The following is a 288,358-nucleotide window of genomic DNA, read 5'->3' as shown; positions in this document are numbered from 1 at the left end:
ATGGCAAAAGAATATGATTTTTCAAGTTGCGTCAAAGAAATATGGTTGCCAGTCTTGCCATTTCTGCTCTAGCAAGGGAGAACACTAAAATGTCCCTTGATCACTTTAAGCTGCCCCATTGCACTGGGGAGGGAATATTTTCTTGTAGGAAGGATGACTGTAACTTCTGCTGCCTCCTTTAAGACTGAATTCCTTAGCATCTACCTGCAATTTGAATCCTGTGTCCTCTGACAATCATGACTGAAATACCCATCTTGAGAAAGAAAAACTATGAACATGCAAATGCCAGATCACTGTTTCTATGACACTACTTCATATAGGCTGACTGACTCCCTCATATGGTGTGTATCAGGAAGGAGGGAAAGTTTGGGCTAGTGATATGGATCTCATATCTGAATTATTCATCTATAATGGTAATGAATTACTTCTTAATTTATAGTCTTCCAAGTTGAACCTAACTTTTCCAGTGCTGAAGCATATTTCTGCTTAACCATAGTACCATTGTTAATTTTTTCCTGGTCTCTTTAATGTCTTGAAATTCACACTACATACTTCTTTTAGGGCTTGCACAAATGTAGCGTTCTTATCTTCTAAAGTAGATTTTGGATTAAAGCCCTGCTAAAAGCACATTAGGCAACTTGCATTATCATGATAAATCTTCCTGTCCTATCTATAAACCATGTATTTCAGGCAGTAGAGTCAGCAATCACAACATGAATCTTTTTCTACAGCATGCCTGACTGAGATGATTTAAGGATGTTACTAACTTGTATATACACACTTCTGTGTTTCTGTGTGTACCTCAATGCCAACTAGTTTTATGAAATCAGAATCATCCTTATATTCTATTAGCCTATAATGACAGCCATTCATGGTTACCTTTTACTCTGCCAGTTCTCAATCTTTAGTTAGAAAATTAATGAAATCGCTGACTTTTAAATGTCTTTTCATCTATACTCCAGATAATTACCTGTATACACTTTAATGATTTCCTCGCACACTTCATCAACTAAAGACATAAGCAATATGTCTGTCTTCTTTTGAGGAGGCATACATCTTAAAGCTATTTGTGTCAAAATGTTATTTTGGCTGCATCATTGTCCTCTATAATTCAGAAAGTTTCCCAATATCATATCCTTGGAATATCTGAGAGTAATTTAGTTATTAAAAAAAAAATTGCTTAAATTTGCCAAAGTTTTCCTTTGAACGGTGATTTTCATTGAAACTGCTCATTTATATCAACATAGTGGCACATGTCTTCAAGCCTTGAAGGAAAATTTAGATGCCTGTTGAGAGAAAGTAACTTGATGGATTTTAGATACCTCCATCTAGACTCTAGTATTAAACAGAAGCTGTACAGATATTTTGAGGACTGGAGCTTTGGATGTGAGTGACTTTGTTCTGCCAGAAGGCATATATTTTTTTGTGTCTGGCTTTCTGAGCCTTCTTGACTGACAGATGACCTTGTTATCTTTTTATTTTTTTCCATCAAGTGTCTTTTTTTCATTGCATAGCTTATCCTATTGCTTTTTGTCTTGGTTGTTACTTGCCCTCACCTTCTGGCATAGATGAGTGGCCACGCTGCAGAAATTTTCAGCACAGATAACCACATGGTTAAAATATGCACAAAGTTAGAATGAAGTTTAATTTGCTCTGGTACTGTTTGTTCTTGATGCCTAACATAACAGGTGTTGTTCTAGACTGTAGGTCAGTACTTGGTAATATCATTTCTGTAATATCACTAATTGTTTTTTACTTCTTTTAGTGAGGTGGCAGATATAGTGTGTAAGAGCCATTAAATCAGAGATTCATTTATTTCATACCATTTCTACTTATTATGGACCAGTGTGACTAGGCAGGAAGCCAAGTAGATCCCATCCTTTTGCTTCCATTACAAGTGCATTCTTTTTCTGCAGCTTAAGGCTAATGGTTGATAACCACAAATGTTCCAGCTTCAAGATCATTCTTTTCTGGTGAATGTTGTGTGCTGAAATTTGTTCTGCTACTGCAAATAGAAGCTAGGATTTCTTATTTTACAATTTCTATTATGCTTGTTTTCAAATCTTATAAATAAAAGTATGGCATACACTTGGTTTTTTTCTTGCAATTTCAAGTTCAAAGCTCATTAAAACTGTGTCAATTCTATTAAAATTCATAACAGGACTAATGGTAACTAGGCTGTGACATTCAGAAGTGAGAACTGTCTGTTTTCCATCATAATTCAATAGCCGACACCCATTCATTTCACATGGTCCATCAAAGAGCCCCTGCATGATTGTAATGTTTTTCCCTATGAATTTTAAGCAGTAAGCTGAAGACTTTACATTCAAAATATCTTTGCCAGTCCCTTGAGCCATTAAGCTTCCTTACACAAAATAAATTTTTAGTGTCGTCATGTGTCTCATTAGCAGTGTTTGATACCTGTAATAAGACAAGCCTTCCTTAGATTGTTAGCTGACAGGCTTCTAAAGCTGATCAGTCTTTTTTGACCCTTCAGATGGAAACAGGAAATGTTGAAGGGGCTTACATACTCAGATATTGCCACATAATTACAGTAAATTCCCCCCCCCAATTCACTTTCAGTTGGCTCACATAACAAGTTATGCTAACATTTCTAAAGTACTTTGAAGTTATAAAATGTTTTACAAGTGTGTTCAAACAGGTATCAAACAATAGCCATTTTATACTGAGGAGCTGTTACAAATCTTATTATACTGAAGACAAGGTTTCTCTGATTTTAGATCGCTTTGAAACACTTGCTTCTCACTTTGCAATTTTCTCTGTGCCCAGAGGCCATGAATTTGGGGGCTCTGAATTTTCAGAAGTTTCAGAAGTTTTCAGTAAAGGTCATTCTGAGTTTCATGAAAATTGATAAAACAGTAATTTTTCTATTGTCGTGTTTTAGACTTGTGTCTTAAATCTGTGGTGTTAAAGGAAGATTACTCCTATTACCTCAAGTAGTTCAAAGCTATCTAAATTCCTTCTACAGGAGAAGCAGTCCCACTTGCAACACAGATCTCTCCAGGAATGCCTTTCCTTATTGCTAGAGTCATAAATTGGATTTAGTACTTACTCCTTTTTCAAAATTTGAGACTGATGTGTATGAAACTGGCTGGATGGCTGGGTGGTGGTGAATGTAGTTAAATCCAGCTGGTGACTGGTCACAAATGGTGTTCCCCAGGGTTCAGTACTGGGGCCAGTTCTGTTTAATATCTTTATCAATGATCTGGACAGGGGGATTAAGTGCACCCTCAGCAAGTTTGCAGATGACACCAAGTTGGGAGGCAGGGCCGATCTGCTTGAGGGTAGGGAGGCTCTACAGAGAGATCTGGGCAGGCTGGATCGATGGGCTGAGGCCAATTGTATGAGGTTCAACAGGGCCAAGTGCCAGGTCCTGCACTTGGGTCACAGCAACCCCATGCAGCGCTACAGGCTTGGGGAAGAGCGGCTGGAAAGCTGCCCAGCAGAGAAAGACCTGGGGGTGCTGGTTGACAGCCGGCTGGATATAAGTCAGCAGTGTGCCCAGGTGGCCAAGAAGGCCAACGGCATCCTGGCCTGTATCAGTGTGGCCAGCAGGAGCAGGGAGGTGATTGTCCCCCTAGTATTTTGCACTGGTGAGGCCGCTTCTCAAATACTGTGTTCAGTTTTGGGCCCCTCACTACAGGAAAGACATTGAGGTGCTGGAGCGTGTCCAGAGAAGGGGAACCAATCTGGTGGAGGGGCCTGGAGCACAAGTCTTATGAGGAGCAGCTGAAAGAGCTGGGGCTGTTTAGTCTGGAGAAGAGGAGGCTGAGGGAAGGAGACCTTATCACTCTCTACAACTACCTGAAAGGGGGCTGTAGTGAGGTGAGTGCTGGTCTCTTTTCCCAAGTAACAATTGATAGGACAAGAGGAAACAACCTCAAGTTATGCCAGGGGATGTTTAGATTGGATATTAGCAAATATTTCTTCACCACAAGGGTTGTCAAACATTGGAACAGGCTGCCCAGGGAAGTGGTTGAGTCACCGTCCCTGGAGGTATTTAAAAGATGTGTAGATGTGGCACTTAGGGATGTGGTTTAGCGGTGGACTTGGAGTGTTAGGTTAATGGTTGGACTTGATGATCTTAAAGGTCTTTTCCAGCCTAAACGATTCTATGATTCTATGATGTTCACACTATAGCAAATAACATGGCTTTCACACATTGAACAGGAAAGTGAACATTGCAGGATTTCCCCATACAGAATCTTTCCATTCATCTGGGAATAAGCAGACCCATATAATGCCTCACAGCTGGAACTATAGCATTTCCTGGCCTAAAGATGTAATGGACCATTATCACATTATACAGTCTGGACTTTATGTTTCAAAAGGAAAATAGAGATGAAAAAGCACAGAGATGAAGGACAAATTTTCCCCATTCCTCAGTTGTTGAAAATACAAAAGATCACAACTGAAAGCTAAACTGCAGAGTTGATCCCTGGGAAAGAAAGGCTGTCTCATTTCTTCTGTCCTAAAGAAGCTTAGATATTTAGGAAAACAATCTGGTATCATCTGTAGCACAAAGTGTTTGAGTGGCAAGCTGTTAAGAAAAGATGTGGATTTCTGTGTTGATGTATTACATCACTGTTAAAGTTCAGAGAGCCAAGCCACAAGTACTTTAATGTAAATGTAATGGATTTTTTAACATTAAATCCTCACTTATTTCAAAAGCAAATTTCCTAGACATTTTTATAATAAAGATTATTTTTGGGTTTCAATCTAAACCTTTAAACATAGTTACTCAGCTTCCTGTTACCTTACAGGTTTTAGAAATGTTTGCTATCTTAAAGGAGCTTTTTGTGGCAGAAATTTATGTAGACATATCACACTCAGCTAACTTTTTATTCTGTAAAAAGTAGATGTAAACTGGGTATGACCAGGAGACTATATCAAAATTCCAAGGCAGAAATCCTCAATTTTCCAGATTAAAACAAACTGAAATTTTAGGCTTTGTTCTGGTTCTGTTCTTAACATTGTAGCTTTTGGAGACTCCATGACAAGAAAATTTAAGTATATGTTCTAAAATCATCTGCTTATTTATTAAGACAAATATTTAAGTTTGTTCTTATATTGCTTAATTGTTGTATTGCTCTGACTTGGGTATTTTATGTGTATGTAGATTAGGATTTCTGAAACAATAGGTAACAAGAACCTTCCCTTGGAAGTTGAGGGTACTACATGGAACTGGAATTTATGAATGGTCTCATTATCCTAAGGAATTTTTCCTAGATAGACCTATAGGAATATGTGCTGTAGCTAATGTAACAGATCACATGTAAATGAAGACACTTAATTTTTGTAACCCTATGACTACAAAATAAATGCTAATCATTGCTATCTCCTTAGAACAGAAAATCAGACTTACCTCTGTGGAAGCTGTCCCTTTTAATCTGTAACAGTCTGTAAAACAGAAAATATCAAAACTTTCATGACTGAAGGCAGTTTTGAAGTAAGACTTGGATTGCTGTGCAAGGCATTGTATGAGGAAAATTAAATCTTTCAAGACTGATTATTTTGTATGTTTTGACATAGATGGTAAAAGGTGCAATTGTTTACAGGAAACCACTCCATTTCAGAGTTATTTTGGAAGTGAGAAGCCCCAAACTTTTTAACAGCAGATGTAAAGAGGAGCTATTCTAGAACATCTAACTGAGCCTTTGGCTACTGCTTATCTGAGGTTCCAACAACCACAGTGTCTAAGTCTATAGGCATAACTGCATAATACTGTCTTTATGTCAGTCCATGGTTGCAATTAGAGGCAAAGAGATGTAATGCTTTATTTCAGGTTACCACAGTTCCTGATTTTACTTAAAGAAATTCTACTTCACTCCCCCTTTACAGCAGACAGTAATGCTTTAGGCACGTCTGCTGTAGCATGTATGTGCACAGTGATGATCAGAAATATGTTTATGCTTTAGCATTTCATTCTGTGATGAGCATATGGAGCTTCTAAGTACACATCCAAGCCTGACCCATCACCTCTGGTCTGTTAACAAAATCCAAAATTTTTTACAAAAGAAGCTAAAATATCAGTAGCATGACATTTGGGAGCTGTGTAGTTAACTCAATCTTGCTTACACTAGTAGACCAATGTATGGGTTTGCACAATAATTCTTTCTTCCTTTTAGCATGTTGTTCTCAGAATTAGTTACAGTGTTGACCTGCGTTATAGAATTATCTCATTTAGGAAACAGTTGGGTGAGATGAGCTTAGGTGAAGCCTGCTGCAGAGGTCCTAAAGTCTTCAGCAGGCTTACAAGCATAGAGGTTTGCAGGATTAAGCCTTTACCATATGTAACGTATGTAAGATTCAAGATGAAACTTGCTTCAGGTGATCCTGCTTGAGCATGGGGTTGGGTAAGATGATGTTCAGAGGTCTCTTCCAACCTCAACCATTCTCTGATTCTGTGTGCTCTTATTATATTGAGCTTTATTTTTATTTTCTTATAATTCTGTGCAGCTACTGAGAACAGGAGGTGCAAGACCTCATTAACCTCTGCATTTCTTAGATTCCATTTCTTCTGAATTCTGTAAGCTTTGTATATTAACTCATGGAACGTGCCTGGCTTCTGAGGAAAATTTTTCAAAATAATGTACAGACACAGAGTTCTCATTCTAGTTCCTTTGTACTATGCAGAAAATCCTGATTTCCTATAGAGGAATTTCCCTTGTTGCTGTACTGTTGGGGATGTCTGTTTGCAGGACCCTCATAGGACCCACTGGAAAGTTGGTGGAATAACAGTGTACTGGAGAGGTGTTGGAGAGCTCTGAAATGGCAAATGCTGTCATTTTATGGACTCTGTCCTTAAACAATGCTAGGCCATGTGTGGGAGGGCAAAAAGCTTTCTTAAAACTGCCTACATTCATTGCAGCCTGAGGAAGTCATGATCCACCTTTTAGCAGTAAAGTAGAAAATCACAGGGTATCCCAAATGAAGTGTTTACAGACAAATTAATAGCTTGCAGAATTAGAGTGTAAGTGCATGATGCCGTAAATACTAATGGCAGTGCATTTCCCTTAATTCAGCTATTAGGTCTAATTAACTTGATGTAGACTATTTGGTAATAATAAGTTAATGTTATATTCCTTGGAATTAGAACATGAAAACATTGCAATTCTGTTGATAAAATGACAGAATTATGTTCAATTACCTATTGGGAGATACATTCATTATTAAATCCTGCTAACTATGAAATGCAAACTCAAATGTGTCACAAGAAATAAATTACTTCATCAATAAAAATTTCACTCCCTTACTATAGCAAGGCTGCTGTATGTACTGATGAGTTGGATCTTTGCTTTACTTTGTTTCCTAATGTAACAGATGTGTTGCTTCATCTTATTATACATTGAGCAAATCCAGAAAGCACTTGATTTTTCTACTGATGTCTGATTTCCATGCTCCTACAATTTTAAGAGTAGACTGCTGAAAAATGTTCCCAAATATCATTTTCAAAACTGGAAGAGATCAAGTTCATATCAAGTATTTTAAAAGAAGACATTCTTAGAAAATATAATGTTTATAACAGGGATTCAATTGCGTTAAATGCAGTCACACGGGCAGGATTGTGCTGTTGATGGCATTATTTGTAAGTGCCTTAACTGACAGCTGGTGACAACTGGAATCAAATGCCTATGCATGACTACTTAACCCGGCAATAGAAGTATTTGCATATAGTACCTCCCCCTCTCTCTTTTCTTGCTTAGGAGCTTGTCTTTTCCTTCCTAGCACAGCTTCACAGGTTAGGAAGGATGTTGTCTTTTATTTATGAAGTGAAATGTCTGACTAAAATTATGTTTTAAATTTGGCTTCTTGCTGCATATACACAGATACATGGACTCCTTTAAGACAGAGTAGAAATATTGGACATAAACTAGCAACAGTGAACCATGTGAAGAATTCGACTACTGATTCTTTTAAGAACTAGTAGGAGCTTTAAAGTATTTTCCTGTTGAATCTTACATGCTTGTACCTATAGTCAAGACTCGATCCTGCAAAACTCCACACTTGTAAACATGCTGAAAATTTCAGGATCTCTGTGGCAGGCTTCACCTGAGCTCATCTCATCCAACTGTTTCCTGAATGAGATATCTTATAACTCAAGTCAACAATAAAAATGAAAAATCATGCTATTAATTACTGAAGGAGACAGAGCTATTTGGAAATTGCAGAAAAAAGTCTTTCATACTTGTCTATCAAATATTGTGATATTCTGAGGCCATACCATCACAAGCTGATTACAAAGAAGTGCTAGCTATTTTTCAGAACTGTTTTGCAAACCTGCAGTGATGGTAGTTTATTAACAGAGGAAATATGCTGCCTGCTAGTAATAAATTTACTAAAGAAATTTTGAAAAATACAATCCCATTGTAGGGTTTAGGGTTAATCCATCTGGGGTCCGGATGATGGAACACCAATATGATGATCAAAGTAGTAGTCCTTTATTGAGCTTAGCTGATCATTTTTATACAATTCTATAAGTTGTTTAGAAATTCTAATTGGTTGCTGCATGCAAGCATTTGGTGTCCACGCACACAAGCATAAATGGCGATTGGTTACATCGGTACTGTCCACACGCACAGACATAAGAAAAGGTTAGTTATACACGCGCATAAACATAGGACATAATTGGCCGTATTAATTAGAGCATGCAAGGCTTGTCTTAGTCCAATTGGTCGAGATAAGTCCTTGAATTGAGGTTGTTTGTGCCAAGTTCCCTTTATCGTGGAATGCGCACCTGTGTTTTTCTAATTGGGATCTTTCTTCTTCTATCTTCTTGTTTAGTCTGTTCAAAGCCTTCTAAAGACGTGTGGAACACTCTTGTGACCATGAGCTACTTTCAGGCCCGATAACTAAGTTCCATATAATTGAACCCTACATCTCCCCCTCTTTTATTGTTTATTGTTTCAATTAACACAGCCTTACTTGATCCATCAATTAATTTGTAAATACATTGCAACACACAAGGATGGACCATCTTGTACATTCTTGTGCGGTTTTGCTCCGCGAACTCAACTCAGCAATCGGTAGGTGCCAGCTTTCCGTGGGCGTCCCCACAGAGGCAACGATGGCCTCACCGTACCCCAACCCGATGCTCTTCGGAAAATCCCAGTATCTATACATTTGCAGAGGAGCAGGTTTTAGCACACGTGGCCAGTGGGTGCCAAAATCCGCCTCATTTAGAAACCCATGACGCGTGCGCTCGCTGGCCGGGCACGCTGCACGAGTCATAGCCATCTTGTCTATTTGTTCATGGGCTTTGTGATGCGGTTGCAATGCACTGAGAATTTTGATCTGTTATGTTAGCCAGGATGACCTACGCATTAGTTTTTGGCTGAGGTGGTATTCGTATTGCCGCCGCACCATCTATGATGCTCCAGATGATGATCGTGTAAATTGAATGGAAGTCCATTGTGGGCTTGCACCTGTGGAAACACAAGCATAATCTCGCCCCAGGTTATTAATGAAAAGGTGGACTTTCCCACTGCTCTGTTTCTAGATCTTTAACTAAGGCAATGACCTTACCTCCAATTTTAGTTTTAACTAAATCTCTTTCTTTCTCCCTTTTTTTTTTTTTTTTTTGGATGAATAAATGACTACATATCAGGGTATCCTAAAACTACTGCCACACCCGGCTCTGAAGAGTAAAGTTCCACCGAGTGCTGGACAATACTAAATCGTATATATATATATATCTGCTAAAATAACTCTAAACTGCTTATTCTCTATACGATCAGTTACAGGTTAGTAGGTTAGTTGGTTAGTCAAAATGCTATTAGAATAGTTATACACAAAAAAATTTTTTTTTTTTTTTTTTACTATCTTTTCTACCCACTCACACTAAGATACATATCTAAAGTCGGTATCATACTCCACGTTTTTCACACGCATTCTTAATTTCTGCATTGACTGCCGGTCTCTGTCGTGATTTGTCTAGGCGGTCTGTCTAGGGCTTCGGGACCTGCCGATGTCTCCGCTGCCTCTTGCTCTCGATCTTCTGAGTTGTTTGCGTCATCTGGTCGCTCAATCCACGGTTTGACCCATTTTGCCGGTATCCAATGGGGCTGTTCATTACCTGTGGAAACACAAGCATACCCTCTTCCCCAAGTAAATAATTTGCAAGGTCCCTGCCATTGCTGTAAAACTGGAATGACTTCAGATTTCCAGGATCCATCCTGAAGATACACAAATCCCACTTTACCCGTCCTGCTGCTAGCATCAGTAAAAACGGTAATAGCCTCCAGCGGCTTTTCGCTGCAAATAGAGCGTGGTCCCATTGTTAACATTGTTTTAAATAATGGGTGAGGGGGGTAGTGATTATCCACTTCCCCCTTGAAGTCCAACAGAGCTACTGCAAGACAGTCACTTTTTATCATGGCCTTATTCACAATATCAACTGACATAGGTAAAATAATTTTGTCCATTTGCTTCCCTGAAATTTGTATCACCCTCACCCCTGCTTTTTGAATGCACATTCCCAGAGCTTCAATTCTAGTGACTACCGTTTTTGACATGCTAGCAGGCAAGAATATCCATTCTAGTATTACCAATGGGTTTTGTTTCTGTCGTTCATCCCACTGACCCAAAATTCCCGCAACTTCCTTATCTGAGTTATATACGTATAAATTTATGGGTAAATCAGGGATATATCTGCCAGACATAGATGATGTAATTTTTTTGTTCAATTGCCATCAAGGCTTGCTGTCCCGATACATTTACTTGTAGTACAGAAGTTAAGCTATTGCTGCCCCGTAATAAGTCCAGCAGTGGCTGCAAGTCTGTATTTGTGATACCACAATAAGGCCGGATCCACTGTAGGTCTCCGACAAGTTTTTGCACATCATGTATATTTCGTATGTCTTTGTGTAGCGACAGCTTTTGTGGACAAACAGAGGCTTCCGCAACTTGCAAACCCGGATATAGTGTTAACGGCGTTCCATCTTTTTTAAACCTTGATCGACAGTCGCTGGCTTTGTGTCCGAACTTGTCGCACTTGTTACAGACCCCAGGAAAGTTTGACTGACTGCTGTTAGTTAGTTCTGGCATAGATCGAGGCTGCGTTGCTATGCGTTGAGGGCACACACATCTCAAATGCCCCGGCTGACCACACCGATAACACGCTAAGGGGTCTTTGTGTGGGCCGTAGTCTCCTTTTCCCTGCCGCACTATCGGTTGTAGAGCTACCGCGAGTGCTGCAGCGTGAGCGTCAGCATGTATTTTAGCTTTCTCTCGTCCTTGTATTATAGTAGCCAAATCCTCGTTTGCATTATTTGAATCAGGGTATATGCTAGGTATAATTTGTTCATGTTGAACGGTGGTATCTGGGGGCTGTTTTCTCGTAGGTGGATTTTTACTCACTCCCTGATCCTGTAGGGTTTCCTTTAATTGTACGGTTAGGGAGGCTTGGGAACTGTCAGATGGCTGATTAATATCGGCAGTCCCAGGGAGTGGAGCAGAAGTCAGGGGCACAGGAACACGCGGACAAGCTCCAAAAAGTCTCTCTTTCTGCATTTCCGCCAACAATTCTAACATTGTCTCTTTTTGCTCTATTATTAAAGTAGCCAAGTCCTTGTTTACATTATTAGAATCAGTACGTAGCTGGTTTTGAGCTTCCTCAGTATTTTCTAAGTCCGGTTGGGCCCCCCAATCATCGGTGTCCATAGGCAGGGGAACGTCTTCCGCTCGTAATGGCGGCTGACTTGTCTCTTTCGGCAAAGGATTTATCACCCCCTGTTCCTCAGGTGTAAGCGGGGCCATGGGGATATCAGCGTTAGTTCCCTTCCCCCAAAAATTCAACTCCTCTACAGGAAAAGCCGCAATCGGTGTTTTCTGTTCCTCTAACGGCGGCGCCGTTGGCAGCAGGGGGGGTTCCTGTGTTTCGCGTACTGTCTCTGCCTCCGAACGATACGGTAGCGGAGCAGGAGCATTAATGATTTGAATTTCTGTCGCTACAGCACGTTTTAGTGCATCCTCAGCAGCAGTTTCTGACGTTATTTGCTGCATCACTTTGAGACACTTTTTCCAATGTGCTACCAGACGTGTAGGTATTTTATTCCCTTCTTGTATAGAGTCCCATATTTTTTTTCCTAACTTCTCCCAAACAGACAATGAAAAGAGAGCCTCAGAGTCCTTAAAAAGTCCCCTTTTTTGGCCCCACTGTAACAAGTCCTCTAACTGATCCTTTTTAATATCTATTTTTGTTTCTTCAGCCAGCCTAATAAATGTCTTTCTGGCTGCCTTTTCTTTCGCAGATGCTGCGATACCCATGCCGCCCCTTTTTTCACTGTAAGGTCACGATTTTACCTGCCTCTCCCGAGCAGTGAAGTCCTGCTTCTCTCGAGCAGTGAGGTCCTGCTTCTTTCGAGCAGTGAAGTCCTGCTTCTCTCAAGCAGTGAAGTCCTGCTTCTTCCGAGCAGTGAAGTCCTGCTTCTTCCCAGCAGTGTCCGGCGCCATCTTTCCAGCCACCGTGGTCCGCGGCAGTTCCTCGTCTTTTCAGTAGTGTTGCCTCTTGTTCCTCTTCAGATCACGTCGGGGTCACCAAATGTAGGGTTTAGGGTTAATCCATCTGGGGTCCTGATGATGGAACACCAATATGATGATCAAAGTAGTAGTCCTTTATTGAGCTTAGCCGATCATTTTTATACAATTCTATAAGTTGTTTAGAAATTCTAATTGGTTGCTGCATGCAAGCATTTGGTGTCCACGTGCACAAGCATAAACGGTGATTGGTTACATCGGTACTGTCCACACGCACAGACGTAAGAAAAGGTTAGTTATACACGCGCATAAACATAGGACATAATTGGCCGTATTAATTAGAGCATGCAAGGCTTGTCTTAGTCCAATTGGTCGAGATAAGTCCTTGAATCGAGGTTGTTTGTGCCAAGTTCCCTTTATCGTGGAATGCGCACCTGTGTTTTTCTAATTGGGATCTTTCTTCTTCTATCTTCTTGTTTAGTCTGTTCAAAGCCTTCTAAAGACGTCTGGAACACTCTTGTGACCATGAGCTACTTTCAGGCCCGATAACTAAGTTCCATATAATTGAACCCTACACCCATAGAGGCAAAGATTTAAGTATCTTACAATTTGTGAGTCTGCATATAGTTTACCTTCTTGGTGATAAAAAGTTCACTGTAAACAGTAGAAACTATTATGGATATCACACCTCACAAAATTATTGCCAACTTTGCAACAGAGGCCTAAAGATTAAAATCCTTTCAACTTTCATGTTAGTCATCTGTATTTGATAAAATTTACACTAGTAAATTAAAATTACATATTAATGAAAGTCCAGTTGTCTATTGCTGTATAATGATAGGGTTGTGCTCCATCACTTCCTGTACCATCTTTAAGTAGCCTTGTTCTATATTATAAATGTAACTAAAATGCTCTTACTGACGTATTTCTAAAGAAACCCCTTCTATTCATAAAATATTTCTTACAGAAAAAAAAACAACCAAAAAACAAACAAAGCAACCAAACAATAAAAGTAACTGCATAAGGTGGATTTTAGAAAGTTACACTTTAAAATATAATCACATTAGTCCCCTTTTTCTATTTTTCCTATTAGTTAAGAGATGTCAGAAGGACATTAGAACAGCTGTTTGAATGCCTAATCAAAGTAGAGTTGAACTTCTATATTAAAAAAAGGAAGATGCAAAGTGGTTTTAATAGCATCCTTTATCTTTCTCTTTGAATTCTTACTCCATTAGAGTTTTATTGGCTGGTTGGACCTAGTCTTTCAAGCTTTCAGTGTAGGGCTAAGTTTTTTTTATTGGGAGGATTCCACAATAATAGCACATACGGGATGTTTTCCCATAGAAAAATAAACTCTGATCAGCTGATCCAAATTATACCCATCTACACATGTAGAATTCCAATGATGTTAATAGAACTGCTCAGATAAATACTGCTCATGGGACACCTGGGAACACTAGCATGGATTTTGTGGGGAGATTAAAAATATCATTTTGTTAGTATTGCTTAATATACAAACATGTTATGCAAAATCCGGTGCTCAGGGGAAGAGCATACATTTTGCTTTTATATTCCCATTATGCCAGGAGCTTTGCCAACTCATACACAAAAATACTATTTTCTATGTTCTTTGAATATAAAACAGGCAGTAGACTTGAAAAAAATTATCTCTAGAGTTGTGTGACCTATTGGTTTGAGTGTTTAATTTGTGAAAGAATTCCTGAAAGGGAAAAAAAAATCCCCTGTTCATGTTAAGACTTGGGGTCTTCACTAGGCTCTAGCATGTCTGAGAGTTTTTTGCATTCTGAAATGGTGATTCAGTTAGTTTTCCCTACCCAATCCAGATTTGTGAGTCCATATTCAGAAATAAATTTTCACGAGAGAAAAAGAAGGTTATATTTTCATAGTCAAAGCCAGATTACTGGTATTGATTAGCAAGAGAGAAAGAAAAAGAATGGGGGAAAAAATGTAGAAAGCATTTCCCACCTCTTTCATCTTCTGAATATACAAAAATATAGCTAAAGAAGGTGCATATCTATAGAAATACATGTAGAGAACTTTATTATCAACTAATGTACTCAAGCCTGATTTACAGTCTGTTGAAATGAATGAGAATTTTTTTTTAATTACCTGTGGATCATTGCTAGGAGAATTATCATTCTGAATCCAGATTTATGAACTTTGGCTTTTGTACCATAATTTTAAAACATTCTTTAGATAAGGATATGAAAATCAAGGTTCTCCTTTAGCCGGAATAAATTTCCTTTTACATGTATCTCATTTTCTTTCAACCTTAGAATTTGTGGCACAACATGAAGCATCCTATGCAGATTATGAAAGATCCAGAGAAACTGCACTGGTTTCTTGGGTTTTCTAACAGTATGCAAGTCCACAGCTGGCAAGTTATGTGGCCACGGAACTAAAACCCCAATATTCAGTGACATACAATCTAAAACTTATTTACTAACCAGGATGAATATAGTGATTCCTACTTTATGGCACTTGCACACTACACATATACAGCAATCTAGGTCTAAGATCCTCTAGTCCAGTGTGGACCAGCACCATGGACCTGGGGGGGATGGGGCATCTCTCACTTGTCAGTGTCCCCCTGTCTTATGGCCCTGCCCCTACAGGCAGTGGTTCCACCTCGAGCTTAGCTTTCTATGTGGTGTTCTATACCCATGTAAGTATTCCACCACTCCCTTTAATTACGCAATTGTATTCTCACTGAGTTGAAGTGCAAAGGAAGCTCTTAAAAAACAAAGTGGGCTAAATTAGTAAAGATGCAAGTACCTTTTTCTAACAGAACAGGAATCTTACTTTGCAGGTCCTAAGCTGCTTTAGAACACACATTATCTTATCACAGAATTCTTACTATTACAATCAGTCTTCCTTTTCTTTCTATTTGACCAGTTTCTTTTCTTTCCTTTCTTTTCAGAGCTGTTTGTTGTTTCCTTAAAAAAAGAAAGAAAGAAATCCAAAGACACAATTCTAATTGTGTGAAACTAATTGTTTCATATCAGAATTGTCAGATGTGCTTAACCAGTATTTGGATACTGAGGGATATAGCTATTGTGAAATTATCATACCATATTTTGATGTTAAGCTGACTAAATATGATGATTCGAAGGCACTTAGTGTTCATCTTTTTACAGAAAGTGACTGTCAGTGCTATGGCTGGCACATCACTAACATAGAGCAGGTTTTGGTGCAATCAACACTTAAAACTGTGTTTGCTCTCCACTTTGTAAACTCATTCCCACAATTGTCCAGTTTTGTTTGTATCTCTTTATGCGTTAGTGAAAGTTAAGAAACTAGTATATGAAGTCATGTACAGAGTCTGCTATGCAGTACTGTAAAACATCCAACAGTAATACTCATGTTTTTAAAAATGGGCCTCAGTTCCTTTTGCAGTCAAAGTATTTTTGCTTTCATGTTTCAGGACAGACAAACTGTCACTCCTTGTCCTATATTGATTGTAATTTCTTGTAAGTACACTATGTCTTAATAAAGAGAAGGCCACCAAAACCCACAACAGTAAGGTAAAAATTATGTGTAGTACCACCATTCCCCTGTACAAAACAGAAATTAATGTCCATGCTGGAACTTGGTCCCAGGCAAGGACAGTTGTTGCATGGTAAGGCAAGAGATCATCAAACATTGGCAGCAAATTGCAGCAATATTTGACAGTAGCTCCCAACTCCAGCCAAGTTTCCTCAGGCATGAAAACTGTTGACTAGTAAGGGGAAATTTGCTGGTAATCACCTGACTGGTAATAAAAGCAGAGACCTGGTTAAAAGTCTGCTTTATTTTTTTCTGGTATTTGGTGACACGTTTTACAAGTTGAATTGAATGCATGGAGTGCGATAGTAAGGTAAATTTATTTGCCCGAATTATTTTCAAGAAGCTGATTCTGCTGTCATCTTAATAATTTTGCCTGAAATACTAGATCCAAGAACAACATGGTTGTGCATTTCCCCAAATATCTGTACAACTCAAATATAATAAAAAAGGATAAGTGCTTATTTTTAAATTGTATAGTAATTACAGGGCTACTTTAATAAAGGGTAAATGAAACCTTACCAAACAAAGTGAGGTTTAGGCTAAAATAATTTTTAAAAGGTGATATAGTGCATGTTAAGCATGATATTAGTGTCACCATGAGTCTAGTTTCAGGAGAGATCCAATATTCTATCATTCACTAACCATGACTTTTCTTTTGCTAGTGCCTGGATTTCCAAGCTATCTTGCCTCCATCTCAGTAATCTCTGTAGGATCCTTGGAAAGGGTCCCTGGGGGCAAGGAGTCTAGAAGAGTCTGTTAAAAAGTAAATGCAGGGACACTGGTGTGTAGGGGTCGGCGTTCGGAAGATCTCGCGTTGTCACGGAAAGTTAGAGGGTTAGTCGCAGCCTTGTGATGTACCTGTAACCCCACCTCCCCTTGTTAGTATAAAAGGAATTAACTGCGCAATAAAAGCCGGAAGTTGGCGCTCACACTGTGTGTGTTATCTGTCTCTTTCCCTGGTCCGGGCCGACCAGTGATCTAAGCGTGGCACCTTGATATGTAGCGAATGCTACATAGTGGTGACCCCGACGTGATCGGTTGCCATGGCGACGATGGAACTTGCGCAAGTGATTAAGGTGTTGAAAGGGTTGGCTAATGAGGTGGGTGCCCGAGGAACGATTAGGAGGGGCCCCACGGGCGAATGCATCCAATGGGTGCTGCGCCGGGGAGGGATGAGTTCTCCCACAGAAGTTTTTAGTCCCCCAAATTGGGGAGTGGTTCGGGAGATGTTGCTTCAGTCGGCGCTCGAGGGTGAGCACGGCGCTGCGGAACGATTACGAGCTTGGGACATGGTGGAGGGGGTAGTTAAGGTGGGACAAAAGGCTAGGGAGTGCAGGTCGGCAGCGCGAGCTATCCTGTTTGCGGATGAAGCGCCGGTTCGAAAACAACGGGGGACAGTGCCCCCAGGGACGGTGGGACAAGATCAGACGGAGTGGGTGGTTGTGGAGCGGGGCTCGCGGAGCGGTTCCTCTCTGACTGATAGCGTGGACTCAGAGGGTGCGGCGGAGATAGGGGTTTTTCCGGTGGAGACGGTACCTCCGAGACTGGATGGGCCCTCTCTGCGGCGGGCATGGGAGGTGTTACGGCAGGATCTTCTGAAGGAGTTGCGGGAATGCCTCCTGGACTGGGTTCCCGGCGGGGATGTTAAGGGGGATTTGTACCATCAGGTGAAGGAATGGGAGGAAAGAACGCCCGCGGAGGGGGAGCTCAAGAAGCTGAGAGAGTTAAAAACTGTAGTAGCGGGGGAACCACCCCCCGGCGAGGGAAACCAGGCGCCCTTGCCAGGAGAGCAGGCAGAGTTTCTGCCTGCCGAGCCTATGCAGGTTGACTCTGCGCCTGCCGAGTCTTTGCCTGTGCAGGCTGAGTTTTTGCCTGTGGCGGCCGAGCCGGTGCCTGCGCAGGCTGAGCCGCTGCCTGTGGCGGCTGAGCCTTTGCCTGTGCAGGCTGAGTTTTTGCCTGTGGCGGCCGAGCCTTTGCCTGCGCAGGCTGCGCCAGTGCCTGTGGCGGCTGAGCCTATGCCTGCGGCGGCCGAGCCTCTGCCTGCGCAGGCTGCGCCAGTGCCTATGGAGGCTGCACCAGTGCCTGTGGCGACTGAGCCTTTGCCTGCGCAGGCTGCGCCAGTGCCTATGGAGGCTGCGCCAGTGCCTGTGGCGACTGAGCCTTTGCCTGCGGCGGTCGGGCCCGTGCCTGTGCGGGCTGAGCCGTTGCCTGTGGCGGCTGAGCCTTTGCCTGCGGCGGTCGGGCCCGTGCCTCTGCGGGCTGAGCCTTTGCCTGTGGCGGCCGAGCCAGTGCCTGTGGCGGCTGAGCCTTTGCCTGTGGCGGCCGAGCCTTTGCCTGCGCAGGCTGCGCCAGTGCCTGTGGCGGCTGAGCCTATGCCTGCGGCGGTCGGGCCCGTGCCTGTGCGGGCCGAGCCTTTGCCTGTGCGGGCCGGGCCTACTGAGCCTGTGCTGGCTGTGCCTTTGCCTGCGGGGCCTGGCCCTGCTGTGCCTATTCTTGCTGCGCCATCAACTGCGCCATCTGCCGCTCCTGGGCCGGAATGGGTTAATCCTTCGGCTGGGCCCTTCCGAAACTGGCGCGCGGTACCAGCAGCTATAGACTCCAGTTATTCCGATGAGGAGAGGATGGATGGCGTGATACGGCAGCCATCGAGAAGTGTGCCACAGAGACAGGCAAGGGAGGGACAGGACGCCTTACAGAGGCTGAGGGGTTTGTTACAGAGGTATTGGAGGGGAGTTAAAAAAAAAAAGAAAAAAAAAAGAAAAAAAAAAAAAGGAGGCGTTTCACTGGAAAGTCCTTGAGAACTTAAAGAATGCTGTGAGTCAGTGCGGAATCCACTTACTGATAAAGCCAGTAAGTGTATGTAGAACTTGCTTTAGGGAACAAGTGTGTTAAGCATACTTTGATTAAACATAGCACGAGCGAGGGTATGCCTGTGTACAAACACGTGAAGGGCTCCTGAAATGGGTTCCTAGTTGTATGATTCGTCCTGCCTTAACCTCGTAGTGTTTGAGTTTTCTTACAGATTGCTGTTATCCTGTCCTGGCTTATGACACCTTGGGTATCCGGATGACATCCCTCTCAGAGTCCATCAATACGTGCCTTTATGGGATCCGACTGTCGGAACTCGCGGCCAGGAATCTAGGTGCCTCGGACATTAAGCCTTAACATCAGCACACCAACGATAAGCCTTATAGAGTAATAGAAGTAACTCTTTCCAAGTCTTAACTTTCAATCTACCTCTTGTGTGAATTTCTATAAAGGAGCTTTTTGCTCTGCAGGGTAAATGGGATATTTACGGGTGTTTAAGATAGAGTGTTTTAAAGTAGTTGTAGAGATATGTTTCTACTCATGGCACTTTATATAGTTATTTCTTTGTGTGGAATTGTTCATAACAATAGAAGCCAACTCGTCATGGGGAGGGGAGAGATGTAGGGGTCGGCATTCGGAAGATCTCGCGTTGTCACGGAAAGTTAGAGGGTTAGTCGCAGCCTTGTGATGTACCTGTAACCCCACCTCCCCTTGTTAGTATAAAAGGAATTAACTGCGCAATAAAAGCCGGAAGTTGGCGCTCACACTGTGTGTGTTATCTGTCTCTTTCCCTGGTCCGGGCCGACCAGTGATCTAAGCGTGGCACCTTGATATGTAGCGAATGCTACACTGGTGGTGTGATTTCTTTTTTTGGTTTTTTAATCAAGGTGGGTTTTCTTCCTTGTATGTATTCCTAGAAGAGATATAGGCACTGAAAGAGAAACTTATTCCACAAGAGGAGTGAATATTATAAGAAAATATTTTTGTCACCAGGTGATTTAAAGAAGCTAATATGATAATGCCTGAAATATCAAAAGTTGCATAGCAAACATCTGAAATATCATACAGTAAAGCAATTATGGAATTCAGTGATACAATGTGATTATAGTTTTAGAAATAAGTTGGAATACACAAATTCAGCTGTGTATACAGTCTTTGCTCTTTGTAAGTCAGAAGGAAGCATGAAATCTGAAAGCTTGGTGTTTGTGTATTCTAGAGGGTCCTCTTGACTAAAGGCTATTTTGAAGTTTTCAACTCCCAGACTTCATTTGGAATTGAATTTGAGACTCTTGCCCAGGTTACTAGCATTCCTTTTCCAGCTGATTAAGGATGTGATGCTGTATCTTTAGTAATGTAGTATTTTTCATTATAGGGTATAATGATTTCAGGATCGGATTATAAACAAAAAGCATATATTTTAAAAATGTCACATTTATTAATTCATATTTTTTTACCCCAATGATTTCTTTCCTTTGCAAAAAAAAAAAAAAAATACTTCAGATGATTAGCTAAAGATGGCTTTATACAATAATTTAACAAGATGTGTTATGTCACTTTGTATCTTTGGAACTTTCTGAATATAAATTGCTGGAAATTGCAAAGATAAAATTTAAGTATCCAAATCTCACAGATGTATCCCAGGCCAAATTTGTGTGCATCTTCACATGGAAATAACATATAGATTGAAATTATCCTGTTTCTTGTATTTTCTAAATTTAGTGCTATTCAAGCATAGCAACATTAAAACATTCAAGATATAAACAAACTGCTTCTTTGAACAGAAATACTACATATCTCATCAATAAAAATCTGACAATTTTTGAAAACATCTACTGAAGATTTACTTTCATTAAATTTATTTATTTTTAATACATTTATTTAGAAAAAGAGTCATGCTTTTCAGCATGTTATACTTAATTTAAGTTTCCCAACACAAAAAAGTAATTATGTCATTATTGCCTTTGAAAGATATCTGGTCGCTTACATTTTTCAAGTTGAGATAAAACTGGAAAAGCAGCCTGTAACATTCTTTACTGCAAATGTTTGTGATTATATAAACCTGTATTTCCAAAAATAGAGTGCCATTATGCCAAAAGCCTTGTTCCTGCCTTGCTTTACAGTTAGTTGAATCAAACTAATACTGTGTTTCCACTGAGATCAGCAATGGGAAAACACATTCACTTTGTTCCAGGTTCCTTCTTCCATCCCAATGTGTTTGTAAAACAAGAATCGTGAAACTAACCAGCTACAAAGCCCCAGTTAAGTAGAAGCAGATAAATCATCTATGAACTTTGGTTGAAATTTGGTTTTTTTGGTTTTTTTGCTTTGTAGAGCAGGGTGGAATCCAACTTTGCAAATTTCAGCCATGATAATTTCTTAAGGACTTGCTTCTATCCACAATGAGCAGAGGCTAGAAAGGAGTGGTTATCAAAAAGCTGTATTTCGCTTGAGCTAGGATATTAGGCATTGATCTAAGATTATCAAAGCTTTACTGAATATAGAGTCCGGAGGACTAAGAGTTTGGAGGGGGGGTGGTGTATAAATTGAAAGTGATGATCTATTCTGTAGTCTTGTTTTTGTGTGATACTTTTGAAGACATAATGACTCTTGCAGATAATCCCTCTAAAAGAAATACTGAAATAGAAGCTCTTACATCAATAGAATAGTTGCCACTGTGAACAAGCTTCCAACAAGAATAGCATGTTCTATAAAAATGAGCTTCCTTTTCAGATAACTTGCACATATGTTTAGATGAGGAGAAACCAGAGATGACTGCATTGCAAAAGCAATATTCTTGATAGTTCAGACAGCTTGTAACAGATTATGAATTTTACCTGAAGCAAGTAACTTTGCCAGGCCTGGGGCTTTTAGGTACTGCCTCTGACAGAGCAGTTGTACGCACTGTCTTTTTGTTATTGGTCACGATACAAATTTCCAAATGTTACCTTCAGATAAAGTTATTTCCATTTAGAAAGTAATTGTGGAGGTTAAAAAGCTGTGGAAGTAGCTGGATATTAACGGCATTGTCTAAACATACTAAATATGGTGGACTAACAAATATAGTAGGCTTCAAATTACTAGGACTTTTTTTTAAAGTCAATCTTTGCAATCATGGAAGGTATGCTTAAATTAAGACTTTGATCTTTTTCATATAATTGTATTTTCTAGAGAAGTGCATTTGCAATTTGCATTTGCACTGTAAAGCAACTGTGTTTATCCAATTATTGTTGTCATTTTGAGATTTTTGTAACTGAATGTTTGAAACATCTTTGTTATGGTTATTGTGTCTTGAAAATTCAGGGATGATTTCCATTAATATTTAGGCTGTTTAATTGCGTTTCTTACCAGTTCCATTAACCGCTTCAGCAGAGTGTCTGCTAAAAGATAATATGTAAAGGCTCACTGAGCCTTTAATTATGGAATCAAATCCACTTCAATACATCAAAATATCACCTAAAAACCTTCTGCCAACCTCCTAGTCATTTCTTTAGCTGCAACCAGAGGTAGCCTTGTTGGGCTGGCACATCCCTGTTATTGTGGTCACAGATGTTTGTCTGGAAGTGGGCTACAGCAGTGATCCTGCACGCTGCAGCATGTATTGTTTCCCTAAGGTCAAGATAGTTACGTGGATTAACAGGTTTTCCTGCAAATTGCAGAGTCTAAGCCTCTGACTGTATGATTTTCAAAGTGAGCATGACTGCTTTATTACCAGAATGTTATATTCATATGAAGTAAATTAAAAGGAAAACAGTAAAATGTAGGTTTTTCAACACAGTGATGTAATTATTGTTCCATTTAAGTTTATGACACATTGACTGACCTCTAGAAGAGAACACCAGAGCCAAAGGTGGGTAATTCAGGGATCCAGTCCATCAGTCTGCATTTCTGAGTGAGTAAAGGAGTTGTTTCTATTATAGAAGTTTGTCACAGGAAGAATTATGTTAAGGATGTCCTGATTTTCCTTCAGGAAGTTTGCATGCCATCTGTTAACAAAAGCTCTGCAGAATAGCTGCTCATAACAATGATTTCCTTCACTGAGTTTATGTTTTCAATTATACTTGCAGCAGTTGGTTTTAACTGTTATTGTATTTGAGCTGACAGCTGTCCATTCAAGTGAATGAAAATCCCAGGATTTGCACTGCCTCACTAATGTCCCCTTATGTCCTCACATGTGTCATGATCCTGTGCCACAAGTAATGTAAGGTTATCCTTGTAAATTTTAACCAAGAAATGAAAGCAGTTTGCTGCAAGTTTATACTAAAAAAAAAAAAAAAAAGAAATAGAACTTAGCCATCAGATTCTTAAAAACAATTTGCAAAAATGTTATGATACTCTATTTTCCAGCTTTAACCAGTTCACTGTTTTAAACTCTCCCCCATCGGGAATGGTGATTTTTTTTTTTTTTTTTTTTTTTACACTTACTCGCTCACTCACTGGAAGGAGGTATCTCATGCTGGGTAGAGTGGGGATGGACTGCTCTGCTGTAGTTTTGCTGCTTAGGTTAGAAGACAAAGTGCTTATTATGAAAGACAGTACTGCCTTGTGAAACAGATCTTGCTGAGTAAAGGAGATGGCAATCTCCATGAGGGTCTGCTGCTGATGTGCTGTGTGACCCTTACCTTCCTGGGCTTTCAGCCTATCTCCTCATTTTATCTTGTCTGGAATTTTTATGTTTTTTATGACAGTGCTTATCATGTGCAAACCATCAGCTCTGAGTATTCTAGGTGTCCTGGTTTCAGCTGGGATAGAGTTAACTGTCTTCCTAGTAGCTGGTACAGTGCTATGTTTTGAGTTCAGTATGCGAAGAATGTTGATAACACGCTGATGTTTTCAGTTGTTGCTAAGTAATGTTTAGTCTAAAGTCAAGGATTTTTCAGCTTCTCGTGCCCAGCCAGCAAGAAAGCTGGAGGGGCACAAGAAGTTGGCATAGGACAGAGCCAGGGCAGCTGACCCAAACTGGCCAACAGTGTATTCCATACCATAGGACATCACATCTAGTATAGGAACTGGGGAGTGGGGGCGGGGGATTGCTGCTCAGGGACTAGCTGGGTGCCAGTCAGCAGGTGGTGAGCAATTGCACTGTGCATCACTTGTATATTCCAATCCTTTCATTATTGCTGTTGTCATTTTATTAGTGTTATCATTATCATTATTAGTTTCTTCTTTTCTGTTCTATTAAACCGTTCTTATGTCAACCCACAAGTTTTACTTCTTTTCCCGATTTTCTCCCCCATCCCACTGGATGGGGGGGAGTGAGTGAGTGGCTGCGTGGTGCTTAGTTGCTGGCTGGGGTTAAACCACGACACTAGGCAGTACTGAAACCATTGCTGGTTTGTATTTGGGAAAATTTATAATGTAAAGAACAGGATAACGAGTCCCTGACTGGAAAAAAGGGTGTTCTTCATGCCTTGCGTGCTTAGATCATGAACTGTTGACAGAAGGATTCTTTTAATCTAGTTTAGGTCTGTGCACGTTGTATCTGGTAACAGTGTATGTAGTAGTTGTTAATATGCTTTCCAGTGCTCCTGGTAGTGAAGGATGTTACATGGCAGCTCATTCACCCTCAGTTTATAGGAAGAAAGGTCTTCAGCACAACTTAGATACTGCTATGTGCCAAACTACATTACCTGAAATAATAAAGTCATCATATTGATGTAATTTATTCTCTTTCTGCTTACCAAGGCTAGCAGACACTTCTCTGGATTACACATTTCTATATTCATTTTGAAAAGCTATCACTGTTCTAATGCACAAGAGTATTTCAGTTTCTTTTACTTGTTGCGATTTGAACAGAATGGCAGATTGTTAAGCTCTCTCCTATTTAGATGCTGAAGTCTTAGTGATGCCTTTGCATTGCAGATGTAACACTTTACTAGACTAGTAAAGTTGCTACTTTATGGTGACTTTTTTCTTGTCAGTTGCTTTTTTTCTATGGGTGACAGGTCTGGTTTTTTCAGAGTACGGCTTCCATTCAACCATCTTTTAAAATAAAACCACATGGCTAAATTGTCAGGGAATTTAGTCCACCATGTGAGATAAAGGGTCATGAAACAATGGCATTATTTTTCCTCTACTGTCTGGTGTGGGTTTCCAATTCTGTGTTATATAATATGGTAAATTACAGAAGTTGTAACTAAATATTGCATGATCCTGGGGTGGGGGGACAGAAATCCTTGTAGACTATAGCACTTCTCAAGAAAGGATCCTTATATATTATTTGCATCTCAGAAGATTTAAGCTGGCTCATCTGGGACAGGGTTGACCTACCTTAGCCAAGGAGAATAATACTGCTTTACTTCCATAGTTTCTAGTTATATATTATATTTGAATTAATTACATTGAAATATAACTAACAATGTGACATTATTTTACAGATTTTGCATTAACTGAATCCAGTGTACATTCAAAATATTGCAAAAAATGACTTTATTGAACACAGTTCTACATAATGCAATACTTGTGAATTTTCTGTGAAAGTGGTGATCTGGAAAGTAAACAGCAAAATCATCTGCACTGCTACAAACAATTAACACTATGCCTTGATGATGTGCTAAATATATACAAAGCTTTTAGCTGGTGAGAATCTTTTTACATAAACAAATTGGTTTGACAGAAAGTTGTGGGTTCTTTTCAAAGTGAAAAGAAATAGAATTCACACAAAAAAGTTTAATTTCTAAAGTGCTGCTTTTGCAACAATCTAGTATAATAGGAAATGAGGAGGGGGCTTAGCTTTTAATGTCCTGGGAAATTAGGCACTAGTTAGCATTCAAAAAGTATTTCTAACCTAAAAAGTAGCTGCTGCAACTTTTGCATTTGTTTTCCAAGCCTAAAAATTTTCATTTCCTTGTTTGATAATAAAATTGAGGAATGGCTTCTCTGCTGTCTTGGTGCAGAGAAGACAGTTCAGTTGGGAAAAAGTGAACTGGAGTTTCATTTGGCCTGTGCCTCAAAGGCTTTTGCAGTATGAGATCCAGTTCTGAAGTTCTGATGAAGTTCATCATCTTCAGTGTCTTGGTTCATCCTTGATATTCTTCAGTTCTGTGGGGACTTGTAAAATAATAAGCAGACACGATTACACTGATGATTCATGAGCACAACCTGCTTGAGACCAGATTGATCTGTAAGGCATGGATGAGGTCTTTGTTTGCTAAGTGAGGAGTACTACAAGTAAAAGGGGGACCTTTGTTATTCAGCTTTGAATTTAAAACTTGCAAAAAACAGATGCTTTATGATGGCTGGTAGTTCTAGCTAATTTTTGTAAAAGTCACAAATTGGTTAAAAAAGTCTGGTGACTCTTCAACAAAGTGACAGAAAATGCAGTTTTTTCTGTACAACTATGCACTTGTGGGAGACAAGCAGTATATAAGACAGAGAAAGTGTCTTTCTGATGGAATCTGCCTCTAACAGTCAGCAATTAAAAATATTGCATCATTCAGATATAACCTTTCCATGTCCTGTCTGGACATGCTCTCTAATCTTAAAACACATTAGTCATTATATGTAGTAGGTCAGAGGATAATGTTAAACTCTAAATCAGTTTCTTCTCTAATCTTTCTAAACCTTTAATGCCTTCTTTCAGACAGAAAAGCAATTGATAAAAGGTTTTTGTCAGCCATTCAGTGTCAGAATTTGCAGCAACAAGATGGACAGTATCTTTTCATACTTTTTGCTTATAATCATGAAAGAAGAAATGTCTGTTACCATTATTTTTCCAATCCAAATGGATTATTTTACCCAATGAGAAAGTGAAGGAGGTATGTTGTGACCTCATTAGAACTACTTGCTATTACTACCATGAATTGCATGTTTCTTAGCACCAGCTTCTTAATGATAGTGTTCCATTAGCAGCTTTCATCTGTGGATATTTAAGAGGTTTAATTATTTAGTAATAATGATCATTAAATTAATTAGTTAAGCTTTATTATATACCTTTGTGAAAGAACCAAAACATTTTTAATCTTAGGTAGGGAGAAAAAGTGTCACAGAGACTTTAACACTTATCTGTTAAAGCATGTGTGATAAACTCAGATATGGACACTTCAAATGGCTGACCTGATTTTCATGGATGTTGCAAATGTGAAATCGAAATTGGCTGTCTGATTTAACAAAAATTAGAGAAGGCTGTTCTAAATTATTTGCCCACAGCTGCTCAATGACCCAGATCATTTAACTCTCAGTCCCTTGATTTAATGATATAGCATGCTTCACTCTTGTGTGAAAAAATATGTTTTTCATTACCATTAAGACCTTTCTGCCACATTGTATCTGATACTATGAGAAAAATTCAATACTAATTCATATTCATAGAAGAGAATCCAGCAATATTTGGATGGGAAATCCAGTCTACCATGCTTCACTGGTGAAACTGAATAAAAACAGAGGATAAATATATTGAAAATTAATAAAAGAGGAAGTATGGCTTTTCAACACCAGAAAAGATATTGCTGAAAAAGAATGGGCTAGGTGGGAGGAAAAGAACCAGATTTTTGCCAGTCTTTCTCAGTTAAAATATAGGTGAATTGAGCATCAGTTATTCCAGTAAAACCTGCTTTAGAATAAAATTACTGACACTGAAGCTAATGAAAAAAATTCTAATTCTTTCACCAGAGCTAATGAAAAAAACCTTTCACTTAAATCAATATGCCCTCTATTTTATCTGTAGATTTTGCACAGTGTGAGAAGGCTATGAAAATAAAGAAAAACGGAACTATGGTCATCAAGAGGTCTGATAATGCCCATCAGAGGAAAACTGAGTCTCTCTAACGGCAAAAAGTGCAGTGAAATACTCTTTCAGTTTGGTGTATTTTTACCCAAAATTACTTACAAATTCTGTGAGCAGGTGGAATAACTTAAAAACAGGAGTCTTTTGCATTGGATTCTTGAAGAAGTTGGGACTGGGCTATTTCAGGGAAGGAATGGTGTGAGACCTGTAAGGATACCTTAGTGGTTTTTTTCCTTCTTCTGTAAAAGAAAGGGATGATAAATGGTTGTAACTATAAGATCTTGAATATATAGTAGATGACACAGAGAAGTATGGTTTATATTGGTGGTAGTATAAACCCAGGGCACCTCTACTCTGTTAATTTTTTTGCCTGGCTTACAGGAGAAACTCTCTTACTGCATCTTGTGAGAGGCTTTTCAATAATACATAATGAATTAACTAGAAGAAGGTTAACAAAACAGTATGTATCAGCACATAAACCTTTTCCATTAAGCACTAACTGCATGAATTGCCCCTCTTTCTTTTCTTTTAGAGATAAGAATAGATTCATTAAAGTAATTCTAAATATTTTATCACCTTTAATGTACTCATATAGACAAGACTTTGTAATACAGTCTCAGACATAATTCCTAAATGAGCTCTTTCCTTCATAAAATTTCTCATTAATCTGTCTAAAGAAAGATGTATGACTGTCTGCTCAATACAAGCATTGTCAAACCTGTAATATGTTGGTTTATGTGTAATAAAATAAAGTAGCCTAAACTAGGTAGATAAAAACATTAGTGACTGTCCCAATCCAATGTCGGGGAAGGTTTCAATATGATCCCAAGAGCGAGATTAAGACACAAACAAGGTCAAATGCTGTATAGTCAAAATAGCTTTTATTATCAAAAGTATCAAAAGTGGAAAATGGTGGCGATAGAATAGAATGGAAGAAAAGGTAGAAATCAAGCAAGCAGTCGGGATAGGATTGCTAGGATAGTCACCACCACAGATCCAGCAGCATCGCATTGGTCCTCAATCTTCAATTCTTTGGTGGTGCAGAAGGCCCCCATAGCTTGTCTCTATGGGTTTTTATAGGGCATATTTCGATGATGTCATGTGGTGCAGGTTTCGTCTATCACACGACCTTCGCATGATCAACACCAGATCAGCTCCAGCCCGTTTTCTCCCCTGGATGCCTCCATGGCCTGGTAATCGTCCTTATGGACAGAGGAGTGTCCTGTTTAAACAGACCATCTTAGAGACAAAAGGCTCGAGATAAGCAGTTCACAGTTCCTTGAGATGACGGCCCAGTCCCTCACACCTAACAATCTTTGAGGCAAATGGTTCAGGATAACAATTCAGTCTCTTAGAGTGATATAAAACTATAACTCCTGAAGCTAACTGAAAACCTGCCTTGTTTTCTATGCAGAAATAAGATTCTGGGGTTTGGGGGTCATGAGTACCCCTCACATTTAAAATGAGTGGCCACAGTGTGCATTCATTGCCTTTCTGAAATAGAGGGAAATTCTTCTCCCATGTAATGACATGCTGGACCTCATCAAAACCATTCTGAATTTACTTCGAATTCCAAGGATGTAACCCATGAGCTGTTCCCTTTGGAGCAACTAATTGCCATTTAGATTACAGGTGCTACCTTGATAACTGAAAATTATCTGCTCTTCAATAGGCTTTGTCACACTGTGGCATCTTGTGAAACAAATCACTCCTAACCTACAGAAAAAGAGCATTGATATCCTGCTTTGTAATAGAACTTGTGACTGAGATGGCTAGAAGGGCTAACCATCTTCAAAAGTAGCATTCAATTCAGCCAGGAAGACTAGCAGTGGAGATTACCTCACATGAGTAGTACCTTATACCTATTCCTAAATGTCTTTGGGGACTTACGAGATAGGAATTTCACTTGGCTCTGAATATTATTAATCTATTTTCTCAGGATTGTTTTGGGGGTAAAATAGGGGTCAAAGCAGTTGTTAGGCCTAAATTTCAGAACATTACAGATATCTGCCCTTCAAAACAAAGTAGTTTAAGTTCCACTCTTCTTCATTTCTAATTCTTCCTCAATAAGCAGGACTGCTTTTTTCCCAACCAGTAGTACACCTGCACATCTTCTGTTCTGCCTGCTCGCATTCACCTGATATGCAATTAATAAAATGCTCAATTTTCACACCTACAATACCTATAGCCTTCAGGCCACTGCAGTGTTGAAGTTCACTATATGCTTCCCCTCAGTGAAGCTACCAGATCAGTAGGAATCTGACTGAGGTCACAGACTGACTTATTAGTCCACTATGAAACCAGACAAAGGAAAATGATGGAGAGCAAGGTAAACACCATAGGTTAGACAAGTGTACTGAAGAATTAAGTATTCCTTTTCCAAGTAGTGTGAAACCCAGCTTCACTCTGACTCCCAGGAAGCTGAAAATGGAAATGCAACTGCAGCCCTTCTCGCCTTCTTTACCATCTTCCTTATCCACTAAGGGAAGAATGCAATTCAGCGCTTGGCTGTCTCAAGTCATAAACTAGATAACTGCACAGTCTAATGGTCCTCTGGTACTTGCTAGACATTACTATATAAGAATATTACATCTTAATTTGAATCGTGTGCCCTGTAATCTATCAATTAAAAATAAAACCAAGGTCAACAGCTGCCAAGAAGCTGTAGCAGCAAGCCAGTGTTAACTACCTTTTAGTAGTAAAGAACAAAGCAACCCATATCTAAACCTCTCTTTTTGGAAGCATGTAGGGCCATACATATCTCACATGTATGTGTGCTCTTTCAGTCAGCTCTACTAATACAGTCGGCTACATCTTCTACCCAGCAAATGGTTGCTAATTTGCAACAGATGCTTGAGGATGCTATGGAGAGAGAACTTTTGGAAGCCCTTTTTCAAAGGCTCCTGGTTGTTTACCTTACGACAGTATGAGATTTCAAGACTTCTGTTCATGGTATAATAGAAAACTTTGCAAAAATCAAAGACAGCTCAGGCAGAAAGGAGAACTTTCCCCAAGTGCAAGACAGCAGCCAAATGAAAGAGCAACTCCTATTTCTGGGGAAGTGTTAGGCAGGCATGTGAAGAAAATTAGATGGACAGTTGGAAGTGTACTAGGGAGAAATAGTTATTTGAATGAAGAAAAATACTTTGCCTTGGAAGAACAGTTTAAGTAGAGAATGTGACCCTATGGCTAAAGTGTTCATCTTTCTGTCAGGTACCTGTATGTGGAAATGTAGCATCCTCTATCTCTAGATTGCTGTGGCTAAAGAGGTAAACCTTAAAAAGCTACTCTAGGGAGCTTCCCCTTTTTAGACAGTCTATTCAGAATCTCTTTAGTGGCACATTATAAATCTTTATTTTACATGAAGGGTAGTGAAGGAAGGAAAAGTTTTCCTGATTTATGGCCAGAATCTCCAAGTATTTAATGTTTCAGAGATGGGTCTTAGCCTCTCTTGGTATAACAATTTTGCTCTGAAAGGTACCACAGCTGATACTAACAAAGTTCCAATGGTTAAAAAGAAAAATAAAATTTAAGCTAGGTTTCATGTTGGAAATCCATGCATAGCCAACTATAGATAGATCTGAAGGAGGACACTTGGACTGATGCTTGTAATATGTATGATTTGGTGGATGACACTGAGAGAACAGTGATCTTTGGAATATTCCCGTAAGCAGATTGCAAATAGTTAGTGAACAACTCCTGGAAGAAGGATGCTTAATCATCAGTTGGAAAAAAGTTCTGTTGTTGTTTTACTCCAAGTTTGTAACTTTTCATAATTTCTCTTTTTCATATATAATTCTAGAGCAGATGTGTTTGTTAATTCACAGAGCATGCATTTAATTTTCCTGTGTTGTTGGATAGGGGCTTGAGCTTGTGTATTTATTTGTACAGAATCGGGGTCTATTGCATACAGTCCTTTTATGCTGGACTTGCTGAGTTTGCAGAAGGTTTACAAATAAACAAAAAGACTGTGGTATACCTAAATGCAGTGGTAATGAAACACACTGCCTGATGCTCCCAGAATAATAGCCAAAGACTGCAAGATGTGTTTTGAAGGGGTAACTGTGGATATCCTTATAACATGTAGTTTCTACAAAGATACAAATAAGTTCCACAAAACAAACTTTTAAAAACTCTTTAAATACATTAAGACATCTTATTGAAAGGACATTCCCACTATTAATATCTTTGTGCCAATTATACTTTTGTATTAAGTCAAATGGGGAATGGTGTGCAGGGAGAAAGACTTGTCACTCAGAAGAGTGTGTAGTATGATGTTTGAAACATGAATGAGTTGAAGCATTTTCAGGAACATAGGAAGCTGGGAAAAATCAATGTAATAACAGAATTGCAGTGTGTGGAATAGAACATTTTTCTTTTAGCACTCTGTCTGCTTTAAAGTTTACACAATGATACTTCCAAAATACCTAAGAGGAATGTGAAAGAACTAACAGTCACTTTGTCCACATTAAGCCTGTCAGGCTCGTTCTATAACTTGTCCAAAGTGAAAGCTTCTCCAGAGATCCCATACCTGTGAATTCTTGCAGGACCTCTGAATTCAGCCGGAGTTTAGCTAACGGACCATAGGACGTTTTTTTCAGGGTACACCCAACTTTGCCATAGGAAATCTGGAAATCATCCCAATCTGGCAAGTAACTGCACAGCTGGTGTGGCCACGTCTGTACAGAGCAGCCTAGATGAGACGATTCTTTTTATTGTACAAAATGCCCTATGGCTAGGGTTTCTAATTGAGACAGGTAGAAAAAGCAACAGAGCTATTTCTGTGAGAGTGTCTTGCTCAAATTAAATCAAAATCTTTGATTAAAACCAGGTTTTTTTTCTTAGAACTTTTCTTCAAGAAAAAACACACAAAAAATAGGAAAAAGTCATAGCAACTTCAGGTTATTCTATTTTAAAACTTGTTACAAACAGTATATCTTTTTTAGAACAAATTTTAGTATGGATTTTTTTTTTTTTAAATTTGTGTTATAATACCAAGTAAAAAAGAAAGTTAAAAAATTAACTATTTGGGGCAAAACAAATTGTCTTCAGATAAATGTATTTCCTAAATAGAGTTTACAAAGTTTTGGTTTAGAATCAGAGCAAAATCATATTTTGAAATCTCAAAATCTTAGTGAAGTGAAATTCTTGTTCTCCAAACAGCCCTACATTTTAAAATTAGGCCTGAGGAAAAATCTGAAAGTATGAAACTTGAACAGCATTTGGAGAGAAAGATTGGATACAACTCTTAAGGTAATTGTGAGAAAGAGAGAGGTACTTCTCTGGAAAAAAAATGTAATGTTTTCCGCTGTCAGCAATTGAAACCTCTTAACCAAAGGCTGAGGGGGGGTTAAATCTTTATGTTGATTTGGGACTTTTATATTTTTTGGTTTATCTCTGAACATCATTCAAAGAAATAATTGCTGCAAATGTTTGACAGAAGTGGCTGTTCCAGTAGTGCATTTGAGATTGTCAGTAACCTCATCACTGACTCAAATAAAATAACATGTGCTGAAGTGGGTTGTTGCATTTGTGAGACAGTGAAGGCTCTTTTCCTCATGAGTAAGCTAAGCATGAAGGTATGTGCTGGGGGCATGTCTGCTCCTTAAATACCTTTTTTCCATAGGTTTCTATTGATAAGTTTATAGAACTGAACTGGCAAGTATTTTTGTACTTGTTGAAGGAAAATGGAAAGAAATGGAAAAAAATGGAAAAAAACTTCTTCCTTGTTTTCAAACTTTAAATCAGAACTTTTAAAATAAAACTTTAAATCTTAGAGAGTTAATTACAATATTTTTGTAATGGAGGAAGTGGTTTGAAAAAGCTTACAGTATTTTTTTTTTTTTTTTTTCAAAAATTAAACTTTCGTTTGTGCAGATAGTTTCAGTGGTGGTTTTTTAGCTTAGTTCAATTTTACATCTGAACTGGTAACCATTATGAAATGGAAGCCAATCTGAACTGCTTTGGTTTGTTTATTTGTTCACTGTAACAAAAATAGGAAATAAAAATAACTCAATTAAAAACATTCCCTTACACTTGGAAGTAGGACAGGACAGCAGCACACATTTCCCTTCTTAGGATTACTCTTTCTTTCTAAATATTTTCATATTTTATGTAGAAATTAGTAACTCCCAAGAGTTACAAACTTAACTATCTACACACCATGACATTGGAAGAGCTGATTTAAATCTCTAGTTTGGTTCAAGGAGAGAGTAGATTTCGAGGGGAAAGGCAGCATCAGATCTGAGGTGGCTTTAATGCCTAAGACTTGTAATCAGCAGGTGTCAAGAACGTGAAACGGTTCATGTAGTGATTGCTTTTCCACAGACTGAGCCAATGTGAACCAGGCATTTACCCAGTGGTGGCTATCAGTAAAGTAGACTGAAGTCTATTTTATAGTCCTGTAGCAGGCCACAGAAGACATTCCTTTTTAAAAAGATTTCTTGAGGAAGGAGTCCAAACTGCATCCTTTTTTCCTTGGTTGTGTTTCTTACAGTCACAGCTAGAAGTTATTGCAGAACAAGTTACAGCTGGAAGTTACTACAGCCAGAAATATTACTGAAGTTACTTCTAGGGAATATTCCCACCATTGGCTCTCATAGCAGCTGGCTTCTGCCTTGTTTGCAATAAAAAAGAAGCTGTAATGCACTGGGCAATCAAACCTCTCAACTCTTATGAACAACAGTAACTTCTTGAAGATGATCGGGGAAGCTGGGAAGGATTTCATGGATCAGTGAGGGGATAGGCAGAGATCCCCACTTACATCCACAGCCTCCTGAAACAGAATCAGAAGCCCTAATAGGAACTGTGTTATCAGACCTCCATCTCCCCATCTTGAGACCTCACAATGGCTCACTCACAGAACCCAAACCTCCCTAAACCTGCTTCAGAGCATTGCCCTGCTGTTGCAGCGCAACTTTGCAAAGAAAGATTTCCTCAAGAGTTAGAACAAGTTATTTTTTTCCTGCTTGTTCTTGCTGAAGCAGTAATGAAATACCTTGAACAGGTTCTCTTACTAGTGAATCTTGAAAAGAGAATTTCACTTTCCTGATCCCAGCACCTTACAATGCTAATTTCATTTAGGGATGAATGGGTTTGTATAGAGATTCATCATTTTCTCTCTTTAGAAAAAAAATCCATACACAGAGGAAAATTCAATCTTTAAGGATTTTTTAAGAAGAAGATTCCTATTGCACAAAATCTTCATCAGAATATCTCATTAGATGGCTCAATCTAATGCGGAACAGTCTTTAACCTTCTGCTGCACAGACTAAATGATCAACTAGTTGCAGGATTTCAAACCCTTTGCTTCATCATGTCTCATAATAAGTGCTTAATGATGGAAGAGGGAAGGAGAGAGACATTCATATTCTTTCCATTCCCTCTTTGAAATAGTTTCAAGTGACCTTTTCTAAAAGACCCTCAGATTAGATTACTAATAACTTCTAATTAATATTTTCCATCTGATGCTCTACATATGAAATCTGATGTCTTATTTCTTTCTAATACCCAGCAATTATTGTATTGTCACAGTTGTTTTATGAACTTGACTTCAGCAGTGTATGTGAGGTCTTCTAAAATTATTTTTGCAGGAGGTGCAGTATAAGTGCAAAATGTTATTGTAGAAAAAATGAAGATCTAAATTAGTGTTAGATGTGCAAAGTGTATTCAAAATACTCTTTGCTATAACAGCAAGACTAATTTTTAACAATTTTTTGCTGAAGAGTATTAAAGGTTATTATGAATGAGTCACACTGCAAAATCTGTAGTGATAAATCTCATGCTGTCTTTCATCGTCATTGCATGTTCAAAAAAATGCATGTTTACATTGGTAAAGCATTTATAAATTATCCATAGCAATGCTGTTTATTGCACAATCATAATTATAACTGTGTGGATTGACATCTAAAAGGAGGTAACTCTGTAACAGGGAATTTCTTTTTCAAGATTTAAGGAAAAGACAAAGTTAAATCTGGATTAAAAATAGGCCCTTTTCTCTCAAATTATTCTATGTGAGTGCAAGAGTTCCCATTTTTAACAGGAAAAACTATGATTTCATCTACTCTGGGTTTTAGCTCTTTACAATGAATCTTTTATTCTAAAATACATTATATATGTAGGTTGTTGTGGACTAAGATATAATGATATGTCATTTTCCTGGGATACAATCAGCAGCGACATGCAAAAGCCCTCTAAGCTCAAACTCAGGCTTCTCACAAAAAAAAACTAACAAGATTTAATATATTTGAAAGTGTGAGCTGGAACAAATTGACATTCATAAAATTTGAATGGAGAAGGATGAAGAAGAAGAACTTTTAGCACAGTTAGAAGTTTCAGAGAAATTTCTTTCTGCAGTTCAGGCATTAGGAGATTATTGTACATGACTCAAGAAGCTGGCAAGTTTGATGGTTTTGTGATATTTTGTAATACATGGTGTTATAAAATGGTACTGCTGTAATTCACAGACAGTTATAGAGAAGTAAATGTTTCTTTTATTTAGAGAATGCATTAATTCACCAACACAATAAAATTTTATATGGAGCTACCAAGTAACTACTGAGATGTTTCTATGTGTGCTAGAAATAATTTTTTTTTATTTTATTTTAAACCTAACTTCCCACTTCTTACCTAAATGCAGTGCTACTTTGAGAGGTCAGAGATCTACAGTGCTCACACCAAAATTAACATTTATAGCTTAATGGAGTAAAAGTGTCATACTACTCAAGTACTTCCTTTTCTATTACAAAATCATTAATATTTTAATATTACTCTTAAGTGTATATGTCAGGAGTATCACAATTCATACCATTCTAGCAGGTGCTCATATTTTTACATGCATGACAGTAATTTAATAGATGGCAGACTTTGTAAAAAAATGCTTACTTCAGACTTTGATCAAATAATTTCTTTTCACCATTTGTCAATTGTGGGGATTTTTGGAATTTCAGCAATTGCAATCAAGATGCTTTAGGAGCTGAGTCAAGTCATTTAAACCTTAGACTAAAGCAAATGTGAATTACGTCTTTGTACTATTTTCTGTATTGCCAGTTTTTTTCTGAAAGTGTGGGATGAATCTATTAGAAGTCTTGATTGGAGTGTAAGGGTTCTGTGTATACAGGCAAGAAAACATCTGGTTTTACAGATATATAAATATATATTCAGAATTTCAATAACATTTAAAGATACACAACTATCATATGAGCTCTCACTGAAGTGATTATCCAGGATAGCTTCTGCGTATGTTTTAAACTTCCTGTTCTATAATATTATTCTTTCCTACAGATACAACTTAAGTTTTGTCTTCCCAGGAGTATTAAACTGCAAGTTGTGGGTTTAGGACCATTTGAACAATTTAATTGAAGCAATTAAAACCCTCCTGTAACAGTAATCAGTCACCCACATTTTCCAGCGTCACCAATCTCTATGGAATTTTACATGATTGCAACAAACGTCTCTCATTTACATTGGATATCTTCTCTGGTTTTTTCTAGGATTAGTAATACTTAATTTTGGAAGAAGCTGTCCCATGTCTTTTGTGCTACCTGTAGCAAAGTTTCTATTCCCACAACATCACAAGGGATGCCTAGTTCTTCCTGCTTTTATTTCAAATATGGCACACAGAAAAACAGTGACTATTTCTGCTTTTATGGTATTATCACTGCACTTATTATAAGTTTGCACTTCAATGACTTACTTGATAAATACACTTTATCAAGTACCTACCTACTTAAATACACTAATTTTTATTTCTTGTTGTTGTTTTCCTACACATACTGATTTTTGCCTTAAGTTTTAATTGTTTAGGTGTTTTTTAGTTGTGCTGCTTCTGATTATTATACCTTCACATTTCATGCAGCTTCAGATGTAATTCTCTGAGCAACAAGATATGGTTTAAGGTCTGTTTTATTAGAAAATCTAACTAGCTTGCTATTCTGTGTTCAGTTCCATTTTTTAGGCAGTATAAACTGAACTGGTACAGTCTGCTCAATTCTTGAAGTCTGGGGAATAAACATCTATGTAATTCTTCTGAGATACACGTGCATAGGCCCCTAGTAGACTTGGTAGACACAAGCACTGTCAGCAAAGATAGAATCTCCAAATGATATAGTTGCCAAAATTAAACAAACCTCTGAGCAGTGAGGAACCTTTTGTTTTTTCTCTCCCTGTTTTGGAGAGTGGGAGGGGATGGCCCCCTTTGGGGACCCATAATTCAACTGTTGAATGCTTTCTTATGGAAAAAGCAATAGATACTCCTTGTAGTAAAGGATTCTTCCTTAAAGTTCAAACACCTATTCAAGTCATAATACCACTTAAATGTCTTCAAAACAGTTCTGATAATCTTTTTCAAATATGGACAAAACACATTTTTCTCTAACTATATTTTGGCAATGGCTAATTAAATAGAAATGTATACCTGTTGAGAGTATCTGCCAGAAATACTGTCATGAAAACATACCCACAAAATCTGCTTCCTAAGCAATAACATTAATACTGGGAATGCCTTTAGGTTTGATTAGACTGGTCACTGTAAACAAATTCAGTTCCAAATAATAATGAAAATTTCCAAATTTACGATTAAAGCTGTTTATAGTATGCTGCTAAAGCAGGTCACGTGCAAAATCAAATCACAAGCAACAGGTTGAAAAAAAAATAGTATTGCTGGCTCTGACTCACAGACAGAATTTCTGCTATATCTGTGACCTTCAAAGTCTTCAATTACCTGAATTTTCACCTCTGAATTTCTTTACTGGGCTTACTTAAGAACTTATAGCAATCCCTCAGCTAAAGGTCACAGTGTTGTGTGGTGTTATCTGGGGTTTTATTATTTCCTCGTAAACTATGACATTTGTAAAATGCCAACATCTGAGGAAATCAGGCCTGGATGAACATGGAGGAAGAATAAAAAAAACCTGCTTACTTTGGCAATTCCATCAGTGGTGGTTCAGAGTTATAAATGTAATCACAACAAATAATACAGCATTCTCTATTGTTTACAAGTATTACTGATTGTTGTCCTGGGTAGACAGGCATCTTGATGCACTTAGGAATAAAAATTAAGTCATATCATACTTTGTTTAGAGCGATTGTGCTATGCTCAGTGACCACAGAAAGCTCTTTCTTGTCAGAACTAACAATAAATTTAGTTCCTTAATTTTCCTCTTCCTAATCCTAACCTGGTATGATCCACACTCGGGTAACTCATTTTTGTTTTTTTTTTTTTTGTTTTGTTTTAATTTATAGCAAGATTGGGATGTGCTCAGATGGCTAACCTGTAACTGTTTTTCCAACTTTGGCTTGGTTAATTTACACTAATCCTTGATTCCGAGTCCTCTAACCACAGTGATAAATACCTACCGAAATCAGAGGGATAGAGCAGGGGCAAAGAACATATCTATTTTAACTTTTAATTTTTAAATCAGTGTTTAGTCATTGCAGTGAGTCACTTTGGGAAAGGAACAGCAGTTGTTATATCCATACTCCTTATTTCTGGATTCTAGATACATGCAAGGCAGGAGGATAAAAGTTTTGGTTAGGAACCAGGCAGCGACCTGGGCTCAGCTAAGGTGAAACCCCTGTCAAGAAAGATTTATATCTCTTTCAAACTTTCCATTTTCATGTTTTTCTATGGGAGTTACAAGTGAAATCCAGCAGCCCCATTGGGAGAGCTGGTACATACCTTCCCTCAGGTGTGTTTCAAGTCAGGCAGGAGGAGAGACAATTCTTGGGCATCTGATTGAAATTTTGGAAAGGGTTTCATAATCTGACTGAGAATAAAAAATTTCTAGTGGCCTTTACCAGAGGCAGAAACTGGTTAGAAATTAGGAGATAGAGTGAAAAAAGTGGAAAGGGGGCAAAAAGGTAGCTGATAGTAGGGACACAGAAGTAAACTGAAAAACAGAGAACTGAAAATAGGGGATTACAGGTATTTTGCAGGACACATGTGACAACTGTCTGACAGTGATTCAACTGGTGGAGGTGGTAGGGGAAAAAAAGCAGGATTAGGCTTGCTAGAGCACCTGGAGTCCAGTTAGCATGGGGGATTCTGGTGAATCGGGGAATAGATCTTCACTGTGGCAGGGGTCCCCTTCTCACAAAATGAGAGACAATTAATCAAGGGGTTAGTGTCATAGTTACATCTGAAAAAGCCTAGGAGTTGCAATACATTTTCAAGCAAGACTTCTGATTAATCCACAGTATTCTTTTGTCACCTCAAATTTAATTTGAGTAACCTCACAATAATAACTACGAACAATTCAGACCATAGGCTTATCTTCCTGTAAGCTTTTTGCTGACTGGTTTGTTACTCAAATTCCAAAGAATTTTTATGATCACATACATTTATTATGCAAAATATATGTACAGGTTCCTCCTCCCCCCCCTCCCCCCCCCCCCCCCCCCCAGTTTATCATGTTGAGATCATTTTCTGGTTAAAAAAAACAACCAATGAAACAAAAAAAAACTAACAGAAAACGGGCCTTGCAATGCATCTATTTGCAGTTAAAATTAAACCTATGCTTTATATGCAATAATGTAAATAATACTTCAGTTTTATTACTGCAGATGAACATCTCTGTGGGCATTTTTTTCTCTTTCATTCTGGGTATCTCTATATTATATGTAATTAAACTGTTATTTGACATTAAATAAAAGGTGGAAAATATATTTTAGCATTTTAGAGCATTTATCAATTTATACCTAACTGCTGATCATTGAGACTTTCTGTTAAAGTACAAATAGTAAGTATAACTAATAAGTGTTATTTATGTGATTGCAATGTAAAAGAGTGCTAACCATAACAAGAGAAAGAAAGGAGCATGAGTAAGTGATCAGTGAAGACAGGGCTGGGAAGTGATGGGATCTATTTCAAAAACTATCAGCAATAGAATATATGTTTGTGTACATTTAGACTTGTTCTCTTGACTCCCTTTATTGTCAGTAGAAAGAAACAGGGACAGTGCTTTACCCTTTTTCTAAAATTGATATCTAAACTAGGATGATATTTTTCTTTTCAAAATTTATTCCTTTTTCTATTTACCATCTCCAATTTTTAACCAGAATTGAGAAGTGGATCCATATATGTGGTTACTATAAAGACACCTGAAACAGAATAAAATAGACTGAGTACCTGTTGCCAGTGAAAGGCAACTAAATATTCTCCAGGAAACACAGGCTTCATTTTCTTCACACCTTGCTAATTCAACAGATTTGTGTCTGCAATTTGGTGCCACTTAAATTGCGTTTTATGGCTTTCGTCACTTTGGATTTTTATTTTAGGAAGTGAGATCCTGATCTTATTTTCATCATTGTAAAATCCATTGCAGTTAATGAGTTGCACAAGTAAGGAAATGGTATATGAGCGGTCAGTATTGGCTATTAAGAATTGGGTCAAATATCTAGCTACACTATCTCTGCTACGGTGTCATTGTAATGAGATATTGAGAAAAGTATAGATTTTGCTTTGATACTGATAAGAATGGTGCAGTTATACACCTTTCCCTAAATATATATTTTTTGCTGTCTGAATGTAGTGGACTTACTGGTATGTTTGAACAGTTTTCCATGGTTACCGCTAAATGCACTAGTTCTTCTACTTGTTACAGCATTATCACATTGTATCCATGAACTGATAAGGCACCTTCACCTTCAGAGGAAGCAGGTCCTGTAAAGAGTAACTAGACTTTTGAAAGGAGCACTGATTTTCAACAATTTCCTTGTATTAGTACATGTGTACAGGAGAGGAAATAACTCATTATTTTCAATACAAAAACAAGGTTTAGAAACACTTAATAGAAAATGTGATCATTAAACATGGCAGAAACATTTCAATATTTATTACTAGTATCTATGATCACTTTCAGCCTTTTTTTGATTAACAGTCAGGTCACATTATTCTTGAACTGTCAGTTTACAGGTTCTCTTTACATAGGTTATGGGTGACTTTGGACCCTACAGAATAAAATGTTGATTTTGTGTTGTGTAATCGATAGAATATATTTCACATGGTGCTGTTTCTGCTCTCTGCTTCAGAACTTTTAAAACTGGAAAATAAGACAATATTCAGCAAGTCATGATAATTTGAAGGAAAAAAATGAAAGACATTATTTATGCCCTGGATATGTCAGGAATCTGGACCTTTTCCTGAATACAAAGATAATCATTTATATTGCCAGGTTTAAGGATTCGCATTTTGATTCCATAAATCACACTAAAAAGATTGGCTCACTGAGTCAGCCCCTGTGAAACGTCCTTTGAACCAGTTCTGCTGATTTCCTTGGCACAATGACATTAGCATGAGTTTTAAACAACCCACTGAAAATCAAAGAAAATCTGCCTAGAAAAGCAGGTGCCTGGGACCTGCAGAGACCTGCATTCTCTCTAGACTGTGGGACACCTGGCTCAGGTTTTCAATTATTTGACTAGCACTGTGGAAGGAATCCAGACAAGTCCTATAATTTAATATTTTTCCTCCTTCTCAAATTAGCACATTGTGCTGCTGTTCTCATGCTGTTATTCTCATGGCCTCGCACCTGAAAATTCCAATATCCTTATGGTAGTTCTCATGGGAAGTGATTGCTGCTGGCGCGACACTCGACCCTTCTTTCCCTTTTTCCTTACCTTTTGGTTGTAGCGTTTTGTTTTACACTACAGGACTCAATGATATGTGTGCACAAAGTTAAACAACAGCCAGTGTGCAATAACTGCCCCTTAGAAAAGCATCCTCCAATCAGTGCTAATAGCATTATAAGCAGGAACTACCCATAGGGAATTTGAGTGTGTCCTGATGAAAACTGTATAGCTACTGTAGGAAAAATATTATGAGGGAACTACCTGCTGCACTGGGGAGGATGCCCAGAGGAGGATGCTCACCTGAGGATCCCATCACTTTCAACTTCCTTTGGGCAACCCAACCAAATGTGTCTATCCCTAAGCTGATACTCATCTTGATCCTCCAAATTCCTGTTTCTCATGAAGACCCAGGGGAATGAATCACAATCAAATTGTGTTGTCTCAGGCTCTTCCATCATTATTCTATCTTAGATAGAATAATGAATCTTGGATTTTGACAGCCTCAATTTGAGTAGCTGCAAAAACTATGCTGACAGGTACTATTAATTCAAAATTATAAACAATTTCATCAAATAGTATGGCTAAGAGAAGTTTATTTACAAACAACGGAAAATAATTTTGTTGCTATAAACTGTAACAAAACAAGAAGAAATGTACATTGTCACAGCACATGTAAACCTTTTAGCTAAGGCTCCTCAGAACTGAGATTTTGAACTGTTGAAATGTTGAACCAGAATTTGAAAGTGTCATTAAATAGTTGAGATGTTCTTGAATTGCTTTTTGTACAAACCTATTCGTTAGCATGGGGTGTATGTGGTTTAAGTTCATAGCATGCTAGTGGCAGTGCTTGTTCTGGTTTCAGCTGGGATAGAATTAACTGTCTTCCTAGTAGCTGGTACAGTGCTATGTTTTGAGTTCAGTATGGGAAGAATGCTGATAACACTGATGTTTTCAGTTGTTGCTCAGTAGTGTTTAGACTATAGTCAAGGATTTTTCAGCTTCTCATGCCCAGCCAGGGCACCTGACCCAAACTGGCCAACGGTGTATTCCATACCATGTGACGTCCCATCTAGTTTAGGAACTGGGAAGGGGGGGCAGGGTTGCGCCACTGGGGGACTGGCTGGGTGTCGGTCGGCGGGTGGTGAGCAATTGCCCTGCGCATCATTTGTACATTTCAATCCTTTTATTACTACTGCTGTCATTTTATTAGTGTTATCATTATCATTATTAGTTTCTTCTTTTCTGTTCTATTAAACCGTTCTTATCTCAACCCAGGAGTTTTACTTCTTTTCCTGATTTTCTCCCCCATCCTACTGGGTGGGGGAGGAGTGAGTGAGCGACTGCGTGGTGCTTAGTTGCTGGCTGGGGTTAAACCACGACAGTGCTCTTTTTACCTTCAGTTGTCAAGGCTATTCAAATAAATTGCATGTCATTATGAAGTCCATTAGAAACAAAGGGTTAGAAATATAAAACCTTCATGGTCTCACAAAAAGAGAAATGAATTAGTATCAGTTCTGTGCCTCCAGGTGTACAGTCCCTTCATTATGTGGGAAAGAAGTTGGTACATTTGCCATCTGTCAGCACTTTTTCATCTATGTCCCATTCTTGCTCATGCTGCTTCACCTGTTGTCGCGGTTTCAGCCCAGCCGGTAACAAAGGACCACGCAGCCGCTCGCTCACTCCTCGCGCCCCTCTCCGGTGGGATGGGGGGAAGACGGAGGAGAGAAAAGGGAAAAAAACTGGAACCTCGAGGGTTGAGATAAAGGCAGTTTACTGGAACAACACACACAAAAAAAGGTTACAACAACAACGGTACTAATGAAAGAGTATAAAAAACGAGTGATGCACAGTGCAACTGCTCACCACCCGGGACCCGACGCTCCGCCACTTCCCCCACCGAAAGTCGAGACCACCCCCCGGCCCGCTCCCTATATGTATACTGAGCATGATGTCACATGGTATGGAATAGCTCCTTGGCTAGTTCAGGTCAGCTGCCCCGGCTATGCCCCCCACCTCCCAGGTTCCTGTAAAAATTAACTCTACCCCAGCTGAACCCAGGACACCTGTGATCTGAATACTCATAAAACAGACTTCTAGTGTTATATGACTATATCCTGCTGCAACAGCGGGAGCTTTTTGAAATCTGTTTGTCCAGCTTCTTAAAAAATGTGAATAATTTTTAGCAGCTCCCAACACTTTGTCAGGTTTCACTGAAATAATTCACTCTTTCTTTGATTCACCTCAAAGCTGCTGAAATCTGACAAAATAGAGGAAATCATCCCAGATAAATACAGTGTCATAGAGAGACCTGGAAATGACAACAAAATTAGATTGAAGTAGTAAGAATGAACTGTTCCAGAGTATAAGCTATTTTATGGGCAGAGCCATTTTCTCAAGACAAAGAACATGCCCTATAAAGTATGAAGAATATGAAAGTCACTATAAAGAAAATGGAAGACTTAATGCAGATTCCTTTGTGTGACTTAGATCAATTATTATCAGAATATGAGGCAAAAAGTCATATACCTGCATAAAGATCTCAGAAATTAATGGGAACTCTGAATCATTTGATTGAAGAGAATAAATGAACCTGAGTGGGGGAAAAATTACTCTTTTTAGAAAAGGTCTACCAAGCGTTTTGTATACTTGTTGTAAGCTTTTTGGGTTTTTTAAGAGATCCTAAATAACCTAACTGTTTGTAAATGGGTATATTCTAGAAATCACAGGAAAATAGCGCAGAAAGAAACCTTCAGAGTTCAGCAGGGGAATTCCCATGCTCTACAGCAGGCTAATGCTCCTGACTGAAGTTTGTCTAATTTGTTCTTAAAGCTCTTCAGTGATGGAAGTTTCAAAAGCTTCCCGTGTAAATCTAGTTTAATGCTTCATGTGTTCATTTCTCCCTTTTATTGTACTCTCTGATAGAAATGGATGAGAAAACCCTAAGATACATTCTTATTCTTGTGGGTTTTGTTTTCTGATTATTTTTTTTGCTGGTTCCCATAGCTCTAGTTAAGTGCCCACAGAGTTTCTCATGAGAGAAAAATCAAATACTGCTTTACTGAATCCAAAAGAGGATGCAACTAAGAAGATGAGGCATAGAGTTTGTATGAGCTAGATCTCCATATAGTTAGAAGATCTAGCTAAGAATCAGCTTTATAATGAAAATGGGACTTTGGAAAAGGAAGTAATCCCTGGCAGCCACCTGAACAGTTTCAGTCAGACTCATTTTCTCCCATAACATCATGGATTTGTAAAACTGTTTTCAACCTCTTTCTTGCCTGCTATATGAATTATTATTATATTATTCATATCATTGTTGATATTATTATATAAATTAGTGAGATTATTATATAAATTATTTTAAATATGCATGATTTTGTTTTATTTTTCTTTTCCAAACTTCACTAATAGAGACAAATGGAGTGCTTCTTTGGGACAAAAAAAATCCCTCTTGACATGATTTCTTAGCTGTAACCCCATGCTGACCTCCTGCACATTTAAGCCTGTAAAGAACAAATAACAGCGTAACACTGGCCACTGTCTCCACAGCAAGGGAAAAGTAACCAGCTGGGGCAAAACTTCAGACCCAGTGACCTATTGTGAATTCTGTTGAAATTGTTTTAGAACTTGTGATCCTTCTGTCCTTAGATGTCCAGAGAGGGATGCGTTTCATAAATAGCACTGATAAGAGGCTTATTCCATTAAGCTGTAGTGATTCTAGCTTTCATGCATCATTTGACAGAGAAAAAGAGAATTTGCAGAAGTAATAGCTAATGTAAAGTATATTAGATTGTAATGCAGTTGGACAGGTAGGAAATAAAGTTTATGTATTATGTTATAGAGGGGCTTGCACATTTTATTGTATGTGCACAAAAGAGATCTTTGGGGGTTGTTTTTTCCCTAACAAATTTAAAAAATGCTAAGATCACTGTTTCTGGAGCAGGCTGTATTCTCTTAACAGAGGTTAGGATTTCAATTTCAAATAAATATTCTTACACAAGTCATAAAGGTTAAATTGAAATTGGAAGAAGAAAAGGAAAGCTGTAAGCAGAAGCGTAAGGAAAATAAAACAGTAGTTGACTCAAATAATAGTTTTATGGTTCCATAGCCCACTTAATACCTTCAGACATACACACAGACACAACCTTAATGCTTAAGTAATGCTTGTATGACATTTTTTTCAAGCTATTTCAAGAGCTTGTCAAACTAGTTCTCACCCTGCTTGCTGAACTTCACCCTGAAGAGGGATTTCTTCACCATATATTTCTACATATGAGAGGATGGGAGGAAAACACTGCAAACATCAAGAAAGTGCATGCAACTGCATTTTAATTGATACCTTTGATATCCGAGAAAAGAATGGCAATAGCTAAATAATTTTTTGCACAGTAAGTTGTGAAAGTGACTTGCAGGGACAAAATACATTACAGCCTATTACAATATCCAGGCTTTTTGGACACATCCTAAGCACTGAGGTGATAGATATTTCATTCCTGCTGCACTTTAATGCATCTGTAACTTGGTGGCACTTGTAAGCAATAATCCGAATTGCCCATCAGAAGAACCATTTATTATTATTTACGAAAAAGGGAATAAACAACTTAGGATATCACTGTTTCTATAAGGAAATAAAGTGACTATGGCAACTTCTATAATGAAGGAAAGCTTAAGCACTATTTTAAATTGTGGTCTTTGCATAGCTGTGCATAAGAAGCTGTTTTTCATGTTAGCAATGTGATTATCTCCCACACTTCAGAAACAAGAGATGAATAAAAAAGAGGGACAAAACCTATATTCCTTCATACCATGCCCTTGGAGGAAATTTGGCTTAACAGGATTTCATAAATAGGCCTCAGTTATTTTTACTAGTGCTGACAGTTTCCTGGAAACCTTATCCACTTTCAAAATGTGTTTCAACTGCACCAATAAATGATCAAAACCTTTCAAATTTATTTGAAAAAGAATTTTTTCCCCTCTGGAGCCCTACAATAGAACATAAAAAGGTGGAAAAAAACATAAGAGTGTGTATCATTTTGGTATCTGAGGCACTCCCTTGGGTTGTGTGAAGCTCAGATTCATTTCACTGCTCTATTTGTTTTGGAGGGAAAAGTTCTTCTCTAAGACCATGGAGATAGCACCAAAACAGACAAATTAAGGGACTCTCCTATGTGCACAGGCAAAGTGAATAGCCAGCTTGTAAAAAGCATATGCTTCTTTCATCAAAATTTAGAGACAGAAACTTCCAATCGATTCATATTTTTGCCATATATATAAACCAATAGAATACTTTATTACTTCAATAAGATTTTATTTACATTAATCCTAACCATAAAGAATAAACATGTTTATATTAAAATGTTGTCTCAAGTTTTCCAAAGGTCTTTGTCCTTTGTTTAGAATGACCTGCTTATTGTTCATCTTGGCACACGCAGGTGGTGTTTCAGATCTCAATTCTCTATCCACTTTCCTACTTCCACAGTATGTTGCATTTCAGTAGGAATGCAAAGTCTGAAATATCTCTTTGCTTTCAAACTAAGGAAGAAATTTGCAAGTTGTAGCAGAATTCTAGTGTTGGAGCCTTTTGTTTACGCTTCCCTTTTTAGATGACTTGATCATTTGAGGATAGCAGAGAACGGTGGCTTTTTTTTTTCCCTTGGAAATTTTTGGTCATGGGGGAAATACACAACAAATTACTATTCTGAAAACTGGGAAAGTCTATATGCAGTATTAATAAATTTTGCTTTCTACTGCTTTTGCTGCTGAGGTAGCTTCCCTTTTGCTGCCACATAGATGCTGCTCCTATGTTATGAAAAAATAACTTCGACAGTTCAAAACTATGTTTTATTTATATATGATAGACTTATTGCAGTAGTATTCTGAAGTGCAAAACTGTGTTTGAAGGCCCAATATTTTTAGTGGCAGAAGTCATCCGATCATTTGCTTTTCTATTTATTATCTTCAGGACAAAAGATTTTGTTTTAGGAGACTATGTTGCTATTTATCTTGATTTCACAGGTTCTTTCTGTTTTCTGTGGCACCGAAGTGTGCCTGTTTTTCAGGATTGTGACTACTTGATATTTGGTTAACTTCAGAAGCATAGAACCCAAGACAGTTACAGAGTGTAGGAGCAATATATATCATTCAAAACGCATTGAATCTGACTTCTAGATACAACTAGAGAGATTTTTGCATTTATATGTTTTGTATTTGAGAAAACTGTGGATTAAACCCTCTTTATTTTTTCACAAACGATGTAAACTAACTACGGTTTTATGAACAATTTCACGCAATTCCCATGATGTGAATTTCAGCCCAGTCAAGAGGATCCCATGATGCAGACAGTGTGCTAGAAACACACTTCCACTGCAAATACTATAGCCTAAAGAAAAGGGTACCTTATCCTTCATTTCAAAATACAGTCTCAGAGGTGATCAGAGAGAAAAATATCTCATTATTTTAGGTGTGCTGTACTGTTCACAGTGTCTTGATAAAGGTTCAGTCTATCTGCTGTGGTATCCTGAATGACTAGAAAACTACGCTTTCTTTAACCTTTGTAGGAGTGATTTTGAAAGTTTAGTTTCCCAGCTCAGCAACTCTGTCCATAGGAAGTAAAACTTAGTATGAATCAAAAATAATCATTACATCATTTCAATGTGATCAGCTTAGTCATCATAACCCATTCTTTAATATGTAAGACATAAATATTTCTTGGCACAATTTATGCATAAATCTATTATGAAGTGATTAAATTTATTGGTAAATACTCTAAACATCAAAAGCAGAACAAGAAAGCCATTTTAAAGAACTACAAAAATACGTACTGAAAAGACTACATGATACATTCTAAATCCTCTCAGAATTCATTTTCCCACAAGGCTGGTTTTTTAAAGATTGCTGACATAAAAGTGCTGTTTGTTTAGGTGCCAGACTAAAATGACAATTTAATTTTCCTCTAAAGGAACATAGAAAATTTTTTTTTATTTTATTACAGCAGAGTGATTTAACCCTGACCTGTGCTAGGCAATAATGATTTGGCTGTCACAGCCAATAAGAATGCAAATTCAGATGGTGGAAACCAGACAGTTTTCCAATAAAATCTGAACTGGAACTACTGGCCACTTTTATGGAGACTGATAATGCGTTGCTTTTATGACTACTTTGTAACATGAGATGGGTATCGTCCAGTGAGAAAAGTGAAAATACTCATATTCCAATACGCCTTCCTGTTATTATTAGTGGTATTACACTACCATCTAGAGGCCCAGCTAAGATTCAGCTACATTAAAGGAATGCCTATTAGACCTATAGAAATGTTATTAGTTCTACTTTGAACTAGTTACATATAACCACCACTACAACTTCTAGAGCATTTTAACAGAGCTTTTCCATACAAGTGAATAATGTTCACTCTTCTGTGCAACCTGAACGTTGGGATGGGTGTCAGAAAAGCGAATCCTGTTTATACTTATCATTCAGTGCATTACAATTACCTTCAGTGCATGATTATTATTTCAGTGCATACTTGGACTTCTGAAGTTTTTAGCCTAAGAGAGAATTTAAGAAATCTTAGTGCAAAGTCTTGTTTCCACTTGAAATGTAAAGTTAAAACAAAAGAAAATCTTCCTTCCCAGAATTTCTTAAACAAATTGAATCAGAGGGTATTTTATTTTTAAGTATCATGGTAATAAGTTGCTGTTTCAAAGTACCTTTTGAGTACCAAAATTTTGCCTTTTTAGGCCCATTTTGCTGAAAGTTGTCAAGGCCTGACACACAACTCTCTGAGTACCCTATGACAACTTGCTGAACATCTTCTAAAGGAATCCTTCTTGACTGTCAGGACTGAGAATAAATTCCTGGGGATCTAGCAGAAAGGTGAAGGGTTTGACAGGAAGGGCATAGATAGATAGTCTCACTCAGGAAAGTAAAGGTACTTTTTAAAATTTTATTTAACCCTGCATTTCATTATGTTCATCTTTTTGCATCTTCTCGTTACTTTAGAACTGAAACATGATGTAGTGGTTTTGAAACAATTATGCTAGGGACAAACACCCTTGCATCTGGATTTGCAGATGTCTTTGGCCAAGTTAGCTGATGAGCAGTAAGTAGATCATTATGCTGGTATTTCTTTGGAATTGTCTAAAAATGAAGATTTAATCTGGGTGGAATTCGTGGCATAGTTTCCTAGGCAGGATATAATCCTTTATACAGGCCAATTTTTCTTAACAAGCCTTACAGGAAGGTGATCTTTCTCCTACATTTAAGGGGGCTTATCTGTAAAAGTTTAGAAAAGGACCACCAACTTGAAAATCTAGGTTGTAAAACCTGTGCCTGGATCAGATAGCTCCTGCTCAGCAATCCTGGGAGCCGCAGCACTCCAGCAATCAACATCACCTTGGTCTCCTTGAAATACAGTGTGGCTTTAGATAGTGAAGGTATCTTACCACATGCAACAGAACATGGGCAGTGTAAAGGAAGATTAAGGTGAAATTCAGACATATACAGCTAAAACTGCAAGTCTCAACTAAACTTCAGTCTATCCCCACAGCACCTGAAAAATCCATTGGTGTCTATGTTGTCACTGGGGAGATTTCTCAAGGGCTCTGCGTAGTTCCTCTGGACATGCTTACAGCCATAACTGTCTGGGAAAGGCCGACAGCTTCTATCCATCTCACCTCTAAAATCACCTCTAAGTAAGTCAGAATATTCAAACAAGGTAACATTTTGGTTTCATCTTTTGAAGGTCTGATGAGCATGCATTGTTCATGCCTGATGCATAAGAGTGACATTAAAAAATGTGGCAGCAACCATAGGAGATGACTGTATCCAGGAGAGGAGTGAGTTGATTCAGTACCGTTCCCAGCTGGAAGGGGTTCTAGGTTACCTCTCCTGTGTTTTGACTCCCTGTGGTGAATCCACATAGGAAAGAGCATGAGACCCACACAGTTACATTGGTGAAGAAACATTCCTGATCCCTGCAGTGAACAAGCCCTTTGAATTACAGGCAGTGACTGCTGAACAGAAATGCTCAAGACTTTCCATATGCATGTCCTCCTGTGGTGACAGAACAAGGAGTTCATGTTCTGGCAAATAATGAAGCTTTATAAAATGTCACTTTTAGCTGAATTAAATTATACAAGCTCATGATTAACCAAGAGAAGGGGGAAGAAAGACTTGAACGTTCTGCAGCTTTTACAAGAATCCACGTAAACCATTAGGAGACACTAATCCCGAAGACTAGTTGTTTATGAACTAGTCACACATAAACACCCATAATTAAATTCATATTAATTTTTTTTTTGTAATGGATCTAAGCAACTCATTATTTCAGAACTTTTAATTATAAAATATAAATTAGCCAAACATCTCTAATATAAATTGCTATTCTAATTTATCTTAATTGTTATAAAAACCCAGCCATGTACTAAAGTTAATACAGAAAACTGATGTAGTTTTGGTTCCTGTGCCCATGATGAATTTAGTTTAAGAATCCAGACACAATTGCAACAAACATGTGAAAAACACGTTTCATAAAATGAAATTTTAACCTAATGTGTTGTTCTATACTGTGTCTAAGACACTTTTTTTCTGCATATTTTCCCGATACATTTAAGAAAACAATTGCATGTATATGTATGTAGAGTACAAAATAGCTGTCTAATTCATAATGGGGCCACCTCTGGGTGGAGGACTAACGGAGCAAGTATGTTCTGCAACTGGCTTCCCTTAGGCTACTGCTAGCAACAGTTGTTTTTAAATATAATATCTCTCTCTGCTGATTCCAAATTTTGAATTGAATTCCTCATACTCCCCTATCTTCATGCCTTGTTATATACACTAGTAAATTCAGATAACAGTTGAGGTGGTTGTATGTAGTGTGGTAATATCCTTGCAGAGACCCAGTTTCCCTAATGTTAAAATGGTATCTTTCAATTCATAAATAAGTCTGGATAGAAGGCTCTGTATGAGGTATAATTTTTAAAGAAAATCATACTGCCAGTTCCACATATGCCAGTAAGTATTGGTTTGGTTTTTTGGTTTTTTGTTGTTTTTTGTTTTGTTTTGTTTTTTTAATACTCGGAAACTACTGGGAGTTGCGTTTGGCACCTTCTGTTTGGACTATCTGTTGAAGACCCAGCCACTTGATGAAAACCATGGGGAAACAGTTTTAGGTCAAGCAACGGAATGGGACAAAGACCAGTACCCACCGCCATCGGTTTGATCCTAACATTGTCTGTTCACTAGCTGCCTGAGCCCAAAACATATGGAAAAACTGAAATATTGCTGTAGTTCTAGACAGCATGTCATTTTCACCGTGGTCACAAGATGGCATCATTACAAAACGCTTCACGTCAAGTAAACTAGAAAACAATTTTGTATGTAGGAAAGTTTTACCTATTTTGCCATTGCTTAGATATATAAAAGTGTTTATAGCTTTAATGCATGCAACTCTGTTTGCCTTTAAATTATTACATGAAATTATGTACTTATTTATATCTTTAAAGTGTCAAATATCTTCTGCAACATAGTGTATAAATAAGAAATAACCAATAGGGTGGTTAGCGCTCTGTCTATAGTCATAAGGGCTGACACAATGATGACACAGGTTTCTTAAGCCAAACTCAGAAGAGGGCCTAAGTGACTATAATGGAAACCACAACAATTCCATATCTATGTAAAAGCATTGCAAGCTTACTGAAGATATGTATTGCTTGTCAGAAATAAGGAGAAACTGCTCGCATTTGTGGATAAGCAGTCAAGGATGTAATGACAAGGTGCTTTTCACTTTTGTTAGTGAGTGGGGCAGAACCACTGGATAAGGAGCTATGGGGCAGATGAAACTACCATGAGGGGATTATATAAATGTCTAAAAAACTAGCCCCAGGACTACCTTGCAGTGATTTCTTAGGAAAATGGAATTCTCCATTGACTAGGGCTTCACAAGGGGCTTGGAATAATGTACTAAAATAATGAGGTTGTGGCTGGTAGGGTAAAGTGGCAATTATCTGAGATAATGAGAAACAAATGTAGCATATGGGCTAAGCTGACCAGCCTCGTGGAAGTGGGTCCCAGCATGGAGCAGGTCACAAGCTATACCTGTTATTGCAATAGCAGATCACATGGATCAAGAATGTAATACTTACAAAAAAGACAAATGTTTTCCCAGTGCGGGGAATGAACAGGGAAACTAACAGGGAGAAAGCTTAGAGGACACATGAAGTAATCCTTCTATTCTACTCCCCCTGTGCTAGGCTTCACCTGAAGTAATGAGCCCCCTTTGTCCTTTCAGGGAGATGTCAATCTACTGGAGGGAACTGAAGAGAAGGAATAAGAATGGTTAGAAATTCAAAAAATGTCAGAACTGGGGATAGAAGTGAAGTCTGAGAAGGGACAAGGTAAAGGTTATCAAATGCTCTTCATAGAGACAAAGAATATTTGTTTTCAACGATTCAAGAAGTAATGAATTTTAAGTGTAGCATGGGAGTGTCAGTTCGGATTAGGGAAATAGAGTAATGAGGCATTAAATAGATACTTTGGAAGATACATGGGGTCTAAATTATTTAAGTACAGATTACAAAGGTACAGGCAGACATTTGTCAGAAAAGACTCAGTTAAAACTGATACTGTTTTGGGGCAACTCACAGTCTAGAAGTCCTGTTAAGGTCTCTCTTTGTTCAGCTTTCTATGGATATCTGTACACAAACAGCTCAACACACTCTCATACTCAACTCTCTCTATTCTACCTGGATGAATTAATTATATTCTGTTTGTACCTGCCAAAGAACCTAAAACTAGGGAGGCTGTCTTCCTTCAGAACTACTGCTCTGCAGTGTTCAGCATTTTTGTCGTAAGAAGCAGTGCCGTCTTCCTTTCCACTAGAATGGCATTTTCTAAGTGAGACCCGGAAACTGGGCCCTTTCAGAAATTCCCACATGATCCCTGCAGGTATGAATCGATTTTCTCTTGTCTGCATGTTGTTCATGACTGCTGAGAATACAATATATTTTAATTTAAAGAAACCAACAGACATAACAAGGAATAGGCAGTTATACATCATATGTAAATTAACCTTATAGTTCTTGGGCCTAATTGCTGGATGTGACATAGGAAGAAAACAAGGTTTAATAGCTGTGGAAATTGTCTTTCTTATCCACACAGGGTTTGCTGGCTGGCCTTTGATATTATTGCTTTTTCCCCTTCCCCTTTCCCTCAGTGATAATGTGTAGCTGAACTGGCACGCTGCTTGGCATGCTTAGGTTACACCTTTATCTATCTCTTATCTCTTCACTATGAAAGTTCTTTCTGGAAGGAGACTTTAAGAGTCAGAAAGTTCTTAATGTTTGTGGGTTTCTGTTTGTTTTGTTTTTAACAAAGTAGTGTTCTATTTTAGACACAAATGTAGTATCAAAACTAATAAAAATATTTTAAGTATTTGAGAGAATTCCTGTTTTTCCTATTCACAATCGGGGAAAATAGCTAAGTAAATAGCTTATTTTGTTAGTATGGTGCTTATGTATACATGAGCAAAAGTACTATAAGGTGCTTACAGTATGTGCTTATGCAAATATCCCTTTGTAGAAAGAAGGGCAAATACAATAAAACATACTTTATTAGGTTGCATTTTAGGTTTACATCTCTGTATTAAAAATTATATTTTCTAGCAAGACCCAATTAAATTTTCTCTTAAAATGAAGCATTATATCTCAAAGCACACAAGATAGTTGAGGTAGCTTTGACATACTAGTCCGGCAGTCATTTTCAGAAGCCAGTCTCTTCTCCATATGTATTCCTGTCTTATCTGAGAGCAAAAACATTTATTCTTAGGTTAGCACTGCTTAGCTGTATAGCAGGAAGACTTTTTTATTTTTCCCACAAATGCTAATATCTTGATAAAGCCATTTATCAGACTACTGGGAAATAACATTTTATGATAGATATGAAATAGAAATATGAAAATCTAGCAATGTTTCTAGGTCAAAAATTCAGAGTTCATGCTAATCTTAACTGCCTTCAACTGAAATAATGGTGTTGGCCACTTCTGAATCAATCTGCTGTCTTTATTTTTTAACAATTTCCATCACAGATCTGTTGAATTTTACTGCTGTGAACCAAACCACACCAGACAGCAAAACTGCTGCAGCATTACCAAGATCATCCTCTGTACTATGCTCCCAAGCACACACTTGCTTGTATTTCATATAAAGATACTGTTTCCTTCTTCAGGTCATTTAACAGGATACGGTCCATCACCTTTGTATGAACTCTGCAAGCCTCAGAACTGCACAGATTTGTTTGATCTGGCCTTGTCTGTCTGGAGCTTTGTTCTAGCTTTTTTAAGCTGTAACAGCAAATTCTGTGGTGATTTGGCTACCATTACTCAATTAATTTTAGCCTTAGTTTAGCTTTCCACAACTATGTGGCATAATGCCTATTTTTATAGTCATTTTGCTTTATTTCTGCAGCAAATGGCTATTCTGTGTTGAGTACCTGTTAATGACCCTAAACTAAAAGGATACTGTAGTACCAAGGGGTGTAGGTATGGGATGGTAACTGAGGAAAAGTGCCACCAGTATTTAATTGCTTATTATTATAGTAATGCACCATTGGGAGCTGGGTAAAACTGGATTTAGCCATAACAAAGAGAAGAAAGAGGAAATATCCAATGTAAACACAACATGCATATAGAATCAGTTTTCACGTGGAACTGAGAATCAACGAAGAAAGAGGAAGGTGGTGTATTGGAAAACACTCGGAAATCAGCACTAGTGGATTCTCAGGTAGGGAAGACACTTCCATCAACATCAGGACATTCCGCCTGGTAGAGAATGTGGGACACTGACAATTTGCCATAAAATCTTCTCGTCCTCCACCTCCTTCTTGAGAAAATCTGCCACCACTGACTCATAGGACCCCACCAGAGGGGCATTAAAAAAGGTGAGAATGACATGAGAGAAAAGGGGGAGATACTGGGGACTGTGTGTAGAACTTTTTTCCCCTGCTCTGCCCCCCCCCCCCCCTTTTTGTAATAATTAAATTAAACTAGTAACCATTTTTTGATTGGACTAACAAAAAATTCTTGGCTCCACATATGCAGTGTGTTCCTTTGTCCCATGACAAATTTTTACATGTAAGAATTGCACTTCACTTGCATAAAAACAGGGAATTGTGCTGTTTATATGTGATTAAATATTTAGCATCCCCATTTCCAAGTGTACTTTAAGAAAAATCGATATAGCAGCTAACTAGAGACAAGCAAACTCTAGGATAGCTGTTGCTGTTAAATTCTGTTTTAAGACTATTTTTAAACCCATACTGCACTTATGTAAAGAAAAGGAGAATATAAAATTCATCTTCAGTTTTTCACATACTCCTGGTTTAAAAAAAAAAAAAAAAAGTTTTGCAAATGTTCCAGTGAAAAAAAGTAAATATTGTTTCTGTGCAGAAGTAGCATTTTGATGAGATTAACTCAGTCTAGGCATAATTTAAATCATAAAAGTACATATACAAAGATTTTACAGAACACTAGAAAATAAATACTTTATATGTCTATTAAATTGATTCCATATGCTCATTAAGTACTTTAAAGTGTTATTAACATAGTTCTTCAGTGTTTTAAGTGCTTAATTACCTTCACAGTTTATTAAGCCATTTGCTGTTCAAATTGCTGTAATAATTGTAAAAGAAACTTGTTTTAAAGATATACCGAGTCATTTATGCAAAATAAAACCTTATTTCAAATTTTGAAATAACCAAATGCAGCTATTTCCAGCAATACACAGCAAGACAAAATTTTTTTTTCTCCTCACTTCCTTCTCTCTACCACCGATTCAATTCAAGCCTCAACAGTATGCATTTGGATGAGTTTATATGTGTAAACAATAGTAGAATTGCCTGAGTTCTCTGGGAGGCCAAATGGTGCTGGTAAAAGGAAGTAGAACTAGCTGTCTGGTCCTCATTTGCCTTTAAGAAAGCTTTTTTTCACCTGTAACCCAAGAATAAATTAGAAAAGCTTGCTTCAAAGCCAGAAACTGCAATATCCCTGCTTCCCTTTATAACCACTGAGAGCAAGTGTCACTGAGATGCCCAAATCAATCCTCCAAATATTGTGCTAGGTAGGTTTGAAATGAAATACAAGTTTCAAAAAAGAGGGGTGGAATGGCTATGGATTCACCTCACTAACTCCACAGTCATCCCTGGGAATTCTTACAGATCAAGCAGGAGGTGGGCATGGGGATTTTTTGCAATCTAGTCTTCACAGAAGACTGCTTGCTCTGCTGAGCCAGAAGGACTGCCAGCCCTGAGCAGAGCCGCTCTCCAGGAGGGGCTGCCTTTATTTCAGATGGTGCATCTCCTGCTTTTCTCTTGCTTCCCAGCTCATGCTTTTATGTAGGTTTAGTCAATTTGACTAAAAGTCAGCTTAACTAAATTGAAACAAAGGAGTCAAGGTACTGTGAAGTGTTTACCAACTGGCAAGTTTAAATTAAATTAGCTGTCTCATGCTTTCTGGCAGCCCTTAGTTTCCATCTTTAAACACATGTATCATTTTCTCAAAAGATTACTTTGAAATTTGCCTTTTGTGTGACCACCTTGAAAGGACTGGACTTTAAAAGTCATTACTTCAAGAAGCTGGGGAAATATCAAAGCATTGCTAGAATGTGAGGAGTTTGTCTTATTTTGAAATTCTTCCAAAAATCTGGGATGAGATAGGATGGAATTAGAAACTGGTGAGGTAGATTTTCACTCATGAGCTGTAAAGTCTGCCTTTTTAAATAAATAAGAAAAAGATAACATAAACAGGAGTGGCAACTAAAAGTACCGTATTAATCTCCTTTCTTTTTTTCTAATACCTTTTCTGTTCTTCTCTACTCCTTTATATTCTTCTTCTTCCTTTTTATTATTTTAATAAGGCCTAAGTCTGGCTTCTTTCAGCATATCTGATGTAATTTTAAATTAAAAATGTAGTTAAATGCGTGTGTATGTGAATAATCAGTGTGTCACTGAGGCAATTTAATGTACATGGCAGTTATTACTCCAACTTCGCTATACAGTTGGTTTTAGAAAAATAATCTTCCTGAGTTCTAATTGTTTTGGTTTAATAGTATGGGTAATTATTGTGGGTAAGAATTTATTTTCAAAGTATGGGTTTGTTTTTTTTCTGGGAGGAATTTTAATAGAAAAGGGGGATTGTATTTTGAGGGCTTCTTGGCATTTTTAAAAGTCATAAGCAAGATAAACTATAATTAATTTTTTAGACATATGTACTTTTGCTTTTCTGTAACATGAATTCTTTGCTAATCTTGTAATAACTCTGTCAAACTTGAAACGATAAATATTCTGTCTGCCTGTTAGAAAGGTCTTCTTAGAAGTTCCTGTTCTTTCCACAACGGAACCAGGATTTAATCTAAGAGAATTGCACTGTTAAAACCAATGGAAGTCAAAAAAGACTGACAAAATGTTTTTAGCTTCATCAAGAAAATTGCCACGCAGAAGTATACTCAAAACACTGAAAATTACCTTTTGCTTTTGTATTTTCACGTGCTGAAGTTCTCACATTTCAAATAGCAGCAAAGCAATTAGTGGATACAGAAAGTCCTCTCACCTTCTGAAGTGGTACTGCTATGTTCTTTCTAACATTACTTTATATTTACTTCAGGGTTTGGATCCTGGATATTTAAAATGCTAATATGTAAAAAAACAGAGTTTCTGAAGAACTAAAAACATGAGAAGGAAGATTGCTAGAGATAAATCATGAGTCATTGTGTTCTTAATATTTTATGGGTGTAAAATACACGTGAGCTGCATTAGTTGAACTGCTGACCAGTATATAATAGAATATACTTATGCTCTTTTTCTGTCTAACCTAGAGCAGTTGGATATTTCCTGAAGGAACTGTGGCCCTTGAAGAGCTCACACTGGAGCAGATTTTTCTGAAGAGTGAGAAGAGCAGGGAGGGACCTTAAACCCCAATCCCTTTCTGCTATTGTGGGGGGCAGGTGAAGGAGTTAAGTGGCGCCCAGGAAAGATGGGGGGGGAGGTGTTGGTTTAATTTTTTTCTTTTTTTCTCACTATCCATATGTATTTTAATTAGCAATAAATTAAATTAATTTTCCCCAAGTTTGTTTCACCCTTGATGGTACCTGGTAAGTGATCTCCCTGTCTTTACCTTGACCCACAAGCTTTTTCATCCTATTTTCTCCCCTTGTCCTGTTGAGGAAGGGGAAGTGGGTGAGCAGCTGGGTGGGTGTTTGGATGCTGGCCAAGGGTAATACACCACACATTTGCATTCAGATTAATGAACATCTATTTTATCCAGATTAAATTATAATTGAGCATAAGTTCATTTCTTAGTTTACATTTCTGGTGCATATTCTGAAATGCTGAAATCCAATCTCATTTTATAGACTCTTTTTTCATTGCTACAAGTAACAAGAGTGTTTTTTCCCTTTCAGATAGAATGCTGAATGTCCTGGTGCATTTTCCTTTGTGTTAATTTCCTAATTCCTCTGGAAAAGACTTAGACCAGAACCTCAGGGGCCTGTAAGCTTGTCCTCAGGTTCTCCACCAGTACAGAGATAGGATCCCTGACTCTATTTCAGTCATTTTAAATCTGTCATTTCTTTGTGAAGCAGCAAGAAACTCCTGATGAATCTGTTCCAAAAATACCATGTTTTTATGACTGGGATGAATCTGCATTTTCAAAGATGATGGTAAGAAGTGTTTAATTTTGCTGTTTGTTTGTGAGCTACGTTGCATTAGCAAAAAAAAAATTTGAAAAACCCTGACTCACTATACTTTTGCAACTCACTTTGGAGTACATGTAGAGAACCATTCAGAGACCAGTTTGCAAAAAGCAGTTTAATACAGTTAACTTGCACTTTTTTCCAGATAGCATTCTTGGGTGTTATCAGTTTGTGGTGTGTTGGGTCCATGTGATTATCTCCCTCTCCCTGCAAACCGTGGTGCATCTCTAAGGCTTAGATAAATTTCCATATCATTTAGTTGAAGGAAGCCAGAATTTGAAACTAGCTATTATGGAAATCACAAAAAACTACCCAAAGCCACAGTATTTTCATTGTTCCAGTATTTATATTTTACCTGTCCTTGCACTCTGGAAGGATGGGATTCAACTCATTCAATTGAAGCCATTTAAAACGTATAGATCTAGCCTAAGCCAGTTGTCTTAAATATTCTTTACAGAGGTAGATGCTGGCAGGGGGCACTTCATCTCATGTAAGACACCTATCTTTTGATGGCTAAGTTCACCTCTGGAAATGCTACCTCTTTGTCTACATTAACATTTTATATAGTCTAGACAACCTTGTATCTAGCTTCTAAACGGCCAAAGGTACTTGCCATGTGATTTATCACAATAGTCTCCAAGGCTGTGAATCCATAATCAATCATAATCTTTCATCAGCTTTGGATTATTCAATTACGCAATAACATTTGGTAAAGCTTACATGAAGTTATCTTTCTTCTATTTCTGTAACCCAGAAGGGACTGTTGTAGCAACTGGAATAGCAATTAGAATCTTTACTTTAAACGTGTATCTTTTTAGCGTGTTTTAATAAATGTATGCATTTGAAATAGAATATATATTCTACATTCTACCATACCTCTTATGTGTTCAGTACCCTGCTATTAGTATTGAAGACAACCATATTGAAAGATGGACAGGTATTTTGCATATATATATAAATATTAAAAGATCGATTGTAAGACTGGATTAAATTCTCATTTATATTTTACATATATTCCAATATTTAAATATTTATATGAAAATGTTCTGTTCTGTCTCTGAAAAATCATTATTTTTAATACTGTATTTATTTATTTTTATTTATTTCTTACTGTATTTATCATACTGTATTTCTCTTAGGAAGATAAGCCTGAAAATGAAATCCTGATTTTTTTAAAAGTTTTTTTTTTTCTTCTATGAAAAGTTTTACAATTTATTCTAAGATGAAATAATGGGATACTTTTAATAATAAAAAAAAAGGAATCCTGAAGAATCAGAAGCTTCCAGATTGCCTTTATCTTCCTGTGTCACTGAGGAAAACAGTTACAAATTAACTGCTCTTTTAACAAAATATCTGTCCAATTGAAAGGTAGCTTTTTGTGCATCCTCTCAAAGCTGCCAACATGAACTACTGTAGTGGATTCTTCTCCTTTCCTTGGGATTGTGTCAAGAGAAATGTTTTCCTGATTGCCTCCACCTCTTTTAGATCAGTATATTTGATTTTCTGTTTTTTGAATTCTGCTCACCTTGCTGTTCTAACTGAAAGTAAAGTTCAAAACAATGATGACATAGAAGAAAAAGATATACTTTTTACCAAAAGGTATGATAATCTTCAGATGGAAAGTGAAAATATTTTACAAAAAAACATTTCAGATTTCAAACAATTCTTAGGGAAAGAAAATGGAGAACTACCAACTGAAAATGAGAAATTTGGGAATAACACCAGATCCACTTCAACACAGTCATTTAAATTCATTATTAATGATAAAGACAAGTGTAAAGATAAAACACCTTTCTTGATATTGCTAATAGCAACCACGGCTGCTGAAATCCAGCACAGAAGTTCCATCAGAAAAACTTGGGGAGATGAATCTGTGGTTCCAGGAGTCGAGGTTGCTCAGTTGTTTATGCTGGGTGTTGAGAGCAAGGGTCCAAATGAGGTCCTACTGAGAGAAAGCAAGCAATATCATGATATTATTCAACAGGACTTCCTGGACACTTACCATAACCCTTAAAACTCTGATGGGCACAAAGTGGGTTGCCTCTTATTGCAGTGGCACAAGCTTTGTTATGAAGACAGACAGTGATGTTTTTGTTAATATAATATACCTAATAGAAAAGCTCCTCAGGCCTCTTTCACCTCCTCCACAAAATTATTTCACAGACTCTTATGAAAAGGCATAAGCCTATTCAGAATAAAAAAAGTAAATGGTACATATCAGAAGAAGAATACCTAGGTGACAAATACCATTATTTTTGTTCAGGAACTGGCTATGTCTTTTCTGGAGACCTGGCTTCAAAAATTGTCAATGCTTCTCTAATGATAAAATATATACATTTGGAAGATGTTTATGTAGGGCTCTGTCTTAAAGTAAAGGGAAGACAGACAGTACCTCCACCTAGTTGTTGTTTAACATATACAAGGTCACATTTTCTCCTTGTCTGTACAAGAATATAATTAACTCATCACATTCTGACAAATGAGCATGTATTGTATTAGGAAACACTGCAAAAGAAGAACCATAAATGTCAGACAGAACAGAAAGGCCCATAGCAGGGAGTTCTTTCTTTCTTTGACAATGGACAAAACAGCAGATGTTTTCTTAGAAACAGAGCATCTATGTAGTGGTAACTTTCAAGGTTCAGGGACATCCTGAATCAGGAGTATAGTTTTTGTATTAGGTTGCATTCAAAGGATTTTTATTCCATGAAGCAGACTTTCTCTGTTGACTGAATACCACTTGGTACCTTTGTTTTGGATGAGGTACCGATTAATTCCTATACTGTTAAAATATGGCAAGAGGTCATATCAACTATACTGAAGAAAAAGTGATGAAGATGCAATGAAACTTAATTTTTCATTAACAAGTAATAATAAGTTAATGTGTTAATTTTATATTGCTTAGATGTAATTAGTCCACATACCAGTACATTTACTCGGATGGCATTTCAATGTGACTGAAGAAGAAAGCATACATGATATCCTATGCTGGTGAACTAGTGATAGAAATATGGATAGAAACTGCTTTTTTCCAGAAAATCTAATATTAGCATTTGCCAGATCTCTATCAGTGCGTGCAACTGCTGTTACTCTCTGTAGTCATACATACAAAAAAAATCTCACACACAAGAAACCACTTAGTTGTTATTATGGAGACATAATAAATGAGGAAAATTAAATGCTGATAGAGTGTTTTGACAGGAATGTATTAAATTTCATTTTGGGGTACTCAGCCATGTACAAAATATCCTCATAGCTAAGGAAAAAATAAGATGATGCTTAATAACGTCGCAAGCTAAAAGTTTCAGTCAAAATGTCTATGTAAGTAAATTACTTTCCAGATTTCTCTCCAACCAAGAATATAAATTATCTGCTACTCCCAGTAAGAATTAAGAGACCTTTACAGTAATTACTGAGTGGGCCAACTGGCTGGATTAATTGAATAGGTAGGAAAAAGTGCCTGGAGCTTTGCAGGAAGCTTTTCAGATGCATGTGGGAATCAAAATGTCATAAATACCAAATACTTCAGCCAGAGCTGAAGTGAGAAAGTGAGTATACAATATATGCATCCCCACTGTCTTTTTATAAGCGTACATTCTGATGTTGAATAAAGAATCCTAACTGAATTATATGTCTTCCTGTGGAGAAAATAACCCTTTTCTGCAGTTGCTGAGAAAAATCCAAAACATACTTCCTTTAGGAAATTCACCTATAGAAATCAAGGTTATGGACTGAGTTTCCTTTTTTCCCTCTTCGTAAGCAGGTTATTTCTATGTGTTGTCCACCGAGTCCAAAGATTTGAACCATTTGGAGAGAATCCAAAGGAGAAAAACATGAATTACCAGGAGTCTTGATTAAAATGACTAACAATGAAAACCTGAAGAAGCTAGAACTCTTCTCTACGCCATCTGCTAATTCAAGGTTATGTTACACTACTATGCCAGCAATAGCTTAACTGATCTGCCCTGAGGCAGAGGTGAGGATTAGGTTGTACTTTTTATCCCTACAACTAGAGAGAGCCTTGAGCAGGATGGTCTGAGCTCATAGCTACCCCTGCTTTCAGCAGGGGGGATGAGGACTGGAGACCTCCTGAGCTTCCTTTCAAACAGCTTTATCCTGTCATCCTGTGACTGTATGATATGATAGGATTCTAGAACTTACCTAAAACATGCTGAAATTCTGAGTGATTGCAGTAGCATTTGGACAAGAACCAAGACACACTCCAGTAATAATAATCCTTACTGAGAAAGGACTTGCTTCAGAATGCTGCCTACTAGAGCTGACAATACTTGCTGATGCAAATTTTCCAATTAAGTTCAAAAAAGAGTGCTTACTTGGAGAAGTTTACTGAGTGTGTCAAATTGATACGCGTATTATGACTATGCAGTTAGATAACAAGGGCTCTAACAAATGGGATGTGTATCTGGCACCAGAAAGCCAGAACAAGCCATTAAATACTGCTTTGTTTCTGCAATATGTCCTAAGGCCTTTCAAAACATTTTTACCTGTCCCCAGAACAATAAAGACTCTTAAAAAGGAGACTGGGTTCTACATTAGTCATGCTACAAAAGTACTTGAAATTCGTGGTTATATTGTTGTGCTTTGGGGAAATCTTTAAATTTTTTTTTGCAAATTAAATCAATATGCCCTGTGTAAAACATGATGCTGGTTCTTTAAGCTTGCTGAAGACACAGGTGAGTCTTCTGATTGGGTGATTTACAAACAGTCGTGTGAGAGGTTTGAGCTGGGTAGTCCTCTCTGGAACCATCTTTTTTCAAGAAAGTCTGAATTATGTCAGAAGCACTTTTACTGTTGTGGGTGGAAGGATATTGGAAATATAATTTTTCTGCATTAGGTTCCTGCATTCAGGTAAGACTAATCTCAGGAAATACAAGCCCAAGAAGATTACCGTCTTCCAGATCTGATGTTGGCTAGTAAAAATGTAATGTGTTTTGCATCTAGAAATAATTTAAAGCTATGTCTGAAAAAGCTAACTGATAATTGGATTTTGTTACTGTCTTTATGGTTGCTGGCATGTTGTTTACTGTTCTGCTTATCAGTACACAGAACTAGAAGAAGCTATATTTTAGATTTGGTGTCTTTATCTTTATCTTAGAGACTTCTGTACTTTAAAAGCTGTTGGAGAAGGGTATAAAACTTTAGGCTAAGTTTTATCTGATTTAGAATAATCATTTGTGTAGTTCAGTGTATAGCTATGTTCCCTTCAGCCATCCCCTATTTAGTGCAGTTTTGCTTTTTAATGGATGTATTCATCCAAAGTATAGAAGAAAATAATACCAGTGCAATCCAATTAAAAATAATCTCTTGCCTCAGACATTTTATTGATTTGCGTTCATAACTGGGGTTGTTTTCCAAATGTCTGCATAACATTTTCAGATGACCAGAGCTGTTCTTACAGCTCAATATATTCTTATGCTGCAATATATTCCTCTTCCTTCTATACATACAAATAAATTATTTGAAGAGGTCAGCCTGAAAACTGAAGTTTCTTGATACATAGTAGTATTTTGTACACCACAGTCACTGCAAGAGCATGACAAAATTGTAGCAATTTTCAAGTATGCTGAATGCCTCGAAGGCCCATGGATTATTTGAATTCTTTGGTCACTGGTTCCATATAATAAAAAAAAAGCTTATAGTTAGCTTACCATAGTTGATTGATATTCTGCTATACCAAACCCTTATTTTATGCAAATTCACAAACTGCTTAAATGCTTTTAGAAAATGTTTATTGCCTCTACCATAATATGATGGTGGCTGTGCAAACAGTAGCTCTTGGGATGGCAATCATAAAATGATACTGGGGTGGAAGTTGTGGAATATATATAAAACTCATATGTAGCTGCAGTATTGTTGCTGGTAAATGTTTTAAAGATGTCAAATCTGTAATAAAAGGGAAAGTGAATAAAGCATCTGTGTATGTTTCTAGCTGTCATTTGTACCTTGAGCTAGTCTTTTTTTTTTTAAAGGCTGGTAATGAGGAAGTTCCATATAGTGATCTGAGGACTCTTCTGCAGAAACAAGCCCTGTCTTGCCTGCCCTGCCAACTTAAATTAAAAAAAACAAAAAAAACCCAGAGGAAACTACACTTATCTTCTGTTTGTTTACTGGGATGTGAAGCTTCTCTGCATTTGATGCAGCTGGGCTGCACTGGCCAGGTAATCTGCACAGAGAAATTTAAGTAGCCTATTAGTGGGAATATTTAGCACCTGAGATGAATTTAACAGACAGGTCCATAGATTGATAGAGGACCAGGTTGTAAGCAGTTACAAGAGCTCTGGATTTTGCATGTCTCTTGTTTTAGAATAGTGCCCCTTCACCTTGAGAGAAGGGGGTTGTGACTGGGGCAAGGCCTAAATAATCTGTAAGCATTGCTCAAATTGCGTCTGTGATGATTGTCTTGGGTTAGAATTGGCATCTTACTTGGGTGTACAGCGTAAGATTTTCTTCAGAAGGGGTAATGTCCTGCAACAGTTTCCTGGTTCAGCTGCCACCTACTTGCTGCTATGTAGAAGACCCATCTGATGGGTCCTGAGGCCTCAAAACAGTCTTCTACTGAAAAACTATTGCACTTGGTCACATCTTCCTCTTTCATTCTCCATTTCATTATCTTGCTGTAACTAAGTTGAGCTTTTTTGCTTGCTTTTTTTTTTCCCTCGTAATTTCTACATGTGTATATATTTTTGTGAGGTGTTTTTAACAGAGGTTTGTAGCTTACAGATAGACACTGTTATCTTGTTCTGATAAGGAGACTATCTCCAGACCTTCTTATATAAAGCCTCATCCTGCATGTGTGGTTTGGGAACAGGCCAAAGACAAATAGTGGGGCAGGAGCAGGGAATACCTGATATGAGACTCGCATCTAAAAGCTGGTGGAATGCAGCTTCGCGTTGTTAGAATTTCAGTGATCGTGCATGCAGCCACGGTGAGAAACCTCAAGTTCCTTAGCAGCACTGCTTTGACCTTTGCTTAACTAACTGTTGACACAAACAGAGGTCAATATGCATTAAAACAATTGTACTTAGTACGTTTGGGTTTCATGAAATGGGACTTCTTTATCAACCCATAGTTGGCTCAGATATGAGTTTAGATAGGTAACTTACCTTCGGGCTAGCATAGTGGCATGTGTCTATATTTTAAATATAAGAAGACTTTTAATGTTTATTCTATCTCATCATTGTCAACGGTCTAAGTGTAAGGAGCATCTATGAATGATATACTTGGATGCTTCATACAGGCAGATTAGTATAAATACTGAAGCATAAGCAATATGTTTTCTCAAATAAAGCATCTACCTAGGGACCAACAGCGTGCCCAATAACTGACCTACTAAAACTGGCATTGGGGAAGGCTGTTGCAGTAGAGCATTCCACAGTTCAGTCATATTCTAGGAAAAATTCCTTTCCTTGGCACTGAATTTTCCATCTAGGTGGAAAAAACTGAAGCACTAAAAATGTGTTTCCTGTCTCACTATCCCCAAACTGGACAGTGAGCTTGCAAATGTGCCAACTGATGTAGGGGCAGCAACTACAGTCTTGAGAGCTGTATTAGATCAGCTTAATCACGACAGTGGAACGCTCTCGTAGGTAAGAACAATTGCAAAAATGAACTTGAATACTTTGATCTGATTTGTCTGGATGAATTATATCTGCCTGTAGATTATTATACTAGATGTGTATAGAAACTATAGTTGTAGATTTAGAGGGTAGATTTAGATTAGATGTAAGGCAGAAGTTCTTCACTGTGAGGGTAGTGAGGCACTGGACCAGGTTGTCCAGAGAAGTTGTGGATGCCCCATCCCTGGAAGTGTTCAAGGCCAGGTTGGATGGGGCTTTGAGCAACCTGCTCTACTGGAAGAAGGTATCCCTACCCATGGCAGGGGGGCTGGAACTAGATGATCTTTAAGGTCATTTCCAACCCAAACCATTCGATGATAATCTTCAACAGTGGAATGACTAGTACTAAAATCAATGTGTGTTCTACCTCATTTCCTCCATTAAGTTTCTTGTTTTGGAATTAACTTCTACTTTCTGTAATATTTATATGAAAACCTGTAAAAATCAATGATATCTCTTTGTACTTCAGCCATTATTCTGGTTTGTCATTATGATTGTTTCTTAGATTCCCTAATCCCTATTGGCCATTCCTCAGAAATCTTCAATCTCCCACACACACATTTTACGCTGATTGCTGAGAGTTTTTCTGCAACTTCCATTCTGTGTTCATTCTTAGTTGATATTCAGAATAGACTCTGAGTTCATGCTGTTGAGTATGCTGTAGATAAGAATCTGAAACTTGAAGAAGGTGATGTAGATATCATACGCTTGATAGTTCTTAGATGCTGTTGTTGAGAAAATGCATTAAACCATGCCATGTTTTAAACTAGATTGCATTCCTGTGGTGTGAAAGGTTTCAGGCTATGCCACTTTGCCTTGTGCTGATGGACAAGAATCTTCTCAAAGCACTTCCTTATTCCTTTCAATATATTTTCTTTGAGTTAGATAAGTAAGAGTCACTCGGGAGAAAGTCAGCTGCTCTTTTTGACAAATACAAAGAGAGTGACAATTTTCAAGTTTTCATTGGAGAAATGTAAAGCAAGCATTGAGTTAGCTTGGGGGGTAAGGAGGAAGGGAGCAAGAATAAGTATCTTGGCCATTATTCCTTGTAAGGAGACACAAGTCTAGAGAAACTTATCCTTTTTTTTATAGTGCTAAAAGGGTAATGTTACAAAAATACCCCTCCCTAACCATTATATCAATCAGTCTTTCTAGTACAAAAGTGTATTAACTTTGTTATATATTAGTTCACGTTATACACTGTAATGTAATAGGGTAGTGGAATTTTACTGGAGACTTTGGCATTGTTCATGCTTAAGTAAAACAAACTGAAGGACAGCCTGGTCCTGGAAATAAGGACTTTGCTTCTCAGAATCTTAGAGCCGTCCATGAAGGATAAAAGATACCCCTGGACAACCAAGACAACGCTACCATCCTAGCCAATTTAACACATCTTTGAAACCCTCCCGGCATTGTCTGGCATAATAGATAAGTATCTATAGCAAGACTGACACCAGGGATCTCTGGATCAATAGACAAGCAGCAAGAATGCTGCAGAAATATAGTTGCTTTTGCACAAAAGGAAAAGAACAGAAAAAGAAAGCTAGTCTGTTGGCAGCAGTATTGAATAATAAGCCTAGCTTAAGGGAACAAGGGCACAGAGATGTCCAAGGTGGGGTACAGGAGAAAACTTTTGAAGTAATGGATCTCAAGGAACCAGAGACTGCTGTAATTATTGTGGACAACAAGGCCATGTGAAATGGGAGTGCTTGGTATGACCCCCCACAAAAAAGCCTCCCAAAAGGACCCCTGAATCCTATGGTACAATCTTGCCCTGCTCTGTGTAACAGGGGCAGCTACATTTCACCCAGGATTGACAGCAGGGACCTGCTGTGCAGTCACTATAGGAGCCTCTGAATATGAAATATTTTCCCCTTCTTATGAGAATTGGTCTTAAACCTTTTGATTAATGAACATAATTACAATTGTCTAATACATATAGGGAGCACTTTTTCTGCCTTAAATCAGTATACTTATTCATCTGGACTCTCAAGACCTTTTTGCATTTACCTGGGGAAAGATGCAGCTAACACAGACAAAGCTCCCACAGGGCTTTGCTGGGTCCTTCCCTATTTTTCTAAAATTTTAGTAAAAGTTTTACAGGATGTTGTGTTTAAAAAAAGGATCCGTTTTTGACACAATATGTTGATGATTTGTTAGTAGCCATGGAATCTTGTCTAGCTGACACCTGTACCTTACCTTAAGCAATGTCATAAGCTGAACCCTGCAACTCTACTCACTTCACCTTCAGACCACATCATGATTGTGCAGTAATAAACCTGTGAAGCTGTAAAAAACAAAAAGCCCTCCAGAATATTCTAATGGATGTGCCATTTCCAGATCCCGATCTTGAACTATGTGTAGGCAGGGCCTCATATTATCGGAACAGTAACCAAATTACAGGTTATTGAGTAACTAACAAAGATAAGGTAGTAGAGGCTTCTCCACTCAGTCTGAAGCTGAGTACACAAGCAGCAGGATTGACTGTGTTAACAAAGACTTGCCAGCTGTCCAAAGAAAAGACTATAAATATGTATACTGATTCTCTGTTTGCATTTGGAGTCTACCACACCACTGGACAGTTACAGAAGCAAGTTTATAACTTCTAGTGGGAGTAAATACTTAACTGTTAAAACCTATACAATTGCCAAAGAAACTAGCTATCATTCATCAGCCAGCCTGTACTGGAGAAAGGACAAAAGAAATAGGAAATGATCTAGAGAAGTCTTACTATGATTAGTAATTGGTGTTAGTGATTAGTCAAATCATGTTGTACCTGAATGCTTTAAAGGTATAAGAACCTTATGTAGAACCACATTCAGGGTGCCCCAATTTGGCTGGGACACCTCATGCACACAAATAACTATTTACTCTTTTAATTCTATAGTTTGCATCCTAGCCTCTCTCCCTGGTTGGCACGGGCCAGTTGTGAATTTTTGTAATGGTATACAGTCTGGATTTTACAGAACAAATAGAAAACTTTAGTTCATAGAAACTTCAAATGCTTGTTTTTAACTTCATGAAGCAGAAATATTTGCCTTTTTAAGCTTCTTGAGAGGCTGTGGGAGTTTATACTTGTGTTGAATTACCATTACTGACAGCATTCTTGCATTAGTAGTGTAGGCAATAATTAAGTAAATAACAAAATCATAATTAATATTTTGGATTAACTTCACAAGACAACTGTAAGAAAAGTCTTGGTCATTTCTCGCAACTTAATATGAATTAATAACTCTTTTCCTGTCTCCCTGCAATGCATGTTCTGCATCAAGCACAAGGAACAGTGGCTGAAAATTTGAAGTGCAGCTCTTTAGATGTTTATTCAATGTATGTCTGTTTCAAAGTGGGGTGGGCCATTTCTGATATAATATCAAGAATATGCAAGAACATTTTATGCAGATTGCTTTCTTTTATAAATTCTGCATTCATATCACTGCCTTGAAAAAGTATTTTTTTATAACCTCGTACAACTTGATGTCACTACACAGTGCTGCTTGTTTTTATTAATTCATTTCCAGACTGTAGTGACTGACTTCCCTCAGATATCAAGTGGAATTCAATGCAGCAAATGCATCATGCATCAGTGCTCCAAAATTACAGAATGGTTGCTGTCAGCCCTAGCTGCCTAGAAGCTACAGTATTGTGTGTTACTTCTGGTGCACTTGATGTCACTTCAGCTTTCCTCCACTGCTGAAGCCTGAAATCTATTTGTTCTTTAGCATTTTATTGGTGCATTGGTAAACAAAGATGTATAAGAAATATTCTGTAATATATATTTGTATACTTTGAAGTTGTAGCAGGAAGCTGTTTGTGGGAGGGAAAATACGTATGTTGTGAAATAACTGTCCTTTTAATTTCCAAGTCAAAATGTCATGAAAACTTCACTAGCTCATTCTACTGCAGGTTTTAAAACCTCAAACTCTATGCTTTTTACTTTGTATGTGAATTAATGCATGTTCTGGAATTGGAGTGAAATAGTGAAGTAAAGACACTGCACTCCACTGAAACACTTTTTATGACTTTTTATTGCAGACTTAGGTAACACTTTTTCATAGGTAGGTCTCCCTTTGTTGGAGAATTCCTTTGTGAGAATGAAGTAATTATCTGCTATCACTTTCTTCACTGGGATTGTGGCTTTGGGTACCAGATTGCTTGGTATGTGTTAAGGTAGTGTTGAGGAAGATGGGCATCTTTGAGTTATTGGTAAAAGTGAGTCAGGAGGAAAAAATACAATCAATTAAGCACAGATTGAAACCATCCCTTTTTTTTTTTTCTTCTGACCTTTGACAACTGGTTAGGATTAAATCTCTTGCTTATGTTGGTGATCATAGCTCTAAATTTCTCTGTCTACTGAGTGAACTATGACCAGACAGAACTCCTAGAATCAGCAGGTGCAAATGACTGTTGAACAGAGAACTTCACCATTCCTTCTCCAGCACCGAGCACAGAGATTACTGTTCCTCTGTCTGGTCTCCAATCCAGCTAGACTTGTATTATGTTTCTGATAATCATGATGAGAAGAAAGCATGTGAACATAAGATCACGTGGAGGATGACCATTAAAGAATCGCCTCCCTGGCCACTGAAGAAATGTGCATACTGTCTCGCTCAGTGTTAATGTACAGGTGCTTTAGGATGGTTCTTGAAAGGTCTAAATCCCTCTAGAATGGGGTCTGTCTGTAAAGATATGCCAGAGGAAGCAAAGCTGTTCTGCTTTCAGCATGAAAGGCAGTATATTTTGAGTAATAGAACTTTGTGGTTTATTATTCATGGGTTATTGGAACTTCTGCTTCATAAGAAGCTGTTGCTAGTTTTTATTACCTTGCTTGTCTTCCAGCAGATTTTGAAGACAACCAGGTATTTTGTTCAGGAAGATTGCCTTTCATTCATTTTAGAGACTGCAAGTGACTCCAGCTGTCTTTGTGTTTGCTTTAGCAAATCTTCTGGGGCTAAGGAGCAATTAGAAATGCATTAAGCCTGGAGAAATATCAGGTCATGCTAGATGCTACTATTCAACTCTAGCTGAGCAGCAATTCTGCTGAGTTGGGTGGGAAAACGGATACACCTGACTGCTTGTTTCTACTGCTTTACAGGCTGTTAAATGCGAGGCATCAAGTCCTAGCTATAGATCCTTGTGGCAGAGTCCTTAAATCTGTGGTGGGTACTATAGGCAGCGTACAGGGAATGCCTGTTAACAGTGTGAGAATGACACTGATTGCAGAGTATCTAGCTCACCAGCTGAAGAGTAGGCCTGTTTTTAGAATCCCGTCTGCCTACTTGAGACTCCATTATAAGGCCTTCAGTATGAAACAAAGGATCCTCCTGATATTTTGCAGTGAACATTTTTAAGAAACTTGTAGTTTTTTTGAAAATATTTAACTGGAATAGTCTTCTCACTGGGCATTAAAAATAGGAAGTTATTCACACTGCATGGGCAGTCTCTTCTGGGATAACTGCTATGACAGGTCTTGGGCACGATCCTGTACCATATACTGTTTAAGAAAATTGTAGACTTCAGTCTGCGCAGCTGTTTCAGTTGTTTCTTTTTTTTCTACAGTGTCCAGAGGGAACATCTGAAATACTTTGTCTTTACCTGTGAATAACCTGATAAGTGACTAGTGTATGTGGAAAAACACTGAACAATAATGGACTCAATGCAGAATCACTGAAACCCTTCTGAACCATGACGCTACTTCGATATGTCAATATTAAAAAAATTGCTGAGAAACCCTACTTTCTAGTTATCCTTTTTTCTTTTAAAACTGGTACTCTTGGTCTTCTGATGGCTTCAGTCCATTCTGAGACCTCTGTGGTTTTTTTATAGTTGTGGCTTTAGGATTTCTGGCTTAATATGGAACAGATTAGTTAAGTTTTGGAAAAATTATAGAGGAAGGGAGGGACTAATAGCAGATTTGCTGTCATTCCTAATATGAATGTGACTTAACATCATTACAATGCTGATAAGCATACTCGCATCCATGAATTGTTCACTGGGCAACTTGGTATTTTATTTTTCAGAAATAAATTGTAGTTGTTCTACCAAATAATATAGAAGACAATATAGAAAATTTTGATTTAATTTGGTTATGTGTAGGACATCAAGGGAATTCAAAGAATAATCAGTTTTTTCCATTGTAGTCTACCTTCCAAATTTCTTGTACCAGTTCTATATGGATAATTGTAACAGAGTTTTTACCTTAAGCATGCTCTTCTCCCTTTGTGACAGATGGCAAAGCAAGAATGTGATTTTTAGAAGATCATGTACAGGCACATTTAATGCTGTAGAAAGCTTGACCAATTGTTGCACTCTTGTATGTGTAGACTGGAGATTCTGTAGCAGCTTCAGATGTTTCATACACTAGCAGATGCTTTCTTGTGCACTTAATGCCAAAACAGAGTCTTCAAATCCATGGTGCCTTTTCATATAACGTGGGATATGTAATTTCATAGGAAAATGTATCATATTTGGATAATCTGAAAGACTGGGCATGTACATACTTTGTTCATGGAAATGGGAAGGACTTGTGGTATGAATTGTTCCCTAGAGGAATGCTCTCACTTTTGTATTATAATCTGTTCAGGCTTCTATTGATAAACTCACTAAGGTTAAAATGTTTATATTTCATCTGAACTACCATTGTTTTCAGCTTCAAACAGATAGTACCTTCCCAGTTTTTGTAAATGTGGGGGGGCTGCCTGTGTGAGATGATAGGGACTTTCCTCCAGGGGGGCTCATCTGAGCAGATCTTTCAGTGGATATGCCTCAGACCTCAACCTCTATGGTGTGACAAGGCTGTGTCATTCAACCTGATCTGTGTAAACCCAGAGAACAAACACCCAAGTCCTGGAGGCTAAAATGGGACTGAAACTAGCCTGTTCTAATATAAACAGGTGATAGGTTGAGACTCAAAATTATTTCAAAGGCTGGATTCTTGACATGCAAAGCCTCATTGGCATCTTTAGGTAATAACATATTTTCTACTACAAATTATGCATGGTCTCTCTACAGGTATTGGATAACCTTTACTGATGTAGGTCAAAAGCTTAGTTGCTGACATGCTGTCACCTTGATAAATATGCCTAGAAGCATCCAAGCAAAACACATGATGGAATCTGTCACTTTTTAAATCATTTGTTCATATTGGTTAAATAGTAATAGGTGTCATAATTCTCTTAAACTGACAAAGTTCAACTACCATATTGAACAGGCCACAAGCCTCACAGTCCCTTAAATCAGGGTTTCTAGACACCACATTTCTAAATTTGGTCACTTACCCACTGTCACTTTGTTTCCAAAATCTGAATAAAATGTACCACTCAGTTTTCAAAATGGTTAGTGGAAACAACATGTGTATAAAATTGTCTCTTAATTTTGTGTTGAGTTACATATCAAAGTTGTGTTTCCTCCCTGGTGTCTTGTCCCACTGTATTGCAGAAGCTGTCTTTTCGGCTGGGTGCACTATTTGGAACATAAGCCAATGGATCAGGTCGGATCAAATATCTATAAAAAGAAATTATGATTCTTATTAAAAAGACATCATGTGAGCAACAATAAAATAAATGCATACAGTTGTAATGTTGAAAAGATCTGAAGAAGACTGAGAGACTTATTTTGAAGGTGCTTAGTCTAGTTTCTGTTGGGTAACTTGGACACCTGGGTAACATCACCTACTTTAGATGTTAATAATAAAGCTTTTCACATTTTGTCTGCCTAGACATTATCTGTATGTACTATGCACAGCTAAACCTTAATTTTGACTGAGAGCTCCTTTGCCAGTAACTCTCTATTTCTTTATGCATCTCCTTTATTCATTATGCCTTAAAGAAGGGACAAGCAGTCCACAGCATCATTTCTAAAATCATTTTGTGAGAAAACAATGGATAATTCTTGTCACTGTGCTCAATAAAATAAAAAGCCTGATGTTGACAATCTTGGTGTAGGCTGACAGTCTGGAGATAGACCCTTATTCTAAGAACTTTGAAGTAGAACTAGTTTGAGATGTTTAAAATAACTGCTTTTCTTAGGATAAGGATGGAAGAGCTTCCCATTAATTTGTAAGTGTAAATTCCGCACTGTTTTGTCAGCTATCTCAAGTGAGAAACTATCGGATCTGAGACAGCTTTTGGCACTGATGCAGTAGCAGCTTACGGTGCAGAACTAACATTTCAGTATTCTGAGCTATCAATCAGCACTTTCCAGTGCCACTATGCTCCTAAAGAGCAGCCACGCAACTAGATTCAATCCCAGTATCTTAAACTGGTCCAAAGATAAGCAGTACTGTTGAAGCCACTGGAAATTTTATTTCAAACCCTGTTTTTTACTTTTCTTTTTTTTCCCCCTCCCAAAGAAAGAAAAATGAAATGCAGGAAAATTAAATGTGAAAGAATCCTTTCTCTCATATCCTCAGAAGTCTTGGTGCCACATGTCTGTCCATCTCCTCCCTGTCAGCCAAATGAAAAATGCTTAAATATCGCAATAGAGATTGTGAGCATGCTGTGTGGTGCTTATAAAGATTTGCTGTGTTACTTTGCAGTGGCCCTGAAGAAAGTTTCTGTTTTTACAGGCCATGAACTTCTACTATTCAGTATAATGAGTATGTTTTGCCCCAGACTTAATTAAAACACCCTGAAAAATTCTTCAACAAAATGCAAAACGGAAAATCCTGATTAACTGAACTAATATGTTCTGTAAGTGTATGAGCAATCACTGTCATATTTCCCACAGAACTGCTGTTATCTGTTTTCAGCTCACCTAGTAACAGACCATTCATGGCTCCTCAAAGTACAGGCTTCTGCTTCTGAGTCCGTGGGAAAAGAATCACCTGTTCTCCAATATTTGGAACTACTGTCTGCCTCTGTTATTTTGTTAAAGTTTCTCCTTCTGCCAGGGCTAAAGTAGAATAGCAGCATTTTCTCTCTTTGAGTTTGTTGCTACAAATACCTGAACTTACTTGTGTAAGAAAACAGGTGACTTAAATATGGGATTAAAAAAATATACTTGTACTGTTCTTATCTAGATCGTGTTCTCATGGTATCTATTTGTTTAAAGTCAGACTTACTACCCTCTATTTATAACATCCATTACTTATGTTTACTCCAGAACAACCTATTTGTTTTGCTCATCCAGCCAATGAATCCAATGAGTAGTGGAAGAGTCTGTTCTATTCTGTTCATCAAATCCAAATGAAGCATGTTTAAAGACACACACACACAAAATCTTTTCTTGCTTGATTATTTTTTAAATAGTTTTTTTAGATACGGGGGAAAATTCAGGTGTTTCTATATTTTTATTTTTTTTTAGAGTAAACTAAACAAAAGACTTGTACCTGAAATACGTAATTGACAAGTTCTACATCAAAAATAATTCTGTAGTAAGTAGGTCACAGCATTCCTTAAGTAAAAATGAACAAAGACTTTTATAGTGATAAACCAATACAGAAAAAGAACATCATGCTCTGCTTAGGGTCAAAATTTTAAATGTTTTGGTACAAAAATCTCATGGCTATAGAATGAAAACGCTGCTATTCAGTACCTGCTTCTTAAGGCAAATAGGCTAGATGAAATATGGAGTTACTAAGGCAAAGTCTGAACATATTACTTGAAGTGTAAGTGCTTTTGTTTTTAATTGTTCATATACTACAGTGCTACAAAGCACTATGATGATTTTGTTTTAGTATCAGGAGGGCTAATACTTCAAACAATTTTCCTCCTTGTGAGCAAGCAATGAGGTGGGCCAGCACTGATGTGGAGGAGCTTGCACAACTGGGCTATGTGGTTTCTTTCCTGTGGAGCAGATGGGGCATGTTAGTATAGCAAGGCAGAGGCAGGAGAGGCTAGAGACAGAAACAGCTCAGGACCTGAATGCAGCAATCACATCAGACTTCAGTATGAGACAATGCCAGGTAAGTATCTAAAATTCTTGACATAAAAACTTTCTAGACAGTTCAAATTTGTGTTTGCTCTTTTCTCTTTTTTTTTTTCATGTAGTCTGCAAAATTCCTGATATGCAAGTGAAAAAACTTCCTGTATTAAGGTCTTGCCATTTGTATTTGAATTATCTTAAGCATGAATATCACATGATGTTCATGGGAAGACTGCTGTTTGCTTTAATGATCTTTGAATCCATGTAATAAAATCCTATTTGAAAACACTGATTTTGAAGGGTTGATCTTTCTGTTAAGACTGGGTAGCTAAAAATATAAGCAAGAATTTAATGAGAATATTAATTCTATGAAGCTACCCAGCAGACTTGGTTGGATTATTTTTTAAATACACAGAGTAAGAGGAGAATGAGAGAATACGGAAGTAAGAGCATCACTAACATATGTATTACATATAAATATGTGTGTTTTAAATATATACATATATGTATAATTAGGTGTCTATTTAAATAGAAGTCTCCATATTAATCTTTATTTTTTCCAGGTGCATGGGAAAGTTTGGAGTTCTTTTCCAGCAGAAAGATAATAAAATAAAGTCATGCAGGAAGTACAAACAAGAAATTTTGCAGGTCTTGTAAATTTTTTTTTTGTGTGCTTTAACTTACACTATATCATTCAGCTCTAATCTTGTATCTGGAGAAGGATTGATCAGGATGTAAGAAAGGGTGTTCTGATGATCATTCATTTCATCTAGAGGACAAAAAAAAACCCATACCAAATTAATTATATTTACAAACAAGTCGTGAAAAGTATGTTTTCTGACAAACTAATTTGGTAAAAGATCATCTTTGGTTCATAGAGCTGTCAAAAAGTGTCAGGTGTCAAAGCGATTTCAAATGTTTAGCAACTTCTTTTCAACTGTACTTGAATTGGAACTATCTGGCGTAACATCTTTTGAGTTATCAGCTCTCAAAATACCGTTTTCTTTCTGAAAGCTCTATAAGTATTCTTTTGCATTTTTTCAGTCATAGCAGTTCTGAATGCAACCCAATTTTAGTGTAATTTACCAATCTGTCATGTGGCTTATGTTAGTATGTGGGAAGTAGGGACTTCCATCCTCAGTTGGCATTAAGTTCAAGTGAAAAGCAAGGTTAAATGCAGGTGTATGGCATTCTCATCCTCTTCCAGATTTGGTCAATATAAACCTTTTTTCCCTTTTCAGATTTATATAGTAAGCATTTTCCTTTTATCACCTATGCCAATGGGTTGAAATGTGAATGCTGTATAAATGGAAACTGGTATTTCTGTCTTGCATTTTTAACTATTCTTCTAATAGTATGTTGCAATTGAAGGCTGACAAAAAATCCTTTTTTAAGGTTTTTGCCTAGTTGAATCTCGTTACACTTTTGTAGCTGTCATTGCAGTATCTTCTGTATAGCTTTCTCTGGTACACTTCCTGTGGTGCTGCAGTGAGACTAGGTTTAATTTGATAGGACTAAAAAGGAGAGGCATTGCTTCTGTGTTAATTGCTCTCTTTAGCATTTTAGGGAAAATTATTTGAAAGACAACAGCCCCATTCTAGTTTCAATGCAATTCCTAAATCTTTTGTTAATTAAGTATTCTTGATATACTGTCTCTAGGTTGAAAATCACTATATTGTATATTTTCTAGTATGTGTCATTTTTCTACATGCTTGTATAATGTATTTGCACCACTGTAAGTACTTCTGTCTAGAAAACAATTAGATAAGCTCACACAGACTCTTAGTATAGATGCAATTATACAGCTAAAATGGTGTTTTACAATAAAGCTTACTTCTGTAAAGTGAAACTGATGCAAAGTATTGTAACTAGTTATACAAGCACCTGTACCACCATACTAACATGACAACTCTGCTAGAGGGTTACATAGTCAAAACTGTGTTGTGTCTCAGTTGGCTTAAATGAATTCACGCTTAATTGAATTTTAATTTGGAGGTCTTGGGGGTTATTAGGTTATCAATGTAAAATGCACACTGAAGATGAGAAATTGGATTTAGACATCATCCCCATACATGGAGATACATAAGCAGCTGTGATTTTTGTTTCATGGTTTGGGGTTTTTTTTCATTATTCCCCAAACATGGAGAGAGAGAGTACCAAGGAGTATGTTTAACTTCTGTAGGGAGCTAACTGGCATGATTGATTCCTGCTAGTCTGAAAGAAAAGGGAGATTTAAAAGTTTCTATTCCATGTTTAATATGTGGTCGGATGAGTGGGGAGTGAGCTAGCTCTGAAGAGGGGTAAGAGGCTTCAGGAATTTCTTTCTGAATGGGAGGGAGTGTGGAGAGATGGCAATGGGAATGTGACAACCCAGTTTTGCAGCTGACTGCATAAGTAAAACTGGTTTGTGGTTATTTGGCGTATTTTTCAGAATGTGGGTGTTCCTGGGGTTGTAAAAGTAGAAGCTTTCTTTATAATGAGGTGCATCTATAAGAAAATAGGGAAGCGATCGTGAAAATTTATAAATCGGAATCAGGGCAGATAACTGTAATCAGGTGAAGCATTTACCTATCAAGATTTCACTGTTCTGCAGATGGTATATAATCTTTCTAAATTTAAATAATGAAATGAACATTTACTGTTGGCTTTTAACTAGGATTTTAAAAGCAGGAACACAACAAAGTTTTCTTGTTACTAGTATAAATATGAATTAAATTTACAAAACTTCTTTGTGGTTGATCAAATGTTATTGTGGCCTGTGTCACTCCTGGAAAATATTTAGTCCTGAATCTTCCTGCAGAGAGTCATATAGTATCCACAAAGAAAGCAGGAATAGTAATTATCCAGCTGAAATATGGGATAAAGAGCTTGTATTTACGTATCTAATTTGTAAAGATTGAGCAAAAATATAACCATGTATTCTGCAGTAGCCTTCTCTCACAATTAAGTTGGTTTTATATCAATAGCAACAATAAGAACTACTGTTGGGTAGTATATTGCTATTGGTGTCAAAAGATGTTTTGACTCTGCACTAAGAACGTGTGTACTTAAAATGGATAAATAAAAATATCCATTCTGCAGGAAATACCACATTTACCTTCAGTTAATGGATATTTTAGGGATAAGTCAAATTTAAAAATAATTGTGCTGAAAAATGAAGAGTAACACATTTGTGAAACAGTACATTTTGGATTCTTCAAATGAAAATTGAGTACGGGAACCCCAGTGTTGGTGCTTCTGAAGCAGAAAGTACTAAACTCCAGATTGGACCTACTATGCAGTCAAGTAAGTTGGGATCTAGAAATTCTTGGTATTTCTAGGAAAACTAGAAGCCATAGTTCTGGGGGTTTCCACACAACATGCTACAGAGCCAAGGCTGTAGAAAGGCACCCCAGGCAGCTGTGGTGCATATATTAAAAAGAGTATTACAGAGCTCTTGTCAATAGCTTTAAAAAAAAACCCTATCAACCAACAGAAAAACCCAAAACAAAACCAAAAAAACCCCCCAAAAAATCCCAAACAAAAAAGGAACCCATCATCAGCCTTGCTGGAGAAGGATGTGATGGATAAAAATGGCTTCTAAAGACCTAGTGAAACATGTTTCATAAAAATTACTTTAATGTGACACTTTGGCATTAATTCTAAAAATTGCAGGGAAAATGCAATATCCTTCACATAAACAACTCCCCACCTTGACATATGAGTGAACTTCACAACAGTTCTGTCTTCATCTATGTTTCAACAAGTTTGTGGAAATAGGGCACAGCTGTTCAGTGACAGGGGAATGTTTATATATTCTGCATAAACTTATATGTGCTAAATACAAATCTGACTGACATGCTGCCTTCTAAGCTTTCTATCTGAAAATAGGAATGGGTGATAATAGAACTGATTAAAAACACTCTAGCAAGTTTCTCTCAGTAAAAAAACAAAACAAACCCCCAAACCAACAAACCAAACCCATTATCATAAACTTAATTATTTTGTTTATGGCACCCTCAGTCCTTAAAAGTAAGTTCATCTTGCATAATACTGATGTTTTTATTGAAGTATTACAGTAATCATACCATATCCTGCTGGAGAAAGGCCCAGATGCTTCATTCTGTTTTTCACAAGTTCAGCAAGCTCCTGCCTTTCTGACCTCCTGTAAAGGTTCATTCGCTGCTGGTTTATCTTCTCAGTTGTTTTACCAGAGTGTCTTGGTACTCTTCTGCTCAGCCGTCGGGCCCACTGCATGCTTTTTCGTCGTAACAAGGGATGATCAGACTGATCACTAGATGTTGAGTTACGATGACTACTACGATAACTAATCTGTTCTTTGGTGTCTTTCGTGTCTTCCCATTCTTCCACACTGATAGAGATCTGAGACTTGAAAGGAAAATGACAAGAGAGATTAAGGGCTTTAAAAAAATGGAAGCAGAGTAAGGTGTTCTCTTTTCAACAGTGTAGCTGAACATGTATTTTGGCTGCAGTGGAGCTGGGGGGATTCAGCTGTTTTTACTTAGCAAGTGTTCCTGAATTGGGCACCTTTTACTAGACTTTTACTTTTTATGTAAAAAGCTCATTTATGTTATAAATGCATTTCTCAAGGGCAAAAGCAGTTAAGCTTTATTTAGTGCCTGATTCTATTTTGATTCTGAGAGAAATAACTCTAGCCTTCTGATACTGCCTTTCCTGAATCTACAAATCTGTTCTGAATGACTTCTCCGCTATCTTCAAAGTCTGCATATTTTCAGAAATTCAAGTTCTGTAAATGCTTTTTAGATATATGTTGTGGATTCATTAAGTAATAGTTCAACTTTGGCTGCATTGTTTTGAGTACCCTTTTAAGACCACAGGTGGACTGGGCCTGTTACGTGTGTCTCAAATTCCTCGGCATTTTTGACTTTCCAGCACATAATGCCTGGAGTGCCTCTGTGTCTGCACACTGTAGCCTTCAGTGTGATTCAGGGCACCTCTTACAAACGAGGTAATTCATTCCTACCTTAAAGCATAGTGATGTTGCTTCTTCACTCATATCATAACAAACACCCCCAGACTTAAGAACCAAAATCTGGCTCTCTGTCGCTGTCTCTTCTTCATGCCCCCTAACTATGACCAATAGTATACACATACAGCAGTACTGAAATAACTCAAGTGGATGGGCTACATGCGCAGTTCTAACATACAAAAAGACCATAGGGAATAGAAGAGGAAACATTTCAAAAGAGAACTTCAAAATTGTTTTAATGTCTATTTTACATTTAACTAATACTTTTAGCTTCTAGTGTCAAAACTACTTCCTTATAATCCTGAGTTATTGTTGTGATCTTTGAAACATGTCTTTTATTGACATTGAAATAGTGAAGCCCTCACTGATATCAGTGCAGTCATATTACCAAGTTACTGGTGACTGATTTCAGTGTGTTGAGTATTTAAAATAAATAAATGAAGTATAAACCAAAGATGACTTAAAGTGGAGCTGGCTCAGTTTGTATGAATCCCCGAGAACAGAAAGAGTTCACAATATGCTGGAAGTGATCAGTGCATAAAGCAAATTTAACTGAAGAACTACTGAGGTTCTAAAGGCCTTTTCCCATTAATAGAAAATCTGAAAGCAAGATTCTGTTGACCTCATCAGTATTGAATATAACCTTTCTTTAAGAGACTCGCCACCCTGTCCCACACAGAATCTGTAAGGTTCCTGGAGTCCATAAAATAATACTTAATATGAGTAAGTCCGACAATGTGAGAAAGATACTGATTTTTTTTTCCTTTTGCACAGAATAGCTTTTATCTGTGTAAAAAAAAAATATAAAAAAAATTTCAAACCCCAACCAATCAAACAAAAAAACCCACAACCAAACAAAACCCAAACCAATGAAAACCAATAATTAAAAAAGGGACTAAATATGCTTATGTTGTAGCACTTCAAGTAAAATCACATTTTTAATATTCTAGACCAGGATCTTGCAATAAGCCTTATGCAAAGACACACTGATTTATTGAGGCTCTTCAGGTTAGTCTGCAATAGAAAGGGGTTGGGGTTTTTTTTTGAAAATTATGTGATTTTTGAAGGGTTGTTACTGACTTAGCTGATGTTATTTTGGGTAGGACATAAAAGAGAAATCTGAATCCCTGTGTACAGGAATGCTATTTGATTTTGTTCTTCTTGTGTGTTATTTTAAATTGGCATTTTGTGTTTGCATGTATTTTACAGTAAGGATTAAGGTAGGCAAAGTACAATACATATGATAAGGTGCTACTTATGGATAGGAAGGGTCTATTTGGTGTGAACAAATCTGACACAAACTGCATATAAAGGATGGTCTTGATTTGCCTTTCTTCCTGTCTGCATTGGTAGCTTTCCTTGTCTAACTCTTGATAAAACGGCCATCTGGACTTGCTGGCAGTAGTGTTGGAAAGGCAGAGATCAATCATCCTAATTATTACAGGAGGGTAAGTCACATTTTTTGAGCCAGAGATTAATCAGGAGAGGCCCAGTAAAAGAACAAGTCTTCTGATTCTGTGAATCTGTAAATCCTTAGCTTGAACTTTCCAAACACTGGGATAGGTGAGTTGAAACCATAAATGAAGATGATAAAGTTAAATACTTGCTTAGGTCCCTTCAGCTTTTATGGTGCCTGTTGAGAAAGGTGTGCAGAATGACCCTTCACTGTATGCAGGAGGAAAAAAATTAAACTGTTTAAAGACAAAGCAAAGCCAAAGAAACCCAAACCCTCTTTCAAAGGCAGCACAAAAGTGTGCCTGCCGGTGGCAGCTGTTTAATACATAGAAGATAAAAGCCCAGTGCAGAGTACTTCTGTGTCCCTCTCTGTTTAAATCAGTCTCAAACTTTCTTTAAAAATACTTTCATAACTACTATTAATTTATTTTGAGGTTTGGTTGCTTTAATTTCTTTTCATTTAATTTCCTTTTTGCAAAGCTTGTAAACCTGCTGTATGAGAAGCATAATTGATGATATGGTGTCACTATAGAGTAGTAATTGATTATCTTATGTTTTATGAAGTATATATTTTTTTTGAGTTTCCATAAAATAGAAACATGGTGAAATCTCTGGAAAATACCAAGTTGCATATTAAGTCTTTACATAATCACTGCTACTTCTACTGGGGAAAAATCTGTATGTCACACATTAAATGAAGAAACATTTGCCTTTAAACCTTTTCTTTTTTTTTTTTTTTTAAGTTTCATGGTTGGGTTTTTTTTGTTTTCTTTTTTTGTTTGTGTTTTCTTTTTTTGTTTGTGTTTTCTTTTTTTGTTTGTGTTTTCTTTTTTTGTTTGTGTTTTCTTTTTTTGGGGGGTTGTTTTTTTCTTTTTTTGTTTTTAAAGGCAGGTTCCTATCTCAAGTACCAGACTGTGTGCCCAAATGGGTGTGATGGCTCACTTGTGCTGCTGGACATCTGTGACCCACAGGGGTTTTTCCACTTGAGCAAGGTGCTCTAATAGGATGTTTCACACCCTTATTTAAACACTAGCATAGGTTGGCCAACATGTGGCAGGAACGGGAGTGTAGTCATGAACACACTAGTGTCTTGAGATATTTGAGATGGTTAGGGTGGCTGTGAGCATGGTGGTAACAGCACTACAATACCAAACATCAGTTAGTTTCTTGGATCTTTATTCCCTTGCCTTGCTGCTCCCTGCGAGCTAAGCATTTAAAATATGAAACAGTTCTAATGTGCAGATTCATCTATTCTGTTCTTATGCAATGCCTTATTTTTATCTAACTACAAGTTTTATGTTAAAGTAAATTTACTGCTCTGTATACCCATAGCCCTTAATTGCATCTAGGGTTCTAGGAATGCTTTTCTGCTCCAACAGCTGTCTGAACCATTGTTAAGTACAGCTACATACTCATTTTATGATAAACTTGGGGATTTTTGTCCATTAGCGTTTAAGGTATTTAGGATCAAGGCTTCCACCAGACTGTAAAGATGATCTGTTATCTTCAGAATTCAATAGGGACAGGCCCAACAGGGACTAAATTCCACCGGGCTTTTTTGAAAGTCCCAGTCTCTCAGCTTTTAGATTTTTAATAAGACGTTTGTGTCCAGAACAATGTTGCTTTCAGCTTTATTTACTCAAGGATGATCTATTGCATAGTTCCATTTCCTATAAGGATTTTACTCCCAGGGTTTAACCCAGTGTACTCTTTTTGGCTGGGATAGAGTTAAATTTCTTCATAGTAGCTAGTATGGAGCTATGTTTTGGATTTGTGCTGAAAACAGTGCTGATAACACAGGGATGTTTCAGCTATTGCTGAGCAGTGTTTACACAGAGTCAAGGTCTTTTCTGCTTCTCACCCCACCCCACCAGCAAGGAGGCAGGGGGGGCACAAGAAGCTGGGAGGGGACACAGCTGGGACAGCTGACCCCAACTGGCCAAAAGGACATTCCAGACCATACAGTGCTGTGTTCAGCAATCAAAGCTGGAGGAAGATGAAGGAATGGGGGCACTTGAGGAGTTATGGCATTTATCTTCCCAAGTATGCGTGATGGAGACCTGCTTTCCTGGAGATGGCTGAACACCTGCCTGCTGATGGGAAGCGGTGAATGAATTCCTTGTTTTCTTTGCTTGCATGTGTGGCTTTTGCTTTACCTATTAAACTGTCTTTATCTCAATTCACAAGTTGTCTCACTTTTACTCTTCTGATTCTCTCCCCTATCCCGCCATGAGGGGGGAACGAGCGAGCAGCTGTGTGGTGCTTACTGCCTACCGGGCTTAAACCACGACACCCATAAACAGGCAGACAATAAGCAAATACTTGTGAAGCCATTTCTCCTGACTGACAAAGGAAAGGGAAAAAAGAAAACAAAAGACAATTTAAACAGAAGTGAATCTAAAGAGACAAACATGGACTGTTTAACAGGAACCACAGAAAATCAGCTACACAGGTAGTAAGGAAGACTTCATATCTGTGGGTGGGGTTTTTTTAATGAAATGGAAATGGCTTGAGTCATAGGTGCAGGTCATTGAGAATCAGGCTAGATTTGCTTGTTATTTAGTAACTAGATCACTGAAAACTTTCTTTTTAAAGGCATTATATTTATCTGTCAGAGTGAAGTGAGGGCTTCCGATTTGCATAGTACAAAAAGGAGCTGTCAAAGGAGAAATCATACATATAGAAATATTAATGTTGGCATATTTTGTTCTTGTGCCTCAAATTAACCATTAACTGACAGCTATCAGGTGTGTGCAATACAAATTAAATTTTAGATCTGTTTAAACTCAAATTGATATACTCATTGGAGGTTCTCTGAGTTAGAAACCTTCAAACAATTCCTGAGAAAAAAAGCAATTTACATTTCTCTAACCTCCATCTGAAGATCTCATCCAACAGTATTTTAAAGTTGGTTTTGGCTTAATATATTGAAAAGCTAAAATGATAGCCCATGCTAATATTATTTTATTAGTGAAATTAGTCGAAAATTCCTGTAACTTCAACAGAAACACTTTGCAGAAAAATTACAGCTTTCAGCATCTCTGCGTTTGTAGGTATCTATCCATAAAGACCACAGACGCACAGTTAGATCTTGCTCTTTTGTATTCTGGAGAAGAGCTAGGTTAGGGAAGATTCCCTTGCCCCTTTCTAGAAGGGGAAGGGTTTCACAAATGCTCACCCACTGAATAGGAAACTGCTAAAGTATTTAAGTGTGAAAATACCACTGGGGGTCTGCATTCAGAGCCCTGAGCCTTTTAAAAAGACTAACAAATGCTTTCACTTAACTTAAAGACAGTGCCACACTTCCATATTAGTCCAGTACCTGACAATTTGAAAACTTAAGGAGGTTTCCCTGCCCTCCGCTGCGCTGGTCCCCCCTTCTTCCTCTACCTGATTTAACTAAAACTCTTCATGAGATTACCTGTGAAAGCTGGTAGGAAGTAACAGTAGAACTCCTCTTGTCCATTGGACAGTGGCTGGTTTCAGTATCTGAATGTTTTAAGAAACTGCTTCTTTGTAAAAGATAATCATTATCTTAAACTAAATCTGGGCCTGGTCTGATCAAGTATTCAAGCACTTGAGTAGCTGCATGTATACAGGCTCCAAAGGTTCCCAATGGGATGGTAAAATTTTAAAGTTTAGAGTTAAGTGACTGATGGTCCTAAACCTTGTTTTCAGAAAAACATTTGAAAGATCTTTAATATATGAGTTAAGCTTGCCTCAGAAGACTTATGAGTGTGTATGCTCATCCCCCGTCCCCCTGTCAAAACAAAAATTTCAGGTAGAGGAGTGTTACTCTTATAGTTACCCTTCCCCTGTATAGATGCTGTTTGCCAGTCAGCCTGTATGTTTGAAAACATGTGAAAATGCAGAAAGGAAAAAAATAGGCCACTAGAATGCACTCTTCACAATATGTTGCATGCTCACAGTTAACTGTCCTTGATTCTGTTTTTTGGACCTGAAGTTAAACAGCCAGCTGTGAATGTGAGAATAAAGCATTGCCATGAATTTTATCTCACTTATCCTTATTTAATGAATTCTTAAAATCTGGCATGTCCTCTGTTTTGTTGAAAGTTATGACAGGCTTTTTTTCATATTAGCACTGATGCTGCCTCTATTCTTCTCCAAGGAATGATTTTGATGGCTTATGTTAAAGCTGCTATATTTTAAAAAAATCAGCTGACGTTATTGCAGTGGCACAATCCACTGGCTAAGCTGTAAAAGCCACCTGTGGAGATATTGGTGGTCCACAAAGAGAGACACTAGTGAACTTGGTGGAATCTTGCATAGCTTTTTGTAACCCTTGTTTTTAAATTAACTTTAACTGAATGTTTGTACTTCCTTCAAGATAAATCTTGCTTTTAAGCATTACATGGCTTAACGTTTTATAACATTTTTCTGAAATGTGGAAGAGAAAATTCAAATTGGCTGTCTTGGAAATCAGTAAACTGAGTATTTCGGGAGAAAGGAGGAAGTTGTTGTTCATTTTGCATTTTAGAGCTGCATTTGAGCCAAGGTTTAATGAGATGGCAGTATTAATGGTCACATAAACAAATGGCTTATACATGACAAAAATGAAAGCTGCACAAACAAAAAAGTATGTTAAATAGGAAAAAGTATTTTTGTCATTATATATAGGGAGAAATGTATACATTTATATGGCAGACATAAATCTAAAAAACAATTACCATTGTTTGGCAGCTAAATTTAGAGAAATCCCACAATACTTTTAATAACACTAATTTATTCTCTTGTTGCTCATTTCTAGTTAGAAATTCATGTGCATACTGAAATGCCACCTGCTTTGAGATATAGTGTTGACATTCTTGTCACACCTGATACAGGACCTGGTCATACAGCTTGTTATGGATACTGCCATTAGTCACCACATGCAAGTTCAGACTAGAGCAAACTATCCTAGCCTGTTCTGTCTGCGCCTGAGCTGTCCCCTGTTTACAATCAGTCAGTTCTCTGTAGGCCAGTACAGGAATAAAAGTCAGTATGTAGACTGGCTCTGGGTATTCATGAAGTCTGGGGCTAAATATGAGCCCTGAGTTAATGTGACCATATAGTATATGTCAGCAGAGGGACACCTTCAGTGGGTTATTGGAATTGTGGCTCCCATTCTTATGAGGACCAAAGAATGTTGTATACCCTGTAATCAACCCCCCCAAAAGTATAGTAAACTGACATACCTCGGATGTTGTAAGCTTTTGGGATTCTGTCCTATAGACTCCAATTGGAATGTCTCCTGTAGAAGAACAAAGTTTCTGATATAGTCTGGCATACGTCCTAATCCATAGATCCTCTTCTGTGATTTTCATCTGAACAAATAAATAATAGGAAGGAGGACTTTTAACTCTTGAGGGCTTATCACTTGTTCACTATACTACTCTTGAAAAAATTTTAAAACTAAACACTAACTGGTAATGATCATATTGTGGAGCAAAGGTGCAATACTACAACAAATCTGGAACTTCTACTGAGTTTGTAGACACTGTTTCTTTTGGTCTGTTTGGGAGCCGTTGCAGTGCAAATGGTTCAGTCTTATGAAATTACTTCTGTTCTTATTTTAAAATTACTTAAAAACTAATATGGCATCCTTCATCCAGTGTTTGTAGCTGGCTAAAATAGCAAAGAATGAACTAAATTTGGGAAGCAGTAAGAAATTGGTGATAGACAGACCAAAGAACACGTGAGTATTTTGAATGCAGCCAGAAACGTGTTTACTAGACTGCAGGCTGAATATCTGGGGAGAAGCACAGAGGGAAAGTAATACACTAAGCATAAATGGCATAAGAAAGTCTTAAATTAATCTCAAGTATTCCATTACTATTACGCTAATTTTATTTCAAGATATGTGACCCCTTTTCAGAGATTCAACTGTCTTGCATTCACTGTAACAAAGCTTAATGATTGACCAATGAATCCATAATTGGTTTTTATTTAAACAGCTTTCTTAAACCATCATTAATAACTTCCTTTCTGAGAACAACATCCTGCAATTCTTTACAGCTCCCCAGAAAGCAACTGGTAAATAATTCAACTTCTATTGATCTGTTTGCCACCTGGGGTGTGATGGGTGTGAAAGGTAGGGGTTTAATTTTAATAAAAAATACATTTGTTGGTTTATTTTTTATGTGTGTGTATAAACATATAAAAATAGATACAAAAAATAAATTCTGCATTGCGGAATATTGACATACATAATAACAAGATGACTTTTGAACTTTTGACACCTAAACTTAAGTCATTTAATACATCTTATCTTTATGTAAAATCCAGTTCTGCCCTTTATTGCCTATGATAGAAATGGGTGTTGTGAAACAGCATTGTGTGTAAGTGCTAGCCAGGCTGTACAGTATAGGTAGTCCCATTGCTATTTCATATAAAAAATACTTTTCCTGTTTTTCCTATTTTCCTTTGTGCTCTATAGAATGTATTGTGTTTTCTTGGGGGGGAGGGGTTGTTTTTTGCTATGGAAGTAACTAAAAATGGGTATGTTTTCTATTTAATTTTCTTGTCTTCTCCTATGGTGAAAAAGGAAATAGATGGCCTTTCTTGGACTTTCACAAAAGGAAATGCTATACAAAGAAAGTAGGGGTATTTTGCAGACAGTACAGAATCTTCTCTAGTACTCTGTAATAATTTATTATTTTTTTAAAAAATAACTTACGGAACAAAGAAACCCAGATCCTGGCGTGGTATCAAGTCCCAGCAGAAGTCTTGTGATAGAAATCATATAATCTTTCACAAATGACTGCAAGATTTTTAACAGGAGAGATAGAAAAGAAAGAAAAAAGCTTTAGCGAACAGATGAGCAGGTAACCATTAGCACCATGTGTGAATTTCAGAGAAATTGTACATCTGTGTTTACAATCAATCTCTACCTTTTAAGTATCTTAATCACTGTAGAAATAGCTATCCCTTTCTTTGTGCTGAAACTAGTTACATAAAATAAGTTTTCTTATTTGGTTCTGCATATGCATGCAATGTACCTACAGAATTCAAAGAAGCTAAGGCATAATAAGGCAGCATGAAAGCAAAGATGAATGTAGATATAAGATCAATGGAAGTAAGATGTTAGCCTTATTAGGTGTGAAATTATAATAATGAACTCTTCTGTGCAAAAGAAATGCTGTCATATGTTAGATGGGGCTGCAGTACTGAGTAGTGGGTAATACTAAGGTGAGACTGCTATTATTTTAATTCAAATGAGTCATTTGCTTTTGCCAATCCGTCTGGGTTTTTTTAAGGGTTGACCTGCTTTATCTCAGGTCAGGCTTGTTGCTCTGCTAATAGAAGTGCTTTGCTGATTGGTTAAAAGGTAGAAATTAAGCTAAATGTAGGCTAAGACTGGGAACACACATTAGGTCAGCTAAAATCACAAATATTTCTCTTCCATATAAGTTGGGCTGCTGGCATCAGAGGGCCATGTGGGTGCTCTGCTAACTGTGGTAGAGCTGTTCATTGCCACTTCTTCTTAGGTGTAGCAGGGCAGCATTGAAGGCAGGTTATCTATCTTTGTTGGAACATAACTTGCAATTTTGGCTTAATGCAAATATGGAGCTAGCAAATAGCTTTTAATACAGAAATACCTTACAAGTGTGTTATATAATTCCTTTAGAGTTATAGCATCTGAGTTTGTTTAAACTCAGAAGCTAGGCAGATGTAATTTGATACATAGTAATTCAATTATTTTAATTTTTGTACTGGTAATCTTCCAGTTGTGATGGGGCAAATGCCAATGAGCATCTTCTTGAAAAGAAAAAAATTTTTTGTAACCTTCACTGATTTGTTATCTTTGCTGCATCATATATCCTGTGGAATTATTAGAATCCCAAGTGTATTCACAAGGATTTGCTACATCAAGTTTTCATTTTTCAGTCAGTACCCTAAAGATAATTCAAAGGCTTTTCTTTTGGTCTAGAATAGGAAGCACCAGATGAACCCCGCTGTTTCCCATGTCATTTACTCTGTTCCTTGTATGCAGAAGAAAAAGATGTACAGAAAAGGATGGGACCATGAAAAAGAACAGAGAGAACTTGCTGTCATAGTATTTGTAACTTGGAATAAGAAAGATAATTTTAGAAAAATGACAGTTCACCTGAGCTGTAGGAGTTCAAAGAAAGAATGGGTGGAATTTGAGTGAGCGTGTGGGGTTTATTTTTGTTTTAAACACTTTCTGGTGAATGGTTTTACTCTGTCAAGGCATAGCATGACTGATTTGTGTCTAGGACCAAATATAAAATATTCAAGTTACTTATGTGCTGGCAAGAGTTGTTCATGATGACAGATCTGTTTCTATATAGGTGCTTTAATCTACTTTTTTTTAAAAAATTGCTATATGTGATGTTAATATTCTGGGACATGATTAAAAACGTGTTTTATAATCAAATACATTTATTTCTAAAATATATAGAATTTGATAAATGGCTTTACATCTGTTGGCTTATCTGCTTTTGGTACCTGTCCATATACATGACAGTTTTCTATATTAATGACTTTTTGAGAAAAGCTTAGCTCCAGGAATTTTTCTATTACATTGAACTTGCCTTCAGGGAATTTATTTGAAAGTAGAATTGAGGTGAAAGAACACCTTTCATGCACCAAATTACCAAATAAACTAATTTCCCTGAAAGAACATTTAGCACCTGAATACAAAAGCATCCATAGGCTACTTCCAGGTATAGGCAAAGTAGGTAGCTGCTTAGGTGAGCAGACTGCATGGGCCATGGTGGTGTTGCTGCTTATTCTGCGTAACTTGATCCTTGAAGGCTAGTGCTGGGGGCTGCTGTTTGGGCATCCCGATGTATCAGGGTGTGCAGAAAGGTGGTCGTTGCCAAAGAGCAAGGGCAGTATTCTCTTTTTCCACCCTGAAACCAGGAACTATTACCTTCGTTTGTCCTGACCCTACATTTTCTGATATATTATTTCTTCAGCTGTCTAAGGCTGTTGCCCTTCCCTTATCCCCACTGACTGTCATAACTTCTTTTTGCATGAGGAGCTCTGTCCTGGATTCTTGGGCAAGAAAGTTCAGTGCTGCCTTTTCTTCCCCTACTGTCTCTTTGTTACCACTGTGTATATTTCTTGTTAGGGCCAGAATGGGTTACTTTAAGATATGATGACTGGTCGCCTGAAGGTCTAGTTGACATGAGTAAGAGGACAGCACACAGTGAAGTAATTGAGGCTTCTATCAGCAAATGCAAATGACTGATAAATTACTCACAGAAGTAATTCTGTTGATTTTCATGGTTAGAGACACTACTTTGTGGGAATGGGCACTGCCTTTTTGTTGCAGAGTACAAGCATTATTAGTCTATATGATCAGTATTTTATGTAGGCCTTTATCAAAACTATCCCGTTTATTTGACTGTAGAGAGGTTCACAAACAGCATTACACTGTTAAACAACAGAATTCGTGCAAGGACAGGATGATTTGGGGGTGGATAACTGAGCTAGTACTGGAGCATGCTCCATTATCTTTTGCCTTTGTTCCTGGTACAGACACGCACTTTAATGGCTTACATGTAGGAAAACAGGGTCATCTAACAATTAAGTACAATAAAATAGGTGGTAACAATGGATGTCTGTGTTAAGAGAAGTCACATTATTGTTCATTGTACCTGATAAAGCAGTGTATCCAACATACTGATGCTGAAAACCCTGCCAGCAGCGAAGGGCAGTCGAAACATAAACGTCAGATTAGATCCCTTCTCCCGCTCTTTCTGTTAAGGAATTAAAAAATAGAAAATACTTTTAGTGCTGGTTTTGGAAGGACTATAATAAAAACATCAAGTTGACATTACCTTGAAAAAGGTCAAAAGTGTAAAATTCTTTTACTCTGAATATAGTTTCTTTCTGCAAATATGTAGCATCTTTGTTCAGTGCTGACAGTTTTTCAGGTTGAAACTTTTTATTTAATGCATATGTTGTTTCAATCATCACATCTCAAATTGCATGGGCACATTCTACGAGATCATTTTAAAAATGATTGAGGTATTCGACTGTACTTAGAGCAAAGCTCTTGTTATTCCTGCTCCAATTCCTTGGTGTTGACAGTGGACTCTCATTCAGGTCCAGAAAGGCTACCAGGAACAGGAACGTGAAACATGAACAGAATCTGATGCAAAGGGAAGAAATGGTATTTCAGTGACTGTGAAGACATGAGACAAGATCAGACATGGACTGGGGTATAAACTTCTTGCTCTGATGCTTCTGGGGAAGGGATGCAGAAAAACAACTATAGTTATGCCTTCTTCTTATCACATCTCGCTTGCAGAGGAATCGTACCACAACGTGCCTCCTATTCCTTCAGTTATCAGAGAGCAAAACTACAGGTTGGAAGTGATTTTCTTACTTTAAGAAGAGAGGAGGTATCAAGCTTTCAGTTCAGAGATATCACGAGGAATAGGATGTGTTCTCAAAGTACAGAAATGTTACATGTCTTTGAATTGAGACACATCCACCACATATACACAGTAGTACATGCTGGGGACTGCCTGGCTGGCAAGCAGCTTGGTGGAAAAGGCCCTGAGGATCCTGGTGGACACCAAGTTGAACATAAGCCAGCAATGTGCCTTTGTGGTGAAGAAGGCTAATGGTGTCCTGGGATGCATTAGGAGGAATGCTGCCAGCAGCTTGCGGAAGGTGATCCTTCCCCACTACTCAGCACTAGTAAGGCCATATCTGGAGTGCTGTGTCCAGTTCTGGGCTCCCCAGTACAAGGAGAGATGGAGCTACTGGAGGTAGTCCAGAAAAGCACCACTAAGATGATCAAGGGGCCTGAGCATCTCTCTTATAAGGAAAGGCTGAGAGAGAGCTGGGACTGTTTAACCCAGAGAACAGTGGGCTCAGGGGGGATCTCATCAATGTGTATAAATACCTGAAGTGAGGGTGCAGAGAAGACAGTGCCACCAGGCTCTCTTCAGTGGTGCCCAGTGCCAGGACAAGAGGCAACGGGAACCAGCTGAAACACAGTCCGTTACTTCTGAAGGTCAGGAAACACATTTTTATTGTGAGAGTAACAAAGCACTGGCACAGGTTGCCCAGGGAGGTTGTGGACTCTCCCTCTTTGAAGATAATTAAAAGCCCTCTGGCCATCATCCTGGACAACTGGTTCTAGGTGGCCCTGCTTGAGCAGGGCCCTTAGGCAAGATGACCTCCAGATTGTACCTGTTGATTTCTGTGGTTTCATATGAGTGGAGTTGAAAAAGATGTCACACAAAAAAGAACTTCCTCTTCTGATAAAAATACACAGCAAATAACTTTAGAATATGATATTAACCTTTCCTTTATAACATGTCACCTCTGTCAATCTCTTCAGATTAAAGGCGTTTCAAAATTTTTAAGGAAATAAAATATAATTATTTCTGGTTTTTCTATTCCAAGCATTCTCTATGTTCTGAACAAATACTACTGGCTTGTATTAGTTTCTTCTCCATCAGAAATGCATACATATACACTCATGCTCTCACACATATGTGTGCTTTGATGGCTGAGTGGCAAAGCGGTGTTTCTAACAAGTTGTGTACTTCTGACAGTTGAAGAAGAAAGCAGTCTAACTGTACAAAAACCACTTTGACCTAGATAAGCATACCATTGTGCTTACTAGTGTAAGCCACAGAAACAAGAAATTTTGTATTACTTTTGTAGTTCGATCTCTTATATTCGAGTGCTTTTCTGTTAGTGCAGTCAAAGTAGAAGATATTTTTCTTCAATTGCTATTGAGAATAAAAACTTGTGCGTGAATTATGGAAAAAAAATGCTAAGATTTGTTGTACAAATACTTCAAAATTAAAACTACATGCATATTATAACATATGTTGCATTAACTCCTTTTAGGTTCATGCCATAAAACATTTCATAGGGAACTGTCTGTGAAGTGACTATCCTCCTATTATGTGACTCAGGTATTACATTTATCTTTCCGTCTGTTTAGAGAAATTTGCAGCAGATTCTGGTTTTCTGCCAAGAAAGGGGGGATAAAGCAAGAGATATTTGGGGAATAATTTGATTCTTATCCAAAATCCTGATGATAAATATAAGGATGTTCCTATTTGCTTTATTTTAAAATGGAAGCTTAGAAATTTATTCTCTCCCTTTATTATAATTTTCTTGTATTGTTTCCTTCCATCTCTTATTACAGGCTTGCTTTTTCTTTATTCTTGCTTAAAAGAGGTTTGTGAGAAATACAGTTTTTACTCGGGCACTTTGCATTGAGTTTTGCTTTATTACTTTGCAGACTCACTCGCTTCCCAGAGAATACAGTGGATGCAGAAGCCAGAAATGTGCCAGAATGTCCCAACAGTTTTATTTCATAAGTGTGATGCCCAGCAGCTCCTTCCCTGACACTTTTTGGAATTAATGAGGAAGGGGATATAACTACTTAAAGAAAATCATACCTAATTTCTAGGAACATAAATAAAAGATTATGGCATGAGTGCGTGCTGTAGAACTTCACTTATATAGATGACATTTTAAGACACAGCTATTAATAGATGGAGATCTTTACTTCATCCTCTGTCTTCCTATGTTTGTGGCTTTGCTCAAGTCATGAAGTTCAGAATTTTTACTGCTTTCTAAGTAATAACAGGCATACACTTGTGGTTTTGAGAAGTTCTTAGCATGTGCTTCCTCCATATAGGCCACTTAATTTGAAGTTAATTATTTCCTTTTGGGTTTGCATATTGTCAGAATAACAGAAAATATCTGCCCGGAAGGTCAAGTTCATAAGCTTTTCAATTTATTTCCTTCTTTTCAACCTCCATTTATATTTCCATCAAACCCTTTTTAGGGTTCTTTATCATGGTTTTATCTTTTTACGATTTCTAAGCAAATACCTATTCCTTCATAACAGTTAATTTTATGATACCAGTAACAAAGTACAAACCCCAAACCAACCTGAAGCCCTCTTTTGGCTACTCTGTCAGTGGTTGAAAGAGATCTAGGGCCCATCTTGGTTTAATATATTCTCCTCTGGTATAGACAGTAATATGGGAACTGCCATGATAGGCTGTAACTGTTGTGCACAAACAATGCAAAGTTGCTTTAATGAACATACAAGGATATGGGGGGGTGGGGCTAGGGGTCATGCAAGAACATATAAAGGTGACAGAGGTAGTGGCTTATTACAGCGAACAGTCAGTGCACTGTTATTTTTTGGTGAATGTCGGTTGTTGCCAATGTCAGATGTAATACTGATCAGAAATCTGGGCATGGAAACATCTTTACAGTACCTTTGTTGACATAAGGGATTTTGGATCAGTAACACCACCTTGTCCTCAGTTCAGCAGGGATAGAGTTAATTTTCACAGGAACCTGGGAGAAGGCACAGCCGGGACAGCTGACCTGAACTAGCCAAGAAGCTACTCCATACCATGTGACATCATGCTCAGTATATAAATGGGGAGCCAGCTGGGGGGGACCCTCAGGTCTTTCGGTGGGGGAAGTGGCGGAGCATCGGGTTCCGGGTGGTGAGCAGTTGCACTGTGCATCACTCGTTTTGTATATTCTTTTATTACTACCATTGTTGTTGTTTTAACTTCTCTCCTTGTGTTGTCCCAGTAAATTGTCCTTATCTCAACCCTCGAGGTTCTGTGTTTGGTTTTTTTTTCTTTTCTCCTTTCTGATTCTCCTCCCCATCCCACCGGAGGGAGGCGGGAGGAGCGAGCGAGTGGCTGCATGGTCCTTTGTTACCAGCTGGGCTGAAACCACGACACACCTCTAGAACAGTTTATGACATTTTGGACTATGTGTTTTTAATTGTTTCTGTTCTGCCTTTTTGGCAAGAACGGATTAATTTTTCTGGTTTTGATCTGGAACAACTTTCTAAAAACCTGCCAGTTCAACAGCCAAATGTGTATGCTAATTATTTATATAGTTTTCAAATTGTAAGTGATCTAAATCATTAGAGATCCACCTAAAATAAAACTTACACCAACTAAGAGGTACCAATCTATTTTTTATAACCCATATATCATTACTGCTTGCTATTACTTAATGTTACTTCAAATCTGCTTAAGACCTGAACAATATTAAAAACAAACAGAGACAGCATGCCCTATCCTTAATTGAAGGTGAAAAAAGCAGCCTTGGCTTTCTGTGTATCACTGCAAATGTACTGGGCTGTCCCAGAGAGATTTCCGCTCACCTAACATGTATGTGCTTATACCTGTGGAAGATATAAAATCACAGCATTGATTTGGTTAAAAGATATAGGAGTTTGCACATATTTTAAAATGATCACTTAAGGGTTTATAATTGTTATTCTTCAGTTAACACCTGCAATATTTACTTGGAAAATTTGAAAACAAACAAACAAAAAACCAACACCAAAAAAACCCATAGAAAACTAAAGTATGAATCTTATCCAAGACATTCTAAACCCTTTCTTTCAAGAAAGAGGGAGTGGTTACCTCATTTTTTTCTTATCTAAGAGAAATGGAGAACATAAGTTTAGACGATGGGTTTGTTTCTCCTTTCCTCTGTTGTATAAGGGCCAGTGCTCTCTCCTACATCAGTGCTGTTTGTTGTTTGGATTTATTTATCACTAAAATGAGGAAAGTTGCAGCTGCAACAGCAGATGGACTTCTGATTTGTGTATCTTTCTTCTGCAGCCCATTAGGTTGAAAAGTCAACTTTGCATGTGTGTTTCAGTGCTACGTGAATGCAACTTGCCTGACTTTTAGTCTTTCTGAAAATGAGGTGCTTAATGCAGAAATAACAATCAACTGTATGTTTCACTGCATTAGATAATTTTTACTTGAGTTTTTAATTGCCTTTCATTTTGCATGAGGGAGTTCTGAAACATCAAATGAACTACAGCACCACCTGTGAAGTGCTCCCTGCAAATGTTAAGATGAAATGAGTGGGAAATATCAACAGCAGGCAACTTCAACAGCAACGAAGAAAATGTTCTTTCTTTAAGTTAATTTATCTACCTCTATTTCAGCATAGCATAGTTTGGATAGGAAGTTAATTAACTGTTCAGCTTCCAACCTGTATTCAAAAATTTACATTGGCACAATGAATTAATAAAGATAGGGAAGAAATTATAATATTTCTAATGATTTCCAGAACATTTGCTGGAAAAATGAAGGAGCCTGTGTAAAGCAAGAAAGAGAACTGAGATAAAAATCCTGGTTTCACTGCATTGACGTAGACAGGCTACGCCCACAGAGTATTCCAGAAGTAACTGTAGACACCACATACTGGGAAAGCTGTTACTATTCTTACTTCCCCTTATCACTAAACTGTATGGATTAAGGGAATATGTTTAAAAAAATGCTGTTGGTTATAGTACACAGTCTTGAAGGTACCATCCAGCTGTTGGGACTTATTGCCCTGAATAAAATAGCAATGCATAACTCCAGCCAGTTCCAGCTTATTATTCCTGAATTTACCATTGAGGGAAGGAGTGCTAAAATGGAGGAATCACAGGTGCAAACCTTAATGAGTAGTGGGAGTGGCAGAATCCAAATGAAGACGTGCCTCCTGCTGCAAACTGCTCCTCTCTTCGTGTAACAACTTCTGTCTAGCTTCCTCACTGTTCTGTTTTCTGTATTTATCAGAATACCACCTAAATAAGATTAAGCTTTCATTCTATTTCACCAAAGGTCAACAAATCACAAAAGATTACCCAGATATTTACATCTTGTGGTCGAAATGTAAGCATGATAGTCAACTGAGTAAAAGATTGACTTCTAATACTTATCCTATCTCATCTAGACAGGTTGAATTTTTGCAAATTTGATTACTTTGAAAGAAACTGGGAGCTGGCCTGTGAGGATAAGTTTGTATGAAAAGGCTGTTTTCCATTAAATACATATTAAAATTAACTATGTGAACATTATACAGTAAATAGTGAAATATCTGAATTCCAGTAAATATCTGAAATCCCCAAAATCTAGGAAATCTACTGTACAGCTAGGAAATGGAAATTATATGTTAATTCTGTATAATGCTTTTAGCATAAATTCAAATTTGCGAAGATATGTAAGATATCTGAGGTGAAGAGATTGGGAAGCTACACAAGAGAATCTAGCAGTAATATCTAGATTGATAGCAAGGGGAAAGAGAGATGACTGGAGTGGAAGATCTTTGTCCATGAAGACTGGCACAGTGATATTATTAATCTTACTCTTATAAACTCAGAAAATGGCCTGAAAGATCATGAAGGCGATACTGTAAGTTTTGTGGATTGCAGAGCTAGGTAGGTCAGATCACCAACAAAGATCTGTGAAAAAGAAGATCATCCTTGAATTTACCAAGTTAAACAGATGCACAGTGTTACTTCGTATGCTCCATCTAACGTTTTAGCAGTAGTATTTTGGACAAGCAAATTAAAATAAACGTATCTCCATACAGCCTCCCTGTTCTACAGCTTGAAAATGCCAACATGTGCACTGGAATGTATAAAATATGAAGGTTTTATCTAGCATTTAAGTAGTGTTACTCTCCTTATCGTCACTAGGACTGCCCTTTGACAGAGAACAATTGCTGCTCTCAGATTGTCACAGTAATGCAAATACCCCACACAGGTACATTGAAACGTATACAGAATATGTAATTATAGTGCCTTTAAAGTGAAGTGGAATAAAAAATGCATTATAACAAAAGCTGTATATGTTTTAAGTGTTTAGTCAGTTAAAATATTTTCCACACTAATTGCCTGTGGCAGCCTCTTGGAAAACCATATTACCTCTAAATATTCAGTTATCCAAAAATACTTAATTTTCCTTGAGTAAATTGCACCAGAGGGTTGGTGGATTAATATTATATTGTAAAGTGATGGAACTCAAATCAAACTTCATTCTTAAATGAGGGTAGAATTTGGAAAAAATCATCTTTTACATTAGCTCTGCAACCATAAAATCATTTTACTGCTTCCACTTGTTGGAAAGCATTGTTACAAAATCAGAAAAACTGTTAAAATTATAACATTTAAATTGGGGGTGAGGGGAGGCAAATCTCCTTACCTTTTCTAATTTGGATAGAGCAAGAGAATAGCAGTCTTTGGCTCTGAACTGCATGAATCTCATATTGGCTGGGTGAGTTAGTTCTGTGATAATGCTTAGGCTTGAGAACAACCTGTATTTTAAAAGAATGTAACAGTTACACCTTTAATTATAACAATTCACAAATGTAAGGCTCTACATAATGCTGTAGCTTGTGCTCATGCCCACATTTTTAATGAAGTCCCTGAAACCTGTGGTGGTTTTTGGCACAATGAAATGCTGGTATAATAGCAGAAGAAACTACAAAACATTCTCTATAGAATTCACAGAGAAGCAAACATGCCTTCAAAGGTTGAGCTTACAAAGTATTTTAATGCTAGAAAGGAAACAATTTCATTACCAGAGATTTTATTTAATAATATCTAAAATGACACAAATCTGTAGGAAACAACAAAAAATGCAAAACTATACAGCCTGCACTTAGTACCTGGTTGCATGTAAACTACCACTTTATTAGAACTGGCTTAGGTACTCTTTCCATTTTTGAGTTCCATTTGTATGCTCTGTGTCCATAGACTGCACAACATAGATAAAAACTGACACTTCTTGGGAGTTGCTGAGAAAATGTATGATTATGTATACTTATGTTCTCCCTCTGAAATATTTACATACACAAAATATTTATAAGTTAACACTAATTCAGCCTTCTAATAACAAAAAACACTGAAGAAAGTTTAACTCTGATCTGGTTGAGTAACACAGATTTTCATGAAGCAGACTAAAGAGCCCCTCCCCAGCCCTCATGGCTCTAAGAACTAGAAAGAAATGTGTAGTTTATGCTATGCAAATACTAAACAACTTGGAATAGAACTCAGATTATTATTTGAGTATTTCCTCTACAGATTAGTATCAGAAAATGAGATGTGCATTTGTTATCTGTTCTGATTATTCTGAAAGTACTTATCTACATGTGACAATAGATACCTGAACATCATTAATGTGACTTCTGTTTTATTCAGAAGGAAATCAAAGTGGTTTTCTTGAAAGGTGAATTTAGTAAGTTAAGTGTCAAATGGAATCCAATGTACTTTTTTGCAAGTCTTTACTCTTTTTCCCTCATTTTTGTAGGAAGGAACTTCACTGAAATGGCATTTCAAGCAGACCCTAAATGTGGGGAAACGTATGTCAAAACTATCTGTTAGTACGTGTTAATGCCGTCTTATTGCAATACAGTTTCCTAGGTCTATTGATGTCAAAACTTAGACTGGTAATGATCACATGATCCCAAACATGTCCTGATGATATGATGGTAGAAATGCTAGCCATTCTTATGTTAGCAGTTGTCATGTCCCTGTGAATAACCAAATATTAAATGTGATCATATAAGGAAAAATTAACTTGGCAAACAGGATGAGAATGTGAATCATTTAACAATGACCATTTGCGTGCACTAGTTTGAAAGGCATTATGCACGCTCAGGAATTTCTGTAACTTTTTAGCTCTTACAGTCAGACTTTAATACAAACTCTGAGTCATGCAGTATCGTTATTAATACATGATAACCACGCTCTTGAGATGCAATTGTGGTATGTCTTTACTTGTATGCTGTGTTATAAAACCCTGTGAAGTGCTCATGAAAATTCAAAAAAATCCTGATATATCACACTTGTAGGTATGAACTTGTACTTAAGTAGCTTAACAAATGCATTAAAGTTTTGAGGAAGGAGAATAAATGCCCTCTGCATTAATTCTGTAGCATAGAACTACTTAAGCTTCTGCTGGCTGGAAATTTTCCTGTATTGTTGTATTAAAGGACAGGCATTCATATTGGAAAACTAACAATATAACATTCAGAACTAAGAGTAACAGGAAATTAAAAGCTCATCTAATGATAAAACACACACAACTTCCAGGAAAAAATACAGGTTACTAGGTTTCTGTTAAAGATGGGTTTAGTTTATCACCAAGATATGAAAACTGATTTATATTAGGAAATCAGTTTCAAACCTGGTATTGGTAAAATTCATTTTTCATTTATGAGTGCCTTTTAGCAGAATTAGGGGAAATTACTTTCTAGGTAGTCAGGGCCAGATTGCTTCTTGCCCTGGGTGTAAGACACACTGCCCATAAGCTTTCAGCAGCAGAACAGGCTACTTCTATGCGAAGATCCCTCTTTTCTATCCCATGCTGGTATAAAAGGACTGGACAGGGTGGAGAAAGCTCTCATCAGCCTGATGGAAGACATGGGTTGCTGTTGAACTGGTATTTGGGAATTAGACAAGCAAGAGATACATTCAGTTCTTTCCTGAACCAAAACGGTAAAACAATGTAATGCCACCATAACAACTCATTTGGTTTATCTATAAATTGGTGCTGACTGCTAGGTACCAGCTAAACTACTGAATTGTTAGGCGTACTGCTGTCAATAGGCTTCTTGCAGTATTTGAAGCATAGTCTTCAAGATGTTAGCTAATAATAACTTAAAAACAGGGCCTCCCAGACACGAACATTTAAACCCATTAATTAATAGAAAGCAAGAGTAAATATAAACACGCCTTCTAGTACAGACCTACTGCCTGAGAAAACCCACTACTTTTCTGAAATGGACTCATAACTGTCAATAGGGACTCAATGGTTGGCTTCATATTTCATACTAAAAAGTGAAAAGCACCTCTAGGGCACAGTCCAAACGAGTAATTTCTCCTTGTAGTTTTTAAATATGCTAACTTGTTCTTTCCCATCCAAAGTATTAAAGATTTCCTTTCTTAGTCAGTGTGACCATTTGAGTCACACTTCTTTACTCCTTTTAACTATAATTCAGATAAGCTAGTATTGTGTCACAGTTTTAATTGGTATGGAACAGTTTCTAGCCTTAAAAGTGCTAAACCATCTAGCTGTAAGCGTGTGCAAGACAACTGAATGATTATGTAGTAAGTTCTATCTGGATACCTATGGTATGTAGTGTACTACTATGGTGGTTTTGGTTGTGGTTTTTTCTTAGTATTTTTTACAAGGTAGAACACAAGTATGGGAAAAATCAACAGGTACTTTGTAAATTTTATTTTTTATTCAACTCATTTTTCTGTTTTATATTTTGGGGTAAAATATCTTTCTGAAGAACTTAAGTGACGTATGTCAAAACCTCAGTGAGATACCCTAGCACAATATAGTTAAGAGTAGACTTGAATGATGCACAGATTAATTTCAATTATAGTTTCTAAATTAAATTTAGGTGTGATTATGAAACACGCACCTGTGCTAGTTATCATGTACAAATTCAAAATCTCCAAGTTAGAAACAGACAGACTAATATTTCTCATGCAACATAGGTTTTGCTTCTTTTGAGCACACGCAGAAATGCTAACAGCATTTAACTGTATTCTCACATGCGGTCGCATTAAAAAAAAGATCTCCATTGAAATACTTGCGTTTTAATGAGCTCAGTTTTCTAAAACACTTAGATTCAAAAGACTTTTACTATGCACCTCTCTGTGGTCTTATGTGGAAGGCCTGACACAGAAAAGCGCAGCAATATTGAATGATACTGAATCCTCTAAGGAAGGATTTCATTTTGTCCAGGTCTTATTAAAATGAACAACAGGAAGTGCTAGGTTTAAGCCCCAAATCAGGGAGGCATTTCATACTTGACTGTATAGTGTGTTTTGTTTCATGTGGGGGTTTTGGGGGGTGTTTGTTTTGGTTTGTTTTTTTAAGCAAATAAGAACTTTTTTAAGTTTAAAGGGATACTTATCTTTTGGTACTTGTTGAAACAAGATATTTAACACAAAGTGAGGCTTTAATCAGGAGAGGTTCTCAAAAGAACAGGAACTCTCAGTTTGTTTAACTCTCCCTCACAGCACTGCCTTCTCGGCCTTTTTACTAGACTGATCATTTTTTCACTCTGTATTCCGTTATTCCTTCATGACTCTTAGTTTGTTGTTGTCATGTGTAATGTTGCATACATGTGCCTAAAAACCTAATTTTTGTTCAAAACTAAATATTCAAAATCTGAACACTTATTACTAACTTCATAGTGATGCATTGCTTACCTTTTAGAAGGATCTGCTTTTCATACTGGCTTTAGCATTACTGTGAAAGACTGCTACACTGAGGAAAAATTTCTTTTCTCAACTATCTTTGGTCCTAAGTCTTCAAGAGTAGCTTGCTTTTCCTTCCTGCAAACCTGACAGTTGACTTTTAAAATGATCAACCAGTTTTGGGATGCATAGAATTTCATCTGAGATTTCAGGATAATACTTCAGTACTCCGAGTGTATTGCTAAGCAGGGTGGGAAAAGGTTTGCCCACGTAAGACACAAATTCATATAAGGGAAAACTTAAGTAGAAGAAAGAAACAAAAAAATAATTTCTTATCTGAGTACAGAAGGCATCAAGTATTTCACAATTAATGCAGATGTATAGATAGATTGCAAAAATGTCTTACCTAAAGAGTGTTTGAACATTTACAATGGTCTTGGCATCTGCCATGTAGTCTTCCTCAGCACTCATAGTACTTTCTTTGTCCACCACCACCATATTAGCTGCAAAGGTGACCCCACATCTTAATAAGTCATCTAGGCTTTTGTGAAGAGAAAGAGGGAGAAAGACACAAGCAACTTAAATAGGAAACACTTAAAAGATTAGGGATGGTTGGAACTTGCAGATCACAGGCTGAGTTGCTGGTTCCCTTCACGTACATATCATAACTTCCAACATAATCTATATCAAGTACATAATCTCAATTGATAGAATAGAATAATTATTTTCCTTGAAGTCATACAGAATGCACTTCAGTAGGTTGTTACAGTCCCTCTCCTTTTGCTAAAATGATAAATTTATTTCAACATTTTAGAATAAGCCTGTAACGGTTACTTGGGAAGACAATACGTCCTTACATGCTGCAACAACTTGCTTCATTGCAGTTACTTTTGGCAATAAACAGACAGAAATAAAATGCTTTGGGTTGCTCTTTCCCACAATTCTATTTGTTTCAAAATGCTAATAAAGGTTCTGCCAGGACATCTGATATGTTCCTCTTTTAGGTTAATCTATGAGTTGGAGTGTTCTCATGATGCTTTTAGGAGTAGCTGTACATCAGTAAAAATTTGCACTCTGCTGGACAATGTTTCTTGTGAAGCCTGACCATAGAAAACATTCACAGACAATTGAGTTACAGTTCCCATCATGCCTTATATTTGTTTCCAAAATGATGCATGTTTGTTGTTTTAACAATAATATTTTCCACAGAAACTAAGCACTTGAAAAGATTAGAAAGGACTTTTCAACTACTAGGAACCTAGCAATTTTTAACTAAGTAAAAATAAGAAGAAAGGGTGAATTTCAGGGTTTCCAATGGAAATTGGAAAACTATATTTTTGCATGATTCTGATTACTTCTAAGGTGAAAAGCTGTTTTGGCATTATAATTGCTTCTTATTTGGCAATCTATAATATTAATTAAGTCTTAATTGTCCTGAAACAGTTTTTCTTTTCAGCAATGATCTTAGGTTCCTAAGTTTACATAACCTACTATAAATTGTTTTTGAAATTTTGGATAAGGAAAACTCTATAAATTTGTGGTATTTATTTTACATCTTATATGCATTCTTCCAAAACAAATACATAATATAATTTTTTTTGAAACTGTGCAGTATCACTGGTGGTGTACTACCAAAAAAAAGGCTGTATTTTATATGATCTATATTAAAAACTTCAGTGCACAAGTAGAACTCTGACCTTTCTCTGAATAAGCTGTATTTCTGCTTTTTCAGTCTTTCATTTTAACCCTGAAAATAGCAGCATATTCTGAAATATCCAGATTTTCTGCATTTCAACGTTTCATCAGCTCAACAGCTATTCTTATTTTAGTAGTTACATTCAACTAATTTGTGGAGAAATTAAAAAAAATACTAATTTAGAAGTAGTATAATTCTAATTCTCAGGTACCTCTAGCTATAGGTTTCTTAATACTGAATAGACTTCTACACCGCTGTGAAATTTGTTCAGTTACAGATCCCACATCATTTATACCTGAAGACTGTAGAACAGATTTCTACTACTTGATTACATATTTTGATGAAGTTCATCCCAGCTATGAATTGTGGTAAAGCTGTTTTTCTGCAGGCCATCCACTTCTAACAAAATGGATTGGTAAATGAGAGTCATTCCTTTGGTGGTTTTCTCTCTAAGACGATGACATTTCATGCCAGGTGACCAAATGACAAATATATTAGATGCTTAAAAGGTAGTAGGTGGCACTTTGAGAATGTATTCTATACCTATTAAATAAGAAAGGAAACTTTGCATATTTTACATTGTAGTTCTTAGCTAAAGATGATCAACTTCTATAATTGTACACAATTTAAAAACCTGTTTAGGAAAACACAGGGAATAAGTATGAACTATATTTTTAAAAGTCTTGTTATCAATGAAAACAGATGTCAAAAAAAACCCTACAAAATATGATTGGTTATTGCATCATGAATTAAAGCGACTGTATTGTCAGAAAAGATGCAGAAGTTCATGCTAGTGTTACTGTAAACTGTAGAATTCTGTATAATCACTTATTTCAAAGACTACACACTTCATTTTCTTTATGCACTCAGTTCTAAAAACAACAAAACACTTTTAGGGAGGGATTTGGTGATTTCCTTTTTGAAATAAACTCAGTAAACTTAATTAAAGTTTACTTCTCTATGTTAATGAAAAACAGTTAACATCTTTGGGTTATTAATTACTTTGGATACTTTGAGTCAATTCAATTATGCTGGTGGTATGAGTTCTTTTAATAATTGTTGTGGAATTAAAAGTTAAGAAAGTGGTAGATATTAACAACCTAAACCACTTTTTTTCCTTTAGAGGAAGAAATAAATGTAGAATGTGAAAAATATTTCTGTAGATCCTTTGCAAATCTCACAATGACTATGATATCACCGAGGTAAATCTGTAACTGTATCACTATTATAAGCAGTTTTAAAGCCCTTGTTACAACTAGGTGAGATGGAGAAACATTGACTCTCCAGAATTCTTATTGAAAATTTGGATTCTGTTAATTCAGGGCAAGAAATAAGTTTTTTGATTTCTACCTGGGGCATGAATATTATGGGGTCATATCCCCAACTCAAAATTAGCTATGTACTGAAGCAAATAATTTTCTTCTTTAAATTGACACTCTACACACAGGAGTTTACTAAAATGCTTACGAGCCCTTGCTCTTCTCTTGTTTCTGCCTGATTTTTACATCAAATCTACGTTGCTAAACCTAGATATGCAAAAATATATTAGCAGAGGCGAAGACAGAAATGTAGGAGTAAGTGATATTTTAAGTAGTAGAAGATGAAGAGTGTTGGACACATTCAAGACTGCCAGTATTAGTGCTGTCTGTGTTCTGTAGCTATCTTTACAAAACCCTAGTCAGTAAATCCAAACAAATTATAACCAAGTATAGAATGACACTAGAATCAGGGCTATAAACTGGCACTTTGTAGAAACATATTAATGAAGCTAAACAGGCATTAATCTTATATTCTTGAAGATATTAACCTGTGTTCCCTGTCATACTTTTCACTAATGATATCCTTTATAATTCAGAAATTTGAAATCCCAAATTATAGCATACAGACACAAACCATGCATGCAAAAAGATCCATCTTCAAGTACAACACACACATAAACATGCAATGACGATACACACAACAAGCCACTGAGCACTACAATGTTAAGTTTTCTAACAGTTATTTCACCTACTTGTCGATAGAGCCCACCATGTAGTAAACCATGGGAAACCAACAGATTGCATCCAGAAAATGCATATCTGGCCTAAGCAGCAGATGGGATTACAAAATGAAACACAATATCACAACAGCAGCATCTCTTCTAAAATACTTCAATAAACTGGTAGCTTTTTTTAAAAAAATAACTTTATAAAACTTGGGCAGTATAACAACACTTTAAAGAGGAAATAGGTTTGCAGAAAGCTGTGAATCAACAGTTTGCTGTGATCATAAAGAACGATCAGAATTAACATGCTTATATCAATAAATGCAGCTCTTAAATCAGAAATTTTATGGCACAGTACAATTCCAAATATGAATGGCTGATGTCAGAGACACACTACCAAATTTATACTCCAATGCATGACCTAGGAGTACTTAAAAGAAGCAGTGAGAATTTTCAATTAAAAAGTGAAGTGGAAACCCAATCATCATTTGGGGTTTGTGCCAACAGCTCCATTCAAGGCAATGAGACAATCTTAGATGAAACCTTATTTTTAAAATGGAATGTGAAAACTAAGATACTGTATTTTATTGCATTGTTTCTTTAATAATAAATTTAACTGCATTTCTTCTTACATACCAAGAAACATTGGAAATCTTAAAACACATGTGATGTGTAGGTATCAGAATGAGCATACTGTAAAAAATTGCCTTGATAAATAGAGAAAATAGGAATATAACAACAAGGCATAGATACATTCGTTGAAGGTGGCTGAATTCCGAAGTCCAATGAAGTAAATTACAAAATTCCAATTGACTTGAATGGCAGCGTGAATTCCACCTCATGCACATATGAAAAGCATGCTGGCTTTTCAGCTAACTGCTGTACTCTCATAAATGCTGGCCTTTCAGAGGAGTCACTGCAAATGACATGTAGCGAGAGACAACACTAAGGGCATTAGTTTAACTAGCAACCATAGCTTTTACTTTATGCTAATAAAAAGTGGTTTTAGCTGTAAATGTCACAACAGCAGCATTAAACTATCTAAACTCAGGCCCTAAGGTGGAAAAGGTCCTGCTTGACCAACCTGATCTCCTTCTGTCACCAGGTGACCTGCCTAGTGGATGAGGGAGAGGCTGTGGATGTTGTCTACCTTGACTTCAGGAAGGCCTTTGACACTGTCTCTCATGGCATACTCCTTGAGAAGCTGGCGTCTCCCGGCTTGGACAAGTGTACTCTTCACTGGGGGAAAAACTGGCTGGACGGACAAGCCCAGAGGGTTGTGGTGAATGGGGTGAAATCCAGTTGGCGGCAGGTCACAAGTGGTGTTCCCCATGGCTCGGTGTTGGGCCCCGTTCTGTTTAATATCTTTATCGATGATTTGGATGAGGGGATCGAGTGCACCCTCAGCAAGTTTGCAAATGACACCAAGTTGGGAGGCAGGGTCGATCTGCTTGAGGGTAAGAAGGCTCTACAGAGGGATCTGGACAGGCTGGATCGATGAGCTGAGGCCAGTCGTATGAAGTTCAACAAGGCCAAGTGCCAGGTCTGGCACTTCAGTCACAGCAACCCCATGCAGCGCTACAGGCTTGGGGAAGAGTGGCTGGAAAGCTGCCCGGCAGAGAAAGACCTGGGGGTGCTGGTTGACAGCCAGCTGAATATGAGCCAGCAGTGTGCCCAGGTGGCCAAGAAGGCCAATGGCATCCTGGTCTGTATCAGAAATAGTGTGGCCAGCAGGAGCAGGGAGGTGATTGTTCCCCTGTACGGCACTGGTGAGGCTGCACCTCGAGTACTGTGTTCAGTTTTGGGCCCCTCACTACAGGAAACACATTGAGTTGGTGGAGCGTGTTCAGAGGAGGGCAACCAGGTTGGTGAGGGGCCTGGAGCACGAGTCTCACGAGGAATGACTGAGGGAACTGGGGCTGTTTAGTCTGGAGAAGAGAAGGCTGAGGGGAGACCTTATCACTCTCTACAACTACCTGAAAGGAGGTTGTAGTGAGGTGGGTGCTGGTCTCTTCTGTCAGGTGGATGGTGATAGGACGAGAGGAAATGGCCTCAAGTTGCGGCAAGGGAGATTCAGGTTGGATATTAGGAAAAATTTCTTTACTGAGAGGGTTGTCAGACATTGGAATGGGCTGCCCAGGGAAGTGGTTGAGTCACCATCCCTGGAGGTATTCAAAAAGCGTGTAGACAAGGTACTCCAGGACATGGTTTAGTGGACATGATGATGGTTGGACTCGATGATCTTGAAGGTCTTTTCCAACCTAAATGATTCTATGATTCTAAAAGAGAACAAGCACTAGAGGGCACTGTATGTTCATATCTTTAATCTTGAAGTCGCAAATCAGAAGTCCTTTAACCTAGTTTAGGCTTTTACCACTTTGTGTAATTCACTTTATGCCGTAGTATGTACATAAAAAAGCTTGTTTTGCAAACACAGGTGTATGCAGCTTCACTAAAGAGCTGTCTGAGGCAGAAGTGGGACACTTCACAGGAGGCCTTTGTATAATAATTCACTTAAACTAGAACATATATATATGCAAAGGGAAGTGTCAGCCTGGAATGAGAACCTATAAGAAATTCTGTTGCTGCCATTTCTTTGAGTCATAGTTTGATCTAACTTTCTGTATACAGCTAAACTCCATTTTTGTGACTTCCAAACTGCAATTTTAAGTACATAAGCAGTACCAAAGTGTTGCTAACAAAAAAAAAAAAAAAAAGGCTCTCTCATTCATTGTCAGATTATGAATGAATCAGTCTTGCTAGAGAAGAATTTGTCTGAAATTTTAAACAGCTAATGCAAGAAAGGCTAAGAATTCCAGCCATCTCCAGACAGATACGGTAGTAACATAGTAACAACTTTATGCTAACACAGTAACAACAGTATTGCAGTTTTTAATTTTCTTCTATGACTTTATGTAATTGTAGACAAAGTGTATGTGCATGTGTGTGGGGGTGTCCTACTGGCTTAAAGAATGGTTTATCTTAGAGTCTAAAATTATTAAAAATATACCTGCCTGGGCCAGGCCACTAAGTACTCTGTGTTAAGTAGATTAGTGTTGTCTGAAGTGCTGTGAAACTGTTACATGGTTTGTTTTATACAGTGTTTACGAAGTTATTTAATTTTAGCAGTAATATTCACATTATTTTGGGTATTTTTAAGAAATATATAGCTGAAACATTGGCCATGAAGAGTTAAGGATATTTAAATTCACTATGGCCATTTAGTCAGTAGAAAGTCAATTTTGTATATGACAGTGAACTTAGGGTATTATTTTTGTCACCAACTTTTCTCAAAGGTAAATGTGCCATAATGTTTTTGATTTGAAGTTGTCCATGTGAAGAGTGATCATCTATTAAAGTAATGGTAAAATGAGTTTAAAATGTATCACAAAAAAAAAAAAAATTTAAATCTACTTACGGGTTATCCAGGAGTAATACAATGGGATTTAGTTCTTTCTTTGGTCGGTAATAAGCTCTGAGTGGAACAATAAAGTTATACAAGCCATTTCCAGCAGTTTCTGCTGCAACTATAATCAATTTATTTTTGAATCCATAGGCTTTGGCATCTTCATAGTAGTTATGCTGGCATCCCTAAAATCAAAATAAGAAACAAGTTCAGTGGATAGGAATGAAGAGATTTAGCTGTGACATTAAAGGATTTTACCATTAGAAATAGAAAATTGTAGATGACTTGATATAGACCTGATTAGATGTAAACAAATGCTGGTGATTAAAAGGATGAGAAAATATATTATAACTTAGCAAGTGCTGAACAAACCTCATCTCTAAGCAGAAACCAGAATTTAACTCTTCAGATGCGAGAGACAAATGAGCATGCAGTTTTATCCAGTAACAGAAACTCCCTTTACCTTATCTAGTCTTAGACAACAGAAGGGTACTTTTTCATGCAGAAGATGACAAAATGTGGGAGAGCTTCCGATATATGGAGAGTAAGGAGGATAGCCTTTGGCATACCTAGGAGAATAGAACAAACATTTTTCAGTATAGCAAATTACTGAAACACAGCTGACTATACAACTGTTTTATGGGATGTTTATACCTATGTCTAAGTTTTGCAGTTATCTGGAGACAAGCAGAGTCAAGCACATGAAATAAGCTATGTTTAATAGGATCAAAGGAATATACTTCATAGCTTTGACCAATTCGATACAATTCAGTGAAAGCTATCATGCTCTTGTGGACTAAAGGAATTTTGCTTGTGGTTTTTTTGTATAGGCATCTTTGGAAAGGGGCTGATGTGTCATAGTGTGCTGTCCTAGTGTTTTGAATGCATGTACTGGAAGCTTCTAAGGAAGGAAAAAAAGGAAAGCAAGAAAACAGAAACAGTTGCGCTACTTCTGCTCTTCCTTCTCCACTTGTCTTTCGAACACTTATTGAGTGAGGTCATTGCCTTCTTGCTTTATAACATACTTTCAACATGATTGGAATATATTTTAGATAGCAAATCTTCTTGCTGATGAAATTTCTAATTGGCCTTAGTTTTTAATAAGAGGCCTTTTAAATCCTGGTGTTTCAGCCTGCATATTTAAGATGATTTGTTCTATTGTTTTTTTCATTGGAGCTTTATGATAGTCCCTGGGGCTTTTCATGCTTTCCACTGTTAGAGATGGGAAACTGTGCTAGGTGAGCCACTGGCTTAATTGTGCATTTCAGCTTTAACATTCCTTTCAGTAATCCCAATAAACATAATTGCTTATCTTCTGTATTTGAGTAATGCATCATTACTTTCAGTAACATGCTAACAAGCATTTTAAATTAGATGTAATAGTTTTCTCTCGTACTGCTTTTTTTGCCATTCCTGCATTTTGAAGTCAGGTGCCTAGCCCTAGTGTTCAAGCCTGTTGAATGATCCAATTATCACTGTGTTCTCAGGACAGAAGTACTTATCTGTTTACAAATTAGTTGAGTCCTGTCTTTATAACTATAGAATGTAAGAAAAATGGTCAAAAAGAATGTTATAAAAAAAATTGCAATACACAACTAGATCTTTATAACAGAGTATCAAAAATCTCCAGCAAATGGAGGAGTTAATCTGTTTTTTTTTTTTATTTTAAAATGGTCATAATGGCATTCTGCTAACAGACAATAGCATTTCATAAAAGGGAATAACTCCATAATTAGCCTTTATGGGTCTTGCTTGCTACAACTGCTTGGATTGATCTGCATGTCAGAGAATTATCTATGCCATTTACATAATATTAGCTTTTCAAATTATGTTGTTTATATTTAATATACATACTCTAAGCCTGCAGAGACTTCATCATCCGATGGGGTAGTTTCATCTTCTGACTGGTCACTGAGCAGGTCACACGTCTGAAGTGAGGATGAGTCTGCAACCTCCAAAACAGGTGCTATACTGGGTCGTCTGCCCTCTTTACCTCCCTCGGAAGGAAGAGCTAGCGTAGGTCTGCTGGACGTTCGGCATCCTGTATCTTGTAAATCGATAGCCACTGTCCCTGAAGTAGCGTTGAAAGGATTTTCTCAATGTGGTTGTCAAAACATTTGAATGAGATACCCATGTTTAGTGGGGATTACCTGACTACACAGCCAAAAACTGAAAGGAATACTATATTGATTGTGTTTATTACATTAAAATATAACAAATACTTAAACTATATCTGAGGAAGCCTTTACCTGCAAAGTAGCACTTTTTCTGACCATTGATATATATTTTCTTGTTAACTACCTTTTTGAAATCATACCTTATATAATTAATCCATATTTATATGCATAACAACCTGTAGGTTTTTACTGAGCAAGGACATGTTTTTAATGAAAGAAGCTTATGAAAACTTACTACAAACAACCAGTTATGAATGACAAAGAAATTACCCATGTGATTTTACCAGTTGTTTTGCTTTGCATACATTTTATTATTACTTTTTTATACAACAATCTTAAGTTGTTTAATTCCATACTGTCAAGTAAAAGAAAAACAACCAAATTCCATTGTTGGGGGTTTTTTTTGAAAATACAAGGGCAAGAGTTTAATATTTTTTTCTTTCTGCACACTATTATAATTTCTTATATATTAATTTAAATTATAATTTTAGGAATACACTGTTAAAAGCTTTAAAATGCATTGTTCATTGAGTAAGAATATGTTGTGAGGCTGCTTTTTTTTTTTTTTTTTTTTTACTTACCCATGCTGGCTATTATACTGTGTACAGGTAACCTAGAAGCTCCATGATAAGATAATTTTGATTCTTTTTTTTTTTTATGCTTTTCTTGCTTCTTAAAAGCAGAATTCTCTTCTTTGGTGATATTTATATAAAAGCATATATCTGTAGAACTCATGATATATCGAGGACCTGGATTCAGCAAAATGTTTTTGCTGTCTTCCTTTCTAACACCAATCAGACAGACTCCAAACCTTAATTAGAAAAGGAAAGGCATGGTTCGTTTTGCATAGTCCCATATATACCAGAATTTCCACTGTCAAAAATGAATCTCCAGTATATTTTTATATTTTGCAGATGATGAATATTTGCAGATTTTTGGATGACAATTATGTTTGAAATATATTATCTCCTAAATAGACCACTTCTGATCAAGCAGTTTTTATGAGCTCATGAATCCCTAGACATTTGAATCCAGTGTTTTTCTTAATCCCCATAATATTCTTCTAACGCTGTTCCAGTTGATTTTTTTCTATCAGATGAATAGTTCCTTCTGGGAAAATATTAGTAGAAGACTGGATATATAATACGAAAAAGTATTCACCATGTTAAATTGTTCCATTATTCATATGTAATGGAAACTATTTTCAGAATTCATTTTTACAATTCACTCCTAGAAATGTATTTGATTAGTGATAGAAAATAAGGAATTAAAGCAAAAAAAAAAATCTTTCACTTATTAAGTATGAGAAGAAACTTAGTGTTCAGGGTTTGATTTATGTTCATTTTGTTAAATACATACAAATATACATGCTTTGTATTCAGTTTGTATGTTCAACTCACAGAGCAGCACTGAATAAGTGATGCATGATCTGAACCCTAAAGAAGGTATGTTAGCATCTAACAAAAAAAATATGGTTTTACTTTGAACAATCACCGGAATGTAGCATGTACCACCTGTAAATTGAATTTTGCATAAAATGAACATGCCACAAAGGAAGGCAGATTTCCAGCTGACTCTCAAATAAGTAAAAAAAAAAAAAAATACACTAACACTCTCCCACTCACCCTTTTCTAGTTTGTTTTGGACATGGAAAGTGACTGGTGTTCTCATTTAACCTCTCTAAGGTACAATTTTTTTCTGGTTGTCAGGCTTATCCTATATATCCTTTATATTCTATTCTCTCAGACTGAGCTGGCCTCTACAGAACCAACATGAGCTTTTACCTGACCAGCTGTAACTTACAGAAAAATATCCACAAAATATATTAGTGGCCAGATATTTAAACCTAGAAACAGAGTAACGTGTAATGCTGCACCTTTGAATGCAGAGCTACATTGCAGGCAAAACAATGATTTGTTTGAACATTTAATTGTTGATAGGTAAATAAACATACTTTTTATGTGCATGGAAAGAAGCATATGTGAAGCTTTTCCCCTCATACTCAGCAAAAAAAGTACTTTCTTCCAGGTTAATATGATACACTTCATTACCAGAGCATCTCCCATACATCTTCTGCCATTGTTCTGGTGATTGCTGACTCTCCCTGAAACATGTACAGATAAAGAGAATTATTTAAAAGTTCATGTAAAATTCTTATTAATCAGAACAGTATTTCATGGCAATAGAAACTACAGATGTCTATTAAAAAAGTCCCATAGGCTAATCTGAAAGAAGTATTTGAGATCAAAGCTTGGTAAATACAGAGATTATTTTAATGAATTAAAGAGCGTTTTCGGTTAAGTAATAGGCATATAAGATTATGTACTTTAATATCAGGAGATATATGGCTGAATTACTTTCAATTCACATCATAATAAGTAGATTCATTGCAATTCAAAGACGACAGGTGAAGCCAACAGAACACTCATTCTATTCATAAAGGCAGTCTCTTCAGATGCTCCATGGCAGATTGTCTGGTTCCTGTTTGAAGTAGGTAAAGAATCATCAAAAATAACTTATGTAGGAAAGACCCATTTGGCTTTGGTCACTTTATCTGTAAGAAAAGTTTTTTTCTGCTTTTGCTTATTGGTTATCTTCAGCATTCACCCTATGGACATTTTGAGTTATTGTGCCTTGTATACTATGACAAATATATACCTTCTTTTCTCTAGTGCAAGAAAATAAATTATTACTTTAAACATATTAAGCATATCATCCTTTACTATATGCAGCTAATGTTCTTTATCCAAATGGACTGTTAGTGGAAATGTTCCAAACTTCAGCTAACACCAAAACTTGCAGATTTGGGGCTTCCATGAACTTCTGACTTAAGTTTCATGTGAAAACAAGTTTCTGCCTGCATGAGTTTTACTGGATATAATGGATTCATCTATACACACATATATATGCAGATAGGACATAAAACTGACAAATGTGCTCTGTGTTTTGCCACTTGGAGCTAAGCTCTCAAGATATTGGGACATGCTCCTTTGTGCTCATTTATACATTTTCAATATCTTAACACAATTTCTGCTTTTCTTCAATTTACCATTCTTTTCCACCCTCAGTGCAGAAACATTTTGTTCCAAGATGGAAATATGCAAACCATTTTTATTGCAACAGTACTAACAAACAGTGCATTAGGTGTAGAATAGCAGACCTAGAAATGTAATTACAGAAGAAATTTTTTCCGTATTTTACTCTCCCCCCCCCCGCCAAGAAATGTTTACCTGTTTAAAGTCTGCTTCGTTCCAGTTAGTTGTCTAAAAGCTTCCCATGGGGCTGTTCTGTAAAGATCATATTAAGTTCAAGTCAGAAAGGCTATTTTCTTCCAAAGTTTTGTATAATGATACAAACCCTAATAAAGTTCTATTACTAGATTAGATACTTTGATAACATTTAAAGATGTATGTTAAGATTAATAAATAACATCAATAATAAGATTATAAATAAGATTCATGGTAGAATTTTGGTGTCTTATAGACTGAGGTTTTGAATTCCATAAACAGCTGAGAAGACAATAGGATTATTTACATCTAGTTTGTTTAATCTGAAAAGTAGCATTATAGACCAAAGCCAGTTCACATAAACAGCAGCAAACTTCCCCTTAATTTTAACAGCAAGCTGATCTGGCCAAAGTTGCTTAGAAAATGAACATTTTCCCCAGTCTCCACATATATTAACACCAGAAGATAAGGTGTTTTCAATTTATGTACATGTGTGTTTTTTTGTTTACTTTTTATTGTATTATCATTCTAATTAGGACAATAGAGAATAACAATTTTTACTGTGCTTTGCTGCTATGTATTGCCTTCAACTTCCAGTAATTTCCCCGTGAACTTACCTTCATGATTATCAGAAATGAGCTTGTATTATTAAGTGTCACACTATTTCTTAATAAATATAGGAAATGGATTCCCTGTGGAATGGGTAGCACTTCATTTGTAAGAGTACAACAAACAGTTGGGACAATGTTTTATCTATGAGCTGTCAATGAACTGTTTCATTCCATTAAAATATAAGTCACTTAGGTTAAGATCATAACTTCACTAAACTAACAAATGTTAAGAAGGTAGAATTTGAAAGTGGTCATATTTTCCCTTAATGAATGACTTTTCAACAGAGAAATGACAAAAAGCAAGAAATGTTCTGGTAAGTTACTTGATAAACTCCTCTGGTTAGATGCACCTCAAATACTGTGTAAAAAGAAGAGCCATTCCTTGTGGAATGGAGAGGCATAGATCATCATTTGAACTTGGTTATCTGTAATAACAACTTGAACATTCCCAGTCACCGTGTTGAACTTACTAAACTTGTGAGTCAACAGATAAGGGGCTTCTGGGAATGGAAACCTGAACTAATTATTAAGAAAATCCTCCCAGTTAGTTTGAATAGACTTTAAAAAGATTACCCAAGGTTGGAAGCAGCTGATTTGTTGCAGTCTCCCCATAATCCAAGTCTGTTCTTTTTATATAAGGAACTCAATACTAACAGGGGTTTAAAACTCAAGTCCTACATGAAGTTTAATGCAGGTGCTGGTAGTAACCAGGATAATGAAAGGAGAGTTCAACCGGAACCAATGTAAAGGAAAGCACTGTTAACATTGGAGTCTATTGAACAAATGCTCTTCATTATTTAGATCTAATTTAGTATTTAGTTTGGATATAAATGCATGTATAGTTAAAACTTTTATTTGTAAACAATCTATTTTCACTTAATCTTTTTACTTATACTAAGCCAAACTCAAATATTCATCTGACTTCATCTTCCATATTGTTCAACATTAGAAAATAGCCAAATCCAAAGCATTTTTATGTCTGTAATACAATGACAACCTGTAGATGAAGCTCAAAACCGACACCTATTTTGAAAACAAATTTCCCCCTGAAGACAATGAAGTGCGGAATAATTTGTTTTACCAACACTGTTCAAACGCTCTACAGTCAGTGCAAATCTCAGGAGATGCTTATGAAAAATGTAAGTTTAAAAGGAATTTTTCCTCTAAAACATTAGTGTATACTCAATAAGAGAGTTTGAAAATAAATTTCTTAAGTATAATACTTCTAAAGATCAGATTCATACCTGTATCTAGCTATGAGTTTATTTTAGTTAGCAAGTGTTTAAATCAATTATGGTATTCCACATAAAAATCATGAATAAAAAAGTAAAATAAGTATAAGATTGATAAAATTGGGACAATGAAGTAAGTGGTAATTCAGGAAACAGAACTTATTTTCACATATTTAAATATTTTATACTTTTTTTCAATTATGTGTGATTACTGTCCTTTGAATTTAGAATATTATATTCAAGAAGCATATACTTGTTAAAAATCATTGGTTAAATCTCTAATTGTTAAAGATGATCTTAACTAAACATTAAAGGACACAAAACTTCCAGATTAAACATGGCCTACGTAGCACTCTGTTACAAGCAAAAAGTAAGCTTAAGTACATCATTACTTAATGTTTTCAAAAGCGCAGTAGGGTTTTTTAATAGGATCACAGCAGTCTAGCAAAAAGATAGCTTTGTCCTCATTTCCTAATTTTTAATGCTTGACTTGGTGACTTTTATCATACATTGAACAGATTTGTGCGCTTGTACAAAACTTAATGAAAAACTAAAATCACAGTTAAATTAGACTCTTGAGAACATATTCCAGCATTTCCAAGGGATTTTTAAAAGTTGTAAGGAATAAAAGGGGAAGAAAAACCTCACCAGTTTGGGAATTATGTACCTTTTTATGTATGGGAATTATGTAAAACTTTAGCAAAAACGAAATTAAGGGAAGTAACAAAAATATTAAATTTGAACACTTAGAAAGTGATATTTTGGGAGAGAAATACTTGATTTTTTATGGTTTTTATTTTTAGCACTGTGAGGTCAAGACTACTCAAATTTGAATTATTTTTTAAGTTTTTTCCCCTCAAGTGTGTCTGTTTTAAACTTTCACAGATATAGTGTGGTTTTAAAGAACAGTCATATCTATTCAACAAATTAGTTTAGCATTAATACCCGTGCTCCAATATGTCCAGTTTGCCATTTCTCAGTATTCTGGAGCCCATCTGAGATTAAATGCTCTGATGAGTGCTGACTGAAGTAAAATGACAACTAGACATTTTCACTGTTTCAGTCTTTCTGTATTTATACAGCAAGCTTGTATGTTGCTGTAAGAAGGATTCAAAGTAATGCTGACAACTATCTGTGCAAAAATTTTTTTTTTGCTCTGAGTCTACAATGACCAGACTAGAAATCAGTTACTTTAACAAAACTGATCACGTCAATTCTGACTGTAAAAGAAATAAGCGCTTTTGCATTCTACTGTAGTTACTTTGCATCATAGTTGGGAATCTGTATAAATGATCAATATGCCTGTGTTAAAAATGAAATGCTGAAGTTCTTAAGTACAGCAGAAAACAGACTCCATTTGGAGGTCTGGTTTTGTGCTAATGGAAAATTCTCTGCTAGCTGTTAGGAATACTACTCTTCTTTCATGTACATATAATACAAAATAAATGAAAAAGGCTCTGTGTTCTGTGCATGTCAGATAATGAAACCTAGGCACATGAAGAATGTATTCCACCATGATTCTCAGGAGGCATGGAAACAGTATTTTATTGTCATCTTACTAACAGATTCTAGTACAGACAGTGCCATTAAAATCTTGACATTGATTGTTCTTGGTAGTAAAAGTTCTAGCAATAATTTCAGTTTTCCCCATCCTGGGCACAGGGGAATACTACAAATGCCACATAGAAGGTTAAATAACTCTGCTTATAAATATCAAGATATTACTGCGTCCACGGTTACTTGAAAAAAAGTATGCATTTTGCTAGACTCTCAAATGTATTCTTGTGCAGTCTATATGCAACTATTCTATTTCTACAGATATATGTGGAGATTTACTCTTTAATGCCTCTCTCTGTCCACAACATTTTAATAAAAATACCTTATTATTCCAAGAATATAGCATAACACAGATACACTAGATGTGGTAAAATTATTTTGGTAAATATAGAGAAGTTCTACTGTGACTACACTGTCTGCAGAGACACCGCAATTCTGTACCCCTTCCAGCAGTGTGGTTATAGTCTTAAAAACCCTTTCTTCACATGTGTATTTGCTTGCTTCTTAACATACAGGCACTGAATAGCAAATAATATTTTATATGTTATCAGAAAAAATTTTTTTTAGCTCAGTGAATAAGAATTTTTATATGTATACAAAAATAGACCTTCAAATAAACATATTAAAATAGGTATTCTTGGGTCTTGTTTGTATTCTTAGGTAGAACTGTGTGATAGATCCACAATTCAACCTACTAAATTGGAAATACAAATTTTTCATACCTTCTGTTGTAGAAGTGGCACAACAGCATGCAACAAATGTTAAATACGGAGGGAGTTCTCTTTGAAATTATAATATCTTGAGTAAAACATCTTGATACTTTCATTGTGCAGAAAATTCCAACTTCCTTTTGTAAACTGTAGTTGTCTGGGAGTTCAGGGTAAGCTATTTTCCAAAGAAACTCTTACAAGGTGGGGTTTTTCTATGGTAGTATATACTTACTGTCCCCTAGATGTATGAACCAGCAGAGTGATTAATGTAGAGGTAGCTGGGCATATACAATTTAGAGCTAGCATAGCGTATTTGAATTCCTCTTCACACACAACATGATCTGTAGAAAAAAAGAAGATATAAATTGTTTCACAAAAATACTTTCCATTGAACAGAATTACCAATTCCTTTCCTTGTCCAGGAAAATGGTGAAGATAGGGACAATCAAAATTTGCCTTCAGATCTTCATCTTCCACTTGAACCTGGAGAGCAGCTGTGTATGATTTGCTTCATCTATGCTCGCTCTCAGAATGCATAAGTAAAGTTAATTTTGCATCCAGTTCATACTTTCTGTCCTGCAGCTACACATGGAGAGGATGCAATGGCTCTGTGAATCCCACTTCCCCTATCTTGCTGCACTACTTGTATGAGTAAGCCATGTAGCATACTGTAGTCTGCATATTTTGCACCTTCTTAAGTTTTGCATAAACTGGTATAGAGACATCAAGCATTGTACATACATATAATGTTGTGTTCAGGAAATAGCATACTTAGGACACTGCAGTGCAGGAGTGCCGATGATCAGATAGACTGTACTGGCTTGCAGACTGGTTATTTGGCAGTGGCTCTGGGATTTTGCACTGAACTTCAGTGTGTGACATAGATTTGACCAACATCTCCCTCAGGAACTGCTAACAGCTGCTGCTTCCTATGCGGGGGGGGGGGGGGGGGGGGGGGGGGGGGCTGTCTTGTCTTTTCCAGTTTTTTACAACTTTGCATTCTTTTTACCCCAGTCCTTGTCTGGCTTTTGTAATCACAAATTTGTGCTTTGTTTTTGAGAGTCCTTACAAGAAAGCACGTCTGCACATTAGTACTTGCTGAGATGGAACAGTGCGATAGACGTACCTACTTCTATCTTTTAATGGAATTTAGGGGAGGGGAAATGAGAAGAGAAAGCAACAGAGGCATTATATCTAGTCCTCTATATTGGCTTATACTTAAAACTGTCAAATCTTCTGCACATGCTTTCAGCATTGTATGAATTATTATTCAACATGGATGGCTAGTGCTTAAAATTCAGATCACAGTTAAATGCTCTCCAGTGCTGGTGGTGGCATGAAAAGGAACTAGAAATTACTCTTAAATGTCATTCACGTATACGTGACAGTATTAAAATAGATATAAGAAGGGATAAGCACAAAACTTACAACTTAATTAAACTTCCTGTCAGTGTAGAAAGTTAGTCATAAAGGTTTTCTAAGGTCATGAAGGCATTTATTGCATGCTAAGTATTTTTTTTTCTGAATTTAATGTTTGATTTAGTCTATGTTACTTTCAATGGGAGCAGAATTTGCTTCTGATGAGAAAGGATAATACAAGTAGTGCAGCTAATGATCAAAACATAAGCCATATGAAAACTGCTGACTAAAAGTAAGCAAATAATCTCCCCACCTAGATCTGAGCTGTCTACATACCTCTGCTTCTAGTTGCACTAATGTATCATTGAAATCCTTAGAGCCACCTTACCTCTCTAACTAAGCTACTTTCTAGATAGAATTTATAGTACAGCTATAAGCACACCACTTAGTGAAAACAAAAGTTAGGGCATACTTTGCATGCCTTCTCTATTCCTTTTTTTGAAATTTTAGAGGCTTTTCAGCAACAGAATCATTGACTAGTGAAAGGAGAAATCCATTCTCTCATTTTCTTAAGATCAAGGCCTATTTAAATGTCATAGTGAAACAACGAATTTAGTTATATAAAGACCCTGTCAAATATAGAACAAAATGAGTTTTCCTCCCCTAAATATATTTCAGTTATAGCAATTAAATATTTCCTGCAGAAAACATTTCAGACAGAAATGTGTTCTTTTAGTTGACCATGTGCCATTAATAAATCTGATTTTTAAACTAGAGATTTTGAGAGAGTAAGGCATAGTCTACTGCTTGGATGGAATATATACATTCCATTGCCATTAGTCAGATGGCAAAGTTTTATGAAAGTGAATATTGACTTCCTGATATTGAAGGAATGAGAATTCTCTATATTTTTGAATTTGTATAGGATTTTGCCAAATAACCTCCCCTTATTTTTTGTTTAGAATGTTGTTATAGAATGTTGAACCAAATTGTACATGCTGACCTAAATATATATGTAAAAATGAGAATGAATAAATAACGGATGGCACGATGCAAATGAAAAGTATATCTCAGACTTAAATCCTCTATATATTCTAACATATTGGTAGAATTTTGGGATGGATTTTATGTAAAATATCATGTTAACAGAGAATATAGCACACAGCAAACAAATTGCTGTCCTAATAGTCGTCTTATCTCATATGTGTAAGAGATTCATGTTGTGTTGTCAAGTGTTTTTACATCAGAAGCCATGGAGCCGGGGCTTGTAGGACTACCTCCACTCCTACTGCAGACTTTTAGACTTTGCGTGAGCTATTTATGCCCTTCATGACGTTTTATGCATTTGTAAAATGGGTATATGAAGGCAATAGCCTACCTACTTCAGAACTATTTTGAAGCTTTTGAATTCTCAGAGGTACTTTGAGAACATGAGGTGAAAGATTCTTCAGTGATCTAATTACCATGATTAGGCCTATTGTAGCCATTTGAAACATGAGGAGAGGCGCTATGGGTTTCTCCTCTTGGCTGGAGTTAAGTTCTTGTATTAGACACAGACCAGGTCAAAAATAACTTGCTCATTTCTCCAATTATGTGACAGATTATAGTTTGACTGTAATGATACTGTGTTTTATATTTATGTTCAGGACTTCTTGTGGAGCTGTGGTGAGGGTTATATAGAACTTTATCTGATGCTTTCTCTTCTAAAGTGAGCAGAGAAGAAGCTGGGTAACAGCTCTCCCACACTTCAGGTCTGGGATATCAGTCAGGTCCTGTGACAGCAGGTACTAGAATCATTATATTACTCATTCGGTTGGCAGTGAAGCAGCAGACGAAACTGCAGTTTATCTTGAATTAAATATTAAATACACCAAATCAGTTTACCAAACAGAAGTATTTCGATTGCATTTATACTAAAGAAATATTCCATTTAGAATTTCCAGAAGCTGTAGGTTCTGTTGAAAATATATTTTGACAGAAAATTTGTTGCTAAGTCTGTCTCAAATAGATGTAGCAATGCAGTGCCATGAGTTATGACTTCTGTAACGTTCCTGAAGATAAAACAAAATACTGATTTATGCCTGCAGCATCAGCCATGTGGTAAGAATGTCCCAGACCTGATACAACTATTCTAAGAAACCTTACTTTTGTCAATTTGATAAGTTAACATGATCACTACCAGACACAGAAAAATGCCCATCCATTATATCTAGACTATTTTTATTTGTAATTGGATAGCTTAATCATCAGATGCATTCAATATCCATTTTGGTAAATCTGGACTATGTTCTTTTTGAAAAAAATACTGAAGGTTTGATGTCAGCCTTCACCAGTCTGTGCTAATTCATTGGTGCATTTTGAATAAACAAAGAATGTCAAAATGTATCCCCAATTCCTCAAATTGTGATTATACATAATTTCTGAATATTCAAGGTAAAGGCGATTAATTTATTTTCTAGCAAATATATAATGGTTTTAAGTTCAACTCAGAAAATACGCAACTCCATTCTCTGAATTGTATAAATATATTGCTCTGCTGTGGACAGTCTTCACTTTATTTCATGTTTGCGCTGAAATGCAAGGCCAGATGCATGCATTAAGGGTACATGGCCTTTTGTAGACCCATGTGTTCAAAGGAAAAACAGGAAGATTAAGAAAACCATATGTAACTGCCAGTGAAGGAAAATGCAGTATTTGTGAAAGAAAAACTGGGCGTGTCAAGGCATTTGTATATTGGAAATTACTAAGGAGTAGTCAAAGCATTTCAGCTTAAGACATAAGATGGTCAACAACAGTGAAACAGAGTTTCATTGCCCATGCATTCATTGCCCATAACATTGTCATGTTAGAGTCACTGTATATTTATAGTGTTCACACCTTGAACTTGCAAAGGAGTTTGCTGACACAAACACTTATGCCCTACGCTTTTCAGATTCCACTGAAGAATCATATTCAAACACAGATAAATATTTCCATTGTATTAATATAAGCGTAAGTTCCTATTTTAAACAAAGTAGTTAAACTCCACTGTAAAAAATAACAGAGAAAACACAGGATGGCGTCAGGTGGAAAGACAGGAAACATGCTTTTCTGACAGGCCATATTACCCTGTGCCAAGTGTCTCCATTCTCTTGCTGTGATGACAAGAATAAGTTCTCATACTCTCATTAAAGAAAGGAAGAATGTACAAGTCTTGTCTACCAGATGGGAATAAATAATGACAATTACTTGTCCTATATGCTGTTTCTGAAGCCTAAGGCAGAAAATCTCCAGGATGCTATTCTACAGGAAAATGCAGTCAGGGTCTAAATTTCAGGACTGTCTCATGCAATCTAAGACGACTGATGAACCTAATATAAGCTGCTGAGAAACTGGGCTTCTAGTGTTTTATAAATTTTCAATGTAGTTAAAAGTTAAACTTTTGTAAGGAGGACTTTCTGAACCTCATTGGCTGTATTTTTCCTACATTCAGAAACTTTTTTTTTTTACAGTTATAGTCTCTAAATTTCTGTGTAAAGAAAAAAAAAAGAAGAAATCCTATTACTGAATATTTCAGGTTCATAAAAATGCACAATATTGTTTTGGGAAACCTCCAGAAGAAAGGAGCCATTTTTTAAAGGAATATCAAATTTAAAAGAAGCTTTTGCATTAAGACAGTAATAAAGCAGTCCTGGATGATAATAGGAAAAGCACTTAGAAAAATGTTCCATATGGTTATGAGAAATTTTATTCATAAGCACTCTGGACAGGGCTATAGTCTGCATCCCCCACTGGGCACATATTCCAGATTGAAGAAGAGTTGGATGAGATTAATAACCAAAGTAGAGTCCTCTTAGGAGAATGTATGCAAACAAATGTTATTCTCATGACTGTATCAGTGGTCTAACCATTTGCAGCAGGTAAGCATCCAGTGGTGATGTTTATACCATGTTCATAACCTTGCTGAATTTAAAACTGCAATAAAAATTTCCTGTGCTTTATATGAGTAATATTAAATTAATCTTGAAGGAAGGCTTGTAATTGTCTGCTTTTACTGTTGTGCAGAGAGTGTGTAGAAATGGATGCAGTGACGCCCGTGATCCATGTGAAATTGTTTTGGGATGTAAGGTGCTATATAAATATTTAGACTTATAACATAGCATTACTATAATTAATATTAGAGGGGCCTAATGAGGCACAGAATATATAAGGTCTCCTCAAGCCCTTGAAGAACTACAAAACATAAATGAAGGCAGTAAGATACAAGATTGGTTAAACTCAGTTGAAGGAATTATTACAGAAAGAGGTTTTGGTTTTTCTGTTGTTGTTTGCTTTTAAAAAAAAAATGTGGTCCCAATTCTCAATCTGAGACTTAGATACAAAAACTTACCTCTGTTTTGCAAGTCTAGTTATATATAAGCTCCTACAGAGACAAACCATCAAGAATAATGAAACTCTTTTAAAAATACAATTACAAACAACAAATTAACACAGCTACTGATAAAAAAAAGTGGCCATGGGTAGGGAGAAGAGATTATGTTTGTGCTGTGTGGTTTTATGGGGGAGATGAAAAGCACCATCATTCTTGTCACAGCATGAGTCTTATTTCCTATTGTGCCATCTCATAGTTTCAGATTACACTTTTTTAACTTCAGAACTGCTATTGATGCTTTTTTCCTTCTTTCCAACCTAGTGGTAAATTCAGTAGCTTTTAAAATTACAGCTTTAACTGTTGCTCTGGAATTGTTCTGCACTGGAATTTACTTTTTCATCACATTCTGGGATGACTGAAGAGACTAATATTTTTCCATAGAGTTTTTTTGAGTTTTGTATGAATCGGCAATCTTTTCTTCCTTAGAATACCTTCAAGAAAACTGAATTTTCAAAATTACAGCTGAAAAGGAAAGCTTTGCTTCTCCTTCACAGAGATATTTTCTCAAAGATAAGCAAAATGAGTTCATTATAAAAGTATTTGTGCGGTTTTGCCCTTGAGGATATATATGTGTATGTGTGTGTGTTTATATATAGGCAGAGCAAGAGACACCTACCTACATAGTGTGGAGGAAAAATTTCTCAGATTAAAGCTGGTATTCTCTTCTTATAAGAGAGGATTTGTTTGGATTTCTTAATGTCATTTTGCATTTTATGTCATAGTTTCTAAGAAGACACACATTTTACTGGATATAAAATTAAATTATATGTCTCTTTCCAAAATACTGGAAAGCAATTAAAATAATGTTTTTCATACCACTTAGGAAAAAAAACCCAGCCCAATGGGAAGATTTTTTTTTTAATTGTTTGTTGGATAAAATTTGGGCTTTTCTAAGCAGATCTTCTCATATAGCCCTTAGGATGTTTTAGTAGACAGAAACGATTTAAAGACATGGATAGAGCAAGCTGGAAACCTACCTGGATCTATAATGAAGGACTAACAATGTGTTATGTATCAAATAATTCTACTCTGTATATTATGTAACATTGAAGAGTAATAATCCTTCAAAGTGCTTATAAATAAGATTTCAATGTAAAACATGACATTTTACTGATAGGATATATGCAGCCCATGTTATTTTACAACACTGCACTCTTAATCTGCTTCTAAGCAGCAAATATGCCTAGGGAATCTCAATTTTCTTGTGTGTTTATGAAGGAAACTACCAAATACTAATAAGTGCTTCCAATGGTTGAAATCTTACACTTACCTGCAAACTTGATGTGAAATTTATTCTCAGGTTTCAGTATTTGGACATACAAAGGACAATTTGGAGCAAAGTCTTTAACTGCCCATGCTCTTAAAATGGTTTGATGATCCTAGAATAAAAAGTATGAGGTGATGACAGTGAAATACCAATAGCCATGTTACATTAGAAAAAAAAAAACCTCGTCAGAGTGACTCCATTGAAGAAAACTCATTTTAAGACTATAAAATACCAATGGTGTGGATGTTCACATACCTGTTATATAAGTAATATTATTTATTATGTATATTACATGTATTTAAATACATAAAAATATATATACATACACAGACAAGCCAGTAATTCTGCAGACACAGACAAGGCTGGGATACTCTCAGTGTTCACCAACATGGTCTCTCGCAGGCTTCAAGAAGGAGGAGAATCATCAGGAGTGGATGATTTTGGACATGGATTGCGCCAGAGAACTCAACCCATACAAACCCTCAGGATCAGTTGGGTGCAGGGAGAGGAGGCCAATGTCCTTGTACGGGTGCTTTCTTATCTTTGAAAGGTTGTGGAGACTGGGGGAGGTCTCCAACAACAGCAGAAAAATTAATGGTTTTACCCATCTTCAAACAAAAGGATGATCTGGGGAGTTACACCTCTGGGCATGTGAATGCTGTGTCTCAAGACAGTATTCTCATTTCCACGTTCAGACATTACACGAGTGGAAAACTATATGGGTAAAATGCTGGTTAGATGGTTGGAGTCTTAGGGCAGTGGTAAATGGCATGTACTCTACCGAGAGACCTGGGGCAAGTGGGGTGTCAGAGGGACCTGCACTGGAACCTGTTCTGTTAAACATCTTAATCCATGACTTGGAGGAGGTGAAAGAGTGCACACTCAGCAGGTTTGCAGATGATACCAAACTGGAGGGAACAGTCCAAACACTTGAGGGCAGGACTGCCATTCAGATGGACCAAGTTAAGATGGAGGAATGGGCTGACAAGAACCTCATGAAATTCAGCTAGGGCCCAGCAGGGTCCTGCCTCTGGACTGCGTAACCACCTGCATTGGCACGGGCTGGGGGCTGACTGGCTGTGCAGCAGCTCTGCTGGAAAGGACCTGGTGGTCCTGGCAGAGAGTGAGCTGAGCAGGGGCTGGCAGTGTGCCCTGACAGCAGAGGAGGCTGACAGCATCCTGGGCTGTTTTAACAGGAGCACAGTGACTAGATGGAGGGCAGTGATTATCCTCCTCTAGTCAGCACAACCTAGACTGAATCTAGACACTGCATCCAGTTTGCAGGCCCTCAATACAGCAGACGTATAAGCTGGACTGAGTTCAGCAGAAGGCCACCAAGATGGTCAGGGGCAGAAGCAGAGGTCCGGTGAGGGGAGGCTGAGGGAATGGAGCTTGTTCAGTCTGCAGAAGAGATGGCTTCAGGGGGGCCTAAGAGCAGCCCCCAGTACCTACAGGATGGTTACTGAGCAGATGGAGCCAGGCTCTGCACAGTGATGCATGGTTGGAAGACAAGAGACAATGGATGTAAGTTGAGAAGAGAGATTCAGGCTGGATATGAGGAGAAACCTTTTCCCCATGAAGACAGTCAAGCAGTGGAGCAGGTTGTGCAGAAAGGCTATGTTGTCTCCACCCTTGGACACTTTCCACACCAACCTAGATAAAGGCCTGAGCAAATGTGGCCTGTGTTTGCAACTGACCCCTGTCAGACACGAGACCTCCTGAGCTTCCTTCCAACCTCCATTATCTTATGATCTTAGTATAATATATTCTATTTGTTGGAATGCAGAATAGAGGGTTTGTTTCCAGAAGTCTTCTACTAATAAGGTATTTTGTCCCTCTCCTATCTTTCTGCAAGTGTTGGGGATGGTATAATTTGGAAGGGGTGGCATTTAGATGTGGAAGAATCATGTGAAAACTTAGATAGTAGTGATGAGTCATGTCTAATTAATCAAGAATGATGTATTAGATATGTCCTTCCAAAGAGACTCAGAATTTAAATAACATTAAATGAGGACATCAGGAATTAAGAGTTTCAAGTTGTGGATAATTCTAAAAAATAATCAGCTCAATTAAAAACAGATCTACATTTTTGTGCAACTAAAACATTTGCATAACTGATGTCAGAATTTAGCCAGCTACTGACCAAAGGATTCCAATAGATTTCTGAGCGTGTTAGTTTTTGTACTTGTTACCATGCATCAAGAGTGAGTTAATTGCAGGATGATTACTGCTATCCCATAAAAGTAAAGTATGTGATAATACATTCATATATTGAATTCCATGAAATATGGCTAATTTCAGTGTATCAGCCATCAGTTTTTATTTCAGAAGTAAAAAGAAATATTTGAGAGTTGCACATAGGAAGCAATACTTGGGTTGAAATGCCTTGCCTAGTCATGAAATTGGTGGTATTAAAAGATAAAATATAAAGCATGATTCATTATGTTTGCAGCATCAGCAATAAGAAAAGCTTTCAGACTCATGAACACAAGGGAAAATCTCTGCCTGGAACAGAGCGCAATTGACATTTTCAAACCGTAATATTTTAATGTCAATTGAGACGTTAGCAAGTACTTTTTCTACTAGAAACACTAGAATGAAGTCCTAAGAGGAAGATTTTCTCAGGATGGTAAAATATATTATTTCACATTTTTCTTATTAACAGTTTCATAGACATAGGATTGCTGTGCCCATTCAGGAGATTTCAGAACTTGGATGTACCCTGCTATAAGGTTTCCTTGTATGCAGTCACTTTTTCTATAGCATATGGTGACTTATCTTCCTTAGGGTTTTTTTTTTATATTTAGGGTTTTTTGTTATTTTGTCTTAAGGGAATGAACTGCCAACACACCTTAGAAGTAGCAAATGGCTGGGTAATGGGATAGATGATGGCCACACAGATATACTACAGGAAGAGTAAGAGGTTTAGGAGCGCATGTGGGACAGATTTAAAAAAACCTGTGTTGTTGAAGATACTACCTAATCTTTTTTTATGCAAAAGGTGTCAGGGAAACACATTCAGAGTCACTTGCAGTGATGGTGTGGCTTCACTGCACAGGGTTTGACATTACCAGTTTCCTCCCTTCCTTTCCATAGCAATCATTCATAGACCACATTGGCTTGCAAAAGGGGTGAGAAAAGGCTGTTTCCTGTATGCCATATGCGTAGAAATATAGCTTATATACAATGAAATATAGGTGACTTATTTTTTTCATTCTTGAGTATTACATACCTGTGCCAAGATTAAATTTACTGGATAAACCAAAACTGTAACAGTAAATACAATTTCAGTTGTACATTTCACACTAAGTTTACTCTTCCACTTTTCTTCTCAACGTTAGCTATTTTATTTGATTTTTTTTTTAATTATTTTGTCTAAAAAGCCTGGTTTTGTCAAAAGGTGCAAGAACTGTTAAGAATGAAGAATGCTTATCAAAATGATTCAAATGACACCATTTTATTAAAACAAACAAACAAACCTCGACCCATAGAAGTGAGTGTTGTAAAACTAAAAGCATGAATCTCAACACTAAATATTTTTAGATAATTGTATAGGAAAGGGAAAGACTCCTTAAAATTAAAATCTCTTGATGATTACTTCACGCATTTGCAGTTTTAACACTGCGAAATATGTATTGTTTTCCATTTGCTAACTCTTTTTTGAAGAAGCAGTCTACAAATATGTAATATATATAAAATGGATACTGAAATGACTTATATAGCTTCATAAGATCAACTCAGTGTGATGTACTAGTAATATAATAACCTTGTACTATTGTTTCATTTTCTCACTTTTCACTTGTTATATACATGTGTTTGTGTACAAAAGCTGGTTATGTGGGCTTCCATGTTTTTTTCACTCAGTTACTCTCCCAGATACTACCCTGCAGAAGTATTCCAGGGAAGAGAAATTAAAATACAGATAGGCACTTTAAGTGATTTCTTCGATTGAGTCTCTTCATATAGTATTGGTGATGCTCTGTTTTACATATGTAGCAATTTCTACACTATATTGCAGTGACTTTAAAAAATGTTCACATTTATCCCAAGTAAAAATGAGGTACATATGTACATACTATAAACAGACGTAACTGAAACAAAATTATGCTTCTATTCACATTATACAATATATGCTTCTTTGGGAGATGAGGGAAAGAATATATTCTCTTCTGTATGCTTTCCATGCAATGCATTGCAGTCCGTGATCAAAAATTACCACTGATACCGATGGTGATTAATATAGAGCTGATATTTCAGTTCACATACTAAAAGCTGTACATTTTAAAGTGGGTGTAACAGGAATTTAAGTCATCAGAACTCAAAGCAAGACCTTGATTTAATATATATTTTAAAATTATTCTGTTAGTTTTTTTCTTGCCATAACAACTTGATACATTACTTATATCTTCCTATGCAATGCATCCATCTTGTGATGCTATTAGGGCAGTGTAACTTAGATTACCAGTATAGAATCATTTAGGTTGGTAAAGACCTTCAAGATCATCGAGTCCAACCACCATCCATGCCCACTAAACCATGTCCTGGAGTACCTTGTCTACGCACTTTTTGAATACCTCTAGGGATGGTGACTCACACCTCCCACCAGTCCTTCCCTGTTCGTAAACAATAGATCTAGCAAGGCTCCTCCCCTGGTTGGCTCACCTACCAGCTGTGTCAGGAAGTTATCATCTTCCACACACTCCAGGAACCTCCTAGACTGTTTGCTCTCTGCTGTGTTGTATTTCCAGCAGATGTCTGGAAAGTTAAAGTCCCCCACGAGAACAAGGGCACACAATTCTAAGACTACTACCAGCTGCCTGTAGAATGATTCCTCCGTCTCTTCAGCCTGGTTGGGTGGTCTATAACAGACTCCCAGCACAATATCTGCCTTATTGGCTTTCCCTCTCATCCTCACCCATAAGCATTCCACCTTGTCATCAGAATCATGTAGCTCTGTACAGTCAAAACAGTCCCTAACATAGAAAGCCACCCCACCACCTCTTCTACCTTGCCTATCCCTTCTGAAAAGCCATCCATTGCAGCACTCCAGTCATGGGAGTCATCCCACCATGTTTCCATGATGGCGACTAAGTCATATCTATCCTGCTGCACGATGGCTTCCAGCTCCTCCTGTTTATTGCCCGTGCTGCGGGCATTAGCATAGATGCATTTGAGCTGGCCTATCGAATCCACCCCTAACATCGGCATGCTGCCCCCAAGCTCATCTCTGGTGCACCTAGTTTTATCCCTTACTGCCTTCAAACCTAGTTTAAAGCCCTCTCTATGAACCCCATCATCTCATGAGCAAGGATTCTTTTACCCCTGCTGGAAATACAACACAGCAGAGAGTAAACAATCTAGGAGGTTCCTGAAGTGTGTGGAAGATAACTTCCTGACACAGCTGGAAAGTGAGCCAACCAGGGGAGGAGCCTTGCTAGATCTACTATTTAGTAGTGTCATGCAATTTAATCAACGGAAGGGGTAAAAAAAAAAAAAGGTGCAAGCTTGAACTAAACCATCAGAAAGCATCAGGACAAAGCTGTCAGCAGTAGAAGTGGTCTTTCATATACTTATATAGTCTATTAATGAGTTATCTATAGGATAATTCAAAACAGACTTCTCTTCCCACCCCTCGGGTTAAAACAGCAGATGTACTGTTTTCAGGTACCTTAGTTTTGTGGAGCAATTTGATGTGGGCAGCCCACTGAAGTCACTGGCTATCTTTGTGGTGTGGCACAGACTACTTTTCTATACCCATCAAAAAAAAAAAAAAAAAAGCCATCCAGACTTAAGTACAATTTGAATTCTCTTTAAAAGCTGCATCTTCCAGAAGTGAAACAGATGTCTGTCCTGCTTGCTACAGCAGATAAGCAGCTTACATCTTTGTCTGAGATGTCAAAATAGCATTTGATAGAATAAAATTTGGCAGAGCTTTGTCACCACAGAAGAAGTTTCTGTTAGGAGACTTTGGAAAGCTGACAAATTCTTGGTCCAACTGTTGAAGATCCTACTCCTCCCAGTGAAAAAGGAAGCAACTGACAATTTTTATGAAGTAACTGCATGCCACCTGTTATTGTATTTTTCTCCTGAGCTATAGCTGATATCAATGAATCAGAAGCAACACAGACTTTGGCACTAAAACATATTAACTAACGAAATAGCAAGCAATGAACAGCCAGTGGCATCTATGGCAAATGAGCAGATCCTCTGCTGAGGACTGTAGCTGGGGAGATAAAAACCCTCATGGACTTTGAAAAATCACATGAGTAACAACAGCTGTTCTGATCGGGAATCTCCTCAATGCATCTGTTAATTTTTATTTTGACAGCTGTCAGATGTAGGAGAGGATCCAAGGCACTCCTAACAGTTTGTCAGCTTCTCAAGCACAGCAGGGTGAAAAATCAAGTTGTAAAAATTGATACTGGGATGACAACTGAAATTCCTTCAGCCCAGTGACAAACTGTAACCTTATGCACTACAATACTGAAGTTCGTGACTAGAGCTGGAACAGTGTAGGAAATTAAAGCCATTTCATTTCAAAGCTCTGGAGGGCAGTAAAATAAAACAAAATTTTAAAAAACCCACAGCTGTGCTGTTTTCTACTTGCAGTATAAATAATTACATTCCCTGTGAAAAGGAAAACTGAACAACAACAGAGAGGTGACATCTTGTTTAAAAACTTGAGATGACATTGACCCTCAGCGTATCACTGCTACAGCTGACATACTGCGTCATTATGACTAGCCAGCCAGTCACCCAACAGGGCATTCTGTCCCAGAGGAATGTAATAGGATTGTGTCTTTGGTAAGATTTGCCTGTTTGTTTGCTCCAGGTACAGTAATAAATGAGATTTGATAATAGTCTGTTCTGGAAGCTGAAATGTGCCAGGTACCATTTTTTTATTTCCTGGGGCCCACTGTCCTGAGGGCAGAAAGGCTGCCTGGAGAGAGTTGTAGCTGGCCATGACTGTGAAAACAAAACTAGATAGTGCTGGCCAGAATGGATGGAAGCTCTGTGAGCTCCATGTACAGTCCCCTGTCTGCCCTGTAGGAGAGTTCAGCAGAGCTGAAAATTGTCCTTTCTTTGTATAAATTCTGGAGAGGTTATGAGCAGAGATGAACAGCTTACCTCTAAGTGAATCCTGTGTTGGTGATGTCCTTAAAGCTGCATAAACCTACCAAGTGCAACGTAAATCACATGCTCTGCTCGTATGGGATTTCTCATTTCTAACCATTTCACAACTGTCAAGTATATTCTGTGAAATGAGATGTTGTAGCTGATTTATTCTGAACTTCATGGCTAATTTAGGCAAGGCAGTTGGCTTTTTGATATTTTTCAATCTCACAGAAGTTACCAGTATTCTCCCAGGTATTACATGAATTGTTGCTTGTTCTTATCCTTAAAAACCCTATCACCTCTGTCACTTCCGAACAGTATGCTTGCCTTACTTGACTACTCCAGGACTACTTGCTGCCAATTCAGTGGCTTTTGTTAGTGTGTTTTCAGGAGTCTATTGCTGATTAATCAAATTCAAAGCTCTTAGTTCAGTAAGTTTGAATATTATAGTAAAAGCACAGATTTATTTCTCAGGGAGTTCAGTGGCTTTCTGCAAGTGATGGGTCCGGCACAGGGTCTTTAGCATTGAAGAAAGTATTTTTTACAGCATGCTGGTAGTCTACAAAAAATTAAGTTATTTTTGATAAAATTTGCCTCTGGGTACTCATTTCCCTAGGAAGGAAATAATCCTTTCTTCTTGCTAGCTGCAGTTTATGTTGCTTTTTTTGTTCTTCCTTCTCTGGTAAGATGTATGTGTAGGTATGGAAACAACTAAGTTTTGATTGCAGATGAAGTAAATGTAGCAAGTGATAAAGAATATATTAAGAAATGCTGATGTATAATGCAAAGCCCTCATTTCCCATGTTTTTCTGTATCTATTTTTAACGTTTAGAAAAATAATTCTTATTTCTTATAATGTAGCAGCAAACCAGTATTTTTTAATTGAGAAAGCTTAAAACATAATTACAGAATTATAAACACTAGTTTGATCTTGTTAGGCAATTTGTAAGCATCTTAATTTAACTTTGTGAATATTCAGATTTATTCTGATCTTCCTTTGGAGTTCAAGATTGAACTGAATAGAGGCAAGTGTGCAATAATTTAGCATGCAGCTCATGGTGAAAAATTTAAAGTTGTATTCATAAATCCTTCCTCAGTGAACTTTTTTCCTGGATATTTGTGATTGGTAGGTAATTTCATTAGTTTGAAGAGTTCTAGATCATATTACAATAGTTTTATTCTTTTATCACAGATATGCTGAGTAGAAGCTTGTATTAGCAGTCTTCCTTTGTGGACAGTAACTTACCTGACTGCAAATAACTAGTAGCATGGGCAAAACCGTAGTAATTTATTTAAAGAATCGTGCCATTTTTCACATTTAAAAATGGCCAATATGAAAAATGGTCAAATACTCTCAGATATATTGGTTATTTGGTATTTATTATCATTAATCTATAAAATTGAATTCAGTCTTTACTTTGTTAGTAGTAAACTTTCAATACTTCAATAGTTCTGAATGGAAATACCAATCAGTTGATATCTATCTCTTTTCTGATTTAATAAATATAACTCTTTGAATTTGATATCTAGAGCACACACTGACATTAATCCAGGTAACTTGAATAAAGCTTTTTTGACAGAGTACTACCCTTTGGAATGATTAATGACTAGGTATCAATATATCAATAAGGTACCATGATAGTGCTTATATAGTATTCTGCCATTATTCCATAAAAAAGGAGAGAACTCATAAAAATTTATTTTATTCAATGTGAAAATTGTTTTTGAAAGTACTGTATTCTTACAGTACCCTTTTATTTTTTTAAAGTCCTGTAAGAATGTATAAATTCTTTTTTTTTTTTATAAAAAAGTTCAACGTATAACTAAAATGTGCTGTAAAATCCAAACTTCTTTGGTAGGTAGGTCATGTAATTTATTTTCTAAACAAGCAGAAGTAGATATGTTAGGTGAAATGAGCCATTAGATCATGTTTCATAAATTTGTGAAATCCTGGCCTTAATAGAATCCAATAGAGACCTTTTAATTATCTTAACTGAGACAAGAAGTTCATCCCACATACAAAATCCCTCTGTAAATCAGCTAATTTTCAATCTTCTGTTCACAGAAGATGTCTCAGTGCCTGAGAGGGACTAAGGGCAGTAACAGTATATACAGCATGTACATTCATTCTTATTTATTTCTTCAAAACTTACAGCTGCTGTCCGGTCCACCTCACAGCGGCTACTCAGAATGAAACAAGCTTCAGCATCATCCATTCTAGAAAAAGAAGACAAGCCTGTTACATACCAACAAAACACTTATGTGGACTTGTGTTTCACAGTTTATAGTCTTGTATGCTTACAGAAACAGAATACAGAGAAAGTTTAGTCTATCTGTTCTCATGCGTTATCTGAACGTCAACAGCAGGCACTTTGTGCACTAACTCATGGTGTACCAGTATTTCTTGACTAGGTTCTGGGAAACTTTCTTTCCCTGGTGTCAGTAGAAGCTGTGCCACAGTAATAAAAGCAGAGTGGCCTCAAATACAAAATAAGTGTTTATCTGTCATCAGTATAAAAGGTGAATAAATAACACCAGTCTGCATAGTGTGTAAGGGTATGATATGTACAAGTTATTATTAATAAGAATGAATGAGAGGGGGCTGACAACTTCATATAGACTTGTCTTGCCTAGTGATAGCAGAAAGATGAGTAGATGTACTAGAATAATTCATTTGGGATAAACAACAAACATTTCTGTGTATGTATGCATTAAATGAATTAACAATTTTCAGTTCATGGTCTCTTTGAGAACTTTTAATGCCTAATTGTTCTCTACGGGGTACAACTGGTCACATAATAAAAAGAGTGGTGGTGGAAATGCAGAGAAAAACTATCTGACTGAAGGTTTCGTCAAAGTTTGCTTTTCCTCTCTTGCCTCAGATCTTGATATCCTTGTCCAGTGAATCCTACTTCACTTACTGGTACATGGAAGTAAAGAAATAGGGACTTGGTTGACCTCCCTGGGAAGACAGGACTTTCTGGGCAAAGAGAAACAGGATTATCAGAATGGGTTTCCTGGGAGGGAGAAAAGTGAGACACAAGCTGGGGAAAATGAACAGGCAGTTCACTGCTCATTACAGCAACTCCATTCTGGAGTCTTGAATGGGACCTGAGATTCCTAAACCTTTGGTTTCTCTGCTTCTAGAAAACGGAACTAGTGGTTGTTAGTAAAAGTTTAGGCCATTGGGACCATAGGTTTAGACTGAGAGCCCATTTTTTTAGGTACTGTACAAACACAGAACAAAAAGACAGTACTTGGCATTTAAGCTGAGTGACATTACAAAGGACAACAAAAGTATATGCAAACATGGGAAACAGGAAGAAACAGTGTGACAATACCTGAATATAAAAATTATCGTAGTAGAAAGTGGTCTCACTAGATATCAGAGCAGACAACTGACTGAAGAGAGGATGCGAGTCAGAATACTGGGATTACTTTGCAGATGTTTCTGAGAAATTCATCCTACATTACAGGGACAGCATGGGTGAAATCACAATGGGACTTGTATCTTAATCTGTTGTATGTGTGAAAGAGAATAACATTATAGACTTATCAGAAGGTTACCTCTCAGTAAGAACTGGGAGTTGCAGGCTAAGCAAGAATAAGGGGTCGCTCCTTGATGCAATAAAGAAGGGTAAGCCAGGGAAGGACTGCAATGAGGCAAAGTGATGTACTACATAAATAATATTCTCAGAGTGTTCTGAAACGAGGGTTCAGGGAGCTAAGATGCTATATGTCAAGAATATAAATATAGTTTTAAGTGGGGCAAAAATGAGAGCTTGTGTGGGAAAACACTTGCAAGATGCAGGCTTAGTCTACATAGGATGCTCTACAATACAATTCCAAGCTTACTATTCACAGAGGATAGTGGGTTTATTTTGGTAGCAAAAATTAAGATCTATTTACAACTCTCTGCAACTAAACCAAGGTTGATAAATAGATATCTATAATGAGATGTCAGATAGCTTGGAAAAAGTATAAGGTAAAGAAAAAGAGTGGACATGAAGATGATTAAGATTTGTGATGGTTCACTAAAGAAAGTGGAAGGAGAGAGAAAAAATGTTTGAGGTCATAACAGAACATGGGAGAAAGCTGTAGGGGAAAGAAATCAAGCATGGTAGTGTTACTCACTTTCTAGTGCTAGTCTGCATGGAGAATGAGAGCTGTTTTATTCAGTTACTGTGTTGTTTTAAATGCTGAAGGTAGCTATAAAGCTTCCAGTCATGCTGATGAACAATATAGGCATCAGTGTGATACCTCATGACAGAATTCATCCTGCTTTTTTGTTAAGGCTGGGCATGTGAACATTGTTCGGAGATCACCAAAAATTTTCAAAGTGAAGCTCTTAAAGATAGGAAGCAAGAACGAGTATCATTTTTGTAATGTCAAATTGTGTATTAGGGCACGTAAAGCAAAATACAGTCTTTAGTTAACTGAGTATTTACTACTTATGCAGTCAGCCAACTTTTGGTATTCCTTTACTTTTTAATGCAACCTTTATCATGTTATTTTGACATTGCATTCACATATAATACATGTGTAAATTTTGATGAGACACTTCTTGATTATTTTGTTGTTGATAACCATTACTTTATTTATTAGAATAAGTTTACCATGTGCCTTGTTATCTTCTCAGTACATTATGTTCTCATTAAAAAGAAATATACCAAACATCTTGGGTACTGGGTTATATTTCATATTAAATGTTCTATTAAATTCCCACTACAATTCTTCCCTCAGGAGAGGCTGAAAATTATTCTATGACAGGTACATTCAATTACATGTTCTGCAGGAAAAAGCACAGTTCCATAGTTGACTACCTCCAGGTTATTATAAGTGAAATTCAAGATTATCTTTAGGGAACAGCCTAATTTTTCTTCTCCTAATGTGTAGAACAAATGCCAGCTAAATCTCCACAAGCATTCCTTCTTGAAATCAGCAAGAGAGAAAAAAAAGGAACCTCTCTCTAAAGGGAAATTCCTAATCCTGTAAAAAGCTTTACTGGATTTTCAAATTTTAAACAGATATAGAAGTAGTTGGTTTTTTCACTGGAAGAAATCTGAGAAGTTAACACTGCTGGCTAGACTTCTCACAGATTAGATTCTTGGAAATAACTCCCCTGGGGTAAAGAAGGCTGAATGACACAAATACTCAGAGAGGTATTGGCTTCATTTTAGATATCTATATTAGTTGCTGAATAAGTTCTTATAAAGATTAATGCAGATAAGTTAAATCAGTTATTTGCTAAGAAGCACCTTTCTCTCTTTTTGGAAAGTTTAAAGAGAAGATCCTCCTACGTGAATTCCACTGTGAATTCCTTCACACCTTCAAGTGATTGAACAATCAATGGTGGGGGGATGTTGAGGAACTGTGTTTGACTGATGTGTTTTGATTAATATCATTCACTATTAACAGGCAGAGAGAATTTTAGAAGTGGTGGAACTATGTGGTAAGAGGAAAGCCCTGAAAGAAGAGTGTATGGAGGTATAGTAGAGTAGTTGCTTATACTACCAGGCTGAACTTAGGAAGAAAATAAAACTGTGCAATGGGTTCAAAGGGCAATAATTATTTTTGTTTACTTTTCTCCCCTTCAGTTGGTCAGGAAAACAGAAACAAATTCTAGCATTGCTGGCAGTTTTGGAATTTTCTGTGCTGCTTTTTCAGAAGAAATCACAGGCACTCTGTCTTGACACCTTTAAAAACTGAGACAGAAAAGATAGTGAAGAAAAATTTGGTCAAATGAAAGAGCTGACAAATATTTGTTCCTTGAAAAATTTCAGATATTAAGAAAAACACATTATAGCAAAGAGCCTTGCTTTCTAAATACACATGCCTTCCTTCTAGCACAGCTTTTGTTGTTTCTCAAATTTACTTATCAAACAGTATGAGTGAAACAAAAGGAAAAACCAAAACTGGACAATATTTGCCTACTTAGCTCTCAACAGGTCTTGATCTTTTAGTGCTGAGCCTTGCAGATAGATAACTCTTTGGGACCACATTGGGATCTGTAACACCCTTCGGACCTGAGCATCCATCTCAGTAGGACACAAAATAACGACATAATAGTCCTGTCAAAAACATAAGGGGGAATAGTCATGTTATTTTTTTTACATTACCATTTATTGTTACTAGAGAATGAGTCAACAGAGACTCAGGATGTCAAAAATGTCTCTGATAATTCTCAAATTTAATTCACAAAAGTTATTGGAATACATGTGTTTAAAATCTTGAATTCTTTAATAAATATGGCTGGACAGTTGTCAACTGGTCACAAAAGACTCCCAGGCAGCAACGGAAGTCCATTTAGAAACATTTTTGTTTCCATATGAGCATAAATTTTTTTAGAGACAATTTACACTTCTGTCATTCTAGCCGGAAAATGTAGGAAGTTTTCAACAACCGAAATGGAATTGTCTTCCCCCAAACTGACTCCTCTACATTAATGGGCAGATCCATCCTTGTTAGGAAAAGTAAGGTTGCTCTGAAGTATACACGTGTGTACATAGGAAAAGAAGAGAAAAATGGAATGTGAGAGGAGAGACTTGAGACCTTAGGACACGCTCGTCAGAGAAGTCTTCCTTAGCACACACAGACTTTTGCAGAAAGCTTAGTGCATTGGATCTAGTGTATCATCTGTATCCTTCAGCTTCCCATTTCAATTGTGAAGGGAACGTATATAAGCTCTTTTAGGCTACATAAATACTATAAGGACATTTCTTCATTGTCTCCAGTGTATCACAGAGCTTGATTCATTCTTCAGGCTAGTTAACTAAATTTTGGATTTCAATTTGTGTTTGCATCTATAAAGAACTGGATTTCTTTGTGCATTTGCTTATGCCTCTTACTAGCTAATTATTTTGGGCAATATTTTGGATTTGAGATTTGTCAAATTGCTGCTCAGCAATTTGAGGCTTCTATTTTTGTGATTTTTTTTTCACTAGTTAATGAAGCATGGTACCACAGGTAACTTAGTAAAAGACATAGAGGAGATTTAGTAAAAGAAATGGTCTGTAGAAAAGCTAATGATAAGGAATCCAAATTGCTATCTCACATAAAAAAAAGCTTTTAGATGATCAAAACAATTCATATAACATGTTTGCATTAGCTAGGGAATATGTGTACACTAAGAAAATCTCATGTGTAATCTTTCAAGGTCTTTGTCTTTTAAAGCATGTCTATTTATTTCTTAGTTTCAATAATTCCAAAAGGATCTAATCTTCCTAACACTGGCAAAAAACAAAGCAAAATATGAAAACCAAAAGATGCTTTGACTTGTGAGGAGTTTTGGATCCAGTCCCAAAACAACAGGAAAAATAATTTGAGTAGTTTTCATTCTTTTCTATTTTGGGGTAGAATATAAGGAATTTGCATGGAAATATCTGTTTCTAAAAGGACTGGCATAATTCAACAAGACAGTAATTCTATCCATCTAGTCTATTTATCTCAATTTAAAATTAATGTCTCCATACTGTATCTCAGCTTCTTATTGCAATTATAGATTCCCAATTCAGTCAGCTATTCCCAAATTTAGTTTTACATATTAAAGACCAGTTCAGAAGGCTGTCTGTAAAAAATGTTTTGTTTTTGTTTTTTTTTTTTACCACTGTAAGTACCTGCAATCTGGGGTGAGCATAGAATTCATTTAAGAAATCCATAAGTAAGTCAATCTTCAGAGAGCTAACACACAGCACAACATGTTTTTCTGTCTGAGCTCTGTGTCGACTGTAGTTACCACCAGACTTTTGTCTCTCCATCCACAAATATGCCAGCTGTTCAAACTGCAAGAGATGCCAATTGTCAGTGAAATACAGACAAGCAGATGTGCAGTACAACTGTATCATGACTTACCAATGTTGCATCATTCATCTCATGCCTTTGTGAAAAGCTGCCCTTAGCCCACATTGGTTTTTTCTTCATAAAAAGTTCTCTAGTAAGTGGGTGAGATTAATAGGGTGATTGAAAAACACGGCAGCAGAGCTAGTCTCTACCACACACAAATAGCAGGGTAAATCCATTAACATATCATGAGATTACAGGAAATCTCAAGATTTTAGAAAAGAATGAAGGCTGTACCGTATTTCCTTTATGAATTTCATACTTCTGAGCTCACTTTTTCCAATGCCATATGACATAAATGCTTCTCTCAATTGAAAGGTTAAATTTTCACACACGTAAGTGCATACTGTGAGTATAGATATTTGGATAGAAGCACCACTTTACTTACTTTGGGCAGAGTACTTACTCTTCTCAGAGACTTTATAATGTTCTGAAGGTGACCTTCTGTACACTCTCTTATCTGTCTTTTAAATTTAGATACAACTTAAATACACAGCAGCTGTTAATGCAGCAAATTTGCCTTTGCCAGCTGAACAACATATGCAGGCTAACCGTAAACATTCCTCTACTAGTGTGAATCCTTTATACTAAAGAGAAGACTGTAACAATCTGTAATAAAACATACAAACACCATTTTGCAGTTTCTTGTAAATAATAAGCATTTAAGACTGAGTTCAATTTAACTATATATCTGTGTGATAGCTGCTTTTTCTCATTCACATTCAACTGATGGAGAGACTGAATCATGAATAATAAATGATTTCATATCATAGCAGTACAAAAGCTCAGGAGAGAATGCATCCCACATTCTGTGTATGGAAGACTATATGAAGCCCCATTATCACTACAAAGCTATAAAATAAAATAGCTAATAATAGGTAAATTTATGTGAAAGGGCAGTAGATTCCAGGTTATTTACTTGTAACACAGCTCTTATGCCTCAAGTGTGTATCAGAACTACCTGAAAGATGAAATTTCTATTTCCTAGGAAATTCCAAATTTCTTAAACAAAGCATATTTTAGTTTTCAATAGAACATATATTTTACTAAATCTCCACTGAGTGGGAATATAATTGTGTTAGTGCATATGTCTGTGTATGCAGACATTAAATATTTAGGTATAATTAAAATGTTCAAATAATTTCAAGGAAATTAATGCTGAAAGCTTGAGCTTCCAATCTCTCAGGGTTTCTGTGTTGTCTGCTCACAGTGAGCTTTAGTTCACTGTCAAAGAAGCAGAGTCTGGAAACTATGGCTGCGTGAGAAAGTCCGGAGCTTCATGGTCTAGCAGGTCTGCTATAAGCTTTGATAAGCATTCACAATGTCTCCCCACATACCCTTTTTGTGGCATGAGGTCTGGGTGATCACCAAGTGTGGAACAGTTAACATCTTGACAGGGCTTCCCATGTAATCTCAGGGTTTCTGTCATAAAGCCTCACCTAATGAGCTGGGAAATATCTGGTACCAATTTAATGAAATTGATTGATTCCTTGAAATACTTGGATTTTCATAAATCAGCCTTCTCCTGTTGAAACTGTTAGTTCTAAATTTAAGTAGGCATTAAAAATTCCTAACTGTGCTGTTGGCTCTGTTTGTGTGCGTACCGACATACACAGCTGTGAACTCAATTTGCTTGAGTTGCAGATTTAATGAGATTTTTTTCAACTTAGCACTGAGCTGTAAGAGTAAGAGAGGAAGCAGAGAGAACCAAGATTAGAAACAGGGAGAGCCTGCAGAGGAAAAGCTATACTCATAAAGAAAGTGCTGGCTACTGTTGTTTGGTTTTTTTAAATTGCTCCTTTAATAACAAACCCGTATCTCAGGATGAAGGAAGGGTTCTGTGGTACATGACAGGAACAGAAAGCTTTCACCAGCATTTGAAAACTGTTATTAGTGCTCTGGGTTTTTTAGTATAAATCTAGACTATAGGAGAACAGACAAAGGAAAAAGGAAGGAAAAAAACCCAGAATAGGAGGTATAGAACAGGGTTATTTTTTCTGACATTTTATATGCAATAACAGTAACAATAAAATATTTCACTTATTACTCTTTTGTTTTAAAAACAATTCTAAAGAGAAGAAAAATCCACATTTACCTGTATGGGCAACACCACAAGAGCAACACAGATCATAATGACAACAAGCAGCTTTGAAGGCCATATCTTGGGTGTAACATCCCCAAAGCCCACAGTGGAAAATGTCACTATGCAGAAATAAAGGGAGTCAAAGAGAGTCAACCTGTTTCCTGCTCGTTCCAGATGCTGAATTCCACAAATACTATGTAGAAAAGAATGAATAAAGACACGAAAAATAAAAACTGTACTTAGGGTCAGTTCAAGTTTGATGATTATATGTACAGAGAACTATTTATTTCCAGAATTCATAAATAGCTTAGCAAAGACATTTTTTCAAAGAAGAGAAAAAATTAGTATCAAACCAGAAGTGTGTTATTAATATAATTTTCAAATATCATTTGTTATAAAAGAAACTAATTTTTTTATTATTTCAACAGGATAGTCACAACTTTGTTGCTAGGTTTCGCTCAGTGGCTGTTGTGAGGGAGAGGTGGTATATAGAACATCATGGATTCATGCAATTCCTTTCTAAACCAGAACAAAACAGATGGTATATAGTTGCCACCATTCAGAATTTTTTATAAACATCTTGTAACTTTTTCAGGAAGAGTTTGCTGGTATGGCTAAGAAAATATACATCCTGCTTTCTTTAAATCTATCGCTCTTTATGTTGGTCTCTATCCCTTTCTGTGGCAAGAGTTACTAGCATGAACTAGTTATGAGTGTACGTGTTGCATACGAGAAGGATAATGTTGGTACAAATGGGTACTGACTGTCTAGAATAAACTGAATGTGAGAATTGCAGGCTATCAAATTGTCAGAGGAATGTGTCCGGGGTCAGCCTTCAGGTGGAAAGTGGAAGATGCCAACTGGTATGAAGATTCTGCTTGCTAAAAGTACAGAATAGAAATATAAGCCTTGGCTGTCTATGATAGCAGAACAAATGAAATTCATTCCTTCCAGTCACAAATTCCTGTGAACAAGGAAATGGTAGCCCAAGTTAATTGGTAATTATTTCTCTTGTAATCAGCATGATGTGGTTTTGGTTTTGAGAAGCTGTAGCAGGATATGTCCACAGGTCTTACTGCTATTTCATATGTTGCAGATTTTAAAAATATTTCACTTTGAAAAAATATACCATAATAAAGAGCTTCCCAAGTTTAAAATATGATCTTCCCTAATACAGTAAGATTACTTAGATCAGTTCAGGCTTTTAAATTACATTCACCTATATGAAGAAAATCAACATGTGAACCACCCTGAATAGTGTTTTTTCACCTTTGAGTTAGCAGGATGATTTCTCCTCAGAGAATTAGAGACATAATTGATAAATAATATATTATTCCTTAATAATTATTCTAGAACATATCAAAGATGATTTCTTCATATATGGTATCCAGATGGTAATAGTCACTCATTAATACCTGCCATGGTAAGATCTTTGCATCACCAGGGAGACCCTGTGTTTATAACAGCTTTAGCAGTTGTTCTTCTGTTCTCTGTTCTGGTTCTCCAAAAATAATTTAGCTGTGGGCAGTAGCATTTCCAGAACATATGGATCAAATTCCCAGTTTCCTTTTCACAGTTCTAGCATTTGTAGTTTTCACACATCTCAAAATGTTCTTAAAAGGGTGGGAGTTTTTTTCCCCATTGTTTGCATAAGTTTCATACTTCAGTAAGAACTGATACTTTTATATTTCTATTCAATTTGTCACATATTTTTCATTGGAGTTGTAATCTTGATCTTCCATAATTTCACTATGTTCCCAGTTTTTTCTTTTTTTTTCTTTTTTTCTTTGACAAAAAGGAGAATTATATTTTTGTCCCTGAAAATATTAACAGAAGGACTGTAAGGAATTATGCTAATGAAGCTTTCTTTTGGTCTCAGACAAGGAAGTTTTTCCAGTGTTAATTTGAAACAATAGAGTATACTGCAGAAGCATCCAAGTACAGAAAAAGAAGCTATTTTAATATCATTAGTCATATAAGTTATATGTACTTTTAAAAGCAGAATGGTGATGGATTTTTAATTTTTCATTGTTATTATTCCGGATCACCGTGGTGCGTTTTCTTCTCTTTAGTTGTCTCTTGTGGGTACATCCCTAAAACACATAACCTTGACTTCAGGAATTAAGGTCACAAGGGCCAGGAAAGCAGCAATTACATTGAGGCAGTGATGTGGCCCCCACATAACAGGACTATTACAGCACTCCACTAAGCGTGTTAAATATCCACAGATGCGTTTGTATTGAAGCATAATGCATGATCCTATCATTGATAGAAATGTATTTTTTCTGATGTTGGTGCCTGTGAAATTGCTTGGTGTTTGTATATGCAAAAGGGTCAGGTTTACCCTTTGTATCTGACAGGATGGATTAAGCTGTAAAAAAAATTTTATACCCTATGCTTTTTTTACATTTTCAAAAAATGAGAACTGTTTCTTCACTTTTTGTTCTTTTTGTAAAACCTTAGGTGGTAGGAAAACTCAAGTCTTGATAAAAGAGATATTTTCTTTATCTTTATTCTTCTTCATCAGCTTCCGTAGCCAGCCCACCCCATCACACTTTAGCTTAACTGAAATAAGTTAATACATCAGGAACCATTTCAGCCTTTTCTAAGTGAATGGTAAAATTCCCATTTTATTTAGTGAGACCAAGATTTCATTTTATCAGCTGTACTCACTTACAGTCCTATATATTCCTACTCCTTGAAGCCATCAAAATAATTTTGTGCCTGATCCAAAATGTTGCGGATTCAAGCTGTTTCTCATTGAACCCAGTGGGCATGAGCCAAAGCTTCTCACATTTAGTGAACAATATTAAAGTCAGTAAGACATGGGAGCTCTTTCTTCTTTGCTGAAAAAGAAATTCAGCTCTTCTAACAACTTGTTGAACAAATTAATTTCTTTCCTCAAAATTACTTGCACCTCATCTGCAGTTCTGCCAAATTGTACTTGAAGCCCTAACCCTGAAAACAAAGGAACAATAAATCCAAAATTAGGTTACCAAGTGTTAATTTTACTGGGTGTTTTGCTGCTCTGCCTTTTGTTTTTACTAGAGCCAGAGATCACAAAACTGCAGAAAAACCCGACTTTCAAGAGACAACTTTAGGGGGGGTCTAATTACCAAATGAAATACTACCTCTTTTACTCCTCCCCCAAGAATATTATACTTTAGTCTCACCACCAGTGCCTCTAAAGAAACATTACTCAGCATCTATAGCATGTTGCTATCTATTTGGGCTACCAGATTACACTGCATAGAGAGTGCAGTGGAGAGTTACTGGCTGTCCATGAAGCCAAGTCCACATGGATTAGTTACTCCATTCCCCACAACTTACTGACATCTTTTAATATAACCTTCTTTATATGAATTGTAGTATCAACCTCCTTTTTTCTTGTAAATTAAGTGTTAAGCATTATTTTTAAAATATGCATAAATGCTACATGAACCAATACAGACAGCATATGTTCTTGTATGCTTTCTCCTATTTCCTGACATAATGAAATATGTAGTAACTTGGACTTCATCTTTTGGCTGTTTTGATATTTTATGGTGGTATTTTTATCTCCTTGTTCCTGTTTGCTTCCTCCTCCTCTTTCATCCCATGAAGAAACAATAATTTACTTGGTCATCCCTGGACAAACATAAGGATTTCAAGCAGGAAGGAATGTTCAGCAAAGGCAATGCTTACACCAACTTGTTCTTGTGGAGAGAATAAACCACTGTCATAATAAATACACAAAAACCACCTAATTAAAACATAGGGCCCAATCCAGCACCTTCTATACCAATTTTAGGTTTACTGTAAATTCAGTGAGGCTGTCTTTTTATAGTGGATCTAAGTAAGCAGTTGCAACAAAACAAAATTGGTTTAATGGAAAGGAGATTTCGAACTACTAAAAACCCCACAGAAACCCAAACCATGGATCTGCTAAAGCAAAGTAGTACCAGAAATTTTATTACAAACTTATGGAGAACAGAAGTGTGATTTTAAACACTCTACTACCACTGCACTTGAAAAACAAAAAGTAAAGATAGTAACATGTAATCTCTGAAGATTAATCATGTTTAGTTTAGGTATCATTTGAACTTTTGAGAGTTCAATCTTGATTTTACTGGAAGTTTTCTTTCTAATTCCAGGAATCTTTGTTTGCTTATTTTATGTGCCAAAACTAGCTACTATTTCTTAATAACCTATCTCCACATGCAGTACAGAAATAAATACTGTAGAGTAAAATAACCCCTGAGACTAAATCAGATTTTTGTCATGCTGTGGTAGCATGTCATAGAAATGGACTTAATAAGAACCATTTGGATAGCAATTTGCAAGTACTCTACATTAACTATTCTTAGTTATAATCTATTTTATATTGGTTTGTATTTTCATTTCAGTGTTGCCAAATATATCTGATTTCTACATTTTTATTTTCACTTTTAGAGAAAACTTATTGTTTACAGAACAACCTCTTGAGGTCTAAAATAATGCACCAGAAGCTGAAGCCAAAAGTTAGAGATGCTTAGGTGTCTTCAGGATTGGGTAGCAACTAATAGCATTGTTTTCTTTGGACTTTAACTTTGAGCTTCAACTTGTATAATTACTTTGTTGTGTTTTAAGTAGCTAGCTACAGGGACTACCTAATGAATATGTTGAAATCAAGGGGGATTAATTTTATGGGGTTCAGTGAGATTTTGTGGTACAGGCTCAGTGCTTATATACTACAGAAGTTACATCTGAAATAACTTAGAAATATAGTAATTCTGCATATTAAGTAAGACATTATTGGAAAAGCAATTCTCAGTGCTTGTAGAATTAGTATACAAAGAATCATTAAATGCTCAACTTACACTTCACAAAACTCTGTGTTGAATACCAATATAACTGGAGTGACATTAAAGAGGTATTTTTTTCATTCACTGTATCAGTTACATATGGAAATATTGTATGCTGACTTCAGAATGATACCACACGTCCTCTGAATTTTAATTACCTTTTTCCTATGAACAATACTGAGCTGTGTAGTCTGGTCCTACAAAAGGTGAAGGTTTTGCTAACCACCTTACCCATGACCTAAAAACCTAATGCTTTCTGATAGAACCTCTGATTCTTGTGTAAATAATGAAGAAGAGACAAAGCAAAAGAACAAGGGATGAGCAGAAACTACAGCAAGTAAATGACTGGAAAGACAATCAGAAAATACTCTGACCAATAGTAAAGTGTCTATCCTGTCCAAACACCCTGAAGCTGAGGTTTGAAGCTGCTGAAAAACAAATGCTTCATTTTTTTTCCAAACCCTGTGATGCTTTCTCAGGTCTTTCATAAAACCTCTTTTTTTCTAAACATTTATTTTCTGAAACGCAATTTTCTATAAACAGCATTAAAATAGAAAAAAAAAATTACTAGTTTAAGTAATATGCAGTTTCCAAAATGTTAAAATGACAGAATCCAGTGCAATATATCATGTATAATGTATTGAATTCAAGAATTACAATGAGAAGTTCCAATTTGCACTTTTCATTCCATACAGAAGGCTTTAAAGCTGTGGGAATAACTGATTTCAGGACATTGAAATGATTAATTGCATACAAGACAGTGAAAGGAATAAGGGAAAAATGCTGATTGGAATGAGGATGAAGGTTGTTATGCTGTCCTTAAAGTAAGACAGTAGAGAACTATACTTGCTATTCTTAGCTGGTAACAAATGATCCTACAAATGCAGTAGATCCTGCTGAAATGTATTCACTGACTGGACAGAAAAAAATATACTGCTGGACGTTGTGGCTTCTTAATATTCAAGGAGAAAATTAACGTTATGACAAGTATCTCAGATATTTTTGCAACTCTACTGCCACTTCATCAAGCAGTCCAATGTAAATCTTTCTATTTTTCCAGAATATTTCCAGAGACCGGCATACATTTTCATACAACACTCTCCCTTTTTTTTTCAGAATCATAGTAGTGAAGGGAAAGACTCGGATTACTTCAACAGGCCTTGAATCAAGCTGTTCAGTTCTGTGGGACTGCGAATACAAGCTGAGGTAGGGGTGCAGAACTCTTCCTTTCACTACACAGCAATCCCACCATGTCAGAAATGAATTCTGAATTTCTCTTCAGCTGGACAAGTCACCTTTTTCTGTATTCCACTTGTATCTTTATCCTAAATGACAGTGTTTGATGATATCATTATTGCTTACCTATAGAGTCTAATATAAGCATTTTTCTTCCCCAAAGACCAGTATGTTCTATGCAGCTAACGGTTGCAAAAGCTCAACTTATAAAAATAAACTTCCACTAGTAAGCCATGTGACTTCCAGAAACTGCAGAACATCTTGTTAAGCAGAATAGGATATTATGAAATGACCAACTGTATCTAAATATTTGTTGAAACTGAATTAGAACCTTTCTACTCCTGCTGCTGCGTTTTGTGAAACAAGAAGAAGGGCTGCAATAAAACACCTCTGGTCATTGAGACTGCAGAAGCAGAGTCCCACTGTGGGCAGCATGCAGCTCAGTGTATTTCCATAAAAAGGTCTGTGAGCACGTCAGTCTGTAAGTCCAAAGAACTATCTGTTTTTTTGTATGCTTTCAGTCTGCCCCAGAGGTTTGATGGTAAACAAAGTAAACCCTGGCATTCCAACTTAGGTGCATCAATACTGTTGCAGCCAAGAGCCTGCTGGAGTCTGAGGTTTTGGACTGCTCACTCAAGGAGTCAGTAACTATTCAAGAAATAGAATCATGCAGTCAGTACTTCAACCACCAGGTACTCTTCACCTGCAGGGCACTGAAGTATTAGGTAATATTACATACCTATACTTTCTCAGGAAGAACAATTATGTAATCTATTTATAATATTCAGAAATTATATGTGCTGTGCTGGAAAATTCAAATGCAAACTTCTAATTTAATAGACCCAATATGTTATGCTTTGGAACATCATGCTTAATGTTTCTTGCAATAGTTCTGAAACACTTTCAAGAGTGTAACAGTTGTTATGCAAACTACCTACACTCACTTGATCAAATTGAATTAACAACTGAAATATTCATTACCCAAATATTTGTTAAACATGTGTAAGAAACAACTAACCCAGCGTGTACAATCAGGATAGGAATTAGAGACAGAGGTATTGATTATGACCAGGTATACATGTATTTCATTTCCTAGTGACAGAATGCAGTCCACAGTTATCCTCTTAGCATAAATAACAAAAAGTAATAAAAATACTTATAAATATGAAGAAAACCTAAAAAACGCAAACTAGCTCTAGGACTGTGTTTGGATATCTGTCTGAACCTAAGTTTGTTTTGAGGTAACTCATGGAAAATTATATTCAATTTCCAAAGCCTGGTATTGTACCACTACCACTATGTAAGTTGTTTAATTAAGTACTTGACAGATTTTAAACATACTAAGCTTGGATTTTAATCATAAGATTTGTTTAAAAAAAATTCTGAATCATAGAAGGTTGGCTAAGAGAAGCTAATAGTAATAAAGAAATGGAAACTCAATCTTTTAAAACTCTGAGATCAGGTTATATCTACTATGGAAGCACCACTATTTATCTTTTTTATTATTTGCTCCATTTTGAAGGAAGTAATCATTATTGGTTAGATTTCTACTGGAGATATGGAAGATCTAGCTGCATATTCATTCTCTATGACTGTGAATCCAAAACCACATCCTGTTTCTTTCCTCTTTATGATAGTGATGGAGAGATGGTAAGAAGAGGCAAAAAGATTCTCAAGTTGGATGGTTTGAGATAAAGTTTCTAAAAGGACTGACAGAGAAAAAATGGCCAAATCCGTACTGGATTAGGCAAAAGGCTCGTCTAATTCAGTGTCCTGCTTCTACTGAGAGCAGTAACAGGTTTTTAATGAAAAATAAATAAAAACAGTATGGAAAGATTCTCCCCTGAAATACTATGCCTGCATTAAAATAACCTGTAATAATAATTCAAATTGCATACCTTAGTCGTGGTCCAAGAGCAGACTTTCTCTGATGGAGGGTGAATCAGCTCTGTGTCCATCCTAGCCTAGGTACACTTCAGTCTCATTACAAACATTTATTTGTTGTAAACAATCCTGCAGTTCCTGACCTTGAAGTATCCTCTCTAATGTTCACATGTATTCTGTACCAAAGCTGCCTACTGTAAGAGTGTTTCCAGACCTCAGTGAAACATGTAGTATCTTTCAACGGCCGGAAAATCCCAGATACCAATATTCCTTTATGGCAGCTTATTACATTTATGCAGCTCCTTGTGTGCCATGGTAAACCACCTTAGCTTCAGTGTATTTGGATATCTAGTTTACTAAATTTTTGGATACCCATATAAGCTAGGTCATGGAACTAAATAAATGTTTAGGAAAAGAGTTGATTCCACAGAATTTCACAAACACTTGAGACAGGATCGGTCTTAGATGATTTACAGCCTTAAAACTGTTACAGCATTGTGATATACTCTATGAGCTACTGACAAAATGATTTTATTCATTGTCAGTGTCACTCAAGTCACAGCATATTTAATGACAAATTGATTTAATTTTATTGTTAAGTATTCATTCTGAGTTATCTTAGCCTTGAAACCTGAAAACTTCTCCTATCCTAGTTCCTTCCTTTTAGGACAGGCTTTTAGTGGAATAGGATTTTGGAATTTTCCTCCTAGTTTTCCTTCAGTTCTGGTGGTCAAAATTCTCTCCTTATAAGATTTTGCCTTTTCATCTGATTCTCAAGGATATTCATCATGGATCTTCCTTGAACTTCCATACATTTTTACATCCCCTTGACAGTCTCTCATTTGTTTGCATTTTGAATGCAACACTCATTGCTGCTATTAAAACAATTGCTTCAGGACAAACCAAATTACCTTCCTCCAGTTGCAAAATTTTCTTGTTAGTAACACCATAAACAAAAATTAATTTCTCAGAAATTTACAGGTGATTAATATTCAGGAAGAATGGTCTTTCCTGCACTGCTTATCCTGCTATGAAACTCAGACCAATAGAAAATACAGGCTGGAGTGATCTAGAACTTGCAAGTGATTCACAGCAGGTTCCACTTGTCTTATCCACCTTAACCATAGGCAGAAGGGGTGCAGCCCTTTGGAAAGCTCACAGGTGAAATCTTCCTTTCCAGCTTAAATTTCCATAAAAAATGTATTCTGTTGCAGTTATACCCAAGCTCTGTCAGAAGTGAATTTTACTTGTAGACATGGAAGAAACTGATTTCTGCTTGCCTTATTTATATCTCACTCACAATATTTTAATATGCTATTGCAGTCAATCCTCACTGTCTGCATTAAGCTCATCTTTTCCCCAGAAATTTTCATTCATTCATATTTGTTTTCATCACCAATTATCTAAAAGGACTAACAGTATAATGATGACAATCTTCACCGTTAGAAGACATAGATAACTAAGACTGGTATCAGAAAGCTGACTTTTCCTGAGCCAGAACTTAGGCTCTGAGGCCCCTGTGAAGCACCGTCTACCTCACAAATTCTACCCTTCTCATTCCAGGTCCTGCAAGTCTAGCTTGTAGAGTGATTATTCCATATAATAATATTTTTGTATGTGATGTATAACCAAAGCAAGAAAAACTACTCATGAAATATTACTAGAATGGAATATTTCTGTTTATTAGAAATGGCTTTTCATATTTTTATTGAGCTTACAGATTCTTTTATTAGGCACCCAAAATGGAGAAAAGCACTATTTGAGAAAAACAATAGAATACGCATTTGGAAGATTAAAGGGTGAATAAATAGAAGACACAGACATGTAAGCTAGAAACTGATGAGAAATACCTGTTTATCATGGCAGCTGCTTGCTGTGCTTTATATAATCTTTCTGAGAACAAAGGAGAGAGGTTTGCAGATATGGAGAGGAGACAGATGGAACACGATGGACTTGAACATTTTGAGAAGGCCAAATGAAGACCACTGTGAAATGCTACAATTATGTAGGAACACAGAGACAGAGATCTGTTGTGTTCCTTCTATTGCACAATGTTTACACTTACAATGAGGAGTTCATTCTGCAGATGAGTATTTATAGGTCAGTGAATGCAAAAGCTTTATGACAACTTAAATGAGGATGTAATCTGCTCCATTTTGGATTTTATTATTGCACTATTATTTACTTTTTACATAGATGTGTGTGTTTTTATAAGTAAAAATGGTATTTTGAATAATTGTTCAAGATGCCGAACAATGAACATAAGCACATTCTCTAGTATTTTTAATAATTGAAAGTATCCATGAAAATAACAGCACTGCATACTATTTAAATTATAAAGTTGTGCTGTTTTGAAATGCAGTAACCCCTTTATGTTTACAAAATGAAGCAAGCAGACAGGTTTGTTCTCCAAGTGACAAGTTAGATGGACATATCTGTTTTCTGCATCTCTGGATGTTGGCTAAAACACAACTTTATGGGAGAGGAGTTTAGGTAATGGGAAACTTTCTATTCTTCTCCCTTCTGGAAAATTTAAATTTAGAAAGAGTGTTTAAGGTAAATGGATGTAGTCAGATCACATCGGGACAGTGGTGTACACTTCTTGCATCTCAAGCTGTGCTGTGAAATCACTGACTCATCATGGTCTTTTCTCTGTTACCATTATGAGTGTTTCCCTTCAATATTTTTGTTGTTATGTGCACAAATATGGCATTATTTAAACTTTTTTCACATGCACAGGTGTTGTCAGTGTTGTTACCTTTGCCAGTGAGGTCACCTGTACAGAAAAGAATAAAGGCCACTAGATACTGTCAAAGATGCAGTCTCCTTGCCAACATCAGAAACGGTTTTGCTTCATATCTTTGATTCCTCTCAGCTCTCACCAGCTTGTTCCAGTGTTGGGGTACTTCCTTATTTTTGTGGAAAACTCTTGAGATTGTGAAGGATAGTGACAAGGGATGGACTGATTTTTAAATGGGAGAATGACTGCAATCTAAGCAATAGTGGAGAAAAATCTGACCCATAATTACACAGATACCTCTGCAGGTTGCCAGTGGGGTTTGCTGGACAGTAAATCCTGTGCATCTGCATTTCTATAAGTTTGTCCTCAATTTAGCTGCTATGCTCCACGATATTCTTAAGACAGAGAACAATTGTTCAAACAAGCACTGAGCAAAATGGAAATGGAAGCATACACTGTGTTGCTGCTTTACAAGGGTAGTGTCCATCAAGCTGGTTAAATGGGTGGCTGTATGGGCAGTCTCAAGACAATTGCACTGATGTCCAGTTTCTGTCTATTTAGAACACTACCTGTAGGCTTATGATGACTAGAAAGTTCAATGAAAAGGGTAGTAGAAGATCCAAAAGGGCGTATGGAAACCACAATGTGACTTAAAGTTTATCCTTCCTTTTTTTTTTTTTAATTAAATAGTCATATGGTATGCTTTGGCTACTTTATTTCATAATGATTTGTTATTAAAAAAAAACAGCATACATGAAAAAGTGTGCCACATAAATACTTTTTTCTCGTTTGTGTTCCTCCTGGAAAGGTATTTTTACTTCAGAGTTGTCTCCTTGATGACCTACTGTCTTAGCTAGAGAGAACTTGTTTGGGCAATGACCAGGGAAACAACTGGCCTGTGAACAAGATATAATTAAGCACCAGGCTTAATGCTTACATTTGCCCAAATAGCTGAAAGGGGGCAAATGTTAAATAGAGGTTGTCTAGTGGGGTGAAAATTATAGGAGGTTAACTGCTAGGAGATAAAAACAACATATATTACATCATATATTACAGAATTAGGCTCCTTTATGGTTTGAGTTTCTGCCTGGAAACCTAGCAATTCTTCTAGCTATGAGCCAGAGGACTTAGATAACTTGGACTGTCTGTGTCTTGTTTGGTTTGATCAGCAAGCTCCATGATTTCATCACCATTCTACTCCTGCTCTTCACTATTGTTAACACTGGTGGAGTCCTGATGGTGTTTTCACTGAAATGTTTTAGTTGAGTGGAAAAGCCTGAACTTTACAATAGCTAAAGGGTTTCCTGAAAGTCATAGAAGTTTTTATGAATTCCATCTGAGTTTTCTTCTTTGGACCACCCATTTTGACCATGTGTTTGCGTGAAGAAAAACCTTCAAGTCTGGTAATTTCTTTGGCTAGAATTCAAATGGATCTATGCATAAAACTCTTCCTAAAAATCAGTGAAATTCAAAACCTCCCAGGATTACTCTGAAGTGTGAGGTGTGACTGTTTAACAATCACAGGTATGTTTATGATGGTTTATGATGAAATCCCAACAAGCTACGTTCTCAAAATAGCGTAGTTGATAATATTCATTATTTAAAGAAAGAGCACAGGTTGTATCAGGATGACCAAAAAACAAGACACATGAGTGAAGAGATGAGCTCATTCAAGTAGACAGCAAAATAGTATGGGATTAATGATCATAATAGTGGAAAGATGAAGGCAGGGGAGGAGAAGAAAGAAGATCACCATGACTACCAGGACTGACAGCACACTATGTAGTTAGTCTCTGCTATGTTTTGTCTGGCATATTTTCCCCTTGATTGCTTAGCCCATGGAGAATATTCAGTAAGATTACTACATACTCACTACAGGCCATAGAATTAGACTTCTACTCTGAATATTTAAGATTAAGTATTTCACATTTGCCTTAAAGTTGGCTGAATCTTTATTTTCTGCATTTTTTTTTCTTTTTTTGTTTTAGAATATTAGCAAAGTGAACAAAGAGATTGAGTGAAGTACAGTTGAAACATGACTCACAATCATTCTTTTTTGCCATATTTATCCAATTCTAGTAAAAGTACATACATACCCACATGTAGCTGTGCCCTCTCCTCAGTAATTTTATTTTGAACTTCTTTGCATAAAATATTTACATTTACTTTGTTTTCAGTGCTCATCACTAACGATAAACTTGCAAAATATAGGACTGTATTTAATTTGTTGATATCAACACACTGTAAACTGAAAAGCAAATTAAGTACTCATTAAGTACTCAAATTAAGTGCTCATTCTCAGCAGTTGACTAAGGTTTGTCATAAATGTAAGCCAGTAATAATAGAGGTCCTGAAAATATGAAACGGTAATTCAAAAGTTTATTGGAATGCCATGAAGCGTTCTGTTCTTACACTGTAGAGTTAAGCTAAGCAGTAGAATGCATGCAATTATAGGAGACCATAAAGTATTGGATACCTTTAAATAGCCTCATCCCTTACATGATCTCCTACTCCTTTTGTAATACATTTGTAAAAATACGGCTTTGCTGTGGAATGTAATTACGTACGGTACTCTGTGCCCAAAGGAGCTGACAATTTGATTTCATGCCTGTTGTTAAGTTTTCAGTCTGCAAAGTCAACCCACGGTTTGTACTTAAGTGTTTACTAAATGAATACCAATTATTTCTTCTTCCTTATTGCTGTGACTCAGGCACTTCCACCCTAATATACAGTATATATAATTTTTCATATATATTGCAGAAATGTACAATTTCCACAAACATAAAAAATATAGCTGTGTTTTTGCAAAGAATGGAAGCATACATTCAACTTTAAGCTTACGTTTGAGTTCCTTTATAAGTATACAGTTAGATATTTTACAGAGGTTGAGAGATAACAAAACTCAATATAATTTACTATTTTTAACTTATTTTTAGGAGAAGGTTTTAATTGCCAATGGAAGTACAGAACTCATTAATCAGAGAGCTCTTTATTTGTATTATACCCTAAAGGGTCTTTATTTACAGACTTCTACTTTGGGGGGGACAGCGATATCTGCTAACAGTGCTAGAAATACAAATTTATTGGAGATGAGATACCATTTAGAGATTAATCTTTAACACTCTCTGATATCAAGCTGACATTTAATTGTTGTGACTAGGTCAAACAATTGACAGACCTGTATGTTTTGGTAAAGACTCTTGTTGAAGTTCACAAGCAATTATCAGAGATTGAGTTTACAAGTAACATTTTTGTAGTGAATCATACTTTTAATTCTTTACTTCCTTTATTTAAGCTCAGTAAGTGATTTTGGCATGTGACAGCTCTGGCATGGGGGATGGAGCCCCTGTTGCTAAAGGAAAGAATATCACACACAGATGAGTTAGAGGAATCCATGAACATTTAACTTTTGCATGTATTTATCACCCAAATATGATACTATGTTTGGATGATTGTCTACCTGTCTAGTTTCACCTGTTTGAAAAACATCTGTCTAAACATTATAGTAATTTTTAATGGAATACCAAGTATACAGAAGAGAAAAATGGAGATTTTTTTTCTTTTAAAATTCATTGTAAATGCACTAAAATCTGTCTTCTTTTTAGGTCAGCTCATATCACATCCCTAGCTCTGCCAAAGACTTTGAGATATCCTTTCAGTATTCCATAAAGTTATGCCCAATACAAACAGGGTGTGAGTGAATAATTCCTGGTGGCTGGTGCCAGCTTCTGTTAGTACGGCCAAAGTTGTATCAACTTCTGTTTTAACTCTTCACTTCCTGATTTGAGAAATATGAACTTTGCTAAACTTCACACCCTTAAAATACAGCTGGAATATGAAACAGACAATAAAAGTGAACAAATCACTAAAGAGTTACGCCGATCACAAATCAGCATAATGAGTTACTGCTCATCAGAGAACCAGAATAACTGATGGCATCTAATAATACAGTTAAATGTGTTAGCATAAACCACCATAAACACCAAATCGTAGTGAAGTAAAATAGTTTTGTCAGCCTAATGAATCAGTCAATGAAAGCTATCTTTTTTTTTTTTTTTAAAGTCTGCATGCTAATGACAACTTCATTTTTGAGCCAGGAATCGTGAGTGATGATGGTTTGCTGCCAGGCATTGAATTTTAAATGGTGAAATAACATCCTCAACATAGTTAGTCATCCATTGTTACACATGGCATTCTATTTGCTACTGTTTAAAATGATATAACATTCTCAAAGACAGCATGTGAGTATCAGCTTTTTCTTTTTACTGCAAAGATAAAACAAAGCATGTGAAATGTAATGCCTTCCTGTAATGACAGAGATGGAAGACAGAGGTTTTAAACACTTATTTTATGTATCAAATTGCCCCTTAAGTTCCCTTAAGGGGAACTTTACCTGCTTTTATTGAAGTCCTCCCAAAACCAAAGCAAAACATAAGATTCCTTTTACCAGTATCATGATACAGTATTTCACAACCTGCAGTCTCTGGTTGTATTCCAGATCGACTTGTATTCTACTATTTTATTTTATCAAAGTTATTCTTATCACCCCTGTTCTGAAGGTAACATGCATATTTTGCATATGTAATATTTACATTTTCACACAAGATATCTACTTACAAGCCTGTGATTCAGCAGCAGGTGTATGTGTGCATGTGTGCTTATAAACCAATGGAAAGCTTATTAAAGAACCCACATCCTAACAATTTGCATGCCCTTGCATGCCTGTTGTATTTATCTCCATTGCTCCCTATCTCTTAATCCCCAAAACCTTTTCTCTGACTGCATTTTTTCTGTGGATCTTTTTCAAGTGCGGATACTTTTGAAGATATACGTATCTCAAATGCATATTGCGCATATTAAAATATGGTAGTTGATTTTTGGTAATGGAATATGGCATTCTATTTCTGTTTGACATTCCTGATTTGCCTTTGCTCTTTGGGTAGTCACTTCTAGATTTTCACCAAATCCCCCTTCATTATGTCAAGGGGTTCACATGACAATTATGGAATTATATGTTGTGGCCCCAGTTCTGTCCTTATGTACATCAGTGTGACACAGAAAACTAAAGCAGGCTTTGCTAATTTAATTTTTAATTTTACTAAGACTTTACATATTCCTTATAGTCATTCTATGTTATGCTATGTTCCTGCAAAACAAGAAGGACAGGACTGCATTTAGATTAACTTTGAGGAATTTTATGTGTTGCTTTACATGTGTTGGCAAGCCATAATTAGTTAATATTAGCAATAGCTTGATTTTATTTATCTCCCACAAAATTCAAAATATGATTGCTAACAAACGGATGCTATGGAGATGCAGTCTTTTAGAATTGTATTTCTAACAGTCCAAATGTTACATGACTCAAAATAATTTCCTTTTTTTCCACCTTACCTAATGGTAATTGGTCTTTGCTGCCAGAACAACCTTTGCTTATGATGGTATCTGGTAATATTATTACTGTATTACAAGATGTCATGATAATAAAAGCTGAAAAATTGTTCTCCCAATAGCATACTCAGAGTGCGTAATGTTTTGCAAAATATTGTGTATCCCTCCCAAATATTCTCAATGCATCTTTAATGAAAAGTTGTCCAGATTATTGTAAATATTAGCAGCTATTGCTATCTAAGAGACATTTTTACATCACATGAAACTTATTGGGGAAAATATTGGGAAAGAACCTGACAGACATTTTCTCTCCTTCTTGGGCAGGAGTTTGGCTTTGAATCTATTTTTACACTTTGCTTAAGTATGTGTATTCTAATTACTGAATTTACAGTACCTTCACATAGCAGAAAAAAATTATTAGAAGAGAATAATCACAAATGATTCACAGGAAAGAGGCTGGAACTTTCAGAATGGAAAGTAATTTAATGTCTAACTCTCACCAAGAGTAAAAGTCTTGCAGGCCATGCTGAAAATTCTTTCTAGTGTCAATTAAAAATAATGATTTAAACAACACCACACTACTAGACTGTGAAATTGCCATTGATTAATTGTTGAAGGACGATTTACCTGACCTATAACATAGAGTTAAATACCATTCAAAATATTAAAATATCGTGCAGTACAACAATAGAGAACAAAAAATGTGGATAAGTTTATTTTGTCTTTCAAATTTATTCAAATTTAACTTTGCCCACCTTTATCTAAATTAAGTTTGGAACTACTGATTTTCAGGTTAATAAATGATCTGCAACCTGTGCTAGAAAATCAGCAAAACTTTGATTCTAACTTGAAAAGATCACAAGTACCTGAAGCCCCAACCCATCTTTCATGGTGCAATAAACAACAGAAATCTCTCATTCATATTGTTTACTTCCTTAATTTAATATTTCCCTACATATTTAAAAAAATAGGATTTGCTTATAAATAATCTGTTGTTGACACTCCACTTTACAGAGGCTTTGTGAAGCAGCTGAGCTACCATTTAGTCTTTCCAATTATTTTTTATTTTCACAAGACAAGTTGACTACAAATGTCTCTCTCACACTCAGAAGATAATTTGGATTGAACTCTCTAACCTTTATGACTTTGTTCCAGGGACCACAGTAAATAGGCTATTCAGATTATTATTAATTTCACTGGTCTCTGTGTCTAGTTTTAAATGTTCCATTACATCATTTGCACAAAGAGTTCCCTGTGTGTTGCATGGGAAAGATGCTGACCTAATTATTTTAGAAATAACTATGTAGAAATATATGGAAAGACTAACAAAGGAAATACTATGTCACTACCAAATTAATAACTAAAATAGCATGAAAATCAGTGTATAATTATCTAGGTTTCCATAGAAACCACGTTTGATGTGTAGCCAAAAAGACTTCTGATTGGGCTTCCATACTTCTGCTCTCCCTATAATAAACACGATTTCTGTTCTGCCTTTCACAAACAATTAACCAGTTTTTCAGTAGCATAAGTAAGTCTTTATCCTATACTCTTTAAGCAGCACTCTTTAACAGCCCTGATCACCCATATGCTTTTTTAAGATCTGAACTCTTGAACTTAAATATGTAAAAGTATTTTAAAAAATGTATTATGACAAATACCACACTATCAACCAAAGGAAAAAAAAGAAAACAGAATAAATCCATATATGGTAACATTTCTGTGTTGTCACAATACAATAATTGCATGAAAAGAAGCAAAGGTATTAATCCAACAAACAAGTTGGGGGTTTTATTACATTTTGTAGTTATAATTTTTCATTACATTTTCTCATCAAGCCTTCTCAAAGGCTTGTAAGCAAATGATCCCCAGTGCTAGCAAAGGTGAAAAAGGTGTGGCCCATCCCCTAAGTCCATATTCCATTAGAAATAGTACAAGTTTTATCTGAATTTGTGTTTCATTTAAATAATCTATATTGACAACTATTTGTGGCAACACTCTGTTTTCACATGCCTCTTATATAGCAGATTTTAGCAAAGCCACCTTATAAATTTCTATGCCTAAGAAAAGATAAACTCTGTATGCAATATGTTTTTCTCCTACCAAAGCTGATGAAAATGTTGTCCTTGTGTTCATGCACACAGTTCTTCCCAGAAGGCAATATTTCAGATAAACCCTAATTTAATGTATAGATTATTTGTTCACAAATAACAAGCGGATATTTTAAGAAATGTTTTGTTATTGACCTTCCAGAGGCTGCACAACGTTTTTATTGTTCTATCTCTTAAGGAAGTGTTAAGGTAGTGTCTGAAGTAGACCTCAGTTCTAATTGTATACACTCACAGAAAAACTACCCATACATGCTGCCCTGACTTCAGCAATCGAGAAGCAGGACAAGGGTAGGGTGGAAGTTGGTATGATGGACTTGGAAGGTACTACACATGCTACCTGTCCTACTTCAAGATCTATTTGTTTATGTTTGGAGAGTACTACATCGGAATATTTCAAAACAGAAAATAGAGATCCTTTGTTTGAAACAAGCAAGTTCCTGACACATCTGCTTTATTTCAGAGAAACAAAAGCACAACCGCTATTATTTTAATACTTTGTGGGATTCCTTTAATAGTTGAATAATTTATTTTGTGTTATTTACAGTTACTTAGAACTTTCCATTAATGTTCTATAATATTCTGGGATGTAAATTCTGCAACTCCTGTTTAGTCTGTTAGATCCTGAGACTTCATGTGCTTTACCACTTTAGAATCATTGTATTTGATCAAACTAAATGACAGAATTACAGTTTAATTTTGTGCTATTTTTGAATGCAGAAAATCTGTCTGGGAGATTGGGCCCGAGCACGGAGAGTACTGTACAACAAAACATAAAGTCACAGAAAGAACTGTAGACCCAAAAAAACACATTTTATTCTACATTACATAATCCACCAACATTCTTCAAGTTCATCCTACTTAATGCTAGGCTTTGCTCTTGGAGAACTGCCATTGTAGGCTCCTGATATAATCAACACAGAAGGGCAGAGAAGCACAGACCTCCATGTGGTGATTTAGTTCCCTTCAGATCTGCATTGGCCTCTAAGGTGTTTGTCTCTACTTATTGATAATAAAGAGAACTGGAGCATTGAGATGCCTTATTTTCTGTAACATCACATGGGATTAATCCTTTTTTGTTTGGTTGGGTTTTTTCTGTAACATAGTATTCCAAATCTGAAGGTCTTGATTTGTCTTGTTTGGACTAGGTCATTGTCTAGATTTGTTTTCATTCTTACAAGCAACTTATACTGTTTCCTCCAGATGAGAATTTTGATGTGTAATTGATATTGAGGCTACAGTACTGGCATACCACATTTATTCTGTAAGTCAGTGTGTGAAAACATCCTAATTTTCTGATGTTGAAAGCACTGAAGGGTAAAAAATATTAAGATTGACCTCAGTGAGCTTTCAATGAAGACATAAGCAAAGTTTGTGCAGGCTTCTTAGTCTTCAGTATGAAAAAAATAAATGCCCATCTCAGTTTGTAGCCACCTTTTTCACAAGCTAATAATTCTACACTGGTGATACATGACTAACACTGATTTAAAAAGCAAAATAAGTCTTAATAGATGATTCACTGTGTCACAGAATGACGCCTGAAATAGTCATTCACTGTTATTTGTCTTCTTGTACAGTTTACAGAAATAATTAGTATTCCATCTGACAAACAAGTGCAAACATCCATTAGCTAAATGACACAACGTACATTTTAACTAGGTCTGTAACTTTCACTACAACTGTATAATTATTAACTACTGAACAGTCTGTCATAAAGGAGTACACATCTTTTAGTATATGTACAGTTGCTCTGGATAGGAAGCCACTGAGGTATTTAAGAAAAAAAAAATTATGGGATAGCCTAATCTGTCTTTGAAATCAGAAAAAAGAAAAAAAGTCCTTGTATGTAATCTGTAAACCACAGATACATGGAGTTGGTCTTATGAGTTTACTGATCTGCAAATGAGTTCTATGCTCAGATCCTTAAACAATTATAATCAAAAATCACAGTGGAATAGAGCAAAAATTTTATTATGTGATTACTGTTTCTTCTGTAATAATTGTCAACTGTATACAAAAATACAAAAGGAGCCTACTCCCACTATATTCTCAATGCAAAGGACAGCCTGAATAATGGTATCTAAAAATTGTGAGATTAGCCAATTAGCTGTAAACATTTTTTTTTTAACTTTTCATCTGAAAGCTTATGCCTGAGTTATAAGACATAAGTTGGAATGCTTCTATATGTGTAAACACCACTTATAAGATTCTGTTGTAGAGATGTAACTGATGGGTTTGCTGATGATGCATGAGGCAGAATTTAATTAATTTTCTGTGGTTTTTCTGCTAGCTATGGTAGAATTTATTTTGAAAATACTTATTATATGCAGACAGGAGCAAAGTTGATGAGGAAGAGTTTCTTCTATACATTTATAAATTTTTAAAAATGTTTTCTATAAATATGCCATTTTCTTGCAGCTGTTTTACATAACACAGATCCCTCAAACTGATCTTTAAAGTAAATGTCTGTGGAGAGAGACGACCACTCAAATGATAACAAATGCAATGCTGTTGTCTACACACTAGAAGAACAAGTAAAAGTGTACTGGGCTTAGATACACCAAATTTTCTCCCTCCATTGTAAACCACTGGGAAACTGGGAGGTCTAGCCAGGTCCTTCCCCAGGGTCCTGGGTGTGCTAAGGCACTTCTAAGTGACTGGGACTGAACAGTTGCTCCGCATTTGAGAGAGTGTAATTTCAGCTCTGGCTAGACACAGATGGCAGAGGCACATTCCTGCTCACTGAACTTGCACCCATACAAAGATCAGACATAAGTATCTTCTGATATAAATATCTTCTTACTCTGTAAACACATGAGCTTTCAGAAAGGTTGCTATAATATACATTCTGCAGCAAAATTGTACTTCCATAATTATCTATGGAGACATGTCAGCTCCAGTATCCTTGTACATATCCAGCTATTTTGTACTCTGTACAGAACTACAGGTTTCTGTTATTGCACAAGGAAGTAAAGAAAGCATCTCTGTCGCACCTTGGCAAAAACCTACTCTTAAATATGTTAAAAATGTACCCAAAATTCTGAAAAATTGATTAAGGAGCATATCTTTTGTATATGAACTAATCGCTGGAAACTAGTTATGCTTCAGCATTTATTTGTTTTAAACTTTCTCACAGAAATGACCATCAGAAGACTTACAAAAGGTTTCAGTCTCACCTGAAGCAGTAAGAAAGCACTTTTGCTGCACTTTCTCAGTGCACCAGTCTAACTGAACTAGTAAAAAATGGAAGTAGAAAGAGGAGTCTTCTGGGCTCCATTCATACCATCTTGGACTTCTTATAAAATGGTTGACAATGGTGTAATCCCCATACAAAGCTATGTGACACCTCTTTCTATGTGTCTGATAAAAAAGCATGGTTTTGAACAGAACCCTGTGTTGTAAAGTTACATTGACTTCTGAAGTGCTGAGAAGCCAATGTTCCTATTGAAGTAGATAGTAAAAGCAAGCCTGTCAACCAGGAACTAAGAAGGGCTGTGGTGTTACAATTGAATCCATACAGTGCCTGAAAGTCATTATCTCATTAACCTTACAGGTAGCACAGTGGCACCAAAAGCACACCATGAGCATGTCCCCGTGCTACTGAATATACTCTAAGGGGAAAGTGCTCTGAAACTGTAAGCACTGTATTCAAGCTACTAATCTAGGCTTATTAATTTTACATTACTGAAGCTATGGTACTTCGTGGACAAAGGCAGTATCTCTAAATGTAACCAAAACATGGTTATGAAAACAGACTAGTGCTAGCTCAAATTTTTTTTTGTATTGTGCTCCATTACATGTATGGATAAGTATAGTGCTAGCTCTCATATGTGTTTGGGGGAATACACTTGGTTACTGCCAGCTGTTGCAGAAAATGTGAAAGATCAGCCTGGTGAAAGCCACCCTTAAGTGGACAGATTCCAGAAATGGACTTTGCTCCTCTTTCAGCATGAAGAAACTCATGTAAGCTTAAAATGATGCCTCTTAAAATGAAACGCTGTCTCAGATTCACCACAGATGTAACAGAATCAAAGACATTAAGTTAATTGATTGTTTATAGATAATTTTTTAGATATATTAAAAATATGCTCTGTAATTTAAAATCATACGTAGATGGGTAAAAAAAGTGTAAAAATGCCACTATGTGTGTTCATATAAGAAATAGTAACAATTGGCTAAACAGAACTCAAGTCTTAGGCAAGCTTCAGATGCTTGAACAACTATTCCTAGTAATTTCAAAAGTGCTTCATTTCCTTAGTTATTACATTACTGGGTGTTTTCATCCTATTTAACTTATTTTGCAGTCTAGCAGGGTCAATACTAGGTCAGTATATAATGATCTATAATGACCTGGTATTTGCGGCTGTTGAGACCAGACATAATTGCTGGAGGTGAGCTTGCCATTTACTGCATATTTTACCGTCAGTTATCAAAACGTCTGGTGGTGAGCATGATGTTCTGTTTAGCTGCAGCTTCTATACCTTATTCAACCAGGGATCATCACAGTGAGTTCTTAGGAAACATTCTTGTCACTAGTTTACTTCAGTGAGAACTGGATACATATTTTGTTCAGCAGTTCAGTAAAATATTGAAGTAGGTTAGTAAAAAAGGTGAAGGCATATTTACTCAAGAGCGTGTTGTATTGCAAAAAGTTAAAAAGCAAAATTAGAGCCAATTAAAAATGTCCAAGTGCTACAGTGGTAGAATTTTATGCATTCTGGTTCAAGTATTGTAGTCCTTATTTATATAAAATTTTCTCTTAAAGGGCCATAATATTCAATAGGAAATTTAATCTCACAAAAATTCATTACTGTTTAGACCTGGCAGCATTTGTCATTATGCAGTTGTGTGGCCATAAGACAAAGGGTAAAATTGGACCATTTGTTTAGCCACTGGCTAGAACAAACTCCTCTTCTTGAAAAAAGGATAGAGAAGGACAAGACTGGAAAAGGCCATGTGTTATTTTACGCTGTTATTACCAAAAAGGTTAGGCAGCACATAATAGTGGCTATCAGAAAACCAAGCTAGAGAAATACAGTAAGAGCAAATCAGATCACCATCTCCAAAATGACAGACCAAACTTTATCAGCGTGCTGACCCAAAGGCACCCTGTCTGGCAAAATAAATACAGGTGATTTAGCCTTTCCACACAGAGTCATCTTCTCTGTTCACTGCCCCCTTTCATGCTGTCTTGTAACACACACATTCCTCCTCTACTTTTTTTTCCGTATATGACACTTCTCAGGCAGTACTCCTGAGAAAATTTTGTATGTTAAGTAAGCTACCAAGCTACATTATAACCACTATCCATTTATACAAATAGAAGCATGACCATCCTTGGTAATACCAAAGACTCATGTAGTCTACTTTTATCTGTCTCCAGCTCTGGTCAACAGCACATCCTTAAGGCATAGTATAAAAATGGGGCAATCAAGTGGTGTTTCCTGTGGATCTTTTCCTAGCCTCCAATAATCTGCAGGTCATGAATTTCATTAATCAAGTATGTTTATATTTAATGCCCTCAACAGATTTTTCTCTGTGTTTCCCAAACTCCTGTAAATTTAAGTTTTCAAGGTTTTGCAGTAAAAAGTTCTTCAAAGTAACACATTTTGGTTGTTTGAACCTACCATCCACTACTTTCTTTAAACTAGATTATAAAATCTACACTTCCTGTAATTGAGATTATTTACAGCTGTCCCCTTGTACTCCTTATGGGAACCTGACTTGGGTCATCAGAGTGGTAAGGCTGGGATCTTGCATATTTTTCTTTCTGTCCCACCAGTCAGAGGAAGGTGACCTTAGTATGGGTACTTCTGTTGGTACTCTTCAAATTTGAGTGACTTTTCTGCTGAGATTGCACTCTTGGTACATACGTAAATTATCCCCCAGTCCTTTCTCCTGTGTTTTTGCATCATCTGCATTTCCTTCCTTAGAGTAAGAATGACTCCCTTTCCCATGCATGCACATTCTGTTTCCAAACCCAGTGTATCAGGACCCTGGTACCAGTACCAGGTGCTAGTTAACACTTTCACTGCAAGTATATTACTCTTTTTATTTCAATGCATGATTTCCATAATGCCTGTTTTATCACCATGTAGTAAAGGAAGAAAAGCTAATATATATAATAAAAACGGGGGGAGTATTTATATATAATAAATCTAATTTTACTATTTATACGTAATAAAAAAGGGGTTTGGCCACTTACCAAGTGAAGATAAGACATAGTAAGGTGGATATTAAAATAAGGACTTGGTTAAACATTGCAGATTGCGTGCGTTGGATGGCTCTGTGAAGATCATTCTGTATTAATGGAAAATAGGTGTTATTTTTAGTTTTGAATTAATAAGGCATGAGCTGATTCTATAGAGGAATTATATAGTGCCCTGATAAAATGCAGTCATTCAAATGCACTTAGAATTTGCTGATCATATAGAAGGGTGCAAAAGAGCCAGCTGTGATACTGTGATTATTTAACTAGTTCTTTGTTCAACTTGGCACAATTCTGATACTATTGCAAGCTGCTTTAAGGTCTGTCTGCTCATGTCTAGCTTAAAAATTACAGGCTGCAAGGACCAATTAAGGCATAGCAGTTGAGTTCCCTGCAATTATGTATGAATGGAAGAGTAGCAAAAGAACCAGCCATTCCAACTTTCCCTTATTGGCACTGGAATAGTTTAGTTCCATGCCAAATCCTGCTGTGAGAAACCCTGCCACCTACTGTTATGCCTCCCAAGTTCAGGTTACTTCTGTCATGAGTAAAATGTTTAACTGCTCGTCTGGTGTCATTTCACCTTAATTTAGCCCAAGGGAATTCCGAATTCAATGCAACTCCCTGGTCTGTCCAGCCCGGGTTGTGACAACTTGATATCTTAATTTTGATGCAGAAAGCAGTTTAGTAATGCTTGACCATTTCTATAACCTAAATACAGATCTGGTTAGCTTCCTCTTAAAGTTCACAGTGGACTGTGCTGCCAAAATCCCACTAAAGACAATATACTAAAAAAATAGAAACTCTAAAATAGTTATTTCCTTTGTCATACTTACAATCATATTCTCTAAAGCATGCTTTGCCAGCCAACAATTTAAAAATACAGGAATAAACAGGTTTCTTAGGACTGGCCAGAAAATCTGAAAGAAAAATTAACAAATTCATTAAAAGCTTTTCTAGTCAAGAATAGAGCTTTTCTATTCAAGCAGCAGTGAAACACTTGGGAAAAATACTTATTATTAATGTGTTACTAGTGTGAGATATGGCTTTAAATAACATTTTTTCTTCCTTTGTGATTAACCGTATGTAAGATAATTTGATAAAATAAGGACAGTCAGTTTTCTGTGCAGACACCAGAGATTCTTAGATTTTTATATCTAGCTGGTTTATTTTATTGATTGTGCTGTAGTTTGAGTTACAAGGGTTTGGTTTTGTTTGTCCCCTACCGGGGAGAAAGGGGAAAGTGATCTGTATTATTACTTCCTTAAAGTAGCAAACCATCTTCTTGTTGTTGATGAATTTCTGTTCCCACAGGCACAAATTTCTTATCCACATAAGATTCAAATTTACTTGAATAAAAATTAAGAGTATTTTTGCAGCTATAAAAATGCAATGTGCAAATGTATTAATTCAAACATGTTTACCGTGATGATGAAAGGGACAGCATTAATTATTTCCAGGAGAAAGGGTATTCTCAGAATTTGTTCCCAGATATTTCCCTTCAAAGAAAAGGAAAAAAAACCACCATGTCACAGTAGGCTTACATATAGTTCTGATGAAAAATATATGTGATATTCCAATGCCACATATGGAGTCTCTCCCACTAGCTGAATTTCAGGAAGATCATTCATCTCAAATTTAAACACATATGTCAAATGTGAATATAGAATATAAGTCACTCTGGCCTATTTTTCTTACTGTTTATCATAATGTGCCTCACAGGCAAAAATATATACTTTTAAATCTGTATTTTTACTAGAGCAGATCTCTGTTTCCATATGACCATATATTATTTCCCTGCTATGACATAGTTAATAAGACAGCTTAAAAAAAGAATTCTAATTGCATTAACTAGTGAACTCATTCTCTCAGCTAATGAAGAGCTTTGTTCAATTACGTTTTCTTTTTCTTCAGAGAATAATATGCTCCTGTTTTCTTCTTTGCATTTTTAGGTACCTTGGAATCATACAGATACAACTTATCTCTGCTTTTTCATTCTTCAGAGGTTAGTTTACTTTTATTTTTACATGCACACTTACACGTAGACAAGGAGTGACTCTTCATACAGGCAACGGACTACCTGCTGGCAAATTCTTTTATCTGCAACCACTTCTGCTTCTTTCTCTTAGAAACCTCTAAGTCTTTAAAATCCTGCATTACAATGCTTTAGCTTTTGACTGTGCCCAAGTTTTTCTTATCTTAATGCTTATTGTCTTTTAAGAGTTGCAGAGACATATATCCAAAGGACATGCCCTGCTCAGAAGATTTTACCATCAAATCAACTGTTTTGATTACCTCTATGCCCAGGTGACTGCCCTATAGTCCTTACTAATGTTTGTTATGAATGATGAGCCACTCTCAGTACATCCTTCTGATAGAACTTCATGGCAAAATATAAAGCAAAAGAGGAATGCAAATATGTTGTATCTTCCAAAGAAAAAATACCAGTTCATTTTCTCTTAATCTTGTTTTATTAGCCTCTGCATGTTAGTTACAAAGGTCTGGATATTTCTCTGTATTAATTCTAATCCTGCTATTAATATATTAACTTATTAAGAAATAAGTATTAAAAAGAGGAAAGAAATTAAGCTAGTGAAAGACAGTAGTATTCTATAGTGAGTCGTTCCTTCCCTCCTTTGCATTTATCTTCTTTTATCCTTACTTGGTATTTTCTCTTCCCCAACTGTTTTGGAGACAGAAGTACAGAAGACAATCTAGTGCTTACTATTTGAATTAGGACTACAATATCAAAGTTCTGTATTTCTGCCACAAACACTTCAGTACATTTTAGGGCTTTTTGGCACTTGATCTTGCTTACATGAAATTAGAGGTCTTCCCACATATTTCAGTGAAAGTGGTACTGATCTTTTAATCTGCTTACTGCTAGCTACAGGATGGGGATAATACTACTTCTTTTCACATCTGAACAGTGATTGTGAATGATTACATGTTGCGATGAAAATCCATACATTTAAAAAGGAAGGTATTTAAAATTCAGTGACTTACAGCTTTACTAACTCTGTATATCAAGACTCCATCATAGGTAATGCAATAACAATGTAGTATATGTCATGGCAATATTACAAGAATTTGCAGTACAGCACTGTATTTTCAGTTGCAATGACATATTAATCTTTCCTGTTAAAATAACCATCTGATATAACCACTGAAAATTAAATACAAACCCCATAGCATATAAAATTCTTTTTCTATTTTTAACTTTTCACATCTGGAAGCCATTGTACCTATGGGGCAGGGATTATTGTCTTCCATGTAATTGTAATTGGTGGGAGTTAGACATACTTGAATGATTTTAAATACTTCATGTGATAAGCAGCCCTGTAAACAGTGAAATTATGAGACTGTAAGCCGAGGTTTTATTTGTAGGAATAATAAAATCAAAAGAAAATTTGATTTTCCCAACTGACCCATTCTGCTTTTTCACTAATTTCCTCATTTTTAATGTTAAGAGCTTTCTTTTCTGCATTATAGAAAAGAAATGCCATGTAATTTACTTGTTCAGGCAAAATGCCTGTGCAGATGTGCTCCAGGTACTTAGTGATGTGTGCAGGTCTAAGATTCTGGCTTCCACATACAAATGCATCATGTCTTCTGCAAAACTGCCTTTTGCAGTGAGAATGTATGGTACTGATAAAAGCAGCTAAGACTGCCTGTGTGCCAGTGATACAGTAGGATTGCCAGATGTCTGTGATGAGTTTTGGCAATGAAAATTTCTAATGTAGACGTCTTTCAGAATTTTGGTCAAGTGCAGACCATCATGTAATGGGTTAAGCTGTGAGAATGCAGATTGTAAACAATTCATTCTTGGATCCAAGTGATCAGCAGTGTCATACAGTGCTACCTTCTTTGCATTCCTCCCATATAAAAGCAATAAAAAATGCAAATTCACTGTATCCTAGTAGCATGATATACTATTATGTCTTCACTATTCTGCATGTTGAATCATTTCCCGTATGTCATCAACCAAGTATCAGAAAGGTAAATTCCTTGGAGTATTCTCTTAAATGACTGCTTTACTTATTTTACAGGTTATTTGTGAAATCCTAGCAATGTGCGCACAAATGCAAACACAATCACCTTTTTCTTGTTGTTTTCTTCCTGGCTTGTCCTCTGACTTATGCCTAAATTGTAAAACCTTTGGAAATGGTGGCATGAAATAAGTAATCTGTCACAGTTTTGCATGAACCAAGACTCTTCTGGTCATCCTGGCTGTGCACAAAGGCCTTACAGTGGGCAAAATACCAGCCTTCTTGGCTTCCTGAGACTGCTGTAAAACTGTGGTAAATGGCTCTATTGTGACATTTCCAGATTGTAACTAAGAGGACAGGGCCAGAGGGAAGGAGGTGTTTGCATCAGGTGGATTGCCAAAGTGCATTTCAGAACTATTATTCTTCCTTACATTACTCTTATTCCCTTATGGGGAGTGGATATACAGCCATCATAAAATTGCCTCAACTTCTGTGACAGGTATATGCAGCAAATCAAGATAGTAGAGCTTTACACCCATTGCACACTAATAAGTAACTTCTCATGGGAGCTGACTCACTGGTGTTTCTCTCATCTTCTGTACTCACTGAAATTGATGCAGACCACAAGCAGAATGGATAGGGATAAAATGCTGCCCAATAAACTCAGGAACAGTATAAACTGTGATTGCTCTTTACTGTTTTGGCACTGGATGTGTTAATTTTTGATTGTTTCTGCTTATAATTGATTTGCATTTCTAACACCAACACCTAAATAGTATATGCTACAAGGATTAAGAAGAATAACTTTTAGACAGTAGACAGTTTTAAGCCTCTTAGCATTATTGGGCGCTAAGGAAAACATTCAGGCCATACTTGATAAGGACACTAAAGTACAACTCTCCAACTTCAGTGGTGGCTCTGATAGCTACTGAATGTCAGTAATTCAAAAATTTAAAAAAAAAAATTATGCTCCAAGATACTTTTAGCTTTAGAAGCGAAGTCTTTTCATATTTACTTTGATAAATTATTTTAGTATTTTTCTCCTGAAGGTACTCAAAATGCAGAGCACCTAAAACTCACTAGGATAGCACATAACACAATGTAATGTAGAAAACTGAATAAAAATACTAGGAAAATATAACTTTTAAGGAGAATGCAAATACAAAAATATATTGTAGTCACACCAGATGATATCAAGGCATTTTGCAAAGATGTTCCAATAGCATCAGAGATATGGATAACACAAGTATGTAGGTATCCATAATTAAAAAAAAAAAAAAAAAAAAAGGTACTGTCTTGGCCTAGTTTTCTGGTGTGCAGTTTTAGAGGCCTGAAACTTGAGTTATAGATACTGAGTAGCTTTGACATCAATGAGAATCGTGTCCATCGCATTATGGATAGACATATAAAACTGCACTTGAAAAAGCAGTATCCAAAAATCAAGGTCACTTTTGAGAATGTGTTTTCAAATTAAAAAGTGCCAGTGGACAATGGAAAAAAACTGAAATTCAATTTCTGACTTCCACTCTCTAGGTATTAGTGTTGGCTCATAAATTTGGGAAACATGAACAGGGCTGCCTGTGACAATACGGTGTCCTCTGCACATGTGTTTTTCTCAACTTCCTGCTTGTACATCAGTGTGGGCACAAATGCATGCACATGAATTTTATATTGAAACATTTAACTCAGTTACTTTTTGTGAGTAATTATGCCTAAAAGTAACTAAAAGTACTTACCTTATAGCTTAGATAACTCAGCAGCAGAGTTTCAAAGAGACTTATTAAAGCCACAGAAACCTTAAGAGATAAAATATGTGTATTAATACTAGCTTCTAAAGAATACATGACATTAAGCATTACAATGAAAAGTGAAAGATAATAAACAGCTTTTCCATGCATTCTCTGAAACCATCTCAGCTAACAGCATTGTATTGGCTTTGTGTGGCAAGGTTTTGGTAGTGGTGGTGGGGGGGGGGGGCGGGGGTAACAGGGGTGGCTTCTGTAAGAAGCTGCTGGAAGCTTCCCCTGTGTTCGAGACCATACCAGCTGGCTCTAAGATGGACCCGCCGCCAGCCAAGGCCGAGCCAATCAGCGATAGTGCTAACGCCTATGTGATAACATTTTTAAGAAGGAAAAAATTGGGACGGAGAGAAACAGCCGCTGGAGAGAGGAGTGAGAACATGTAAGAGAAACAACCCTGGGGACACCAAGGTCAGTGAAGAAGGAGGGGGAAGAGATGCTCCAGGCACCGGAGCAGAGATTCCCCTGCAGCCCGTGGGGAAGACCATGGTGAGGCAGGCTGTCCCCCTGCAGCCCATGGAGGTCCACAGTGGAGCAGATATCCACCTGCAGCCCAAGGAGGACCCCACGCTGGAGCAGGTGGGTGCCTGAAGGAGGATGTGATCCCGTGGGAAGCCCGCGCTGGAGCAGGCTCCTGGCAGGACCTGCAGATCTGTGGAGAGAGGAGCCCACGGAGCAGGTTTTCTGGCAGGACTTGTGACCCCACGGGGGACCCACGCTGGAGCAGTGTGCTCCTAAAGGACTGCACGCCGTGGAAGGGACCCATGCTGGAGCAGTTCGTGAAGAACTGCAGCCCGTGGCAAGGACCCACGTTGGAGAAGTTCATGGAGGACTGTCTCCCGTGGGAGGGATCCCACGCTGGAGCAGGGGAAGAGTGTGATGAGCCCTCCCCCTGAGGAGGATGAAGCGGCAGAAAATAACGTGTGATGACCGTAAACCCCATTCCCCGTCCCCCTGTGCCGCTGGGGGGGGGTTGGTAGAGAAACCCAGGAGTGAAGTTGTGCCCGGGAAGAAGGGAGGGGTGAAGGGAAGGTGTTCTGAGATTTGGGTTTATTTCTCATTACCCTACTCTGGTTGATTGGTAATAAATTGAGTTAATTTTCCCCAAGCTGAGTCTGTTTTGCCCGCGACAGTAATTGGTGAATGATCTCTCCTGTCCTTATCTCAACCCACAAGCTTTTTGTTACATTTTTCTCTCCCCTGTCCAGCTGAGGATGGGGGAGCGATAGAATGGCTTTGGTGGGCACCTGGCGTACAGCCAGGGTCAACCCATCACAAGCATTTAGCATGAAGCTTAAATATTTTTATTTTTCTGACTAAAAGCACAGGCTGTGACTTGAGTCCTCTTGCTCTTTTCAAAGTTTAACACTCCAGAGAGCCTGCAGGGTGGCCTTCCCATGGTTTTTAGAGAGCTCCATACAGGGTCTGTCAGATTGTGTCTCAAGTTTCAGTTGTCTGTTCCTAAAAGGTACCAAGATCTTTTCACAAGACAGAGAGAGAAGGAAGAAGCTGTAAATAATGGAAGTTAGTCAGCACTTTACTTTTCTGTAATAATGTTATGAATGTGTAGAAAAACAAACACTTTTCCTACTGTGTATAATTCAGAAAGTTGAAAACAACAAAAACCAATACAGATGAATCATTATTGATTTTAATATTTAAATGCAACTGAGCTCAACTTATCAGCCTTACTTAGATTTTATGTAGTTAGTGTATGTATTATGGAGTTTAAAAATATTTAAATATCAAAATAGTAAAAAATTTACTTAGACATTTACATATATTAAATAACCATAAAACTTCCTTAAATCCTTTGCATAGCAAATATTTGTATTTTAATGTATATAGTGGGAATATTCTGTCAAGAAAATGTACAAATTAAGCTGAAGCCTCACGTCAAACATGCCTCAGGATTTCTAATTTTAAACTTATGCTTACTACTACTGAAAACTCAGAAGAGTGCACTATTTGCACTCACAATATCATTATCTAGAATTAAAAAAGATGCTATGAATTGGAAAATTATTAAAATATGCAATCAAAATATGATATCAGTTTCTCCAAATAAGTATTATTGTTTTATACAAACTCAGGTTATATCTCAAATAAAAATAAATCTTTGTTTGCAACTATTGTATATATCCCACCATGAATGCATGTGTATATACACTCATATACACAAACACATATGTAAAAATTCCTGTGTTTATCAAATAAACTTATTAGAATAAAACTGTAACAATAAGCAAATACATCTCTCATTTTTTTTTCATTAAATTGAATACAGTAATCTTAATTTCTAAGTCAAAAATTATTCAAACTGTGCATACTTTAAGCAAGAAATTGAAAGGTATTTTCATCAACAGATTCTTCCCTTAGTAAAACTGTATATTACATAGAGGTACAAACCTTCATAATGGCATTGCACTAAGCATGGTGCAGGAATATAATGGTATATATAACCATTCTGGAAGCTTAAGGAACTCTTAATAGAAAAAATACATTTCACAAGGAGAATTCCCCCAGCACTTTCCATGAGTAAAAAAAGTGTTCCTAAAATAAGCAGGCTCCAGGACACTGAGGATTGAACCACAAGTTTCAAAAGACCTCCAAGACCTACTAAGCACTGACGTAGTGCATCTTTTGTGACATACTCCTCTAAACATGTAGGTTTCTATATTACGAAGTAACTTTAGTTTTCTAGTGTATGTAACAAGAAAGCCCATGAAGCATGTCAAAAGTGAGTCATAAGCAATTATGAAATTTAAACTCATCATTAGAGCAGTGACTACCTGACTCAACAGAGCTTGGTAATTCTAAGAGAAAAGGCTATCTAATTCTACAATGTTTTGTTTAAGATTTAGTACTTCATAAATATATATTAAATCCATATAAATTCAAATCATTTAGCTCAGATCAGCTAATCTTTATGCTTTAGTTGTACTTGGTCATCAAGTAGATTTCTTTGTTAACATCCAATTTTCCAAGTATCCTTTAACATCACTAAAATGCTATAAATCAATATTGTCTACAGTTATTAAACGCAAATAATTAAATCACCCATTTAAATGTTACCTGTAAGCTCCATAAAGGCAAGCTTCGATTCACCCAAATAATAGGAGACCTGTTCATTATAAGGAAATAAATATGAAATTAATCAAAAGCTCATTACATGTTTTGAACAAAATGAAAAGAAATTTGTACATGTAAATGGAAATTAGAGCAGCCTTATTTTTAAAAAAAATTCTCAGTAATAAAAATTTTAAGTCAGTAGTTAGCTACTGAGTATTCACATTGCTTGTATTTCTAATCCAGAGCCAATCATTGAGTTCCCATGAAAGTAATCCAACACCCAGTGATATTGAAATCTTTTATTTGCTTCAGTGGCTGCTAGTTGATCCCCTATGATTCCAGAAAGAATCAATTTTTGGTTTTGATTCTAGAGATGCAGAGGAATAACTTTTTGTGGTAGGAAAAAGAAACTTGACAATTCTTTTGTGTGAACTTTTTGCTATGTGTGTTAACGATATAAATGGTATATCTGACTCACAGGGGCTGTCATACCTTGGAAAAACCTCATGTTGTCTTAGTATTTAACTAAACTCAATAATTGGCAATTGATACAGTACTACTGGAATCTGGCACACTCAATGGCACAACTAACTTCACTGTTAGTCATTTACTGTTAGCCATATAATTGTTTTTTTAAATAAGGGCATCCTTTTTTTTTCAGCAAGGTATAAGCATTGGTGGCATTCAGATCTTGTAAGAACATCCAATCCAGCAGTTCACTTATGCAATCAGAGGAACAATTAAAATATCAAAGGCAGTTTTGAATATTCAGGAATACAGAAGTAATTGCGTGAGAGTTACGGTAACGTCAGTATTATATGTTAAAATGTCACCATTCCAGATGGAAATGGATTTGTCTTCCTGTTTTCCTCCCCACCCCACCATTATGTGGACTTTTGGTTTGCTTTTTTAAATTAGGAACTCACCAATCAATCGTTCCAGGTGTGTAGTTTTGATCGGAACAACTCTGGTTTAATTCCTTACTGATAGTTGTCATCCCATCCAAGCAAAGACCATTTTCATTAGCAATTGTAGGGATTAGCAATAGGGAACACAATTGTAAAAACATGGGACAAAAGGGATATTAATTACAGTATTAAGTGTTCAATAAAATGCATGCAGTAGTTTGAAACCCTAGGCAATGGATATAGACATTTTAAAAAGTAAAATAACTTCTAGAAAGTAGTTCTTGTATGTGTTCCATATCTGTAGATAAAGGACTATGAAGCATTTCAGGTTACATTTTTTGAGGATTTATTTTCAAACATGTTCCAATTTAAAAACAAAACAACCGAAACAACCTTTCAAAAGCTGAACTATGTACACTATAAATATTGAAGATCAAGAGATACTAGAAATCCTATCCTATGGATAGGCTGGGATAGAAAGAGCACACATACCTGCCATACTCTCAACAGGAAAGATTGCACCAAACTACACTTTATATCCTCTTGTGAGGATATGAGGAGGGCTGCAGATTCATGCAGCAGTAATTCAAGTAAGAAACTGGTGACATCTATGTAAAAAAATAGCTGCTATGTACATGTGATGTTATCTTGCCTTGAATTGCTGGCACAAATCCTCCCTTCAAATGGTCATGTAAGGATGTGGGAATATGTATTTGTGTAAACGATGAAAAATATCCTTGTTTATCCTTGACAAGTAAGGTCAGCAGAAAAGAGAAGGATTTGCAGACCACAGATTAGTAATAGCTATATTTTTACTGACTATGAGTGGGACAGGTGCTAAATGGTATCCATTAATAAGGATGCTTTATGTCTTAAGCTCTTCCCTGTACACCCACTGTGCCTGAAGGAGTAAATGAAACATACTAACTTGCACAGGCATTTCTGAAAAACAGGAAATAAATCTGCAGGGGGAGCCTGTGATGGAAAGCATTCCTCCCAGAACTGTCACTTTAAAAACACCAGGTGATAATGTTTTCTGTGCTCTCAGCACACCAAGTAGTTTGTCTCATCAGGCTGTAACACAGTCTCTAGAAAGGATTTTTTTTTTCATACCACCGCATTTGTAAGACTGTATCATGACAGTAGTTTAGGTATCAAGCCCTCAGGACCTCTACAGGCAAAACCATTGACATAAACGGGGAACCATTTGGGAACAGGGCTGGTTTGTCTGGCATAGCTTCTAAGACTGGGGTCTTAGTGAGCATGCAGAAGTGACTTATCTGAAATTTCTCAGCCAGATAAATGTTATACAGAGATAGAACAAACTAACTTGTCTCTTAAGTGTACCACAACACAATGTAAGGGAATAATATATATAGAAAATACAAATACATGCTCTGGCTGGTGAATTGTTAAACATTTAGATTGAAGGAACAAGTATGTCAGGAAAGATCTGGGTAATTAAGCAGTCTGCAAGATGCAGAAAAGTCTTTGCATATGAATACAAAAGTATCAAAGTATGCCTGTGGCAGAAGTGCTAATGTTCTAATCTGTTCTGCATACCCAGGCATAACCTTGCAGTAAGTAACACACTTACTTGGACTCACTCGAGTTCTCACAACAAAAGAGTATCAGCAGCTTTTTCATGCCAGAAACTATCAATAGCTGTAAAATTTCAAGTCCCTGAGTTGCTGTGCTACTATGCCTAAATTTCTGAGGATGGATTTTCTCTTCCCCATCACTATTAAAGGTTTTGTGAAAACTTTACTGCTTGTTCCCTCCCTAAACATTTCCTCTCCTTGAAGGACATTCTAAGATACATGTGGAGTCAAAAAATAGGTTTTGCAGTTCTTGCTTTTCCAGGGAGATTTTTTCCTGGCCCTTTTTCAGATGTTCTAATTTCTTACAATAAATTTTGACAAAAAAAATTCTCAGATGCATCTTCTGTACTTCCCATTCACGCATCCTTCTCTCATGCAATGCTGAGTAAAGCCACTTTGCTTTGGTTTTGATTCTTGTAAAATATAGTATTTCTCCTGTGCACTAGCTTTTTTATAGTATTACCCTTATTAGATTTAACTGATTTTCAAATATTAAAATTAGAAGTCATAGTTTGTCCTTTGCCTAATATTGTGTGAAGAGTGCTAGTTCTATCATCCCAAGCTTAGTATTTTCATCAGGGCTTTGTTTCTTTCAGTATTCAAGGCCAACAGAATCAAATCAAGTGAAAGTAAGTAAGTTAATAAAATGTGGTGCTTATTGGCATTTAGAATTAAGAAGGTTCAATATATCCGGGGTACAAATACAACTTAAGTACAGGATTGAATAAATTATAACTTTTTCTACAATTAGTGGTTGATTGTATAACACATGCGGGAAAAAAAAAAAGCAGAGCACCCAATGAACAATGTAGAATACCATACTGACAATTGTAGGTGTGCAAAATCAGCATTATGACCATAGACCACAGTGAGTATAGAATGTACTTTTGGTTTCCCTCTCTTCGAAGTGTGTAGACAAAGCAGAGGAATAGACAATTATCATCAATGTCATCTCTATGAAAGCTCAGTTTTATGTATGTGTCTGGTTTTTTCTAGGATCTGGGGTTTTAAGTAAAATTATTTAAGTAAAATTATGTAAGTAAAATCCTAAGTAAAATTATTTAAGCAAAATCCCCAAATTATTGTTGCATAAACTGGCAACCAGATATTTGCAATTTTATTTTCATAAATATAAACATAAATATGATACATAGCAATGTTATGTAATAATACAACCAAAAGATATGTTTGTACTACTATATCTGACACACAGTATCTGAGTAAAAAGTCAGGATTATTTTAGCAGTAAAGTGAAAAAAGAATATTGTTATTTTAGTTCTTACTTCCATTCACAGTGTAAGACTAGTTTTATAATTCTTTCAGAACAACTGTAAGACATAAAACCAAACCTCTGTTGACAGAATATCAAACATTTATTCACTAAATTCATTTATTTCTTATAAGTTAAACAATGCTTTGAGAGCAGAAATAACAAAAAAAAACCCATTACCATCCAAATCCTTGTGTAGGATCATCCAGCAGCACACGAGTTATGTATAAGAAACAGCTTAGTAGCTTGAGAGAAAAATTGAATAATCGTATTCTCAGACCTATTTTAAAAAGAAAAGAAAACACAGAAATAAATTCAGGTTCTTTACAGTTTCATCCACTTTAAGGTAAAACTAAAAGGAACTAGAATAGCTATGCTGCGACAGAGCAAAGGTCAATCTAGCCAGTAATCTGTCGATGATATGGACAATCAGCATATCATACAGAAGAACATGAGAATAAGCTTGTCAGATATACATAATACACCTTTCCAGCTTCCAGAAATCTCTGGGTTAAGACTCAGTCTGTTTTAATGTAAAGAACTACTCGGTCATTTGTTTGCAAGGTCTTCTATGCCATTCATCTTTCCTGATGCCATTCTTTGAGTCTTCTGTAGTTTTACAAGTCCACTATCTTGAAAGGGGAACAAGAACTACATATGGTATTTGAGATGCAAAATACAGCGACATGGAGAAGACATACTTTCAACCATAGGCAGAAAATATACAATGGCGAGTATTTAAATATTAACATCTGAAAGTCTTCATGTAGTAGCTTCTCATATAGAATATATTAATACTATCCCGACTTATAAAATATTAAAGTGTAGTTATTTAACATTGAAGTTGCGTAATTATGCGTCCATGAATCAGGACATCTGAAAGTCATGCTGAAGGCACACCTGAACTGAATCAACAACTTGTTCTACAGACCATGTGAATATTGAAATGTTCTAGCTGAAAGGATATATTACAAATACTATTACAAAATATTACAGTATTTCCCACAAACACAGGTCTACTGCACAGACAGGGTTCCTTCAAAGGGATCCACTTGGACACTTGCTTCTATCACATGGGCAATTTATTTCGGTGCTAATTGGAGCCGTTATCTAGTACAGTGCAACTTAATTGTATTTTAATCAGATTTTGCAGTCATTAGAGGATTAGAGTTTAAATTTTCAGTCTTAAAAATTTTGCCACTGTAAATATTTGTATCTAACTCCTGGTTTTAAGTTTTTGTTCACTAATTAAGTTAAAATTGTCAGTTGACTAAGGTTAAGTGGCAGGGAGGTCACTTCAAGCATTAATTTTTTTCAGTCTTGTGAACTGAGAGTCCAATTCTCCATGGCTGAACCCTCCTGCCCAAAGCAGAATATCAAGACCATTGACTGAGTCTTACACTGATGTGACTTCATTTGCACCTAGTCATAGTAAAGATAGTATCTTTTATTGTCCTGTTGCAGATAACGTTAGCAGGTCTGCTGAACTCAATATAATTACTGCTACCGTTTAAGAACTACAGCTTCATTACGCATACCCAAAGCTGTGTGCATACATTCCCTTTTAAGGAAAGAATCATAATTAACTTACACTACTATTACATACTTTTTGACTTTACTCAGTCCTAAGATCAAAATGAACACGGTACAGATAAAACTGATAAATCACCTTTTATATTCACTAGTTTCTCTCCAAGTAAAACGCAATCTACAGCAAACACAGAAAAATATAAAATAGATTCTTAAATATTCTACCATGTAACTGCCGAAAGAAATCTTAAAGTTTATTACACAACACTGCTTACTACTTTTAACTGTGACACTGCAGTTATGACATGAGAACTGGAGAGACTTTTACAGCATCTTGTCATCTGTAAACTAGGGGTTAAAATCCTGTGAGAATCCTGTGAGAAGTCCCACAGCTGTTATTGGCAATTAGGTTTGTGAACATTAACCTAGTGATTCCTGCTGTCCTATCAAGAGTAATTAGCCACAGACTATTTATTTCCCAACATGAGTAAAGGGGTTGAAGCAGTAAATGGATTGAGAGGCTGTAGAAGTTGAGTTGAGTGTGTTGTTATGCTATTATTTGATTAGGAAGAACCCCAGTACTTTTCTTGGACAATGCTATGATTCTTTTTGCAGCTTTTTTGAACTGTAGCTGAAGAAAACATGAATTGTTTGTCTATACTAGCCCATTTGTATAAGTCTCCTGGAGTATGAATGGTTGTCATAACAACTAGGCTATTACAACAAGAAGAGTAGATAATGTTAAAAAAAAAAAAAGAAAAAACAGCAAATGAAAAATCAAAAAAACCCACCTAACCACAAGCAAACAAAAAAAGCCCACCAGGGTTTCTTTTCCTTAGCAATTTTGTGTTGTCTAACTTTCTTAGATAAATACAAAAGCCTATTGTTTGTTTCTTCTCGGGTTTTAGCTCTGTAAATGTTAATGTTGGTGTAAAACACCTCTTTTTTGCATTGATAATGGCCTGGTTTCTCATCATCATTTGAAATTATATGTTGGTTTAAATGCCAAAAGAAAACAGTGCTTTTCTGATTAAAGACTACATCAATACAAGGGACCCATGCTCCTGCTTGCTGCCCTAAACTCTTAACTCTCAAATCTTAGTCCTGAAAGATCTAGAACTACTTAAGTATTCAAGTTCCATAGATCAATTCCAGGCTATGCTTCAGGCCGTGGATATCTCTACAGGAATGTGTTTCCCACAGAATACAAGGCAGGGTTTTCATAGCACACATGCCTTCATCTAAGGGTTCTAGTTAGCATAGGTAGAGGGTGCACATCATGGACTGGGTTATATATAAAGCTTATAAGGCAATAGGATAGGCCTTGTACCATATGTGATTGGGTCTGTTACTACAATATAAATATGGAAGAACAGCCCTCAAGTCTATCCTATTTCAGAAGGTCACCTCTCCTAGTTCTGTATGCCCTAGCCTTTAGAAACAGCATGTGCTGTCAGAGGGACCATATTTAGTCACCCCTGCTAAAGGTTTAATAATTAATGTAGGACTGCCAAATAAGCATCCTCTCTGGTCAAAATCTTCTGTAGCCTCACAGTTGGGGATGTCACCTGTGAGTTGGAAGCAATGCATTTATTCCACCATCATGGAGACTGAGGATTTCAAGTATGGGAAGGAGGGGACAGTCACTACAGAGTGACTTTCTGACTGTGATGCTTCCCTTACAACCATTTTTTGGAGATTAATCCTCCGATTTAGAGAACTGATCTAAATCAAAGCAAAAGTAGCAGAGATAGCAGCTGAAGATCTTACAATCACCTTCCATTATTCCTTTCTTGTAAGTCTCTAAGTTATTTTTGTTTTTTAGCAAAATTACCTCAGCTGCTGGCTTTAGGAGTTGGATGAAAATATACTGTTAATAATTTATATCCTGGTGATGGTTATCTTTTATTCCCTCTCCACTGAACTGAAACCTCACTTATTTTTTCCCTTTAAGACTTATTTTAGGCTGTGATAATGCAGTGTGTGATCTTGGCAAGTGCAAGCAAGTCATACCAATATGTCATCTTTTTCTCTTTTTTTTTGGGGGGGGGGGCACTGGCTGACACCTTTGTAAAATGCTTTTCATGCATTCATTGAACTTGATTAGACATTTGCTTGCGGAAGATTGAGTGGAAGCTAAGCTGACATTAGACACAGATGAAGGTTTGTTTTATCAGTTTATACAAATACTTCCAAAACCAGAATAATGAATGAAACAGTTGATATTTCATGCTACCGGTCTGTATGTGATTTCGATCAGAACAGTATTCTGAAGAAAATTCATATGAATTCTAGAGTTGACTGCTCTGGTTGACAAAACCACTTGATATTACATTCTGATGTGTTAAATTCACTTGTGAAGTCTTAAGTATTAGCAAAAACTGTTGGTGAACGTGTAGTTTGATTTGGTTATACTATCTGGAAATTTGCTGATACTACTGACAATTATTTTCTCATTGATAGCAATTACATCTTTAGTATGTGAAGGAAGGTTTTCAATGCCCTCGCTGAACACTGACTAAGATCTAAAGGGCAATATCTTTATTCATCAACTCCCTGATAACTCTGGGCAACAGAATCCTCCAACTTCAGTGGAGGATTGAATGAGTACACTTGAATGAGTAGCAGGTACTATCTCAGCAGCAGGTTTGGTTTTCGGAGGCTGTATTTTAGAGGATTCTGGTTGTGATTATTTGGACAGGAACCAAAATCTGCATAAGCAGAAGGAGTGTTTGACTGAACTTAACTAATACTGAATGCTTTGGTTTGGGGATTTATTTTTTTTCATTCAGTACAGTAATAATTTTGCTGTATTTCCTATTTGTTTGTCCTGAAAATTGCCTTGGCTAACTGTTGGTTAAGCTTCTTGTATCATTAGAACCAGTAGCAGTGCTTGGGTAACGTGTGGGATTCTAGCGGGAAATGGCATGCCCATACCATATGCTGCTCTCAGTACAGTAAGCACCCCCATTCTCCAACTTACTTTCTGTGAACTGGCTGCATAATTCAACAATAGAAAAAACAAGCCTCATCTCTTAAGAGTTTTCTTTGGTGACCTCTCCTGAGGACCTGTCAGGAAAAGAAGGTGCCCATAATGACAGTGTCTTTACTAGCTGTCTACAGGAAGAACTCATTACTGTATTTTCATTCGTTAATCAAAACCACAGCATGCTTCTACAAAATTTACCTCAGCTCTGTATGGCATCACCGTGTAGGAGAACTCCATCAGAATCTGTATTTTTCCAGCAATCATCAAGCAAGCCAAGCAGGAAAATTCTTGTGCTACTTGACTACAGCATGAACCCATCTCCAATAGGATGAATTAACAGTTGCTTCCCACTCTCTTGCTTATTTCAAATAAACTTCCACATCATTCCTCTCCATTGGACCCATACATCACACTTACCCAATCATAACCTAGCACAGATGTCCCAGTATAGTAATTTATGAGATGTCTCTTAATGTGCTTAGCCAGAAGGGTATGCACTTGGCAAAGGAATGGCTATGAATTCATACTAATTAACTAACTTCTGGTTTAATTTTTGTGCTGATGTTCATAAATGTATCTATTTTTAGATGTACAGAGTCTGCAGTTCTGCCATCAAAATATGTATCTGTATATATGTAATTTTTTTAATCTTGTTAAGATCTAAGTAGGGAAAAAAATTCTTTCGCTTATCTCAAGCGAGAAGGTACTATATGGAACCTTCCAACCTTACCAGTGAAAAGAGAATTACAGTGAGTCAAGTCATAACTTTATAGATGTTCTTAATAAGTAAACAAGACTGCATCAAACCCTTGTTTTGTGGAGTAGATCAGGAACAAAATGGCTATTTATTGCTTACAGCTTCCCAGACTGCCTTTCTAGCCAGGAGTAATACTCTTTTCTAGTTTAGGATGCTTTTTGTGTTTTGTCTTTTACTCCATTACACATATATCAACAATGTCAGAAGTCAAAGGCTATAAAGATATAAAATACTTAAAGATGTGAAGTCACAAGGAGAAAAGTAGAAGAGAACTAAAACCATTTTAGAAGTTGTAGTATAATTAATCACATTTAAAATGTAAATTTAGTTAAACTCATTTACCTCTAACAAGAATCACAGAGTGGTTGAGGTTGGAAGGGAGCTGGTTGCCCAGGACTGTGTCTGGACTGTTTATTAATATTCTCTATGGAGGGAGACTCCACAACCTACATACAAAAATGTACGAGCAAAAACTCATTCTTTGCAACACAGATTTGTAAACGTAAGTAAACATAAAATGGAGTATGAAATTGTTCTTCACACATCTCCTTTCTTTGTTCTATGCATACTGAGGTTTTGTACACACCTTTCATATTGGCCAAAATGCAGCAAGAGAGCTCTAAAGTGTGCTAATACAGGATAAGAAACTTATTTCAAATAAAAATCTTCATTAGAAAATAAATTTACCAACCCAATCTAGTTTGCAGCCCAGAAAGCCAATCATATCCTGGGCTGCATCAAAAGAAGTGTGACCAGCAGGTCAAGGGAGGGGATTCTCCCCCTCTACTCCCCTCTCATGAGACCCCACCTGGAGTGCTGTGTTCAGCTCTGGGGCCCCAGCATAAGAAAAACATGGACCCACTCCAGCAGGTCCAGAGGAGGGCCACGAAGATGATCAGAGGGCTGGAGCACCTCTCCTATGAAGACAGGCTGAGAGAGTTGGGATTGTTCAGCCTGGAGAAGAGAAGGCTCCGGGAAGATCTTATAGCAGCCTTCCAGTACCTAAAGGGGGCCTACAGGAAAGATGGGGAGGGGCTCTTTATCAGGGAATGTAGTGACAGGACGAGGGGTAATGGCTTTAAACTGAAAGAGGGTAGGTTTAGATTAGATGTAAGGAAGAAGTTCTTCACTGTGAGGGTAGTGAGGCACTGGAACAGGTTGCCCAGAGAAGTTGTGGATGCCCCATCCCTGGAAGTGTTCAAGGCCAGGTTGGATGGGGCTCTGAGCAACCTGGTCTACTGGAAGAAGGTGTCCCTGCCCATGGCAGGGGGGCTGGAACTAGATGATCTTTAAGGTCCCTTCCAACCCAAACCATTCTATGATTCTATGAGATGTATAATAATGTGAAAAAAACTGTGTCCCATCTGAAGTTTAGGAGAGAAGATACTCTGACGGCTATCCACATCATTTACTAGCAGAGGTAGTCCTCTCCTTTCTATCCTATTTAGGCACCCGAATTGAGATGAATTTTCCCCTGTGTGTCTATGCAAGTGTAATAAATAAAGCTTTCCCCATGGATGAACCTCCAGCAGATTTGTTAAGCCTGATTCTCCAGCTGGAAACTGGCAAATAATTCCAAAGCCTAAACTGAAAATATCAGTTATTCACAGACCAGTGCCTTTTTTTTGTTGTTTGTTTAGGGTTTTTTTTTTTTTTTGCTTAGAGGAATATTTTGCTTATCACACCTGGAAAGTTAGAGAAGCTTAGCCAATAAAAAGATCAAGTTCTGTAATGTTAAACTAGTACTTATTAATACTAGCTCTTACAGATAATGTTGTGGTTTAACCCCAGCCAGCAACTAAGCACCACACAGCCACTCACTCATTCCCCCCCACCCAGTGGGATGGGGGAGAAAATCGGGAAAAGAAGTAAAACTCGTGGGTTAAGAACAGTTTAATAGAACAGAAAAGAAGAAACTAATAATGACAATGATAACACTAATAAAATGACAACAGTAATAATAAAAGATTGGAATATACAAATGATGCACAGTACAATTGCTCACCACCCACTGATCGATACCCAGTTAGTCCCCAAGCAGCAATTCCTCCCACTCCCCCAGTTTCTATACTAGATGTGACATCACACGGTATGGAACACCCCATTTACGCCACTTTGGGTCACAGCTGCCCTGGCTGTGTCCTGTGCCAACTTCTTGTGCCCCTCCAGCTTTCTCGATGGCTGGGCATGACAAGCTGAAAAATCCTTGACTTTAGACTAAACACTTCTTACCAAAAACTGAAAACATCAGTGTTACCAACATTCTTCTCATACTGAACTCAAAACATAGCACTGTACCAGCTACTAGAAGACAATTAAATCTATCCCAGTTGAAACCAGGACAAGATAGAAGATCTTTCAGTCTGTCTTATTTTTAAACACTTGATCTAGTCTCTCAAATTTTGTTTGTCTGGGTTTTTTAGACTGGGACACCGAAAAAGTAAAGTTCTTTTCCTCCTTTCTGTCCTTTCCCAGACACAAAGCCATAGAACCATCTTCACTGTATCACAAAGGCCAAAATGCATTACTTCTACTCTAAAAACTTTATGTATAAAGCTATTGTAATTTTAATTCTTCACAGGTTAGGGCAAATGGAGGTAAATTCGATCCTGCTACACAGAGGAAAATTGAGGTCAGTTACTGCTCCTCACAGCTATGAACTCCACTGGTCTAATCAAGATTTGGTAATATACAATGCTTCCACTCGTGTGGACTACCTGCAGGGATGTATATAAAAAGATTAATATCTTAGTTCCTCCGCATTATTCTCTTCTATGATGGCCTATGAATTTAAATGCACATGTCAATGAAGATATCGTTAAATCACACTAATTTCTGAGGTACCACATTCAGGAGAAGGAGGTATGGCCTCCCAATTAGTTTCCTTTCCAAATTGTTTTCTTTTAGTACAGATCAGGTTTGAAATTTATTTAGGAATACTTAATAAAATTGAACACTTCAAAAAGCTAGGTACTTCTGCAGCTTTTTTTTCCCCAGCATCTTAGAGGCTCTTTGCTTTCCTAGACATAAGGTCATGACTTGTCAATGAGCTTTGCAATGTCAGATCCACATAAATTAGTCAACTTGATCATGATACAAAAACAAAATCACGCCACTAAGTATTTGATCCTACAAAATAAGTATGTTGTTTTTAAGTTTAAATAATACTTTCTGAATTTGTTTTGGACATTATGTAAAACTGACTCCTTTATGGGGCAAAATTTTAGGTCAGAAGAAAATTAATGATAACTTTGCTGTTGCCTTCAGTGGAATTGGATTCTACCCAATGTATCACAATTATGCTTGACAGAAATTAATCCAACTGCTTACTTGATCTTTGGTTTTTGATGAAGAAGAGCTTTAGTCTTTCTTTAAATGTATTTTCATTCATATAGAATTCAACTTGCACCCTGAAATATAAAAGGAAGTATTAGGATTGAATATGAAAGATAATAAATTATTTTTAAAAAAATAGTTTGTTTCCCTAATCATCTGTTCTTTATATATAACTGGAGGAATATATAGAGTGTTCAGCCAAAAGCTCACTTGGATCTGAATCACTAATGTTAAAAGATTAAAAAACAAAACAAAACAAAAAAAAACCAGCAAACTGAAAACTTAGTTTATCCCCTTTACATGCAGAATCATTTTCATATTACTTGGACACTCTACACTGCAAAATCAGAAGCATCTAAGGTTTTGGTATTTTCATTGGAAGACTATTCTCATATCTGCATCTTTGTAAGGAAGATTTCCTTGATGTTCAGGTTAAACCTTCCATCTCAGTTTAACTCCCTTCTTGTAAAATTGACATTTTAATGATTCTTCTTTTTTATATCTTGTTCACATCTCTGTTAAGCTTTCGTGTCTCAGTTAAGCTTTCACTTGTTTGTGTTCACCTTTAATCAAATGCTCACGCACCAAGCAAACCACCCTCTCTGAACTTTGCTTTTGTCACAATGAAATACTGAGACGTGAAAGCAAAATTATGTTGCAATCATACAATATTGTACAGAAAATAACTCCCCTTCCTGACTATATTAAAGCAACAGTAACATCTGTTTTTCCTCCCTTCTCCCCATATTTGCCAGGATGTATTTCATGTTTCTGTCCCTCAATTCAGTCAGAGCACAATTCATGCAATAATTCTACAGACTAGAAGAGAAAAGAAAACTGTTGCAGGGTCTGGCAAGGGGGGAAAAAAACATGTGCATTAGTTGTGTGAAAAAACTTAGGCCATTCCAGAGTTCTGTCACTGCACTGCTTGCTGCAGGATGAGTGCAGCATTAGTTCCATTTCCACTGAAGTCCCTGCTCTACCCAACTGACTGGATCTCCCTCACCAATCCGAGTTCTCCTCCAGCAATGAATCACGATTTCTCGATGCACAATTTCTCTGCCTTCCTGAGAAGTCAGTCCTCAGTTTGAGAACTGTTCTACTATTACTGAAGTGACATCATGAAAGTGAGTTGCTTCCTTACCTGTCATTTCTCTGTATACCATCATGTGTTGCAAAACTGCATATACCTTTTCTGTTCATAAGCATACTTGATATTTATTTGTGCATTTCTTTCCAGTAGTCTTTCATCAAATCACTGTACTTCAGTTACTTGTTCTTATATGTACTGTCGTATTTTTCAAGCAGGAGCCTGACTTCAGTATTTCCCTTCTTGCATGGGAAGCCTTTGCTGAAACAGTCTTTGTATAATCTAATGTTGTCTGTAGTCTCTCTCTTCCCCTCAAAAAATTGTCTAATACCATACATTTCTGTACACTTACAGAATTGGAGGATTATTTAGTTGTGGGCCCAGAATGGATGGCATCTCAGGTAATGTGACTTTTTCATGCTTGCTTACTGATTACCAGAAGTTTAGGCATATCACTTTCTAGGACAGGGTCAGCATGTCATAGAAACAAGGCGCGATCTGACTCACTCACTGAGGTCAGTTAATTTTAGCTAGTCACTTAGCTTTGGTGTGGTTTCTTGTAGTATTCCTTGTAGAATGGATAATTACACTGCTTCCTATTCAGAGGAAGCAAAAACATAACCGTATTAAGAATCTATATTGGAACTAAGCTCTATAACTTAGAATCATAGAATCATTTAGGTTGGAAAAGACCTTCAAGATCATTGAGTCCAACCATCATCATGTCCACTAAACCATGTCCTGGAGTACCTTGTCTACACGCTTTTTGAATACCTCCAGGGATGGTGACTCAACCACTTCCCTGGGCAGCCCATTCCAATGTCTGACAACCCTCTCAGTAAAGAAATTTTTCCTAATATCCAACCTGAATCTCCCTTGCCGCAACTTGAGGCCATTTCCTCTCGTCCTGTCTCCAGCCACCTGACAGAAGAGACCAGCACCCACCTCGCTACAACCCCCCTTCAAGTAGTTGTAGAGAGTGATAAGGTCTCCCCTCAGCCTCCTTTTCTTCAGACTAAACAGCCCCAGCTCCCTCAGCCACTCCTCATAAGACTTGTGCTCCAGGCCCCTCACCAACCTGGTTGCCCTCCTCTGAACACGCTCCAGCAACTCAATGTCTTTCCTGTAGTGAGGGGCCCAAAACTGAACACAGCACTCAAGGTGCACCCTCACCAGTGCCGCGTACAGGGGAACAATCACCTCCCTGCTCCTGCTGGCCACACTATTTCTGATACAGACCAGGATGCCATTGGCCTTCTTGGCCACCTGGGCACACTGCTGGCTCATATTCAGCTGGCTGTCAACCAGCACCCCCAGGTCTTTCTCTGCTGGGCAGCTCTCCAGCTACTCTTCCCCAAGCCTGTAGCACTGCATGGGGTTGCTGTGACTGAACTGCCGGACCCGGCACTTGGCCTTGTTGAACTTCATATGATTGGTCTCAGCCCATCGATCCAGCCTGTCCAGATCTCTCTGTAGAGCCTTCCTACCCTCAAGCAGATCAACCCTGCCTCCCAGCTTGGTGTCATCTGCAAACTTGCTGAGGGTGCACTCAATCCCCTCATCCAAATCATTGATAAAGATATTAAACAGAACGGGGCCCAACACCGAGCCATGGGGAACACCACTTGTGACCTGCCGCCAACTGGATTTCACCCCATTCACCACAACCCTCTGGGCTCGTCCAGCCAGCCAGGTTTTCACCCAGTGAAGAGTACACTTGTCCAAGCTATGAGATGCCAGCTTCTCAAGGAGTATGCCGTGAGAGACAGCGTCAAAGGCCTTGCTGAAGTCAAGGTAGACAACATCCACAGCCTCTCCCTCATCCACTAGGCAGGTCACCTGGTCATAGAAGGAGATCAGGTTGGTCAAGCAGGACCTGCCTTTCGTAAACCCATGCTGACTGGACCTGATCTCCTGCTTGTCCTGGACTTGCCATGTGAGTGGTCTCAAGACAAACCGTTCCATGATCTTCCCCGGTACCGAGGTCAGGCTGACAGGCCTGTAGTTCCTCGGATCCTCCCTCCGACCCTTCTTGTAAATAGGAGTCACATTGGCAAGCCTCCAGTCCTCTGGGACCTCCCCTGTTGACCAGGATCGCTGATAGATGATGGAGAGTGGCTTGGCAAGCACCTCCGCCAGTTCCCTCAGTATTCTAGGATGGATCCCATCAGGTCCCATAGATCTGTGAGTGTCCAGATGGCGTAGGAGGTCACTAACTATTTCCTCCTGGATTAAGGGGGGTATATTCTGCTCTTCATCCTTGCCTTCCAGCTCAGGGGGCAGAGTACCCTGAGGATAACTGGTCTCCCTATTAAAGACTGAGGCAAAGAAGGCATTAAGTACCTCAGAACTCACAGAATTTTGAATTTATTTCTGTGCAATGACACGTTTGACACAGCAGTAATAGCAACCCCTATCCTAGATGAGCTTTTCTGCCCTGCCTGGCTATACCCCTTCTGTGGTAAGATCTTTAAGCAGTTGGAATTTAAGACGAGGAACCCACCTACCCTTTGCTTTTTAAACTAAGAGTACCTGCAACTGGGTACTTCAAAGAGCTTGGGCCCAGAGGAATGTCCTAGAAATTGCCACCAAACTAGAGGAAAAGCCCATCAGATGAAGAGCAACTTGTTTCTAGGCTTTTATTGAGCTTAAATATAGACTAAGTGTTGTCCTGTTCAAGACTGCAGGAATCGTTGCCATTAACAGAAGTACAATTTAGATAGCTGGTAACCTTAAGGCAAGTTAAGGAAGCATGTTCAGGGGTTAACTGGTAGGTAAGCAGGTTTGTGGGAGGCCTGAGCTCTGCTTCTGTTCTTGTCTGCACATTTCCCAAGGTACTTACTGTCATTAATGCAATGACAGTTTTAGTGGGAAACATGTCCCATGATTTGGCAGCTGCCACATGCTAAGTGTACATACTTAATCTTCAAGGACATATTTCAGTAGGTAAACAGAGTGGCACAAGCTGCTGAAATAAGGGATGTCATTTAAAAGCTGAACAGTATTGATATCTTTTTTACACATTTTAAACTAACCTCTCAGATTCTTCTGTAAGAAGACTACAGTAGCCACTTATCATGAAAGAACAACATGTTAACAGTAAGCCATGATTTAATGATAATGAGGAAAGAGGATGTGGGAGCTAATCACCCTCCTATCACTACCATTATGAATTGCTCTGATAGCCTTCTAACGGCTGTCTACTTCTCTTCCCTTAGCAACCTGTGCTCACAATGGATTGGAATTCCACAGTGCAGCAGTTTCCATGGCAAAATGGATTATGAATGCTGCTAATACCACTTCTGTGACTCAACTCCTCCTTCTCCTGACTTTTTTTTAAACTTAAGTAAAAACCATATTGGCCTTCTACATTTGCAAGAAATACATTATCATGCTTCTATAACCAATGTACACTTTCATGATACTCTGGCTACGAAGCAGAGAATATTTCACTTTGTTTCTTAAAGGTTACTATCTACTAAGTAAAGCTAAGAATGAATGGCTGAAGGAGCCCACTGGCAGGGATAAGGACAGAAACCTCCAGATACTGTTCCCTCCCAATACTCTGCTATTTATTTTTAGGGAGAACACTCATTCTACTTGAACCTTTGTTGTAATCTTTTAATGATTAAAGTTTTACCTCAAGTATTGCTCTTTTCTGTATTTTTCCCACTATGAAGTGTAACCTAGAAAAGGAGTATTTCGGGAACGTAACAAAAATAAATTCTGATCCTCACTTGCAATATTATATCATTTAGTAGTGGTGTTGGTGGTAGTAGTAGTAGTAGTAGCAGCAGTAGTGAAGGGCTTGAACAAGCTTTTTTCTGGACTTAATTAAGTTAGTAAACATGTTTCAAGTGAGTGAGTGAAATTCATTGTCATATACTTATATAAAATTTGATTATTCTATTGCAGGATAAATACTAGTTGGAATTTGATTCCAAGCAAATGGTTTTGATGAAATGGCACACATGCGGTACAGTGTGATAGCATATGTGTATGCAGATCATCTGGCCTATGAAACAGGTTTGGTTTTGTTCTGTATTTCTAGTCTAAGTAATTTAAAAGTGTAGTTTAAACAATTTGTGCTTCATGGTTTTTATCGTCCTGTAAAAGACATTGTAGTTCAGTCCACCCTGGCCAAAAAGAAATCAAGCTGAAGGATTAAAACACTATTCCTTGACAATGGTTACTGGGACAGAAATGTTTGATGAACATAAGGATTTTGTGTATACAGTTGGTTTATTGCTTCTTTTTCTGTGTATGTGGTAGACATTGAATACTCCATGAAAAGCTGCTTTTGGAAGTTAAAGAACACATCTTACGCTTTACTGACTCTTGCTTCAGCTTTATTGAAAATGCATAAATTCATGGTGATACATCTGCGGCAAAAACAACTGAAGTTATAGGACTCTCTTGAAAACACTGTAGTTTTTTTAACCTTCTTAAAATTAAATACCATTAAATAGTGGTCTTCCCTAGTTTAAACCCATCTTTCAAACTGTAAGAAGCATCTTGAAATACCCAAAGTACAAGTATACATTGTACTCTTCTAATTCAGTCAAGATGTAATCTGAGTAGTACATTTTAATGTAATACAAAGTATAGTAGGAAAATACTAATTCATGCCAAGGACACTAATGCAAGGCACTTCTCATAACTGTAAATCACTGGGACCAATCTGTCTGCACTCCAGTTATGTAACTAATTTTGTCTGCATTTTTCCATTGCTATTTACAATGTCATTCTAACTCCATAACCACACTTTACTATAGTAACAATATTACCTTGCACCCTCAAATCTACAAATAGTCTTTCTTTTGTGTTAGAAAATAGCAGATTTGGCAGAAATAATCCTTCAAAAATGCAAGTATGAGTTGGATTTCTCACTACACACGTACTAAGAGCTGTAAACGTTATGCTTACTACTTCTTGACATTGGAATCAAGAAAAGGTATTAACTGTACAAATGGAGCCAAGCTGATGAAAACTACATCAATTTAATTAAATACATCTTTATGGGAAGGGACATTTCATGTTTTTCCTACAGAAAGAGTCTTGTACTATAGACGCAGTATGTTTTTTATTGGCATGTGCCATCCAATATATGTGAAATCCTGTTAGATTTCAAACCTGGAGGTTTATTATGTAGATAGGTGCTTAAAAATGAAGTATCTGAAGTGTTAAAGTGAACTGCTATTGTCAAAGCTTATTTTACTGCAAAAAAAAGAAAATAGGCATTTTTTTCTAATAGCTTTTAATAAAAGATCGGTGTATTTTAATGATGACTGTCTTGAGTAGCAGCTCTTCTTTTTGAAGTTTTGCAAGTTCTGAAATACTCAGATCTCTGCTTTATTTAGAGCTTCACAGAGAAATGGTCATTTAACTTTCCAGGCCTGCTTGTTCCATCAAAATCAATATGACAGATCAAGACTGCTTGTTGAATGATACCTCATCATATTGTGCTGAAGGAAATGGTGGTGAGACCAGTACTTTCCCATTACTGGTTCTTAACTTGCGGAGGCCTTCTATTTGTTTCTGGTAGGAAGTAAGTCATCAGTTGCATAGGTCATGATGAACACTGAACAGTTAAAAGTTCTGAGTTTTTCATTTCTTCTCCATGCTCAAAGACAAAACAAACGGTAGTAGCTGGGGAAGGCAGGGTGCTTGTTTCCTCCCACTTACTGGAAAGGGAGAAAAGATGCTATTTCTTCTGCAGTCTCCTAATTCAGTAGTTCATTCTTGCAGTGTGAACATGACATGAGAGAATTGCAGAGATCAGGCCCTCAACATTTTTCTGGGTACTTTATGACATAGTCTTTAAAAGCTATGTCCTTACTGAAGTCATTTGCCATGCACTATACTGATGAAATCTAATATTTGCAATATGGTCCTGCATTTTCTTAAAGATGACTTCTAACAAGTGTAGAAAAATTAAAACTGAGAGGTATAATGTCTTTTTCTGATAGGGCGTTTTATCTGTTTATTAGGAATAAACCAACAAATACTTTCAAGATCTCTGCAGAACTGTGTTTGTGTAGTATTGTCTTGTAGATTCTTTATAATATCCAACATTGTGAATGTACATGATAGAACACAGGTTCCATACCTTCTAATAATTGCCTTGTACTATGCAGTATTACCTATTATCTCTTTATTTTTCCAAACTAAATTCTCACAGTACTCCTCTAGAACAACTTATGAAGTATAATTGTCTGGTTCAAATTTGAACTGTCATGTAACAAAGACATGTTTGGTCATCTTAATACTTAGAGTGTATGCTACAACATCTGTACCTGGGCATTTCCTTTGTTCTTTTCTTTCTATGAGTATATTTATTTAGAAGTTACCTTCTAAATCAGTGAATCCAAATTAATCTACCTACCTAATGAAGTTTTTCCAGACATACCTACATTCGCTTGATTATGTAATTGGATGTTAGCATAACTAATGGATTTATAGAGATCAGGTGTTATCAATGTCACCATAAAAATTCTCTGTACTAATGAAGACAGAAATAGCATGAACTGAGTTCAGCTTAATCACAAGTTACAGAATAAAGGATCAACGATGCATAAATAACCTTGTAGCTTAGAACTGTATGTGTGCTCAAACCCTTTTTGCTGCATCTTTCCAACAAATGCTGTTTGATTCAATTGAAACAAATCCAAAACAGCCGCAGAAAATAGGCCAAACCAAATTTTTCAGGTTGCACAAAGTAAAAACTTGCACCTGCAATCACAAGAAAATATTTTCTATGCAAAAGCAAACTTTTTCTTTGCTTCATTGTTCAAAAGCCAAAATGCTAAAAATTTCAGCCCTTAATTAAAATTTTCTTCCTTACAATTTAAATAGTATATGTATATCTATACTTTTATGTATATAAACACAAATATATTTTAAAATCTGATTGTGAGCCAGCTTCACGTTCCTTTTTACAATCAGCTGCCTCAGTTACATAAAACTGTCTTCATGAAACCTATACAGGTTCATGGCAGCTATTTAATATTACAGCAACAGGTATGAAATGGCATTATTTTTCAAACTTTTCTGTGCCAAGTATCTTCATTTTTTCCATTCCTTTGAGGGAAAGATTTTTAAGGGAAGGCTGACAGCAAGTGACTGAGACTCAGTGGTGGGTAGTATGCATGCTTTTCAACCAAATAATACTTTTTTTTTTTTTTTTAAATCCTCCATTCACAATCAGTCTTGCAAATTCAAAAAGAGAATTATCATCTCAGTCCTGCACCCATGAAAACCAGTGACAAATTCACCATTCTAGTAATGGTGCAGTAATAAAAAATGAATTTGCAATCTGTATTCTTTGTCATTAGAAACTTTTTATAAAAAAAAAGACAAAACAGAAAATACTATGATGTTTTACTATGGGGAAAAGAAATCTCAGAGCAATCTCCCTATCCATTTTAGTGGCCCTGCAAATACCACACACTTGACTTCTTACTGCAAATATACTTTCCTGTTGCAATTCTATTGCCTAAGGTTAGAAAGTTAGTAAAACGAATGTGAATGATGTATTAAGAAATAGTGCATGAAAAATCACACAAGGAAGATACCTGACAAGTTTGGTAAAACTTCCCCCCACCCTCAAAGCATACAAGGAGGGGAAAGCATATATATTTTAAAGTTAATTTATTGCATGTTAAAACAGCTCTTTTTAACCTCTGGGCAAAAATACTTCATGTGTAGGATATATCTAGCACAGAGCTACTGCAATGAAAATCTGTTATGCAAGGCTTTTAAAAAGTAAGTCTGCGTAAGTCTGAGTATAAGAGAACCCTGAGTAATGGGGTATGCTTCATGAGTTTGATTCCAGACACTGTTCAGCTGTATGCAGTAGTGTCAATTACCCATACTGAATATCAGTAATGTTTGTTGGGTTTTTTTATAATGTTGGCAACTACTTGTCAAAAAGACTTGAAACAAACTTCTTTGAATATCAAGCATACTGTGATATACATCTTTCTGTCACTGTCAGCCCAGATTTAACTCTGTGTTAGAGTGTTAGGAGCAAAAGACACAAGACACCGTAATCCACTAGAAGCTACCATATCTTTATTTTTTTCTGCTCAAATTTTATCCTCTGTTCACCAGGACAATTTCTCTATTGCTTTCCTGAAATTATTTTTCTGTACCAACTTTCCTCTTTGCCATTCAACAAACATTTAATTTTTGTTTCAAGGGAAAGGTTGCTTTGCTATGAAAGGCAACAGGACAGCTGGTGATTCATGAGTAATGAAACTGCATTAGGAGGAGGACAATTCATGTACCTAACATGCTCTATTCCTCCACATCACAACTACATGTCTCTATCACCTGTTGATGTTCTAAAACAGAAGCTAAATGATGGATCCTTCTCCTACAACTACAGCAGTCTATTCATTGAATCTATCTTCTCTGTGATAGGCGAGGCATACATGGGTCAAGCAGCTTGCCTGGATACCCCACATACATCGTATGAATGAATTAGAAATTACTGTTCCTAAGAGCAACAACATGCCTCAATTTGTTGATTTAAAGTTTAACAGTATTTTCTACTACAGTATTTTACTGCTAATCATTGCAAACCTTCCGTTTGAAGCTATTTATTAACGCTTACCAAACTTCTGTCTGTTGTAACATTGCCAATTAATTTTTACATTATTAAGACTCTTGTTCTCTCTCAAAAAAAACCCTTAGTTATTTCCCCAGGTAGACACACTTGTGTCTATGCTAAAGACAGTTTGCAGGGTCAGGGATAGTTTTAGGAGTTGTTTGTAGACCTTCACCTATTTACCTTCTTGTCCCAAACCTCTTTCTTTGGTCTTCTGAGATCTCTCTCCTGCTACTCCATGTTCAGCTCACAATTTACTCTCCACCATCCTCTCATTCCAACTCCTTCTTCCTATTTTTCCATCCAAATTTTAAGAATATTTCCAACCCCTTCTTCAAGTTCCTTTTCTCTAGTTCCTTGCAGAATTCACCCTGTCTTGTCTTCCTCTATGTACTACAGAATTCACTATTTCACTTGAAAAAATTGAGGAAATGGCACACTGTCCCTCCTGTCGTTTCTTTTCTTTGCTCTAATTTCCTGCATGGACCTTTGCTTTCAATGCACCTTTCTTCTTTACACTTTGACCATCTGGAATTGTAACTCAGGACTCTTTTTCTTCCCTTCCTGTCCTTTTCTGTTCTCCTTTGGAAACTTCCCTTCCTTCTGGTCAAAGTCCCATTCTCTTATTTTTGCTTCTGCTTTTTCTTTTGCAGGAAGAACTCATTCTCTCCCATAGCACCACCATCTCTAAGTCTAACCACAGTCAAAACAGAATGCATTCTCTCTAGGCTTCCTTCCATGTCACTATTAACAATTTCACAGTTCTTTGTCACCAAGTGTCATTAAGTTAGTGTTACCTCTGGCAACTTCTCCATTTTCATTACCCATCTTCTCCTGTCACTTTGTCTTTTAGCTTAATGGTAAATCTAAAGGTCATTCCTTTTCCTTTTGAATTCCTAGTGTTCAAAATCCTGGCCTGTGCCATGGGTATGTCTGGACTTCACTACTCCTGAAGTTTTAACTTCATCAACTTAAGAAATCTCAGTCTTTTGAGATGCTTGGCTTTCCTCTCCTCTTGAATTATTTCATCAATTTTCAGCCTACTTCCAGTGTTGCACATTAGGATAGCCCACAGATATCAAGGCTTTAATAAATAAACTCTGTAGCACTGCATAAATGCCATATGGGCCCTCATATTGGTGCTGTGTGGCCCTTAAAAGCTACTTCTTCCTCAGGCCTACTGGAAACTTAATGGTGACCATGTATGAAAATATCCACTGTACGTTCAAAATGGATGGCAGTGATGGAGTTGTATCACTCCTACTTCAACACTTAACATGTGAGGTTATTTCTCTGTAGATTTTGTTTTAATAAGTTTGGATTCAGCTTGCATACTGCCCATTTAACACTTTTCTCTTACAAAGCAAGCAGCTAAACACTATGAGGGGCATTGTCATGGAGATTATCCAGATAAAGACAGAAACAGGTGTTCAGATAAACAGGAGCCTTAAATTGTTCTGGTAGATTTTGTCATCTCTAGAATATTAAGTAAATAAAAATCTTAAAGACTCATTGCTTAATTTAGATATAGCAGTTTACAGGTACACACACCTTTCTTACATATAAAAAAAACAAATATCTGTGAATGAAACATGTCACCTTTGTTTAGGCATAGGAGCTAGTTATTACATTTTCTTTTTTTGTTGTTTTTTTTTCTTGTGTGGGTGTAGTAGTCCAAGGCTTAAAACAGCAAAAAACACTGTGTGTGCACAGGTCTCATGTTTAATGAGAGAAAGGATGAGCCCAACATGTCTTGACTTTAAGGAAATGCTGAGCAAACATTCTTCTTCAGTCCCTTGCAAGTGACTCAAGTTAGCCTCTGATTGCCAGAGAAATCCAAATCACTATTCACTTAAATTCTATTTCTCAAGACAAATGTACCTGACTATTCTGTTACTGCTCTTCTGTAAGTTATCTTATTCTTCCTTCTTACTCTTCAAGATTGCATCTTTTCAAAAAACGGCAAGTAGAACAAAGCTGAGAGCTGTTCAAACATGGTATCCTCACAGATTAGATCATTTATCTCAGTTTTATTTTTACTTTAAAAAAATAAGAAATTAAGATTTAGTTTTCTGAAAATGCAGCAGAAGGGACAAGAAAAAAAGAGCAGATGGATAGAAAAAAATCCAAAAAAGGAACAAAAAAACTTTGTGAGTGAATCCCAATCTGTCACTTTTAAAGTATCACATGACCAACTGTAAAATATAATTTTAAATATGACTCATTAATATGTTACCTGAAACACAGAGTCAGCTTCCTAGTAGGTTTGATCCAATGTCCACTTAGATCAATGGAAAGATTCTACTCACATAAACTTGAGTAAATAATCAAATAGTAAAAATATTCTAACTAGATAGTTCCCTATTGCTTTAAGTATTTAATTACTATTTTTCTCCCCAAATGAAAAAAATTTTCTTGCTATTTCAATTATATAATGTATTTTACATAAAACTGGCATGTCAGTGTGAGATTCAGAAGAGCATATACATTGATTCTTCTCTAAGAATTCCACAGTTTTTATTGTTACCATCTTACTTTATTATTACTTCTATTTGCTGGCTTTTCTGCTTTTGGTTTTTTACTGTATTATGCTAGTAATACTTGGTAATCTTCAATTATAACCAACAACTTATTCATTATTTCCTGGAAAAATGCACAGCATAATTATATCAAGTCAGAAAAACAAAGTTTGAAGGGTGGTTTGGTTTGGTTTGGTTTTCAAAAATGAAATTTTGGGATTCAGTAAGTTAACCTAAATTTGTACCAAAGACATAATAAATTATAAGGAAGTATTAGCTGCATCTACCCAAAAGGAAACAGAAGCTTATGAAAAATTGTCTTAAACTACAGCATTTGGTGTAAACAGATGACTTTATATGATCTGTGTATGGAGTGTTCATATGTTGAATGTTTCTTCATTGACTAACATTTCATAAGGAGAGAAGTTTCAGAAATTGAATGTTCTGAGTTCTAAGACAGAAATGTCAACATCATGTCAAAATCACAAGTTCCTGTTTTCCCTTTGAAAAGTGTTTTGTTCAAGAAGGTAATTATATGTTATATTTCCTTTATTGTTCTTTAAGTAGAAAATCTATTGATTTTTCCAAGGAAAATGCATTCATCAACCCAAAGAATAGTTTTGGTTTTGTTTCAATATTGGTATTGCTTAGGTTTTCTGACCCAATTAAAACAGAACGTCTGAAATTTTGTAAGTCTTTGTAGCTTTAAATTTATTTCCTGTACAACTACAGTTACTATGCAAGACATTATGCTGCTTTTTGTATCACATTGACCTGGTAGGATGTGATCTATATTTTGTGTCCTCCCTTTTGGGAGCTGTATTCTTCTCGTATTTCTGTCCTAACTTAGCTACCAGGACTGCTTTCTGAATAACTATATGGGGATGATAATACGATTTTTAGTTGTTTAACAGTTTCCTGCAGAGTTCAGCAGTAAAAATGGCAAAAATAAAGCCATCTTCACTGAAAATACTAAGAAAAGTTTTATAAGAAGCATCAGATGAATTGGAATAGCCTGCAGTTTCAGAAAGCATTGCATTTGCCCTTCAAACATGGAAGACTTTCTTCCCAAGTGTTAGGCTAAAAATGAGTACAGTTTACGCTTAAGATGCTACTTTTTTTTTTTTTAATTGGCCACCAAAGAGATATCTCTAAGCAATTTGAATTCTCTGACTCCATCTAGAGTGACCTGTTCTTTTTCCTTTTTTTTCATCTCCTAAAGCTGCTTCCTTTAAGACAAACAAAATGTCCATACTATGGATATTTGGAGGAGAAACAAAGCCCAAAATTTAGCACATTTGTCTAAAACAATTATCAACCTGAAGTTTATGTAACTATTAACCTTGAGAAAATAACATCTAAACATATTGCAGTTGCTGGATCTAAAAATCCAGCTTCAAAATGAAGCCAGTGAAATGCCTTCTGTATTTCCTGTGATGTGATACTAACATGATGCCTTGGAACTTGAATCACACCATTCCCTCAAAAAATATTCTGTCTGCTATAGAAAATCTTTGCAGGTAAAATTAATCTCCAGTCCATGAAAGTTTGGCACTCAGTCTACAACTCAAATATGCCTATTCTGAAAAGGCAATCCAGGTATGAACTACATTTTCAGAAACTAGTGGACTTTACAGGCAAGTTATGGGAAAGTAAGCAGCGAAATTCTTGAGACACTATAACCTTCAAATATTTAGACCTTTACTTAACCAGAATGAAGTTGTTGCTAATTTTAGTCTCCAGTGAGATCACCTGTAGTCAGTATGTACATCTTTATATACCTGTGATACATACATCTTTGATTCCTTATTATACTTTTTGCTTGTTTCCTTCAGGAAAACTGTAGATAGAATATTTCTTCAGCTTAGGAGATGTGAACGAAGAAAAGTGCTCAATTTCACTTTCTGTTACCACCTTTGCCACTTACTCCTTTCCTTCCATCCCTAATCCTCACAGCTTCCTCTTACCACCCCCAGCCGTCACCTCAGTTTGCTTTGTCACCTCCTAATACCCTCCAGAGAAGGATATGATGAGTGTGGAGTAAGTGCCAAAGCTGCTCTCCAGGGCCCTGTGCAGCAGACGCACTCACAGCAGTTTATACAGCATGAAGAAGGCTGGCTGAGTTTTATCCTGCGTGGAAGGTAAATCCATGTACGCATCTACCTAGCAATGTAAACATAAATATCTGGGTAGGACTGGCAAGTTAAGATATTGTATGTTCAGAGAAATGACCTGAAACCTTTATTTGACAGGTGCCATATAGTACAACAGTTTAAATACGTCTGACAGTCCAAATCACTATTGCAGTAGTAATCCACAAAGGCCAAATGATAAAACTGATTATTTCTCCAGTTGTGTGTTTAAAAACAAACAAAAACAAACAACAAACAAACAAACAAAAAAAACACAACCAAAAAAGCCCCAGAAAAACATGAGAAATAATTGTTACAAAGGAGGCGTAGACAGCAACTACCACAATGAAGCAGCTTAAGCACAGGCTGGAGGAAGCGGTAGCAAAGCCTCACAAAGCAGCACACAATGTGGCAAATAAAAGCAGCTGCCCAGGATTTTAATGTGGGCAGTAGATATTTTACACAAAGTTGTTGGGCTCAGACTGATGGAACAGAGGGGCCCTTAGCTTCCTTACTTTTGCAGCCTGCAGCGGAGGGAATCGCAGCCCTGAAAGGAGGAGAGGCCCAAGCCTTGGCCTTTGATTTGAGCTTGCTATTACTCACACTACAGAGAAAGAGCTGCTACTGCCAGAGGCCTGGCAACACAGAGGTGTTTAGGACATCAGGCTATGCTTAGACTGCACTTCCAGGTCCTCCAGTTTTGGTTTGAACTAGCTGAACTCTTTAATGTCATGGTGTATGAATTATAAACTTGCAGTCAAATATATACACAATATGGAAAATATATACATGTCTTCAGCGTGGAGTCTTTTACTAGTGTGTATTTGGGATCTCTCTGCAGAAGCAGCAAAATCATTAAGGAATATTCAGCTGCATGTCTTCACTGAATCATCTATTTGGTATTTATCAGCTTACTACCGGCCTTCAGGAAAGTCATATAGGCAGTTTTCTGTTTACAGATGCAGTAGCTGTTTGATTTATGTTTGGAACTAGATAGTTGTTTATCAACATGTAGTTCACTGCTCTCTCTACTGCTCTCAAGGATGCAATCTCTTGCCAACTATCATTAAATCTATCAGTGCTGACCAATTAACACTTGATTTGCTTACTACCAGATAAACCAGTGGTACAGATTTGTGTATGAATTAGATGTAAACACCAAATCACTTATCTGTCAACCATGTAAAATAGGCTTGTGCTTACTGTTGGCAGACAGCAGTAGATACATTGTCAAACTAGGATGCTGTTTTATGACCAGTGTAAGAACCTGCCATCTCCACGAGGTGAGTCTCCGGTCATGTCACCCTTACAAAAGTGTTATTTCCAGATGAGTTTGACTAGGAATTTGCTCTAATTGAAGACAATTTTTATTCTTTCCTTTGGAGAGAGAGTTTTCAGTTGGATCAGTTTGTTGATCAGACTCATCTCATTGGGATTATCACAGCTAATGCAAAGGCATAGCAGGAGCAAACACTCTGGGATAGTGGAAAAGGCAGGACCTTAGTGCAAATGCAGTGTTTGACTCACAGTGATTATGAACTCTCTCTTTGTATTGGTGTAAAAGACAGCATAAATTCGCTGCCACAAAGTTAATGGACCAATTCTTCAATTGCCCGTGTAATGAAACTAATGGGAGGAAAGGGTGGGTGGGGAGACTACAACCAAAAACTCTTCTAGGATTGTACAGTGTGATGTTCATGGAATTGCATTCATAAATGTAACTATAGGTATCTGGGTTTACATTGCTATTGAGTCTTTCTAAAAAAATTGGTGTTATCCATAACCATGTTTAAAACTAAACTTTGATTTAGCATAATAAACTGTTGTGCATTCATTACCAGTGAGACTTTTGCTAGCTATACATACTTCCATCACTGGTTCTTAGCTAGTGCACCTGTTAGGAAGGGCATTCTACTGATTCTGTAAAACATCTATGCCATTCGTAATACAATAATAATAGCTGTCATAGTTCTGTTACACATTCATTCAGAACTTTTGCAACTGGCAAATTTATATATTTATAAACAGCATTTAAAAAATAAATTAGTTAGTTCATTTTTGTCTCCTTCAAATCTGGACAAATGTTATTATCTTATTTTCAAAATTAATTCCCTAAACTGAGACAGTATTTTTGTAGGCCAAATCTCTAAACAGTGTTCTTAAAGTGCTAAAATATTTCCAAGAGGATTATGAAAAAACCATGTATCTGTCACTATTTAGCTGTTAGAGCTCCTACAGGGGCAGTTTAAGCGGAACATATCACTTGTTTACTTGATCATGCTAATAATCATTCAGTCAAAGCCCATTTCACAAACACAAGTTAGTTCTGTCTAAGATAGTACAGATGTTTCTCTGCAACCCTTCCTTAATCATACCGCCTGTATTAGGCTGTCTATTAACATTTTGTAAATGTTAACTAATACAGAAGTTCCAGAGCACATTTTGCACTTCAGAACAGAGCATCAGGAGCACTTTGGTATCATTAGGAAAACATTGATGATTTGTTTCAATAATAACTATATTGATGATAAGAACAAAATATAAAGAATATAGGAATATACACAGGAATGGAATGAGTATTGATGGAGGGGAAAGTTGGAAAAAAGGGTATACCAGAATGAGGCTATATTAAAATAAGCAACAGTGTGTTACTTGCTCTGCTCTTGTATTATTTCCTCTTATTGCTTACCACTGTCTGCTAAATAACGGACCAAATAGACCAGTTCCGTCTGCTAAATAACAGACTAAACAGACTGCCTCAGTGCAGACACACTTCAATTTTAAAAGAAGCCTAACTGAGCAAAGACAATTATGACTGGCAAAATATTAATATTGTAAGAGCTTTCACCCTTTTAACAATGGGAGTTAGAAAACATACAATCTTAACTTTCAGCTGTATAAATTCACACAGTCAACTGAAACAGCATTATACACTGCTAGCTTACTAAAATAAAGCATGATATAGTTCCCTATTTCAATTTGTAGGGTTCATAAAATCAAAATTGATCCTTTTACAGGCATAGTCAGAACCGTGTTTGAAAGAAGTACAAGTAAGAAGATGCATAAACACAGCATTCCCAAAAGGAGGCTTTTACGGGTCATCTTTTTTGTGCTAAACTGATTCTGGAGAAGTAGTAGTTACCCACAGTCAAGAGCTGAATCCCCTGTCCTACTCCACCGCACAAACACCTATCTACACATGAAGGTTATCAAGCCACTGTTCTGTTTAAAGGAAGGCGGTGTTCCATTTACTGCTGGAACCTCGTCTATTTTTCCCTCAGTCATTTTTCCACTTTCATGTTTGCTGTCTTCAAACGTTCTTCTTTCTAAAAGTGCCTCTCAAGTATCAGTCTTTTGTAAGTCTTCAGGATTAGGGGTAGCTCAGTACCCTGAATTCTTCATTGTTTGATTCATATTTGATCTATATATCCTGGTCCTGTGCTCCATCTACTTGCACATTGCTTGACTTCTGCCACACTCTTTTTGAAACGGGAATCATATGCTCCTCTTTTTCCCTACAGTGCTTTTCTACAGTGGTCTGACCTAGATTCAAAGTCTCTGGATTGTGCCAAAATACAATTAATAATAAAAATACAAGGCAAGTATGCATGAAGTTCAAAATCAAATTTTTGTATATCACAACACTTTCCTTCCAATGCTATTTTGTTCCTCCAATTTTTCTCTTTATGAACTCCTAAGAATCCTTTGTCTTAAAAAAATTAAAATATGAAGAGTCTCAAGGATCCAGTTCTATAGCCACTTAAGTTGGAGAGCACCTTAATATTTTAAATGGACAGGAGATAATGCCCAGTGTGGAGTGATTCTAATTTCTGTGGAGTTGCATAAGCCATGTTCTTAGCACAAGTAATTCCACACAATTCCTACCTGGATGAGAACAACATCCATGGGTATAGTAGTCTCAGAAATATGGTTAATGTTATTCAATGAATATCATAATTCTGCTTAGTTTTATATATTCCAGTTGTCGTACTCCTAACATTGCTAAAATGTTAGCAGTTTCCAAGCAGAGACTAGGCTACAATGCCAGAAACTGAATTGACATATTTTGTAGCCACTGTATTAGAGATAAGAGTGAAGAGTTAAAAAAAAAAAATATTCTTATAATGTACATTAGGAATGATAAAAATACAAGTACTGGTTAGAATGTCAACAAGAGATGAAAAAGAATAAATGACACCCATGCCAAGACCTACAAGTTGGATTTAGCCTAGGAACAAACTAAGAATGAAGCAAATGACAGGTATAAATGGAGTATGAGCTGTAGCACTCTGCTCCATTATGAGATAATTGGAAGAGATAGATAAGGGGGAAGTCTGAAGTGAACATCATGTACTTAAATTTTTATAAGGCATTTGAAAAGGTTCCCTGGAGATTGATACCAAAGGTAAAAAATCAAGTGCTTATAATAAGGAAAGGAAGTAAACAACCCAAAAAGTAAATAAACAGGGTTGGTATAATACAAAGTGAGTGCCTATCCTCACAAAAGACATTTTCTTTTGGGAAGAATGTAGAGTAAAAATGCTATTATAACTACAGAAACTTACCATCTTTTTTCACATTTTTAATATAATAAATTAGCTTGAAAGTCAAAGAGGAAAAGAACCTACTGAACAGGAAGGTAATATAACTTGAAAAATAAAATAGTACAAAATCATTCTTCATAAAGGAACATTCAATGTTCCTTTAGACAGAACAGAGGGAATCCTAATAGAATAAGCCACATAACTTCTTATAGACATAGCACAGCAGAGGCTGGTTGCACCTATAAAGCAGAAGCAGACTAAGCAAGATAAAATGAATCTTTATTTGCCTTGAACCCAGACAGTAAGAACACTAAAGTAACCAACAGCAATGAATAAATACTTTGCAACTTGTATACATATAGTCAATTGCAACACAAAGGAACTATAAATCCATGTACATCAACTCTCTTCCTACCGTGTGAATATATTGATCTTTTAGGTAAAAATATGTTCATCGGCATTTATTAGCCAGACTCTGACTTCTGTACATCTGGTCACAGAGGAGATAAAAATGCTTTGTGGTCAAATGGGACAGACATGTAGTTCAGGTACAGAATAAGCTACTTTAGCAAGGGGAAGGAGAACAGTTGGAATAGGCTATCAGAACACTAGGTACATATATTAGGTGTTCAGATAATGTAGCTGCCAAATAAAATTGGTAATGATTACTTCTTATTTCTTCTGCTATTTATATTGCTTTGGTAAAATAATATACAGCTGACATGTAAGTGATAATATAAATATACTCATGTCTGCTTTATGAGTTATATTTATATATCAGTACTGTCTAAAGCAACCAAAGTAGTTGGTATGCCCATAGGTGGAGGTAAAAGCAATCAACAGATCGCCAAATACACACCTCAGTTAAACAAAAAAACACTGGCTAAACATCAATTGTTCAGTTCATCTGAATAAAGTTTTCTTAAGACCCTGATTCTGTAAATATTTCTAGACTGGCATATTATCTTTTTCTTTTTTTTTCTTTCTTTTTTTTTTTTACCAGATCATTAAGAATTCCAGTATGTGAAGACATTGCTTTCCTAGGTACTGAGACAAACAGAACACAGAGAAAAAATCAGCCTTTCCTATTAAGAATTTATGACTTAATATATAAAAGAAGAGAAAGAATTTCATTACATTAACTGTTATCATAAACAGTGGTCTTAGCATAAGTAGTACTAAGAAAGGTATGAATGGGAATGAAAAAATAAACACTCAATTATTATTACTTTATAGAAGACCCAAATAAATTTCCTCCATATGCAGACATATATCCTGCATCATTAAATGAGATTTTTGCTGTCTGTCTCACTGTGGGCTAAGATTCCATCTTCATATCCCATAAGGCAATAGCAGATGCAAAAACTTTGATTTGTGCTCACTTTTCAATCTTCATCCCTTTATTACAAGGAAATTAGTCTATTTTGGTAACTTCAAACTCAGGTTTTCTAATATTCTACTGCATTCACTCTTTTCTAGGATTTTTTTGCAATGAAAATGGAGGGTATATTTTTATGGTTTTTAATAAGGAAAGGGCAAAGAAATATGAAATAGCTCAGACAAACTGCATGTATCCATTTTCCCCTTCTGGTACCTCTGTGACTGAACTGAAAGGTCTGAAATTGCATTGTTACAGTTGGAAGTCTGAGAAATTACCTGAAAGGCAATGGAAAGCTTAGGACTTGTAGTTTACCACCTGTACTGGAAGAGCAGAAAGACTATGGGTATTTTGCTTCCTACATTTTAAACATGCTATCATCTAATCTACCCAACTAATGATAGATAGGTAAGAGAAAACATGGCCTTCTGTTGCATGTCTTTGAGATCCTGATTCAAATCCCTTCTGTAGCCTGGACTTCTTGTATTGTCTGTGGTCACTTGCTTATTTCAGTACTCTACTCTTCAACTCTAAAATGTTACCACAAAAACTACAAATAGATAAAAGTTATAAAATCATGTTTTCATACCTGAGAGTGTTGTGAAATATACATTATAATCACTCATGTGAAGGAAACAGCCTCAGTTAAAATGACCCAAGTGTAAAATGTCTTATCTCTGAAATGGTCCAGATTCTTCTCATTCATGAAGCCATGATATAATGACTGGTTTGGGGTAATTTGTTGAGAAAGCTGTAGCCTGAATTCCATCTAGACTCAGAGATTAAATAAATTGGCCTACCTGGAGTTTATGGGTTTGTTTTTCTCATAAACTTTTTTTTGCAATTCTTCATGATTGAAAAGAAAATTAATATAATTTATCAATAGAATAACTTCATTCCAGTTGACTGTGTTGAACTATTTCTCCACTGAAAATGCAGAAGTATATCTCAGATATAATCAAATATACTGTTAAATAGCACTCCTACTGCATTTATGGAGTCTATGTCAGTATTTCACCACCTATCCACCAATCCTACTTATGCTACCATATTCCGAGTGAGATGATCAAATACCAATGGGAAATTTTCTATACAACTCTGGCTTTTCTCTTTGATGCCTTTCAAAAATCACCAAACTTTCAATGAACTTACTAAATTAACTTTAAACACATGACTACTTTTTTTTTTATTCTGAATATCAACTTGACACTGTAATTTTATTTTTTATGCTTATCTGTGTAAATGTATTTTTTATGCTTATCTGTGTAACATCAAAATCTCAGTCAGACTTCAGAGTAAGATTTAGGTCCTCTGTATATGGTTAGAAAGCTATGCAGTAATTTATGACAGCTTTCTTTGTAATGTCAATGAGAGCAAAACTTCCTCTTAGCTCCTTCTAAATGCTACCTACTTTAAATGCTAGCTTACCCCTGCTGCCAGATATTTACATTCTGATATAAAGCTTTAGACACAAAAAAATTGTTAAAAGTTTCAGTTCATTATTTGACACTGTAATCTTCAGTCTGGGGTACTTTCCAAATTAAAATAAATGAAATTAAAAGAAATACTGGACACGCTTCGCTTCTAACAAAATCTCCCAGACTCCTGAGACTCCATATTAGCCAGCTTACATTCTCTTAGACAAGGGGCAAGAGTACTTGAAATGGGACCTGGTGCTAAGTTTTACAAGAAAACCAAGTGCTACAAGATCCAGTTATCATTTTCATATCTGCTCATTGTTTAGCATTGGACTTGTAGAACAGTTACATTTTCAAAAGCGCCCAAAGCATCTCCATTCTTAAAATACTGAATAACAACAAATTATCACATTATTTTCAATATTTTGACAGATACACATGACTTATCTGTGAACTTCCCCATCTTCTATAATATTTTTAGATTGTCAAACACCGGTCACTAAGATGTCACCTGAAATATTCTATTGAGGACCTAACAGTATGCATTGGTAGCAATGCCATTTAAAATACATTATGTAACATAAAAGAGAGAGGTTCACTGGCATGATGCTCCATGAACCTCAATATAGAGTAGCACAGAATGGGGCCAATAATTATTAGTTGTACATACATCCCAACTTTGTAGGGGGTCAAAATGTACACACACATGTCATTTATCAAATTGAGACTTAAAACAGAATAATAAACTATTATTTCACATTTGATAATGAAAAAAATCAGCATATGAATTCACGGGACATTTGTTTAGATTAGTTGTGTTTATTTTTTACCTATTACACCTATATTTATTCTAGTGATAAGGGGAATTGAGGCTAGCTTCAATATAGTTTTCCATATATTCAAAAATTTGTGCAGTTATATCTGATGCCTGAATAAATTGCATCGGGTCAAGGTGAATGAGTAAAGTTGTTCATAAAGCTCGATACTGTATTGCCTGGTACGCTTTCTCTTCAATGGAAAACAATCTGTTCTACTCGGACCAAGGCCCATAAATATTCCCATTGAAATAAACAGGACTACTTGCAGTAAAGGTGATATTTAATGTAAAAAGATTAAAATCTCTCTGCAAGTTACTTAAAAAGAAATTGTGTGTCATGTATGTGTGCATGTGTCCCATTTCTCCATAACTGTCAGAATACTTTTTGGCTAGCTTTCTTCATGGAGATTTAGTGTTTTTACAGTATTTTGATGAATACTTAATGAAACACAAGGAATAAAACTCTGGCCAAAACAATATTGTACAATACTGATGTAGTATTCTACAGTCTTGCTGCACAGTTCAAAGTTAGTGCAAATCCACTTAAGGTAACATGGCAATCTGATGGATAAAACATTGGTGTTTCACTTCCACAATATATAGTCTCAACTCTAAACCTGTTGGAGGTGAAGGAATGATTATGAGAAGAGGGGAGCATGGCAAATAAGGAATAGAGTTGGTGTTTGGGGATTTTTTCCATTTGTGCATAATTTCTAAGGAACAATGCCTTTTACAGGTTATCCACATTAGGTTTTGCAATAGGGAATAAATGCTGAAATCTCTTTTTTGTCCTATGATCTGAAGTGAAAATTGATATAGAACTTTCTGGCATGTGATCAGAGAAGCAGAAAAGTACTTGAAAAAGATTTTTCAGCTTTGAAGACATTAGACTTCCAATTAAAAATCAAGCTTTCTGCTAATTCTCATCAAACCACTATTCAGTATAATAATTTAGCCTTTCTTCAGTTTCTTTTGAGGGAAGCATTAAAATAGCCTCCTCAGACTTACTGAAAGTCATTACGGAAATTTACCAACCAAGTTGTGTGGTAAATGCGCATCGTCCTTTTCATCTAAAATAAATATCTAGCTAATTCTGATCGTTCCTCACCTCCACATGAACTCTGTTTATGAGGGAAAAAACCCACAACAATACACAATTAAGTCTAGTTTTTATAGCTCTTTCTTGACTTTAGTCATAGCCAGCAGTATTCCCAAAGGAGAAATATCACTAGTTAATAATAGTACTCTTAATGATACTAGATTTACTATTTTTAGAATTTTTAGTAACTAAAAATATTACAGCGTTATCTTTTGGATTGTATTCCAAAAATGTGTACTGATTATTGTCACAAAACACACTGAAGATGGAATAACATTTACATCAGACTGTTTAAACTAAATTTTTCTTGTGCAAACATTTATTTCTTCTGCATGCTACACTTCTCTTTCTACTGATAGAATTAATATTAAATTTGGTAGCATGCAAGAATATGACATCCAAAGCATGCAATAAAGTTAGTTTTAATGTTTCATTCATTTTTTCTGTACTCTGCTCAATTCCCCACCTGTCTACAGCTTTACTTAGATTAGCAATATTTGTTTATTAAAGGGTAAGAAATTATAGGAACCATGCCTGATCTGAAAGGAAAAAAATAGTAAGAAGTCAAATTAAATTTGTCAGGAGCTTCCCACAGATACTTTAGTAAGCCTAGAAAGAACTTATCTGAGATTCCATATATAGCTGAAGTGTTAAAAAGTGAAAAAAGGGAAAAAAAAAAAAAAGCGATACTGCACATACTTTTTACACATGTCTAGAAGCAGGGTAACTTTACAAAAAGGAGTGTCTTTTTTTCTTTTTTTAAAGTTACATATTCAAACAGTCCAGACTTGCAATCTGGAAACACTTATAGAATACCCTAAAAACTGCCATTAGAATGCCAACTACTCTAGAAGTAAATGTAGAGCTGAATCTGATATTACCACAATTTCCCTGAAATTATGGGAGCTGTATATGATCACGTGTTTAACAGTTACACAAAGGACAAAGGTGAGTATTTAACAGATAAATACAAAGAGGAGGAGTATTCAGGCAAAGACTCAGAAAAAGTCATAAAACAAAAGGCCAATACTGATGGTAGCTGTCTAGCCTGACGTTTCCCACAGAGGAAAGATTATCAGAGACTCCATTTAGTCTACCAAATCAACAAGAGAATAGTGCTGATGACATTTCCTGCTGATGATTCCTAAAAGAATTGTGCACTGATACATATCTATCTTCATTCTCTAGTATTTAAAGGTGCTTTGGCTCCAATGTCGTCATCCAGGTGGAGAATAAAATACATAAGATGTCTGAAGTAATACTTGCAGTTTAACATATGTATAAACTGTAATAGATCTAACAGTGTGGAATTGCTTTCTTCCTTTCAAACACAGCTTGTTGCACAGTACAACCATAGTATATGATTATTGTTTTACATAAAAAAATAAAAATTTTAATAAAAATTGTAAATGTCTAAATAAGGAGTGACAATGATTCAAGAACTTTGAACACATAATAGAACAAGTATTTTAGAAGTCATTGTTATCTCTAAAATGTCACCTGTCCGATACTGTTCTCTCCACAGCTAACAGTGTTCATATAATTACAGACTTCATATAAATCTCAGTCTCTTTACTCAGAGTGAGCTATTACACTTCCTGATTAATCATAAGGCATGGTTTTAATTGTCTTTTCATTAGATTAAGAAAAATTTAAAATATCCATTTTCACAATATTTTAAAAGTTTCATTCTGTCATCTTTGTTCATGCTAAATAGCACTTAACATCTCAGTACCCTGTGAAGTAAAACGCTGCTCATCAGTAGTATGGCTGGTAGAATAGTATGCCCAGTATTCAATTTTTCAAAATAATAATTTCAAACTTTCATAATGTGCCTTGTGTGTGTTTAGAAAATCATTTAGCAGGTGCCTTCAGAAAATTGGCCTGTTCAATGTAAATACCTGGTTTTTTCCTTAAGTGTGACTTCCCAAATTAATGCAGCAATTTCAGAGTTTGCTGGCTTTGTGAGAGTCAAATTATTTAAGATCTCTTTAGCTAACTGTATTGGTGAGGTGGGTCAGGACAGGTATTTTCCTGCCATGTTGTTTTGAAGTCTTATATAGATCTTAATGCTGATCAGGTGGAATGTATGGATACAATGAAGAGAGATCTGTGTTTATGAACTGGACTGGACTGGCTGTATATTAGAACATCTGACAACCAGTCAAATGTCTAGGGCAATACAAGAAGGCACAGTAGTACTTCCTGCTCTTCCTTTTCTCCATATGACCATTTCTATCACTGTAAAGCAGCACTGCTTAGAAAGGAAAGGAGTTTCTAAATGCTTGGTTCACTTTAGCCTGAAGTCAAGTAGCAGCAGGTTGCTAGACAACTCTACATTCCCAGTCATCTCTGCCTTGGAAGAAGACATTCACCTCATAATTTTGATAATGGTCATCTTCTAACAGCTCATTTTCGTCTGAAATTAAGAGCAAAACCTGAGGTCTTCCACAACAGTCTCGGACTAGCCCATGGCATATGTCAGAAGACTGCCTATTAGAGGCTCACAAAAGTTCCCTTCCTCCTAAACACCCTCAGAGATACTTCCCTCTACACTCTGAAACATTTCTAGTAGCCAGCCTTGTTCTTCCCACCCTCTGCAATACTCTGCCAACATCACACTAAAATCTGACCATTCTGAATGACCAGTTGAGCTAGCCACAAATAGTAACTGCCACAATTAATTGTATTAAATGGATTCATAACGTCAGCACAAATTTAACTTTGTTGTTTTTTCCTGGACTCAGACTGTGATCTGTGAACTGCCAAATTAGAGGAAAAATGGGAACCAAAAACTAACCAAGCCTTTAAAATTAATTCAGTGCATTTTGAGTGTTGTTTGTATCATTCTAGCTAAATTGTAATTTTCATGCAATCTGTGGTCAGTCTCAGTACAAACATAAATGATCATGTGGGTCACTGAATACAGTTTGTAAATTAATTCCTCGGTGTCAATGAGATACATGATATCTGGAACTACCCTTGTGAGAGAAGCTTCACTTTTATGATACTCTTAGGTGGGTGAAAAATCTACTTGGATTTTGATAATCTTTATAAAACCCGGTTGACTAACCAACATCTGCACATTACAGAATATTTTGTTCCACTTTTTGTGTTTGTATTATCTTTTTTGAATGACTACTGAGAGAAGAAAACAGTAATTACAAACTGGACAATATGTACAAAAATGCCTTTTGAAAAGTTACTTGTTTAACTGATGAAACCCCTTTGAACAAGTGATCAAATGCCAGATTGTTGTACAGAGTGAAAACATAGCTTGCTCACTTTTCAAAAGGCTACATTCAGCTAAATATAGAGCTTAGCCTCTAGGCCATATCTGTTATGGCTGAGAATTACAGGGCAATAGTGATAAGTGCCCTTAGCTTCTTTTGAATTTGCTGTGAAGATGGGAAACTAAATCCCCTTCCAGAGTCAGGCAATGTTGTGTATTAACAGGTGCTGTCACACAAGGAACAAATATAACCACAGTTTTCCATTTACAACTCAGCTTGTTGTTTTTCCCATCTGTATTTGTTTCAGATTTGGTTTGGTAACACTGCTTTTATCTGTGCTGCAGTTTTCTCTAGTCACAAGGGGAAGAGAAAACAAAGTGAGAAAAACATAAAACCTCTAGAACATTTTTGGCTGTTTAGAACAATAAAAGAGTAAGGCTATTTTATAGTGTTTACTCCTTATTAAGTATTTTAACAATCACTATAGTTTGAAGGAGCTCTCTAACTTAAAGCTACTTGACATATGGTAAATGCTATTAACTTTAACATCATAAAAAGCTAAAGGGCAAACTCTTTTCTTTGCAAAAAGCCGAAGTGGTTTGACTCAGGGTATAGAATCTAGGAGGTAGGGCCGGACTTCCCTGGCAGAGCTAATCCATAGTGAGGACTGTTGCTCAAATCGTGGAATTGCGCCTGCCAGGCATATGAACCTTGTGCTGTTAGATATGCAGTTATTAATGGCTAAAGCTACCAGGAGACTTGTAAGACCGAGGCAGAGGGGTGGGCAAAGTTTTCTTCTTTTTGCTAACCCAGTAGATAACTTGCACTGATCTTAACCTAATGCCTGCCTTCCCCATCTACCTACCATAGCTTGCTACTGACGAGTCAAGCACGACGATGTCAGACTCAGCAACCTGCTTTCCACCACAAAACTACAGCACTGCCTAACAGATCTCTCTGTAAGTGGAGACAGGATTTGTCCCTCTAAAGATACTTCTGAGTAAATAATAATATCTCTGTTTTTATCTGTGAGTATAAACACTGGTTTTTGTCTCTTAATGACTGTTTCTGTTTTACTACTTCCCACCAGGAAGTTGACTGCTAACATAATTAGCAGATGATTGCATGGGGGAGGCTGAAATCTTTAACAGCTGTTTTAAGGCATTCTGTACCAAATCTTCTGTGCTGCAGAACATTGACGGTTTCTGAATGGCATTCTCTCCAATGACAGAGAGATTATGGGACCATGGTGTGCAGGCCTCCAGAAAGGACTTAACTTGCTCATTTACTTGAAAAATTACGAAGAATCCACTTTTAAAGCATTTAGTGGATTAGTACAAGTACTTGGGCATACTGTACATATCAGAATTTAGTACAAAAGATCGCCTTTAATTGTTAAGTCTAGAAACTGAATGTGTAGCACTGAAATGTTTGGCAGATTTATTTCACAATAAACGTATTTTAAAGCTTCAGACATTTCTGATGCTCCAAGTGATTTATTTCTTTGTTACAGGATAAAAGGGAGACAAAATAATGTTACCATTTGTTATAGAAGAGTCATTCGGAGAGTAATGCATAGTGCAGCAGTTTACTGTTATAAAATAAAGAATCATAATAATTGGCTGTGATAGAATAATAATCATAAAATTAAGAGAGAAACCATTTGGGAAAGAACAGCTTCAGTTCCCCATGGAGTATTACAGTGTCTGCCAGATGTAAAGTAGTATCAAGTTCTAGATGGAAAAATAAGAGCTTTAGAGTAATAAGGGTATAATTATGTAATGACTAAAGTACCAAGCACGTTTACAAGCTGTGCATCATGTCGTCCCAGAGGAGCAAGACTACTTGATCTGTAGGAGTTTTTAAGCTGAGACACTTAAACCTTTTCTGCGCTAGAAAACTTTTGCTGGGGCATACTACTAAAGTCTTCCTTGGACAGATACAGTTTTAACAGCACCAAAGCGTTCCTCTTCTCTTTGCATGTCCTTCCCCCAGTTCCAGTGTGTGCTAGTTTAAGTGGAATATAGAAACAATGCATACTTGCTTCCATTGTTGCAAGAATGATGCTAAAACAGAAATTAACATGAGGCTGACAGAACTGCCTTCTACAAAGCATTACTTCCTCTTACTTCCACACAAGTAAACTGATTCCCTCTTTTAGCTATAATAGGGACCCAATCCTAAAATAAATTTAGAAGGAAGGTGAGTTCGGAGATATATTAACTAACAGTTTACTTACATGGGACTGTACTCCTAAACCTGCCACAAAAGTGTAAACTCAGACCCCTTGGTGTGGCTGATGCAGTGGTTTTACCAATGTTAATATTTTTCTTTAATCCTTTTTTAATTTAGGTGGTTTTGCATAGTGAGAAAGGGCTTGGCCTGTACACGGAGCAATTTTTTTCAGGGTTTAGTGCAGCTCAAACTTTCCAACTACTACTGTGCAGAGTCTCACTGCAGCTACGAAAACACTTGCTCTCTTAGTCAGTTAGCCCATTAAGATCTTGAGCAGTTTCAATCAAGATCAAGCTTTTAAAATAGAATTTAGCCTTCTAAATCACTTTATTTTGAAAATTTATTTACATGGACCAATCAAGATAAATTTAACAATATTTGCTTAAGTCCTTTTACTTTGTAGCCTCTGTTAAATGGAAGAACTCATAAAAGTTAATACGTTTTCTAAAATGAGGAGGCCAAATTGACTGAAGTATTTCTTGAAGGAAGAGGAGCACTATTTTGAAGAAACCATAATAGAATTTGCTTTTGAGGAAATTATAATAGAATTTTTGTGCAAGTTGAATCTAGACTCGTATATTTTAAATCACTTGATTCAGAAATGGGGGGGGTTATCCCCTTTTAGTTTAACAATCTCAGGTGACTTCCAAAAGGAAAGGCAAAGGGAAGGCTTTACTCACTAATTCACACTGTGACAAATGACTGTTAGAGCAAGGAGCTGTTCCTTGAAAGTCACCAGTCAACATGACAGCCAGCAGTATACAATTGTCCAAGTGATGTGTGGAGGTGTTCTGTATTATCCAACTCTCTTTCCTTTCCAGATAGGTGGCAATGTTCATTTATGCAGTAAGCACATCAGAAGGGAAAGCTGATTTTAATTTAATCCTTTAAGTATCCAATGTAAGAACAGTTCTTGCACAAAGGTAAAATTTAGCTCTATAGTTTCATCATTAAAGTATATAGTGTAGCAAAATGACTCAAATTTTCATCTCAATACAGGAACAGGATTTGAAATATATTTCCAGTACCAGTTAATATTCTCATTACCTATATAGAGAAAAGGAAAAAATTACAGAATTGGAAAATGTAAATTTTTTTTCCATGACTATGAAATTGTAAACACTTATTGCAACAGCATATAGAAGAGTTATGAAATCTGATGCTTTGAAGGTGGGGGTTAGAAAATATATTGGGTTTCTATGTTCGTTTTTTGCTCTTTACATTCCATTTGTTGTATGTGATTTTGAAGTGGCACAGTAATAGTGATTTTCCTAGAACATACTAGCTCTGTATACAATGCTAAACTTCAACAGGCAGTAGAATGAAATAGTAGTATAAAATATAAATTTATGATTGTTGAATGATCTGTTCATATGACAGAGTGCATTAATTCAGCAATTCAACACTGGAATGTGTACTGCATGGTGTCTTAATTAGTATTGCTAGAAATACTCAGCATTGATAAAATATACCTTGGTGTGCAAGCTCCAAAGAAAGCCCAACATACTGCTTAGTCTTACCTAAACCCAAAGGGACTTAAAGTGTAAAAGGTATAAAAAAAGAAAAATACTATATACATTTTTATGAAGTCACTAAAATGAATCTCACTCTGCATACTTTAAAAACACCCATATGTTTCTTTTTCTTTCTCTAAAATGTTGTAGGGAAAGAATTATTCCAATAAATTGAAGTTCTTTAAAAGCAAGTATTTTTTCTTTCCTTTTTTAAGGACTCTGGGACAAAACACACTTATTGCCCATGTATAAGGTCTATACTGCCTATTTCAGGAAGGAAAGCACCAAGCACAAGCAGATTTGTGCTTTATAAATGTATCTCTCTACAACACAGTCCACCACATATCCATAATCTGAATATGTGACTGTGCAGGAAATACAGGAGACCAGAAAGAGAGGAACTATCAGCACAAATGGGAGAAGCAGTTAAAGCGGAGAGGTTACCTTCACAATAAAATTACTTTGACCCTCTCCGGGTACATCTTTTAAGTAAGTTAAACTTGCCCAGGCACACTCCCAGGCACTGATATTAAATGGCACAAAACAGCCTACATATGTATCAGAAAACTTTTGAGCTTCCCAAATTGGGTGACTATATACAACTTGGCTTGGAGTGTTTCCCTGGACACTCAAACTGCCAAATCATTCCTAGGCACTGCACTGTTCAAGACAGTTTTGGCTAGCTGGCTACGACCAAAGCATGCAAAGGAGAATCTGAACAATTTACGAGAATAAGCCGCCATGCTTCAATGGCAGGAAACATTCCTGGCTTGCTTGAATTTACTAAAATAAATGCAGCTTTTGGATCTTTATAAGCTTCTAAAGAACAGACTAGGCGTCTGTACATAAATAGTTTAAGAAATGTGAGGTAAATTGTGCTCTGCAAGATACTCAAGCACTTAATTTATATGACTGACCTTACTAAAAAAGCAGTGATATTGACAGAATGTAAATGCTTTTTTATTTTTAACTTGGAATTCTTTCTTTACAACTCTAGCATCCTATGGTTTGGCTACTTTGAAGTACATGGTAACTATGTATGTACACAAGAAAACATTTTTTTTGTTAATAACCTCTTCGTTGTATCTTTCCAAAGCTTAAATGGGAACCCAAAATAAATATCTTCTTTTCTTCCCTCCTCTGAAGCAAATTATTTACCAGCTTTGAACAAGTCAGGTCTTCACTAGGTAGGGTATTGTCTTTTATTTGTGCTGCTCTTCAACACAGCTGGTAAGACTAAGCACTGATGATCAGTAGGTTTATGAAATGTTTTATTACATGATTTACTGTTACAATCATGATTCAGTGAAACCTCACTGAATTAACAGGTGAGTAACTTGTTGTGTTAATCACTGAGTCCCCACTTTATTTCTGCTCCCTTCCCCAGCAGCCAAAGTAAAAGACAAATTCCATTATGATGGTCAAGAAACATCTCAAGAATATCCAGAAAATCAAAACAGTTTATTTCAGTTTCAGATACTTTCAATAATGAAAGCAAAATGTGAGATTCACAAAGGGATATTAGTGATACTTACAAAATTAGTGAAAAAGTCAATGACTCAATCTTCTCTTTACCCTCAGCCCAGTGACTGGGATATTTACATGGCCAGAAGAAACCCGGTACAGGACCCTACCCGCCACAGAAATCGCCCACTTGACGCACACACATGCTCTAGCTACTAGGCTTATCTTTTACATGCTGTCCTGCGGAAGCTTTTCAGATTGATCCAGGCAATATTTAAATATTTTATACAGTGACAGGAAAACAGCTGAGTTTTTACTCAGAGTTATCTGAGTAAATTAATATTTAACTATACCATGTAAAATGTGTGTACTGTAAGCATCAAGCTTTATCTCCACAGTTTTCAAAGGGAAGCAGATCCTTTGAAAATCTAGCCCTTCAAAAACCAAAACTGGTTTTAACATCTAATTTTTTTCAGGAAAAATCACTCAGCAAATTCAATAATGTTAATAAATTATTCAGAATAGTTTATTTACTGAACAAATGCATTTGCCAAAGATTCAACATGTTCTTCTGCACACAGCAACTTCTTTTATGAAAAATAATATACAATCCAATTTGGCGGTTTGTGCAATATGACAGCCCAGAACCCATCTGTTACTGAAGCCAACTGCAAGGTTGGTTAGGAATCTAAGCTACGCAAGTAGAATTATTTTTCTGAGCAAGAAATGCAAAAGCAACAAGATGGATATTACTGTGTTGGAGAAGTATAGGTAAGAAATGGACCATGAGCTAGATACCAAAATAAGAAAAGATGCCTGAGTGGAGGTCCACCATAGGAGAAGTCCTTGAGAAAAAATGAAGATTATAAATCTGTCTCCAAACAGGTACAGATCTAAGAATAAAATTCCTGAATCAGAGTCATATTATATTCAGCTAAGCATTTTAGCATGTGTGCACTTTATACATTAACATGATCATTTAAAAGAAATAGCTGATCAAACTCTCCTCCTAAAGAAACATAACCAGTAAGGTTTCAAAACTGCGTACTATGCTTATGTCAGAAATACATGTTTCAGCAAAAAAGAGGAGACGTCTGTATCATTTCCATCATATTTATTATTAAGTATTACCATATGATTTACTTGCAAACTGTGCTATCGAAACTGTGATTTGGTGACACAGAATCCTGGGTGGTTTGTGGCAGATGAGAGGAATAATTCCATCTCCTCTCCACTTTGAAGAATCAACAAGCATATGAAAACACGGAGATGGAACATATGCCTCCCAGCCAGCAAAAAGTGAGCATAATTCCAGAAAGGGCAGAATGGAAGGAGAAAAGAGAGACCTCAAGGATGAACAGACTGGGAAGATCAAAAAGGGAATGGAAGTAAGAAGACAAAGAGTTTAGCTGGTAACAGACCTGAAGTTCACAAACCACACAGACAGAAAACCCTTGATATAAGTCAGACTGCCGGTGTTGAAAGCAAGTGGAATTAAGAAGTTACAGTGAACTGGAAATACACAGAAAACTACTTCCAGCATCTCAGCCAAGGGCCAATAACCTCCTAAAATGAACTATCTTGATCACTTGCCATTGTGTAGCCATACTATAAGGCTACTTCAACTGTATTTTAGTGTTCACCTATTCCATTCATAGCTAATGTCCATTCAACTGAACGGGTTACAAACAACACCTTAGGCAATATCTATATTACACACTAATTAGAATAGAATACAAAAGACGCGCTTCACCAAAAACAAACTTCAACCACTTATGTAAGGATGCAAACGAAAGACAAAAAAACAAACAATTAAAAATAAGATGTACTTGTATAACACTAATCATTACTAGCCAATAAGCAGCTGATCACAGGATTCCCACAGGTCTGCAGTCTTTTTCATTAAGTATTTCCTGAAAGTATGCCTAATATTCTAAATATTCCATTTGACAATATTTCTATGCAGAAGATGTATGCTTTTTTCTATAATGTATAGTAGCAAAATACCAGCAACATGGGATTGGATTAATATTTCAATATTAAAAGTGATATCCTCCAATACAAAAAAAACCAAGAATCCAGACAGGACCATATTGTAAGGTGGACAAAAAAAAAAGACAACAGACAAGATTTTTTAAGAATGGACTTTTTTCAGTTACTGGAAAGCTAGTACCAAAAGAGACTGCTATGGTAACTTGCAGAGCTGGACGAGAGAGCACTGCTCTCACAGCCCCACGTAAAGCACAATCCTGATTGCATTGCAGTGAAACAACTGCACAGCCTTCCTGCCACAGTGCAGCTGCATCCAGCCTCAGCACAGGACAATAACTGAAGATCTAGAAAGCCATTTCCACTAGCTATTTTTAGTCCTGGGTTCGTATTTTATATTTCAGATGTGCTAGAGATCTTTCTTGTAATGCTTGTATGAGTATTAATAAAATAATAAAAACTATTCATTTTCCACTAGTCCTTTGCTACAGTTTTCCAATAATAACCATGCTCTGTAATACTGTTACACTATAATTCTGCTATCAATATTTTTTAAGGATTACTTACTTTCATTTTGTTAAGTGCACATAGACTTGCAATAGACATTTCTATAACTAAATGGATGCTATGGTTTGGGCAGTCGCTTATACACTATTTCCTATCTGGGACCAGATCATGCTGCTTCCGTCGAAGGTAACTTCATAAAGTTCAAGTCAAACAACTGGTGTCAGGAAAATGCTTGACAGAAGTTTAAACTAGAGCTAGAAAAAGTGTTAAGCCACAGAGTGGTCCGAAAAGGTATATAGGGAATATTTTGTTTATTTTAGCCATCAAAACCCTAGCTAAATAAACAAAATTGATAAAATAAGAAAGGTCCTGGGTTTTCTTCCTATTCCAGTAGAAAATAAAATGTAAGTATAAGATGCCAAGATCTAAATTTTCTAAAATCTCAGAATACTGCAATCAGAAGTTATGAATGCAGAATATATGTATGGTTTAATTATTTTTTAAACTATAAAACCATGCCTTGATAAGCATACGCTTTAACTCTCCATTATGTAGTTACAATGCTGTCATTTCCAACCAACAGCATTCATTTTTTGTGACTATCTTAAATGCCATTCACCATTTCATAACTGTCTGAATAAACATCATTTGTTTAGTTGCTTCAATGTATAGCATATTCTCCTAAACAAAGGTAATAACTAGTTACGTATCTGCATGATCTTGTGATTACCAATCAATGAGAATCCATCTTTCTTTAGGAAAGTAGCTAAAATCTAAACGATGTAGACCAGCATTAAAATCAAAGTTCCTGACTACCAAGTGAAAGACTCATTCTGACAATGTAAATATATTGAATTAAAATCGATCCAATATGCCACTATACATTGCCAGACAATTTTGCTTTTCTGTCATTTGACCACAACAAATCTGTTACTACAAAGTGGATCTCACACATAATTCCACAAGATGGGATCATCTAATAGCCTATTGTACACACCAGGCTGTATGGTCAAACAGAGTGGCATGATGCTGTTGGTGCTCAAGGATACTGTTCATTTAGCATTTTGAAATTAAACACACATTCCTGGTTTGTTTGTCTGAATATAAGGGGTTTGTTTCCTTTCAAATATATTATTTGACTTGAGACAAATACCACCTTCTACTGGTTTGTAATTAAAGATGCAGACAGTCCTTGAAATAATTCATAAAGGCATAAATTAATGGTAGTTACAGCCAAGCCTAGGATCCTAGCATTAAAAGAAGCTGCACGTAAAGCAGCATGCATATTGGACAACAAAAACATCCGGTGACCCCGGCAGGCAGCCTTTCGACAAGCGGCAGAAGAGTATTTTCTTTGGGGTTTCTCCTCAGTGCGAGTCACCGTCCGGAGACGGTACCGTACCTGTCCTACTCTTCCTCCTACCGTGGCCGCAGAGAAGAGAAAGGTACTGCCCTTCTGCCCAGGCGGTGGTGCCCCGAAGGCGGCGGGGTGCCCAGCGCCTTGCCGGGGGGTGCGCCGGCCGCGACTCGCCCTCGGCGGCGGGGCGGGGCAGGGCACCGCGGCCCCTCGGCGGCCGTCGCATCCCTTCCCCGAGAAAGTTTTCCAGCGGGGCTGGCCTCCCGCGGGCGGTGCGTGCCTTCACAGCGCGCCGACCCGCCAGCGGCAGGGCCGCGCCGCGCGCGGGCAGCGCGCCCCGCCGCCAGCCCGACCCTCCGCGGGGCCCGCGCCGCCGGGCCGCCCCGCTCGGGCGGGCTAGCCGAGGGGTGGGGGGCGCCGCCCGCGGAGCACCCCTCGCTCCCTCTCGGGCTGCCACCGCGGCCCCCGCGCCCGCGGACCGCGCGCTCACCTGTCGTCGCTCTGCCAGCCCTGCTCGCCCAGCAGCAAGTCCCGAAACCGGTACCGCGGGGGCAGCGGGGGCACCTCGCTGTCCAGGTCCGCCATCCCGCCCGGAAGAGGGGAACGCCCGCCGCCGCTCCCCTACGGAGGGGCAGCCGCCCCCCACCCACCACAATGGGGGAGGAGGGGGAGGGGGAGGGGGAAGCCCAGCGAGGCAGGAGGGGCCGGGGGCGGGGAGCGGCGCGGAGCGGGTCGTCCCCCAGGCGCGTGCGGGGGCCGCGCGCACAAAAGCGGCCGGCGCGCGGCTGGAGGGCTGTCTCCCGGCGGCGGAGGGGGGTGGCGGCACCGGCTCGCACCCCGGGGCGCGAGTGGCGGTTAACGGACCCCGGGCTGAAAGTTCCGCCTCGCGCCGCGGGGGGGCCCGCGCGGCCCGCCCTAGGGGGAGGCAGGCGGCGGTAGGGCGGCCTCGGCGGCGCGTGCCCACCCGCCCACCCAGCCGGCGCCAACGCGAACGCGCGCGCACCGCCCGCCGCGGTTGACAACAAAGAGCTGTCCACCGCCATGCAAATGTTGTTTGGAGCCGCCGCGGGCAGGCGAGCCAATGGGATGGGCACTCCTTAGCATACTCCAGTGACGGCGCGGGAACTTCTGCCCGCCGACCAATGGCAGCCCCGTTATTAGCGTACAGGGATTGGGGGCTTCTCGCCCCTCGGGGCGGGCGCGGTCCCTGAGGGAGCGGTGACCGCCGGCTCCTGCCACGCTTGGGCCGCGACGCGCCGGCGGGGGCGCCGCTTTGCTCCCCAGGCCCGCCGAGGTGGCGGGCTGAGCGGGACGGGTGGGAGCAGAGGCGCGCGCCTGTCCCTTCGGGGTGGCCGTTCGGCGGGCCTTGCCGGGTCTCGGGTGCCCCCGCACGGCGCGGCAGGGCAGGGGGCTCCGTGGGGCTGGTATCGCGGAGTACCCGGTTTCGGCAGGCAGAACGGCGCTTGGCTGGAGGAGCCGCCTCACACCCCCAGCACCGGCTCGGTCCCAGCCCCTCCTTTGGGGGCGTTCATGGGGCTCCCTCACAAGCCTACCTCCTACAGCCAGCAACCGCCTCTTGTACCACCTGGGGCTTCCTCAGAAGTACTTTGTGTAGGCCCCGAAAGTTGAAAAATTAGGTGGTTTATCTTGGCGAGCTGTAAGTAGCCTCTGAGCAGACCTCCATGTTACTGATGGTAGGTCATCAGAGCATACTTGGGTCTTTCCTAACTTTCTTGCTCATGTTCAGTCAGTCAGGCGTATCTTGTTAGTGACGTGTCTGATCCTGGTTTGTGCCAACTCTTCTGAAATCTCAGGTGCAAATGTGGTCAATTTCCACTTTTAATTGATTGGGGCGTTGTTGCACAGGCCCTGTAGAAATACAAGGAAGTTGAATTGTTCCAGTGATTGACATTTGTAGGCAATGCCTGAAAGTGGGAGACACTCTAGAAAGTACTGAATTTCTTACATGACTGATGAAGCACATATTCCTGATACGATGATTTGTTTGAATTCACTGTCACCAAATTGAAATAGCGAACAATGTTTTTTAGATTTGCTCTTAAAGGTCCACTGTAACCTAGACTAACTGTCATACTTAGCATCTAATGCCCTAGTTCTGGTAAACATAAATACTACTACATTTTTGTAGCCTGTTGTGATTTGCCTTCCCGGATTAGGCCTTCACCTAAACTATTCAATTGTAGCATTCCTCTCCTAGAATGAAATCATGCACAGTCTTAACACTGGTGCAGTTTTTAGATTTAGATTTAGATTTTGCTGGATCGGGGCTAAGTGATAAACAAGTTATTTCCTAAATGTGGTTTAAATACCACATATTTAATTAGGTGCATGCATTCATACTGTATATTGAAGAGTGAACCTTCTATTTTCCATTCAGTTGGATTTCTGTGTAGAAGGTAAGCTAGTTAAAAGCTGGTATGGCACATACATTATCAGCTTAAGTATGGCAGCCTGCAGTGTATCACATAATAATGTGCCCTACTGAGAATCCAGCTCTGCGCTTCATGCTGTAATGGAAAGAGTTCTACAGGTAATCAACAGGTAGTCCAATTCAGGACTGGGATTGTCTCTGCTGTTGTTACAGACAATGTATCTTTCCTTGCTTTTTTAGCACAGAGTCTTAAGCATAGCTTCTCTGATTGCTGTTTCTTTACAGAGGTGCAATGTTGTAGCCCAGTAAAATGCTGGGATCACTGGGGTATGATGCTTAACCTTTTTCACAGCTTGCTGCATTCAGCATTTACAATGTGCTTCTCAGAAAGGCCTGTTAGATGAAGCAAAATAGATGCACATATGTGGCAAGAGTTCAAAGGTAAGTCACTCTTTGCTTTGGCTGATATGGGAAATAAATAGTGAATTACCGCTCTGCCACATTCTTGCCAGTTTTACAGTGCTGTGTTCTGAGGTCAGAACTCTCTACAAGTCTAATTAAAAAAAGTCCAGGATCTTTCTTCTTTAGAATAGTCATTATGTGCAGCCAATTTTTTCTTTCTTGGCTGCTTCTCCAGTTGAACAGGCTGTCTCTTCTAAGAAAACGTTGTTTTCTCTCTCTGCCTGGGTATCTTTTCATCTTGCCAAAACTTGAGGTGGGGTGGAGCCTGTATATTATAATGGTTTGTTATAAAAATAAAGTAGTTAGGCTAACTGTAGTCCTTTTCTGAAGTCTGTGAATCATAGATCGGTCGGGAAATTAATGGTGTTTCTACTATATCTACTAGCAGCCTTATTAATTTTTCCACCTTAATTGATTAATTTAACATTTGTTTTCATAGCTGAGGAGCTAAGTAGCAGTAGAAGTTTTTGCACTTTTTTTACCATGGAAATGCATTTCAGAATGGTAATAGCTGACTGGTAAACTAGCAACCTGGTCAATACTTGAGTAGAGCTAATAGAAAGCAAACTCATAACTAAGACTGTAGTCGTGCAATTTATACAGAAGCTTAATTTTGTACTCCTAAGTAATATAAACTCTTTCCAGTAGAAAATTAACTGTGTTTTTTCATGTCTGACAGTATGAGGCTTGGTCACTCTGAAAATCTCTAAATGTATAAAATTGGACAGAGATGGGATTTTAGTCAGCTAATATTTTGATTATCAACTCAAAACACCTGGGAAATGTATGTCTTCAAGCTGAGGAGACACTGAATCATCTGCTTGGAGACAGATGCTGTTATATATGAACTATTATGCTGGGTCACTATGCTTAAGCTGGGCATTCCTTCTGCCATGTTTGTGTGTTAAAGAAAAACTGTGAGCCACGCTGTTCTTTCAAGGAGCAAATGTAGGTTTGTACTCTTGGGATGATTCTGGCCCTGAGAAGTGTCAGACGCATCTGTGGCCCTGACTTGTGGACTGAAAATAGACTTTAATGAATTTTTATATTTTTTTTTTAATTTTTAACTGGCTAGATAAAGGTGTGAAACTCTTTCCAAGTACTTAACTCTGAAGTTGGGGGTGGGGGGTGTCAAGAACTGTGTTACTGAGTTTACTGCTAGTGATTTGATATAGATCTTGGATCATACTGAGGTACAGAAAGAACTAAAAAAGTATTTAGGTTTCCTTTTTAGGTTACTCGCTTACATTTTTGATGCTGTATAGATAAAACAGGCTGGCACAATGCAAATGTCTTCTGGACTTTCTGAACAGTTGCAGTGTATATGGAGGTATATATAGGTTATTAATACTGTTCTTAATTCAAGATCTTCTGCCCCTCTATCTAAATCTGAATGATGCATTCTACTGTAACAAAGTAAATCAGATTTTTGGGTTCATTTTTTATATTTTCCTCAAAAATCTTGTAAGGTTTTTTCTATTATTGAACAGTTTAATTATTGACACTTACTGGGACATTCTTTACTGTTAGTATTGATATCTAAAATTATTCAGGTAAATCAAAGCCAAACCTGACTGCAAGGAGTTAGAGAAGAGTCTCACCCATGAAGAACTGGTGAATTTCACCCTCTTGAAGTGTTGATGGTCCTCTGCATTGTGGTACTGAAATAGATCTACCAGGCACAGTTCTTACTCCTGTTCCCTCCGTTACTTTTCAGTTCTATACCATGACTCAGAGAGTTGTCTTCCTCAGCTGATAAGCTTACTGTCCTAACTATTGTTTTTATTTTCCTAAATAGTATTTTGAGATTGTGGTTGGGGTAAGAAAGAGCACTGGTGAAGATAAACTTTTAAAAGAAGAGGTGAAGGAGGATATGGCGTTTATGAAGCAAATGCACACTAAATCATTTTAAACAGTTCTGTAATGTGAGTAACTTCTACTTATTGTCCTTTCTAGGAAGATAGTCTAATATTGTCTAATGGGATTCAGTTAACTCACTAAGCGGACATACGTAAGACACTTACCATAAGGAGCAGTGTAGGCTGAAGTGAAAAACGGTAAGTGGAAATGCCTTCTTTGCAAGGTTTACATGCTTTCTGCTGTTTGTCTGTTGGTGCTAGTAAAGGGTTAGTCAGGCTGAAAGACTGATTGACTGAAAAATAAATGAATAAAGCTCATTTTGAGGCTTTTTCCCAGGTGCTCACTTTTTTGATTTTTTTTTTTTTTCCTCCCTATAATTAAGAAGTATCTGGATGTTTATGTTGCTAATGAGAACTTTTGGAACTCTCACATTTCTGCATGTTGATCAATTCTCACTTGAGTATGTCTGTGTGGTTTTGGGTTTAAGACTAGAACTGGGGAATAGAGTACTAACAGCATTGGTAAGCACATGAGACAGTTCTGCAGCTTTGCCAGCTGAATAGAATATTTAGAGACTCAGCATTCGCAGTTCACAAAATGATTTGCGGTTTAGATTAGTAAACTGTATTTAAACAATATTTGAATCACTTTAACTGCAATTTCACTTCCAAAGTAGTCTGCAAAGGTGGAGTCTTCTGTAGAAAAGAGAATATTGACATTATCTGTTAAAATGTGCCTAGATTAAATTCTGAAATTAGGAGTCCCTGCTGTTAAACATTGTTTATCTCAGAAAATAGAGTTTCAGCATTGAAAAAGGTACACTCCTCAGTTAAAAAAAACCCCAAACGTTATTTTCTAAGAAATCTGTTAGTATCTTTCTGTTGGTTTTGTTTTTTTTGCCTAGCTTTCAGGCCATCAACTCCAAAAGCAATCTCAAATCTGACGTGCAGGACATAGATGCCTTACAGAACTAAAGTGAGGCATGCTGGACTGCGAATCACAGCATCCTGCAATCTGAATGAATCTGAGAGGCTAAATCAAACCAACAGCAAAAACTGGTGAGAGGTGTATTTTAAGGACTCTCCCTGTTTGCCTACCGTGATACAGAGCTGTTATTTAGTGATGTGGAATATATAAGTTAAAACTACATCAGTGTGAAATAGTTATCTAGAGGATGCCTTAATGGATATAAACATTTAAGCTTATTGACGGCAATTTTGACTTTTTAAAATATATGTCTAAAAAGCATATATATCACCACTGTATACTAATACTTAGTAATGGACATAGCTCAGGCCAGGTTGCCTAAGTGAGTTCCCATTGAGTTGCAAGAGGGCAAAATGACCTTTAAGTCATACAGCCTTCCATTTTACCTTTATCTAATACTTCTGCTTCTTGAGGTTGATAGAAAGCAAAGGGATGTTGCTGAGCAGTGCAACATTTATAGGCCCCACAGTAGTTTGAGATTATAATTTTAGATCCTTGCATCCAGAATATCTAGTTCTTGCACACTTACTTCGTATAATCTAACACAGATTTCTTCTTAGACCCATCCTTTTGTGTGTCCGTTACTGCTTGGGTAAGGGCAGCCTTTTTTACTTTCCCCATTTTTATGACCATAACACCATATCTGTTAGGTCAAAGATCAACTACTTATTTCCATTTCAATTCCAAGGACTGCCTGGACTTTGCTGTATTCTTTTCTGTCATTTCCTGTTCAGATGATTACTGTGTCTTGCATCTTTCCCTAATACTTTCTGTTCCCACACATTATAATTTCAAAGCATCATGATTTTCTTACTTCTCCCTTGCCGCAAAGGAATTGCTACTGCAATGCCACTCTTCTCTTTCACATCCTTTTCTCAAAAAGAACTTAGAATCATAGAATCATTTAGGTTGGAAAAGACCTTCAAGATCATTGAGTCCAACCATCATCATGTCCACTAAACCATGTCCTGGAGTACCTTGTCTACACGCTTTTTGAATACCTCCAGGGATGGTGACTCAACCACTTCCCTGGGCAGCCCATTCCAATGTCTGACAACCCTCTCAGTAAAGAAATTTTTCCTAATATCCAACCTGAATCTCCCTTGCCGCAACTTGAGGCCATTTCCTCTCGTCCTGTCTCCAGCCACCTGACAGAAGAGACCAGCACCCACCTCGCTACAACCCCCCTTCAAGTAGTTGTAGAGAGCAATAAGGTCTCCCCTCAGCCTCCTTTTCTTCAGACTAAACAGCCCCAGCTCCCTCAGCCACTCCTCATAAGACTTGTGCTCCAGGCCCCTCACCAACCTGGTTGCCCTCCTCTGAACACGCTCCAGCAACTCAATGTCTTTCCTGTAGTGAGGGGCCCAAAACTGAACACAGCACTCAAGGTGCACCCTCACCAGTGCCGTGTACAGGGGAACAATCACCTCCCTGCTCCTGCTGGCCACACTATTTCTGATACAGACCAGGATGCCATTGGCCTTCTTGGCCACCTGGGCACACTGCTGGCTCATATTCAGCTGGCTGTCAACCAGCACCCCTAGGTCTTTCTCTGCCGGGCAGCTTTCCAGCCACTCTTCCCCAAGCCTGTAGCGCTGCATGGGGTTGCTGTGACTGAACTGCCGGACCCGGCACTTGGCCTTGTTGAACTTCATATGATTGGTCTCAGCCCATCGATCCAGCCTGTCCAGATCTCTCTGAAGAGCCTTCCTACCCTCAAGCAGATCAACCCTGCCTCCCAGCTTGGTGTCATCTGCAAACTTGCTGAGGGTGCACTCAATCCCCTCATCCAAATCATTGATAAAGATATTAAACAGAACGGGGCCCAACACCGAGCCATGGGGAACACCACTTGTGACCTGCCGCCAACTGGATTTCACCCCATTCACCACAACCCTCTGGGCTCGTCCAGCCAGCCAGGTTTTCACCCAGTGAAGAGTACACTTGTCCAAGCCATGAGATGCCAGCTTCTCAAGGAGTATGCCGTGAGAGACAGCGTCAAAGGCCTTGCTGAAGTCAAGGTAGACAACATCCACAGCCTCTCCCTCATCCACTAGGCAGGTCACCTGGTCATAGAAGGAGATCAGGTTGGTCAAGCAGGACCTGCCTTTCGTAAACCCATGCTGACTGGACCTGATCTCCTGCTTGTCCTGGACTTGCCATGTGAGTGGTCTCAAGACAAACCGTTCCATGATCTTCCCCGGTACCGAGGTCAGGCTGACAGGCCTGTAGTTCCCTGGATCCTCCCTCCGACCCTTCTTGTAAATAGGAGTCACATTGGCAAGCCTCCAGTCCTCTGGGACCTCCCCTGTTGACCAGGATCGCTGATAGATGATGGAGAGTGGCTTGGCAAGCACCTCCGCCAGTTCCCTCAGTATTCTAGGATGGATCCCATCAGGTCCCATAGATTTGTGAGTGTCCAGATGGCGTAGGAGGTCACTAACTATTTCCTCCTGGATTAAGGGGGGTATATTCTGCTCTTCATCCTTGCCTTCCAGCTCAGGGGGCAGAGTACCCTGAGGATAACTGGTCTCCCTATTAAAGACTGAGGCAAAGAAGGCATTAAATAGCTCAGCCTTTTCCTCATCTCTGGTGGCAACGTTCCCTTCTGTATCCATTAAAGGATAGATATTGTCCTTGGGATTCTTTTTACTGTTAACATATTTGTAAAAACATTTTTTGTTGTCCCTTACAAGAGTGGCCAGATTTAGTTCTAGCTGAGCTTTTGCCTTTCTAATTTCCTGTCTGTATGACCTAACAAGGTCCCTGTACTCCTCCCAAGTTGCCTGCTCTTTCTTCCAGAGATGATAAACTCCTTTTTTTCTTGACTCGTAGCAAAAGCTCCCCGTTCAGCCAGGCCGGTTGTTTTCCTCGGCGGTTCAACTTGTGGCACATGGGAATAGCCTGGCTAGTGAGTTAGGTCGACATAAGCATATTGGTTTTGTCCCTTTTTTGTTTGTTAGTTTAAATGTATATTTGTTATGGCTTACTAGATTCTTGGCTGTTAGGGATGAGTCCCATTTTTGGTTCATTCTGAATCTTATAGTACAGTCTGGGGGCAGCAGGGGTCTGAGCACTACCATAGCATAAATAATAATTATGTTGTCCAGTAAGTTTCTGCAGTGTTTCTGCAGAAAGAAATGCTTATGTCACCTCTTTGCTAGGTAGCTGTGTTGTGTGCTGGACTAGTGACAGGAATAGTTGATGATAATTTTAATTGTCCTTCAAGAAAGCACGGCCATTGGGGGAAATACTACTAATACATAATAAGACTTTAAAAAAACTTGTGATCATAATTTTCTTCAAGCACCAGCAGAAGCTCCAGACTGCTCCATGTGTTTTTCCAAAAGAAGTATTTATTTCTAAACAAATCTTGCTATTCTTACAAACCTTTAAAACTTTAATGATCCTATTTACTTTTTATTGTGTATTTTGCTTTTTGATTTTTGCATATCTCTTTATTTTACTGTCTGATACACCTTCCAGAGTACAATGCTGCAGTGTTTGGAATTATTTAAACTTAAGGGAAAAAATGTTCATGGAGTCTGCCTATCTTTCCACTTGGTGCCTATTTTTCAAATGGCTGTGCAGTAGCAGACTGTTCTGCTTGGCACAAAACATTTGATAGTGATTCAGAAACAGTAACAGACTGAAATAGCCCAAAGTGAGAATAGAGTTTTAAGGTCACTGTAAAGCTGCAAAGCTAGGGCAGAAGGAGAAATGTGAAGAATTTCCAGTTTGATTATTCCTCTGAAAGGATTAAAAAAATTGGAGATGGTTTTGGACTTTTTGTCATGTGTCTAATTAAACTGAAATCTTGGTAGGTAGAGGGCGTGTTTTCCACAGCCTGACAAGCATGACTCTGTACTGCAAGCATGATCCTTATAAGGCTGTTTCAGACACAGGGCACACAATATGACCTGATCTTGTTATTCTTATATGCTAAACCATCATAGCACAGATCCAGAAAGGAACAGCATCCACTTCAGAGCTACCTGTGGTCCTGGTGCACCACAGTCCTCTGACATCTGTGGTGACCTGGAAAGAAACTGTAGGAACAAGAGAAATAGCAGCACTGCAGCAGGCAGAGAGAGAGCTGGTGGGAAATGGTGATAACTTCTGAATTGCCTTCTAGTGAATCTCCACTTGGCTGCAAGTAGGAGGACTTTATTTAAAACTAGAGATACTGACAGCTGCTTTTATATAGGAGAGCATCTTTTTTTGCAAAGAACACCTTTTCAAGTAATTTTCACTTTGCTTTTGAGTACAGAGCACTAAGGGAGGAGAACGAGATGGTACTTAAGAGTAATCAGAAGTGTGGTACAAAATACTTTTAGAATTGGACATTATATGTCTCCTGTCATTGCTGCAAAACCATGCCTGAACACATGCTGTTATCTAATTTGCATCAGAAGAAGCTGAAGGAATATTCAAAGAATTCTTAATATTGTTTTTCTGTTTGCAAGGCTGCTCACATGGCCCATCTGTGGTAAAATGGCCTGAACAGCAGCAGCTGTTAAGATAGGAATGTGAGTTCAAGCATCTAAAACTGTCTGAGAATGCATATGCTACAGCTGATCATATTAAAGGGGATGACAACCATCAACCAGATTAAACAGTAATCAGGGAGTTACAGAGTGAGTTTTGAAACAAGGGAGGTGCCAATTTGGAAACAAATGTAAGGGACAAATAAAACTTTGTAACAGTAGGGAGAACAGTGGGAACAGAGCAAGCAGTCAAAACCAGAGGAGTTGGGTTTGACACTGTTGTATGTTCACCCACTGGCACCAAAACCTCTGTCTGGGCCAGGCAGAGCATCCTCCCTCTCTGACTCTGCCAGCAGCCTGCATCCAGCTCGGGCAGTGACAGTGTGGGGTGCAACAGGTAGGGACTCACAGCTGGGGTTGTGTTTGTGACCTTGTATGGTGCTTTCTCCCTAGCATGTGCACATTAGCAGGTTGTGAGGTGCAGCACAGGTACACATTGAGCACCCACATCTCCTGCAGAAGGTATGTGTGAGGGGGGACTGTGTGTATAACTATGGGTGGGTGAGTGCACAACTTTGCGTGGTTAGAACTTTGGGGGATTGGTGAAGAAAGGTCATTTAGAAATTTGTTAGGTGTTTATTAGCATTTTGTCTGTTAACAGTGTCTTATCTGTTGTATTGCCAATACTGAACCTGAATGTGTATTTCACTGATTGCCAGTTAATTATGTGCTATTAATAAATCAATAAACCAGTTTGATTGTGATTCGGTTGAAACTAAGTGAACAGTGCAGTTTTTCCCTGTCAGACTATTAGGTTGTAATTGTAGATATTACGTGATGTGTAATGTCATTACGAGTTAGAGAAGTTGCCTGCCAGTGGGAGGAGAGACAACTGTTGACAATGAAAAGATAATGTCACTATTAATATAGTGGGATAGGACCGTTTCATGAAGATTTTGGGGCAAAACAGTGACTGTTTCTAGAATTCTGCAGGCTCCAATGTTATCATTAAACTCAAGTGTGACAGCAAACATGCTGTTAGAACATGCTGAAATTATACTGGTCAGAGATGCTATTTCAGCAGTGACTAATTAAGCTCCTATTACTAGTAATCACTAGTTCCCTAGTGGAATACACTGACTTCCTCGTATCTGTCTTCCTAACAGAAAATGGCTTCCAAACACTGTTCTCAAAATGATTCAGGTTTGAACAAACACTCTGAATTTTGATGTTAAGCCCCCGCATTGAGCAGGGAATGAATAAAGTCTTGAGTAACTTGGTCTGACCTTATAACTACTTTTTGTGCAGGAGTTTTGGACAAGATAACTTCCTGAGGTCCCTTCCAGCCTGAACTTTCCTATGACGTGCAGTTTTGCTAGTGCAGGGAATACGTGGTGATATTTTGGCTGTCTGGCTGTGCCCACAGCAACATTTAAGTGCAGTCACACCCATTCTCAAAGCAGACACAGAAGCTCTGCTTCGGTAGGTAAAATCCAGCTGCCTTTGGTTGCGCGACTGCTTCAATCTTTCTGCCTTTCTTATCAATAGGAGGTAAGGGTCCTCTAGAGATGACTTTTTGCCTGCCTTAGAGGTCCTGAGGCATGGTTTGCCTATGTGCTCTGTTTTGTTAGAGGCTAGAGATGACTAAGTCAGTTAGACATGATTAAAGACATCAGTTTTGAATCAAGTGATAGCCCATGGAAGGGGTAAGGAAGGGAAGAAAGATTAACTTCCTGATTTTATTTCCATTTGGTTAGGGTTAGTTTAATCAGTGACTTAAGATCACAAACACAAGACTGGAAAGGACTGAGTCTGGTCCCTTGCTTTGTGATCGAAGATGGTTTCTTTGTATAGGCCTACATTATGCCTATAAAAAGATTACTTCAAAGCCTCACTACTTAAGCTGAAAATTAGCAGACTCACCTAAATTTATTCATAGGAAGTTTAGACATATCTGCTCTTGTGTGCTGATGTTCTCTTTTAGCTTAAATAGTTTTAACATTGCCTGTATTCATAGAGAGCAGTCAGGAAATTTGTCTAAATTTTCAATTCAGTTCCAGTTTTGGTTCAGCTGTAGCTGAAAGTATCTTTGAGCGTGTTTCAAGGTCGTAATGATTTGGCCAGTGGTTTTATCACCTGAAAGCAGTTTGATAAAACCTGAACCACTTTGAGCTTCCCAACATCAGAAAATACAACACTTAAAATTGGAGAAATTATAGAACCCATGCCTGCAGCATGGATTTTTACAGCTAATTGGTTTGAGCCACTGTCTCTGGCCTGGAATTGGAGTGCCTCCTAGCACTCTGCCTCAATGTTTTTCCCACTCTCTGAGCTTCCCACAGTGGTTAAGGAATTGGAAAGCAGCAGTGTCACTGCTACATTTGAAGAGCAGTTAGTACTGCTGGGGTGACAGAGAAGGCTAAACCAGGGAAGGTTAAAACCTCCTCCCTCACCACTGCAAGGAAACTAGCTTTTGCACCCAGCAGCCCACTTGTACAGAAGCATGTAAATACATGCATGTACAATAATGGAAGCAGAGAAGACAAGTGGGACTGTTTTGGTGCAGTTAGAGCACTGCTGTCTGCAGCAGCACACAGTTCTCTACCACAAAACGAAAGGAATTAAAGATTTGGGCAGTGAAGTTGTGTGAGGAGCTGTTTCTTAGAGCTGAACTTAGGCAGGTGTAAGAAAAAATCTTTTTACTGATCGGGTATGCACCAGTAACTGCAAAATGGATGCAAACCGATCATCACAGGGTCATGGAACAGAGTGAGAGTTCATTCTCCACGTATGAGTTGCTTGGCAAGAGAAAGGGGGAGGGAAAGGAAGAGATGTTATGCTGTCTGGAAGAGCTCTTTAGGTGAAACAGCTGAATGCCATTTTTCACTAAGACCATTCCTTAGAACTGGTAACTGAAAACAGAGCCCAGGTTAAAAAAAAAAAAAAAAGAAAAAAAAATAATTCCAGCTGCATTTCGAGATGCAAAAAAAGTTTTAACTGGTTTGGAATTCAGGTTTTAGTTGAGATCTGTTCGCTAAACACACTACTTTTTATCCTACATCAGTAGGCTAATAAAGCCAGTGATTATAAGGGTATGTTATGTGGTCTTTTGGGAGCATGTACCAGATCGATCTGTATATACTCCATGCCAGTCAGACATTGCCACTATGGGGTATCTGGTGTGCAGCTGTTGTGCATCCATCTCCTGAGAGCACTTTGTACTTTTACATTTTTTTCCCTAATTCTCAGTATCAAATACTTCTTGTCATATGATCCACATTTCCACTGGAGTGCACTTCTTATAAAGTCAAGACATTTAATGGAAACATTAATAAGACTGTTTACATGAATCCATGAGGAGTTCCTCTGTTAGCCCAGTTTGCCACATAGTTCTTTTAACACTATCATTATTTTTCTTTGCATAGTTCATTATCCATCTTACAATTCATTCACATTTTCTCCATCTTATCATTTCTCATGTGATACTGAAACAAGTACTTCAGCATCACATAGGTTTTTTAATCAAGTATTTGATCAAGTACTTTTCCTTTGCTCTGGGTAGTTGTTTATCTTATACAAGAGCCAGTGGGTTAGTGAGTCACATTTTGTATTTTTGTCTGCTTTTTATTTCAATTGTTTTCAACATAGATCTCGAATGATATGCATTTAGTACAGAAGTTCTATTTACACACATTTAATTTGAATTTCTGTTTTTTAACTGAGCATATAAGACACAAGGAATCACAAAATAATTTATTTGTACAACTTCTTTTGGATACTAAAAGAAATAAGCTTATCTGAGTATGGAAGGAATTAATTAATATGGAAAAAAAAAGAGGTATGATGTAAAAACAAGCAGACTGCAGGGAAGGACTGTGTCAACCAAAATTGCAGACATTTATTTATTTGTTCATTTAGCAAAGTTTGGAGAGGAAAAAAAAAAAATAAAAAAAATTGGGTGTTGCAAGAGGATTAGGGGAAGTGGCTGCTGAAATCAGAATATAAATGCTTTGCAAGGTCAGTCCCTAGAGCAGTTGGTGAGTAGAGTAGGAGTGCAAATAACACAAAGTAATAGAAGAAAGTAGGCTACAATACTAAATGTGTTTGCTGAATTTCTGAATCTCTAGGATGTCATTCCTGGGGTATACAGCTCTGTTCTTATGCTGGATGTATTGTGCCGCAGAAAGAGGTAAGCTTTAATGTGAAAAAAACCCCAAATCTTTCTTAAAGCGTATGTAAAGATGGTAACTAAAACAATATGTAAATAAAACGTTTGCATTGTAGCCTATTTTAATAAACTTCTGACAACAATAATTGAGATTTCTTCTGGCAGTATTTAGCACCTTTAGTATTTAGTATCTTGTCATAGGTATTATTTCACCTATTTATTTGGATAACTACTGCTGTTATTAATCTGTTGCACGACTTCTTTAATGGTTAGTATCCCTATAAATTAGAGCCAGACAACTCATTTGTTTTAATTATGTTTGTTAATTATTCTAACATCTAAAACCTGTAAACAGCTGGTAGATTAAAATAGAAAATATTCAATAAATATGCATTTCTTTCTGTCTGGAATAATCTGTGAGATAAACTGAGAAAGAGGAATGATTACTAAATTGACTGAAAAGCTTACAAAATATCTGTTGACTGACAAACTTTTTAATCCAGGTATGCTTTTGTACATGTTTAAAGAAGCAGCTTTCTGTCTGGGTTTCTTTACATAGACTGTTGTGGAAAGGTAGCTATGTGTTTTTGAGCTAGTGTGTCTTTGCTTGGTTTGGGTTGTTTTTAATTTTAGATGACCTTATTAATCAAAACAACCATCTGATGGATTTTACTTCAAAAAAAAAGAAAAATCAGGACGTTAATTAAATGTATTATCTTTTTTTGTATCTACTTATAATAAATACTGCTCCAAAGCAACTAATAAAGTGTAATCTGTTTGCAAAGAAGTCCAGAAAAGTCCTGGAATTTGAAAAGAAAGTTTGCCTGAATTTGCACTTCCTGTTCACAATGCTTTCTTTAGGTCAGTGAGATTGCAAAGGAATGTGAATGTAGCAATGTTTGATTTATCCGGGACAACTATTGCCATGGGTCATGCAGGGTTCTTAGTTCAAGCTTCATATTGAAAGTCTATGTGAGTTATTCAAGAGCTGGGGTTTTGCGCAAGGGCTGAAAAATACTTCTACCTGAATTCATAGTTTGTGCTTGACTTTATGGAAGTTGCCACTGGCATAATGATGGCAAGAAAGCAGCTTGAGCTATTTCTAACTGAGGTTAAATCACATATAGATACAAAATGATTCATTCCAGCTCTCCTGGTCTCTCACTAAAGGATTTGAAGGTATGCATTTTGTGCACGCTTTCTAATATAAAAATAAAACCCTCCCAATTTTGGTGAGTACACATGGTGAGTGATGCAATTAATATAATTTTGAAGTACATCGTGTCAGCAAATTTCTTCTTCTCAACCTACTAAGAAACTGCATTAAAAAAAATAATTAGCTGTAGTCATGTATGTATTATATACATACTATGACAGTTGATGGTAATGCATAGTTTGACATCAGGGCAGGAATGGCCAAGAACAATCAGAGAGAGTTGAAATAAAACCCGGAAAGAAGCATGTCTTAGTAATGATGAAGAGACAGACTATGAGGAGATTATCTTTTGTGCCTTTTTTTTTTTTTTTTTATATATAAACGAGGAGTAAAGCGGCCCCATTCTGCACAACAGACAGTAAAAATATAATACAACTCAGAATTCAGGGAGGAATAGAGCAGGGAAGCTCTCCCTGTACTAAATAGCCTATTTTCAAAATCATAGAATTCAGAGTGTGCTTTCTCTGCTTGCAAACTGAAAGCACTAATTTTCATGAGCTCTAATGAAAAATACGTAGAATTAGAAAAATTCATTTTCTCACCATTGCAAAACACTTTTTGGAGCAAACTAACTGTTTTTAACACATTTGAAAGACAGAACTAGGTAGAGGAGTCTTGTTCATTTCGCTTATTCCTGCATTTTGCAAAAACGTTAAAAAGTGGATGTGTCTTAATCTTGCTAAGAAAAGTAGAAGTTCCTACTACCTTTTTTTGATAGTAAGGTAGTACCCTCTAGTGGACAGATGCAATAATTTTTACTCAGATGTAATCAATCATTCGTAGGTGGGAGCATACTCATTGAAGTAGTTGGAAAAAATATGAACATGTGGGCATACTCTTCCTTTAGCACCTCAGCAGTATTGTCAAAGCTTGGCTACTTCTGGCTACTTAAGACAGCCAAAATAAAGTTATTAGATCTCACAATTAACATTTTTTTCTTTATATTTTCAAAATGCAATAGCTGTAGAACACTTAAAATTATACAGCCTTCTTCTTCTTGTAACAAATATTTTTCCTGATTTTTAAACAAGTTTTATGCCTCTAATTTGGTAGCTTCTCCACTGACTGAAATAAAAACTGTGAGTGTTCAGGGGTACGTCTTTGTATAACTAAATTAAATTCACTTTCCACACATTGATGTGGAAGATTGGGTATTTAATCTGCTCACTTTGTATTAGAAATCCCAGCTACTTAATCTGTGGTTGTGATCTCCACAGTTTAGTTCAGCAAGCCATAACTCCACATTCCTCATATGAGGAAAGATTCTAAATATTTTTCCTGTAGTCCCACTTTCAGGCAGCACCTGGACAATCTGCAGGAAAGCTTCAGTGAGAGTATTGCTGCTTTCTCAAACCTGCGGCCTCAAAACTAAACTTGTGAGAGGACTTTTGTGCCAACTCTCTACTGAGCAATGAATCTACTCACCAAGAAATTTCCTTCTCTGGTGGACATTTCTTCTCCCATTTATTTTCTATACAGAGGTTTCATTTCTTTTCCAAGGCTTTATTTCTCAGAGGTTGTTTTATTTATTCTTGATGAATTCTCACCTTTCATGTTCAGATGTAAAACAGACTTCATTGCATCTAGTTAGCTAGACTGCCCAGACTCTGTTACTCTGCATAAAGCTTCAGCCTTTAAAATAAGTACATTTCAGTCACCCGAGCACAGAGAATTAGTCACTGAAATTAGGTCAATTATTATAAACAACAACAACAAAATCTTTCTTAACAAAGATCATTTAGTCTTTCACTAACAGCTTCACAACATTTGTTTCTTTCCCTTTTAGTCTGATTTTTCTCATGCTCAAGCTGTTGAGGAACTTCTTAATAAAATTAAATCAGGCTCATTTCCTGTAATTCATATGGACTTGGCTGTACATTTCATGGACACTGAAAAAGGCCCAGGAAGGAGCTTTTGGGGAAGGATGGTGTAATATTGAGCTAATGAGAAATATCAGACAACACCATTCACCCTCCCAAATTGAGTCAAAATGCTTTGAAGCTAACAAAGGTCAAAGTGAATATCCAGAATTAATTACATCATGTAATAAGTAACATGTCATAAGAAGTGACGTCATGGACAGGAAGAAGTAAGTTTTGGAATATCAGGTGATCTTGGCCTGGAGAGAAAGTTTAGGCAATGTAAAAGTGAGGGGACATTTGACAGAACTTAATCAAATGACACATGACCCTAATGTCAGTAAGGATGGTGGTGGCTGCAGAAGAAAATAGTTTGAAAGGAAACTCTACAGAGTGCACAGAGCTGTTCTCTGTGGTAATGGAAGGACAGGCGTGAAGGAGCTCCTGCAGATGAAAGGGTAGGAGATGTCTGTGGTTAGAACCAGAACACGAATCTTGTCTCAGTCTTTGTAACTAAAATCTATTCAATGAATTACGACTGTCCCGTGTGGTTTCTTGGCACTTGCTTGACTATTCTTATGTCCTTCTAAATGTCTCTTCATATTCCTAATGTGGATTCTCGGCGGTTTCCTATTTTGTGATGATTAAGTAGAATACATATGCTTGTTTGATCACAAATGTCCACAGGATTTCTTGCTACATTTTCTGTTGTAGAATTATTTTCGCATTTGTAGCATGTGCTTCAGTCACCGGTATTTTTATTTACAATTTTTAGCTTGTGAAGAACCTCCTCCTAGAAGGGTTAAAGAAGTGCCTACTGAAAGATGGGACAAACCTCCCTATCCACATGGCACTCAAGTAACATACAGATGTCGGCCTGGGTATATAAAACTTGGACGAATTGTGTTTGAGTGTGCTGATGGAGCATGGAAGCAACACCTTCCAGGGGCAGAATGCAGAAGTAAGTATTTATGCACAATATGTGAAAACACTTGACCTGACAGCTCACATTCCTTGCCAGTGATGTCAATATGAAATTGCCATGTTATCTTTACCTGTAACTTACTTATTGCAGCATCCTTTAAAATATCATCCTAAAAAGTATGCATGCATAAGGAAACATTTTTGGAAGTTCCTTTTCTTCAGATCAAAGGATTATAACTTTTTTTTTCTTTACAGAAGAAGATCTTACTCTAGGCTACCCTTATTAACCGGATGTATGTTAAGTTATTAAGTTATTAGGAGCTTGCTTCCACAATTTTAGAAAAAGTCTAATGCAGATGAAATTTACAGTCTAAGTAGAATAAAGCACTAACCTAGTTTCTGAATGTGAGTCAAGAAACAGTATTGTCTTCTTTTCAGTTTATTCAACTAGTTCTATGAAAGATATAATTTCTTCAAAGTGGGAAATTATTTTTCCTTGCCTTCTCTTTTAATCTGTGAAGGAAAAGTCACGATTAGGGTGACAGCTGGTATTTATTATCTCTAGTATACTGTCTTAAGAGTTTGGAAATATCTCACACCCTCTACAGAATACAGAATTCATTAGTGAAGAAATTGAAGTTTATTATTGTTAGTCAGTAGATACATCTTTTCTGTAATAAATGAGTTTTAAACACAAAGAAATTTTAGACACGTGAGCTTTTTTTCTTACATATCTAACATACAGAATTTTTGGTTTGATAATATAAAATTAAGTCCCAGGTGACATTCAGAGATGAATACAAATCATGAGTAAAAATGAATTAATAAAGTTGTTACTATTTTCTCTTACATTTTTTATTTAGTCACCTTCTCAGATTGTATATATATTTGTATAACTACTCAGTGAACATGGGTCTTTCAAGTTATACAAAAGTTGCTTTTTAGCAACATATTTTAGTAAATACTGCCACCCAGTGAATAGATACTGACACTGGCAAGGTGCAGGTGGAAGGAGAAAGGGGATGCTCTGCCGCAGGTGAAGTGATCCTGTTCCCTTTTCAGGATAGGCCACCCTAGATGGTAAAATTGATCATGATGTTGTCCATTTTCTCTGGATCGCACTGGAGCAGGTGTAGGGCCTACTTAAGCACCTCTTCCTTTGAAAAACCAAGGATGTTGATACGTTCCAAGAAATTAAATTGCCTAGCTCAACAAGGACCAGGAAAGATTTCTTCTGAGGAGGTCTGATAGGTTTTAGCTATGCAGTTTATTTTGCAGTCCATATTATAACATCAAAAGTGGATGAATGAGGGGTATGGTGTGTTTATCTTTGCAATTATTTTGGGAATCGAGGGCAAGTAGTTAGGGCCAGACCACAGGAAGAGTCCTATGGGGAACTTTGAGCAGAAAAGACTGAGGACCAAAAGACTCCTGTGGCCTTAGATCATCCCTCTTTACTCAAAACAATTCCCATCAGATTGAGGAAACTTCATTTCCAATCATGGATGGATTCTGTAGGAGAAGCTTTGGACAAATTTATGCCACAAGTTGTATGAAAAGCTGAAGCTACATCTTGCCATTAAATTTGTCATACAACTTAAGATGAGCTCAGCCTTTTTAAAGGAATAAAACCTGCTAATTTGTTATTTAATTAAAAAAAAATCAGCAAATCCTTACTGCAATATGTTCTCATTGAGGATAGTGATTAAAAAAAGGGATGTTGATCAAGCTGATGCTGAGCATTTTTTAATTTTTGAAAGGCCCGTACTCGCTGTAATTACTAGAAAGTGCTATCTTTCACACTTTCATATTCCTGTGCATGGTGTAAGTAATTTTTTTCTTCTTCTTTTTTTTTTACCAGATAAGCCCTGTGGACATCCTGGAGATACTGAGTTTGGTTCCTTTGAACTTACCAGTGGAAGTGAATTTGTATTTGGTGCCAGAGTTGAGTACAGATGTAATGAGGGGTAATACTTACTTAATTCAATACATAGGAGTTAACGTGTTAATGTTAAAAGAAGTGTCAGTTACAGATTTGTTGTCTGTAAGGCAGCTGCAGCTTACTAATATTTAATGCTTGGTTATTGTTTAATTTAAATTTCTGCAATTACAGTAATACTAAAGGTAACTCTTTCTCATGTCTGGTGCTATCGGAGTAACTGAACTCATGCACCTGAAACTGTCATGCGTGGTGTCTAAAATATGTAAGGCTGTAGCTAAATTGAAATCATGGTTGCCCAAGTATAAAACAAACAAAACCAGTGATCTGTCTGTAAAGCTACCTCATGACTCCACTAGCCAGCCAGTTCAGATGGAAATGCAGCTTTGCACGCTGGAATCAGTGCTCTCAGTAGGCAGTCATGATGGAATTATGTTAGCAAAGTCATTCCGCCGTGCAACAGAGTCTCCTATTCAGAACCACAACTCATCAGTCCTGCTTAAATAATTTTTGTGCATTATGAAGTAAAATGTATTGTAAAAAATGTTTGAAGGAAGGCATGTCTGGTAGACTCACTAACTGTTTTCACTGGCTGTTTGGAAGAAATTCTTCTCTCTTCTTCCTCTATTCATCTTCTCCAATGAAAACTGCAACAAGACAAATATGTAATATTGTGCTTAGTTAAGTACGCCTATGACTGGATTCTTTCCTCTGGAAATGCAAATCAGTCATAAGCATGGTACAGTGGTTTAGCCATGCTTTTGCAGTCTTTCTATTGCTGGAATCTAGTCTGAATTCCACAACAAGAGTTCCAAAATCAGTATTCTCCTTAATCCCTTAAGTTCAGACAGTTCTTCACTGTCATTTCAGACTAGCTGTACTTCCTCTGACTACATTTCAGACAAAGCAGAAGCCATGGCATTGTGGCCATGTTGCCCTCAAACCTAAGGTAATACTAGCTCATCAAAGCATGAGATACATATGGTTTGGATTAAGTCCTATTTTGATGCTGTTACATGGCTTTCAGTCATAATAGAGCACAGGCAACAGGAGTTTTACTCTGCTTGCTACTCACTGTGTAAATTGCCCCTTAGTTATTTGTTATGTAGCCAAAGCTTGTTATCTCTGTAATGAAGAAACCATCTTCCTGATTACTTCCTACTTTCTGATTTTTTTTTCGTATTTTTTGCCATATGCAATTGGAAGATACAAAACAGGGAAGATGCAGGCCAAAAAACTACTCAGTTTTGTCACGTTTTGGTTAGTCTGTGCTGGAACATAAGAAACCTACTTCCTTTGCTTCTAACACAGCAGCACTGCTGTTTCTGTCACATAATGAGACTGTATTTTAGCATTGTTTACTTTTTATTCCATAAGATACCGGATGCTCAGCCAAAGAAATTACCGTGAGTGTCAGGCAGATGGATGGAGCAATGACATCCCTCACTGTGAAGGTAAATGGAGTTTGACATTTAATTCTTTATCAAACTGTCTTTTTATCTGTCTGATACTATCCAGAACTAGTCTGTGATCTCCCTACTAGTATTAATTCACATTTGTTTAAATTCAAGTTATGCAGCAGTGAAATTATTACAATGACTGCTTAGCCATTTTAGTCCAAGAAGCACTCAAGCTTTTGTTAAAAAGAATTCACAAAACAGAGTCTTGTCACTCCCAGACTGGCTTAAAGCTCTTCCTCACCTAAAGGCCCTGATAGAGCACATGCCTGCAAAACATGGTTACAGAAGACAGCTGGGATGAGGCATTTCAGATGTATGTGAAAGCATGTGTGCTTTTAGCTGGTTCCCTCCTCCACCCTTATGAATATCCTAGCCATTAAGATTTTGTTATAAGTTCTTCTCCCTATTAGCATACTGTGGAAGAACTTCAGTAAGTAAGAATGAGAGCAAGAGAGACTCAGACCTCAAGACTTAGTAGACTGGATGGCTCAGATGATACGTCCCTGATTCTGGAAACCTTTTCACCAGTTTCAAACCTGTATGACTGTAAAAATAATCTTCCTTTCTTCCCAAAGATAATTTTTAACTGGTCTGTTTTAACATATGTGTGCAGCGGTGAAATTTCTCTTTAGGTTAAGCATCTAATGTCACAAAAGGGTCTCTAAAGAATCACAAATGAAAGTAGATATCTTTCTGTTCTCTAGAGTTTGTTGTCTGTGTTTTGACATTTCCTTGGTTTCAGATACTTAACATTTAGCTTACTGGATTTTGAGGGTCCTCAATTTTAAGCATACAGGTCTCTGCACAGTATAGAGCAATGGTTTCCAACATTTTTTGTCATATGTCACCAAGATACTGCAATTTCAAAGTCCTCATAAGATTTTTCTTTCATGATTGAGGAGTTTTTATTAGACTGAAATATGATTGCCTATGAAAGAAAGTATTTGTATAATGTCCTAATTGTGAGGAACCTAGAAGATAGAATGTGAGCTCATAGAAAAGGCAGATGGCTTATAAGATGGAGAATGTTGTCAGAGAGAAGCGGGAGCTATAGTAGGCAAAACACCAGCCACTTTCGTACATGCTCAGTGATATCTATGTGAATGCTTAAGAATGAGCTTTGATAGTCATTTCCCCCTTAATAAGAAATATCTGATGACATATGTTAATTCTTCCTTGTTCTGCAGTTACAAAGTTAGGAGATACAAGAGGTCTAAATTAATGGTTGACATTGTGTTTGTTTACTTCAGTAATATAATTGTTCTGATATCCTTAACTAGGATTTTTAGTTAGTAACTGAACTGTTGTAGTCAGTCTATAACACAACACTCTTCCAGGTATTTGTCTATAGCAAATTCAGTTTGGCATAGCTCTGAAGTAAATTAACCTATTTTGACAAAGTTGAATGGCTCTATGTGTCAGTCAAAGCTCATCTAACCATCCATAGAATTCATAGGATCATAGGATATTTTAGATTGGGCGAGACCTCAGGATGTCATCTAGGTCAGTGGGTGCTCTGTCTTTAGCCTTCAAGGGCAGAGAAGAGGATGATGAGAGCCGGTCTACAAGCTTCCTCCTATGTCAGTCTGTCTTTTTGCTTAGGTTTTTGTATTATATCTGTTGCAAATGGTATCTGAATACATAACAAAACTGTATATTTATAAAATGTGCAAGGAAATTACAGTGAATTTTCTGTATTTTAACTTTTTTGTGTGTCAATCCATTTTACAGAATAGACCTCAAAATGGCTGGGTTTTTTCCTTTCCTTTTGTTTTGTTTTGTTTTATTTTCCAGTGGCAAAGTGTTTACCCGTACAAGCACCAGTAAATGGAAGAATAATTATGACTGGTGCATTTGAGCTAGGCCGAGAATATTCCTTTGGCCAAGTTGTAAATTTTGAATGTAATGCAAAATACAAGCTTGTTGGATCTAAAGAAATAATTTGCTCTTCTAATGGAAAATGGAATAGTGATGTGCCTCAGTGCCAAGGTAAAAAGTACACTATTTATTATCTGTAATTAAGAAGCTTTATTCTCACAGACTTCTAAGGACTGGGTACCATATGGGAAACTACAAACCTTTTACTTTATTCCACAGCAATTAAGCATACTTTGTCTATAAACAATCTCCATTGCATATGTGCAGAATAAGTGGGATAAGTAAGAGAAGTCGGAGAATGTTGGATGCTAATATGGTCTTAATGGACCATATGTTTGTTCTGCATTTTCACTACAAGCTGTATGTTTTGCTAGGCTGCAGTCAATTTCTTTGAATACAGCTTTGGTATGTCATAAGATTCAATCACTTCAGTGTTGATTTAACCAAAGTAATCACAAAGAATTTTAAATCTATGTGAACCAAGTTTAAAAAACAAGTATGATTTTAATTCACTCATGTTCTGAGGGTATATAAAATACAAAGACATCATGATGGATTTTTCTTTCTTCAGACTGATGTGTTTCAACAACTTAGAAGGTTAATTCATGTTTAGTTTTTACTCACCCACAAAATCACAGAATAAGTGAGGTTGGAAGGGACCTCTGAAGGTCCCTCAAAGCAGTCAGCTAGAGCAAGTTGCTCAACACCATGTCCAGTCGGATTTTGAACATCTCCAAGGATGGAGACTCCACAGCCTCTCTGGGTAACCTGTTCCAGTGTATGACCACTCTTAAGTAAAAATGTTTTTTCTTATGTTTAAGTGGTACTTCCTGTAATTCAATTTGTGCCCATTGCTTCTCATCTTGTCACTGGGTGCCAATGCGAGGGGTCTGGCTCCATCATCATTACGATCAGGAATTTATACATACAAGTAAGATCCTTCCTCCTCCCCCAAGCCTTCTTTTCTCTAGACTCTCTTAAGCCTCTTTTTATCTGTCAGTTTTTCCAATTTCTTAATTATCTTCATGTCCCTTCACTGGACCTGCTCCAGTATGTCCATGTCTTTCCTGTATTGAGGAGCTCAGACCTGGGCCCAGGACTCCATATGTGGTCCCACAAGTGCTGAGCAGAGGGGAAGGATCACCCACCTTGACCTGCTGGCAACATTCTTCCCGGTGGAGCCCAGGGTGCTGTTTTCTTTGTTAGGTGCATGGCTGGCCCCTGTTCAGCTTGTCCATCAGGACTGCCAAGTTTTTTTCTGCAAAACTACTTTTCAACCAGTCAACCCCACCCTGCCCTGCCCAAGGCTTGTACTGGTGGATGGGGTTTTCCTCCCATTTTGCAAATAGAGATTGCAGGGGATTGGATTGTCAGTATGTAAAAACCAATCCCAGGAAGTTTATGGTAACGATCACTGTTAAACATTCAGTCCATCAAGTGTCTTTGATTATTTATATGTTATCTGATAGGGAAGTATGCATTTAGAAGAGCACAGTATATATGTTAGGATGTCAGATACATGTATGGTTTGTTCACAATTTCAGCGCTGCATTTTGCTGCTTCGAAACCCCCATTTATTATAATTTGAACAGCATAAAGTGGGATTAAACACGTGCTTGTAACATTTGCAGAATATAGTGAATTTTGTTAAACAATGACGGTTCCACTGAGCTATGTGTCATCCTAAATACAAAGTAAATCCAGCAAAGGAATCCAAGAGAACTCTTTGGTGTCCTGCTCTGTGGCCAATGAAACAAAGCCTTAAGTATTTTCTGGCTTTATGAATGCAGTTTTTGGAAACTGCAAGACCTCGGTGGTTTTACTGGGTTTGGTAAGGAGCTGGGGGTGATGAGGTTCTTTTATAGATTGTTAAGCATTCTAGTGTTTTCCAGATAGTTTAATTCTTTTTTCCCGTTGATGCCGTGATTTAACTAATCGGCTACTGGAAATCACACAAAAATGAAATTATCTGAAAAATGGAAAATCCTAAATTTCAGCTAGCCTAGATGCTTATTTTAGAATGTCTCCTGCCTTATATACTGAATCTGAGATTCATTAAAATCCAAAGCAAAGCCCTCATGAGACAGGGCTGACAGACAAAATCTGTCTCATGAACCAATTTGGTATTGATGCTGTGATATAGCACACTTTCTACCTGGCACCCACAGTCAGGTCATTGAAGAGTTCTCAAATAAGTTTCAGTTTGCAAATGCAAATGTTTTTGTGAAGTCGAATGGAAAAAACTCTAAATTTTATTCCAATAGGCATTTATTCTTAGCAAATAAAAATTAAAAAAAAAATACATGGGTTTTGTCTTTCTTAATTTCAGAGATTATCTGTGACGTACCAGAAATTCTGCATGGATATGTACATTCTCCAAAGGCATCTTACAAGGAATCTGAACAGCTACAGTTTGCCTGTATTGAAGGATACAGATATGGTGAAAGAGCAGATGTACAATGTACTGAATCAGGATGGAATCCAACCCCCTATTGTACTGGTTAGCCTTGCCTAAAGTTATTTTGCACATTTTTTGTGTTTGGAAGTTATATGGGAGATTAGTAATGGCAAACATTAGTTTATTCATAACAAAAGAAATCCATCCATATCTGACCAATATGCCATGAAGGTCTGGAAGGATGAAGTGTTAAAGGGACCAAACAACTGGATAAGAGTTTTCCATGGAGAGCAGTAGCAAAAACAGTTAATTCGGTCTTTTGTTACTTGATTATTAAATTATAATGAGATATATATTATATAATAATATAAATTAAATTATTAAATAGGTCCATGAAGCAACAGTTTCTCCAGTATACTCTATAAATGAGGTTGATGCTAAAATACTTCATGCAGCATTAGTAGCTGTTTTTATTTTATTCTATTTTTATATGATTCTGAATTAGTGGGGGGAACATAGGAAAAAGATTTCTTGGGTTAGAAAAAAACCCTGACTTGGACAAATCGGAAGGATAAAGCTGAATCTCTTTACCTTCTACAAAACATGATGAAAATTTTTTATCTAAGGAATGGAAAAATCAGACACTAAAGAGAATATTTAAGCAAGCAGGAAAAAAGGAATTAATACCAAAGAAATTCCAACTACAGAATAAATCTGAAATTTTTCACAGCATGGGTAAATCAATATTTAAAACCACCTTCTTAGAGAAGTGGTAAGGTTTTTGAAGTCCTATTGTCTTCACATCAAGTCTCAATACCTTTTAAACTGTTTAACGTGAACATAACTGGTATAAGTCAGTGGCTGTGCTGTATGTTGGAAAACTGGGTAAAGAAATATGTTTGATACCATATGAGTTGCAGCAGTATGAATAAAATTAGGCGAAGCTAATAGGCTTAACTCGATGACCTACGTATGACTCACAAGCAGTTCTTTGAGGGGGAGATACAAGTTACCGCATCTTCAGATCTTCCCTGTTCAGTAGTTGAGAAGCTGTGTCATTGTAGCCAAGATTCTGCTACTGGTAATTGTAGGACTAAGCACTCAGTAAAATACCATTCAACATCTCGCCCTGTATGAACATTTGAGACAATAGATGAAATGCACACAGGAAAATTAAGTTAGAATCAGACTAAACTTATGTATATAGAGACTGAAAATGTAATAGGGTAAAAAGAAATATTACAGAGTAAAATTGAGTTAGGATTAAATTCTTGTGATTTGTGCAAAGATCAGGAATGTGGGAAAGGTTAAGGGAGACCCTCTAATTGAGTCACAAGGTTCAGAGAAGATCCCCTTGCTTTCTAAACTCCTGTCAGAGTCTGGGTGTGGCTGGATCGACTCCTAGTCCTGGACTTGGTCAACAGTTTATATCTAAAGGAATTATGAGTATAATAGCAGCCTAAATTTCATTCACAGTTGAATAAAATTCATGACAGTAATTTAAGTATAAATTTGAAAGTAATAACTTATAATATACTTGCTATAATATACATACTATAGATTATTCAGGTTAGTACATGCGCATGCATAAAGACACTGAGAGATATACATACAAAAAAGAGAAGAAAAGAGAGAGAAAAAGACATATACCCATTAAAAATTCCCCTGGAGGTCAGTGGAAAGATTCATGTCGAATGCTTTGGCATCTTTCTCAACGGGCAAAGGGCCGAGCCTCAAGGAGCAGAGAGAATCAGCTCACGCTGTGTTGGTTTTCAGCAACAGACCTCCAATTTTTGCAAACTGGAAAGTTTGCGAGCTCTGAGAGGTATCCCACCCAGAGGGAGATGCTGGTTGCAGCCCGCTGCGGTCCAGGAGAGCTCAAAGGGTCTCGCTTAGTACCGCTGTTTATAGGTTCAGGAGATGATTGGCTTTAGTCATCAGCAAATTGCTAGAATCCCAGCTGTGCTGGTACCATTTCATGTGCAGATAAGGAAAGCTCTGAGGCTGTCTGAGAATAACTTAAAACACAGACACAGGATGCTCCAAGGTTGTCAGGGGAGGACTGGAACATCTCAAGGTTGTTATGAAAAAGAACTGGCTGCAGGTGGTTATGAGAACTGGCTATCTCTATTTCCATCCCCCCACCTCCACTGGGCAGCAGAAGTCCTTGAGATGCAGAGCATAGCTCCCTGTCTTAGTTGTGTGAGAGCTCCTGGCACAGTCAAGGGTCGCTTAACTGCCTGACTCATTACACTTATGCTAAGGCCCAGAGAGCCTTCTTGAGTTTGGAAATCAGCCTGGAGAGCGGGAAAGAAATGCACCACCACACTCTCATAAAGGACCTAACTTATTACAAGCCATAACTCACTTAAAATACATTAATCCATATAAATTCCTTTGTATTTTAATTTGGCTACTATTATTCTGAACACATGCTATGAAAAATGCAGAATACTGATTTGATTTCAAAACATTATACAACTCTTAAAAAATACAGGTACTTTGTTATTTCAATAAATTCTATGATACAAAAACCATGCTGCCTGAAGGTCTTCACTGAATATATACCTTTATTAAAATAACCAGTTTTAAACTTCATGATTGATCCATTTAAAGCTATTCATCATATCAAGACTATCCTCCCCCCTCTGCCTTTAAAAGTGCTTTCTTGTATATACCTCATACTTTCAAAAAACGATCCAACTTCTTTCATTTTAGAATGGTGGAACTAATTTTAGGAATCCAGGACAAACAGATTTATTTGTAGAATTAAAAAAACCTGAGAATCATGACTGCATGTGCAAAACTTTATTCCAGTATAATGCTGGAAAACAGAAACTGTACTCTGAGAATTTCAGAAGTATATTCATATTTTTTGTTTAGTAACTTTTTTCCAATGCAAAGACTGTGAAAATAGTAAAGACAATGATAATTCCTTAGAGCAGGGAGACAGTGCTGTTTGTTAGTACAGTATATTCCCAAACAGAGGGATGTAGGTCATCAGAATAGTATTTAACTCCTGTGTAGTGCCATTATTTGCGGCTGTCAGTACTGTCCTGTGTCTATCAATCAACAAGAACTTGTGCATGGTTTCTGCTGGAATAACATGCGAACCCCTACCCATCATTGATTTTGCAGAAATTGCTAGTAGGGATAAATCAGGGTGAGAAGAAAATGGCAGTGTGCAGTCAAGTACCAAGAATCTGTGCACAGCTTCTGCAGGAGCAGCCTGTGAAGACTCGGCTCTCATTGACTTTGGAGAAATTATTAGTAGGCATAAATCAGGATATAAGGAAAGTGACAGAGTGCAGTATGTGTGCAACCCTGGATACACTTTATCAGGATCAGAATGGGTAACGTGAAAAAATCTGGGTATCTGGACCACCACAATGTTTGGGTAAATGTAACTTTTGTTACTGGTTGACTTTGTACTGGTAGACAATTCTAATAATTCTCAAAGTAGGAGTTTCAGAATTAGGTTTACATTTGTTGCTTGATTACCAAGTCTCTAATGGACCAAAATTAAGCTCTGGATTCAATACTTATCTTGTGGATCTTGGGCTTTAGTATCCCCAAATCATTTACACTCAGTTGTATTTTTTATTGTGAGAATTTTGGAGCTGTCTGGAAGGTTACAAGCAGATAAACTTTTTGTCTGTACTCCCAAGAACTTGTGCAACAAGGTACAGGTACTGACAACGGTGTCAGCCTCTTTCCGCCAGTGATTACATTTGTTAAGACGTCCTTTCACGTAGTTTCCTAACTGTCCCTCATATGTGGGAGGAGTGCTGTTGTGGTAAGCTGCTTTGTTGTCTTCAATTTCCTCCTTAGAGCTCTTTGTTAGGAGTCTTATAAAATTCATTTTTAATCCTAGGTAATGGAAGAACAACAGGGATAAAATTAGATTTACTCCTACTGATTTCATTAATTAAGTATTTCAAGGACTACAGTCTCCTGAAATCAGTAGCTCTTGAGATCATCACTGCTGTTTGCAAAGTCTGTAAAGTTGGCTTTTATACATGTGTGTAAGAATATGCTTGGAAGTTGTGCCATATTGTTGATAAACTACCTAATGTAGGACAGAAAGAAGAGAGAAGATTTGGTTCACTTATCTTAGAGATTTCTTCTTCTTCCTTTAAGCCAGTATCAATTAGAAAATTTACAGGTATTTGTCTGGGGCCAGTGGCTAAAATAATGTGTGGATCAATATGCTAGTTAGGCCATTCTAAGCCGGATATTATGTGAGTGGGTTGGCCTGAAATTCCCCCCATGCTTCCTAGTTTTTTAGATCAATCAAATCCTTCCTTAAGCCTGAGTAAGGGTTGGCAGGAGCAGAGGGGTTTGCTCTCCTGTGTTTTGGTGATACCAACACATCCCATAGCCTTGCTAGTAGGCTGCTTCACCAGGTTTATCATTGTATGAATATTTTCTGTGGACTGCCCATGTAACACTGAGCGGGGTATTCCTAATGCTAATGCCTTCTTCCATAGTTCATTGTGCTGAGAGTCAAAACGAGAATAGATTTGTTGAGGGGAACGGGAGTTATTCTCCTCGAAAAATCGTGCCTGTCAGACTTGGTGCTGTGAACCTGAACTTTCCTCTAACTAGCCCATCTCTCTACCATAAATCACTATTTCTTGAAATAATTCCCCCCACGTTAAAACAGGCTGTTGTTGCTGGTTAGGGTTGCAAGCATAATGATCAATTGCCCGTATAATTTTTTCCTTTTAGGTTTTGCACATAAATTTTCAAGATGTCAGGGAGACATCTAATTAATGTTTTAAGGCGGACCGGATAAACCCGAGCAGCAAGGGGAATACCCTGCTCCCTGTGCTTGTACATAGCTTGTATACAGGCAGCCTTTTGCACTGATTCAGCCAGCGTAGATAATCCAGCTGTTTTAATAGGCAGAGGTTCACCTCATTCTCTAAAATCTAGTCCCCCTGCCCAATAGGCAACTCTGAGCATCAAGGGTTGGTTCCCCACAGGACCCTGATCAAGGAACACACCAGCACCCCAATACGCCCTAGCTTCTTCCTTGCTCAGCAAGACTCGATCCCCTCCATTCAATGACACACGTCATAAATATTCAGTTTCACTTTCCCCCAGCTTGCGTGAAAATTTCTCTTGCTTTTGCGCAAGCTCAGGTCCCAACCACGGGGTGGTTAGGGTTGTAGTTAAATTTCGATTGTTCTTGGCCCTCAACTGTACCTCTGTTTTAATGAGGGGTTGAATTTCAATATTACTTACCTCATCAGATAGAAGTTTGCTAGACCTGTTGAACTGACCTCTGCATTTTGTGTGAGTGTCCTGATGAGTCTTACTGTAGTTTGAGCAGACTGAGCACCTGGTTGCTAGTCATTATATCCATTCTTTAAATTTCCAGACTACTAGCTCTGATCAATGAGTTCCAAACAAAGAGGAACAATTAAAAAATGACCCCTATTTCACTAATGAAACTTCAGTAAGAAATTGCTAGTGTACTGTGCAACCTTTCAGAAATTACTGGAGATTACAGAAGTAACTTTCAAGTTAAAATCCTGACTTAAGTTTGTAAGCTGCCTTTCAAGAGTTCTTCTGAAATAGTAAGATAGTGTTGTAGGAAGAACAATCTGAAGTTGACATGGCCATTTCCAAAGGAGTTTGAGAAAACGTGAAGTGGTCCAATTTCAGAAAGAGAAGTAGTCCATTGATGGCCATAAGTGTGTAAACTGAAAATTATAATGGAATTCTAGTGCTGGATTATACATAAAGCTGAAAACAGTAGCACTTTCTACACAGCCATTATGTCAAAAATTGTGTACAACATAGATTTGAAGTTCACTAACCCTAAGAACTGTGGACATGAAGTGATGTATAAACAGAGACCAAAATAATATGGTGTGCATGAATCCTGCCACTTCCATGACCCTTAGTCTAGGATGAAGACAGCAATTTGTTTAATGTCATCAGAACTGTAATTGCACAACCACATTATCCATGGTGTTGAAACTTCCCATCAGAAATTGTCTGAGAATCTCTACAAATTAATATATTTACAGTGCTGAAACTCCCTCTTGCTTTTTAACTCCTAAATGCCATCTGAGCAGTTAAGATGACAAATCCATAATTTCTGAGGCTAGTCCTGTTTGACATCAGCCCTCTGGGTCATGGATTTTGCTTTAGTTTCATTCAACTACAGCACTTAAACATTATATTGAAATCTCCAAATCCCACAAACAGAAATATGCATGTTACGTCCCAGTTGAAATAATTTGATGCAAATTTTGGGGAAATGATTAGTGCCTTGAATTGTCTTCGAGGAATTGCCAGACGCTTGAAACTGGAAAAAAATTTTGGCAACAGGGCAACATTGTAGGATGTTGTGTACCACCCACCTTCCTGGGACCTCTTCCAGAAAGACTCCTTTAGAAATAAAGAGTAGTCAGTCTTAGTGCCCACTCTGCTCCTGACCTTTCTGCTTCAAGATTAGTAATGATGCTAATTAATATGCATTGCCTATGGTTTAGCAACATACTACTTTTGAGAAGTGCCAAACAAAACATTCTTCTAGACACTGATGTACTGGGCTCTGATACTTGGAGCATATTCAGATAGTGGTTCCAGATCCTGCTTGACTTATCACTGAACCTAGGTGATTCAGCAGTACATGCATACAGCTGATTCGCCCACCTTCACCCCACAGCAGGACCAACCAGTAGTTACCTTATAGTCATCCCCTCCTAGCCCTGAGTGTGTTGGTGATATTTTCTGAATTGGAAGTAGAATACAAAAAAAAAAACCAACAAAAAACAAAACAAAAGACAGGCTCCTGTTTATAAATAATATGTTTGCCTGGCTTCTCTAAGCATAAAGGTATCATGAGCTTTTTAGACTAGCATTCTCGTCCTTTCTCAGTTGTTGAAATGCTTCCAAGTGTCAGTGCAAGACCCTAATCTTAATCACACAGCCTTCGAATGATTGGTTCCTAGTTAAGTATAGTTATTTCTCCATTTAGGACCTGCCAGTGAACCTGCCTGTCCTTTGGGACAGTGTCCATAAACCAACCCAGGAGAGCTGTGAGTGAGCCCAGCATAGATCATTTTGAGCTCCAGCTGTGGAATCACCTACTGGAAAAGATTAGTCAAATTCAGTTTGATCACCTCTAGTTCTTGCTCCAACCATTCTCTTTGTTTTAATCTTCTAATTTAGCATGACATCAGTAACAGCTGTTGCTCTCTCTCCTTTTACAGAACTGTACATTTCTAAGAGTGGGAGAGAAATGTAACCTTTTCTTTGCCCTAAGAAACATCTTTTTTAAACTATTTTATGCAGTTATGGTCAATATACAATGAAAATAAGAACTTATGCAACAAATATAAACATATTCTTCAAATTAGCATCCAGTTTTTCTCTTTTTATTTAGAAATTGTATGCTCCCCTCCAAGAATTCCAAACGGGAACTTTAGACCTCAAGAAGACAACTACATCGTAGGTGATATAATCACAATACAGTGTAATCCTGGATATCATTTTAAAACATTGACTGGCAAAAGCACAGCTGAATGCACCAAGAATGGCTGGGTGCCTGATCCGGGTTGTGTCCGTAAGTAGCTCTCATGAATGAAGACACAACATGTAGAGTTGTTGGAAATATCTCAGTGAAAAAGAGGTAAAGAGAAAAACTTCAGAAGCATGAGAAATGAGAGTTGCTTATTCATCATGCTTCTTTGTAATGTAAAGCTTAATTTGATGGTTTGGAAAAGTCAGCTATAAAAACAATGGTATAATCTACATTTACATTATGTTTATAAACACAGGTATTATTTATTTCTGTATTTGTGAAAGTATGTGTTAAAATGTACTATAGTCAGCTCCCTGTCAGGAATTTTTGTGGTCCACCTGAAGAGTAGCATGCCGGACAAGATAAGAGGACAGAGTGAGTGTTAAAGTATCCAAACCAAAACAAAACATAGGTAATGGTTAGAAGGTATCTTTCATTATGGTTATCACAGCTTTAGATTTTTAGTTGCAGTTGTATGTTGGTATATTATAAACAACCACGGTTTTATTCTGCCTATTATAATGTTTGTCAAATAACAAAACAAGATATTCATGATTTTTGATGAGTTCTTTCTTAGCTTAAACTTCCCATAACTACAATAATAGTTTTGCCCAGTACGCACAGTATTAACAAACAAATAAATAAATTAGCAATTTATTTCATCATCTAGCACTCTTTGATTTTTAGTCACTGAAAGTAAAAGAAAAACTTAGAAAACAGAATGTGAGAGAAACCCTGATGAAATCAGTCTTGTAAATGAACCTTTGGATAAGACGATTTCAACTATTGCCGAAAAGTGCAGTTAGTATCTGTATTAATCTTTCCTTTATATGTGTGTGGGTTCTAAAATTCAGTATCATTCTGAGACCACTTCACTCATTATTGAATGATCTGTCCAGTGTGTGATCTCCCTTGCCCCAGCATGTAGACTCTGGGTCAAAGCACTTCAGAAGGAACCTACCTGCTATGGCCAAGTAGGACACCCTGGGTAAACTTGAATGAAAGCTTCTGGGAATCTCCTCCTTCTATCCTTGACTTGTCCCTGAAAAGGGTCAGTTCTTTTGAGGAACTGAGAGAACAAAAGAAAAACACTACAGTTGTAAAATAAAAATGAGAAGAACCAGGAAGAGCTTTTGGTACAGGATCCCCAAAGTTACCAATGAAAGTGGTGACAGGAGTCATCTCAATTTTGAGTCCACAGTTCAGTGTCTATATCTGAGCTAGCTGTCTGGGCTCCCATCATAGTCAGTATAGTAAATGTCATCGAGATGCTCTACAAAGACAGTGTCGTCTTACCACAGAATAAATGCTTACTATTTGGTCTCATGAATCAGCCTTTGCAGTCCAGTGAAAATATTGACGGGATTTCTGTGGTTGCAACGGGATCAGAGGGAAGCAACATAGGTATAAGCACTGACAAAGACAGCAGAAGCAGAGTGTGATTGCTCCCGCACTCCTCAGGATCTGCCAAGGTGTGCCGTCTAGATTCTGACAGTTTCAGAAAACACTCAGATGGTGAAGCTGAATCTGAATTAATTGTGTCCTGAGCTTTTTGTCACGCATGTGTTGATATTGTTGCTCTTAAATTCTATTTCAAGAGAAGCCATGTGACTACCCAGCCATAGAAAATGGCAAGTTAAGTGAAAGCCTGGAGTACTACAAAAACTATTACTTTCCGATGAGTTTTGGGCAGCATGCTGATTATCACTGCATTCATGGTTATACAACCCCGAGTGGAGAATACTGGGTTCGAATGGTCTGTTCTGAAAGGGGCTGGTATCCAGAGCCAAAATGCCTCAGTAAGTACATTTCCATTATAAACTCAATTCTGTTGGAATTATCAAAGGTCTGTGCAGCAGAAATTGTGCTGATGGAGCACAAGATGGAACAAAGAGCAGTTAGTTAAAGTAGAACTGCTTTAGTTGACCCCTGGAGCTGCACCCAGATTTCATCCTATCTGCAGAGCTCAAACTGTCAGCTGGTAAGTGACACTCTGAAATGAGGAAGGCTGAAATGATACTTTTGGATTTTGGAGATTCTTTACTGCTGAAATCCTTCGTGAGACTGAGAAATACATAGGAAATGTTTCTGTTCTCTGGCTTCTGGGTCACGTGCATGCATCTACTTTCATCTGCATACACAGCTGCACATACAAACAGAGTTTCTACTGTATGTAAATATATTCTTCCTTCCGTGGCTTGGGCACTTTGTCTAGAGGTTCCTCTCTGAGGTCCATTGCCTGGTCCCTTTGGATAACATTTGGAGCTGCGAAGGTGGCACACTCTTACAATAAGCTGAAAGTGAGCAAGGCATCAGAAAAAGATGCAGATACACTGACTTAGATTTAAAATAAATCAGATTTAAAATATATTTAAAGCAGCAAGCTGAGGCCTCCACTTCTAACACACATCATCAGTCGCAGTAAAGTTCCTATGTACTGGTCAGGCTTGGAAGTGGACTACAAAAGGCTGATCTTTCTCTGTTGCCTTCAGTGGAGTGGTGCTCCGTGCAGGAAATTAGTGGAGTCCTGCCCGGAGGAAAGGACCAGTTACTCGAGTAACACAGCTGTAGCATTCCTCCAGCCATCTTCCTTGTGTCTGGGCTCTTGGGGGCACAGGATGTTGTAGAGCCAGCGTGCTTAGCTGCTGCTAAAATCCCCAGAGCTGGTTTGAGAGGCTGATACATTTGCACAGAGATGATAAAATCTCCTGGAAGCAAATGCTGAAAATCACTCAGGGCAGCCATCAACATTTTAGAGACATAGCAGACCAAACCATAGCTGGTATACATGACGCTAGATGCACTGAAGTTAGCCAAACTTGCTTATGAACACTAGGTAAGCGACACTGTTTACTAGACCACTTCTTAGCACTTCATGTAGCGACTTGCACTCCTGTTCATGTGATTCATTAATCTTAGGGCAGTGAAACAAATCATGCTTTCATTCAGGTTTGAACACAAATGTCTTTTGGGGATAGAAGGCTACAGAAAGGCACTTGGAGGGCCATTTTTTAGTAACCATCTTCCTGAGAATTAATTTACCTCAGTTCTTGCTGTACAAATTACTGTGGTTAAATGTACTTACCTTCCTTCTTCAGAAAAATGTCATGTCAGACAGCTGGAAAATGGTTATTTCTCATATGGACGGAAGAATGTTTACAAGGAAGGTGAAAGAGTTAAATATGTCTGCAGTGATGACTATTATGCTGAACACAAAGATGGGCAAGTCACGTGCACAAAGGATGACTGGTCACCTCCTCCAAGATGTATCCGTAAAAGTAAGTGTGCTCGTATTTTGTTGAGGTTTCTAGCTAAAACCGATAAATCCGTCATCACATCACGTACATTAATCCATCACTACTGCTTAGTAACTCTAAGTCTAGGTGCTCTACACCTGAAACACAATGCCGTCATTCTCTCAGTGTCTCATGCAGCCCTCATGTCACTGTGTGCTGCTGAGGTCAGTCGCTATATAAACATGCAGAATGAAACCCTGTAAAACATCCATGCATGGCTCATTCAGATCTCCTAGAATGTAAGCTCTGGGATGGGAGTCACAGTCCCTTTATTTTCAGTGGTGAAATCTTGTTATAACATAGCTGTGCAGTAATGTAATAAATAGTGATCATTCCCCTTGCACAGCCTATCTGTAATTTGTTTCCGTTCAGCCTCTTGCTATGCCACCTGGTCCTTGTTCCTCTTGCTTCCTTTCCAGTTGGCATCATAGTGGAAGGAGGGAGGAATAGGAAGGTTACCTCTCCTAACTCTGTTTCCAGCTTTTGTTCCTGACTTGTACCAAGCCTGAAATTGCTAGAATGTCTCACAGGAACTTTAAATACTTTAGATAATGATTTCATATGGACAAAAATAATTCAACCTAGCTTTTCTTGGACTGTAAAAACACTTTTTTAGGGAACCATTTGTGATGGAAAAAGACTTACCTGCAAGGTTCAAGCAAAGGACTTGAACTTCACTCACAGACTTAACTGCAAGGTTCAAGCAAACGACTTATTTGAACTTCACTTACAGACTTAACACGCCACTATTGCAGGTTTTACAGATACAATGGAGGAATGCACTACTGCAATTTTTAAGGCAAGAGTGGTACACTATTACAACCACAAGCACACACACATTTACAAACTTAAAGCATAAACAATATTCACTGACCTCTCCAGGTAAGGGCTCTCAATCCCAGGGAAGCTACCTCAACCGGCATCCCAATCAAGTGGGGGTGGGGGGGAAGGGTTTCCTTCACAAGCCGATTGTATAGTTGGAGAAGTGACTCCCCCATCTCCAACCTGAATCTTAGAGTTTTTATCCCCTGACTTGTGGAATGGTGTGTATGACTATGTCTGAGTGGATCATGATATATGCCTAAATGGATTATGTATATCTGAGTGGAGTTTCCCGTTATCTTTCCTTTGCTGGTCTGTGATTGTTTGACTACACAAGGTTGTCATTTGAAACTGAAGCTGAAACCCTCCAGGTTTTGGGTTTTTTTTACCTTGCTTCCTCAGGCAACTGAATAGTGGTTGGATTGAGACTCAGGGCATACTATTTGCTAAGGGATTTCAAGGCTCAGCTCAGGTTTTGGTTCTTTGAATGGCACAGCCACCACCCCGTTTAGTTTAAGGTTTATATCGGACAACCCAGGGCTAAGCTGTCTACACAGCTCCCCATGAGTTGTCTCTGCAGAGAGACAGGGCCTCAAGGCAATCCAAGGCTGGGTTGCTTTTGTAACCCACCATGAGTCGCCTGTGTGCCCTAGACATGGTGAAACTCGTTTGTGAACTATGAGCCTTACAATCCACACACCATTCCACCCTGATAGAGACAGCGACCACAGAATGTCTTGGACTGCCACCCACTGAGATTTTGATATAGCAATGAGCAAGCAGAATAAAATTTTGTGATTCCTAGTGTTAGGCAATCGTGGGCATCAGTGGTATAAACACCAAAAATTTGACGTGAAATTTAAACTTTTGAAGCTGTTGCACTGAAGTGTCATTAACTCTGCTCCCAACATTCAAATACATCCTCTAGTGTTCCTCAAAGTCTTTTCTGTTTCATATCTTTATTTACTTGACTCTCTAATGTGCAAATATTGCTATTTGTTGTAGAGTTAATTTGTTAGAATGAAGAAACTTCTTCACAGAATGATTTATTAGTAAAGAATTTAACATACTGCAGAAGTTTTCTTTCAGAATGCAAGACCATAACATCCAACCAAGACAACTGATTTCCATCGATTTAGACTGGCTTAATGTATTCCAAGTGATGTGAAATCAGTTACAACATTGGGTCTGTCTGCACTAGCGTTTTAGTGTGCAAGAAGGGGTCCTTTGCTACAAATTTCCTTTAGCCCTGCAGTATGTGCCCTCTGAATGACTTCTCTTTGGTAGAACTGAGGTGGTACCTGCACACCATGGTGATCTCTGGCGTGTGCTACCTTGCAATATGGACAGAAGGTCCTCTTTATGCATGCACAGTGCTGTGCATGCCCAACATGAATTTCATTTCTAGTGAACACCAGATGTGGACATAAAATTTTGGAAGCTTGCAGGATTGCTGCAAATGAAACTCCTGTCCATGCCTGTTTCTGCTGCATGAGTTGGTAACTGTGAACTTTGACTTCACACTTTCCGATTGTCCCCCAGGAATAGCACTCAATGCAGAAGCAAAAATTCATGTGCTCTTAAAAATGTTCTAAATCCTACTGCTGCTTCATTTGCCCTCCTTCTTCTGTGTATTATAAGCATGTAGTTTGGCAGTGTTTTACTTGGAAAAAAATTCTGTCTATCTCTTTCAGAAAAATGCCAGAATATCAATATTGACAATGGTTTTTTGACCTTGGGAAAGACAATATTTCGTTTACAGGAGAAGGTCACCTATAATTGTCATACTGGCTTTTTAACTCCAGAAGGACAAGAAAGAGGAGTGATACAGTGTCAAGAGAATGGCTGGACTCCACCTCCAAAGTGCATCAGTGAGTATCATAAAGGCTTCAGAGCTCCCCATCATTGTCACTGACACAGACATGATGTCCTATGTACTCAGTTTTTTGTTGTCTGGATTGGTAGAGTTTTCTTACTGGGCAGAGGGAGACTCAAACAGAGGACTGATCCTCCGGAGATTAACCTTTCTGGGGCTCCAGGAAATAAAGAGAGAAAACATAAAGGAAGTGAGTAAGGTGGGAAAGTATCTACTGTCTTGTAGGCGAGCTATCTTTTTGGACCTCTGCAGCACAAAGTAGATGGTAATCACTGACCTCTCCAGTGATTCTTACCTGATACAAGGTACATATGCCCAAATTTACTCCCAATTCTCCCACCTTTCACACACGTGAGGGAAGATTTATGAAGAAATGCTTGTGAACCAAGGGATTCTGCCAAGAACTTTCTTTAAATGTAACCAAACTAGAGAAAAATGGGATTCATTATTTGGAAAGATGTTATCACTATGCATAAAAAACACTATGCATATGTCTGCCCTGGTGTTAAAAAGTACCTCTGTGAAAAACACCGGAATGCTTTTTCCTGAAAATACCTCCATACTGTTGTTGCCTTTCTCCTCTTAGAAGTTCCTTCCTCTCCTGAATAAAGGTGTAGGATAGTAAAAGAAGAGACTTAATCTTCCAGTGTTATGATACTGAGACTTGTAATATTGACCAACTTTAGCTGATATTTTATCTTGTCCTTTTATTTCAGACTGCCTTTACCTAGGATTTTGCTGCTTTTTTTCTGACCGCCTCACAAATGACCATGGGGAACAGGAGTGCAAACTGTTTGCTATGACACCAGTAATAACATGTAGTAGAAGGAAAGGAATTGAATCTAAGCGAGAAATATTTATGCTAGATATTACTTCTAGACAGACATTTCTGAAGATTAATGCAATAGATATTATGTGAATATGCTACATGTGATATTTTACATTCATATTCTGGCAATGCAGAATTTTTAATGTTTCAAATATACTGAGTAGTTCAGTCGACTAGCACACACTAAAGCACCTACAGAAATGATGCTTCCAAACGGCAGTGTTTCTGGATCACAAAATGCACTAACTTTGTTTTATTCTACAGAATCATGTCAAACACCTCATGTGGACATTTTGAATTACCATGCAAATAAAACTATGTTCATGCCTGAAGACGTAATCGAGTATGCGTGTTTGGAGGGATATCAAGCTGCAAATAATATGCCAACTGGTACCACAAGATGTGGCATAAATGGTGAATGGAATCCAACGCCCCAGTGTCTTGGTGAATATTGTTATGTTTGCTAATCAGTGTAACTCTCTGTACACTTTGTGAAGCTTGTTTATTTAAGACTTTCTTTGGTTTTGTTCTAATTAGTAGCATTTCATGTACTTTTTGCAGGGTGTACACTATATGCTAAAATATTTTGTCTTTGTAGCAATAGAATGTGAAATGTTGACATTGCCCAATGGAGATTTTTCTCCCAAGGAGGGTAAATACCACAGCGGAGATGTTGTGAAATTTGCCTGTGCAAACAATTACGTAAGAGTGGGACCTGCCTCTACTCAGTGCTATTACTTTGGATGGTTTCCGTCACCACCAGTGTGTAAAGGTAATTCTTCTGTCAACTTTATTGTAGTAGGAAATAGATGAAAATGCCTGGGTCCTGAAGACTTCTGTGCACACCTTCTACAAGCCAGCCTTGCTCCCAGGAACAATTATCCCATCTTCATCTCTAAAAGAACAGGAACCGATCCTCTTTGTATCATTTCGTAGCATTTTGCTATTTCATGTGAAAGATTCTGAACAGTTGAACTTCCAATGTTGAACTTTCTGTTACCTTTAGTTATGCCAATTGGAGTTCTGCAATAACTGAAAGTGAGCTGGTAAATGGCTTTCACAAAATTTCACTCAAGTTATTGACTGTAATGTATGAAAATTTATTTATTATTCAAAAAGGCAAAAATAATGTGCAGTATGGCAGCCAGGAGTGATTGATTTGAGTAATGTCCTCTCTTACTGTATCCTGAATGTCCTAAGTTTTGCCACTGCCTAATGTTGATACCCATCAGATGTTGTACCCTATGTTCCTTTGTCTGATCACATGATATTGAAGGAAAAAATACGGTTTGGACATGACACAGAGCTGGACCCAAGCAAAAGAAACTGAGTGAAGGGTTTTCCCTGTGGTATCCCTCAGCTTCATCCAGTAGGATGAACAAACTTATGCAGAAGAGAAGATATATGCCCCTATTCTTCTCATCCTTTTTAAGACAGAGCACGACTTACTGGCATCTGAAAAGTTTCTTCTCCTGGTGCTATGCCCTTTCATGAGGAAGCTTGAGAGAATGAAGAGAACTTGTATTTCTCATCTCCCTTTCTTCCCACTCAATCAATTTCCTTGTTGTCTTTCATGCTGTCATCCTTCTATTTGCTCACTCTCTTTTGCATTTAAAACCGACATTTTAAGCTCCCTTAACAGGAGTTCCATTCACTCCATCAGAAGTGAATTCCTTTAATATACAGTACATATCACTTGTTGGATGTTTTTATAACATAGGTTATTATTGCTTGTAGAATTTTCACCTTTTTTTTTTTTTTTTTTTTTTTTTTTTTTTTTTAAGAATACTGAAGTTGTCATCCATGTAACACTTTTTTCCTTTTAAAACTGGGTTAGTTTTATCAACCACTTCTTTCATCGTAGCAGGCAATTGACAGTGCATGGAAGTAAGATAGAGTGAGCCAGGGTCATGCATATCTGTTTGTGATCTCCAGCCCAACGTAAATCTAGATATTCAAAGGCATAAACCAATGACCCGTTTGTTTAACTTGTTCTACTGATTTTTCTTAATTTTAAACAACAAATTCAATCTATTTTATGTTGCACTTAACATATAACTGTGCAAAAAGTTCTGAGTTCAGAGCATGAATTTGATCTCTTAATTTCAGTGAACGCCAGAGGCTGTGGACCTCCACCTGTGGTTACCAATGGAAATATGGCTGGTGGCTCTGTGGAACAGTATCAGCATGGGGACAGAGAGCACTATGAATGCAACGTTGCATTTAAATTGGTTGGATCAAAGGAAATAGAATGTGTTGATGGACAATGGTCGTCTCCTCCCTCTTGCATTGGTAATCTATATAACTCTTACTTGTGAGAAGTCTGTAATTCGATGTAGGCTAATACTTCACAGATATTTTCACAATTAAAATTACATATTTGCAGGTATAATATGTTACATTCAAAATCATGTTATGGATGAAAAGTAAACACACACTATATATAAAGCCAAAACTTTATTAACAGTATAATTGAAATCTCAACAGTCCAATCAAAGAATTGTTGTGAGTCCAGGTCAAATTACTATAGAAAGAAAAATAAAATAAATATGTAATATATAAAGAATAATTTTAAACATATAAATAATACAGAATATCTAAGTAATACAAACAATTTATAATATAGAATTACAATTGTTATACACACACTTTCTCTTACTTACCCCTTTTTCTGGTTTTATGCTCACCCTTCCACTGCCCCTTTGGGTCCTAAAGTCAATGTCTTCAGCCTGGTGTGTTTTGGAGGGAAGTTACAGAACATTACCAGTATCTCAAGTCATTCACTGGGGGGAATAAGATGTTGATGCTGAAGATTTCCTCTTCCTCCCTACAGGATCTGCTTGGGGTAATTTTTAGGTTTGGTCTACAGGTTGTGAATTAGGTATGTTTAGCATGTTGTAAATATGTTAGATATACTTGTTCTTTGTGTTATCCCTAAAACCAGTTTTGATCAGCTCCAGGTCTAAGTTGGCCTTTTGTGAGCTGTTTGTAGCCTTGGGGTGCCAGGCTGTGCCCTGTCTCTTACCATCCCGTGCCTCTACTCTGCCACACCCAACCTTTGTCCCCAATTCTCAAGGGCTCTGTTATCATACCAGCCCTGTATTCACCCGCATCATTATATTAGAGTCATAATTACTCACTCTACAGAGACTAAAAACTTGTTTCTACTATGTATATAAAACCATGGTTGTGCCATACAGAGATAACCAAAAGTAAAATAAATTAGCTATAGCCTGGTCACTGGAAAAATTGCTGTTACATCTAAAATAAGTAAGACCAAGCCTCCAGGCAGGTCAGGACAAGTTCTGACAAAGTAAGTCTGATAAGCCTCCGTCCTGAGGCCTTGCAAGCTCAGTACAAACTCTGTGGCCTCTTTCTAGCAATGGCAATACTGTATGCTACTGGGACAAGGGCTACAAACACGATGACTATGAATGCATTACGTATGTTGCTGCTTTCCCTAGGCTAGAGTCAGACATGTCCAACAGTTTTTTTTTTAATTTCCTAATACTGAAATGGTGAATAGTTCTACAGTCAAGTCTCCTGCTTAAGCAAAAGCACCCACTTTCTGTGCATGTCAGTAGGTAGTGTACCTCAAACCTGACAGTATGAGTGTCAACAACAGGAGTTAAAATTGCTTGTGCAAAACTACTATTTGTTTGTTGAGACAGTCTGGTGGGTTGACCCTGGGTGGACGCCAGGTGCCCACCAAAGCCATTCTATCACTCCCCCCTCCTCAGCTGAACAGGGGAGAGAAAATATAACCAAGGGCTTGTGGGTCAAGATAAGGACAGGGAGAGATCACTCACCAATTACCGTCGCGGGCAAAACAGACTCAGCTTGGGGAAAATTAACTCAATTTATTACCAATCAACCAGAGTAGGGTAATGAGTAATAAAACCAAATCTCAAAGCACCTCCCTTCTGCTCCTCCCTTCTTCCCGGGCACAGCTTCACTCCCGGACTCTCTACCTACCCCCTCCAGCGGCGCAGGGGCACAGGGAATGGGGTTACGGTCAGTTCATCACATGTTATTTCTGCCGCTCCGTCGTCCTCAGGGGCAGGACTCATCACACTCTTCCCCTGCTCCAGCGTGGGGTCCCTCCCACGGGAGACAGTCCTCCACGAACTTCTCCAACGTGGATCCTTCCCACGGGCTGCAGTTCTTCATGAACTGCTCCAGCATGGGGCCCTTCCACGGCGTGCAGTCCTTCAGGAGCACACTGCTCCAGCGTGGGTCCCCCACGGGGTCACAAGTCCTGCCAGAAAACCTGCTCCGTGGGCTCCTCTCTCCACAGATCCGCAGGTCCTGCCAGGAGCCTGCTCCAGCGCGGGCTTCCCACGGGGTCACAGCCTCCTTTGGGCATCCACCTGCTCTGGTGTGGGGTCCTCCACGGGCTGCAGGTGGATATCTGCTCCACCGTGGACCTCCACGGGCTGCAGAGGGACAGCCTGCCTCACCATGGTCTTCACCATGGGTTGCAGGGGAATCTCTGCTCTGGCGCCCGGAGCATCTCCTCCCCCTCCTTCTGCACTGACCTTGGGGTCTGCAGGGTTGTTTCTCTCACATGTGCTCACTCCTCTCTCCGGCTGCCGTCTCTGTCTGTCCCAGCAACTTTTTTCCTTCTTAAATATGTTATCCCAGAGGCACTACCACTATCACTGGTTGGCTCAGCCTTGGCCGGCAGCGGGTCCATCTTAGAGCCAGCTGGCATTGGCTCTGTCGGACACAGGGGAAGCTTCCAGCAGCTTCTCACAGAAGCCACCCCTGTGACACCCCCCCCCCCCGCCCTGAAACCTTGCCACACAAAGCCAATACAGACAGTGTCTCAGAATTGAAGTAGAATGGAATATTCAAGCTGAAAATCTGTAAATACAGAAAATAATTCAGGGTGTTCTTATGGTGCAGGATGATCTAATAACAGAACCAGTAAATGGTGGGGTTTTTACGGACTGGTTTACTCTGTCCCTATACATAATACATTCTGACACGTCTTCCACAAGCAACGCTGATGGTTTAAAAATGTACAGCATGGAGCTTGCATCTTTTCAATCCTTGCTCCAGTGGAAATAGTTTCAGTGCGCAGGCTTGAAAGAAGAGTGGTCCAAACTTGAGTGCAGCATTGTTCAAATTCAGTCTTTGACTTTATCATGGGTCTTTCCACTCCCACATTAAGAGCAGGCTGTATGCCCTTATTCCCCTTACATGCCTTTTTCCTCCTTCAAAAAAGACTATTCACATGCCACGCTCCTCTGCAAGCCATTACCCTTTGTTGTCACTACCATTACAATAGTGACAGCCCAAAGCAGGAACTGCTGTTGTCACACAGAGGTGACAGTGCTGCAGCCCTCTAAGTGATGGTACAATCGTTTTCAGTTCTTGTAATAATGCTAACTGAAAGTACACATTACAAATGTGTAGACATATGATCAAATATAATTTTGACTGATCAGAATCAGGGATCCGGGTGAGTTGGATTGATCCTACTCAGGGATCCAGGTGAGTTGGATTAATTGAAGTTTTTCTTATGCTTTAGGGTTTGTGTGCCAATGAAAAACAGTTTGGGAAAGTAATGTTAGCTGAAACTACTTGTGGAGCGTGCTGTGGAGTTACCACAGTGATGGAAAAGGAAGGGAAAAGACAGGAGAGGGATTTAGTAAACTGACTAACAGATATACGTACTCCAGCTGTGTTGAAATTTAGTTGTTACAGTTAATGGGAGTAGGTTTGACTCACCAAATGCAAATATAGTTATTTTTATTTAAGTTCTTTCAGCTATTCCTATAGGACTCCAATATTATTGTGGAATACTTCTGCTCTTTTCAACAGAAGACAAAATGCCATGTGGATCACCTTCCTCTATTCCGAATGTTGTTCTTCATCAGGAAGACCAGACCCAGTTTTCGCACGGTGATGAAGTGATTTGTGGATGTAAACAAGGCTCTGGCAATTCTAAGGAAATGAAAATAAAATGTCTTAATGGGGAATGGAAGCCTTTACCTGTTTGTGCCGGTAATCTATTTCCATAACATTTTCATGATGTTTCAGATGTAAGTGTAACATAGTTCTATTCAAAATCTCAAGGACTTCAGCAGTCAATATGTAGCCAGAGATACTATAGTTTCATGGATCTCAATGAAGGGGTTGGGTTTTTTTCCTCTTTTAAATGTGAACATGTCCTTTGTCCTGGAAAGACTCTGCACCTAGAACTTTGTAAGCGCTCTGAGTAGGTTTGGGGAAGGAAACAGACACTTGCACCGTGGGTAAAATCAAGCATGGGGATACATCTTTGGTGTACGGTGCCTTTTACCCATTTTTCCAGTGTTCCTCCCTGGTAACGACCCTTCAGAAGCCTTGGGATATATCTGCAATTAAGTAGTGAGCCTGTTGCACTAATTACTTGTAGTTTTATGTCTCTGTATACTACTTCGCTTTTTTAAAATCCTACTGGGAATTAAAGATAATACTAATAGCTACAATGTACTAGGCTTACCCCATCCTCACCATTTTTATGTGCATTAGTCCGTTTCATTTCTGATCAGTAGTTTTCTCTTTTTTCTCATCTTCCCATTTGGTTTTGCAGTGCATAAATTGAATGAAAGTAATGTCTTTCAAAAAGATACAAACCAAAGCCTTTTCCTAATAAAAAGAAAAAAAAATTACATTGGAGACAGTAATTTAAGACAAAAGCGACACTGGACAAGAAGGATTCTTGTCTGGGATAAATTACTCCAGCACTTCACTTATCTTTAACAGGATACAATTTATAATAGACATCCATTTCTTGGTTCCCCCTTTCTTCAGAAGTGATTTTATATTCTTCAGTGATTTGAGTACACCGTACCTTTATTTACAATTACATTGAGGATTGAATCTGGCACAAAACACAGTCTGCTTAGCTTTCACAAGTAGCCTGTGTTCTGACTCTCTGAATCACCAGTCAAGGACACAAGACCTGGTTATGACTTAGATACAATTCCATAGGAGACTGATACCTGATGCATATTTCAGTGTGTGGAGTAGTACTTCCTTTATGCACCTGTTTCTACAAGCAAAAGAAGGTTCCTCTTCTTGCTCATCTTGCTACCTTTTTATAGTTTTAGGGAAGAAAAGAATGTTAAGTTTTTATATTATTTACTACACTCAGCAAAAAAAATCATTCTGTTTCTGCAATATAGGAATCAGGAGTTACTTCAAACTACAGGAAGTAAAAAAACACTTTCACATGGACATGCATTAGGAAACTGGTGACCTATTCATCAATGAATGCGTACGTACATATTATCTAAACAAAATCTTTTTTTCAGGTCTTTTTGTTGATTTTTTTCAGATCCATCTCCTCAGTGTGTACTTCCAATGAATGTTGAGCTTGTGCACAATGGTCCTCTTCCCAAGCCAGGAAGGGAGACTAGGTTCCATGGAGTTATACATTATATATGTACCTCAGCTGACAAAAGTATTAAACAGGCAACTTGTGTGTCTGGAAAATGGTCACCAGAGATTGAATGTACAGGTATGTTTTTAGATTTGTATACAATTTCTTTTTTTTATGTAGGAATGATAAATGCTCGTTATTGAAGCTTCTTAGCATTGCGGTGTCACTAGTCTGAAATAGAAACGCTTACATGCTTATATATATGCTTACTCGATTATATGCTGAAGGATAGTCATGAATAATTATGGGAATCATTTGAACAGTTAACTAGGTATAGAGACGCACTGTTTTAGTGAGGCAGACTTAATAATCTCTACCCTGACAATTGGAAGAGTTGTCACTGCCACTTCTGATTTGAGGAGAAGATGCAATGATAAACCTAAGCTCGGTTCTTCAAAAGGGCTTTACCATGGTGCAAATGAGAGTAGCTTATAGCTCAAGCTCCAGCCAAAGTTTTCTATTCCTGATTTTTCTTTTTTTTTTTTTTTTTTTTTCCCTTCTATTTTTTCCAATTGCTTCCTAGTGAAACAATAAGAAAAAAGCTGTGTTGGCCTATTCAAAAGCACAGACCTAGAGGACACTGCCCTTTACGTAATACACACCAAAGCTTGGATGCTTGTAAGACTGCCTTTATGTATAGCGGAGCAGGATATTGCCTGTAGAAGGCATGATTGCAAAACAATCATCGCCTCGTTGCCTGCTTTGATTATGCCAGATTCTTGGGAGATGGTGCATGGAAGTGGGAGAAGTACACAGAGTGTCAATCACTCGAGGGAGCGTTCCCTTTCAAAACCAAGTGTCCCTACCTTCTCAGTTTTCTGGAACCACTAGAAGCTACAAACCAAGCTCTGAATGTCTCCTCCTTCCTAGATGTACCTCCTTCCCTCCCTTTTTCTTTCCTTTGGCAGGAGCAGCCCTTCATTCCTTGAGTGGGAAAATTGAAGTTTATTTCTTTGTTTCCTTTTGTGATTCTCATTTACCTCTGTTATCATCAGATAAGTCTGAAGAAAAAAACAACAACAAAACAAAACAAGAACCCCAGAAGTTGGTCCAGTTTTCCTGAAGTAGTTCACCAGAGAGAGGAATGGGAAAGCACACAGGAGCATGCAGCTATGTGGAAGGGAAAGGAGGGACTACAAGAAGCTCCAGCTTAGACTGGTGTAGGCAACTGTGTCTCTCTTTTCTATGAGTTTGAAAGCATACGAGCATCTGAAGGCAGCTCTGGTGTGTCTGAAGCAGAACAAAATGATCATAATATTAATTAAAGCTTGAGATAGCTACTGAAGAATTATCTAACAAACACCACTGTTTTCTTCGTTGGTTGTGTTGTAATCTGTGATGAACTGTTACACTTTATCTTATGTTCTATTATAACATGAGTATGTGTCCTTAGCTGAGGAGAGTACGTGCCCACCTCCACCTCAGCTGCCTGGTGCTCAACAGATAACAGTTGGAAGAAGTTACAAGCATGGGAGTAAAATAGCTTTTTCATGTCTGAAGAATTTCCAGCTCATCGGTGTGAATGAAATAACATGTATAGAAGGGAAATGGCAATCACCACCTTACTGTGTGGGTCAGTAGTGGATTATTTTTTCCTATTTATTTTATTATGAATTCTGTGTTGTCCATTTGCAGTCATCATTAGCCGGAGGATGATATTATTTATGTTAAGATTATCATGAACAGGTAACTGCAGAAAAGCAATAGAACGTAAGTTGCTAAAGAAAGTGCAGTTAACCAGCTGCTGGACAGTCGCTCTTTTTATTTACACAGACTTATCTAAGAAGGCATATAAAACTTTCAGATAGTCTCTCAAGAGCTGCGTGTTTATTTGTTTGTTTAGTATATTGCAGAATGGAGTCTCAGTTTTGAGTGGGGGCCTTTATTACTATCCTGGTGAAAAAAATCAGTCTTATTTATTATTTAGTTGTAGTAGTAGCAATCTTTGGGGTTTTTTTCTTTTTTTATTCTTTCCTGATTTTTCTCCTTTGCTTTTTTTGTGGCTTGTTCCTGTAATAGGAGTATAAATGGTATGACATAATTCAGGCCATCTACTCTAAGAAATGCTGAGGAATCTGTAATCATTGTTAAAATATTACCGATGCAGGTGATATCTTGTGAGCAGAAGTGCATTAAGAGGTAGAAAAAAGTGTTTTCAGAAATGAATAGGAGATAGCTGAGTACAGGAAAAATGAGGTGCCAGCTGGTGACTGATGTGTACAACGGGCCAACCATTTCCATATTTTTAAGCTGCAAAATTCTGATGCCACATGGTTTCTCTTCTTCTGCGTTGCCTGTGAGTCTCCATTTCTGCTGATAAGTGGCAGACATAGAGAAGAATAACAAAAAAAATATTTGAGCTGTTCATAAAACAACTTCTACTGAAATAAAATTCCCAGTCCCAGGTACCGAACAGCAACTTTGACTGTAATTAGATCTCTTGTGTTGTGGAATTCAGTGCAAACATATGCTTTCAACTTGATGTGTCAACTAATAAAATCTCATTTATTAATAACTAAAAAGGCATATAAAATATAATTTAAGTCCACCCACTCTACAGTAGTATAGGAGAAGAAAGCAGTGGGTCAGCCCTGACTCAGGAGGGCTTCATAGAGATTTAATCCATTGTGTGTATCAGGAAGTACATTATAATACTTTGTAAGTTCTGTTCTCTTTTTCATTTTCATCATGTCATCACAAAACCCCTCGGGACATTGGTACAACTTTATTAATGGTGGAAAAATTTAATAGCTAATATTCTAGAAACTCACTTTCAGTATCTCAGAACAAGATAATATCTCTTCTATTTCTCTGCCTATGAAATTTTCCCGGTTCTTGATGCTAAGCTCTCATGGTGTCTCCTTGGTATGAACTAGAAAACAGCTTTAATTTGGTTCAAAGGAAAAGAAAGAAACCCCATGTAGGACAGAAAGAGGAGAGAAGATTTGGTTCATGTGTCTTAGAGATTTCTTCATCTTCCTTTAAGCCATTTAATTTATATTTGGATGATTACATTTTTTTTTCTTTTCAGTTTTAGACGGTATATGTCATTGGAATATTAATAGTCTTGCAGTATTATTTATCTGTGTTTTCTGTATTTTTTAGAAAGACCATGTTTGCCACCACAACCCATAGAATGTGCTGATGTTCCCAGGCTGGAAAATCAAAATGGAAAAATTAAAAAAGAAGGGAAAACAATTTATCTGGCTGGTGCTAGAGTTAAGTATGTTTCTCGTTCTGGATACATCTTAGATGGACCATCGGAAATAACTTGTTCCATGGGAAACTGGACTTCAGCTCCTACATGCTTGGGTAATGTCAAAAATACTTTTTTTGAAGTGCATTCAAGAATGAAATTGAAAGAATTTTAAACTGGAGGTGGACTAGTAAGAGCCAGTAACTCCGTAATTTGCTGTGGAATCTTATCATCCCTCATGGATGTCTTCAGAGCAATCCTGATTGGATGCAAGACTGACTTTTTGAATGCAGTCTAGTTTTTAAATATTCCTTTGTATTCTTGCAATCTTTGTTCAGTTCATAGCTCTGCCATGTGAGTCCTGGGCACATCCTCATAATCCAAGGATCTTTTTTTCTACGTAGCCCACTAGTGACTAGCAGTTGCTTTGATGCTTCAGTGATGGAAACCACTTCGGTGTAGTAAAGGTCTGTCCTGGTTTCAGCTGGGATAGAGTTATTTGTCTTCCTAGCTGGTAGAGTGCTATGTTTTTGAGTTAGGTATAAGGTATTGATAACACTGATGTTTTCAGTTGTTGCTAAGTAATGTTTAGTCTAAAGTCAAGGATTTTTCAGCTTCAAACCACAACAGATGCCCAGCCAGCAAGAAGGCTGGAGGGGCACAAGAAGTTGGGAGGGGACACAGCCAGGGCAGCTGACCCAAAGTGGCCAAAGGGATATTCCATACCATGTGACATCACACCCAGTATATAAACTGGGGGGAGTGGGGGTGGGAGGGATCGCCGCTGGGGGACTAACTGGGTGTCGGTCAGCAGGTGCTGAGCAATTGCATTGTGCATCATTTGTATATTCCAATCCTCTTATTATTACTATTGTCATTTTGTTAGTGTTACCGTTATCACTATTAGTTTCTTCTTTTCTATTCTGTTAAACCGTTCTTATATCAACCCATGAGTTTTACTTCTTTTCCCGATTTTCTCCCCCATCCCACTGGGTGCGGGGGAAGTGAGTGAGTGGCTGCGTGGTGTTTAGTTGCTGGCTGGGGTTAAACCACGACAAGGTCAGAAGCCTTTATTCAAATTTTCTGGCATGTTTAGAAACAGGATCTATATATTTCAGTGATGAAGTCCATGCCTATTTAGGGGAGTGACTAATTTAATTTTCCATATGCTACCTTTTATAGAAAATCCACTGTCAGCAGATGACAATGCTAATGTTACAAAAAGCTGCCTGCAGCATCTGTTTGGTAGAAACGCTACACTCACTGTGTGTGTGTCAGATTAGCACAAGCATCGACTTTCTGTATCTTTTCAGAAATGCCATGTGGAAGTGTTCCAAAAGTTGCCAATGCTCAAATTGAAGGCAGAAACAAGGAAATTTATGAGCCTGGTGAAACAATTCGCTACCAGTGTGATGCAGGGTTCCTGACTGTTGGTTCCCCCGAAATTATTTGCAGAGAAGGAAATTGGACAGCACCGCCCTTCTGTGAAGGTATAGGTTCTACCTCTAAGTAGTTTGTGACCCTTCTTAGTCTCATGTTGTGAATTAAAGTAATGTCAGCTCAGGCATGCAGGCGAGTCAGGCCAAGAGAGCGAGGAGGTGGCTTGCTTTGAATAGACTGCTCCAACACCTATTTTTCTGGCTCCTGAGAAACAACAAGCAGGATAGGTCAGCAAGGAAATGGTTTCCCCTGTGGGCTGAAGCTAGTAGCGGAAACGTAGCTCTCTGCTGAAATCAAGCAGGCCGAGTGTTATGGAGGAATGGATGCTGGCTGCAGAGGGGGAGATAACTGGTGGGGTAATAGATCTTATTTTCACGTCACTTAGAATGTTGGTTGCTGAAAGTGGCCTTCAAATAGCAAAGTAACCATTTCACTCTCCAGCCCTTTGGCACACTAAGCTGTAGAGCACCAATCTGCACATTGGGCTGATCCCTCCAACTCCTTTTCTCTTTTTAGTCACTCTAGGCAAAAAAAAATAATGTGTGGTGAAGCATTGCAGAATAAAGACCATAATATCTTCCTTTTCTGCCTGCAGAAAATGATCTGCATAACGCAAACCGTTTTTGCTCCTCAGGAGCACTGGTGCTCCGGAGTGCAATGTTCTGTGATTGTCATATCGCTGCACTACTGTTCTTAAATGCCCTTCTCTTTTCAGATGTTAGCTGTGGAGCCGCACCTGAAATTCCCAATGCTTATATTACAAGCACTCAACAGGAGAGGTATCTGCCAGGTGCCAGAGTGCAGTATGAGTGTGAAAGCAATTTTCAACTGATGGGTGGAAATTATGTCACTTGTACGAATGGAGAATGGTCACAAGCACCAACTTGCAGAGGTAGGAATGTGTGCTTTCATCTTGCCTGTTAGCATAGAGGGGACTGTTTGTTTACCTAAACACGCTAAAGACTTTACCTTTTTTACTTCTGTTGTCTTTGTGCACCCCAACTTTGTGCTTGCTATTGCTTCCTTGCACAGCACTTTGATTTAGCTGGATGCTTCTAGAAATGCCAGGGATATTTTCATCAACAGCAAAAATGTCTTGAAGAAGCAGGGCTGCTCTGTCATTCTCCTGCATGATACTGGCACTTCCCCAGAGTCTGCCATTTCAGCGACCTTCACTAGAAAGACACATAAGGGCTCCTCTGTTCTGTTCAAACCTGTCAGGGAGTGCCTGAATGGAAGAAGCAGTAGGGGAGAGAAAGAGCCGTTCTTCTCCAGGGCTCCACTCTGACCGATGCAGACCCCGGCAGAGACTCAGATCTCAACCACGTAAGATCTGCTCTGGCTATGGAAGTGGGAAGAGCGTTCCTGTGACAAGGAACTGTCGGGAACTGTGCTCCTGTCCCCTGCCCAAGTCTGTGGCTGCCAGGCGAACAAGTGCTACTTGGCTTTCTCACACCTCCATGGAGCTGACTTGCACTCACCTGTCCCTGAGCAGTGCTGGCTGACAAGCTCCTCCGGAGCTCTGTGGTTCAGCAGAGCACCAGCTTGGCTGCTGGCCCTGTGACTTCCAGGAATGCCAGGGCTCCCCAGTGAGGGACATGGGCACACAGGAAGGCTGGTGTGGCTTCTTGTGCCATGAGGTGTAGCTACAAAAATGCTGGCTTTTTCTAGAAGCTCTCATTGACCCTGCCATCTCCTGAGAGTCCCAGAAAGAGTGTTCTGCTGCCACTGTCACACCTGATTTTTTTCTCCAGGGTGAACTCTTGGAGCTGTGACACACCTGAGGCAGAAAATCTTGACAGAAATTGTAGCAAGGTTGATGCCTTTAACTGTCTGTTGTATAGGGGAGCACCTCAAGGACTGCAAACCTGACTGCAGCAGTGTCTCTTTTCAGACGTGACGTGTGAACCTCCTCCAGAAATTGCTGGTGGTAAAGTTCAAGGTGTTAAAAAGTCAAGGTATTTGCCTGCGGAGAGTGCTCGCTATCAGTGCTGGCAAGGTTTTGAGATGACTGGGACTGCCACCGTCACATGTCGGAATGGGACCTGGACAGTGCTGCCAAAGTGCAAAGGTAATTTCTCTCTCTTCATACAGTCGCCTGTCAGTGAGACTGTCATGAAGCTGACTCAGTGGCATTTGCTTCTCCAAATTTCAGTCTCATGACTGTGCACAAACGCAAGGTATCTGGCACACTCAGGAAAAAGCCATTTTCCCAGGTATCTGCTCAGGTGAGTTTAGCAGCTGAGTGACCCAGGTGGCTTCACTTGAGAGGGCCACATCTGGAAAACCACCCTGAGGCTGAGAGCAGTTGCTGGCCAGGTCTAATTTTGAGTCACAGCCCTTGGACTTCTTAGAATCTACTGCCTGATGAGAAGAGAGTGAGAAATTTTGCTGTCAGTGTTGGAGAGCAGAGCCCACAGCTTCCCTGCCAGTTGACATCCAGATAGTGCAGACGATGCATTGCTGTATTGCATGCCATGGAGTCAAAGCAACTGTTAAATCAACTGAGGGTAGAATTTGATGTGTGAGCCAATACCTAGGTACTGTGTTGGTGCCTCCTGGGATTTCATGAGTGCCCTGAACAGCCCCATTTGTTTTTGTTAGACATCCAGAAAGTTTCAGCACGTGAACCAATGCAGCAGCATTTGACTCAAACGCCACCCACCTGGGAGCTGAAAGGGGTGCAGAAACAGCAGATGAATTAAGACGAGGCTCCATGTTGTGGCTCCAGAACAGAATGCCAAGTGCAAGGAGGCCCACTGCTGGTACCAAGGGACCTGGGTCTTCTCTGAAGATTTCCCAACTCAAGGTCCGTTGGAAGGCCAGACTTGGCAGCAGTGTGGTGCTTGAATAGATACAAAAATCTGTGAGGCAGCAGTGCTTCAGGATTGGCACATGTGAACTCCCCGGTGGCCCTAAGTGGCCCACAGAGCCCAAGGGCTGTCCCATTAGTGACTGCAGTGGTGCAGTTCAGTGGCAGTTGTTGCTATTTGCATTTGGATCCACTTTTCTCACTGCCCAGGCAGCACAGGGAGGAGGTGGGTGTCAGGCTCTTCTGCAGAAAGAGCTGTGCCAAATGCTACACCATTGTGTGGGATGAGGAGAAGTCCTGCAGGCAGCTGCAAGTGCTTCAGCTGTGGGCAAATGGGGTGAACTGGCAGCTGTGAGTCCCAGCACTGGAGAAATGAGAAACTCTTGCTCTTTTTCACCTGCCAGGTATATGGTTTTTCTCTCTGCTTTCCTCCAGCTCTCTCAGAGTAGTGCCAACGTACTGTCCAGTAGTATTTGTGGCCAGGCCTCTGTTGCAATTAAACTCTTGTGGCTTTCTCTGATTGGGAATTTTCTTCCAGGGAAAGGTGGGAAATGTGGCCCGCCTCCAGTTATTGAAAACGGAGACCTTCTTTCCTTCCCCATGCAAGAATATCGACAAGGTACAACTCTGGAGTACAAATGCCCAAGTCTCTATGTCCTGGAAGGATCTCGGTATATCACCTGTACTGATGGGCAGTGGACAAGCCCCCCGGTTTGCCTAGGTAGGTTGAAGCACGTGCTGGGTGGCCAAAGACCATGTGACTGCTCCTGTTGTCTTTTTCTCAGATCCCAAGGGCACCACTTGTACAGCAGCCCATGTGCTGGGGCTGCGATGCCGGTAGGGCAGAACGGCAGCGAGTCCTTCTTTTGTCCAGAAGGAGTTTCTTCTTGAAGTTGGCTCATGTAGTCCCCTCTGCTGCCTGCTGTCTCTCACTGTAGCGTTCGCTACATATCAAGGTGCCACGCTTAGATCACTGGTCGGCCCGGACCAGGGAAAGAGACAGATAACACACACAGTGTGAGCGCCAACTTCCGCCTTTTATTGCGCAGTTAATTCCTTTTATACTAACAAGGGGAGGCGGGATTACAGGTACATCACAAGGCTGCGACTAACCCTCTAACTTTCCGTGACATCGCGAGATCTTCCGAACGCGGACCCCTACATCTCTCCCCTCCCCATGACGAGTTGGCTTCTATTGTTATGAACAATTTCACACAAAGAAATAACTATATAAAATGCCATGAGTAGAAACATATCTCTACAACTACTTTAAAACACTCTATCTTAAACACCCGTAAATGTCCCATTTACCCTGCAGAGCAAAGAGGTCCTTTATAGAAATTCACACAAGAGGTAGATTGAAAGTTAAGACTTGGAAAGAGTTACTTCTATTACTCTATAAGGCCTATCGTTGGTGCGCTGATGTTAAGGCATAATGTCTGAGGCACCTAGATTCCTGGCCGCGAGCTCCGACAGTCAGATCCCATAAAGGCACGTATTGATGGACTCTGAGAAGGATGTCATCCGGATACCCAAGGTGTCACAAGCCAGGACAGGATGACAGCAATCTGTAAGAAAACTCAAACACTACGAGGTTAAGGCAGGACAAATCATATGACTAGGAACCCATTTCAGTAGCCCTTCACGTGTTTGTACACAGGCATACCCTCGCTCATGCTATGTTTAATCAAAGTATGCTTAACACACTTTTTACCTAAAGCAAGTTCTACATACACTTACTGGCTTTATCAGTAAGTGGATTCCGCACTGACTCACAGCATTCTTTAAGTTCTCAAGGACTTTCCAGTGAAACGCCTCCTTTTTTTTTTTTTTACTCCCCTCCAGTGCCTCTCCCTCTCGTCTGCAGAGGCTATTGCGCCGCAGGCAATGGCTCAGCCAGCACAGGCTCAACAGGCAAAGGCCCAGCAGGCAAAGGCACAGCCTGCACAGGCTCGGCAGGCAAAAACTCAGCCTGCTCTCCCGGCAAAGGTGCCTAATTTCCCTCGCCAGGGGGTGGTTCCCCCTCTACCACAGTTTTTAACCCTCGCAGCTTCCCGATTTCCCCCTCCGAGGGTGTTCTTTCCTCCCATTCCTTCACCTGACGGTATAAATCTCCCTTAACATCCCTGCCTGGAACCCAGTCCAGGAGGCACTCCTCCAAGTCCTTCCGAACCAGCCGCCGCAACCCCCCCCCGGACACTGCGGAGGGGGCTCGTCCGTCCCCGCTGGTACCGTCTCTATCGGAAAAACCCCCATCTCTGCCGCACCCTCCGTGCCCACACTCTCGGTCAGAGATGGCCCGCTCTGTGAGCCCCGCTCCACAGCCGCCCACCCCGCCTGAGTGTGACTCCCTGTCCCCGGGGCACTGCCTCCCGCTGCTCCTGAGGCGGCGCTCCATCCGCAAACAAAGCAGCTCGCGCCGCCGACCAGCACTCCCCAGCCTTCCGTCCTGCCGGAACTACCCCCCTCCCACACACTTTTCCCCAACTTTGCAATCGTTCAGAAACTCCGCGCTCACCTGCGAGCGCCGACTGGACCAACAGCTCCCGAATCTCTCCCCAATTTGGGGGACTTAATACTTCTGTGGGAGAACTCATCCCTCCCCGGCGCCACATCCATTGGATGCATTCGCCCGTGGGGCCCCTCCTAATCGTTCCGCGGGCACCCACCTCATTAGCCAACCCTTTCAACACCTTAATCACTTGCGCAAGTTCCATCGTCGCCTAGGCAACCGATCACGTCGGGGTCACCATTATGTAGCGTTTGCTACATATCAAGGTGCCACGCTTAGATCACTGGTCGGCCCGGACCAGGGAAAGAGACAGATAACACACGCAGTGTGAGCGCCAACTTCCGCCTTTTATTGCGCAGTTAATTCCTTTTATACTAACAAGGGGAGGCGGGATTACAGGTACATCACAAGGCTGCGACTAACCCTCTAACTTTCCGTGACATCGCGAGATCTTCCGAACGCGGACCCCTACATCTCACCACCACAACCGGTTCGGGAGGAGGGAGTTTGGCTGAACCCCACTGTGTGAGGGGATCTCCACCACCGTGCAGGGCTCCCGCGTGCTCCCGAGTTGGCAACGCTGCTACAGTCAGCAGGCTGGGAGTGGGGAGGATGGGTCTGAGTGCGTGGCAGCGCTGGGGAAATCTGGGGGTGCATCCGTGATGTGGCCATGAGGAAACAAATTTAGAGATGTCCTGAGCAGAAGGGAAGAAGGGATCTCAAAAAAGACATGGGGAAGTTCATTCGTGCCTGGCGACTTCCCCACCCATGCTTCGATCTTGCCCTGCATGGCTGTCAGAGCGAAAAAGCTTCTCCTTAGCTCTGCGTGGGATCTCAGCTATGGGCTTTTTTCCCTTTAGCTTGGATGTGAATGTCTTTCCTGTTGCAAGTAACAGAGGGTCAGAGCAAGTAGCTGGAAGCACTTGTAATGCAAAGAACTTCTGTAGGCTCTAGGGAAAAAAAAGTTACCTGTGGTGCATCTGTGTGAAGCGATGACACTCTTCTCTTTGCCTTTTTCAAGTGGCCTGTACAGCATCTGAAGAAGACATGGGCAGAAACAATATTGAGCTGAAATGGATCATAGGAAGAAGAAAGCTGTATTCCAGATCGGGTGACTTTATTGAATTCCGGTGTAAAATAGGATATTTGGCAGACCCAGCATCTTCTCCCTTCAGAGCACAGTGCGTGGAGGGGACATTAGAATATCCACGGTGCAAGCCAGGAAGTAAGTGATCTCCAGTTTGGCCACAGCTTAGCCGCTCTGTTGTTGCATTTTTAGTGCTGAAGCCGAGGGGAAAGCCTTTAGCTTTCCTGGGGGAGCACCTGGGGAGGAGCCAGGGTGTGGGAGCATCCTGTGAGCTGCGGGTGGTGAGGGGCAGAGCCCCCAAAAAGCCATTGACTGGCGTACCTGAGCTGGAAAGACTGCTGGGGTAAGGGCTCTCAGCCAGTACCAAGAGTTTCAGCACATCAGTTGCCCTGTGTGAGGTCTACAGGCAAATAATGAAAGTACTTTTTGCAGAGAACTGTACAGTGCACGCGAGGATTATGGAAAGGAACAACATTCAACTACAGTCATCAAGCCGGTTGAGCTCTTCCACCTATCGCTCTGGAGAGTATGTTTTCTTTGAATGCAGATGGTTCTACCGTCAAGTTTCACGGCCTGAGTATTTTAGAGCAGAATGCCTGGATGGAGTGATTAAGTATCCTTCATGTAAATGTAAGTGCTCGGTGCCAAGGACACAGAGGGGCTGTAGGAGGCAGCTTTGCTGAAATTGCCTGTCCACTGCTCTGAGGAACTTCTGCGATGTGTCGGGCTTGGTCATCATGCCTTTTCCCCTTTCTTCTCTTTATGCCGCAGGAATGCTTGGATAAATGAAAATGGCATGAAGGAGCCCAGCTGTGGAAACGAAAGATCCCTCAACCGACCCAGTGATTTGAGCTCAATTTTTCCTGGCGTTTCCCATTTTGCTGTGCTTTGTTTGCAGCTTAGCCAGTGTTCTGTCTTGGAATTTCTCAATGTTTTTCTTTTTATTATTGGATGATTGTGTTTACATTTTCTCCACATTTTATCCATTTTTGTAAATGTATTTACATATTGTAAATGTGTTTACATTTTATCTATCGGAGTGGTTGTTCTTGCATTTTATCCATTCTATGTTGATCTTACTGTTATTTTTATTAGCAATTGTGTCCTGAAATAGGCTGGCTTTGGTGGCATACTGAGACAAGAATTAAAGCCCACAGGTAATAATGAGCAAGTGGAGTGTGTTTGGCCTTGTCTGCTCCTTCTCCGTGTGCTTGCCTGGAAACTAGCCTGGGGTCATGGCAGAGGTGAGTGTCCTGACTGCCTGATCAGGATGAGCAAGTGAGTGGAGTCTCTTTTCAACGACTCAAGGAAGTCTCTACATCACAGGCCCAGTTCTTCTGGGGGACTTGAGCCTCCCTGACATTTGCTGGAAGGGCAAGATGTTGGGATGCAAGTAATGGGGGTTTCTGGGTGGAGGTGGGGATGACTTCTTGGTCCAGGCCCTGGAATGGGACCTTCCATCCCTATATTTTACAGGAGAGTTTGTGATAGTGTCTTGGTGGCGCTAGGACTTTCATGACTTTTTGCTTGTTGATCCGATGATAACATACTGCACCTGACTTATGCTAACATGTTGCAGTTAACACATTTGTGTATCGTTGATGTCTTGCTGGTTGGGGGAAGGTTGAGGGAGTGTTTTTACTGACTCTTACCTATTGGGCTTCGTAGATGCTATGCAGTTTCTTTTCTTGCTATTCACTTTTCTAAAATTTTTTGAAAGCCACTGCAGGCAGCCCACCTGGCACTGTGCAGCAAGGGGTGATTTTGCATTGACCTTTGATGCCTTCATCTCAGATGTTTTTTTCTTTATTCTCTTCTAATTCCACTAAGGTCATGAAAATCAACTAAACCAGTGTGCTGTATTTGTGTATAGTTAAAGGAGCTTATATCAATATTCACATGGGGTATTAATATGGGTTGCTTTCTCTCTAAGGAAAGGAAGCAAGAAATACTTCTTCTGTATCCTTTTGCTGGATGATAAGGGAGATTCTGGAACAGCTAAATCTTTGCTTTGGCAGCTCCATAACCAAATAACTGGACATATTTTCTTACAATGTGATGTGAAGAGAGCAAAGGTGAGCTGACTTTCTGAGCATAGACAGGTCTTGTGTTGCAGGGACCTGGAGAAGAGGGAGGCCTTCAGCTCAGTACCAGATAAATAAATGTTGAAGGTTCTCTAGAACAGAGGGCTCCAAAGTGGGACTCATGCAGCCCAAGGGGTTCAGAAGATGATCCATTTTGGTGAGGGAAGAAAATATTAGAACTTCTATTTATATTTATTTTTTATGTTTATTATTTGATATTTAATATTCAGATTTGACAGTGGCAATTTCACTTGGTCTGTATGTCATGTAGGTGCTCCACAATGTGGAGGTGTTCACACTGGCACCCTCATGCATTCATTTGCTTTCAGCATATTGC

General features: G+C 37.7%; 3 protein-coding genes across 4 annotated transcripts; 2 read left to right on the top strand and 1 right to left on the bottom strand.

Annotated features, from left to right (window-relative positions):
• The first annotated feature begins 51,827 nt into the window (after nt 1–51,827).
• LOC142035362 (beta-1,3-galactosyltransferase 2-like) lies at nt 51,828–62,569 on the top strand. The gene is given in 7 exon segments (XM_075037430.1): nt 51,828–51,863; nt 52,293–52,376; nt 59,788–59,868; nt 61,643–61,902; nt 61,904–62,065; nt 62,067–62,302; nt 62,305–62,569. Coding segments are annotated over 7 exon segments (939 nt in total). The 3' UTR covers nt 62,385–62,569.
• An 8,914-nt stretch (nt 62,570–71,483) lies between these two features.
• Nucleotides 71,484–227,696, bottom strand: KCNT2 (potassium sodium-activated channel subfamily T member 2). Its single transcript, XM_075038894.1, has 30 exons — nt 227,550–227,696; nt 191,147–191,226; nt 182,721–182,820; nt 179,688–179,744; nt 178,765–178,813; nt 175,627–175,686; nt 171,326–171,400; nt 170,738–170,821; nt 169,899–169,993; nt 145,527–145,707; nt 143,209–143,373; nt 141,527–141,663; nt 137,746–137,809; nt 128,480–128,588; nt 121,672–121,780; nt 117,333–117,389; nt 116,057–116,206; nt 114,684–114,913; nt 113,780–113,996; nt 112,389–112,494; nt 111,938–112,110; nt 108,547–108,618; nt 105,246–105,380; nt 100,824–100,935; nt 93,471–93,572; nt 90,521–90,604; nt 89,040–89,168; nt 81,467–81,767; nt 78,084–78,168; nt 71,484–75,038 (listed from the first exon to the last, which is right to left on the bottom strand). The coding sequence occupies exons 1-30, from the start codon at nt 227,642–227,644 to the stop codon at nt 74,927–74,929; spliced, it is 3,525 nt and encodes a 1,174-aa protein (XP_074894995.1). The 5' UTR covers nt 227,645–227,696; the 3' UTR covers nt 71,484–74,926.
• A 13,415-nt stretch (nt 227,697–241,111) lies between these two features.
• Nucleotides 241,112–287,113, top strand: LOC142036010 (complement factor H-like). 2 transcript variants are annotated; one of them, XM_075038892.1, is made up of 24 exons: nt 241,112–241,436; nt 245,266–245,451; nt 247,276–247,381; nt 248,731–248,807; nt 250,608–250,802; nt 253,021–253,191; nt 260,495–260,674; nt 262,231–262,431; nt 263,731–263,910; nt 266,445–266,621; nt 267,720–267,899; nt 268,054–268,227; nt 269,565–269,747; nt 273,285–273,467; nt 274,786–274,968; nt 276,284–276,463; nt 277,996–278,202; nt 279,400–279,576; nt 280,242–280,418; nt 281,421–281,597; nt 282,877–283,059; nt 285,872–286,075; nt 286,370–286,567; nt 286,709–287,113. In XM_075038892.1, coding segments are annotated over exons 1-24 (3,942 nt in total). In that variant the 5' UTR covers nt 241,112–241,375; the 3' UTR covers nt 286,711–287,113. The 2 variants fall into 2 exon arrangements, with proteins under 2 accessions (XP_074894993.1, XP_074894994.1); XM_075038893.1 differs by lacking the exons at nt 241,112–241,436; nt 245,266–245,451; nt 247,276–247,381 and having other exon boundaries at nt 248,730–248,807; nt 260,476–260,674.
• The last annotated feature ends 1,245 nt before the right edge of the window (nt 287,114–288,358 follow it).

The sequence above is a fragment of the Buteo buteo genome, chromosome 10 (genome assembly GCF_964188355.1).
Source record: "Buteo buteo chromosome 10, bButBut1.hap1.1, whole genome shotgun sequence".
Taxonomy (NCBI): Eukaryota; Metazoa; Chordata; class Aves; order Accipitriformes; family Accipitridae; genus Buteo; species Buteo buteo.
This window is presented reverse-complemented; position numbering and strand designations above follow the sequence as displayed.

Excerpts from the sequence above, each read along its gene's own strand:
- KCNT2 (XM_075038894.1), bottom strand. The coding sequence starts at position 227,644 with ATGGCGGACCTGGACAGCGAGGTGCCCCCGCTGCCCCCGCGGTACCGG. Across the intron at positions 145,708-169,898 it reads CTATGTCTTATCTTCACTTG|TATTTGTGGAATTCAGCATC; the intron begins GTAAGTGGCCAA and ends TTTTCTACATAG. Across the intron at positions 100,936-105,245 it reads AATGTTCAAACACTCTTTAG|GTTGTTCTCAAGCCTAAGCA; the intron begins GTAAGACATTTT and ends TTTAAAATACAG.
- LOC142036010 (XM_075038892.1), top strand. The coding sequence starts at position 241,376 with ATGTCATTCCTGGGGTATACAGCTCTGTTCTTATGCTGGATGTATTGT. Across the intron at positions 260,675-262,230 it reads GCCTGATCCGGGTTGTGTCC|AGAAGCCATGTGACTACCCA; the intron begins GTAAGTAGCTCT and ends TTCTATTTCAAG. Across the intron at positions 279,577-280,241 it reads AGCACCGCCCTTCTGTGAAG|ATGTTAGCTGTGGAGCCGCA; the intron begins GTATAGGTTCTA and ends TTCTCTTTTCAG.